Genomic DNA, 264217 nt, shown 5'->3' on the forward strand with positions numbered 1-264217 from the left:
GGTAATCCCAGTCCTCGGGAAGTTGAGGCAGAAAGGATTAAAAGTTTGAGGCCAACCCAGACTACACAGCCAGACCTTATCGTAAAACAACAAATGTGAAGTTTCCCTCTATCCATTGTAGGATGCTTTCAGAACTGGAGACAAGTGTTCACTGGCTAGAACACAGAGAGGCATCAGTGGTCCTGGGAAAGGATCTGGGCACCGCAGGCCAGCCTTGACATCTAACTCAGGGCCAGCCAAGTACTTTGCTGGTTTTGCCCACAAGTCTAGGCAGCCTCAGGAAGACCACGCCCCAAGCCTGCCTCCACCAGTGACAACGGTCATGCCACACTGTGCTTAAAGTCTTCAGTGAAGCCAGCACTGGTGGCTCACATCTATAGTCTTAGCTACTGAGGAGACTGAGATCTGAGGATCCTGGTTCAAAAGCTAGCCCAGGCAGGAACATCCTAGAGACTCCTACCTCCAATTAACCAACCAAGAGCCAGTCAGAAGGGGAGCTGTGGCTCAAGTGATAAAAGGCTAGCCCTTGAGCAAAACAAAACCAAACAAAACTAAACAAACCCTCAAGGGCAGCACCCAGGCCCTGAGTTCAAGCCTCAGGACTGGTAGCAACAACACAAAACCACTCAGTGGCTGTGGGGCCTTTGCACAACCTTGTGGTTTTACATCCCTGCTGCCTGCTTTGCCTGCGTCACCCGCCGCCTTACTAACTGCTTCCCTTTGAGGCCTTGGTCCTTGTGTCTCCTCCTCCAGGAAGCCTTCCTCCTGGGCCCCATATTCATTGGTCACTCCCTGGTTGCTTGTGACCACCACCTTTCTTAAGCCTCTGATATGCAGGTCAGTAACCTGGTAAAAGCAGAGATGCCTGACATTGCGATTCTGGCTTCCCTGAAGGCCTTTGCTTTGTGACTTTGGGCAAGTCGCTGCACATCTCTGAGCTTGTCTCTTTCATCTATGAGAAAAGCATCTTCATAAGATACTTGGCTTGGTTTTCCCTTCTGGCTTCTCTGTTCCTAACTTGCTGTGTGGCCTGGGGCAAAGCCTGGTCACTGGACTCAGCCTTGGTTTTTCTCTTCTGTAAAATGGGTCTGCCCACCAAAAAACACCTTGAACGACAGAGCCTCCCTGGAAAGGTGTCATGGGAGGGAAGCCTACCGCCGTCCCAAGGGTGGGCTGCTCACGTCCCAGCCACCATGTCCCCTCGGCTCTCAGGTGACAGAACATGTCTTGTGAAAGCAGCTCTGTTTTAAATCAATACTTAAGAAAGCCAGCCCTCCTCCCCAGCACCCCACAAGGGAACCCTTGGATCCCACCAAGACTGAAAGCCAAAATCAGTTCGAACCATCTGCAACTTTATTCCAGAGCAGAAATAAGTCATTTTCTAACAATAAATATAAAAAAAATAATAATAAATTAAGGTTCCAAAAAAAAAAATCCCAACAAAACCAGTCATTAACACTGACAAAGTAGTGAGCAGTCATCTGGATGGGGGGAGAGGGGCGGGCTGGTGGCGCTTCCTGCAGCCACGGCCCCCACCCAGCCCAGGAATGTCTGACACAGGGCCTGCTCTGCTCCCCGGCTCTGGTGGGGCCCTGCCACTCACTCATTCTCTCCACAAAGTACAAAATATATATTTTTAAAAAACCTCAACACAACCAAGCGTTCTAAGAGGGCCCAGGAGAACAAGACATCAGCCCATTAGAGCCGAGAGCTGGGGCTGGGGGGCGTGAAGAAGGCACTAGTAGAGGGAGGGGGGGGGCACAGCACCACTGTGAATCTCACCCAACCAAGTTCATGATCTGCCCTCTGAGAGCAAGACATGGGGCTTGAGGTACCCTATACACGTGACCTTGGGCTGACCCCCAGCTCCTAATTGGATTCGTGGGGCAGGAGGCCATTTTGGAGATGTCCCATGCAGCAGGGCATGCTGGGAAGGCGACATGTGTCCGCTAAGTGCTCGGCTGGGTCCCTTGCAGAGGAAGAGGCCCTGGCCTGGCATCCCCAAGAGTCTCCTCAGTTCATTTCAGGGTGTTGTCCAAGGCTCCCCAGCAGAGGCCTGGGGGTGGCGTCAGTAAGGAACGGTTGGAAATAAATAAGGTCTCTGTGGCCCAGCCCAGGCCTGGTAAGGAGGCCTCTTTGTTTCTTCAAGTATTCTTGGCCAGGAGGAGGTGGGGGGCATGAGGCCCTGTCCGGGTTCAGATGGGGATCCCCACGGTGTTCACCTGGTCCTTGAGTCCCAACAGGCTATAGGCAATGCGCTTCTGATGACCAGGCAGCCGTACCCCAATTCTCTTGATGTCACTGAGGGTATGGAGAGACAGAGAGTTAGGGCCAGAGCAGGGATAGGAACTGGGCTGGATGGGGCTTGGGGGCCTGGGCAGCTGTGGGTGGAAGGAGCTGGGCAGGAAAGGGGATCAGAAGGGAGCCTTGTGGAGTAAGAGAGCTCTAGTCAGGGAGGCCAGTGAGATTTCACATCCCAGATAAGACTTCATTCCCTAAACATGCCAAAAGGCCCAATACTGACCAGGTTAGGAAAATAATAAAAACACCCATTCCGAGCTTGCTCTCTCTCTCTCTCTCTGGTACTGGGGCTTGAATTGAGTGTCTCATACTCTCATCTGGCTTTTTTTTCTCAAGGCTGGCACTCTACCACTTGAATCACACCTCCATGTCTGCGTTTTTGCTAATTCCTAATTAGAGGTAGGAGTTTCTCAGATCTGTTGGCTCAGATCTCAGCCTTCTCAGTGACTAAGATTATTGCTGGAGCCATCAGTGCTCAGCTTAAGCTTTTCTTTCCAATCAAAGAAAGATTTCCAGATCTTCACAATTATCTATAAGGTGGTGCTCTTTTTATCCTACATTGCAGACTAGTGAATGGGAGATCAGAAAGATGAATCAACTTGTCCCAGATCACACAACTGGAAGAGGGAAGAGCTTGGAATGAATGACAGGATCAGTGAATGAATGCACCCCCTCTCCTTGCTGGGGAGCTAAGGCTCCCTTTCTGGGCAGTACAAGGCCATTGCAAGGTGTCTGGTATCCAGGGGTCATCCAAGGGTGTTGGAAAAAGCCACTCTGCCCAAGGTCTCTTCCCATTCATTGCCTTGTTTCCCCTTCTTTCTCTCCCAACTCACCCCTGTTAGCCACTAGGACACTTACTTAAGGGCCCCAAAACTTTTCTTTTTCTTTTTTGCTTGTCCTGGGGCTTGAACTCTGGGTAGGACCTGGGCACTGTCCCTGAGCTCCTTTTGCTCAAGGCTAGCACTCTACCACTTGAGCCACAACACCATGTCTTGATTGTTCTATGATTAACTGGAGATAAAGAGTCTGACAGACTTTCCTGCCCAGCCTGTTCTTCAAACCTCGATCCTCAGATCTCAGGCTCCTGAGTAACTAGGATGACAGGCATGAGCCACTGGCCAGGTCACCTGAAGGTGGCTTTTGCATGGAGGTTTTATTATCACAAGAAAACCTCTATTCTCTCACCTATAAGAGGGAGTAACAGGAAGAAAGAGCCCAGAAACTGGTGTTAGACAAGGCCCAGGAGCCCACAGCCTCCTCGTCCACCTCACAAGGTACAGGCCACCCCTGCTACTTCTCCATCTCATCCCCTTCAGCCTCCCAGAAACCTGCCAGCAACCACGACCATATTTACTGCTAACTTTGGGAGTTTTCTCTTCCACTCCTCACCCACCAGCCCCAACCCATGAAAACACCCAGGTTTTTATGGGCCGCCTCTTGGCTGTAAATGACATTAATTATATGGTATGAGCTCTATTTGCAATTCCCGAGACATGACTTTCCCACAGGCTCCGGGAACCCTAGGGAAGAGCTGAGCGCTCAACAGGGAAGGGCAGATTCAGGTGAGGCCTTGCTCCCTTGGCAACAGGAAAGCCAGAAGTTAGCTTTGGAAAGAACTTCCTATCCAGTCACCCCAGGATATCTGCAACCTATAGAGCTGCATGCAGGGGTCACAATGTGAAGCTTGGATACGCACTTGGGGGACCAGGAAGAGGGAGGAATTTGGTGGATCCTGTGCACAAAGCGCTACTGTGGGCAAGGAGAGGGCCAGAGACGCTCCTGCGTAAGAACCTCCGGGGTTGGCCAGGCACCGGTGGCTCACACCTATAATCCCAGCTACTAAAGAGAATGAGATTTCGCCAGGCACTGGTGGCTCACTTCTGTAATCCTTGCTACTCAGTAGGCTGTGATCTGAGGATAGTGGTTCAAAGCCAGCCAAGGCAGGAAAGTCCATGAGACTCTTAGCTCCAATTAACTATGGACAGGGTCCAGACCCTGAGTTCAAGCACTAGTTCCAGCATTGAAAAAAAAAAAGATGGGGGGCAGGGGAGGCTTTGGTGGGATTCTCTTGAGCAGCTTGCCCCTGCTCCGTCTCTTTCAATGCAAAAGCACCCCAACCTCCCCTCCTTTCCTGAGCACGAACAAGCAGCATACTAGGATGATAGTCACAGAGTGGCCCATGGCTGTGACCTACTGCACAGCCTGAACCTGCTCCTGCCTCAGTTTCCCCCTTAGGGATGCAGGGCACCCATCCTATTAACCCTTGTAGAAGAGCAAAGAGATGTAGGACTGAGGCCACTTCTGACTGTCTGGTCTTTCCCTTGAGTACACATGATGTGTACTGGCAATGGAAAATTCAAGGACACACATTCAGTGAACAGGTGCTGTGCACTGGGTCCCAGTAAGAAAGCCAGAGATGCTTGAGTCAGACCCTTCATTCAGTCGGCAAGCATTCCTGCTGGGATGGTGTGCAGGACTTGAAGAGCCACCAGCCTGTGCCCCTGCCTCAGCCCACACAATGCTGCATGCTGGGTAGTTCTGACATTGGACAGAATCTGTGTTATGGAGTTGGCTGCTTATCTGGGTGCAACACCCATCCATTCCATCAGCTCCTCGCCAAACATTCAGAACCACTAGTCTAGTTAGGACACCACCTAAGCCCAGAAAAGCATGGAAACACTCAAGGTAGGCAGAGATGCTATCCTTGCAACCACAGAGGAAGGAGCCAGCACCCAGTCTCACGGGAAGAGATCAAAGAATTGGGGTCCACAGTGTGCAGACAACACAGATTTCAGGTAGGTTTAAAAGTGCTTTGAGCAGGGCGCGATGCCATGGTGGCTCACACCTGCCATCCTAGCTACTCAGGAGTCTGAGACCTGAGGATCGCAGTTCCAAGTCAGCCCAGACAGAAAAGTCACTGAGACTCTTTTTTTTGGGGGGGGGGGGTACGGTCGTGGGGCCTGAACTCTGGGCCTGGGCGCTGTCCCTCAGCTCTTCAGCTCAAGGCTAGTGCTCTACCACTGAAGCCACAGCGCCACTTCCGGCTTTTTCTGTTTATGTGGTGCTGAGGAATCGAACCCAGGGCCTCAGGCATGCAAGGCAAGCGCTCTACCACTGAGCCACCTTCCCAGCCCCCCATCACTGAGACTCTTATCTCCAATTAACCACCAAAAAAAAAAAAAAAGTCAGAAGAAGAGCTATGGCTCAAATGGTAAAGTGCCAGCTGCGTAAAAAAGCTAAGAGACAGTTCCCAGGACCTGAATTCAAGCTCTAATATCAGCTCTCTGCCAAAAAAAAAATTGCCTTGAGATCCCATTTACTAGGAATGAGTGAGAGGAAGGGGGAGGAGCGGGGGAGCGATGAATGACTTCCTGGCTTTATCCAGCCATGTTCAAAACAAACCCTGCATGCACAGCCAGCCTCCATCCACCCAAGAGCCAGGCCCTGGGTCCCTGGACCCTACTCGTGGGAAAGGAATTGGCAAGGAGCACCCCGGGCTATTTTGGGATGTTTCTAAGAACATGTGTTTCCTGTAAGCACTCTTCCTTGCCCTCAGCTCTAGTCACCAGAAGAGAAACTGCACTGTCCTGAGGGGGAGGGAGGGCGGGCCTGGAGGGGCCCCGGAGGCTGGCCTAGCTTCCCAAGGAAACAAGAGGGGAGAGAGGAGAGGAGGTCTATGGACCATGGAAAAGATGAGAGAGACTCAGACGAAGGCCCTACTGTGTGCTGGACAGGTCATCTGCACTGCACTAATCCAAGCCCCACCGCCTAGGAAGTGGCACGTGTAACCCTTGAACTCAGGTCTGTGCCCTAAGATGCCCTGGGACCCATCTCTCCTCGCCCTGTCTCCTCTGGCTAGCTGTCCCTGTGTGATTCCCCATCACTGGCCATCCCCTGGGGCAGCCTGTGGCTCTGGCCAGCAGATTGAAAGGGGTTTGCTGAGAGGTGCTGGAACGACTCAGGCCCAGACCCAAATCCCAGAACCTCTGTGACCCAGAACTTAGGGAGGTCCAAGTCGACCCTCCACGTGGTTCCCAAAACCTCCCCTCTCCAGGCCCATTCCAGACGTGACCTGAGACCCTGTCCAAGCGGCGCTGTGGGGACACATGGCTATTTTTAGAGCCACAAAGGGCTAAGAAGATGATGTCTTTTCCCTCCGGGGATGAGAGGGGGCGTCTTTGCCAAGGCTGCACTGGGAAAGGGCCACAGTGCTGGCGCTATGGAGGGAGAAGAGCGCTGAGGAGAGGCTGCCAGGGCAAGCCACAGGGCGGGGCCAACCCAGTGAGGACAAGTGCCAGGAGAGGCTGCCCCCTGGCTCCTGGGAATCAGCCAGGCAACCTGAAGAGAAGCTGGCCATAGGACCTCAGGCAGTGGCTCTGATTGGAACCTCCCAGGCTGCCCCTGGTGGCTGTGGGGTCCTGGTTAAGTCACTAGCCCTCACCTTTTCCAGAGGGACTACTCCCAGGCCCTGTCTACCACTCCAGCACAGGGCTAGAGCATAGTCAGCCTCCGTATATGGCCACCACGTTGTTACGTTTACTCTTATTCTCTCTGGAGACACAGTCAGAAAGGGGAAGGAGTCCAGAAGTGCAGGCTGCTGGCCTATGTCTGCCCTGACTGTAGAGCTCTACTGAAAGATGGAGTAAGTACAAGGTGAGGAACAGATGCGGAACTGGGGGATGGAGGATGCAGGGGCGGACCCCAGGCTACTCACTCATTGGTCATCTGCACCACCTTCTCGATGGCTGTGTAGCCAGCTGTCATGAAATGCTCTGTGTACTGTTGCATCTTAATGGATTCCAGCCACTCGGACACGGTGCGGAAGGGCACTCCCTCTGAGCCACTGGTACTGGGCAGCCGGATGGACACCCTGGAACAGAGACAACCAGCCCTCAGGTGAGGGGCTGCAGCGCCCAGCCCACCTGGGCCCCAATCCTGCTGCTCCCCTAGTGTGGGTACATTGAGGAAGCCCAGGCATCAGCGGGGCTCCATGAGATGCCTGGCTTGTCAGATACACTCACTGTTGACCCCGGCTGTTCTCCACACTATCAAGGCCACCTCCAGGTACGCCAAATCACAAAACCCCGTTACAAGCACAGATTCGAGACACTAATCAAGACCCAGCCCAGCTATACGCCAGCCAGGAGATACTAAATCACCCAGTGTCTTGGTTTCTTTATCTACAGAAAGGGAATAATTAAGCTGGGCGTGGTGGCTCATGCCTATAATCCTAGCTGCTCAGGAGGCCAAGATCAGAAGAATTTCAGCTAAGAATAGACTGGGTAACAAAAGCTCGCAAGACCCCTATCTCCACAAATAAGCAAGGCATGATGGTTCTTGCCTACAATTCCAGACGAAAGAATTGAGGTCTCAGGCCAGCCCCAGGCAAAACAAAACCATGAGACACTATCTGAAAAAAATACATAACTAAACCAAAAAGGGGCTGGATAGGTGGCTCAAGTGATAGAATGAATGTCTTCCCAGCAAGAGGGAGGCCCTGTTTCAACCCCAGCACCATTACAAATAAAGAGAAAGGAGCCTGTCCTGGTGGATATGCAAATGTGCCAGTTGATATGCAAATGAGCTAGAAGTGCTAGGACAAGGAACACTGAGTCTCCACGGCTCCCGGTCCAAGCAAAGCCCGTGTTTCAAGGCTCTGGCCACCCCACTTTCTCATCTATTCACCCGCTCAGGTGGCTTTGGAGTCCACAGCAGGAAATAGGAGGGTCACCACAGGCACAGGGCATGGGACTCACCGGGGGTCGAAGTCAGCCAGAGTCTTGAGGGAGTCGGGCGCCCGGATGAGCTTGTCAAGGATGCTGACGATGTCGGCGAACTTGGGGCGGCGGGCACGCTCCTGCTGCCAGCACTGCATCATGAGCTGGTAGATGGCAGAGGGACAGTCCATGGGCGTGGGGAGCCGGAAGCCATCATTGATGGCCTTCATCACCTGGGGAGGGGAGGGACACAAATGTCAGGGAAATCTTGGCAGAAGCCACGGAGAACTGGTGCACAGACCCCAGGGGAGGCTCGGTGCAGAGATGGGAAGGCGTGGGGAGCCCCAGAAACAGAACAGGCCTCTTTTCTTAAAAGTCTGACACGGGCCGGGCGCTGGTGGCTCACGCCTGTAATCCTAGCTACTCAGGAGGCTGAGATCTGAGGATCGCGGTTCAAAGCCAGCCCGGGCAGGAGAGACCGTGAGACTCCTATCTCCAATAAACCACCAGAAAACCAGAAGTGGCGCTGTAGCTCAAGTGGTAGAGTGCTCGCCTTGAGCTGAAGAGCTGAGGGACAGCGCCCAGGCCCAGAGTTCAAGCCCCACGACCGACAAAAAAAAAAAAAAAAGTCTGACACAGACCAGGTACCAGTGGCTCATGCCTATAATACTAGCTTCTTGAGAGGCTGAGATCTGAGGGTCACAGTTTGAAGCCAGCCTGTGCAGAAAAGTCCATGGCACTCATATCCAATTAAGCACCAGAAAAGCTGGAAGCAGAGCAGTGGCTCAAGTGGTAGAGCCTAGCACTAGCCTTGAGCAAAAAAAGCTCAGGAACAACACTCAGGCCCTGAGCTCAAGCTCCAGGATCAGCAGAAAAAGAGAGAAGAAAAAAGTTCTGACACAGGACTTCAGAGTTGCCCATGGGCCCAATGCTGAGGGGCTGTCTCCCTGGTTCCTCTGCTCCCCAGAGCCCCCTGGGCAGTCCTACCATGCCCCTCAACCCAACCTCCTTCTGGTCTCTGGATGCCTCTTGGCTGGGGCTCTCTTCCCTGCCTTCTCTTCACCCCTCTGCTTTATCATATCCTGGGTCTTAGCAGAGACAAGACATCCTCTGGGCAGCCTCCTGGGGCTCCAGGCTGGGTGAGGCATGAGGTGTGCGCGCGCACGTGCATACACACACACATGCACACGCATGCACTTATCTACACATACATGCACACAGGTGCACACACATGTACTCAGGCATTCCCCTACTAAAGGAATCCAAGAGTAACCTCTGCCTGATGAAGGTCAGCCCCCAAGTTCTTCTGCTGGGACCCCAGGCCTGGTCATGAGGATGGGGGGGTTAAGTTTAGGTCCCTTTGATTGAGGGGACGTACCTCGTGGTTCGACAGCTCCCAGTAGGGCCGTTCACCATAGGTCATCACCTCCCACATGACAATGCCGAAACTCCACACATCACTAGCTGAGGTGAACTTGCGGTAGGAAATGGCCTCTGGGGCTGTCCAGCGGATCGGGATCTTGCCGCCCTGTAGGGGACCCAGGTTCAGTTACCACTGTCCCCTCTGGCCAGCCCCCCCCCCCTCCACCACAGTGGCAGCCGGGCCTTGGCCCCTCTGAGGTTCCTTCCCGCCTCCCCCAGGCCCCCAATCTCCATGCCCAGCAGGAGCAACCCTCCCCCAACTCACACTGGTGGTGTAGGTGGCCTCAGGGTCATCCTCCAGCACTCGAGACAGGCCGAAGTCTGACACCTTGCATACCAGGTTGCTGTTGACCAGGATGTTGCGTGCGGCCAGGTCACGGTGGACATAGTTCATATTGGCCAGGTACTTCATGCCGGACGCGATGCCCCGCAGCATGCCCACTAGCTGCAGCACACTGAAGTAGCCATCCTTCTCCTGCAGGGCACAGATCCTCAGCTCTAGCCGGCCCCAGGCAACCCAGGTTGCCATCCTCTCCACCACTGCCTGCATCCTTACCCGGAGGAACTTGTCCAGGGCCCCGTTCTCCATGTATTCTGTGATGATCATCATGGGTTTGTCTGTAGGGCAGGGGCAGAGGTGAGAGGTGGGCGGAGCGATGGTCGGACCACCCTTCCCTTACCCATCTGTCAATCATGGGATCACCCAAACGTCTTTCAGGACTCACATTTGGAGATCACGCCCTCCAGGCGGATGATGTTATGGTGGCTAAACTGGCCCATGATGCTGGCTTCGCTCAGGAAGTCTATCCGTTGCTTCTCTGTGTAGCCTGCTTTCAGTGTCTTGATGGCCACCGGCACCTCCTTCTTCCCTGAGGATGCCTTCAGTGTCCCCTTGTACACCTCCCCAAACTCTCCTGCGGGCAGGCAAGGTGGAAGGATTGCCCTAGTGAGCGCAGGCTTCTAGTGGGCCCCCACCTGGACCACCTATCATCAGCCTTCTGCTGCGCCACAGGTACACCAGCCTCACCTGCTCCGATCACCTTCTGCTGGGTGACACAGGACGGGTGGATCTCGGTGGTGAACTTGAGCACAGCCTGGTTGGGGTCTTCATAGGTATGGGGATCCACATAGGTCTTCAGGGGCTTCAGTTGCTCTGGGAGGAGGAAGGAGGGGTGGGGTCAACAAGCAGCTTGGGAAAGGGACCCAGGAAACACAAGCCAGGCTGTGGAGCAAGGACCTTCTGGCTTAGCTCCACGGAGCTGCCCCATGGTGCCCCATCCAGAGCCCTGGGATGCCCTGGCTGCCCTCATTTCCACTACTGAGCTGGGGGAGGTCCGTGGGAACAGCAGAAGGGATTGCCTCTCACCTGACTTGGAGAAGTAGACGTCCTCTGAGGACTGACGAGTTCGCAGCTTCCTCCTCCTGAAAGCACCACGTGGGAACAAACACGGGAAGGTCAGCACAGACCAGGCCCATGCACATGCATGCACACGCGTGTGCACACACACATTCCAATCCCCACTCTTTGTATGCTCTGGCCAGGGGAGCCGACTGAGCCTGATTCTGAGAGGACTGTGGCCCAGTACTCTCTGCTTAGCCTCTGTCTATCAGCAGAGGGTGTGGGGAAGGCAGCGGAAGTGAGCAAGCCAGGACTCACGCTTGGAGATCTACGCCCCATAATAGCCCCTTAAGTAGCCATAATGAGGGCTTTCGTCATTAGAGCTTCCCATGTGGTGTCCAGAGCAAGTGTGGACACACAGTTAATAACAAACACAGAAACGATGGCCACTGCCTCCGGAACCCCCATACATCGCAGCTCTGCCTAACTGCAATCGGGACATCACACATCGCCCTGGAGGCAGGGATCTGATTGGATCCAATTGGACCGATGTGGTCCCTTTTTCAGATCAGGAAACGGCCCTGCCCTTCGGGGTCCTACTTAAGCCCTAGGGGAGCCCAGGTGTGGCTCTGACTAACCTGCGATGGATGAAAAAGCCGACTCCTGCCAGTACCAGAAGCAAGACGATGCCAACAGCCAAACCACCGATCAGCGCCATGTTGCCAGATCCTTCCATGGCTGCTGGAAAAGAGCAGCTGATGATAGGGAGCCCTACCCCACCCCCAAATCACAGCAACATCCCCTGCTTAACCTAGAACCCTCTTAAGGGACCTGGGCATCTACAGGATGCTGGAGTGCTTTTAGTGAGTCTGAGGAGATTTATTCCCATATCCCTGAAGGTCTCACACAGGTACCCCAGGTATGAGGGACCCTGGCTCTATGATACATGATTTGAACTCAGGTCAGCCAGTGCTGCCAGATCCCACAGCCTCCCTTCCTCTCACAACCTTGACCCTCCCTCCACTTCCTGGCTGACCAAGGAAAGGGAAGTGTCTAATTAATAAATTTGTGAACTCCTTCCCTGGGTGTCCCAGGGCTTCGTTTCAGGGCCAGGGTCTGGCCCAGGTTCCAATCCCCCAACTCACACAGCGTCTGGAACTCATGCACCTTGCTGCCGGCCCCCTGGCCCTCCTGTGTCAGAGCCTGCACCTGGACCAGGTAGACGGTGTCGGGCGCCAGGTCCTCCAGAGTCACGGAGAAGCCCTCGGTGCGCCGCACGTTGTAGCTGTTGGCGTCTCCCTGTGGGTGGCACGGGCAGAGGAGGCGTGAAGGCAGGCCAGGGGCCTCAGCTAAGCCTCCCCACCCCAAAAAAGCCCAGCCTGCAAGGGGCTCCTCAGCATTAGCTAACTGGATGCCCTTCTTACAAAAGAAGAAACTGAGGCCCTGAGAGGTCAAATGACTCACTCGAGATCAGATCGCAGCAAATGTCCAACTCAAGACTCAGCCCAGGGGCTTCTGGTCCCAATGACCCCGCCCTACCCCTGCATCTCAGGATGCACAACTCTTCTTGTACAGATCCCCAAGGCACTGCCCTGGCAGACCCCATACTCATTTCCCCAGGTGGCCAATACCCCCGTGACCCACCAGGGCCAGCACTGACACCCCATGAGTTACCTTCTTGCGGTAGGTCACCTCATACTTCCACACCCGACTCTGCTGGGGTGCAGGGATTGTCCAGGTGACACTCAACGAGGTGGTACTGCGGCCCTCCAGCCTTACTTTGGGGGGCTCTGGGTAGGATAGAGGGGAGAGGAGGAGTGTAAGGAGCCGGGTAGGGGACACAGGGGAGGAGAATGAAAAGATCATGCCCTGGGTCCTGAACGTCTGGCTCCTGAGCCCGAGCCCCAGTCCCCAGCACAGGGACCAGCTGTAAACATTCACTAGCACGGATAATAAGACCAAAGCAACAGCTGACACCCACTGCACCCTTCCAGACAGGCCCTGCTCTATGAGCCTTGACTTCAATGCTCGACCTAGTCCTCAACAGCCCTGGAATAATAATCCAGGGCCACCCAGAGAGGAACCCGAAACTTGCCCATAGTGGTAGCACTCAGAAGTGGCTCCAGAGCTGTCTATGTGTTTTGGGGTAGCGTCTCATGTTTTTGCACCTCAATTTATCTCTATCTCCCATGTACCACCCATCACACCTGGCTTACTTTTTGCCTGGGCTGGCTGGCCTCAAACTACAACACTCCCGATCGCTGCCTTCTGAGTGGCTCTGCCAACCATCCTGGGCCTCACCTGTCTGGTTGATGCTGACGCTGGCAGTGCGGAAGCTACGGCTGGTCACCAGGCCCGAGACCCCATTTCGGGCCTCGACGGCAAAGGTGTAGTTCATGTGCGGCTCCAGGTCACTGACTGTCACGCTGGTGCGGGTCAGGGCATGGGGAGGCTCCGAGTAGCGCACGCTGGCCTCGCAGGGCCCACAATCCCCAGACTCCGGCCAGCACTGCTCGCAGGTGACCCGGTACACGATGTCCTCACGGCCCCCGCTGTCCTGGGGAGGTGTCCAGCGCAGCTCCACCTTGGCACCCATGCCCACAGCTGTGAGGTAGTGCGGCGCGGAGGGTGGGCCTAGAAGAGGGCAGAGGACAAGCGTGGACTCCCTGGTCACAACCTCGCTGGCCTACCCCCCCGCCCCCCGGTCTGGCCCTCAGCGAGACTCACGTGTGCAGGGCATGGACAGCGGGTCCTCCAGTGCCCGGAAGTAGCCTTCTTCACAGTCGCAGAAGGTGGCACCCTCTAGGGATGGCAGTGTGTGCTCGGGGCACGCCTGGCATGAGCTCTCAGACGCCTCAGACTTGAAGAATCCTGGAGAACAGGCTGCCAGACACAAGGACATGGGGCACAAGGTCAATTCAACTTGTTCTCTCTCAGCTGGGTGTCAGTGGCTCACTCCTAGCTCCTCAGGAGGTTGAGATCTGAGGATCACACTTTGAGGCCAGCCAGGGCAGGCAGAAAAGTCTGTGAGATTTTCATCTACAATCAACCACACCGAAAGGCTGGAAGGGCAGGTATAGCTCAAGTGGTAGAGCGCCAGCCTTGAGTGAAAATGCTAATGCCCAGAGTTCAAGCCCCAGATTTGGCATTAAAAGAAAAAAAATCTGTCCCCTCCTCAGGGGCAATCTCTGCCCCCCCTTTCTGTGACACCCCAAGGTGACTGGCTCCATCTCTACATACCTGGTGTCTCACCTAGCCAAGGAAAAACACACATAGCCAGTGGCCAGTACACACTGGGCTCGGGAAGAGGCCCCCCCGCCCCCCACCATGTCCACTCCAAACCTGAGCCTCACTCCCCACAGCCTCACACAGGGAGCCTACACCCCTGAGTGTGCCATTCAAGGTCCACCCCTCTCCTTTCAGCTTCCTAAGAATCTTATCGCCCGGGCCAGCTCAGCAACTGAGTGACTGCGCAGGTTGTTTGCCTGGCTTATCACCTTTGATCTGTGCACACCAGGGTAGTGACCGAATCTGCCAGGCTACGGCTGTTTGTTGATTGACCCATCAGCACCAACTAACTGATCAGCCAGCCTTCCCAGTGTGGGATGTTCCTCCTGCCCCCAGCAGGGGTTCCTTTAGCCCCAGACCTGACTGGCTTCCTGTTCTGGGGCTGGTCCACCAGGAAGCAGGAAAGGCCAATCTCTTCCTCCCCCCCCCCCCCACATTTTCTCTAGACCTGCTTCCACCACCCACAGGACAGCAGGAAGTGGCTCTCCTTCCCGGGGTCTAGCCTAGCCCAGCTGGCCAGGAGCGCAGGCACCTGACTCTGAGGATTTTTTCCTATCCTGCCCCCTGCCCCCAGCCCCTTCCTGGCTCCACAGACAGGAAACTGCTCAGACATAGGCCCGCTGTATCCAGAGCTAGGTAGCTGTGGAAATGGCCAGAGTAGGGACATGCCAGTGCCAGAATCCTCCCTTCTAAAGTCTACAACTACTCCCTCTGGTCTATTTGATTTGGTGTTCCCAGGGTTGGAACTCAGGGCTGAAAGCTCTTGCTTGGCTTGCTTGTTTGGCTGGTGCTCTACCACTTGAGCCATGCCTCCAGCCCTTTTTCCTGGTTATTTTGGAGATGGAGCCTTGGGGATTTTTCTGCCTAGGCTGCCTTTGAACTGTCATCCTCCAGATCTCAGTCTCCTATAACAAGGATTGCAGGTGCAGTATCCAGCTTTCTTTAGCTTACTCTGAAGATAGTCCTCTGCTACCGCCAACCTCAGTGCTACATTTACCAGTGTTTGCTCTCTGAGCCTCTACTCTGCCTGGTCCCATGCCCAACACAGGTCCTGAGATGAAACCAAAGCCCCTGAACACAGGGAGCAATCCCTATTAAAAGAGCTGGGCGAAGAGGGTGGGAGAAGGGAAATGAACTTAAGACAGGAATTTGAGGAGTCACCACTGGGGCTTAGAAGCGGTATAGGAGTTCAACAGGGCACAGATACTGAAAGAGAGAGGGGTAAGGAAAGTCATGGCCTACAGTAAGTGGGAGCCATCTGTGCGCATGGCAGTAGGGTGCAGGAGGGAGTGTGGCGCTGGAGAAGGGTCTTGAATGCCCAGAAGTCTGGATTCTGTCCTGCAGGCCATGGGAACCAATGTAGGTCTAATGTTAGGGACAGTGACACAATTAGATCTGCACTGTCAGGAAAAACTCTTGGATAAAGGGGGCCTGAGATGTGAGGCGTCTGTCTCCTGACAGCCTTCCAGGGAAGCCCAAGTACCCGAGGACCCTGACAGAGCCAGGCCTGTTCACCCTGAGGCTGGAGTGCAGGCCAGGGAGCTCCTTTAAGTGAACAGAGGGAGGAGAGGAAGGCCATGAGGGAAACTAGCTTCATAGACAGCCACTCTGTAAGGTGTAGCCTCTCAAGGGGGTGTGCGCATGCGCACAGGTGGACAGGAGGACCACTGAGCAGGACAGCAGAGGCCCAGGGTGAGCGCCTGATCTGGAGGGGATCCTGGAGTCCCAAGGACAATGAACACCAAGGAAAGCACTTACTGTGTGCAAGGCAGTCCTACTAAGTACTCTATATCCATCCATTTCCCATCATGCACCAGTTCCACGTAGGAACTGCGCGCATTCACCCTATACTGCCAATGAGATGGAGGCCCAGAGGGGCCAAACAACTGCTCCATGACGAGACACAAACAGGATGCCTGACATCGTCTCCCCTTTCCCACATCAATCTGGAGCAAAGAGATGTGGAGGTTCTGCAAGAGGACTGTGGAGAAATGAGTCCTGACCTGCTTCAGCAACCAGAACAATCTTAAGACTCATTGCAGAGCTGTGGGAGGGGGAGGTGTCCCACATCAGATCTCTTCCAAGCAGGCATTTGTGCATCAGACTGGGAAACGTGTAGACTCCAGCCCAGGGGCCTGTGGGATTAGCTAAAGTGGTCTCCTGAAGCCTCAAATGTCTTTCAAGTCTCCTGGCGGATTTAAGAAATCCGCGTGCGTGTTTGCCTATCTGCTATAATACAAAAATAGCTCTCTCCTCGAGATTTTCAAGTGAAAATGACATTCCAAGGAAGCTGGGCCATGTTTATCCTGGGGTCCCCCTTCCCCCCTCAACTTGTCCACAGAGATGCCTGCATCCTGGACCAATGCTGGCTGAGTTGTTGAGGGAGCTTAAGGGTAATAGGTTTGACCCCCAGAACCACAGGGGTACCCTCCCCACCCAGGCTCATTTCCAGGCAAGGCCTTAGACACTTGTCAACCCCCATGGTGCCCCCATCCCCAGGTGGAACAGCTCCCATGCCCCTCAGCCAGGAAGTATGGAAAGAGATGGGTTCCATTCTTGGGCTCCCAGAGCCTGGGGGTGGCCTGCACACTGCCGGCAGGAAAGAGGGAATTTGGAGATTTCCGCAGCGGATGCACCAGATAATGCTTTGAGAGTCGGCATCAACCAGGCATGCGCTAGCCTGCCAAGAATGTGCTGCCTCTCCTCCAACTCCAGGGAGGCTGGGGGGCTCCCCCAGGTACTGCCAGAGCTTAAAGTGCTCAAGGGGGCCCCAGAACCCTTAAGGGGGACTCCAGCAACCCCCCAATCGTCAGATTTCCTGGCATGCTGGGCAAGCAAGTGGAGACAGGGGTTAAACCACAAACGCATCCATATACACAGAAAACCCACTGTCCCTTCACCAACCAGCAAACTCCTATGCATTCTTCAATACCCAGCTTATTAAGTTCCTCTATGTAGTTCTTCCAAGCTTCCCAATTCCTGTCCCCCTTGTGCCCTACTAGGCATCACTCACTCAAGTTCATGTTTACCAAACAGAAGTGAGCGCAGCCTACATGTCTGGCACAATGTTGGGAGCTGGGACTCGATGGTGAGACAGATAAACACCTTTTTGGCTCCATGGGAGCGCAGCCTGGCGTGCATTCACGCTTCATTTGAGGAGCTACATGTGAGAAGCCTGCACGAGACAGTCCCTGGGGAGCAGCAATGGGTGTGATTTATCTGTGTACCATGGTCCAGCACAGAGTCTGGTAGGAAGCAGTTGCTCAGTTAATGTTGCCTGAACCAATGTGTGGAGAGATGAAGGCAGCAGGCAGGCAGGCAGGCAGGAAGGAAGGAGTGAATGAATGGCTAGGAGCCCCTGGAGACCATCCACTTGCACACCCACTTGGGTGGCACAAGCCTGGCTTTGGCACACCTGGGCCCCAGGTCTCTGGACTCAAGTTGCCTGGCAGGCCTGGGCCACTTCAGCAGAACTGGGGCATGGTGGCTGCACCTAGGGCTGTACCCCGGTTTTTCCAGTTCCCGATGCCCGCCCCTCAGGCGGCAGCGTGGGGTGCAACTCAGGGACAGACGCCCTCTGCTTGATGCAAGTCCAGCACCCCTGGCCCTCCCTGCTGTCCCCGTCACCTCCTGGGCTGTGGGGTCAAGAGGTCACGGTGGCAATTCTGCAGGCCAGGCCCAGCAGGTGGCCACAGGCCCCATTTCAGCCCACGATGCCTGGACTTTGTCTCCAAGCCCTGACAGGCAGCAAAGCGGCAAGTTATCAAGGAAACAAATGAGGCCAGCTGATAACTTTAAGCCCAGTGATTTCTTGTCCCTCAGCAGGCTTGGGGTCCCCCCAGAAAGAGGAACTACTCTCTCTCTCCTCTCTCTCTCTCTCACACACACACACACACATTCTTCCACCAAGTCAGGGAGCACTTCCTGTCCCCCTCCCGCCCTGCTCCACCCTCCCCCCCCCACACCCTTTCTCCCACCACCAGCCTTTATCTCCTGTTTGCTCTCCCTGCCTCCTTCCTTCCGTTCTGGGAACCTTCCAGTGGCAGTGGAGGGAGCTGAGGGTGGGGCAGGTGAGCCAAGGGGGTCACATCCACCACCTGAGCTGGGGGGAGGGAAGACACCTTGCCCATGAGGGCCACAGAAAGAAGGCGTCTCAAGGGAGGGGGCCAGCCTGAACATCACAGCCAACTATGCATAGTATTACAATATTATTCCCCCCACCCAGGGAGGGCTTGGCAGAGCCCTGCCACAGACCAAGGCCACCTGCCTAAGGACTATTTTGGCCAAAGCCACCGCTACTCAGGGAAAAGGTCACCTGGCAGCTATGGACCCTGGGCTAGGCCTGGGCCACTCAGAGCTATGCTCAGAAGGGACAGGAGCTGGGCACTGTCATTTCCAGTGGAGAAGAATGAGACTCAGAGGGGACTTTCCATAGCCACACAGCCTCCAGGTGAGAGGACATACACCAGGAGTGACTGGCCGGGAGCTGGAGACTCCCACCTGAAATCCTAGCCACTCAAGAAGCTGAGATCGGAGGAATGCAGTTCAAAGCCAGCTTGGACAGACAAATCCCTGACACTCTGATCTCCAATTAACCAGTAACAAGCTGGGAGTGGAGCTTTGGTTCAAGCGATAAGAGTGTCAGCCTTGAACAGAAAGAGCCAAGTAAAAGTGTGAGATCTGGTGTTCAAGCCCCAGAACCGGCACACATACTAGCGACAGGGTATTGCCCTGATTTTTCAGCTGGTTTTCCTCTTAGTCTCAGTTTCCTTATCTGTAAGATGAGGTAGCACCCTCCCCTTCATTGGGTGGTTCTGAAGAAGGAAAGAGATCTTGCATGTGAAATGTTGAGCAGGGTACCTGGAATGGGGTACCCCTAACAAACTGAAGGGGAGTCCAGAGGGGACATCTCCCCCAAAGGCAGGGATGGCCCAGGTGCTTGACTGACTGAGCCTCCAGCCAAAGCCGCCAGCCACCTGCTCACCTGGCCAAGTGCTCTCCCTGGGCTGAGGCGCCAGCAGGGGCCCTGCCAGCTCAGCTGCCAGCCACAGGAAGCAGAGACAAAGCAGCCCCAGGGGAGGGGTGGCGGTCAGCCTGAGTGACTCCACTGTCCACTGAGCCGGGCCGGGAGTTTGGAAGCTGGCTCATTCCTGACATAGCTCTGGGAGTGCAGCTGGGCAGCGTGCCCACCTGGCGGCACCTGGGAGGTGCCTCCGGTACCTCCCTTCTGCAGCCCATTTAACTCTTTCCTGAGATCCTCTGGGCTTCCTGACTGTGGCCCCTGGGGATGATCTTGACCAGGTGCTGGGGGCCCTCAGGATGCCATGTCCCCTCCTCTCTGGGCTCTGCCGAGCATTAGCAAAGAAGAATCTAGAGCTGTACACTAGAGAAAGGAGGAGCCACACCTTCCTCTGTGGCCAGCAAGGGCCCTCTGATCACCCCTGCTTCTGATGGATGCCCCTGCCCTCTGCTAGGACCCACCCCCTTGGGGCTGCCCCGGTCATGGGGCCAGGAGCTGAGTCAGGGATTCCAAAGGAACTGGTCACTTCCCGCTCAGTTTCCTGACCTGCCACAGCCTGGTGCAGCCAAGGTGCAAACCCTGATACAGCCACCCCCTGGCTGTGCAACTCCAGCAGAGCCTGTTTCAACCTTTCTAAGCCTCGCTTTCCTCATCTGTTCACTGTGCCTAACAAGAGTCTCTGCCCTCCTAGGAAGAACCTGCGCACCCAGCCAGGACATCCAGATAAAGCACTAGGAGAGAAAGCAAGTCCCACCTCTGTCATGGCCAAGAGTTCCTGAGCAGCGTGGAGCAAGCCTGGGGATTCTCAGACAACAGCAGAGACCCAAAGAGGAAAATTCAGAGCAACAGGCAGCTAGCCACCAAGAGGGCCCCGCTAGCTTGGGAATCTGTGCCTGCCAGAACCCCCAGACAGAAAGGGCTGATGGAAGGGGGCTGCCCCGCTGCCTGGAGACAACCCCTTTCACACACACACACACACACACACACACACCCCACTTATCTCTTCGGGGCCTTCTCCACAGGGAGAAGGCTTCCAGTGGCCCTCCCCCCACCCTCGCATTCTTGTGGGAGGATGTCATGCTGGAGAGGCTGCCGGACAGACTGCTGCCCCCCACCCCCGCCCCGAAGCCATTGTCTGAGGTCACCTACACGTGGGCTGCCTGGGAAGGGGCTCACTCAGCAGAGGGGAACAGGGGGGCATGGGTAATGATGGGCAGGCCAGAGTAGAGACCACACCAGCATCCATCTCATGGCCAGAGAGGCTTAGAAGTCTTCTGGGATGGGGGTGGGGGGACGCACTCAAAGGCTGCATTAAGAAAAGTTCTGAAGATCTGCCTTGGGAAGGAACGAAGTGCAGACCAACAGAAAGGACTTTGGTAGCTGGACTGGTGACTCACACCTGTCATCTTAGCTACTCAGGAGGCTAAGATCTGGAGGATCATAGTTCAAAGCCAAGCCAGGCAGAAAAGTCTCCCCAATTACAAAAAAAAAAAAAAGCCAGCCTGGAGGAATTATTTAAGTGGTGGAGTGCCACCCAAACAAACAAACCAAGGGAGCACGAGGCTCTGAGTTCAAACCCCAGTACAGGGTCACTGCCGGAAATGGCACTGGAATCTGTAGGTAAAGGTGGATTTTTTTCCATTTAACTCATAAGAAACAGGAGGCCAAAGATGAAGAATGACTTCCCCAGTGTCACGGGCAGTGACAGGGGGGTCCCAGCCCCCAATTTCTCAACACCCACTTTTATCTCAGCCTAGAAGCTCCCAGCAGACAGGGGACAGGTCCCTGCATCCCTCAGAGATCCTGCCCTCACAGACTCTAGGAGTCACCACTGCAGATGTACCAGGAGCCCTGAGTCCCCTCAGTGTCCTGCGCTATCTCAGGGGGAGCTCCAAATACCCAGGCCTCTTCCTCTCCCTTTCTGGGCCTCCATTTATCACCAATCAAGCCCCCAGTAGAGAGTATGGGTCTGCGGGGGGGGGGGCCCTGGATGCAGTGGGGGTGAGTCTAACCTCAACCTCTGGGTCCAATTCAATTAATCCTCTGTTTCACCAAGAGGAGTCTGAGGCCCAGAGAGATTTGTGTGGCTTGCCTGGGGTCACCCAGTGGGTGAACAAGGGGAATGAGTTGGTTCCCAGGACCAGATCACAGTTGTTGGCACAGAGCAGATACAGAGAAACTGTTTGTGGGATGAATTAAAAATAACAGCTCCACTTAAAAGTATTTATGTGTCAGGCACTGACCTAAACACTTTACGAGTGTGAAGTCATTTGATTATATCATAACCACCCTACAGACAGATACTAAGTACAACTCCACTTTACAATGGGTGAAACTTAGGCACAGTTAAAGGAGATAGATGGCCTTAAGTTAACAGTTACATAGCTCAGTTAAATACAAGGCGGCTGGAATTGAACCCAGGCAGGCTTCTAGAGTCCTGGCCTCATCATCTCCCACTATACTGTTTCTCCATTCATTCATTCATTCACTCATTCATTCATTCATTCTAAGGAAACTAATCCCCACAAAGTCCCTACAGACTTAACTATCAGATCCACAACACACATCAGTGCTGCTGCTGGGGGGGGGGGGGGGACTGAGGCTGAACTCAGGTTCACAAGCTCCCCCCAACCTGAGCACCCCAAGAGCCACCACTCACTCACCCTGGCAGGCATCCTCCACCTTCTCATAGCCCGCCTGGCACAGGCACTGCCCAATAGGTACCAGCCACTCGCCATCCACCGCGCAGTGCATGCGAGGCTCTTCACCCCCGGGGGGCACCACTGCATGGTCCACGCAGGTACCAGCCACAGTGGCCAGGGAGGGCGCATCAGAGCCTGCGATGGTCTCAGGGAAGCGGGCCAGGCTCTTCAGCAGCTCGGGGCATTTCTTGTAGTAGACACGGACAGAGAGCAGTGCCACACAGGCACCCAGGTCCTGGAAGGCCAGGTAGAAGCCCTTGCGGCTGAGAGGCCCCACGGAGCGCTCCTCCACGTTCAGCTTCACATGGCGTGCCTCAAAGTCGCTGCTGACCGTGATCTCGTCGGGCGCAATGGTGTCGATCTTGGTGAACTGGCGCTTCTGGAAGTTGGTGCCGTAGTCCACGTCTGACTCGGCGTAGTAGAGGTTGAAGGTCTCCTTGCAGGAGCTGGCACCACCCGGGAAGCTGTTGCAATCGCGCACTGTGAACTTGAGCTCGATGAAGATGCGCTCGGCCTCCTCACGGTACACCCAGTTGGTGCGCAGCCAGTTGTCCTGGTCGCCGGCTACCACGTTGCACACCGAGTACATGTAGATGGGCACATCGTTCATGATATTCTGCATCAAGTCCCACTGTGCGGGGCAGGGAAGGGGGGAGAGGTTACTGTGGGTAGGTACCTGGGGGAAACTGAGGCCCAAGTGGCAGAGCAGGGCACCGGGAAGAAGATATGTCACAGTTTCCTCCATTCTACAAGGAAGGAAACTGAGGACCAGAGAGCGACAACTAGAAGCAGGTAAGCCAGGGGGTTTCTGGACCTCTCTGCGTATCACTATTCAAATGTGAGCCTGGCCTGGCGTCTGGGGTTCTGTGTGACCTCCACCAGGTCACTTGAGCTGTCTGAGCCTCAAGGTCCCCATCTTACAATGGAAGCAGATTTATCTCACAGGAGGGAGCTCAAAGACAGATGTCTACAAAATACTAAGCACAGTGCCTAGAAGAGGTGACACCATGGAAGGTAGCCGGCATTACATTTTTTTTTTGGTCAGTCATGGGGCTTGAACTCCGGACCTGGGCACTGTCCTTGAACTCTTTTTTCCTCAAGGATAGTGCTCTACCACTTTGAGCCACAGCTCTACTTCCAGTTTTCTGGTGGCTCATTAGAGATGAGAGTCTCATGGACTTTCCTGCTTGGGCTGGCTTTGATGGGTGATCCCCAGATCTCAGCCTCCTGAGTAGCTAGGATTACAGGCGCGAGCTGCCAGTGCCCGCTTGCATTCTTATATTATTGATCTTTCTGATCATGGTGTGCCATGTGCATCCATGTGTGTGAGTGGCAGGGGAAGAAGGCATGAAGTCAAAGCAACCAATGAGCCTCTACCATCTGGGCTTTGGAACAGACCAATGGTCATTGTAAAACACCCCTCCACACACACACAGAGTATAGCTCAGTCGTCAGGAAGGTCCGCCCTGCCCATTTCCATGTTCCCTTCGGCACAGCACTTGGCACAGACAATGCCTACCCAGGCTCCAATAAAATATGCTGACTTCCTGCATCTGATTCGGATCTGCATCCCTCCTCTCCCACCCCCGACACAGAGTAGGTGCTCAGAAAGTCTCGACTGAATCAATGAGCAAAACTAGAGGGGATACCTGCCAGGAGTGACATTGACTGAAACTCATGTTCCTACTCTGTGCTAGGACTGGCTGGGTCACGTAAGCTGCCTCCCAGCTAGTCATTCTGGGATCTTAGAGGTCAGCTCAGAGCTCTGCTCAGAGCATACTCCAGGCCTCATTGGAGGCGGGGAGCAGTGACAGGCCCCCGTCACACATCTCAAGGACACGAGGTCCAGGACTAAGTGAGCACTGTAGGGGTGGGAGGACGGAGGCCCAGAGAGCAGAAGTATCTTCCCTAAGACCCCACAACAGTCACATGCAATGTCAGGGGCAGGACCAGCCTCCAGTCTAGGGGTGCCAGTCATGGCAGGGCAGCTGAGAGGGTGGTGCTAGTTGGAGATGAGGCACGTGGACAGCCCTAGGCCGGAAGGGGTAGCAGCAGTTGAGGGGCGGACAAAAAGGGATTCATTGCTTCTTGTCTCTCCTTCACTCCTTACTTCCTGGGCTGAGACCTCTCAGACAGGGGGCCTTTGACCTCTCCCCCCCGCCCAAGAAGCCCAAGGAGGGCTCCATAGGCCACCTTAGGGCATCCAAGCCCCCCCCCCCCCCCCACTGCTAGGGCCTCCCCAGCTCAGCCACCTCTAGGCCATTCTTCATCGTGCAGCTCCTGCCAACCCTGGCCTGGGCTGCTGACTTCTGGCTGGAGGTAGAAAGCTGACCTTTTCGACCTAAAGCAGCCTCTATCCTCATTGGTCCCAGTCTCTCCAGGGGACCAGCTGCCCCATACCCACGCCTTTCCCTGCCCCCAAGGCTTGCCTTACCCCTTTGCCATAGGGATGCGTAAGCCAGCCGAGTTCTCCTTTCGCTGCAGCAAAATCCAATAGGACAACTGTGGAGAGACAGAGAGAGACAAGTGAGCCAAGAGGGTTGGTCTCCAGAAGGAAGGTCACAGCAGAGAAGATAAGAGCCCCCCCACTTCACCCCCAACAGCCTCAAGAGGCCTTGTCCTGAGAAAGGAGAAGATTCAGTCAAATCTATGCTGCAAGCCAGGCGCCGGTGGCTCTCGCCTGTAATCCTAGCTACACCGGAGGCTGAGATCTGAGGATTGCGGTTCAAAGCCAGCCCGGGCAGGAAAGACCGTGAGACTCCTATCTCCAATAAACCAATAGAAAACCGGAAGTGGTGCTGTGGCTCAAGTGGTAGAGCACTCGCCATGAGCTGAAGAGATGAGGGACAGCTCCCAAACCCAGAGTTCAAGCCCCACAACCGACAAACAACAACAACAACAAAACTATGCTGCAGCTGGCACTGGTGCTCATGCCTGTAATCCTAGCTGTTCAGGAGGCTGAGATTGGAGTATCACCATTCAAAGCCAATTATCTCCAAGTAACCACCAAAAAAAAGCCACAAGTGGAGGCATGACTTGAGTGATAAGACTGCCAGTCTTGAGCCAAGTGAGGCATGAGGCCCTGAGTTCAAGCCACACAGCAGGCTGGGTCAGTACTGGGCCTCCTGTCTCCAAGGCCAGGACTCCATCGCCGCACCCCCACTGCCAGCCCCCAGCTGGGAAGAGCAGGACAGGATTCAGCCCACTGGGAGAAGAGCAGCTGGGCAGGGGGGTGGGGGGGGAGTGGAGGTATTATGTGGCAGGCTGCCTCCTCTGCTTCCTCAAAAAGGCCTCTAGGGAGCACTTTTGCACACATGTGGGCCGAAGAGACACTGGTGTCTCCATTTTACACATCCCCTGGCATCAAACACTTTGACTCCACATGGGCGACACGGCCACCCCCCCCCACCCCCGCCCCATATGCACACATTAAAAGAGTTTTAACAGGTGGCATGGCTGATGGGGAGGGGCACCTGGGAAGTGACTTTCCCACCATAAAAGCCACAGAGCGGGGTTGGGTGAAGCCTGAATCCACAGGGGCCTCTAGGAGGGGCCTGAAGGCACACACAGCTGGTGAGGTTCCCTTTTACCTGGGAAAGTTGCACCAATGGCCCTGCCAGGACTGCCTGAGGAACCACAGATGGAAACCCTCATAGGGGACTTCCCAAGCCTAGAGGAAGCAGGTGCCAGGACCATCCTGCCCCCCAGTGAGGGAGGCGTGTGGAGCCAGGCAGAGGGACCCACTTCCAGGGGCTTTCCTAGACCTGGCCCAGTCCCCCAAACATCTCCCTGCTTCTTGGCCAAGCTCAACAGGTGTAGCCAGGACCCCAAACTCTGTTGGGCCTCCCTTTCCAATTCAGCACTCTTTGGGGTTCTACATGGGAAACAGAGAGGCTGGGGGGAATGCTTAGTTTGGAGAGATGGTAAGTGGGTGGGTCATGCTCTGAGGGTAGTCTGAAAATCCTTTCTGGGTGCTAGTGGCTCACATGTGTAATCCTAGCTACTCAGGAGACTACAATCTGAGGATCGAGGTTCAAAGCTAGCTCTGTCAGGAAAGTCTATGAGACTTTTGTGTGTGTGTGTGTGGGGGGGGTGTCTTGGTGCTTGAACTCTGGGCCTGGGCGCTGTCCCTCACTCTTCAGCTCAAGGCAAGCCCTCTACTACTTGAGCCACAGTGCCACTTCCGGTTTTCTGGTGGTTTATTGGAGATAAGAGTTTCACGCTTTCTTGCCTAGGCTGGCTTTGAACCAAGATCCTCAGATCTCAGCCTCCTAAGTAGCTAGGATTACAGGCGTGAGCGACCAGCACCCAACTCATGAGACTTATCTTCCATTTACCACCCAAAATCCAGACCTGGAGCTGTGGCTCAAGTGGTAGAGCGCTAGCCTTGAGGAAAGAAGCTCAGGGACAGCACCCAGGCCCTGAGTTCAGGCCCCAGGACCAGCACAAAATAATACTAATAATACTAGTAATTAATAGTAATACCTCCTCTGGTGAAGCCCCAAGGCCTGGTGTGACTGACTGCTGACCCAGGCCAGATCTCTCTAGGAAGCGTCTGGCAGCCCAAACCGGGGAAGAGGAAATCCGATGTGGCACCTGGCCCACAGTGGCACAGACTGTGGGATGGCGGAGGGTGGCTGGGGGGGGGTGGCTAGGGGCAGGGATTTGTTTGGACATGTTCAAGGCCTGGGCTTGGAAAACTCACTGACCCCACTAATGGAATGTTCCAACTACACAGGAAGGAATCTGGGGGTTCCTGGCTCCAGCTGGGAAGGTAGGAGGTCACTGTTGAGTGTTTCTTACAGTACACACACACACACACACACACACACACACACACACACACACACACACACACACACACGGCAAGAAGCTGATCTCTGTGCCCCTGAGAGAGGGGGCTGTGAAGGGTTAATCTGGCAGAAGGCTCCCCTCCACTTCCAGCCTGAGTCCTCCTCTAGAAGTATCACAGGACTCAATCTGAGAAGAAAAGAGGCCTTCACTCAGGAAGGGGCCTCCCCCCTGGGACTCTCAGCCACGGCCCCCTCCCAGGAAATTCCCTAGAACCAACCACCAGGAACCAGGGAGCCCAGCCGGGTCTCTCTGCCCCATCAAGGCCCTGAGACAGGCAGCTCAGCTCTCTCCCCCAGTTCCTTCAGGCCTACCTTCCCTGGGAAGGGGCAACCAAGGGTCCTATCAGCACTTTTCTGCCTTCTCCTCCTCTCCCTGCCCCGTGCCAGGGTAAGGCTTTCTGAGAGATGGGCTCACTGTGACCCTTCTGTCCCCTTACCTGCCGTGCTCAAGAAAGAAACTGCCTGAAGCCCCACCCTAAATGTCCTCTTGTGGTCCACATTTCTTTACAGACTTTTTCACAATGCAGTACCTACCCCACCCCCGTTGCCAACTCCCAGACATCCACAAGCTTCCTTACCCGACTAGGAGCAGCTCATTCCTAAGAAGGTGGAGAAGTGTGGGGCTCCCAGAAGAAGACAAGGAAAGGACCGGAGGACAGACAGGTCCTTTGCAGAAAGCAATAGGCCCACAGTCCTCTTCACTCCTCAGCGTTTCTCAATCCCTTCCCGGGCAGCCTAGCAGCTCAGTGGCCAGGCTCTGCCCGGCCCAGCCCAGCTCACTTCCCAGCAAAACCCACCATGCAACCCCATTGCAAGACCAGGGACTCTTGGCCATGGCAGTCCCAGAAGCCAGATGGTCAGCTCAGAAGCTCTGTGCAGAGCCCTGGAAAAGAACAGGCCTCGGTGTCTCTGTTTGTAAAAGAGAGAAGATTCCATAGCTGCTGAGGCCCTAACAGGTTTCACCTGGGTTTCCAAACCCAAGGGTGTGGGCAGGAAAGGAAGAGTAGTCAGAGCAGCGGGGTGAGGGGGTGGAGGACATGGTGTCCTCCTGTCCAACCCCCAGCGCTTGTCCAGGTGGACCCAGCGCTCCCAGCCTAAATCTCAGTTTTCACTTTGCAAGGAAGTGAGACCAGCAGCTGCCAGCTGTGCCACAACCCCCCCCCCCACACACACACACAGATGCCACACTGGCCACCCCTGTGGGAGTCCTGTGGAGTGGCTCCTGGGGACTCTGGGAGCTGAGAGAAAGTGTGTTGCATCACCCCAGGACAATATATGCCCCTTTCCTCCTCCAGCCCATGGGGGACTGAGCTAGTCACTGAGGCTGGGGGGAGTCGCCCACAGAGGGACTGGACATGGCAGCTCTGGCTGGGGCTGGGGGGGGGGGGGCGGTTGGAGACGGGCTGCAGCAAAGCAATCGCCTAATCCCCACCCAGCTCAGGAGAGAGGCCTGTGATTCCAGCTGTCTCCCCTTCCCTCCAGCCACCGTCCCCGGGTAGGGGGAGGACTAAGGAGGACCAAAAGGGGAGGTGCAGTGAGGTTCGCAGGAAATCCCAAAACTCCCGGCTGTGCCCTCCTCCGAGCTCTCAGGTGGGTCCCAGAGCCTGGGCCCCTCTGCCCTCCACCCGCAGAGTTCCGGCCCCTCTTGATCTACCCAACAATGGAAGGGCAAAAAACTTTCAACGCAGTCTGGAGGCGGAAAAAGAAGGAGAGGCTCAAGGAAACTTCTCCGCGCCCAGGTTTCCTCTGCGCTTCCCCCTGGTGGAGCCCGCGGGAGCCGCGCTCGGCCCGGGCCAGTGGTTGCTACCTTCCTTGGGGGGGGGGGGGGGGGGGGGCGGGGGGCTGCAGCCAGCCTCGGCTGGGTGCAGGAAGGTTCTAGGCCAAAGGCAGGAGGCGCCCCCCACGCTCCCGCCATCCGCACACCCGCCGCGCCTCGGCCGCCCAGATCCAGGGGCTCTTGGGGCGGCGGTGGGTGAATCAGCCCCCTCCACCGCCACCCCCGGGTTCCCGGGCTCCTGGTGGCCCTGGGGTGACGGCTCCACACCTTGGGAGGCCGCACCTCCACCTGCCGCATTTCCTCGTTCTGAGTCACCCCTTATTCAGAGCACTTGACTTTGAGACTTCCTGTCCTCGCCCGCGGCCCCTAGCCGGTCCCCACCTTGGGAGCGAGAGAGGGGCGCGCGGCAAGCACGGAGCCCGGCCCCTCCCCGAGCTCACCCCGGGGACCCGAGACAAAGCGGGTGGGGGCCGAGAGACACCCCCAAGACCCGAAGCCTCGGCGGCCCTTCCCGTCCATCGAGAAGCACCCCCGCCCGCTCCCCCCAAAGCGAGGCCTCCACCGAAATGCCTTCCCCACGAAATCGGGGCAAGCGGCACGGGCGAGTTCAGCCTACCCAGAAGCTGATCCCGCGGAAAGCGCCCCCCTCGTCCCCCCCCCGCCCCCCGGACGTCCCCTTCCCCCAGCGACCCCCTCTCCGGGACGTGTTCCCGAAGCCCGCACCCCGGCCGCCGCCGCGTGGCCCGCGCCCGAGCCCCCCGCGCGCCGGCGCTCTCCGGGGTCGGTGCCCACGCGGGGTCCCAGCTCGCGCGCGCCCTCCTGTCCCGTCCCCAGCGCGCCCCGCCTGGGCTGCACCAGGATGCGCCGCCGCGGTCCCCGAGACCCTCCCGGCCTCGGCACCCGGGGTCTCGCCGCGCGCGCGCGCGGACACTCACCTTCCTTGCCCTGCGCCGCCACGGCCACGGCCACCGCGCAGCCCCACAGCAGGGCGAAGTAGGCGCCGGCTGCCCGGTGCTCCATGCCGCGCTTCCCGCTGTGTGCCCTGATCCCCGGTGCCCGCACGCCGGCCTGGGTGTCCCGCTGCCGCCCGCCCGGCGCGCGCAACTTGCGCCCCTCCAGCCCCGAGTCCTAAATGGAAGCTGGGTGAGAACCCGCTCCTGTTCATTCATGTCCCGCGCTGACGTCACCGGGCCACGCCCCCAGGAATGTCTTTTAAAGGGGCCGGGCTGGCACCGGGTGGAGTGGGAGGAGAGGGAGGAGAGAGAGGGAGGGCCAGTCCGAAGAGTTTGTGGAGAGCGTCTGGGAGCCCTGGGTCTCCGCGCACGTCCCCCAGACCCGGCCTTGAAACGCCAGCGCCCCCACGCGCTAGTCCCCGGGCAATCTCTGAGCCCCGGGTCCGCAGCCCATCTGCACGGAGCCATCCCGACTCTCACCCTTGGGAGGCTGAACTCAATATTAATGGGGTGAAGGTCCCAGAACTTTTTACCTCTTGATCACAGTTCTAGGAGAGTAGCCCTGAAGTACACACACACACACACACACACACACACACACACACACTCATACTCACACCTACATATCCCTAGGACCTCTGAAGGGTGTATAGAACCATTGAAGGTCCAGATCAGCTCTGTCTAGGAACCATAAGCTTTCTGTGACTTAAGAACAGCCACCTATTGGATGGGTCAGACATGTATCATCTCATTTAATCTCACTTGGGAAGCAGGAATTATCATCTTCACCTTAAAAGAGGACCTGAGCCAGTCACTGGTGGTTCACAACCTGTAATCCTAGCTACTCAGGAGGCTAAGATCTGAAGATCACAGTTCAAAGCCAGTCCTGGCAAGAAAGTCTGAGACTCTTAACTCTACTAAAACTACCAAAAAAAAAAAGTCAGAAGCGCAGCTGGGGTTCAAGTGATAGAGCACTAGCCTTGAGCAAAAGCAGCTCAGAGACAGTGCCCAGGCCCATGGTGAAGGTTGGCCAGGGGCTCCTGTGCCGAGCACCCTGAGTCCCTACCCCAGTGTGGCAGAATGAGCTGGTATGCATGCCTGACACTTTGGGAGATAACCTGCCTCCCACCTGTGCCTTTGAGCGGCCTTTCTCCAAGGGTCCCTCAGACCCTGACAGAAGTGGCTGGTAGAAATGGAGCAAAGGTACCCTCTCTGCTGCCCGGCTACCCACAGCTGCTGGTTGCCCTAATATCATTCGGCTAGTAGGAAAGGAAAGGCTGTAGCAGGCCTGTTTTCCCAAGGCCTCCCTCTGCCCATCTCCTTCTCAGATCCTCTCCTCTCCCTCAGCAGCCATGCGGTGCCCGGTTCTCCTGGCCACATGTGGATGGACTTGGTCTTGGCCTTGGGGCCTGCCTCTGAGAAGCGGGTCCAGACATCTTCCCTGGAGGAGGAAAGGAAGGGTTAATTACAGGTGTTGGGGTTAATTGCCGGCTTTGATCAGGATGATAGAAAGGGAGCTTTGGTCTTCTGAGAGTATGTGAGTGTGCAAATGTCCATGAGAGAGAGGGTGTGTTCTGGAAGAAGTTTTGTTTGAATGTGGGTGGATGTGAATGTGTGTGGACACTGTTGGTATATGAGGGCCTGGGAGGATTCATGGGTACATGTGTAAGCATGTGAGCTTGTATTTGAGTGTGGATGTGTAGTATGAGATGATTTGGTTATGTGTATACAAGTGTGTCACACTTGACAATGGTTGGGACCCAGGGCTCAGCTAATTAAAGTTTTTAGATTTTGTTTTTCGTTTTGTTTTGTACCAGTACTGGGAGTACTAGTACTTGAACTCAGGACCTGGGCACTCTCCCTGAGCTCTTTTGCTAAAGGCTAGCACTCTCTACTGTGAGCCATAGTGCTACTTCTGGTTTTTGAGTGGTTAATTGGAGATAAAAGTCCTGGGGACTTTCCTGCCCCGGCTGGCTTTGAACTGTGATCTTCGGAACTCAGTCTTCTGAGTACCTAGGATTACAGACATGAACCACTAGCACATGGATACTTCTGCTTTTTGATAGTCTCATGGACTTTCCTGCCTAGGCTGGCTTTGAGTAGCTAGGATGACAGGCATGAGCCATGGGTGCCCAGCCCACTTGAGTCTTTGAATCAATCATTTCACTTCCCCAAGTCTTGGTTTGCTGATTTGGAAGATGGAAGTCCTACTTGGGAAAGTTACTGGGAGGATCAAATAAGGTCATGCATGAAAACCACATGCTCTGGGACAGCAGAAAGCGCTAGTCAATCTCAGCTGTTATTACTGTGACATGCGGTTCGGCGAGAGGAAGTCACATCTGGGGAGGGAGGGGCCTGTGGTGTGCAAGGGCTCTGTGGATAAGCACGTGTGGAAATGAGCGTATGCATGCATGTAGCACATGATAGGAGCATGGTATGAGGAAGACCTGGGAAGCCACGTGGTTTATGCAGGACTCCACGTGAGTTGTTTACAAGATGCTGTTTGTACGTGTGTTTCATACCATTTGCAGACTGTGATTGTGTCATTAGAAAACACACTAGGGCAGGAAAGGATGTTTGTCTGAAGGAAACAGACAGCACTTGACACATAGCAAGGATTTAGCAAGCAGCCTTTGCTGAAGGAATGAATGAAGGTATTGGCAAGTTCTGGGTTGCACTGAAGTCTCTTTATTTTATGTTGGTTAGCCTGCTTCCACACAGGTGTGCATTTCCATGCATAGCTCCTACAGGGAAACCCTGCACACATGCCAGGGGTTCAGGCAAGCCTCAGTGGCCTGGGGTCATGTGACCAGCAGCACATGCTGGAGCTGGAGTTGAGCCCACCACCCCTGGTGGTTTGTGGGGGTGGCTGGAGAATGGGGGTAGGGTCAGCTCTCTGTCATCCACCTGGTGACACTCTTCGGGTTTCTAACTTGACTCAGGTTCTGGGTGACTAGATACTAAGTGGGAAAGTTCTCCAGTGAGTCTTACAAAGCCGCACCAAAACATGGTATTTATTGTGACATAATCAGCTCTAATGGAGATGGAATTATCCAATAAAGGCCCCAAAGAGCCCTCAGGGCCTAAGTGGCACTGCAGCAAGCCAGGCTTCTGGTTCAGGTGGGTGGAACCTGTGTGTGTGTGTGTGTGTGTGTGTGTGTGTGTGTGCCTCTCCTGTCAGTTCAGGTGATGACCTTCCCTAGGACTTGGCTGGGGGCTGGGCACATGTTAAAATCTTGGTCCCTCCCCCCACTCCACCTCTCTACCACTGCCTTTGATCTGTGCCTGCCCTTGGCCAAGAGCCAGATATGATCAGAAAGGATAATTGTAGCCAACACCTACAATAGGAGCACTTGCTCCCTGCCGGGCCAATCCTAAGCGCTTTGCCTACATTGACCCTTTAGTTCTTACCCAGCTCCCTAAAGCCATCCCCCATTCTGCAGAGGAACAAACTTGCTCATGAAAGTTGGAGTTGGGATTCTAGCCAGTCTAGATCCATGTACACACCCTCCTCAAAAGTTCCTCATTCCCTGCCTCTGAATTCTACAAAACCCAGACAGCCACTTACCAAATACCCGGACGGACTCTGGGCACTGGTGTCTCACATCTGTAATCCTAGCTACTCAAGAGGCTGAGACATGAGGATCCCACCATGGTTCGAAGGCAGCCCAGACAGGAAAGTCTGTGAGACTCTATCTACAATTAACCACTAGAAAACTGGAAGGATGCTGTAGCTCAAGTGGTAGACTGCTAGCCTTGAGCAAAAGAGCTCAGAGAGAGTGCCCAGGCCCTGAGTTCAAGCCCACAACCAACAACAACAACAACAAAAAACAATCAAAAATACCTGGACTGATGCACCTTCTTCTTCTTCTTCTTCTTCTTTTTTTTTTTTTTTTTAACCAGTCCTGGGGCTTGAACTCAGGGCCACTGAGCCATAGCGCCACCTCTGGCTTTTTCTGTTTATGTGGTACTGAGAAATCAAACCCAGGGGCTTCATGCATGCTAGGCAAGCACTGGACCACTGAGCCACACACATTCCCAGCTCCCTGCACCTTCTTTCTGTCGCCAGCTCCTATTCAGTGAAACCCCAGCAACCAGGTCTCCCCTGAACCCCACTCTGCATACCCATCAGGACCCTGGGCTCAACCTCCATCTGGCCTTCCTGGGCCTTTGAACTGTCTCCCCAACTAAATTGTCAAACTCCCTGAGGCCAGGGATGAATCTAACAGCCTTTGCACTCCTGGCACCAGCTAGAGGACTGCCTTGCACACAGCAGTCACCCAATAAACGAGGACATTCTGCATACATTTCCTGTGTTTCTTTCAATCCATATTTCACCAAGGTCTGCCATAATGCTAAGCTGCTTCATCTATGTGAATTCATTCACTTCTTCTAGCAGCCCTGGCTGGAACGAAAAATTAATTTTTGTCCCCATTTTTGTAGACGAAGAAAGCGGGCTTCAGAGAGGAACCAACTTCGTTTGAAGTTACCCGCCGATTGCACGCAGATGCGGAACTAAAAATCTAAGTGTGTCCCTGCCCCAGAGCCTGGTCTGCCTGCCCTCTCACACACACCATGTGCTTCCACGCCCTGCAGCTGGGCCCCCTCCCTGCATACCTTTCCATGTGGGCTGCGCCTAGACATTCTTCTGGACTTACTTTGGAAAAGCACAGGGCAGGGAAGCCCCAAAGTACAGGTGAGTGCCTGGTCTCTCGACTATACACAAGACAGGTCTAGTGAATGGACAGTGGAGGGGAAAAGGGCAGAAGAAAGGGAAGGGAATAGCTCTAGGGTCCAGCTGGTCTGGGTCCTGCCATGTCTGGTGTGGCCTCAGCTATGGCGTCTGTAAAATGGGTATGAGTGTTCACCCTCTAGGGTGGCTACTGGGATTAAGGGAGCTCACCTGGCTACAGTCCTGGGTTCAGTGCCCAGCACACAGTGAAATGTTCTACCTTCCCAAAAGCTGTCTGGGCTCCCTCCAGGCCAAATAGTTTCACCTTGTACAAACTCCACCCTCACCGTGTTCTGGAACTCCCTCCCCTTTAGGCAGGGAGCTCTTGGAGGACAGAGGTCTAGTTTACACCATCTTGAAGGTCCCAGTGGCGCCCCACATCCCCAGCTGCTCAGCACACCTTTGTGGAGTGCCTCCACATGCAATTACTGGGGCCCCATGTTTTTCAAAAGAATATGTTCCCGTGGCCAGGTGCCTGTGGCTCCTGTCTAGCCACTCAAGAGGCTGAGACTTGAGGATCGTGGTTGGATACCAGCCCAGGCGGCAAAGTCCATCAAACTCTTATTAAGTTAACCAGAAAAAAAAGCCAGAAGTGGATCAGTGGCTCAAGTGGTAGAGTGCTAGCCTTGAGCAAAAAAGCTCAGGGACAGCCCCAGCCCGGCATTCAAGCCCCAGGACCGGCACTACATAAATAAAAGGAATAATTTCCCCAATTGCAGCTTCAAAGCGAGACTGGCTACTCAGCTTCTCAGGTGAGGTTTTGGGGGCCAACTTGACTTAATACAAAGCTTTACTGAACATCACAGCCCCTCCAAAAAGGTGGTTTGAGGTGAAAATGGGGTGACTCGAATGTGGGCTCCTAGGTTTTGAGGGGGGTGGCCCGGGAGGAAACACCACAGTAATTGCGGGGCTTCCCCCACCCCCAGAGCAGGATTAGAGGCTGCGCCGCTTCCTCCGGTGCTGGCTGGAGCTTCCTGGGACCCTTTGAAGTGGGTTTTAGGCAAATCCTGCCTGCAGGGCCTGAGGGCGTGGCCTTCTGGAGGGGCGTGGTCTCCGCCGCCAGGCCCCACCCCCAGGGTCACCAGGGGCTTCTTCCGCCCCCCCTCCCTCCTGCCTCCTGCCAGGATTCTGGTGCTCTGCCTCCGGCCGGGCCCGGGCTCCCGCTGGGCACCCCACATTCCAGCCGGCCTTCCCTCCCCCAGCAGCCCCCCTCCTCTCACCCTCTAGCTACAGTTAGACCTCCAACTACAGTTAGGCCTTTCTGTGGCCTCTGACGGTTAAGTCTGCCAAGTATCTTTTTAAATCAAAGCAAAATGGAGAATTTTGAATTCTAGGCCAACTTGAACTAGCTAGAAAAGAAAACAAAGTAAAAAAAAAAAAAGAGCAATCAGTGTGTGCTTATTGAGTTCGAGTCCAGGACAGGGGCCCCATGTGACGTGGAAATCAGATCCTCATTTCAAAAACCAGATTCAGGACAAGCACTAGCGGCTCACACCTGTAATTCTGGCTACTCAGTAGGCTGAGATTAGAGGGTCATGGTTTGAAGCCAGCCCAGGCAGGAATGTCTGCCTGACTCTGATCTCCAGTTAACCAGCAAAAAGCTGGAAGTAGAGCTGTGGCTCAAGTGTAGAATGTTAGCCCAGTACTGGTGGATGGACACACACACACACACACACATCACAGTTAACAACAAGATTTCAAGAAGTTGGAGTCACTTGCTCAACGTCAGGACTCTGAAAAGGCAAAGTCTCTCCAAAGATGGGGCTGAAGCCCCCCTTCCGGGCTCCCACCCATCTTAACCAGGTGTGAAGTTTTCGGAAATGAAGTCCAGGTTCTGTGCTTTACACAGAAGAGAGCTAAGACCACAGAGGGGAAGGGACCCGCAGGCGGTCACCCAGCCCATGTGAACCCTGGAATCCTGACCTCCCAGCTTCTAGCCCAGTGCCCTTACCCTCACGGTTAATCATTTCTCTGTCCCCATTGCAGCACCCAAAGGCCACCAGCCCCATCACAACCTTTGGAATGGCAAATTTGCAATAGAAAATTTGCAACAACAACAACAACCAACAGAAGGGAGATTCTGCCTCAGGACTCTTGCTTACACTGTCTCATCCTTTTACCTCCCCACACTTCATTATCAGAGTGGATTCCCCCACTTCCCCTTCCCCTTCAGATTCCTGTTTGAAATTCAGATCACCTGTGACACTTTGTCACCCAGACCATCCAATCCTTCACTCCCTGCCTCCTTCTTTTCTGGGTTAGCTTCTTCCTTTCTCCTCACCCCACTTTCCATATCAGTGCCTTAAGGTGATACAGGAGCTCAGCCTCTTAGAGGTGTGAGGATGGCATTGCTCACTATGGACCAAGCACAAGGCCTGGCATCAGGCCTAGAGGCCCAGAATAAACTTCAGAGATAAATACTAATGGGGGATTCTGGCTTCTGCAGAAGTGGGATGACCAATACCCAGGGGCCTCCAGGAAGTGGCCTCACCTGATACCAGAATCCTCCACTCTGGCCCTGGGGTCTTCCATTTAACATGCCAAATACTTTTCCTACATTATATGTGAGCACATGCACACACACACGTACACACACAAGTGCACACACAAGCATGTGCACACCCAATATTGGAGCCTCTCACTCTTGCTTAGCTTTTTTGTTCAAGGCTGGGCACTCTCCCACGTGAACCGCACTTCCATTTCTGGCTTTTTGCTGATTCACTGGAGATCAGAGTCTCAGGGACTTTCCTGCCTGGGCTGACTTCAAACCATGATCTCAGCTTCAGATCTCAGCTTCCTGAGTAGCTAGGATTGCAGGCGTGAGCCACACTGGGCCCCAGCCTACATTTTTCATCTTCTTTTCATCATCTTCATCACAACCCCGTGAGCAGCACATTTCCTCAGTTCTCAGATGAGAAAACTGCGGCTCACACATAAGAAGCCACCTGTGCAAAGTGGCACACATCCGTGGCAAAGCCAGGATCTTATGGGCAACTTGGGCTGCATGGCCCCAGCTCTCCCCATGTGGCCTCTTTCCTCACCTGGCCTCCTGCTCTCCAGCCTGGTCCCCCCTGACAGCCAGGGTCCCTGATAGATAGGATAGATGGGAGGAAGACAGACTTGGTCCAGCAGGGTTGAGCCGCACCTCTGGCTTCCCCCGTGAGACTCTGAGAAGGAAGAAGCATTTCTCAGCTGGGTCAAGCGGGGATAAAAATAATACCCACCTTGTGAGGGGAGACACGAAAGTGTGAAAAGCCTGGCAGGAGGCCTGGCGCATGGCAGCTACTCCGCAAATGTCAGCAGTGATTATTTTTATCACTGACACCCACCGTGTCTGGGGGCCCCAGGCTGGCATAGTACCTGCCAGGTGCCACCCCCTTCCTGACTCCTGACAGTTAGGCTGCCAGCCTGGGTAGAAGTTAAGAAGGAGGAAAGGAAGAGGGGGTAGACGATGCTTCCCTGTTTGCTTTCTGCCTTTGAGAACCCCCAAACCTGCAGCTAGCTCCCCCTCCCTGGCCGCACTAGCTAACAAGACTATTCACCAGGCCTCCGTCCGGGATGAAGCCACTAGGACCCATCTAGCCCTGACGCTGCAGGCCCTACACTCACATGTCCACACACTGTGCACACACATATACGCCTCTCCACGCACCCTTACGTGTGTCATGAGCAACAGTCCCGAAGCACACACTTTCAGCTAGGATCAGGGCTCCTCCCCTGCCCCACTTGTTCCTGCTTCCGGTCTTGTTTCCTTCCATCCATCCATCCATCCATCTCCATCGGTCAGCCCAAGGGGGTGCCTGCTTACTCCTCCCCAGACCCTCATCCCCATCTGTCATCTGCCTGCAGCCAGCCCTGTCCTCTGCCACACCCGCTCCACTGAGATCCTGTCCCCTCTCTCAACAAGGCCTGTCATCACTCAGACCCTCACCCATCCATCCTCTCTCATCTGTCAGTCCATCTGTCCATCCGTGTACCTCCCTAGCCTTCCTTCCTTCCTTCCCTCCCACTGGGCCTCATCCCTCTCAGCTTTCTCTGTGGCTCATCCATCACTTTCCAGACATCAGGGCTCTACCAGGTAGTCCCCTCCTGGCTGTCCTCCGATCCATCCATCCATCTGTCTGTCAACCCATCCATCCATCCGTCTGCCAACCTGCCCATCGTGCTTCAAGTCACTTGTCTGTTCTTGCCGCCATTCACAGGGCCCCCTAAGTTTCCCCTCAGCCGGCAGTGGGGGGGGGGAGGGGCAGGGGAAGGGGGTGTGTGCTGTGTGGCCCGGTGTGTGTAGGAACTCTGTTCCTCTGGATAAGCATCTCTGTGACCTCCAACACCCGCTGTGCTGAATCCACACCGAGGGAGGCAGGAGTCCTAGAGCCAGGCGGGCCTTGTCCTGCCTGACTCTGTGTGTGTGTGTGTGTGTGTGTGTGTGTGTGTGTGTGTGTGTGTGTGTGAGTGTGAGTGTGAGAACCGGCCTATGCTGTTTTACTGTGTGTCTTCCTGGGTACTGTTTGCACTTCTCACCATCAATGGCCTCTTCAAAAGTACACACATCATTTGAGAAGATACCCAGACCGGTTCTTATTTCCTGAATTCTCAAGTGGGGCCGGGACCAATTCCCAGGACTGCTGGGGTCAGCTCCACCCTGGAAATCCAGGCCCAGGGCCACTAGCCCCTCCCCAGGGAGCTCACTCCCAACCCCCCACTCCTGGCCCTGAGAGAAAAGAGCCAAGCAGAGAGAGACACAGACAGACAGACAGACAGACAGAGACACAGAGAGAGACAGAGAGAGAGAGAGAAAGAGAGAGGCAGAGATAGAGAAAGGGAGAGAAAGTGACAGAGTGAGGGACCTAGCGGACAGAAAGAAAGACAATGCTGTGCTCCAGAAAAGCCCAGCACAGAGCCCAAAACACGTGGAGCAGGCCGCAGAGGGAAGTGGGTTGGGGGGTTGTGGGGGGGAATCTGAGCAGGCAGGAGAGGAAAGGGGGATCAGGGCCTGCAGGGGTGGGAGGAGGGGATCACAGCATGCAGGTGTGGAGGAGGGGATCCGGGCATGGGGGGGGAGCAGAGGATCCGGGCATGCAGGGGGGAGCAGGGGATCCGGGCATGCAGGGAGGATCCAGGCATGCAGGGGGGAGCAGGGGATCCGGGCATGCAGGGGGGAGCAGGGGATCCGGGCATGCAGGGGGGAGCAGGGCATGCAGGGGGGAGCAGGGGATCCGGGCATGCAGGGGGGAGCAGGGGATCCAGGCATGCAGGGGAGAGCAGGGGATCCGGGCATGCAGGGGGGAGCAGGGGATCCGGGCATGCAGGGGGGAGCAGGGGATGGGGCATTGGGGGGGGGAGTAGGGGAGTAGGGCATGCAGGGGGAGCAGGGGATCGGGGCATTCAGGGGGGAGCAGGGGATCCGGCACGCAGGAGGCGGGAGGGCCGCACAGGGCCGGCAGGGCCCAGCGGTCCTGCGGGAAGGCTCGCCGCGGGGCGCCCCACCTGCCCGGTCCCTGTCGGGGTGGGGATCCGAGGGTCAGCAGAGCCGAGAGGAAGGGGGAATGGGGCCCCTTCCGGGCAGCGCGCTCCGCCCCGTCTCGCACCCCGGCCGCCCCAGCTTCCGACCCGCAGGTGCCGCCTTTGAGGGTCGCCGCGAGCCTGCGGTTTATGGCGGGAATGAACTCCGCCCCGCGGCGAGGAGCCCGCATTGCGTCTCGTAAAAAGGGGGTCGAGGCCCGCGGGGGGCGGTGTGTGTGTGTGTGTGTGTGTGTGTGTGTGTGTGTGCTTCCGTTGTCATGGGAACAGAGGGTGCCGAGGGGAGAGGGGAGGGGCAGTGGCCAGGACCTGGGATCCGGAGGGTGGGTGAGGGGGGGGGTCACGGACACTGCCTGGGCTCCTCCCCCACCCCTCCCTTCACCCCTCCCCCTCAGCCCCCACCCCAACCTCATCCCCATCTTTGAGTCACTTCCAGGAAACCACCAGCCACAGCCCCCTGTGGGGCTGACCCCTGTGGGGCTGACCCCTGCTGCTTCCTAAGAATAAAAATAAAACCACCTCTGTCTGCGCCAGGCCCCGGCTGAGCCATTCACTATCTCCCACCTTCATCCCAACCCTCTGTGAGGCCCTACATGTAGCTGAAAGGTTAGAGTATTTGAGGCAGTGACCATTTGTTGCTTGTTTCAGAGCAGAGCAACACGTTGTGCTAAACCACCTGGTTGTGTGCCCTTGTAAGACCTGCAAAATCCTTAGCTCGGGGCTCTCCTCCTGGGCTCCGCTGTGTCACTGTGTCCAAGTATAGGAGGAGGCCCAAGCTGCGGCCCGTTTAAATAAAACAGCTGTAGAGTCTGACTCTCAGTGGTCTTCTTGGTGGAGGTCCTGCAACCTTGGCATAACATAGCTGCTAGAAAAGGAAAAAACAAAAAACCCAACAAACTTACCTGGCCTCAGTTTCCCCACTTGTCAAAGGGGAAGGGTGTAGTATCCATGTCTGGCCAACAGAACACCCAGAGGCCAGAAGGAGGCCTAGACCTGGCTCTTGGGTGGACTGGGCCTGAGGCTCTGACCTTTTTTGGTTGTTTTCTTGTCAGTCCTGGGGCTTGATCTCAGGGCCTGGGTGCTGTCCCTGAGCTCCTTTTGCTCAAGGCTCCCACTCTACCACCAGAGCCACAGCTCCACTGCCAGCTTTATCTGTGATTAATTGGAGATAAGAGTCTCAAGGACTTTCCTACAGAGGCTGGTTTTGAACTGCAATCCTCAGATCTCAGCCTCCTGAGTAGCTAGGCTGACAGGTGTGAGCCACCAGTGCCAGACTGGCTCTGACTCTGAAGGCCTGGGACTTCTGTACTGGCTTTTCCTCTCTGTGCTCTCCCTGTTGCTGGAGGGAGTGAAGGCTCCCTGCCACAGCCCTCCGACTTTGTAGACCACAGGCAGGTACTCATGGGAAGGCACCCGAGCAAAGACACATGGGCAGAAGCAGGAGGCCGGAGCCAGGTTCCTGGCGGGGGAGAGAGCCCAAGTAAGCTGCACACCTGTCCTTGTCTGATGTTGTGAGGTGGACAAGGAAGGGTTGTTACATGTCTGGGGGCAGAAACATGCTATTTTCCTTCCTTCCTTCCTTGCTTCCCTCCCTCCCTCCCCCCTTCCTTCCTTCTTTGCCAGTACTGAGCCTTGAACTCAGGGCCTGAGTGCTTAGTTTGTTCACTCAAGACTAACATTCTACTACTTGAGCCACACAGCTCAAGGGCTTTTCTGCCCAGGCTGGCTTCAAACTGTGATCCTCAGTTCTCAGCCTCCTGAGTATCTGGGATTACAGACATGAGCTACCAGCACCTTGTTTGCTGTTACGTGTGTGTGTGTGTCTGTGTCTGTGTCTGTGTCTGTGCATGCGTGTGCCAGTCTTGGGGCTTAAACTCAGAGCCTGGGCACTGTCCCTGAGCTTCTTTTGCTCAAGGCTAGCACTCTACCACTAGAGTCACAGTGCCACTTCCTGCTTTTTCTGTGTATGTAGTACTGAAGAATGGATCCCAGGGCTTCATGCCTGCTAGGCAAGCACTCTACCACATTACCAGCCCAACTGTTACCCTTCTTAATAGAGGAAGAAATGCAAGTGCAAGGAGGTGAATAGATTTGCTTAAAATCATACCAGCAGTATGTCTGCCGGTGTGTGTGTGTGTGTGTGTGTGTGTGTGTGTGTGTGTGTGTGTGTGTGCGCGCGCAAGCGCCCTGAAGTGTGTGTTCAGGGTGGCGGAGGGCTGCCTGCAGTACCAACCCTGTAATAGACCCTCTGTGTCTCACCGCCTGGGGAGAGACACTAATAACTGTTTTGAACAGTCCATCCGTGGGTCATGTCACTGCCTGAACACGTGCTTTGGTCCCGCCTGAGACAGACCCTTCTGCAGTCACTCACCCACACCCAACCCCAGGTCCCAGGCGTGCTGCTGATTCAGGTGGTGGCTGCTTTTGCCCATGGACTGCGAGTCCCCAAGGGCAGGGGGTGCCCTCCCCAGCAGAGGTGGGGGCTCTTCCTTAGGTAGAGTCAGACTGGAGGTACATCACGCCCCCAGGACCAGCATCCCGGTCAAGCATCTCAGAAGAGTAACATCAGCACAAACAGACACCTCTACCTTGATGTCCAAATTCCTGTCACGTGTTCTGGAGTGCAGCAAGGCCTCAGAACGGGGCTGGGCACTGGGTTAAAAGGCACTTGGCCCCCCCACTGGAGCCAAGTCGTCTGACCCACCTCTTTGCCCTCTCTGCCCTCTTCATCTCCCATGGACTCTGCCCGCCCCTCGGCTCTCTTATCAAAACCACCAAAACCAGCCACTGAAACTCCCGGCCTCTTAACACTCCCCGCCATGTGCCACACCCTGGTACCCAGTGCTTGTGCCCAGCCAAATCCGTTCTCAGGAGACACCATGGGAAGCAGATCTGGCCTGGGAAAGCCAACTCTCCCCCCACTCCCACCCCCACCCCCACCCCCAAGTCCCCTGCCCCTGTGGCCCTAAGCTCACCCACTTCAGGAATGTTCCTCTAGATGCCAACCTGGGGTGGGGTGGGGAGCAGGGCCTGGCACTGCCCATAAAGATAAAGGGAATCTGAGGCTGGAGGCCCTTACTGGGACATGAAAGGCGGCGCGGGGAAGTCATTCTTCCCCTGTGAAGAACAAATCACACGGATGAGGAAGCGGAAGCTGTGGCTAGCCTCCCTCTCCCTCTCCTTCCCAGCTTGGACTCCTAGCTGATCCAAGCCAGTGCCGGGGAGGGGGGGAGGGGGGGATGGAGACCCCCAAGGGGGACCCGGGTTAGGCACCCCTGGCCAGGCGTGGGCACACTATACCTCAGTTTCCCTCCGAGTGAAGCAGAGGATAGGAGTGAGTCAACTTTATTACCTGTGATAAGAGGACAGAGCCCAGCAGCCAGTCTGGCGCCTGGCACACGGCAGGTGCGCTGCTAGCATAACCAACTCCTTCCTACTGCAACCCTCACCCCCGACACGCTGCCCCCAACACTAGGAGGAATGGCTCGGATCTCCCTCAGATCTCTGGACCTCACTTCCTCCACCTGCTCTTCCCAGCCCGTGAGACAGACCCCCAAAGTGCCCCTTCTTCCTCCAGCCCCTCTGCGGCCACCTTCCCCGGCCCGGTTTACAGGGAGTGAGGTTGTGGGTGCCCGGCCTGCTGACTCAGCACCGGGGGTGAGGGATCCCTTAGCAACGGAGCCTGGGCCCCAGGCAAACAGAGCTGGGGCAGCCGCACCCCCACCACAGGAATGCAGCAACATTCCTGGGGGGGCCATGACACACAGACACTGTCTTTCCTATACTACCTTAGCGCTGGCCAGGAGAGGGCCTCGAACCAAGGTCCAGGGCTCTGTAGATGCTTTAGCCCCAGAGCCAGCCTGTCTTCCCACGTTGCCCCCCCCCCCCCCCCCCCCGCTGCTGAGAAGGGAGCTAGGGGAAGCTCACCAAGCTCTGTAATCTTTCCCTTGGACTGTCTGCCTCTACTTCCTCACATGGGGGCAGAACCTTCCAGAGAGGTCCAGTGCTTCCACAAGCCTCTCCTACCGGGGGCGGCTCAGCCAAGGGGACCTGAGTTGTTGTAGAGCCCACTTCTCCAGAACAGAATGAAGAGAGTTGTGAGGCCAAGAGAGAGACTTACACCTCCCTGAGGCCACACAGCGGGGCGGTGGTTGGACTGCCCTCCCTGCGGCTCCCGGAGCCTTCACACCCACACTGAGCCTTCACACCCACACTGAGCCTCGCTGGTCCTCTTCCCTCTGGGCACATCTGACCCCAGACTCCTGTGCACCCAGGCTGTTGGGGGCATGGGTGGGAAGCTGCATCTTTCATCTCCCCTCTTCCAGGAGCTCCATTCTCCCAGCCCTTCCTGGCTCCTCCACCGGGACCTTGAACACCTCAGCCTTAGTGCCCAACCATCCCCCCAAGGTAAGAGCAACATCCTTCTGGAAACCTCTCTCTCCCTTCTCCTTGCCTCCCCCCTGCAGCTGGTCCCCTCCCTTCGTCCTGTCTCAGGATGGGTGCGTGACACGCACTGGCATGGAAGAGGCTTCCGCTCCAGGACTTGGTCTTGTACTGCGATTCTCTGACTTGCTGTGTGACTTTGGGCAAGTCCCTACCTCTGCGATCTTCCATTTCCTATTAGAGGTTGGGTGAGTCTTCTTCAAAAGACTTGGGATCAGAAATGTTTCAGATTTGGGCATTTTCAGATTTGGGGGGGACTCTTTCCATAAACGAATCTGAAGATCCAAAATCCAAACTACTCCACGATTTGAATATCATTGACATGGAATTCAGATTTTGATTTTCAGATTAAAGGAGACTCAAGTAGCATGGTCTGTACTGCACATGATGTGCCCAGCACCCAGAAGGTCCTTGGAAAGTGAGTCTCAGGTGTGTGCCCCAGCTCTCCATTGACCACTCCCCAGTCCCTCACTGTCTCCCTGAATCCTTCCAGCCCCCAGGCCTCCGGTGCTCCCATGGGTGGCTGAGCTGGGTTCTGAATGGGAGGCTGAGAAGCAAGGTAGGGGCAGGGCCTACAGGCCTGCCAGGGGGAGGGGCGGGAGCCACCATTCATCACTAAGCCTGGATCCGGCGCCTTTGTGCCAGGAACAAAACCGGGGGATCAGCTGTTCCCTGACCCATCCTTTCCGGAAGGGATGGAAGCTGGGGACTAAGGGATGAGCAGAAGCCCGGCTGGGCTCTGGGCTGGGGGCCACACCCTGGGGCTCTGCACTGCCCAGGAGTGAGGTGTGGCGAGTGAGCGTAGCTGGGTTAGTCGTGGGACACAGGTGGGTACTTGATCCTCCTCGATCTTACCATCTAAAGGGCAATGAACGTGGCCCCCACTTGTTGGGGTTCAGGAGATGCACTGAGCACTGGTTAACCGTGGGTGGGGAAGGGGCTGCAGGATGGGGGTGGGGGTGGGGTGGAGAGAAACAGAAGTATGGAGGTCTGAGCTGCCAGGGGGTGGTAGAGATGTTGGGCCCCGTTGATGAGGCCCCTGAGTTTTGAAGCTCAAGCTGAGCTGTCCCCTCTCAGGCCCTCCTTCTGGCTTCAGTTCCTGGCCTGGCCCTCAGCCCTAGGCCTCATGGGCCCCGAGGGCTTGGGGTTCCCTCCTGGGATGTTCAGACCTGAGCCAGCATATGGGAGAAGGCCCCGAGGCCAGGCAGTGGTGGCCAAGAGCTGGCCCACAGGTCTGATCTGAGTTTCCAGGCAGGGGGCCAGGAGGCCTGAGGCGCTCACACTCTGCCTGAGGCCTGGGCTCTGGGCCCAGCGTCAGCAGCAGGGATGGTGGGTTTGGTTGTATTTTAAACAAAAAAAAAATATCTTTGAGTGGAAACATGTGTTTTCTGTTTCCTTCCTTCCTTCCCTCCCTCCCTCTCCCCACTGCTTTTATGCCTCCCATTCTTGTCTTCTCTGTTCCTCCCTGCCTGGTGTCTGCCTGTCTGTCTGTCTTCTATCTTCTTGCCTCTGTCTCTTGGTTCTCTCTTATCCCAGTTCCTCATCCTACCTTTTAGGGGTCCGGTGGGAGTTTGAGACTCCTGCCTTAAAACTTTCCGTAGGTAGCTGGGTGCTGGTGGCTCATGTCCCTGTAATCCTAGCTTCGCAGAAGTCTGAGATCTGAGGATTTCAGTTCAAAGCTAGCCTAAGCAGAAAAGTCCGTGAGACTTTTCTTTCCAAATAACCACCAGAAAACCAGAAGTAGAGCTGTGGCTCAAAGTAGTAGAGCACTAGCCTTGAGCAAAAGAGCTCAGGGACAGCATCCAGGCTCTGAGTTCAAGCCCCATGACCAACCAACTAGTAAGTGCCTCTGGCCTTAAGATAGAGTCCTGCCTTCCCCCAGAGAAGGTAGAGAGGGTGTGGGAGCTGCTGGAACCCCATTTTGCTTCACTTTCTGGCCCGTTCCTGAACATACCCTGATCTGTTCCTCTGTGTCTTTTTCTAAACTAGGCATCTAGAAAGTAGTTCTGCAGGGGTGGGAAGGTGGCTCAGTGGTAGAGTGCTTGCCTTGCATGCATGAAGCCCTGGGTTCGATTCCTCAGCACCACATAAGCAGAAAAAGCAGGAAGTGGTGCTGTAGCTCAAGTAGTAGAGCGTTAGCCTTGAGCTGAAGAGCCCAGGGACAGCGCCCAGGCCCAGAGTTCAGACCCCACAACCAACAACAAAAAAGTAGTTCTGCAGCCTCACATACAAGCACCAAGGCCATACAAGGAGTTCAGGCAGAGCTGGGAGAGCCCCACCCCGTCACACTGTTTATTACCTGTGCCTCACCATGAAGAACGGCCTCTCCACCCACGCTCAAAGTCATAGCCTCTGTTTCTCAGGCCCTGGCTCTTCCAGTGTGTGTGGCGGGGGGGGGGGGGGGGGGGTCTAATGGCACCTCCCATGAGCTGGACCCCAGCACAGGGAGCCCCCGGGGAACTGTCAGCCCCCACCAGTCACCTGTCAGGACAGCCATGTTGCTCCCACCACATTTCTAGCCCACTCTTTCAGGCAGTGAGAAGAGAGGCTGGCCTCCAGGGCGTGGGTCCAGGCCCCTGGAGTTCCGTGGGACTGTAAACATGACCTTTGTCCTCCCTGGCCTCAGTTTCTCCCTCCTTGTAACAGAAGGCTCGCCTTGGCCACTACCTACCTCCCTGCTTTATACCTCGTAGAAGTCTGGTCTCCATGTTGAATTCTGCACCATGAGGCCAGGAGCACAGCTGCAGCCCTGCAAAGCTCAGAGGAGACGCGGTGTGGCCTCCCAGACCCCAAGACTCTCTTGGATGCCACAGATGTGAGGACAGGGCTGGGCAGAGGGCCTCTTGTAAGGGTACCCCACGGTCAAAGCTGGGCCCTGTGCGCTCCAGGTCATGCCAGGGCTTGGGTAGGGTGGCAGAGGGGAATTCCTTCCCCTCCCACAGTGCCAGGAGTTCAGTTCAGGTAAGTGGGGGGATTAGCGAGATGGGCAGGGAAGCTTGTCTTTCTAGGTGTGGGCAAACTGTGGGCAAACTTGTCATAGCACCAGGCCACTCTGCCTGTCTCCTTCTGAAAGTTGCCAAGAAGGAAATGCCAGGGGGCTATGTGTGGGCACCCCTGCTGTCCCCAAAGAAGGAAGGCCACCCAGGTTCCCTCGGCTGGAAGGGGATGAGGCACCCCACAGTTCAGAGATTGGAGAGTGATTCTGGGGTCTTTCTCCACCTACACTGCTATCCCCCCATTGAAAATCCCTTTGCAATAGGCAGGCCCCACAGGAAGATGGAAACGAGAGAGAGAGAGAGAGAGAGAGAGAGAGAGAGAGAGAGAGAAAAGCTCCCCTCACCGCACCCCCACCCCAGTCCCAGCTCAGGCACCAGAAGTGGGGTGAGGTTGACTGGCTCTGGGAAAGCTGGTTACAGGCCGGTGGGTCTGCACTGTGAGCCTTGGGTGCACTTACAGAGCAGCAACCAGCAAATGGCATAAACGGGATTCTCCCCCACCGCCATGCGTGCCTCTGTGTGTGTGTGTGTGTGTGTGTGTGTGTGTGTGTGTGTGTGTGTTGGTACTGGAGCTTGAATTCAGGGCTTAATTCTTTTGCTCAAGGCAAGTACTCTACCACTTGAGCCACTACTCTACCTTTGGCTTTTTGTTAGTTAATTGGAGTTAAGAGTTTCTTGGATTTATCTGCCCAGGTGCTGGCTTTGAATGAGATCCTCAGCCTTCTGAGTGCTACGATTGCACACTACAGACATGAGCCACTGATGCCTGTCTCCTCCTCCTCCTCTTCCTCCTCCTCCTCCTCATCTCTCTCTCTCCCTTTTTCTCTCTCTCTCTCTCTATCTCTCTGCAAGTTGTTGAACATTTACTGGCTCTCAGTGGCTGAAGGCCACCGATTTTACACTGTCTCCTCTCAGAAAGGGTCTTCACTTAGAAAGTTTAGGAGCTTAGCCAGACACATCCCTTGTCTCGTACCCTGTGCAGATCAGAGCCTGATTGACTCCAAAGCTAAAGAAATTCTCCCTCCCCCTCCCTCGAGAGACCTGGGGCCTCTCTGTGGACTGAGCTCCTCTGTCAACTCTACGGTGACAATTTCTTGTCCCAGGCAAGGAACCATCCTGATGCCCCCTGGGACAGGGATTAAAGGCCCTGCAGGTTCAGAGCCCTGTCCTAGGACACTGAGCCATTAAAGCTGGATGCATTTACCAGGTGTCTAGCTCATTTCCTCAGTGTTTCTTCATCTATAAAACAGGGCTTGTCTACCCTGTACCTGTCTGATGACTCATTCATTCATTCATTCATTCAACTTGTTCACTTTCACTCATTCTCTTATCCATGTACTCATCCCCACACTCACTTACTCATAGACTTGCTAACTCATTCATTCTTTCACTCCCTCATTCATTCACCCACCTTCCCCTCCAGTCACTCATTTTCTAGGTGGCTCTCTGGGCCTGGTGTCTGGAAAGATGGGGGAGTCAGGATTTCCCCTGGAGTTCTGGCTCTGCTGTGGGCTTCCGGTGCTACCCCGGGGCTCCACCTTCCTGTCCATGAGTTGACATTATGTAAGGGCTCCTCCCCATTCTCTCCCCAGGAAGGGGGTGTCCCAGGGGAGGCCACTCATCATCAGGAGGGCTAGCCTGTCTGAGACTTGAAGGACTGGAAGGAATTCATGCCCCAGCAAGTGAAACACCTGCGTGATGCCTACCATGTGTGGCCACCTTGGAGGGGCCCTTGTCATTGCAGAGTTCGAAGAGCAGGGAAGCGAGGGGCCCTGGGGGGCTTCGTGGCCCAGCGGGGAAGCCATGTGTTCACTCATTGGAGGAGTGCTGAGGGACGGATGAGGAGCCAGCGTGGAAAGACGGAGGCCTTCTGTAGATACACAATGGTGATGGCCACCCAACCATGTGAGTGTACTTAATGGCACCAAACTGCTCGCTTAAAAATGGTCCCAAAGGGCTGGGAAGGTGGCTCAGTGGTAGAGTGCTTGCCTTGCATGCATGCGGCCCCGGGTTCGATTCCTCAGCACCACATACGCAGAAAAGCCGGAGGTAGCACTGTGGCTCAAGTGGTAGAGTGCTATCCTTGAGTTGAAGAACTGAGGGACAGCGCCCAGGCCCAGAGTTCAATCACCACAACCCTGCCCCCCCCCCCACATACACAAACAAACACAAAACAAAACAAAATGATCCCAAAGCACTGGATGCCAGCAGCTCACCCTAGTGACTATCATCCTTGCTACTCAGGAGGCTGAGGTAGGAAGATTGAGGTTGGAAGCCAACCTAGACAGAAAAGTCTTTGAGACTCTTATCTCCAATTAACCACCAAGAAGCCAGAAGTGGAGCTGTGGCTCAAATGGTGGAACACCAGCCTTGAGCAAAAACGCTAAGGAACAGCACCCAGGCCCTGGAGATTCAAGTTACAGCACCAGCTTGTGTGTGTGTACACACATAAACCGTGCCAGGCACACTGGCTCAAGCCTGTGATTCTAGCTACTTGGGAGGCTGACATCTGAGGATCAAGGTTTGAGGCCAGCTGGGGCAAGAAAAGAAGTTCACAAGACTCCCTCTTAACCAATGGCTGGACACAGTGGGGGCACATACATCTGCCATCCCCAGTGAGATGGGGAAGGCTGAGTAGGCCTGTGGATAAAGCGAGACTGCACTGTGAATATATCCAAGACAGAAAGGGGCTGGGGCTCAAACAGTAGATAGAGCATGTACGAGGCTCTGAGTTCTGTGACTAGTATAGCCAAAAAATAAAAAGTGCTGGAAGCATGGCTGGAGTGGTAAAGATCCTGCCTAGCAAGCATGAGACTATAACTTCAAACCCAACAGCCCTAAAATTACAAAAAAAAAGAAAGAAAAAAACTAAAAACCTAATAAGTGTATACCGACCAGGGTGCTGGCAGCTCATTCCTGTAATCCTATCTACTGGGAAGCTAAGATTTGGGTGTTGAAAGATAGCCCAGGTAAAAAAGATTATGAGGCTCTATCTCCACAATAGCCATCAAAAAGCTAGGCTGGAGGCCTGGCTCAAGTGGTAGAGCATCTGACCAGCAAGTTCAAACTCCAGTACTAGCAAATAAGAGAGAAATATGTGTTAACCTCCAGCATTATTTCCAGCTCTCTGCTGGCTGTTATGAGACCACAATGAGCAAAACAGACAAACACCTCTGCCTTTGTGAGACTGACATTCTAGAACTTTCTGCGGATGGAATGACAGAGGGGTGGACGTGTTCTGTATCTGCTGTGCACAATGGGGTGGCCGTGGCTCCTCTGCCCTTGGATGGCAGCTCATGCAAATGAGGAGCTGACTTGACTTCTGTTAAATTGATTTCAGCCCAGTGCCCACAGAACTCTACCATGCAGCCCAGAGTCAGAGCCGGCCTTCGAGCCCCAGCTTTCCCTGACCTGGCTATGTCTCACTGGGGTTCCAAGGCAACATCTCTCCAGGCTTGGGACTCTTTTGTTTTAGAGCCTCCAGCAAATCATGTGAAAATGCAGTACCTCAGGCTCTACTCAGATGCTCAGAGTCTGATCTCAGAGTCTCTGAGGATGAGGCCCAGGAAGTTGTGTTTTGATTAAATTCCAAAGGTGATTCTGACTCACAAGGTCAACTTTGAGACTGACCAACCTGCTTTTCCAAGACTCAGCTGGGCCGGAGGCTAGTGGCTTATGTCTGTCATCCTTGCTACTCAGGAAGCTGAACTCTGAGGATCATGGTTCAAAGCCAGCCCTGGCAGGAAAGTCCATAAAACTCTTAGCTCCAATTAACCACCAAAAAACTGGCAGTAGAGCTGTGCCTCAAGTAGTAGAACACCAGCTTTTTGTTGCTGTTGTTTTGTTTTGCTGGTCCTGGGGCCTGAACTCTGGGCCTGGGCACTGTTCCTCAGCTCTTTAGCTCAAGGCTAGTGCTCTACCAGTTGAGTGAAAGCACCACTTTCTGGCTTTTTCTGCGTATGTGGTGCTGAGGAATAGAACCCAGGGTCTCATGCATGCAAGGCAAGCATTCTACCACTGAGCCACCTTCCCAGCCCAACACCAGCTTTTTTTTTTTTGCAGGTCCTGGGGCTTGAACTAAGAGCATGGACTCTGTCCCTGAGCCTCTCTGAACTGAAGGCTAGCACTCTGCCACTTGAACCCCAGCGCCCTTTCCGGCTTTTTCTGTGTATGTGGTATTGAAGAACCAAACCCAGGGCTTCACACATGCTAGGCAAGCACTCTACCGCTGAGCACCTTCCCAGCTAGAATGGCAGCTTTGAATTGGAAAAGTCAAGGGATAGTGCCCAGGCCCTGTGTTCAAGCCCCATTACTGATAACACACACAAAGACTCCAGCTAGGAGCTTGGCATAAAGTCTGCCTAGGGAGGAACTACATGGGGCCTCCCCAGCCCAGCTCCCCACAACTTGAGAACTAGTTCTGCCTTACCACCTGGGACCCCTCTGCCAGGGCACTGCTCCTCTAAGAACAAGCAGGTTAATTCCGGCTGTAGCTAGAGGGGTGGAGGGGTCCCAAGGACCCTTCCCCAGTCCCATCAGTCTCTGGGGCGTCCTGTGTCACAGCTCAGAGCTGTTGGCAGTGGGAAAGAAAGGTTTGGCCTCCTGCCTCACTCTGCAGACCAGCCTGGTCAAGCAAGTGAAGGAAGGAAGTGAAGGCAGGCCCAGCCCGGAGCCCAGCGGACACAGCACAGGAGTGACACAGGCCTCAGGAATGCAAAAACAAACACTCAGCCAGGGAAGGAAGAGGCTGCCCCTGGTTGCTGAGCCAGAGTGGGCCGGCCCTCCTCTGGGGCAGGGGTGAATCCCAGCTCCACTCACTGTGGCAGTGGGCTGGAGCCTGGGTAATTTCCACTCTGCCAGTGGGGTAGGGCAGCCAGCACGAGGTGGGGTTCCCCCCTAGCTACCCCGGCTTAGCCAGTCCTCAAGCATCCTGGCTGGCGCTAGGGGAGGAAAGTGCAGAGAGAGTCAGGAGAGCCAAGAGGAGACTCGCTACCACTAAGCATTTACTGAGCACATACTCTGTTCCAAGAACTCAAGACTGCTGCTTGGTTGGGGAGAAGGGGAAGGAGGCTTGTAAGAATACAAAAGGAACCCAAGGGTCTTGGGACTCATTACAGAGGAAGTCAGGGCAGGCTTTCTGGATGAAGCAGCACCAGAATGGAGAAAGGAATCTCTATTCATGTTGCTCTCTCTGATTGCAAAGCCAGCACCCAGCACATGGACAAGTGCAAAAGAACCGTGAGATGATCTGCAGAATGGTTGGATGGGTGGCTAGTAAGTCTGATGTCTCTTGGCCTCGTTGCAAAAGAGGAGTCTATCTTTTTTGTGTGTCTGTGCTGGTACTGGGGCTTGAACACAGGCCTGGGTACTGTCCCTTAGCTTTTTCGCTAAGCTCCACTTCCAGTTTTTAGTGGTTCATTTAAGAGAAGAGTCTCATGGACTTTCTTGCCCTGGCTGGTTTCAAATTGTGAATCTCAGATCTCTGCCTTCTGAGTAGCTGGGATTATAGGTGGGATCCACCAGTGCTCAGCTAAGAGGAGCCTGTCTACATCTCCTTCTTATGGTCCTGAAGCTTGGATCCCACCTGGTACCTAGAGACTCCAAAGCTAGGATGCCAGCTAGTCCGGGTTCTAATTCCAACTCAGTCACTTCCCAGCCGGGTGGCTTTGGACAGGGGACTCAACCTCTCTGTGCCTCTTAAATTAACAGAAGTAATAATCCTGCCTCCTTCAGAGGGCCTTTGTGTGGTCTCGGTGAGTTCACAGGAGGGTTTGGACAAGGCGTGGTGTGGGGTGACAACTTCCTGAGCCTGTGCTGACGTTCTTGCTCAAGCGTTTGCCTTACACATTCATTAATTCGCTCATGCACTCCTTATTCATTCACTGATTCACTCGCTTATTCAAGCCACCACTCACTCCCACGCTCCTTCCTCCTCACCAGCCATTTGTTGGGCAATCCCATGTGCCAGCCACTCCTCCTGCCCCCCCCCCCCCGCCAGCCCCAGATGGTGCCACAGAGCTGTTAATGACTGTACCAATTTCCTGAATTCCTCCAAACCCCAAACAAACAAGACACTGTCTGGAGCACGGGCGAGCCATGCCAAGATCAGAAGCAGTGGGCACTCAGCCTCTAGGATGGGCTCCCAGGTCACAGGCCAGAACTGGAGAGCCCAAGGATGGTTAATGCCCTCCACTGGGCAACCTTACCTGCTCCCCTCCTCACCTCCTTTCTTTTTGTTGGTCTTGGGGTTTGAACTCTGGGCCTGGACACTGTCCCTGTGCTCTTCAGCACAAGACAAGCACTCTACTGCTTGAGCCACAGCGCCACTTCCGGTTTTCTAGTGGTTTATTGGAAATAAGAGTCTCACGGACTTTCCTGCTCGGGCTGGCTTTGAAACGAGATCCTGAGATCTCAGCCTCCTGAGTAGCTAGGATTACAGGCATGAGCCGCCAGCACCCAGCCCCTCCCCTCCCCTTTTTTGTTAAGGGAAAAAAGTGTTCTGGGATTGGAACTCAGGGCTTTGTGCTTGCCAGACAGGTGCTCTACCAGTTGATCCTCATCCTCAGCCCCTCTCTTTTTTTGTCAGTTGTGGGGCCTGGGCACTGTCACTGAGCTCTTCAGCTCAAGGCTAGCACTCTACCACTTGAGCCACAGTGCCATTTTTTGGCTTTTTCTGCGTATGTGGTGCTGAGGAATTGAACCCAGGGCCTCATGCATGCTAGGCACGCACTCTTACCACTAACCCACCTTCCCAGCCCTCCCCTCCCCTCCCCCCCACCCCCCCCACATCCCTTTTTGTTTTAACTAGTTTTTTGTGTGCTGGTCCTGAGGCCTGAACTCAGGGCCTAGTTGCTGTCCCTGAGTTTTCTGCTCAAGGCTAGCTCTCTACCACTTGAACCACAGCTCCACTTCTGGCTTTTTGGTGGTTAATTGGAGAGAAAAGTCTCACAGACTTTGTTATTTCGGCTGGCTTCAAACTGCAGTCCTCAGGTCTCAGCCTCCTGGATAGCTGGGCTCATAGGCGTGAGCCACCAACATCTGACCAGTTATTTTTTTCAGATAGGTTCTTGAGTTGATGCCTGGACCATGAACGTCCTACCTCTGCCTCCCGAGCAGCTGGATGACAGGCCTGGGTACTGACCCTCCCACACCCTGACCCCCTTCCCTTACACCTCCACACACACTTGGTCCCTGGGTCAGCTCTGCCTGAGCCAGGGACCCTGAGCCGGCGGAAGGGAACACCAGAACTCTGGAGCTGTGTGTGGAACATAGTGGCTGCATGTTGAGTCATGGCAGACAGCTGAGCAGCAGAACCACCGCTTCCTTCTCCCTTCCAGGCTCTGGAAGGGCAAGTTATGTTGGGGAAGCCCCTGCCGATGTATAAAGCCACTTCCTGAACCCCTTCTTACCCCAGGTGCCAGTGCTGGGCACTTAGTATTCAATCAGCGGAGGCTGGGGGCAGTGGGAGCCTCGCATGGTGTCCATGAGGAAACCTCGGTTCAGAGAAGTCAAGGGATTTGCCCAAGGACACACAGCCAGGAAATGCGGTCCTTCCTTCCAATGCAGGCTGCTGACGCCCCATCCGGCCACAGGAACAAGTAGGGCTGGCCTCTGTGGAATTGGACAGAGGCCGGGCGGGGCATGAGGAGATGTGTGGGCCACAGGGTGGGGCAGAGGGAGAGTGAGAGCGACAGTGCCAAGCAGGAGCCATGGTACAGGGCGGGTAACGGAGCCAAGCCAGGCCCAAGGCCCCTGGAAGCAGCAGGCTGGTCCTGCAGAGCCGCCCGGGCGATACCAACCAGCCTCGATGCGCTGACTCAGCAGCTGCCCGGGCCTTTTCCTGGAAATGCAGCAACGCGGGGCGCTGGGAGGGAAGAGGGGGTGCAGCCAGCTTTCCTCGTCCCGCAGCTCCTCTGCCAGCCAGTCTGCCTGGATCACCTTCAAGGGTCCTGGAGCCTTCCTTAGGTGCCCAGAACAGAGCTATAGCAGGCCGGCGTGGAGCCGTGGCATCCTGAGTGCCCGCATTGCCATGCAGCACTGCCTCTGGGGCATGTCCCCACCTGCCCTCCGCAGGGCCTGCCCAGCCCCACCCTGAAGGTGACAGGTGTAGTCGGCGTCTGGGTGACACTGTTCTGAGCCTCCCTCCCGGGCCTCAGCACCACTGGACCGTGGGACCCAGGGCACTAGTTCGCCAGGGCTCTGGGGATGAGGGCAGGCCATCCATGCCCGGCCAGGATGGAACAGAGCAGCCAGGGTCCTCCCATACCTGGCCTGGACACAGGCACCTGCCACACCCTGGAAGGGATAATGGGGGTGGGCAGCGGGCACCCCTCACCATGGAGCTGAAACCTGGCAGGGAAGCAGTACAGTCACTTCCCTTCCTGGCCTCAGGCCTGGGATGGGGGTATAGTGGTGAACAAAGGGGTGCTGGGGGAGGGTGGTGGGGTGGGCCTGGGGCAGCTGACAGGGAGGAAACTGATTTCTGTGGTGTACAACTCCCACTGTGAGCAGTTCCTCAGACCACTGTGACTTCCTCAGAAGCTAGGATTACAGGTGTGAGCCACTGGCGCCTGGCCCCCAAACTATTCTTGAGAGCTGGTCTGTGAGGATCCCAGAGCAGCGCTGTGGTTGGGCTGATGGACATACACACATATACTCTGTGAGCTGAGAACGTGGAGGGAGTGGAGGGGATGGAGATCCTGGGCCAGATGGGCCTGGTTTCAGAGAAGATGTGCCTTGTGGTGTGACCGGGAAAGTTACTTCCTTCTCTGACCCTAGATTTCCTCTGGTAGAAATGTGGTAGAAGCTGGGTGCCGGTGGCTCACGCCTGTCATCCGAGCTACTCAGGAGGCTGAGATCTGAGGATTGTGGTTCAAAGCCAATCCGGGCAGGAAAGTCTGTGAGACTCTTTTCTTTTTCTTTTTTGTCAGTCATGGGGCTTGAACTCTGGGCTTGGGCTCAGTCCTTGCACTCTTCAGCTCAAGGCCAGTGCTCTACCGCTTGAGCCACAGCGCCACTTCCCATTTTCTAGTGCTCTATTGGAGATAAGAGTCTCATAGCCTTTCCTGCCTGGGCTGGCTTTGAACCATGATCCTCAGATCTCATGCTCCTGAACAGCTAGGATTACAGGCGTAGCCACCAGCACCCGGCTTTCCGGGAGACTCTTATCCCCAATGAACTCTCAGAAAACTGGAAGTGGTACTGTGGCTCAAGTTGTAGAGTACTCACCTTGAGCTGAAATGCACAGGGACAGTGCCCAGGCCCAGAGTTCAAGCCCCAGGATGACAACCACCACCACCACCAACAACAAAAATCTGGTAGATACAAACAGAGGAATTGTTAGCAGGATTAAGGAAAGTAGTCAGTACTGATGAACCAGCAACTCTTAGTATTTGGTACTGATTTTTTTTTTTTTGGGGGGGTGGTACTGGGGCTTGAACTCAAAGCCGCTTACTTTCTCTTGGCTTTTGCTCTCAGAGTTGGTGTTCTACTACTTGAGCCATGATCTAGTTCTGCCTTTTTGGTGGATTATGAGATCGAACCTCATGGGCTTTTCTGACCAGGCTGTCTTTGAACAGTGATCCTCTGAATCTCAGCCTCCTGACCCACTAGGGGAATGGCACACAGATGTGTTTCTTAACAACCATTCTGATAAGAAATTAGATAAAGGCCTGAAGTAACAGAGACCAACGCTCTGGAGTTAAGCATCTTTCAGTCTTAGGAACCCCGAGGCCAGGACTGGAGTCTGTTCCTGCCCTTGTCTGGCACACTAACCCACAGACACAGCTAATCAGAAAGGCTACAGGGAACACAGAAAGACTGGATAGGGCTCAGCACCCTGGACCCCTCTATTCCAGCCCAGGGCTCTGCTGCCCCCTGGTGGCTGGACAGGAAAGGGCCGCTGCTTCCCCTAGAGGAAACCAAAACCGTAATTACCACAAAAAGACCAAGACACTGCTTGCCAGTCTGAGGACACATTAGACAGGGTGGAGGGTCCAGGATGAAGTCACGTGGGGATTTAAGTCCTGGGTCAATGGTTATAGGACCTTGGCAAATCACTTCTCTGAGCCTCAGACTCCTCACTTGTACAATGGGGTAATAAAAACAGGGTTTGGGGCCAGGTGTAGTGGCACACTCCTTTAATCCCACATGTGGAAGGTTGAGGCAGGAAAATCAAGAGCTCAAGGCTTGCCTGAGCTCCACAGTAAGAGACTTCCTTGATTAGTTGTTAGAGAGACTAAGTTACCTAACATATGCTCAGAAGTAGAATGGAATGTAAGTCGGAAATAGCCACCATTACTGAAGGACATTTGCCTATCTGTCCAGGAGACAAGTTCCCTTTGCAGAGTCCTTTACAAGCTGTCTTCTCTATTTATTTGTTTAGACAGGGTGTCTCCATGAAGCCCAGGCTGGCCTCAAAAGTCCAGATCTTCCTCCAAAGTATGGGATGACAGGCAGGAACCACACCAGCCTGTCTCCCCTTGTAGTTTATACTGTTTTCCTCATTTAACACATAAGGAGGCTGGGGATGTGGCTTAGTGGTAGAGTGCTTGCCTAACATGCGTGAAGCCCTAGGTTCCATTCCTCAGTACCACATAAACAGAAAAGCCAGAAGTGGTGCTGTGGCTCAAGTGGTAGAGTGCTAGCCTTGAGCAAAAAAAGCTCAGGGACAGTGCCTAGGCCCTGAGTTCAAGCCCCAGGACTGGAAAAAAAAGGAAAGAAAAGAAAAGAAAACCACCACAAAAACAGATAAGGAAACTGAGGCCCAGAAAGAAGTAAGTTTCCTGGAGCATCGGCCTTGTAAGCTGAAGGTGGGACTCCAGGGTGGTCCACCAACTCCAAACCCAACTCCCTTCCCCACTCCTCACCCTGAACACTGTAAACCCTTTTTTAACCTCATTTATTTCCTTTTTTCCAGTCATAAGACTTTAACTCAGGGCCTCGAGGCTGTCCCTGGCCTCTTTTGCCCAAGGCTAGCGCTCTACCATTTTGAGCCACAGTTCCATTTCTGGTTTTCTAGTGGCTAATTGGAGATGAGTCTCATGGACTTTTCCTGCCTGGGCTGGCTTTGAACTTGATCTTCAGATCTTAGCCTCCTTGAGTAGTTAGGATTACAAGCATGAGCCACCAGCACCTGGCTTAACTTCTTTTTTTTTTTTTTTTTCTTGTTGGTCATGGGTCTTGAACTCTGGGCCTGGGTGCTGTCCCTCAGCTCTTCAGCTCAAGGCTAGCACTCTACCAGTTGAGCCACAGCACCACTCCTGGTCTTTTCTGCTTATGTGGTGCTGAGGAATCGAACACAGGGCCTCATGAATGCAAAGCAAGTACTCTACCTCTGAGCCACCTTCCCAGCCCTTAACCTCAATTCTATGAAGCCCATCCAAATTGGGCCCCATCTGAGCCCCTGTCCTCTCCCCTACCCTTCTCTCCAGCAGCTGATCCTCTGCCTCTCCCCAGCCCTCAGCCCTTAGCAGCTCTGGAGCCAAGATCTTGCAGAGGGCACCCTGTCCACCCTCCACCCCTCCAAGGACATAGCTGTTTGTCCTGTTCTTCATGACAGCCAGGGCGGAGACTCTAGGACTGTTGACAGTTCCCACAGCCAGCAACCTCTACCCACGTCTAACCACAGTCCCTCCTGCTGCTGCCTCAGCCCATTTCCTTTTGTTCTTCCAGTAGGGTCAGAAATATGATCTGGGAGGACACCTGAAGACTGGGACCCTGGGACAGGAAAAGGTCACTCAGGGACAGGAAATGAGAGCTGAGCCCAAGTTCAAACTCAAACTTGTAGGGGCAAGAGTGCCCAGGGCAGCTCAGCCCAAGAGTGGCAGTCTTACCCACAGCCTGAGGACCCCAGGCCACTCTTACCACAAGGGTACCATGGGACTCATGGGGGGAGGGGAACTTGTGTGGAAACTGGGGAGCTGAGTGGTTTGAGGGGCAATGAAGGGCTCAGGATTCAGGCAGGCCTGGGTTTGAATCAACCTCTACCACCACCTGACTCCATGCACTTGACACCAAGGCCACAGCCAGTAGACAGCCAGACATCTGCGCTTGTGGGCTTTGCAGTCTATGGAGAGGCCACAGGAAATCCATAAGCAAACGAGCAAGAGGGAGACTAGAGGCCCCTTACGTGAGGGTGATCGGGAAGGTGTCTTCAGCAGGGAATTTGAGATGGGGCCTGAATTACATGAGAGAGCAAGATATGTAGCTGGATCTGCGGGGAGAAAAACACTAGAAAGAATGAACTTCCCAGACCAAAAGCCCCATGGGTGGAAGGAGTTTGGGATGGGTGAGCTTATACAGCACATTTTCTCCGAGGGAGGGAGGGAGGGAAGGATATGAAGGAAGGAGGGAGAAAGAGGTGCAGGAGACTGAAGAAACATCCAGAGAATGTCCAGGTAATGACATTTATCTGGTGGCAGTAGAGCATTGTGGGAGATGCTGTCTACCACCATGAACTCAGAATATTTGAGAAGGAGACAGCAAGGGGCGTGTTCTTTCTCTCTCTCTCTTTCTTTCTTCCTTTCCTTCCTTCTTTCTTTCTTTCTCTTTTCCCCCTGTGGTGCTAGGGGTGGAATCCAGAGCCTCATGAGCTAGGTAAGCTACATATCCCCCCAAGGGGGATTTTTTAAAAAAGACAAACAGGAGGAAGGTTACATAAAAATATTTTGAAATGACAATTCTGCGATCCAAAAGGTCAACAACAAGAGGTGGTTTCAGTCTAAACACAAATAGATGGTTGCCAGAGAGAGCGCTTTGCCCTGCAGACAGCTTGTGAAAGGCTCTGGTGGTCGTTGTGCAAGGCTGTGGTTCTGGCTGCTTCTACTAGCTGTTCTACACCAAGCACACAGCAGGAGATCCCTTCAGAACCTCCTGCTTGGCCCGGTCTGTTTGTCTTATCTATTATCTACCCATCTATCTGTTTATCTTTTATTAGTACTTCTATCCATGTACCTGTCCATCCATCCATCTATACTATTGATTGATTGATTTGTTCGTGGGGCTTGAATTCTGGGCCTGGACGCTGTCCCTGAGCTCAAGGCGAGCGCTCTACCACTTAAGCCACAGTGCCACTTCCCGTTTTCTGGTAGTTAATTGGAGATGAGTCTCATGGACTTTTCTGCCTGGGCTGGCTTTGAACTGTGATCTTCGTATCTCAGCCTCCTGAGTAGCTACAGGTGTGGGCCACTGGTGCCCAGCTCTCCATTTATTTATTTATTTTTGTTGATCCTAGGGCTTGAACTCAGGGTCTGGGTGCTGTCCTTCAGCTTTTCCACTCAAGGTTATAACCTGAGCCACAATGCCACTTCTGGCTTTTTCTGAGTAATTAATTGGAGAAAAGAGTCTTACAGATTTTTCTGCCTCAGCTGGCTTCAATCTGCAATCCTCAGGTCTCAGCCTCCTGAGTAGCTAGGATTACAGGTGTGAGCCACCAGTGCCTGCTTGTTTACTTATTTATTCATGTATTTGTTTATTCATAGGACTTGACAAAAGCCACCTCATTCTGATTCTGAGAACTTGTACCATCCCTCGTAATTCATCATCGGTCTAAAAGCGCATCCACACCATCCTCCAGGTTTAATTTCAACACCACTTCCTTCCCAGAAAACCATCCACATCCCACTCCAGGCTTGTCCAGCCCCAGTCAGTGAGCCCTACCACTGACAAAAACAACAACAAATACCACAGAGAGGGCTGGGAATGTGACTTGGTGGTAGAGTGCTTGCCTAGCGTGCATAAAGCCCTGAGTTCAATTCCATATAAATACCATATAAAAAGAAAAAGCTGGAAGTGGCACTGTGGCTCAAGTGGTAGAGTGCTAGCCTTGAGCAAAAGAAGCTCAGGGACAGTGCCCAGGCCCTGAGTTCAAGCCCCAGGGCTGGCAACAAAACAAACCAAAACAGAGAGAGAGAGCGAGAAAAGAGAGAGAGAGAGAGAGAGAGAGAAAGAGAGAGAGAGAGAGAGAGAGAGAGAGAGAGAGAACTGTTAAGGTCTTTGAGCTTTCCCCCTACCAAAGCAGGCCATGGGCACGGTCAGGTAAATGGGGACCAGACAGGGTCTTCCTCCTGGGCTGCAACTTACTGCAAGAGGATGGCTCCTCAGCTCAGTGTAGCTTAGCCCTATTGCTGCCCAGTCACTGTCATTTCTGCTCTCAGGATACATTTGATAACATCGCCCCCAGGAAGCCTGCCCTGACTCTCAGCCAGAGCTGGCTGCTCCCTGGCTTGCACCATGAGTGTCCTGAGCAAGTGTATAAAAGATGTCTCCAAGCCCTGCCTGTCCCCGAGGGAACAGCGTGTGCAGACAAGCCTCTACCAGCCTCACCTTGGGGTTGCTGCCCCCGCCCCAGGGGATCCCCATCCCAACCTCTCCAAGCAGTCAGTCTTGCCTGTTTTTTATTTCATGCAAATACAATCTCCAGAGAGGCTGGCTCTCTCCTCTGGCTTCTCTCATCCATGTGTTATACACATCTTATTTTCTTTCTTTTTTTCTCTCTCCCTTCCTTCCTTTCTTAAATTTATTTATTAAATTTAATTAATTCTTTGTTGTTGCTGTTTATGCGTACTGAGGAATCAAACCCAGGGTTTCATGCATGCTAGGCAAGCACTCTACCACTAAACCACATTCCCAGCCCTCTTTCCTTTCCTTTCCCTTCCTTCCTTTCCTCCCCTTCCCTCCTTCCCTCCCTCCCTTGCCTCCTTCCTTCCTTTCTTCCCTTTTCCTGTGTGTGTCAGTCCTGGGGCTTGATCTCAGGGCCTGAATAGGTTTTTTGCTCAAGGCTGGCACTTTACCACTTGAGCCACAGTGAACTTTCCTGCCTGAGCTGGCTTCAAACCATTAGAGGCATGAGTCACTGGCACCAGGCTCCTAAAAATTTTGTCAATCACACTGCAATGTTAAGCCTGATGCTAGTGGCTCATGTCTATATTTCTAGCTATTCAGGAGGTTGAGATTCAGAGGAGCACAACTCAAAGCCAACCCTGGGAAAAGTCCAATTAGCCAGCAAAAAGTCAGACTGGCGGTATGGTTCAGGTGGTAGAACAAAGGGCCCTGAATTCAAGCCTGAATTACCCCTCTCCCATACACACACCAACCACCACTACCATGTTGCCTTTGGGGGGCATGTGCGGCCCTCTCATTGGGTATGAGAAGAAAGGCTGCAGGACAGGGCAGCAGATGCAGCCAAGTTGGCTTTCCCAAGCAGTTGTGCCAGTGTATATAAACCCCACAGAGGCTAAGGCAAGTGCCTCCTGCTGGGGCCAGGCTGGCACTGGCCTCACAAGATAGGGCTTCAGAGAGGAAATTAGGGGACTGCGAAGAGGGAGGGAAGGTGGGAGGGAGGGAAGCCTACAAAGAAACAAGTGCTCCATCCTTTGCTCTGTACCCCTGCAGCTGGAGTCCAGCTGAGACTGAAATGGGGTTCAGTGATGCCCACTGAAAGCTCAGTGCTGCACCCTGGACATAAACAAGTGACGGAGGGGAAGGCAAGGGTCTGCGTGAGGAAGGAGGGCGGGAAGCCTCGGAGGCTGAATCCTAAAGGCTCTGAGCCTGAGGCCTGGAGGTTAGACAGCAGACAGCCTGGGGGTTTGACTTCCTACCCTGCCAGAGTGTGCCCACCTGTCCATCTCCTGTCCTGCTGATGCCACCCCTACCTGCTTCCTCCTGTAGCAGATATGGGCAGGGCTCTGTGTCCCTGGCCCAGGGGGGATGCACAGTTGGCCTTCAGGGGCTGAGAAGGGGGCACCCCTTTACCCCTGTGCTGGCCTGGGTCTCCCCTCAGGTCAGGGGGCAGGTAGGGAGGTGGCCCAGGCTCGCCCTTCCCTGGCAGCACACCCCAGTGCCGGCCCTCAGACTCCTAATCATCCATTCCAGACCTGGCGCCAGCCAGTGGCCAGATGTGCCAGGGCAGGTCTGGTGCCTGTTGCCAACCACAGCTCTCTTCCAGCAGACTCGGGAGTGGAGGCCCTTGAGGGGCCTTCCTTTCCACTTGGGCTTCAGTTCTCAGCCTGTCCAAGTGCCTGACATCCACACCAAGGGGGAGAGGGAGGGGTTTGCCAGATTTTTGCCTGGGCTGGCCTTGAGGTCATAATTCTCTTGATCTCTACCCCAGAGTAGCTGGGATTACAGGCATGAGCCACCATGGCTAACTGGAGTGATTTAAGCAATAAAATGAACACAGTAGGGCTGGGAAGGTGGCTCAGTGGTAGAGTGCTTGCCTCACACGCCTGAGGCCCTGGGCAACACATAAACAGAAAAAGCTGGAAGTGGCGCTGTGGCTCAAGTGGTAGAGCGCTAGCCTTGTGCCGAACTACTAAGGGGCAGCGCCCAGGCACAGAGTTCAAGTCCCACAACCGACAAAAAACAAAACAAAACACCATAGTACTGGGTTACAATGCCAAGTATACAATGAATAACTATGAGTCCATGTTGACAGAAATAAATAACTGACTAAATGACTGAGGGAAAGGGACAAATTAAAGATATACATGGGACACACCCTCCCTCAGTGGAGCCAGGTCTGCCCTTTCCTCCAACGTAGACTCTACTTGTATCCAAAGACTCTGGCAGAGTCCTGGTTCATCTCCAGCATCGGGGGAGGTAAGGAAGGAAGCTAACTATCCCTTGCACCCCAAAAGAAATTTTAAAAGGAAAGGTCAGCTGGGTGCTGTTGGCTCACACTTGTAATCTTAGCTATCCAAGAAGCTGAGATCTGAGGATTTACATTAAAAGCCAGCCTGGGCAGGAAAATCTGTGAGACTCTTATTTCCAATAAACTACTAAAAAAGCTGGAAATTGAGCTGTCATTCAAGTGCTAGAGCGCTAGCCTTGAGCAAAAAAGCTCAGCTCCCAGACCCTGAGTTCAAACCCCAGGACTAGCACGCACACAGAAAGGGTTACCCTCAGTGGCAAGTCACGTGGCCATCCCAGGTGTCCTGCCGTCATGTGGTCATGTGAGGAGTCTGTTTACCTCTGTGGTATTCTTGGTATTCTTGCCCAAAGCGCAGCAACTCCTGTCTAGTCATGAGAAAAATATCAGCTATGCCCAAATTGAAGGCTAGGCTACGAAGCACTGACCAGAATGCCTCAAAACTGTTCAAGTCATGAAAACCGAGGAACAACTAAGCAACAGCCACAGACCAGACACCACGAAATGGGATGACCCAATGCAACATGGGATCCTGCACCCAACGGAGGCCTGTGTGGGAAAACTGCTCAGACTCCAAGGGCATGTGCAGCTCAGCTGGTGGTCACATGTGTACTCAAGAAGCTAAGATCTGAGGATCAGGGTTTGAAGCCAGCCTGAGCAGAAAAATCTGAGATTCTTATCTCCAATCAATCAGCAAAAAGCTGGAATTGAAGCTGTGGCTCAAGTGATAGAGTGCTAGTCTTGAGCATGAAAGCTCACGGGCTGTGCCCAGCCCTTGAGTTGAAGCTTCAGGACTGGCACACATACACACACACACACACCCACACACCCACACACAGTTATCAGTTATTTATTCGAGCATGGAACCATATGCCAGCTGCTTAGGAGATAGAGGCAGGAGGATGAAAATGTCAAGGCCAGCCCAGACAATTTAGCAAGACCTTGTTTCAAAACAAAAATTATAAAAGGGTTGGGAAGGTGAGGTAGGGTAAATGACACCAGTAATTCCATTTATTCATCATCAGAAGGCAGCATATTGTGGTTCCAGGCCAGCACAGGCAAAACCCCATCTCAATCAATTAGCTGAGCATGGTGGTTCATGCTTGTCTTGTTTTTTTTTGTTTTTGTTTTTTGTCAGTCACGGGGCTTGAACTCTGGGCCTGGGCGCTGTCCCTCAGCTCTTCAGCTCAAGGTGAGCGCTCTACCACTTGAGCTACAGCGCCACTTCCGGTTTTCTGGTGGTTTATTGGAGATAGGAGTCTCACAGTCTCTCCTGCCAGGGCTGGCTTTGAACCGCGATCCTCAGATCTCAGCCTCCTGAGTAGCTAGGATTACAGGTGTGAGCCACCAGCGCCCGGCTTTTCATGCTTGTCATCTAAGCTACTTAGGAAGCTTAAATAGGAAAACAGACCAGGCTGGCCCAGGCAAAGGCTGAAAGACCCTATTGTAAAAACAATTTGCTGGGTGCCAGTGGCACACACCTCTAATCCCAGCTACTAAGGAGGCTGAGATCTGAGAGTCACGGTTCAAAGCCAGCCCGGGCAGGAAAGGCCTGATAAACCACCAGAAATCCAGAAGTGGCACTGTGGCTCAAGTGGTAGAGCACTAGCCTTGAGCTGAAGAGCTGAAGGACAGTGCCCAGGCCCAGCGTTCAAGTCCCATGACCGACAATAACTAAATAAATAAGGAAAAAGAGCTGGAGATGTGACTCAGCACCTGTCTAGCAAGGGTGAGGCCTGAGCTCAAACCCAATACCCACAAAAATAGTGTGTGTGTGGGGGAGACAGACAACTGGTGGCAGAGCTGATCTCAATCCTCAGCCCTGCAGTCAACCAAAACAAACAAAATCACAGGGGGATGTGTGGGAACCAGGATTAGATTCAAATGCATCCCCTCTCCCTAATTTATTCCTGTTAGAAATTCATTTCCAGGGCTTGGTGGTATGACTCAGTGTAGAGACCTGGGTTCTATCCTCAGTACCACCAAAAAAAGAAAGAAAACACATCATCCTTGTAGACACCTGCGAGTGTCAGCCCCACACACCTGCCCCGTGGTTACATTTGCTTCATCTGTCCACCCCACTCCCCCGCCATCTCCTTGGGAGGACCGAAGGTTTTTAGTCCCAGTTGTCCATTCTTCTGGTCCTGGGGTCCCAAGGATGGAGCCCGTGTTGGCATGACAGACAGTCTGTCTTGATGACCTCAAGGCCTGTACATGAGGGCTTGTAGGAGCTGGTGGAACATTCAGAAGCTAAGAATGGGCGGGAGGAAGGTAGGTCATTGGGGCATGCATTGCAGAGGATATTGGGACCCTGCCACTTCCTATGTCTTCTCTGAATACTCCCACCATGATGTGCTGTGCCACCACTGGCCCAAAGCACCAGGGTCAAGTCACCACAGACCGAAACCTCTGAACTGTGAGTCAAAATAGTTTTCTCCTTTGCTGGTACTAGAGTTTGAATTCAGGGCTTGGAGCTTGTTCTGCTTGGCTTTCTCATGGCTAGTGCTCTACCACTTTAGCCACACCTCCAGCTCTGCTTTTTTTTTTTTTTGCTGGCTATTTTGGAGATGGAATCTCATATATTTCTCTGCATGAACTGTATTAGAACCATGATCCTCTAGATGTCAGTCACTAGGATTATAGGTGTGAACCACCAGTACCTAGCTGTATTTTCTTTCTTTTCAACTTGATTATCTCAGGTATTTGTCCCAGTGATAGAAAGCCAACTAATACACTTAATAGACTCAAGACAAGCCAGGAGCTGATGACTCACACCTGTAATCCTATTCAGCAGGTTGAGATCTGAGGATGATGGTTCAGAACCAAACCAGGCCAGAAAGTAGTGAGACTCATCTCCAATTAACCACTCAAAAAGTAGAAGTGGTACTCTGGCTCAAAGTGATAGAGCGCTAGCCTTGAACAAAAGACTGCAGGTATAGTACCCAAGTCCAGACTTCAAATCCCCAAAACAGACCCCCAAAAAAGAACAACTGTAGAGACAGGCGCTGGTGGCTCACGCCTGTAATGCTAGCTACTCAGGAGGCTGAGATCTGAGGATCACGGCTCAAAGCCAGCTTGGGTAGGAAAGTCCATGAGACTATTATCTCCAATAAACCACTCAGAAAACTGGAAGTAGCACTGTGGCTCAAGTGGTAGACCGCCAGCCTGGAGCTGAAGAGGTCAGGGACAGAGCCCAGGCCCAGCGTTCAAGCCCCATGACCAAAAAAAAAACCAAAAAACTGTGGGATTTATCTATATATTTAAATACAATCATGTATTCATAAAAGGGAGACAGGTAGAGATGTGACACGGACACACAGAAGAGGTCATGGAACTACAGAAACAGAAACAAACCTGGAGCAAAGTGGCTACAAGCCAGAGAGGCAGCAGTGCCCAGGACCTGGCAGGGCTGATGGAGCCCAGACAGGTGATGCTCAGCATTTATTTCCCTCTCTATCTATTCATTGTATGTGTTTAGTGTAACTTAGCTACTTGTTTTGCAGTGCTAGAGAGGGAACTCATAGATGGTGGAGCTCAAGCCCTCTACCCACCTGAGCCATGCCCTAGTCTTTTCCTTTTAATTTTTTTTCAGACACACTCTCATGCTAACTTTGCCTAAACTGACCTTGAACTCACAACCACACTGCCTTTACCCTCGGCCTCTCTGGGTTTACAGGAGTGTACCACCTTACCTAGCTCATTTCCCTAGTTTTATATCACCCAGTTTGTGGTGAACTGTTACAGAACCCAGAGGCAACACACACAAGAACCAATAACATCTCTTTAATATTTAAGCCTGCTTGAATCTGCTATCTTGTAACTTGTAGCCCAAAGCAGTCTAACTGATACACAGACCCACCCCCACCCTTGGGGTCCCTCCTGGTTGAAGAGAACTTTGGAAAAAGGCAACCCCTACAGGGAGACAGCCAGGCACCTTGGGATCTGAGGCGGAGGGACATGTGGGCAGAGCTGTGGGGATCACAGCTCGGACCCCCAGCAAAGCTGCCAGGAGTTTATTTACAGAGTGACCACACACTGGCACTGGCACCCTCTGGGCTTTGGCTGTGGAGAGAAAGTCTCAGCTACCCAGAGATGCCAGCATCCACCAACCCCGCAGTGTCCACCCACCGTCTGCATAGGGGCCACGAATCAGGTGGGTGGAAGGCGCAGCCCCCTGTGTTGGCCCTCATCCCTGAAGTGTGGGTACCAGGGAGAGTAAAGACTGGGGAGACTCCTTGGAAGCCCCCAACTCCAGTACCCCAGCCACCATCTGTGGCATGGGGCCACTGTGGACCCTCTAGACTGACCAGAAGCCAAGTCCAGTGCGGCTGTTGCCAGCCACGGCTGCCCTTCACACGGGGGGCTCCTCCAGCTTGCTGCTGGCACTGGTGACCCGCTTATTCTCGCGGAGGTTGCGGAGGCGGGCGCTGAGGCTGCCGATCTCCTCCACGTAGGCCTGGGGCACCCAGCCCTTCTCGCCGTCTGCCAGGCGTACCCCCTCCAGCCAGCCTAGGAACACATGGGAGCTGTCAGTGGCAGGGACACCAGGCCTGAAGTGCTCCTGGGGCTCCTGACCACCCAGCTCTAGGAAGGACCCTGCCTCTGGCCACTCATCAATGACCTTCTGGCCTGATTTTCCTGGCACCCTCTGAGGTAATTTTCCTCCCTACCAGCTGACCGCTGACGTTCCTCTTCTTGTCGAACCTGACTCTCACATGCTATGGCAGATCAACTTTCAAATCTTTCCCTGTGATATTTAGCCAAGTAGCTGCCTCCTGATGTCCAGGTCCCTCTGGGGAACGCTGGTCAGGGGATGGCTCACCATCGTTGGTCCGGGTCTTCACTGCCAGAATGTCAGTCTTCTCCAGGGTCAGCTCATCTGGCTGCAGGGCCTTGTAGGTTCTCACGCACTGGACCTGGGGGCGGTCTGACAGCCAGGGAGGGTCAGGATGGGAGGGGCAAGACAGTAGGAAAGGGGGTAGAGGCTTCTGCTCCTTCCATGCGACATAGGCCTCCTCTGCCCAAGCTGGCATGGTGACCAGAAACACAAAGCCTGGGTGAACCTGGCCCCTCCTCCTTTGGCTACTGCTCTAGCAAAGGATCCTCACTATCTCAGCTCAGTTCATCTCCTTGGCCTCCAGACCCCCACTTCCCTTCACATGCCCTTGACACCCCGGGGCCCTCCAGGCCCTCATTCTCAGCTGCCATGTAAGCTACATGACTCCCATTGGAAACCCACTGAATTTTCCATTCCTCTCAGAATAGCACCAGAGTCCTTGCAGGTCCCAGAAGGCCCTGGTCATCTGGCATTGAGCCCTTACTAACTTCACCTCCCTCCCTGTCTTTGTCCTCCTTTGCTCATGTTGTAACTCTAACCACTTTCTAGTGTCCTTCTGCCTCAGGGCATCTGCACTGGCTGTTCCATCTGCTAGGAGTTCCCCTCCTCAGCCTTCAAGGTCAAGTGTTATTTCCCAGGAGCCTTTGCTGACCACCTGTCTGGAGTAGGGGGATAAGACCCAGCTCTTGTAGGACCCTTGCCCAAGCTAAAGTATCTGCCTCATTTGCAGACCTTTCCTCTCTAGCCTAGCCAGGCTTACAGCATCAAAAACCACAGCTTTGGGGACCATATGTGGTTGAATTTCAACTCTGCTGCCTATTGGCTATGGGACCCTGGCCAAATCATTTAACTCTGTGTGTGCGCGCGTGCGTGCGTGAGTGCGTGCGTGTGCGTGTGCGTGTGTGTGTGTGTGTTGTGTATCTCTGCATGTGTGCCAGCCCTGGAGTTTGAACTCAGGGCCTGGGCACTGTCTGAGTTCTTTTGCTCAAGTCTAGCATTCTACCACTTGAACCACAGCACTACTTCTGGCTTTTTCTGTGAATGTGGTACTGAGGAATCCAACCCAGGGCTTCATGCATGCTAGGTAAGCACTCTACCACTGAGCCACATTCCTAGCTCTCCCTAAGATTTTTTTGCTCATAGCTAGTACTCTATCACTTGAGCCATAGTTCTACTTTTGGCTTTTTGGTGGTTAATTGGTAATAAGAATCTCACAGACAAACAGACAAGTCCGGCACCAGTGGCTCACACCTTTAATCCTATCTACTCAGGAGGCTGAGATCTGAGGATCTCGGTTCAAAGCCAGTCTGGGCAGGAAAGTCTGTGAAACTCTTATCTCCAATAAACCACCAGAAAACCAGAAGTGGCACTGTGGCTCAAGTGGTAGAGCACTAGCCTTGAGCTGAAGAGCTGAGGGACAGCCCTCAGGCCCAGAGTTCAAGCCCCACAACCGACAAAAAGAAAAGATAAGAAAAGAAAAGACAAGAAAAAAAAAGAAAAAAAAAAAAGAATCTCACAGACGTTTCTGACCAGGCTGGCTTCAAACTGTGATCCTCAGATCTCTGCCTCCTGAGTAGTTAGGTTTACAGGTGTGAGCCACTAGTGCTTGGCTTTAACTTTTCTGAGTTTTGTTTTTTCTCAGATATGAAAAACAAAGAAAACAAATCTAGAAGAGGGTCACAAAAATGAAATAAAACAAATGCAGAGACAAAGGAATTGGCCATGGGTCTGGCACACAGTAGGTGCTCACTGAAAACAAGCCCCCTTTTCTATGTACATCTTAGCCCCACCCCCCTGCCCACTACAGAAGTGTCCAGGATGACACTGGCTCCTGGCTTACTAGCCTCTTGTCACACCTAAGAGAGACTCTGTGCCACCACCCCTCACCCTCTGGTCACTCTGCTGATCCTCTTTATAGCTGATATGAAGACAGAGACAAAGCTAGGTGCTGGTGTCTCATGCCTGTAATCCTAGCTGCTCAGTAGGCTGAGATTTGAGGATCATGGTTCAAAACTAGCCTAGGTAGGAAAGTCTGTGAGACTCTTATCTCCAATAAACCACCAGAAAACTGGAAATGGTGCTATGGCTCAAGTGGTAGAGCGCTTGCTTTGAGCTGAAGAGCTCAGGGACAATGCCCAGGCCCAGAGTTCAAGCCCCACGACTGACCAAAAAAAGAAAAGACAGAGATAGACGTTTGCGGCACATGCAGTCCTGTCACTTAGCCAGTGATCTTAGGCAGGACATCCCCTCTCAGATACCTGTGCCCATGGCCACCATGCCCAACCCCCAAGGGTCCTCAGGGCCATTCTGGATGCTTCAGGCTTCTGGCTCTGCTTCCTTGAGGTCCTGAGCAACACAGTACCCAGGGAGGGAGGAGGGGGCTGCAGGGAACCCAGGGCAGGTGGACGAGGCAGGGTGGAAGACAATACCTTCTCCCTCACTGATGGCCTCCTTGTCCTCCTGGGCACTGGAGGGGCACAAGGCTGAGATCCACCGCTGCTTCTCACTCCTGGGGGGGAGGGGAGGACGGGGAAATAGCTGTCACAACAAGCAAAGAACAGTTGCTAGGGCAACTGTGGGAACAAGAGCTAGAAGCAGGAATGAGGTCCAGGCCTGGGAACCAGGCTGAGTTCACATCACTCAGCGCTCACGCTGCAGACTGGTTCTCAAGACTGTCTTTTAGCTCCAGATGACAGCTCTAGATGCCAGTTCTGCCTATATCCTGCCTCATGCCACTGTCCTGAAGCCAGAGACACCAAGGCATGGTGGCTGATGCCAAGATGTCCTTTGCCTACCTATGTGACCTCTACCCGCCCAATCCTGCTCTGGGCCCATGTGTGCTGTCCAAATCAGGAGAGCTGGGCACTCGGGGGTCCCCCTTCACCAGCTCACTCACTCAGTGCGGGCCCTTAGCAGGAGCTGGTGCTTGGCACGCTGCCCGTGCAGAAGCCTCAGGAGGAACACATGGCCAGGGATGCCCTGGAGCTTCAGGCTCAGGTCCCGCACCTGCAGCTCTGCCATCCGGGCATGGACGAAAACGGCGAACTTCCCGAGCCTACAGGATGGACAGGGTCAGCCTGGCCTAGACCCACAGCACCGCAGGCAGGACCAGTGTGTTAATGGGAAAGGAGAAGAAAGGTTTCTGCCTCTCCAGCCACCCTTCCAGTGAGACCAGGGTACTCCCCCCTCCCACAAGAGGGGTCTCCTCCTCTGGGTCACCGGTGGAGGTTGAAAGTGGTGGAGGCCAGTTCTCAACCCCAGGTGTTTTCCACCTCTCTCTCTGTACTCCCTACCCAGCTTCTCCTCCAAAGGGCCAATCAGACACTTCAGGCCCTGCCTGGCCCCCAAGGGAAGGAGGATTAGAGGCTAGGCAGAGGTCCATAGCTTATTTATCTCAGCTACTCTGAACAGGACCCAACATCTCCTGCTCCCAGCCTGGCCCCTTCTCTTCCTGTACTCCAGGGGCCCATCCCACCACTGGGCCTCCAGGAGCTCAGCAGGCAAGCTTACCCTTCCCTTCCCTGGCTCCACTCCCAGGGGAGCCACGCCCTAGCCTCCCTCCTCTTTCCAGACTGGGGCAAATACCTTCTCAAGCATCTGCCACCTGTGGAGGGTCCAAGCTCACCTGGGCCTCCAAGAGCTCCCAGCCTCCTCCAAACTGGTCAGGAGCATAGTGACCCTCTGCTCCCATCCACCAGGCTCCTAGGTGTCCTCAAAACAAGTCTAACCCAAATTCTTCTGCCCTATTCCTCAAATGCAGGCAGTCTAGCTGGGTACGGATGGCTCAAGCCTGTAATCCTAGCTACTCAGGAGGCTGAGATCTGAGGATCTAGGTTCAAAGCCAGCCCAGGCAGAAAAGTCTCCATAAGAGACTCTTATCTGCCCTATTCCTCAAATCTAGCCTAGGTAGGAAAGTCTGGGAGACTCTTAGCTCCAACTAATCAACAAAAAACTGGAAGTGGAGCTGTAGCTCAAGGGGTAGAGTGCCAGCTTTGTGTGAAAAAGCTCAGGGGCAGCACTCAGGTCCTGAGTTCAAGCCCCAGTACTGGCACAAAAACCAAACCAAACAAATGGTATAAGCTAGGCACTGGTGGTTCACGTCTATAATTCTAGCTACTCAGGAGGCTGAGTCTTGAGGACTGTAGTTCAAAGCCAGCCCAGGCAGGAAAGTCCATGAGATTCTTTTCTCCAATTAACTACCAGAAAGCTGGAAGTGATACTGAGGCTTAAAGTGGTAGAGCACTTGCCTTGAACAAAAAGAGCTTAGGAATAGTGCCCAGGCCCTGAGTTCAAGCCCCACAACTGAAAAACAAACAAACAAATACAACCCCCTGGCCTCCCAAAAATAAAACCCAATAGTATATGAGCACAGAACAAGTTTCAGTCATAAATTTATGTCCACAGCATCAAGCAGAGAGTGCAGTACAGAGCAGAGATCCAGGAACAATTTACTAAGTGAATAATTAAATCAGGAATGAACACTTCACTTCAAATGCCTGCTATTTGTCCAGCTTAACTTTCTGACTTCCCTCATTCCCACTCTTCTCCTGCCTTCTTCCCTCCTCCCTCAGGAAGACAAGTACCAGGTATTGTGGGAACTCTGTTCCTATGCTACTATGACTACCTTGTGGTCTCTGTGTTACAGGTGATAGGATAGTGCAGTTGGGGAGAGCCTAGCTTGTGGTGTCAGACAGAGCTGGCCACCTCCTGGCTAACTCCTGGATCTTGACACATCCAAGGGAGCCTGTGACCAAGGGACACAGGCTGAAGTGTCTGTAGGATTGAAGGGAACAAGTCACATGGCACACTGGGTGCCAAACAGCAATAGGCAAAAGCCACTGTTCTAGCTCTGACAGGCTGGGCAGGACTGGGTTCCCTGATATGCTCTCACAGAGCAGCATTGAGTTTTCCACACAGTCCAGCTCTTGACTCTCCATCTGGAGAGTCATTATCTGCCTTTGCTCCAAGAGTCCCCAAGAAACCAGCTGGGGCTCCCAGACCCAGCAAGAGGTCCTAGGTCATGAGCCCAGGGGAAGGGAAGAAGGAAACTTGGCTCTAACCAACACACTCACTCCTTCCTCCGGGAGAGCAGAAGGCAGTCATTGAAGAGGTGCAAGTAGACCGCCTTGCTGGACAGCTTCAGCTTGGCAGGTGGAGCTGCGGGCAGTGGTGCCAGCTCCACTAGTTCCCCATGCCGAACCAGCCAACGGGCCTGTGAGATCAGTGGGAAGATCTGGGGGACAAAGTAGACAAGAGTATGGGTAAGCAAAGTTCAGAGGCATTGGCATAACACATGGTGGAGGAAGGGAGTCTGTGGGGCAGGAATTCATGGGCCTGAAGTACCAGGGGGAAAGGAAGGAACCAGAGCTGCCCTTACAGCCCCATCCCATCAGCTGCAGTCCACACCTTGCCCTCAAAGTGGATCTTCTTGCTCAGGTGGATGAGCTCCTCTGTCCTCTTCATAGACTGCACACTGGCGTTGCATTCCTGTACCAGCTGGGTAAGCCATAGGATGTCACCTGCAGCCCCCTACAACCTGGGTTCCCACACCACTACCTCTGACCAGAGAGTCTGTGGCTGAGGGGTCCTTTAGCAGTACACTGAGTCCAGGTGAGCCCTTTGGGCACCCCTGCCCTGCCGAGCTTACCTCTTTGAGTGCATTAAAGGCCTTGGTGGCCATGTCTTCGTCATGGGAGCCCTGTGTAGTTCGCTTCAAGATGTTCTAGAGGGTGACATTAGCTCACTGAGGCAGGTTACCCTCCCTCCGTGACCTGTCCACCTTTGACAGGGGCATCTCTACCAGCCTTCCCGTACACGGTCTGAGCCCCAGTACCTCCACCAGCATCTTGAGGCGCATGATCCTCTGGAAGGGCAGGATGAGGAAGGAGGTGAGGGGCAGCCGCTGGCAAGCTGGAGACTCCTCCAGACGGGCCAAAATGCTGGGGAACTTGGGGTTTTCCAAGCTATGACAAGACAATGGAGTGGGAGTCTGGAGTCACAGGTGGACCTAAACCCCTAGGATCTACCACCTCCACCACCCTACTCATCTTCAGGTGCCTTCTCTTTTTTGGTCAGTCCTAAGCCTTGAACTCTGAGCCTGGGCTCTGACCCTGAGCTCTTCAGCCACTTCTAGTTTTCTGGTGGTTTATTAGAGATAAGAGTCTCATGGACTCCCTGCCCCAGCTGGCTTTAACAGTGATCCTCAGATCTCAGCCTCCTGAGTAGTTCAGGTGCCTTTTTAACATCTGCTTCAGCCCCTGGGATCAGGTCACATTTAAGCTGCTCAAAGCCCCTTTCAGGAAGCCTCCCCTCCCAACCACCCAGTCTCATCCTGTCCTCTCTGCCTACACCTGCCTGAGCCCCCTCCGTCCCTCTTTCAGATCCCCTTCCATACAGCAGGCGCTGGTAGGTTCGCTCTTGGTAGGCCTGGTTGGTGACATAGGGCAGGTAGACACGGCGGAAGGCAGGGCAATGATGGAACACTACATCGCACACACTGAATCGCAGTACATCTGCCTCCAGACGCTGCTCCAAGTCCTGCAGGAACCTGAGGGGTGGGCCAGGGGTCAGGCCAGGGTATTGACCCCTTCCTATTTGGAAGCTGCCCAGCTAGCCAGGCCAGACCACTCATTCCCTTCCACCTCCTCCCCTCCCCTCCCTCACCTCTCACTGGTGCTCTTGACCTCAGGCAGCTTGGAAAATAGCCACTGCTTGTCCTGAGCCCCCAGACACTCACTTAGCTCAGCAGAGCCCAAGAAGTGTCCCACGGCCACAGACAGGCTGTGGATGTACGAGGCCTCAGAGGTGATCAGCTCAAACTTGGCCTGCAAGAGGGTGGACGCAAGGTTTGTCAGTCCACCTAAGCACCTCAAGTCATCTGTATAGACACCATGTCTCTGCCCTTCTCCAGCCTCACCTGGCACCTAAAGTTAGGCCGGAGTTCCTACCTCTAGCCTCAGCCCTAGATGCCCTTTCCTACAGCCTGCCTGCCCTCTGGCTCTATCCCACCCCACCCTCGCTACCCTCCCTCTCGGCCCCACCCCTGTTCTTGGCCCGCCTGGTACTGCTCTCTACTGCCCTCCCATGGCTCCTCCTCCATCTGGCACAACCCCCCCAGGCTCTGCCCCTTACCCACTATCCCCTCGGCCTTGGGCCCCTTTGGGCTCCAGCCAACCCCACCTGCTCAGGCCCGAGTACCACCTTCCCCAGACCGGCCTTTAGGCCGAGGCCCCGCCCCCAGGCCCCGCCCCCGGCCACCCACCTCCTGTAGCTTGCAGTCGCGCAGGCTCAGCGTGGCCAGGACGCCGCTGCCGCGCACGTCGGGGATGTCCTGCCACAGCGAGAAGGTGGAGCCTCGCGCCGATCGCTGGGCCCGGAAGGAGCTGCTAGGAGAGAGGTTGGCCCGGGGCGGCCCGGGCCCCTCCTCCGCGCCCTCCGCCTCGTCCCCCGGGCCCTCCTCCTCGCGCTGCTGCCGCCGCAGCTCGCGGGCGCTGGCCACGTCGCTGTATTCCTGGTAGAGGACAGCTGGGCAGAGAGAGGGGCGGGGAGGGCCATGGGAGGGCCGAGAGGTGCTGCCTGCCCCAGCCCGGCTCCTCCTGGAGCCCCCACTCAATCCCTTGCAGCGAAAACCATGTGGGGGAGGGACGGCGGGGGGGGGGGGGGGACACAGTGCATATATTCATTCATTCACTCACTCATTTATTCACTCTATAACCCTTAAATGAGCATCAACCGCGTGCTGGCCCACCTGCTAGACACTGAGATCCCTACTCCCCAGATCCCCGTTTCTACACCCCAGTCCCTTCTTCCATGACCCGGTCCCAAAGCCCCTCTGAACGTACAGTTTAGGAGAAACCGTGACTGGCGCCGCTCGTTGGGATCCGGGGCTTCTTCCTGCATGTCCAGCCTAGGGAAAGAGTGTCAGTACCCTTCTTTGCAGCCCATCCCAAACCAGGGTCCAGGAAGAGGTGGATACCTGGGTTCCAGCAGGCTACCCAGGCCCTGGCTTGGGTCACCAACAGGTGCTGGCAGTGATGAAGTGTCCACCTTCATCTCTACACTTTGAGCCTCCCTTCCAGATGCTTTCCCTAGAAAAAGCAAGAATGAGGTACCAGTGCATCAGAAAGTGGCCCTGGCACCACACCCCAGCTGATCAGCACCCAGTTGCAGGTGTTCCATGAGTGGGTTATGCTCCACCCTGCATCTGGCTGCTAGGCTGTTATTCTCAGGGCCTGGGGCAGTAGAATTAACAGCTGGTACCTGCTCCAGTGCCTGGCCCTGATGTCAGTGCCCTGGCTGCTGAACTCCGCCCGAGGCGCAGAGAAGAGTGTAGCCTGGTCATCAGGTCTGAGGCTGAGAAGCGCCTCCGCTCAGGACCCTCCAAGGCTCCTCGGGTAGTTCCAGACAGTTCCAGCACCCTTGGCTCCTCTGTGCTTACAGTCTGCTCCTGCACTGTCTGGCTAGGCTCCAGGAAGCCAGGATGGGCTTCAGGGCTGCCAGAGGCCTCTTCACGCTGGTACACCCGCATCTTGCGCCCTGTGAGAGCACAGAGTGGCATGCGCAGAGCTTCCTCCTGACCTCCTCCCTGCTGCTGCCCTGTGGCCCTGAGCATCCCAGGCAGGCTCAGGCATTATGCCGGAAAGAATAGGATCCACAAGAGGGCTTAGAGGGATGGCTAAAAGCTTCTTGTGTAACTCTAACAAGCCCCAAGTGAGTACTCCCTAAAATCTACCACTTGTCCTGAATTTAGGAAAAGTCTGGGTTTGAAAAGGAGCCACTTAGCCCCTCCTCTGTCTGCCCCAACAGGGCACCCCCCCCCCCCCACCACCACCACAGTGACTCACAGGCTGACTTCTTCTCTGAGCCATGGCTGGCCCTGCGCTGCGGCTGTGAGTGCTGAGGACTCCACGGTCTCTCCAGAATTGAGGGCTGGGCACCAGGACAGTGGGGCCAGCTGCCAGCCCTGCTGGGCCGCATCCCTCCACTGGTGGAGGTCTCTGTATCTGGACCTTCTGGGGTCAGTGGCCATAGCAGACCTTGAAGAGGAGCAGGGGTCCCCAGGGACCAGCGGCTGCCAGGAGGCCGTAGTTCCTCCGGGCTGACAGGGAAAAGGTCCAGACACACAGGGCTCAGGGGCTGCAGGGTTGGCAGCTCAATAAAGGACAGACTCTCCTGTTGGCATATAGCTACTGGGTGTTGAGGACTATCTGGTGGCCCAGCCAGGTGGGGCTGGAGGGTTGCTGGTGGCCCACAATCCATTCCTCCTTTGCTCTGCCACCCTCCTGGGCCTGCAAGGGAGAAAGTATCAGATCTAGATGCAGGACATCAAGGCTGGGCAGTAAGCCACCACATCCTGGAGGCATGGACAAACCCTGTGTATACATGTCTGCACATACATGCTACATGCCTAATTTAATAGCCAATACAATTACTTGGCATTGCTGAACGCAGGCAACTGCTTGCCACCTCTCATCTCATTTAATCCTCACTGTTATCATCCCTGACTTATAGGTGGGGAAAATGAGCAGAGAAGCTGTTGTGTGGCAAATGGCGGAGCCGGCATTCTCACTCAGGCCTCCCAGCTCTAGCCACCTCATACATTCTCTAACACACTGATGTGCAATCAGATATATGGATACAGGCATTGACATAAAAATCCCTGTGCCTCCATGTACACACATACTGTCACACATATGTACAGACAAACTCAGACTCACAAGCCAGTTTTTTTTAGTTACACATTTTTTTCCAAACATACACATTGATCACTAGACATTTACACACCCACCAGAGACTTGACACACACAGTTACATACTCATGCCAAGATACAGACACAAACATGGACCTACAAGTCCCTGCTGCAGTGCTACCTACCCCCCTTCCAGACACAGAGCTGTGGCCTCAGCACTGAGTGATGCCCACACCCATGCCAAGCTGGCTGGGAGGGTCACAGACTGGCAGACAGGCCACCACCCAACTTAGACTAGGCCCTCCCAGGGAAGGGCAGAGAGGTGACCTAGCCCCCCAGCTTGTTGGAAGAGAGGGGTTTCTCCCCATTCCAACTCCCAGCCTCTGGGCCAGGCCAGGTTGAAGGGGTCCTTTTTAGGCAGGACGTCATTCCATCGGAGCCTTCCAGGTCCAGGCCCCCAAGGCCTTTGCTCTAAGGGGGTCTGCCTGTCCCCCTCCAGCCCCTCACCTCTCCAGCCAGGGCTGAGACCCGCTGCTGATGCTGTTATGTTGTTCCTTCAGCTGCTCCCGGCAGGGGAAGCCCTCTCTCTGCCCAGCTGGCTGGGGGAGATCCCACCCAGACAAAGAGTTTGATTCATCAAACCCTGTGGTGTGGCAAGCGGGAGGGAGGGAGGGAGGAAAGGAAGGAGGGAGTAAGCTGCAGGCTGGGCGGGGGCCTACCCTAGCCTGGCCTCGTTGTGGGCAGGCTGGGCAGCAAAGACCCCCCACACCCTGCACCCTGGCTCCTCAGGCAAAGGGGCAGTGCCCAGCCTGTCAGGGCCAGGAGACAGAGACAGAAGGAGACCCACAGATGGAAACAGAGTCAGTGACACTGAAAACTTCAGACAGTCCAGATATGTAGAGACAGACACGAAGCCCACAAATACCCGGGGAGACAGATGGACAAACAATTCATGCCCTGTGGGGTTGGCAGTCTGGTGAGAGAGCCAAAAACAAAAGTAGTTACAATCTCAGTTGGCAAGAGCCACGCCAGAAGCTACCATTTGAGTAGGGTGCTGGGCTAGAGTCACCCTAGATATACTGAGAAAGCTTCTGGGAGGAGGTAATAATAACTAACTTCTACACACAGCTAAAGTTTCCAGAGAACCAGTGATGAGGGACCCCTGGCCTTCAATAGTCATGATAGTGTCTGTGACTCCAAAAAGATGACCCAGTGGGAGGATGGCTAGTCTCTGCACAACCCCTTAACAACCTCTCCTCTCTTCTCATGTCCTGGCCTGGAAGGATGGAGAGGGGGTGACTGTGCTCCTAAGGAATTGTACTTTTTTTTTCTCTTTTGCTGGTCCTAGGGCTTGAACTCAGGGCCTAGGTGCTGTCCCTGAGCTTTTCTGCTCAAGGCTAGCATTCTACCCCTTGAGTCATAGTTCTACTTCTGGCTTTTTGGTGACTAATTGGAGGTAACAGTCTCATGCCCAAGCTGGCTTCTAACTGCACTCCTCAGATCTCAGCCTCTTGAGTAGCTAGGGTTATAGGTAGGATCCACCAGCACCCAGCCAGGAACTGTACTTTCAAACCTCCATCCTTCAAGCTTCCCTGAAATTCCATATCCTCATCTGGTTTGTAGGACAGCTGCAGCAAGTTGATACTTTATGGAGAGAATTAACAGTGTGGCAAAAAGCACCTGGGGCAGGCCAGGTGCTGGGGGTGTATGTCTTTAATCCTAGCTCAACTCAGGAGGCTAAGATGGGAGAATGGAGTTTTGAAGCCAGTCTGAACAGACACATCTGAGAGACTCTTTTCTTCATTTATTTCCCATTTAACCAGCAAAATACCAGAAGTGGAGGTATGACTCAAGTGATAGAGTGCCAGCTTTAAGCAAATAAGCTAAGGAAGAGCACCAGGCCCTAAGTTCATGCCCCAAGACTGGCAAAAACATGGGCTCGGAAGGTTGCTCAGTGGTAGAGTGCTCGCCTTGTATGCATGAAGCCCTGGGTTCGATTCCTCAGCACCACATAAGCAGGAAAAAGCCGGAAGTGGTGCTGTGGCTCAAGTGGTAGAGCGCTAGCCTTGAGCTGAAGAGCTGAGGGACAGTGACCAGGCCCAGAGTTCAAGCCCCATAACTGGCAAAAAAAAAAAAAAAAAAAAGACTGGCAAAAACAAAAAAGACAAACCCTGGGGCAGAGTGGAACCTAGTCATCGATGGTCATTCCATGGGTTGAAGTGTTGTCATTGCTCTCCCGCCAACTGGACGATGGCTTTGGCCATCACTCTGATAAGGAAAAGGAGGCCACCGGACATGGCAGAAATGTGTGCGAAGGGACACACTCCCTGTCTACCAAAAGTCACACGTACATGTACACTGCCCCTGCTCCCTTGTATTCTGGAAGATTCTCTGGACTTGGATTCTGGAAACTCCTGAAAGAGCAGACACTGCCTCCCTCATCATATAGAAGGGTAAATAAGCAGAACATTGAGCTCCTAGGGGAAGAAGCACCCCCAAACAAGGCCTCAGAAAACACTGAGGAAATAGAGGGCAGGAGGGAGGATCGAGGTGGGGGTCTGGAGGGAGTGTACCTCCACCTCTACTCCTGCCCAGGTCAAGAAGCCATGGAAATAACCCACTTAGTTGAAAGGCCAGCCCTGGGGCCTTCCAGAAATGTGGCCCACCTGAGCTCTTTGTTGGGGACCCAGGAAGGCCAGAGCTGGGTTATTTATATTGTGTGTAGCTCATCTCTGTCCAAGGGAGGAAAAAAAGTGTGTGTGTGTGTGTGTGTTGGGGGAGGGGGGGGGAAGGGGAGCTTCAGGAAGAGATTGGTCCCTGGGAGCAGAATCATTACCTGGCCCAGGACATGATCACAGAACCGTAGTGGCCCACTACCAAGGGAAACTCTAGACCTTGAAAGTGTAAGCTCTGCCGAGATTCAAGGATCAGTGTTGACACTGACCAGCTGTGTGCAGCCTCAGGCAAGTCATATAGCCCAGGCCTGAGCCTCAGGATCCCCACCTAGTCAAATGACCCCCCCCCCCCCAAGCCCCTAGATACTCCGACTAAGAAATCTGTGTGATCATACCTGTGTATCTGCAGGTCCAGAAGAATGGACAGAGGCCAGGGAGAGCCCTGTCCAGCAGGCACTGCTAAATCCAGTAACCAATGGGTCCACTGGTAAGGCTGGCAGAGCCCATCCCTGGATACTTCCGTGGTCCAGAGAAAGCACCCTCAGGCCCCTTCACCTAGCTTTTCCCTGACCCTTGCCTAGTGCTCCTTGTTCTGCTGCCCAGAAGAACAGGGTGCCTACCAGAGCTTGTTGGCCCCATATGAGACAAAACCAAGTAGGAAATGGTGGCTGGCAAGGGGCCCCAGGCCAAGAAACGTCTGCAGATCCCAAGGGGCCAGAAGGGGGTCAAGGACAGGATCAGCAGCCGGGCAGGCAGCACAAAGGGCTCATTTGGAGAAGACTAATGGGAGAAGGATGGGCTGGCACCGGGTCAGGTCGGTCGGGCCCTACCTCAGCCAGAGAGCTCGGTCCAGCTGCTGGCACAGTCCAGGACTCCAGGCCACCCTGGGGGCTGTGGGGCTGCAGATAAGTCCTCAGGGGGCGATGTCAGCATGGTCCCTGAGCCAGGCAATGCAAGCTGCTGGGCATTGTGTGGGATAGGGAGGGGGGGAGGCGCAGGCGGAGGGAGCCTTAGAGAGGCAGGCGGTTGTCTCAACGTGCCCTGCTCTCCGCCCCCCTTCCCCAGAACCGGTTTGGCTAGTCTAGGGTAAGAGAGGGGGCTGGAACAATGGGAGTCCTATGCCTAAGAGAGGCAACGAAGGACCCCAGACAGACATCCAAAAGATGCAAGAGGCACTGTTCTGTTCTGGCCATCTCTTTTCTGGAGCTCCTCAAATGTGAGACTTGTTCAGGGGACTTTTGGGAGCTGGGGAGCCTCCTGGGAGCTTCATAGAGAACCTCCCAAACCTTAGGATTCCTCGGGAACTTTGAGATCTCTGCTCACCCTCTCTGAATATGTTACTACATCTGTAAATTGGGACCACTCAGCTGGATGCTTGGGAGACAAAAAGCCTTGAAAATTAGCAGTATACCATCTGGCATAATCCTAGACAGTTCTCCCCAACATGGATACTCCTTACAAATGACCCACCCTTTCCCACTGCCTGGAATGATGTGATAGTTCCAACAACCCCCTCGACCATGAAGCCTATACAGACTAGTCCACAACGACTGAGTCCTCCTCAAGAAAACAACTTAAAAAAATGAAGTCAGGGTTGGAGGCATGGCTCAGGTGGTAGAGTGCCAGCCAATGAGCAAAAGCAAGTGTCAGATAGCAAGTTTTAGTCCTGGTCTCAGACCAAAAAAAAAACACACACACAAAAAAAAAAACAGAGAGAGGGAGAGAGAGAAGGAGGGAGAGAGAAAGGGGAGAGAAGAGAGAGAGAGAGAGAGAGAGAGAGAGAGAGAGAGAGAGAGAGAAGGAGAGAGAGAGAGAGAAATAGCCAGTCAGGGGCTGGGAAAGTAGCTCAGTGGTAGAGTGCTTGCCTTGCATGCATGAGGTCCTGGGGTCTATTCCTCAGCACCACATAATCAGAAAAAGCCAGAAGTGGTGCTATGCCTCAGGTGGTAGAGCGCTAGCCTTGAGCTGAAGAGCTCATGACTAAAAAATAAATAAATAAATAAAATAAAATAAATAAATAGCCTACAAATAGGGCCTGCTCTGTCTGACATTCAATCGTTTTTATAAATGTTTATTTAGTTTAGTGCTGGGGATTAAACCCAGGACCTCAGACTTATGAGGAAAATGTTCTGCTACTTGAGGTATGCCCCAGCTCCTGGCATGTAATTCTCACAAAACCTGTGGAAAAAGAAGTTGCTTTTCCATAATGTTTACCATTTATTTGGGCATTCTGCAATTTTCAAGTTTATACTAATAATGAGTATTTTACAAATACTAATGGTTATGCTGTTCCTCTCACTGTGTACTACGTGTCAATGCTGATTTGAGTACATGCATTTCCTCACTCAATCTCCACCATGACTTAAAGGTAGATCCTTGTGGCTGCGGTCACCTAGTAGATGAGTCCACATAGCCTGTGTAAGTCACTCGCTGTAGGGATCTGGCCAATCCCTTTTTCTGGGCCAGGAGAGTAGGCTAGAGGGCTGAGCTAAGGCCTGGGGGTGGCCAAGGGGCATAGCAGATAGTGAGGATATGGGGAGAGAGCCTGCAGCCTTGCAGAAGAAAGGAGCTTCTCCTGGGACAGACCTTGAAAATGAAGGCATCCTCTTGGAGAGTCTGGATTCTGTGTACCTCTGAGCTAAGGGCAGAGTTGATGGGAGTTCTATTAGGTACAAGGAGACAGCTATGGTGTACTGGGTCAGCCCCTATACTCCTGTATCCAACCCATCATCCTCTAAAGCCACCCTGTGCCCCTGACCACCAAGACTGGAACTGAAGGTAGCTCTGCCTGGGAGTTCCAGTTCACATCTGATATAGATAGCCCTACAACCCACAGCTTCACTCACCACATCTCTACTCACATTGCTCAGACAGTGAGGTGTGGACCCAGTCCAAGGGCAGGATCAGTTTCAGGTTGTTAGCCTCAGCAGGGTGACAGGCTGTATCATTTCACATGGAAGGGTAGGAGGAACCTGAGCAAGCCCACACTGTGTCTGGAGCTGGGAACAGTGCTCCCACATCCCAGGGACCCCACACTTGGATGTTCAGTGTGGAACACCGAGTTGCTGATAATGCCCTGGTGAATTATGATAGATTTCTAGGGTCTATCATCCAGAGATGTGGCTTAGGAGGTGGGTGTTCTGAGAAGTAGGTTTCAGCACAGCCTGAAGGAGCCCATCTTCCCAGAATGAGGGCCCAAAGCCCTCTAGTGAGGATGGGGATGACTGCAGAGCCTATAAGTAGGTAGGGAAGTCGGGTGCAGTGGGCAAGGAGGGGAGGGAGAGGAAGTAGAGTCCTTTAAGGACATCTTTGCTGGACTCTGGGCCAACTGTGGGGTCAGGAATATACCCTACAGCTATGTGGCTGGTGTCCCTACTGCACAGGGAATTTTGCAAGTGCAGGAGTGAGGTTTGATTCATTTTAGACTTTGCAGGGTCTTTTCCTTCAGGGCTGGTTAAGACTCTGGGAGTGGTAGGTGGGTGGATAGATAGACACATGGATGGATGGATGGACCAGTGCATGGATGGCTAGGTAGGAGGAGGGTAGATGAATGGGTAAGTAAACAAATGGATGGGGCTGGGAAGGTGGCTCAGTGGTAGAGTGCTTGCCTTGCAAGCCTGAGGCCCTGGGTTCGATTCCTCAGCACCACATAAGCAAAAAGAAAAAAGCCAGAAGTGGCGCTGTGGCTCAAGTGGTAGAGCACTAGCCTTGAGCTGAAGAGCTGAGGGATAGCACCCAGGCCCAGAGTTCAGGCCCCATGACTGGACCAAAAAAAAACAAAACAAAACAACAACAAAAAAAACAAATGGATGGTCATGTGAAAAGGGCTTAATAGATTGACAAATGGCTGGGCAGGAGGCAGAAATAGGTGGTTAAACTAGACAAGCAACCTATAAGTAAATCAGTGTAAGTGGGCCCACAGTGGGTAGGCAGAAGGCAGATGGGTGAAGGATGGATGCATGGATGGAAGGCCAGGTGGCTAGCAGATGGAAGTCTGTTTGGTGGTTGATGGGACAGATGGATGATGGACAAATAAATGGATACATTTACTAGTTTAGCCAGTAACTATGAACTGACTGCATGCTACTCTGAAGTAGATATTCCATGGTGAGTAAACCAGACAAGATTTGTGTCTTAATGGACTTACAATTAAACAAATGAACACAATCATGTAATGGTGAAGATCTCTGGTGAAGGAAGACCTTTTCAGGATAGTCACTCTGAGGAGATGACATTTCAGCTGAGACCTAAAAGATAAAAAGCTGCGAAGTGTGGAGGCAGCATTTCATGGAGAGGTTTGTTGGCCCTTGCTACTGCAGAGCTTTAGGCAGACACAGGGGCCACTCCCTGGAGCTCCGAGTCCTGGTTGTTTGCAGCTTGGAGTGACAGGGGCAGGGTCACCGGTGTCCCTGGAGACCCCACCATTAGGCTGACCAACCCATTTTTTTCTATCTTCAGCAGTGCAAGGCTCAGTTCCCAGGATGTGCTCAGCTTGGGATATGCTGAGTAAGCTAGCATCACACAACGGCTGCTCTTTCCCATTTATTGGGCACACTCTAATGTGCCAGGCCCTGTGCCCATTTTATCATCACAGCCCTTCCATGGGGGACACTAGGAGCAAACACAATTTACAGAAGAGAGGCTGACGTGGTTCACAAAGGTCATAGGGCTGGCTAAGACAGTCTACCCACTGCCTTGATGACCTGAGCAAGGGAGCTGCCCCCCATGTGTACATCTCTCAGCCCAGCAGCCCTATACACAGGCCACAAAGTCTTCCACTGCAGAAGTTAAGAGGTAGGGTAAGCTCACAGTAACCTCCTTTTCCTCAGGCTTTGCTTGCTTCCAGCTCTACACTAGAGGAGGCCTCTGGGAGGGGCTGGAGAAGCTGGGTAGCCCTGAGATAGAGGTGCTCTAGGAGGGAACTGTTTACCTTTGGATTTGGGGTGAAGGTGGATGAGGGATCTATACTCTGACCAAAGCTAGTTATGAGAAACCTAAAAAATAGCCAGCCTTAAGGTGGGTAGAATTGGATTATTCTCCTGATTAGCTTCTGGCTCTGGCCTACATTGGTATCTGGGAAAGTGGTGAACCCAGGGATATCTGAGGGGACACAAGCTTGCTGGTGCTCAAAACTTCCAGCCAAAGCCAGGGACCCCTGGCTCATGCCTGTGATTCTAGCTACTTATGAGGCTGAGATCTGGGGATTGCAGTTCAAAGCCAGCCCAAGCAGAAAAATCCCTGTGAGACTCATCTCCAATTAACCACTCAAAAACTGGAAGTGGCACTGTGGCTCAAAGTGGTAGAGCACTAGCCTTGAGTGAAAGAGCTCAGGGACAGAGCCCAGGCCCTGTGTTCAAGCCCTATGACAAAAACAAACAAAAAAACAACCCTGCCAGCCAGGCTGTTGGCTCACACTTATAATACTAACTATTCAGGAGGCTGAGATCTAAGGATCAAGGGTCAAAGCCAGCCCAGGCAGGAAAGTCCATGAGACTCTTACCTCCAAGAAACTAACCAAAAAAAAAAAAAAAAAAAAAGAAAGCCAGAAGTGGAGCTTGTAGAGTACCAGCCTTGAATGAAAAGGCGAAGGGACAGTGCTTAGGCCCTGAGTTCAGGCCCTAGTACTAGCACAAAAAAAAGTATGTGTGGGGCTGGGAAGGTGGCTCAGTGGTAGAGCGCTTGCCTTGCATGCCTGAGGCCCTGGGTTCGATTCCTCAGCACCACATAAGCAAAAAGAAAAAAGCCAGAAGTGGCGCTGTGGCTCAAGTGGTAGAGCACTAGCCTTGAGCTGAAGAGCTGAGGGATAGCGCCCAGGCCCAGAGTTCAGGCCTCACGACCAGACCAAAAAAAAAAAAAAAAGTGTTTGTGTGTGTGTGTGTGTGTGTGTGTGAGAGAGAGAGAGAGAGAGAACAAAACCCCACAAGTGCCTACAGTATTTGGAGGTTCAGTTCCCCAGGGCTGCCGTCACTTGTTCCTGTCCACACATTGTTGCCACCTCAGTGGCATAGGGTTACTTACTGTGTTAGAGAAATAGAGGAATGGGCCAGACAGCTTAGCCTGCCTGGAAGCAGAAAGGCTGAGGGTGGAGTGCTGCCCATGGTCTAGGAGTGGGCACCGGTCCACAGGCTGAGGCTCGGGTCCTGCCCAGGCATTGCCCTTCTTGGGGTATGAATAAGCTCAAGGTCTGAGCTCTGAGTCTCAACTGGGGGTAAGGACACCTTCCTGCTCCTGTCCTTACTGGCTGCCCGGCAGGCCATCTCACACCCAGGCCCCATCCAGTATGGTCCTTAGGCCTGTCCAGTAGTGCTGACTGACTCACAGACTGTCACAGATATAAAGCTGTCCTGGTACTGGATGGACGGCATCTCCCAGCCTCCACTGCAGCAACTTGCAAGCATGTAGCCGGGTGCTAGCCAATAGAAAGTGTCCACAGAAACCTCCAAAACCTTACACATCCCCAGTCTGCTGACTGGACTCTGATGCTCTGGGGCAAATGGAAAATCTCAGGACCTGGGTCTCTGTGTGGGTATGTGGAGCAGGACCCACCTCCTTCCCTCGTCCTGAGGTGCAATTTTAGTCAGAAAAAACTACAGAGTTAGCGCTGTGATTTCAGAGTTTTATCCCGCTTGAAGTCACCTCCTGGTAAGGTCCAGGACCCTGTGACTCCCTCATCCCCATCACCTCCAGTGCTGCGGAAGAAGGGAAGTGGAAGGCTGGGGGAGGGACTAGAGCTTTGGGCCCTGCTCTGGAGCTTTGTGCCACTCCTTCCTCACTTCCTAATTCAGCAAGATATGTTCTGCAGGGTGGGGGTCTCCTCCCCCACCTGCCCAGTCTCAAGATGGGAGCAGCCTTAGGCTCTAGGTCGTGCCCTTGGTCCTGTTACCTTGGGGCTCCGAGTGGAGACTCATAGGTGTCCACTCATGATGCCATCCCCCTTAGCCAGGAGCATTCTCTGAGGGGCTGGGAAGCAGGCCGGCTGTCACCTGGTCCTGGTACCACAGCTGCTCAGCAAGGCCATTAAGCACATGGGCAACATCAGCCAGCCCTGCTCGCCCATCCAGTGTGCGCCCATCAGCTAGCCGCCGCCCTGGCACACTTTTCACCCGCAGCAAGGGCAGCCCCCAGGTCTGCCTGAAGATTGTGAGTTCTCGCTCAGGCACGTCTGTATGCATGTATTGGTCAAATCTGGAGGACAGTCAAGGAGTCTGGTCAGGTGCCTCTGCTTACTGCTCACCACTCCTAGCTTAGTTTCTCTAGAGCCCCACACCCAGGTGCTAGGGTAGACCCAAGAGCATCCCTTAAGAAAAACCCCACAAAGCCAGGCGCCGGTGGCTCACACCTATAATCCTAGCTACTCAGGAGGTTGAGATCTGAGGATCGTGGTTCAAAGCCACAGGCTGGACACCAGAGCTTGGCAGAGGCAGGGCTCCTGACCTCACTCTGGGCCTTATCAAAAGTGGCTTCTGACAGTCCCAGGGGCCATCCAAAGGATACTTGGAGCCAATAACCATCTTGACGACACTAGGCGACTCACTTGTCATGCGGGCCAGCTGTCCAGGCAAGTCTTCAAAAGAGGTGCGGTCCGTGAAGGAGAAGAGGAACAGGAAGGCGTCTGTGTTCTCTTTGCAAGCCTGAGGATGGAGAGGCTGGCTCACAGTATGTGACACTGACTATCGAATCACATACCCACGGGACCAAAGCCCTCTACTCAGCCGAGAAGAATCAGTAACAATCCCTTCTTTCTCAAATGGGGAAACTGAGGCCCAGAGTATGGAGTGGCTGTCCCAAGTGCAGAGTTGCAGCTAGAATACTGGCCCCAGCGCCAGTTCAAAGTTCTATGGCTCAGCACTCTACTCTCAGCTCATTCATGCCCATGCTGCTACAGAGATAGGCCTGACTCAGTTCACAAATCTGTATTCAGAACTCACCACAGACAATCCCCACTCCCAGAGCTCACCCAGGCCTGCACACCTGCTCACCGGTAGCATGTGATCGAACTTCTTGAGAGCAGACTCTCCACAGTCCCAGAACTCGAACCGGAACATGACAACACGGTTACTGGCCTGTAGCTTGGCTGGCCAAAATACCACAGTGGTCTGGATGCCTGAGCAAGGCCAGGGGTCAGCCATTCAGCATGAAAGAAATGGGGGCGGGGGAGAGACAGGGGCCCGAAAGGTATAGCGAGAAGAGATTTATCCCTTTCCTGGTGGGTCACTGGGCTTGATATGGAAGGCACAGTCCTTGACCTGGGAGAATTCTGTCTCATGGGGGAGGCAGACCTGCCCTGGAGGAGCTTAGGGTACAGAGGAAGATGAAGCTCTCACATGACAACAGCTTCACTGATCTATAGGAAACCCAAAGGTCCTGGGATATGGGGCACTGGTGGCTCACACCTACTCAGGAGGCTTAGGTCTAAGAATCATAGTTCAAAACCAGCCTGGGCAGGAAAGTCCATGAGACTTATCTCCTCCAATTAAGCACAAAAAAAAAAAAAGCAAGAAAGGGTAGAAAAGGAGTTGCAACTCAAGTGGTAGAGTGATAACATTGAGCAAAAAAGCTCAGGGACAGTACTCAGGCCCTGAGTTCAAGCCCCAGGATCAACACAAACAAATAAAGGAATTAATCAACCTAGTAACAAGAAACAAGTATTTACCCGAGCCAGCTTAATGCTAGGTATGGATGTTACCACCACTAACTCCAGTACCAAACCCAGGACATCTCCAGGGAGAGAAGAAACAATAGGGGCTCATTTTCCAAAGTCACAGAAGAAGTGGTAGAGTTGGATAAAACCCTAGCTTGTGTGGCCAAAGGCCACAGAAGGCCTCCAAGGAGAGACAGAGGGGAACCCACTTACCAGTGGTCTCATGGTGTGCCACGGGCACCTCTAGGCCAGCCAGCTTGGCCACCAGTGCTGTCTTGCCCACACCACTCTTCCCAGACACAAAGATCTTGTAGCTGGCAGTGTCAATGGCCACAGGTGGGGGCAGTACTGGCCGCTCAAGCAGTCCTGGAGCAAAGAGGAAGCCATGAAGAATATGGGTGTGGATCCCACACTTGTTCCATCAGACCCTGGGAGGACGTGCCTAGGAGAATCCTCTTTCTAACTTTGCAGAAGCCTAGGATAACAGATAGCCCAAGTCTTTATAGTTAATATTTATCAGTACACAAAGTTGACAGACTGGATGTAATTCCCAGAAAGTTCACCCTAAATCTTTCTTCTTTCTTTTCTTTTCAGTCAGTCGTGGGGTTTGAACTGGGCACTGTCCCTGAGCTCTTTTGCTCAAGGCTAGGACTCTACCACTTTGAGCCATAGCATCATTCTCAGTTTTCTGGTGGTTAACTGAAGATACAGTCTCATGGACTTTCTTGCCCAGGTAGTTTTGAACCACAATCCTCAGCTCTCAGCAGCCTCCTGAGTACCTAGGATTACAGGCATGAGCCACCAGTACCTGGCCATGAGATGATGTGTGTGTGTGTGTGTGTGTGTGTGTGTGTGTGTGTGTGTGCGCCTGTGCATTCACACCTATACTGAGACTTGAACTCAGGTCCTGGGTGTTGTCCCTGAACTTTTTTTGCTCAAAGCTGGTGGTCTACCATTTGAGCCACAGCTCCACTTCTACCTTTTTGATAATTAATTTGGTAGAGGCTCATGGACCTTCCTGCCCTGATTGGCTTTCAATTGTAATTCTCAGATCTCAGCCTCCTGAGTAGCTAGGATACAGGTATGAGCCACTGGTGCCTGGATATTTTTTTTTTTAACTGAAACTGTAGTGTTTTTGAGTTCCCATACATAAGAGCATGGCTTTTCAAGTCCCTTCTCTAACAGGCATATATTAAATATGCAAAAGTATTTTCAATTACTACAAATAAATCCTATAGAATCATTATACTGAAATGTCTATGGGTGTTAATTAAAAACTTGCAAAAAAAAAAAAACCCAAACAGTTATCCAGAGACTGATGAACTTAAAGTCCTCAGTTGTGAGCTACCCTTAAATTTTATTTATTTATTTTGTCCTAAACCTGTTGACACTCTGTCTCTTCTGGCCATCCCTGGAGTTCTAAGGCTGATGCCAGAGTCCTTTGGTGAGACCTGGGTAAGCTGGCTTCATCCTTCACCAGTGTCTAACCCCAGACAGCAGGATCTGGGAGGCCTGTCTTCATGTAGGAAGGCAGGATGCTGGACAAGTGTGTTAAATGTGTGGTTGAAAAGGTTAATAGCAATTCACTGTGTAAAGTGCCGAGCAGAGGGACTGGCACCAAGTGAGGGCTCCATCAGCAGCGTCTCTGGTGACAGTGGCTGCTGGCAAGGTTTCTGCTGTTTCCATGGTCCCAGTTTCTGATGGTGGAATTAGCTCTAGGGAGATTTGAGGGTGAAAGACTTAGGGATAGGGCATCCAGAAGTTCCCGAGATTGAGTGAGGAGTGCAGTGCAACAAGGCGGCACTGTCCTGCTTCTAATGTGCCCACACCACCTAAAGCCACGGGTGACACTGTCCTACCTAAGGCTGACGAGTGACACACTGGTGGTAGGGCACTTACCGAACACCCGCCGGCGATTCTTACGCAGGATGCAGGTCAAGTACTCCTTGCCCTCCGCGGTCTCGTGCCAGTCTGGGACAATCACCGAACCGTGCGCGGGAGATTTGGCCATGGCTGATCATGCCAAGGCAAATAGGTGGCAGAACCCGGAGAGGAGGGGAAAAGAGGAGAACTATCTCAAGGCGCCTGTGTGAGTCCATAACCCCTCCCCCCACTCTCCCGTGGACCCCCAGCTCCCCACCCACAAGCTGAAATTCCACAGCCCAGCTTCTCCATAATGCTCTTAAGAGGAAAGAGCAGTAGTAGTGTTCCCCTAATCATCTCCTGGCAGTCATCCTTGCTTTCCCTCTTCCTCCTCCATCCTGACTCCCGGGCCACACAACCTGCACAGCCAGCAATGCCCACATTGGGTTGCTTTGGGTAGAAACGGTCCCTTTAAAAGTCCACCGTGTGCTCCTGCAGCCCTGCCCCTTCCGCCCAGCCTGTATTTGGCTTCATTGTGGTGCTTGTGGGGCTCAGGCACTGGTACTCAAAGCGCATGTGCACTCCGTTGCCATGGAGACGTGGGGGGTGTGGTCGGGCTTCTGGGTTCAAGAAAGTGTTGGTCCCTCCCACCGAGTTTGCGGTTGGCAGAGCAGTAACTTGCTGACAGATCCTCTCCTTCAATGGTATCCTTTTCTCCACTTACTCCATCTGAGCCCAGCCAACTCCCAAACTTGATCAGACATGCTCTTCTCTGGGAACCCTCCACGCCTCCCTGGGCCTCAGTGTCCTCTTCTCTATAAATGAAAAATGCTTTTGTTGTTGTTGTTGTTCATAGAATTCTTTATAATAGGGGCTGGCAATGTGGCTTTGTGGTATAGTGCTTGCTGAGCATGTGTGAGAGTCCTCAGTACCACATAAACAAAAAAAAGCCAATCGAGGCGCTGTGGCTCAAGTGGTAGAGTGCAAGCCTTCAGCAAAAGCTCAGGCAGTGTCCAGACCCTGAGTTCAAGCCCCAGGACTGGCAAAAAACAAACAAAAAGAACCCTTTATAATAGTACCTGGTCCACAGCAGTGCTCAGTAAATTTAGTTACTGTTGTTGTTATCAACATCATTATGCTTTTATTCCCATTTATTCCCAGCCTGCCGGACCTCCCTCCAGGGAGTTAAATATCTCTGGCTTCAGATGGCTCAGAGGTGTCAGGGGCTGGCAAGAGATTTTAAAAATGAGTCAGAGGTCTTCTGGATTGGCATCACTTAATAGTTGGTTTATTCATTCAACAAATAATCACAGAGCCTCAATTGTGTGCCTACGCTGTTGTAGGTACTGGGAATACACAGCAGGCCAGAAGTCCTGCCCTCCTGGACTGGACCCTCCAGCCCTGGGGCTGTAATCTCCTATCCACTGTTCTAACTCTGTACTGTCAATCATGCAGAAGGTGGCTTCACAGTAGATGCCCATGAGTTGGACAGGGTTTGGGTGGCCGGCCATACTACACTTGTCACAAGGGTCTTGGTGCTCCACCTTCAAGGCCAGCAACCAGTTCTGTAGGGAGGGAGTTAAGGCCAGATAGTGGGGCTGTTCAGTAGTTACTGCACTAAATTCCATAAATATTGAATTCCATGTAAGTAGTATCATCTCTCTTTTCTTTTACAGAGGAACAAATTCAGAGACATCACATGACTTGTATGAAGTCCTACCACACAACTGGTCAATGGAAAACTAGACTCATAACCCAGCATTACCTGGGTGCTTATCTAAAGTATCTATCTGTTCTGCCAGATTGGGTTTTGTGTTCTTAACACTCATCTTGCAGCCCCTAGGAGAGCTGTTCCCAGGGAAGCAAAGAGCAGCCAGAGAGCCACAAACCCACAAATGGTTGAGTGAGGTTCATTATGTCAGTAGGGGTGGGGAGGGAAGGGATATGTAAGACAGCTTTTCTGTAACTTGCTTACCCTGCAGCTAGGCAGGAACACAAGACAACAATTCCTACAGGAGCTGCATCTGGAATCCTTTGCTCCAGCTCCTGGGTCACATGGTTCCCCTTTCTGAAACACTGCCTCTACCTCTAATCAGGGCTATTCACAGCTGTACAGAACTCTCACTGTAGACCAAGTTTGTCTAGACCAAGTTTGTCTCAGTGGCAAGGCTCAGATCGGAATTATCTTTGGGTTTCTAGATTTCACCTCCAGTGCTTCCCTGGCTGTGCTGGGCATGGGGAGAGAGGGGGGGAAACGACGACTCAGTAAGGGGTGGGAAAATGAATCATCTTGGCACAGTGAACTTGAAATAAGATGTCAAATGCTGCTGGGAGTTGGACACTGGTGGCTCACACCTGTCATCCTGGCTACTGATGGGGCTGATATATGATGACCAAGGTTTGAAACTAGCCTAGGGAGAAAAGTCTGAGAGACTCAGCAAAAAGCTATAAGTGGAGCTCTGGCTCAAGGAGCAGTGGACCAGCACTAAGTGAAAAAGCCAAACAAGAAGCAAAAGTTCAGCCAGGTGCCGGTGGCTCACACCTGTAATCCTAGCTACTCAGGAGGCTGCAATCTGAGGATGGCGGTTCAAAGCCAGCCTGGGCAGAAAGGTCCCTGAGACTCTTTATCTCCAATTAACTAGATTCAAAAACTGGATGTGGAATTGTGACGCAAAGTGGTAGAGTGCTATCCTTGAGAAAAAGAGTTCAGGGATGTACTCAGGCCCAGCGTTTAAGCCCCACAACCAACCCAAAAACAAAAAAAATACAGCAGCAGCAAGAGCTCAAGGCTCTGAGTTCAAGCCCCACTGTGGGCACGAAGAACAAAAATCCTGTTGGCCACAGAGAGAGAAGCTGACATCAAGGGAGCTAGTGCCCATGGTGAGTTCCTGGAAGTGATGCTTGACAGCCATGGCCTTCTCTGGGAACCTGCTCAAACCTGGATTCTAGACCTCTGATCCCCTGCTTCAGGACTTGGGGGGGGGGGGGCGCGTCTGCAAACCTGTACATTTAATGAGAGTAATGGCCAGTTCTGACACAGGGAGATCTCTATTAGCCAGGGCTACTGTGACAGAACAGTTCTAGAGGCTAGAAATTCAAGATCTAGGACTGGCAGGGGTGGGTGATTGTGAGGCTGCCTTCTTACTATGACCTTACATGGCTTCTCTATGCTTTCTCCTGTTGTCTTTTTTTTTTTTTTTTTGCCAGTCCTGGGGCTTGAACTTAAGGCCTGGGCACCATCCCTGAGTTGCTTTTGCTCAAAGCTAGCATTCTACCACTTGAGCCACAGCACCACTTCCAGGCTTTTCTGTTTATGTGACACTGAAGAATGGAACCCAGGGCTTCATGCATGCTAGGCAAGCACACTACCACTAAGCCACCTTCCCAGTCCTGTCTCCCTTTATTTTTGTTTTGTTTTGATGCTGGGGATGAACCAAGGCCTTGGGCATACTGGACAAGTACTATACTGAGCTACTTCTCCAGCCTATGCTCTCCCAGATGTTAAAGACACTAGTCCTTAAGTAGGGCCCAAGTTATGATCTCATCTAATCTAATTATCTTCTTAAAGGATAAGTCTCCAAATACAGTCCCCTGGGGTTAGAGGTTCAACATATGGGTTTCAAGGAGGCACAATTCAGACCACAGCAGGGCCCACATACCTCAGTTAAACACTGCTGCTGGGGATGGAGCCAGGCAATGGCTAGGAGTTATAAAGTCAGAGCTGTAGACAATTCTCATAAGCCATCTTGGTCTAGTGGGTCTTATTCTCCCATGTCTCCCAAGTCATCTGAGCATTAAATTGTGTGTGTCTTCCTAAGTAAATTGCTTCTCCCAGGGACAGGCAAAGCAAGAAAACTATCTTCCTAAAGGTCCTCCTAGAATAGAGCCCTCAGGTTAATCCACCTATTTCTTTTTTTAATCTCACCACAAATTTGTTCTGCAAATGTGTGTGTGTGTGTGTGTGTGTGTGTGTGTGTGTGTGTGTGTGTGTGTGTGTGTGTGTGTGTGTGTGTTGTGTGTGTGTCTTGAATTCAGGGTGGGAGCACTATCCTTTAACTTTGCTTGAGGCACAGGTTACTACTTAAGCCACAGCTCCACTACTGGCTTTTTGCTGGTTAGGAGATAAGAGTCCCAAGGACTTCTTACCCAGGTCAGCTTCAAATTGGGATCCTAAGATCTCAGTCTCTTGTGTAGCTAGGATTACAATTGTGATCCAGCAGTACCCAGCTAGCTACTTTTGTTTTTAGAGATACTGGTGATGGAGCCCTGAGCCTGGTACATACTAGTCCAAGCATTCTACACCCCTATTCCTCCCAGCACGTTCCTTATGTCCTGTCCTTGCTGCCACTGTCCTGGTCTAAACACTCACCTTAACTTCCTCTAGTCACTCTCCAGATCTGTCCTGTCCATTGCAGTCCTATCAGCCTCCTTGAGGTCCAGAAGGGCCTGTCACTAGGCCTAGGCTGTGCACTGTACCAGAACTCCTGCCTGGGCTCCTCTAGGACCTGCCATGCCCCAGGCACTCTACCTAACTGGAGCAAGCACTCCACCGGCCTCCCATCACCAATTCATAAGTTTAAGAAACAGAAACTCAATATACATTTAAAGTAAACCAATAAAAATTACACTAAAGGAATCTTATTTACAAAAACATGAAAAGAAGCAGAGCTTCAGGGCATGGGATATAGCCCAGTGATAGAACATGCACTAGGCATACACAAGGACTGTTCTTTCCCAAGACTGAAAAAAAAAAAATTCATTTCCTCTGACTCAATTTAATCTGTCTCTGAGCCTCTATTCTCTCTGATGCAGACATTTTAATTCAGTGATTTTCTGGCAAAGTTAAGTTCTGCTACTTCCTATTTCTCTGCCTTTTCAATACTCCAAGTTTCATCTCCCCCACCTCTAGCCCTGGGGTTCAAGCTCAGTGTAGGGGAAGGCTTACCCAAATGCTAGAGAAGCATGGCTGGGGAGGGTCGCTGGCTCTGCACAGGTTGTCTTCTAGGCCTTCTGCTCCAGGAAGCAGAAGCACCTGGGTCCATCTCTGTTGGTCACTGTAATGGGATCTCTTTTCTCCTGTGATCATGAGGTTCTTACCCTGCCACATGTGAGGGCATGACATCTGGCTATTGACTCCATAGGACATGCCTTGGTTCTCAGTCTACCACCACCAGCATGCTGCCCCCTACCCCCTGACATGGCTCTTTGACATCCTATCTGATACACAAAGGGGTCCATCTTTCTTGCTTGAGGCTGCCAGGTCTATCAGCATCCTGTATCACTAACTGCACAGTCAGGTGGGGACCCTGAACATATATATATGGGATATGGAGAAAGCCTCCATACTTATCTGTCCCATGCCACAGTTTAGAGAGCAAGGCTAAGTGCTATGGCATGAAAGTCCCTCCAAAATGTCTTAAAATTTAATTGCTGGCCACACACCAGTGTCTTACACCTGTAATCCCAGCTACTCAAGAGGCTGAGATATCAGGATCTCAGTTCCATGACAGCCTGGGCAGATAAATCCTCCAAGACTCTTCTAATTCAGCAGCAAAAATCTGGTAGAGCACCTACCTATCAAGTGCAAAACCCTGAGCTGAAACTAGTATTGCTCAGAATAAAACACAGTTCCAGGTCTATGATACTTTGCTATGGCAGCAAAATGGGCTAAGACACTGAAAATAAGAAGAGGACTAACTTCTAAGCCTTCTGGCTTCCCCTTTGTTGCCCCTGACTGGCTATGTTGGTTGTAGACCCCATCACCTTTAGATCTTTTATTTGGGGGGGTACTCCTGGGGCTTAAACTTAGGGCCAGGGTGCTGTCCCTGAGCTTTTGTGCTCAAGGCTAGTGCTCTACCACGTTTGAACCACAGCTCAACTTCTGACTTTTTGGTAGTTAACTGGAGATAAGAGCCCTGGCTGGCTTTGAACTGTGATCCTCAGATCTCAGCCTGAGTAGTTAGGATTACAGGTGTGAGGCACCAGTACCAGATTCCTTTAGTTCTTTTTGGTGTGATATCTTTATCTTTTGACCTTATAAGCTCAGGATCTGTCACCCTTGTCCAGTCAATGTGATACCTCCCTGGTTTGTGATGAGTCTGGAGTTTGGTGGGGGTGGGGGATGAAGGGTAGGAAGGTAGGGCTCCTTTGAGTCAGTGTAGCCCAGTACTTGGGAGCAGTAGATATTTAGGGAACACTTGCCAAGTGACTGATCCCTTGGTTGTTCCAGGCTTTCCTTGGATCACAGCCCATGTTTGTTTTTTTCTTTCTTCCCTAGTTTCTGCTTGGAAGACAGCAGAAGCAGTCTCCAGTTTCTATTCTCTGTTGCAGACAACTTAATTCCATAATTTCCTGGTAAGCTTAAGTCCAGCTATTTCTTGTTACATTTTTTTTTTAAGTGGGTGGGCAGGGGCCAGGGCAGGAGAGAGGGAAATAGTCGGCCAGGACTTTTAGACATTTACTTGAGATTTTAGCTTAGCTTTGTGTATGCTGGCAGCATCTGGGCCCAGAGCCCAGGTTCAAGGGGAAGATACCAACTTTCTCACAGCTGCAGACTGGGGACTGAGGATTGGGGGCTGAAACAGAAAACACACTCTGGCTGAAGAAATGCTGTGCTGGGCCTGTAAGGGCCAGGCTGGTGAGGGAAGGAGTGTCACACCGGCTTTCCTGAGGGAGGGAAACAAGAGCAAGCCATTTTTCTCATCCTGCCCTTTTCTGAGAGCACCCAGGCACACGCAAAGCTTTGCAAAGGGTGTCCCCTGGTGGATTTCCAGGGAATTATATCCATCCAAGGGATTAAGAATTCAGATCTAGTTGCTGCTAAATTGCCATTTTACTGATAAAAGTTGAGATTCAAAGATGATTTGTCCCAGCTCAAAGCGGTAGTGACATCTTTGGGATCTAAGTGTACCTAGGTCCAAAGCCTGTACTATGTCCTTTGTTTTGCTGAGTCTACAGAGCCATGTGTTGAGTTGAAAGCACATGTAGATTCCATTCTTGATCTCCTTCCATGCAGTATGCTTGAACACTTCCACTCTGCACATAACAACCACAAGAATGCTAGCTTGCTTTTGTCCATGGGAGTATTGTACAAAGTAGGAATAAATTTTCCCCCTTGCTACTGTGGATGGAACCCAGGGCCTTACAAACACCAGGCAATCACATTACCATTTGAGCTATTCCCTAGTCTGTTTTTTGATTTTGAGGAAGGTCTTGTTGCTATCTTTGCTAGCTCTAGCCTTACACTTTTTTTTTCTTTTTTGCTGGTACTGGGATTTGAACTTGGGGACCTTGTGTTTGTTCTACTTGCTTGATCACAACTAGTGCTTTATCATTTGAGTCATGCTTAACTTTTTTTCTGGCTGACTGGAGATGGAGTTTTCATAGACTTTTGCCTGGGTTGGCCACTAACTGCATTTCTCCGTCTCAGCCTCCTAAGTAGCTAGGATGACAGGTGTGAGCCACTGGTGTCCAACTGATTCTTGAACTTTTTTGGGGGGCGTGGGAGCTTGAACTTAGGGCCCAGATACCATCCCTGGGTTTTTTTGCTCAAGGATAGCACTCTACCACTTGAGCCACAATTCCACTTCCAGCTTTTTGGTGCTTAACTGGGGATAGGTTCTCAAGAATTTTCCTACCTGCCCTGGAACTGTGATCTTCAGATCTCAGTCTCCTGAGTAGTTAGGATTACAGGCATGAACCACTAGTGTTCCAGGTGATTCTTGAACTCTTGACCCTCCTGTTTCCATATCCTAAGCAACTGGGATTACAGGCACACATCATTGTTTTTGTTTTTAGGCAGGGTGTCTACCACTCTAGCTCAATAATGGCTACTAACAGCAGAAGTCAGACCCTAGCTAGGGATATTGGTCCCTTGCCTGGAGAGATGAAGAGGTTCAGAGAAGAAAAAGTTCAGTGTGGCAGCACCACACCTGGGCCAGCCAGCTGGGTTTGGCTGTCAAGTTCCCTATCCTATTTAGACTCCAGTGCTCCAGACCCACCACTTTTTTCAAGCTCATAAATAACAGGCCATTAGAAAATGCCTTGGCCTTAGAACAGTAACACAAGATAATGGTAGTGATTCCAGCATGGTGTCCCCTGCTCTGTAACTTATAACTACTGTGCACAAGCCTCTGGCTCTGAAGTACTCATCAAATTAGAACCGTGGTTGGGAGAGCAGTATATGGGCTGCATGGGTGGGCCATGACCACTAGCTTATGATGGCTAGCACATTTCATACACAACATCAGTTCTCCTGGTCCTGTAGGGTAGCAGCGACTCCATATATAGAAGACGACACTGTATTATGACCCTATGACTTGTATCTTCACCTTTGCTTAGGAGGCAATTGATAGTGCAGCTGTTGTCCTGGCCCTTGGTCCTCTGCTCTAAGTTGGTTGCCATCTCAGGTCCCGCACAGATGATATGGAGGATCTGTCCCCAACAAGTCCTTCAGACACGATATGGATACAGCTCTTAGTAAATGGTGCCGTCCCAAAGAAAATGCAATTCTCCCTCTCCACACAGCTCAGCTCTCCAAGAGGAGAGGAACATCTTCCCAAATGCTCCCCACTATCCCCTCCAACATCAACTGCTCTCCTTCCCAGTGACTCTTCTCTTCTTTCCTGGACTAGTAAGAAGGTTGAGACAATTCAGTCCATTTTGTTTTATTTGTTAAATTGCTAAAAAGTCATCAGGGGGAAAAACATTAACAAAAAATGAGATTGACCAGAGGTTTAAATATGCATGGAATCCAAGTTCATTCCTACACTGTTATGTGCCTAAAATGACGATCTCAGGGTAAGCCACCTGGCACCCCGAGTTGTGTGGGAAACATCACTCACAGCACCAACTTTGCCAGGGCACAAGGAGTGTGCACTGACACGAGCCCTGGTTGGTGGGAAGGGGACAGAGGCGAATAGAGAGAGTACAAACAGTAAACACCCCAGTCTGCTCTCACTCACAAGGAACGTGGCAAGAGGGAGCAGCTTACCAGTGACGGGCAGAATGTGTTCCCAGGGGGAGTCACACAGAGCACAGGCTTCCTTGCCCCTGGACATGGTAGATCCTCCCAACTGACCTGTGTGATGGTGAGAGACCACAGATAATGCAAAGCAATGCACATACCATGCCAGGATCACCATGAGGACAAGGACAGACTGGTAAACCAACCAGACTTATCACTTTGAAGGGGAAGGAAAAAAGCGGAAGCAGAAGGAAACCTAGAAAGATAAGGTGAAGCAAAGGGAACTATCCCCTTGTCCTCCACTGGCCAGTGGCTTTCTGTCCTCCAAAGTCAAGACTTCTCACAGTAATTTTCTTTCTTCCTTCTCTTCGTTTCTTCTTTATTTAAGAGTTCCAACATAGTTCCTGATAGTTCATGGTTTCAGCATCAAATCATGGTTTCATCAAATCAACCCACAGAGGACCAGGAGGAGAGTAAGCCCAAGATTGCCTTACAACACAATTGACGTTTCTTTCAACATCTAATTAGTGCTCCCAAAATGTGAGGGATGGTGAAGTGTAAAGCCCACCCCCCAACTGTGGAAGGAAGGTAGAAATAAGTAAAAATACAGATAGCTCTCTGCTGCACAATGTGTGAAATGAAGAGAACCAGGTAGCACTGTCCAAGAAGGTAGAAGAAACTCAAATTGTTCCATGGCAGCCAACCAGGTGACTGATGAAGTCAATATGACCCAGGGGCTCTCAAAGGCACACTTGCAGGAATGGAAGGGATTAAAGCTTCAAGTAGAAACAAGATGTATTTAAATACCTAAATACTGATAAATACTTGCTTTAGGTGCTCCTGAGGGTTTAAAAAGAAATATGTTGTCTCATGTCTCTCAGTGACTCTTAAGACAATGTTGGTATCATGTCAAAGAAGGGCTGTGGTCAACTCTAATCTGGTGGAGCTTCGGGAATGCTCACTTTAGGGAGAACACAGGAAGGACGAATGCACCTGTCCCCCACAAGAGCCTGAGGAGACAATCACTGATGGCGCTGAGTCGCTTTCCCACAGTACAGGCCCAGAGTGCCCAGGAGTCAACACACCACTGAGACTCAAGCTACTGGATGCAGATGAGGCCCACCCTTCTTTCTCTCCAAGGGCTGTAAACGAATGGCCTGGTTACTAGCAGCGTGGGTAATACTGGATACTATGGAGTTACAGGAACCACTTTGTTCTCTAAGAGTATCAACATTCCCGTTACTTGCCTACTTGGAGGAAAAAAGAAGTACAAGGAATCAACAGGTTAACAGCCAGCTTAGGAAGGCCACAGGACAGAGGGAAAGATTAAAGTGGAGATTCAGATTTTTCAAAGTATTTACTAGAAACTGAGTCTGGAGGCACTGTCCACACAAACAAGGTTCAGCGCAGCAATGCCAGAATCACACACTGTTGGCTGGCTTCACTCTGTAGAAGGCCCCACTGGACTGAACAGTCATGGCCAAAAAAGGACTGGCCACAGTTGCAGATCAGGGAGCTTGGGAAGCCAAGTATGCAGCTTTAAGCAGTGGGACACCATGGGAAGTAGGCACATGGTTGTTTCCTCATCTGAGAGAACATGAAGAGACATTATCGGAACACATACCCCTCCCCATGAGTGGGCTGGGCTTGGCATGGGCGTGAGGGGGGTAGAGGCGGAGCTTTTCCACCAAGACCAAATGGATAATGGCTAGGGGAAAGATTTAATGTGATGTAATAGAACATATGCTTATTGGACAGACTGCAAAGTGCTGGCTAAGAGCCAGGAACCCAGGGCCAGCTGCAGCTGGCTTATGCCTGATAGATGCTTCTAAGAAAAAGAGTGTGTGGGGCCGGGAGATAAGAGGTTTTGATATTAACTCTTAATGGCAAAATAAAAATCCTCTGATGAGTGCTTATTAAAATGGTGCCACCTGAAATAAACTTACGTTGACATCTCTGTCCAAGACACAGTTTAGAGACTAAGACTAGTACCTTGTAATTTTCTAAATCAACCAAAGAAGATTCTACTTGGTTGCACTTTAAGAACCCAAGCCCTGTTTGGTGACACATAAACAAGACAAACACAAAGGATGGAGCTGCTCCCTAGGCCAGCCACATGGCATCAAGTACCTAGTATTCAACTTGGTCACCAGGCAACAGCAAGGCAGAAGATGACACATCAAAAGAGGAAAAACTCTTTCTGGGAGAAATGTTACCAGAATTCCCTTCTAGGGTCCATTTCAACCTTCTACACTGAGTGTATCCAATGAAATTTGGAAATAAGTGTATAGCTGTCTGAAACAAATCAAATACAGAAGTGAACGCTGCGTGGGGAGAGGAGGAGAGGGTCACACAAGGGGAAGTGTCTCTTGAGGCGTCAAGGAACTTTTTTCCCACAATACTGAAATTTCAGAATTCTCTACTAGCGCCTAGTGACACCAAACAAAATGTTCTAACAATATTTTTGAAGAAATGTTTGATTTCTGCAAGCACCTGAGCTTTGTAAAGGAAACACAGTGAGAAAAAAATTTAGGGCTTAAAAAAATCTATATGCAACACCAAACCAACCCAAAAACCAAGGTGACGGGGGGGGGGGGGGGGGGGGGGGGGCGCGCGGCGGCTGGGGAGGCAGGCAGAGGAAGAAGCAGTCTAAAAGCTAAAAGTGGGCAAAACAGCCTCTGAGGACCCAATTCTAGAAGGAAAAAGAGAACAAATATGGATTTTGGCAACTTGCAACCAAAAAGGATTGTCAGAAAGTTCCACAACCAGATACCAAATGTGTTCTGAGACATGGAGGGGAGCACTCAAAAGACCAGCAGCCATGGCAGACAAGTCAGCTGCGTAAACGTTTTTTTTCTCCATGATCCTGGCACGCATGGACAAAATCTCATTGGGTGATTTCCATCATCATACGGGGCAGAAGAGACCAGGCACAGGCATTCCTGCAGTGCTGTCACAGGTCCTCTGTGGTTTTGAGAGAAGAGGAAGGACGGTTTCTTCATTAGGTTACCCTGCAGCATGGGGTTTGGTGCCTCCTCCTGTGCATCCTATCTAAGCCTGTCGTTTTTGTTTGTAAATTCTGAGAAGGCCACATAAGAATTTACCAGGGTTCTTCAGTTCCTTTTAGAAAGTTACTGCTGTTAGTCTGTTCCCTAACTTCTTGGTCTAGTTATCAGCAAAGTAGAAAAAAGCAGCACAGTCTCTACTAAAACAGCAACAATTTTATCTGAACCAGGACGGAGGTCTCTCTTTTTGTGTAAACAGAATTGGCTATATAATATATATATATTTATATTTATATTTATATATAATTTTTTCTTATTAATGGAGGGAGGCTGGGAGCTGGAGTTGAGTTTTGGCTATGAGACAAAGGCTGTTGTTTCCCCAGGTCTCAGTCCAAATGCTTGCACACTGGAAAATTCCAAATTAAAAGCCACAGAAAGGGAAAAGGGTTCTGCACACATTATCTCTTTGCACGCACAAAGTACAAGGCGTTTGTTTTAGGATAGTACTTCACGTTCTGCTTTTTGTCCATGAGTCCTCCAAATATGATGAGTTCACCCCTGCCTTGTACCACTGTGTGCAGGCTGGTTTCTGGAGGTCCAACCACAGAACTGCTATTAAATACTTTCCACTTCACACGGCCCCGTTCCTTCGTATCTTTAATGTCCAGCACGTACATCTGCATGGGCTTGCAGTTCATGCTCTGGTACAGGGGTTTGCCAACATTGAGGGACTGTGGAGGGTGATGGCCCAGGCGGCGGGCAATGGGAGGTAGGGAATGTCCATCACCTTGGGCTGGCCCTGGGCGAGGGATGGGCACTGTTTCTCCACTGCTCAGGTTCTGGCTTCCAGGGGAGCCTGGAGAAGACCCAAGAGGAGGACTTAGTGCTGCAGAGGCCGAGGGGCCTTTGGATGACATCGCTTTGATGGCTTCCAGACTCCGCCGCAGGGCACCAGGGGAGACGGCCCCTGCCAGGGCACTGGCCACATGGGGTGGGGTATGCACACCATTGGTCTGTTCCACAGGGTGTCTCATACTCCCCCCAACTGTCCTGCTGTCCATGCCATCCACGTGATTGCTGCTGGAAGTAGGTTTCAGGTCCCAATTCAGATCGATTGACCCTAATCTCAGATCCTTCTGATCTGGTAATGACCCTCTACGTGGGGCCAGAGGAAGTCCCATCTTCAGATCATATCCTTCAGAGGCAGATGGGGTGCCTGGAGAGATGGCCTGCACAGGACTGTCCAAGGAAGTCCCACCGACAGCTGCTGCTCCTGGAGACAAACTCCCACCATTGAGAATGGGAGAGCCGTCTCCTTTGGCAGGGGAGAGGCTCCCTTCCCGAGAACCTGAGGGTGTCTGCCTTTGAGCCCTGGGCCTCAGGGTTCCCCAGCGGCCGTTAACACATGGCACTTCATCCATACTCCTTACTGGAGACTGGGAGCGGTACTCTCTTGTTTCAGGGACCAGAGCTGGAGGAGTGGCACTGATAGGTGATGGGCGAGAGTTCAAACTGGGGCTGAGGGGGGCTCTCCCACTAGGAGCCTGGCTGAAGACCACCACACACTGTCCCACCTAGAAGACAAAGGACTTGTGCTCACAGCCTCTTCTACAATTTGATCATTCAACTCTAAAACATCTCAGCTCCATCATCTGGAAGGAGCTACTGTTTTGTACGATACAGAGATAAAATGATCTGTAGACTCTGTGTTCTATGCTGGATGGGTGAGACACGGGAACATGGGTGCTATAGTGTGACATGCACAGTCATTGGCTATAGCCACAGAACAGGGGTGGAGTGGAGGGAGGATCAATTTTTGTTTGAGGGACTCTGGGGAATATTTCATAGACAAAAAGGTGCTTAAACTTGGGACTTAGGGTGAGTGGAGCCACTCATGTCTCCCATTTAGTGGTTCATTTATTTATTTGCCCGTGTGTGTGTGTGTGTGGGGGGGGGGGGGGGTCAGTCATGGTGTGTGTGTGTGTGTGTGGTCAGTCATGGGGCTTGAACTCTGGGCCTGGGCACTGTCCCTCAGCTCTTTAGCTCAGGCTACTGTTCTACCATTTGAACCACAGTGCCACTTCTGGTTTTTCTGGTAGTTTATTTGAGATAAGAGTTTCATGGTCTTTCCTGGCCCAGCTGGCTCTGAACTATGATCCTCAGATCTCAGCCTCCTGAGTAGCTAGGATTACAGGCATAAGCCACCACGCCCGGCTAACATCTACCTCTTTTGTGCACAAATTTTCTTTGAAATTTGCTGAAGTAATTTTGTTTGGGACCTTCCCTGCTGGTGTGTCAGTTCCCCACTTACCCGGCAGGCTGGATGGCACCACAACTCAGGAGCTCCATGATCTTCATTTTCTACCTTGAGTGGCTGCCAGGCCCAGGGACCTGGGTGCATATGCAACAACCAAGCATCCTTGAACAGCTATAGAAAAAGGAGCAACAATAGGGTTTAGGTGTGATACATGCTACAACATACATACAGAGCTGCAGTCTTAAAGCTGTGTTGCCTGGGACTCTTCAGAGGGTTTTCATTCATTCCGTTGTGCCTGCATTACCACTGAGTGTCCTGACATGGAATTGTGCTGGTGACCCTCGAGTCAACTGTGACGAGGCTTCCTGTGTTGGGGGGGCAGAGGGGGGGAGAAATAATATCCATAACTCTACATGAGGCAATTAATTTTTTGGTGGTACTGGGGTTTGAACCTATGTGCTTGCTGAACAGGCACTCTACCACTTAAGTCACACTCCTAGCTCCCTAATTTTCTGAATATTAAACATATCCAGTGTGTACTTTGGCAACTGGTAATCGATTTTTCTGTTCTACTGTCTTCTCCACTTTGAAAAAAGATGATAGCAGTAAACTTTATTGCTTAAAGAGGAAATAGAAAGAATAATGATACAATTATTCAGCTGGGCACCAGTGGCTCACTCCTATCATCATAGCTACTCCGGAGGCTAAGATCTGAGGACTGTGCTTTAAAGCCAGCCAGAGCAGAAAAGTCCCTGTGAGACTCTTATCTCCAATTAACCACTCAAAAACTAGAAGTGAAGCTGTGGCTCAAAGTAGTAGAGCGCTAGTCTTGAGCAAAAGAGCTCAGGGACAGCACACAGACCCGAGAAGAGGGGAGGGGAGGGGAGGGGAGGGGAGGAAGAGAGAAAGAAAGAGAAAGAAGGAAAGAAAGAAAGAAAGAAAGAAAGAGAAAGAAAGAAAAAAGAAAGAAAGAAAGGAAAGAAAGAAAGAAAGAAAGAAAAAGAAAGAAAGAGAGAGAGAGAGGGGAGAGGAGAGAGAGAGAGAGACAGACAGACAGACTATTCAAGGAACAAGTGTCTTTGATTAAAGGCATCTCCCCACACCTAAAAGTAGTACAGAAAAGGACAGCAAATGCAAAGTAGAAAGGCATTCTCTAGGTGATCATGCTGTCACATGAAGAGCTTTTCACACTCTCACAATGTAAGACAGGGTGAGCAAGTTTTAAACACTGTAGCACAGGCATGAGAATGTGGCACAAACAATACTCACAGCATTGGGACCGCCACACCCTCCAAGGATTAAGATAGTTGCATCATCTATGACAATCTGAGGAGGGGGAGAAATTTAAACACATAAAACAAAGGCATCTGACTTTCCACACTTTAGTGATACATTAAAAATAAAATATCCAGCTCCCAGAGGAGAGTATTCTAGTTATCATAATCTCTCCTGCTCCACAAGCCTTGTCAATTCTGATCTTTTGAACAAATTACTGATGATTTGCCTGAATGGGTACATTCATACTCTTTTGAGTGGATACATTCTTTCTTATTTAATCAATAGTAACAGGAGAGTATCAACCAAAAAAAAAAAAATGTAGGATTCTCTTAAGAAATGAAGTAGTAAATACTTCGGGGGAGAGGCATAGTAAAAGCCATTATAAATACTATGACCTATCAGAAGGTTAAAAAAAAAAGTAGCAAAAAAGAATGATAAATTATCTTTGCCTTAGTACAAACTGGCATCTTACCTGACTCCCTCCTCCCTCTCCCGTCCTAACTGAAAGATGCTACAGTGTTTGCTGAATAGTTATTTAATTCCCGAGCACCTGAGATTGGCCACCTCGGGGATGAGGACTGGGGCCGGAGATGTTCGGCTTGGACCATGCCCACTGCTCAAGGTCAAGAACCCAGACATCATTGCTCCTGTGAGATAAGGACAGAAAGATGAGGAAGCTGGAACTAAAGGACCACACTGGTGATGGGAGTTCTTATACCTGTGGCTAGCCAGTGAACTTGTACCATTTTCACATACACAGGCTGTCCAGGATGGAAGCAGCTTTGGATAAATTCTCCAGAGTTCAGATGCTTTAGAACCAGAAAGACTAGCTGAATACCAGCTCCACAGCTTCAATAAGAAACGTCATTTTCTTCAACTCTGAGTTCCTTATCTATCACTATCAAACAGAAATACTGCTACTCTGTAGAGCTGGTTTAAGGCCTCTTCTGAGCTGTATCTCACACACTAATATCGAAAGAATAAGTTAACTGGTGCTAGCCAGAAATGGTTATTGGTCACACTATTACCCTTCAAAAACAAAATCCACAAGGAAAGGGGGAAAAAAATTCAAAAGACAGCTTAAGCACTGTTCAGGGAGTTAAAAGCTTTTTTGATTCTAACTACCAAAAGTAATTTCAGCAGCTAACAAGAGCTGCAGTTTTATCAAGGACCAGGTGCATCTCTAGTTCTCAAGACAGCAGCATGGTAACCCAGAGTCCCAGAAAGCAGTCTCTACCAGTCACCTCTTTAAGGTCTACTGTTCACACACTGGACATAGGCATGACAGCGCCCAAAGTTAAATTCTAGTCCTCTCATCTGGAAGGCAGTGCCTTTCATCTTTCCATACTTCTGAAAATGTGATGTGGAGAGTTTGGTGTCGAAGAGAACAGGCTTAGGTCTGCAATGATTGTACTACTGGCAGCTAATCACCTCCAGAGCAAGGGACAAACAAGAACTCCTGCGGCTGCTGCTGCTGAACCAGATAGCCAGGGCTGACTCTGGCGAGTTATGGCTAAAGATGGAGAACCTTATGATTCTCTGGCTTTTACCTACTCTCCCACAACCTATCCCATTTGGAGAGTCTACAATTTCCACCTGTCCTGTCAATGATGCACCTCACTTCTTGGAAGGCAGACTTCTTCAGGCACAGTACAGCAATCAAAATGAAGGCTCCATTCCAACTAGGTCCTACCACACATCCAACAGGAAGCGACTCTACATAACTTGGTCTGTGACTAGAGCACCAAAGAATTGAAAGGTAAGGTAAAATAACTCGTTGGGTTAATTAGAATCATGCTCAAAAATACCAGTCCTGACTAGTTCACACTTCTGACCTTTATGCCCGGAAGTATTTACTTACATTTGCCTGGATCCTAAAGAGCCACCAAAGACAATCATTTTATCATCTATCACACAGGAGGAGTGACCAGCCATAGGAGGTGGCCCATGTGTTGTTACAATGCAATTCCACCTAGTGTAAACAGACAAGAGGAAGCCCAGAAGTCAGTATCATCTGCTTCTGACTTTACAAGATTAAGGCAAAAAGTGGTTAAGCAGGCATTCATTAAAAATGACAACCTAAGCCGGGTGCTAGCTGGGCTCATGCCTGTAATTCTAGCTACTCAGGAGGCTGAAATCTGAGGATCACGGTTCAAAGCCAGCATGGGCAGGAAAGTCCATGAAACTCTTATCTCAAATTAGCCACCAAAAACCAGAAGTGGCGCTGTGGCTCAAGTGGTAGAGTGCTATCCTTGAGCTGAAGAGCTGAGGGACAGTGCCCAGGCCCAGAGTTCAAGCGCCAAAACCACCACCAACAACAACAAAAAGACAACCCAAGACATGGCTGAAAAATAACTGATTCTGTCTTGCAGATGTGGCAAGTAAAGAAAGCAACTGGATCTACACTAATCAGAGGGAGTAAGCTTCTACAACTTCCACACTGTCATTAATTAACTTCTTGTTTTTGTTGTAGGGTGTGTGCATATATGTATGCATAAATGTGCATGCCAGTACTAGGGCTTGAACTCGGGGCCTCAAGCTCTCACTTTTTTACTCACATTTCACTTTTCCACTCATAGCTAGTGTTCTATTGCTTGAGCCACTCCTCCACTTATGGCTTGTTACTGGTTAATTGGAGATAGGAGTCTCACAGATTTGTCTGCCTAGGATGTCTCTGAACTGACTGAGATCTTTAGATCTCAGACTTTTGAGTAGCCAGAATTACAGGCAAGAACCACTAGTGGTTGGCTCATTTTCTCTTGGAAGAAGAATAAATCTATCTTTTCTCTATAAAAAAGTGTTTGTAGGGCTGGGCAGGTGGCTCAGTGGTAGAATGCTTGCCTCACATGCATGAGGCCCTGGGTTTGACCTCTCAGCACCACATAAGCAGAAAAAGCCATAAGTGGCTCTGTGGTTCAAGTGGTAGATAGCCTTGAGCTGAAGAGCTGAGGGACAGCATTCAGACCCAGAGTTCAGGCCCCATGACAAAAAAAAAAGAAGAAAAAAAGAGTTTGTAGGGCTGGGAATGTGGCTTAGTGGTAGAGTGCTTGCCTGCCTAGCATGCATGAAGCCCTGGGTTCCAGTCCTCAGTACCACATAAACAGAAAAAGCCAGAAGTGGCACTGTGGCTCAAGTGGTACAGTGCTAGCCTTGAGCAAAAGAAGTTCAGGGACAGTACTCAGGCCCTAGGTTCAAGCCCTGGAACTGGCAAAAAAAAAAGTTTTTAACTTAGGGTCTCTGTGTAAATCCTTTGAAACTGTAAGCAATAATCTCTGTATAACCTCCCCACAACAAAAAAAGTCCACAGCTATCATCAAATTCTAAAAGGGATTCTGGAGACTAAAAAGATAAAAGACATTGATTTAAAACCTTAAACACAGTGTGATGACATAAACCTGCTTCCCTTGGGAGGCTGAGGTAGGAAGATTGTGAGTGCAAGGCTAGCCTGGACTATAGATGGAGATCCTGCCTTAAAAAAAAAAAAAAAAAAGAGGGGCTGGAGGTTTAGCCCAGCGGAAGGGCACCTGCCTGGTGTGCGCAAGGCCCTGGGTTTGGTCCTCAGCCCTGGGGAAAAAAAAAAGCTACAAAACAGAAAAAAGAGTCAGGCAGTGGTGGCTCATGTGTACAATCCCAGCTACTCAGGAGGCTGAGATCTGAGGAGTACAGTTCAAAGGCTGCTGGGGCAGGAAAGTCTGTGAGACTCTTATCTCCAATTAACCACGAGAAAACAGAGAAAACCGAAGTGAATCTGTGGCTCAACATAGTATAATGCTAGCCCTGACTGAGCACTAAAACTCAGGAATAGCCCTGAGTTCGAGCCCTAGGACTGGCAAAAGAAAAAAGCAAAAAAAATCTCCCCACAACCCAGATTTAAAGGAGCGTATCATTGCAACTTACCAGTTTTTAGATGGAGAATAAGTGTGTATTTCATCAAAAAATCTCTCTGGTTGATGTAGGGGATAAGGACTTGGCCTCGTCCAGCCTCCAAAGAGCACTAGCAAGTCCTTGTACACCACGAGGGTTGCTCCAGCTTTGGGAGAAGGATAGGACCCTGGAAGAAATAAATAATAATTGGATTAGGATTCAGGACTTCACAACAATACAATACAAGGCCATCTACTATTCATCTTCCACTTGAAGAAAGATAAAATAGGATACAATCTACAAAACACAGGGGATAGGCAGAGACAAAGCAGCATTTGCAGGTCTGAGAGGAAATCATCACTGATTTATATATGCTTATAATTAACACAAAGAAACCTGAGTTAAAATTGCTTAGCTTCTCTCAGCTTTAATTCGCTCACCTGAAGTCAGAGATGAAGGCTCCTATCCCATAAAGCTGTATGGATTATTAAATATAACAGTTTCCACGGGGCTGGGAAGGTGGCTCAGTGGTAGAGCCCTTGCCTTGCATGCCTGAGGCCCTAGGTTCGATTCCTCAGCACCACATAAGCAAAAAGAAAAAAAAAAAAGCCGGAAGTGGCGCTGTGGCTCAAGTGGTAGAGCGCTAGCCTTGAGCTGAAGAGCTGAGGGACAGCGCCCAGGCCCAGAGTTCAGGCCCCACAACTGGACCCAAAAAAAAACAGTTTCCAACTTACCTTGGTTGGTTCTTGATATGGTTTAACTGAGGTGTCCTTCAAAGGTTCACACGATGGGGGCTTGGGTGGGAAGCAGCTGGATCTTGAGGGCCCTGACTTAATGCATTAATCCACTAATGGGGAAGGGATGGAAACCTTCAGAGATGGGGACTGGTGGGAGGAAGTAGGTCACTGGGGGTATGTCCTGGGGACTATTTCTTGTTCTCTGCTTCCTGACTGGCATGAGACAAGTACCTTTTGCCATATACTCTCACAGTCACAATGGTCCAAGACTTCTCAGGCCTAAAGTGACAGGACCAAGGGATATTAGACTGAAACTATGAGCCAAAGAAAACCTTTCTTCCTATTGTTTTCTTTTATGCATTTGTAACAACAACAAAAGGACAGAAAACTTTTGTCTCCTCCAGGGGAAATTCCCTAATTAAGATGTTACTGTCATTCTGAAATACCTTAATTTTGGAAATAATAAACAAAGCTTCAAGTCCCTACTCCCTACTTGGACTCACAAATGCTATGATAGAAAAAAAAAATAACAGATTTCAGAACAGTAACTTAAACCTTCCACACTAAAGTGTGGATTTAGATCTGTGATGCTGGCAATCAGACATGTAAAGGAAGCAGCAGACCAAGGATCTCCCAAAGCTACCAACCATGAAAACAAACCAAATGACCATTTGTAATGTGTGCTGGACAATCAGCATACTTTTAAAAAAAATTTATTTATGTGGTTCTGAGAAACTGAACTCAGGGACTCGTGCATGCACTCTACTACTAAACCACATTCCCAGCCAATCAGCATAAAAATTTTAAACAGTATTTTAAAATCATTTTCAGTGATTAGCTTTCTAGAGGTTAATATAACTGGACAAATGAAAATGAAAGATACCCCAATTATTAAAAATCACAATTATGTGCCTTGCTGGACACTGGTGGCTCATGTGTGGAATCCTAGCTATTCAGAAGGCTGAGTTCTGAGGATCATTCTTATTTTCAATTAATTAGCAATGATCTAAAAGTAGAATCATGGCTCAAGTGGTAGAGTACCAGCCTTGAGAAAACAAACAAAAAACAACAAAGAGCTCAAGGTCCTGAGTTCAAGTTCCAGTACTGGAGCACACACACAAAAATTATGTAGGTCAGGGCTGGGAAGGTGGCTCAGTGGTAGAGCGCTTGCCTTGCATGCATGAGGCCCTGGGTTCGATTCCTCAGCACTACATAAGCTAAAAGAAAAAAGCCGGAAGTGGTGTTGTGGCTCAAGTGGTAGAGCGCTAGCCTTGAGCTGAAGAGCTGAGGGACAGCGCCTAGGCTCAGAGTTCAGGCCCCACGACCGGACCCAAAAAAAAAAAAAAAAAATTATGTAGGCCAGACACTGGTGGCTCATGCCTGTAATCCTAGCTTTTCAGAGGCTGAGATCTGAGGATCGTGGTTCAAAGGCAGCCCAGGCAGAATAGTGTGTCAGATTCTTATCTCTAATTAATCACCAGAAAACTGGAATTTGTGGTTCCAAGTAGCAGAGTGCTAGTCTTGAGCAAAAGAGCTCAGAGACAGAGCCCAGTCCCTGAGTTCAAGCCCCACGACCAAGGCCTCCTCCAACCCGCCCACCTCCAAATATATAAGTATATATTCTTCTATTCATGTCCATGGTCATGAAATGCAAACTGAAAGTAGCAAGTGACAAAATATGAAATAACAATAGCAGGGAGAGTGGTTTAAGTGCTAGAACCCCTAAGTTCAAACTCTAGTCCCTACCCCACAAAATAACAGCTATATCAATGGGCACTAGGCCCTTGGTATTGTTCAAAGTGCTTCACATGTAATTAAGTCACTTAGTTTTGGCAAAAACTCTACCATCCCTATTGTATGGGTAAAGAAACATAGACCACAAAGTGGTTAATTTTCCCTGTTACATATGTAGTAAGTTCCTGAGAATTCAAATCTAGGTAAAATGAACTCTAAGCCACTGGTGCCTGGCCATTTTCTTTCTTTTCTTTTCTTTCTTTTTTCTTTGTCAGTCGTGGGGCCTGAACTCTGGGCCTGGGCGCTGTCCCTCAGCTCTTCAGCTCAAGGCTAGTGCTCTACCACTTGAGCCACAGCGCCACTTCCGGCTTTTTTCTGCTATGTGGTACTGAGAATCAAACCCAGAGCCTCATGCATGCAAGACAAGCACTCTACCACTGAGCCACCTTCCCAGCCTGTGGCCATTTTCTTTTCTGTTTTTTTTAGGTCCTGTTGTGGGGTCTGAACTCTGGGCTTGGGCACTGTCCCTCAGCTCTTCAGCTCAAGGCTAGCACTCTACCAGTTGAGCCACAGCGTAACTTCCGGCTTTTTCCCCCCTGCTTATGTGGTGCTGAGGAATCGAACCCAGGGCCTCATGCATGCAAGGCAAGCGCTCTACCACTGAGCCACCTTCCCTGCCCCACCATTTTCTTTATTAAAAAAACATCTGGCACTGACTAAACTTTCCAAAAGATGACACTTGCTTCCTGTGATGGGAGAAAAGCTTCGTCAGTTTTTAAAAATATGAAATACAAATTCTTTTCCTGTCACTTCATCTGATGAAGGCTTTTTTTTGTTGTTGTTGGTCGTGGGGCCTGAACTCCGGGGCTGGGCGCTGTCCTTCATCTCTTCAGTCCAAGGCTAACGCTCTACCACTTGAGCCACAGCACCACTTAGAGCCTTTTCTGCTATGTGGTACTGAGGAATCAAACCCAGGGCCTCAAGCACGCGAGGCAAGTACTCTACCACTGAGCCACCCTCCCAGTCCCTGATGAAGCTTTTTAAGTCCATGTATAGTACAGATCCTTAATCTCTTATTTGAAATTCCAAAATCCTCAGATTTCAGAAAAACTATTAACACAACAAAATTCAGTGGTAAAAAGCCTTATACAAAATGATGAGGCTATATAGAATCTTTACTGAATCAGCTTTGAGTAAATATTCATTGGTATTGATTCAGAAGTATTAGGTTTGCTTCTAAGGTAGTGCCCCAGATTCTACCACAGACATTACAAAGGCAGATACATGTTGTATTACATTCTAAAATCAGAAAAATTCTCAATTTCAAAACACAGTAACTGTATAGACTCTTGCAGCTAGCTAGGCATGATAGCATAAATGTAATCCCTGCAATTAAGAGGTTGAGACAAAAGGACAGGGAGTTTGAGGCCAGTCTAGGCTACATACCAAGTTACAGGCCAACCCTACCTAGTAAAACCCTGCCTTAACACACATACATACATATATACATGCATGCACGCACATGCGCGTGAGAGCACACATGCACACACGTGTGCGCGTGCACACACACACACACACACACACACACACACACACGCACACACGCTCACCTGGGATCAGATCCCAGCCCTGCTTTAATTTTAAAGTGGCTGTGAAATTCAAGTCAATACCAGATCTTGCTCTGCCTCAGTTTCCTGATTCATAAACAAGCTGTGAGAATTAAATGTGTTACATCATACAATGCATGCAGTAGGATACTATTGTTATTGAGAAGGTAAAGTAATACACAAGTTCATGCCAGGCCAATTCGCCAGTCACGTGGGAGTACTGCTGTTTGAATATGACAAAGCTCATTAGAACAGACTGAACCAGAAGTCACCAGTGTCAATAGTTAACACCTGAAATCCTAGCTTCTCAGGAGGTTGTGAGGTAAGGATTGCGATTCAAAGCAAGCCCAAGCAGGAAAGACCATCAGACTCTTCTCTCCAATTAACCACCAAAAAGAGCTGGAAGTAGAGGTGTGGCTCACATAGTAGAGCACCAATGTTGAGCAAAAAAGCCAAGCAAGAGTATGGAGGCTCTGAGTTCAAGCCCCAGTACCAGCACACACACAAAGATTAGATCAAAATGTAGAAGCATGTATCACTGTGGTTGGTAATTGCGTACATACAACTTTGTGACTGTAGCCATCTGAAATGTCATGATGGGCAATATAAGTCTTTTGATGAGATGGACCAAAGATGTTCTTTGTACACGCAACCATCCAAAGACCTCAGCTCTCAAGAAAATTTTCATTTCATAAATGTTTATGTGCAAGTAAATATCTTCTTATTTACAGAAGACATTTCTATGCTTTTACAGACATGTACAATAATGCTTACACTGAAAAGCAACACTGTTTTGACTATTGTGTCAAAAGCCAGTGACTTGGTGAGCCACTGATGCCCAGGACAAACAATGTAGAAATTTTAAAAGGTGAGAGTCCTTCCTACTCCCTGTAAAATGGCTATGTTCACTGCTTTCAAAAAAGTACCATCTCAAGGAAAACTAGAGGGCATGGTGGCACACACTTGTAATCCCTTAACTACTCAGGGTATGAACTGATGAGGACTTCAGTTCACGACCAACTAGCCAATGGAAAAGCACAAGACCCTATCAAAAACAAACTAGGCTGGACACCAATGGCTCTTGCGTGTAATCCTATTTACTCAGGAGGCTGAGAGTTGAGGATTATGGTACGCCAGATGGGCAAGAAAGTCTGTGAGACTCTCATCTCCAAATTACTGCCCCCTTTAAAAAAAAAAAAAAAAAAAAAAAAAAAGCTGGGGCCAGGTGCCAGTGGCTCATGCCTGTAATCCTAGCTACTAAGAAAGCTGAAATCTGAGGATCACAGTTCAAAGCCAGCCCAAGCAGGAATGTCCATGAGACTCTTATTTCCAATAAACCACCAGAAAACTGGAAGTGGCACTGTGGCTCAAGTGGTAGAGCACTCGCCTTGAGCTGAAGGGCTAAAGGACAGTGCCCAGGCCCAGAGTTCAAGCCACACAACCACCACCACCACCACCAACAACAACAAACCATGGTCTAACTGCCTTTAAACTATGAGTGAAAGAATTTTTCCTTGAATACTTTCCATTTATTTTGTTACAGTAATAATGTCAAAAGGGACAGTAAAGAATTCAGAATGGCACCCATGCTGGGATGCAGCTCAGTGGCAGGGTCCTGGCCTAGCACATGGGTAGGATGAAGGCACTGGTATGCAGCTCAAGAAGAAGCATGCACTATCTTCACATGCAAGACACCTGTTCCTCCAGACAAAACTGGCCTGCAAGGCCAACTAAGACCAGATAGATCAGGTTAACACTGCCTCATATTTTCACTGTATGTGTGTGGTTTTTGATAGGAGCCTCTAGCTGGATGGTTTTACTGGAACAAAGCTGGGTTGTAGAAAGCCCTGACCAAGTCTTTGGCTTATTAGAGCTATTATCATGACAGTGTATTAAGCACCATTCTGCCAGTCCAGAATAGTTTGGAAAGGTGCTTCCCAGAATACCACACTAGCAAGAGAGTCGAGTCAGCTGACCTAGAGGGCACATAGAGGATAGCATTAATACTTTTAATAGTCTCCTTAAAAACAAACAAACAAACAAAAACTGAGTGCTAGTGGCTTACATGTACCTGTAATACTAGCTACTCAGGAGGCTGAGATCTGAGGATCAAGATTGGAAGCCAGCCCAGGCAGGAAAGTCCATGAGACTATTAGTCACCAAAAAAGCCAAAAGTGGAGTTCCAAAAGTGGAGCTGTGACTCAAGTGGAAGATCATTAGCCTTGAGCACAAAAAGCTCAGGGACAGCACCCAGGCCCCTGAGTCCAAGCCCCAAGACCAATGAAACAACAACAACAACAACAACCACAACAACAACATAAAAACTCCTGAGTGACAATTTAAAGCGCTTTGATTTTACAGGTAATACTTTTGTAACAGGAAGAAATAAAGTCATGTTTGAGGAGAGGTGAAACAAAAGGAAAAGTAAGAAAAACACTCCAAAATTCATAAGCATAGTCTGTCTTTATTACAAACACCTTGAAGATCATTCAGAAAACAATCTCCAAAATAGTCCTCCAAATAGATGGTCCAAGGACCACAGGGGTTTTATGGGGGACAGGTATCCATTTCTCTTTAGGCAGTAAGAATATTTCCAATTTAATATCAATGTGGTAGATAATAGCTATAATAAACATTTATATATTTACATACAAAGATATAATGCTTTAGAAAAAAAAAAAGGAGAGATGGGCACTGGTGGCCCACACCTGTAATCCTAGCTACTGAGGAGGTTGGGATTTGAGGATCATGGTTTAAGGCCAGTCTGGGCAAGAAAGTCTGTGAAGTCTGTGAGACTCTTGTCTCCAATTTACCACCAGAAAACTGGAAGTGGTGCTGTGGCTCAAAGTGGTAGAGAATGCAAGTCTTGAGCAAAAAGAGCTCAAGGACAGTGCCCAGGCCCCTAGTTCAAGACTCATGACTAATTAAAAAGAAAAAAATAGCATCTCAGGGAGGAGTAATGGCTCATGCCTATAATCCTAGTTACTCAGGAGACTGAGATCTGAGGGTGGCAGTTCAAAGTCAGCTTGATTCTAGCTAATCAGAACAGGCCCTGGATGCACCATGATAAATCCAAACATTTTTTTTTTTTTGGGTCCGGTTGTGGGGCCTGAACTCTGGGCCTGGGCACTGTCCCTCAGCTCTTCAGCTCAAGGCTAGGGCTCTACCACTTGAGCCACAGCGCCACTCCCGGCTTTTTTTCTTTTTTTGCTTATGTGGTGCTGAAGAATCGAACCCAGGGCCTCAGGCATGCAAGGCAAGCGCTCTACCACTGAGCCACCTTCCCAGCCCAATCCAAACATTTTTTAGGGTATTTCCTTCTCCCCACGCCATTTTTCTGGGGGAAGGGAAAGGGTTCTTTTTTTCTATTTTATTCCTCTTGCAACAAGACTAGACAAGTTATTGATTGACAAAAACCCACTGATGTTATACACAGCTTGTCTGGGACATGTGGCTTCCAGGGGACACATTTTATAATTACAACTATACTCATACCTGTAAAACCATCTTCCCAGTCATTTACAGACTAGTCATACAACAGAACTCTTGTAATGGCCATGAGAAACTTTTAAATCCTGCGTAACGATGTCACAGGCATGAACAAAAAAGAAATTCTCTGTTGGCATTGTTCAGTGCCAGTAAACAATCGACATAAAAGATCACTTGATGAAAAGAGCAGCACTTATCAGCTAAAAATTAACAGCATGAACACCAGTAATAGTTCCTTGGTAGCATTTGAAGTAGTCTTTGATTCCATTTCTAGGAAGGAGAGAAGGTCCAGAATCTTCTGTTTAATCTGATAACTTGTTAATTGCAGTTCTAATGGGTGAGGGTGCCTTTCAAGTGACTCTATTTGGAAGTGAAAACAATGCTGTTAGTCATAAAGTTTCTGGCCTGGTGTTGAAACAGGAAAGTCCTAGTGAGCCAGGGGAGAGAGCCAGAATTGTGTTTATGTTCTCCCCTGGAAGGCCAAAGGTTCCTCCAGATCTGTGCAATGCAAGACTTCCCACTCTTCTCTCCAACAGGATAGAGAATGGTGTACAATTCCTTGACTGGGAAGGCCAGAGAAACTAGATTTTTCTCGAAAAGTCATGTATTCTAGAAAACCCAGGATCTGAACTTTATAAATAACAGGAAGGATTTCTGCTTTTCCTAGGGGAATGTACTGGCTCTGTTCTCCTTCAGGTCCCCAAACCACCACAGGTCCAGGACTACAGAGGGAAAAGGAAACAAGAAAAAACCACCACCTCATAAAGGTTAACCAGGAATAAGACCATGGGTCAAGGATAACAAACACAACAAAGAAGTTAACAAAGCACGGATAGATACAACCACATGGATGAATTTCAAATACATTTGGTAAGAAAGAAGTTGCTACAAATGCCCACTTACAGGAATTCAAGAACAGACACTGGAATACTGTGGAAACCTGAATCTTATTATTTCTGTATGGGTTGGTATTTACAAGAAAGGGACATGGGAACTTTTTAGAGGTGATGAAGTTCTGTGTGCCTAGGTGATCATCACATGGCTACTATGACTGGAGGAACACAGTCTGGTTGCTGTTCTTGGTTTATAACTCCTTGATCAGGAAGACACAGAAACTAGATTTTTCTCCTACATGGTGGGTCATAAGAACCTTTTTGTTTTAGAGCTAGCCATAAAGTAATTATCTGACCTTTTTTTTTTTTTGGTCGGTTGTGGTGCTTGAAATCTGGGCTTGGGTGCTGTCCCTGTTCTCTTCAGCTCAAGGCGAGCATTCTACCACTTGAGCCACAGCACCACTTCCGGCTTTTTCTAGTGGTTTATTGGAGATAAGAGTCTCATGGATTTTCTTGCCCTGGCTGGCTTTGAACCGAGATGCTCAGATCTCAGCCTCCTGAGTAGCTAGGATTACAGGTGTGAGCCACCGGCACCCAGCTATCTGACCTTTATGTCTAATAGTAGATAATAAGATTCTCAGTGTGTGTGTGTGTGTGTGTGTGTGTACACACGCATATGCCAAGGCCTCATACATTCACTTGGCTTGCTTGGATAATTGGCAATCTACCACTTGATTCACATCACCAATCCAAATTTTTCTTTTAAAGGGGTCTTACCCTGTTCCTACGAGATAGGAATGCCACCACACAGAGAATAAAAAGAATCTATAGATAGATCTAGCTGGACTTCCCTATGCAGCCTATTAGCTTAGATACACAACAAACTCTCCATAAAAGCTCTAAAAGCAGAGTTCTGGAGAGTCTGGATATTTAATGGTACAGACGGAGATCCCTGCAGGGTCTCTGCCCACATATGCATCTCTTCATCTATATGCTTTATAATAAGCTGCTACAGGTGTTGGGGTTTGTTTTTGTTGGTTGTGGGGCTTCAACTTGAGGCCTAGGTGCTGTCCTTGAGCTCTTTTGCTCAAGGTCAGCACTCTACCACTTGAACCACAGAGTCACTTCAGTTTTTTTTTTTTTAGTAGTTAATTGGAGATGAGAGTCTCATGGGGACTCTTCTGCCTAGGCTGGCTTTGAACCAAGATCCTCAATCCCAGCTTGCTGAGTAGCTAGGATTATAGGCATGAGCCACTGGCACCCAGCACTACATGTTTTCTTGTTCTGTGAGCCACTTGAACCTGAAAAGGGGGCTATGGAAGCCCCAGTTCACAGCCTGTCAGTCAGAAGCACGGGGGCTTGAGATTAGTATCTGAAGCAGGGACAGGCTTGCAACCTATCCCTGAACCTGTGGGCCCTGACAACTGTCCCTATTCAGAAGGCATCAGAACTGAATTGAATTACAGGCTACCTAGTGGTGACCCTAGCTGCAGAACCGACTCCTGCTTGCTACTGAGGAGAAATCCCTATACCTTTTAAGGACACTGAAGTGACCTATGTTGCCCAATGGTATGAGAGTAGAAGAAAATTTTATCTTTCCTAGACACAGCTGTATACATCCATTAGAAAACCTGCAAGAGTTGTACATTTTACTGAATGTACAATTTTATTAAGTACAATACTGTTGGGGAAGATAACTTATCAAAGCTAGTAAACTATAAGCTGTGCTCCCATGTTACCACATGGCATGGAGTACTTTATCTAGGAAACAACGAAACTCATAGAATTTAAATTCCTGGGCTGGGAAGATGGCTCAGTGGTAGAGCACTTGCCTTGCATGCCTGAGGCCCTGGGTTCGATTCCTCAGCACCACATAAGCAAAAAAGAAAAAAAAAAAGCCAGAAGTGGTGCTGTGGCTCAAGTGGTAGAGTGCCAGCCTTGAGTTGAAGGGCTGAGGGACAGCACCCAGGCCCAGAGTTCAGGCCCCATGACTGGACCCAAAAACAAAAAACAAAACAAAACAAAAACCTGAAGTCTTGAATTCAAGTCCCAGGACTGGCACAATAAAAAATTAAATTTCTGGGGCTGGGAAGGTGATTCAGTGGTAGAGCGCTTGCCTTGCATGCCTGAGGCCCTGGGTTCGATTCCCCAGCACCACATAAGCAAAAAGAAAAAAAGCTGGAAGTGGTGCTGTAGCTCAAGTGGTAGAGCGCTAGCCTTGAGCTGAAGAGCTGAGGGACAGCCCCCAGGCCCAGAGTTCAGGCCCCACGACCAGACCCAAAAATAAATAAATAAATAAATAAATAAATTTCTTCACCTGCCTACCACGCATGAGGCCCTGAGTTCAAACTCCAGTACAGCATTCCCCAGAAATCTTTCCTATTATAAGAATAGGAAGAACCTATTCCTCAACAACAAAAAAATTGCAAAGACTTTATATCTTATATATATAAACGGAATTACAAGTTATATTTTAAGATTAGGCAATTGGATTAAAATGGGATAGAGTCAAAACCAAGTTAAACACAAAATCACAACCAGAAAGAATTATGGAATAGAGGACATTATCAAGGGCACTCCTTATCTTTCTGAAAAGAAGAATCAAAGCATTGTTTAAGAGTTCAAGGTGAAGGCATGGATCAGCTATAGAGTGAGTGTATACCTAGTGAATGTGAATACCAGTACTGAAAAAGGAGGGGAGGGGAGAAGAGGGAAGAGTTCATCTCTGAAATCAAGGATGAGAGAAAGCTAGCTTTTGAGCTTTTTAGAAAGGACAAAGTAGCCTCCTAAGGCAGGTGCTACTGGGTCACACCTGTAATCCTAGGTATTCAGGAGGCTGAGATCTGAAGATCGTGGCTTGAAATCAGCCTAGGCAGGAAAATCTCTGAGCCTCTTATCTGCAATTAACCACTGAAAAACTGGAAACGGAGCTGTGATTCAAGTGGTAGAGTGCTAACCTTGCATACAAAAGCTCAGGGACAGTGCTCAGCCCCCGAGTTCAAGCCCCAGGACTGAAACAAAAACAAGTAGCCTCCTAGAATTCAAGTAGATACCTGTAAGTCAATAAATGACCTATCAGCATCTGCCAGAACATCCTGTAGATTCTTTACAAAACCCCTCAAAGGGACAAGAGCTAGAAAGCCTGAGAAACTGGCCTGATACTAATTATAAACAACTACAAGATGACCCAGCAGGAGTTGATCCCTAGTATTGCTAATTGTACTAGAATCTAATAGGGTCATTTAGGGGAACCATTAGAAAACTCAGGGATAAAGTTGTTTGTTTTCTCCTTTTATGATTAGCTGCCACAATTTCACTTAGGATATAAAGTCAACAGATCTAGATAGTGTTGGAGATATGCAGAGATAAGGCATCATGGAAAAGAAAGTATATTATGGTAATAAAAAAACTACAGTTACAAAGTAGTAACATGACCTGATAATGAACAGAAACAGTACTGGATGATTTGAGAGGTTTACTGCACAGAGAACTTGTGAGCATCCAAAGACTGCTTGTCAAGAAGGTAGGCAGGCAGGGTCACAGTGTGTAGATCTGAAAGCTAAGAAGTCCAAGGAAAGTTACTGCTTATTCTCAAAGACACAATGGGCTTCTTCCTCAAGATATTGTTTTGACAGTTATAAGATAGGCTCATGAGTTCAAACCAATGACTGAAAGTCAAATGATGCTATATTTTCAACTGGAAAAGTGTTAAGGATAGGTATTAATGTTATATGGGAATGTTATACAGGAATCTGATCAGCGACATACAGAGAAGCCACACTTTAAGAGGTTGAATTGGGAGTCTTTATTAAAATGCCAGCAATTGCAAGTCCCAAAGACTTGCAGCCCCGAATGAAGCTAGTACAAGGCTTACATAGGCCAAAAACACATATGGTGTGAGGAATTAAACCTACAAAACAGTTTTCTATAAGTAAAGCAAATCAGGTGAGGAACTAATGAAAATGTTATACATAAGTAAAGCAAACCAAATGAGGATACTTACACGTAATAAATTAACACATTTGTAGTTAATACATTTGATAGTGAAGAAAAAAATCCAAGCTGGGCACTAGTAGCTCATGCCTATAATCTTAGCTACTCAATAGAGTTGTGATATGAGAATCAAGGTTTGGGGCCAGCCTGGGTACATAAAGCCAAGAGATGCTAATAAAGCTGAAAATGGAGCTGTGGCTAAAGCATCAGCCATGAGGCAAAGGCTAGATATTAGCCTGAGGCACTAAAGTTCAAACCAAGAAGGAAGGAAAGAAGGGAAAAGAGGGAGAGGGGAAAGGAATTAAGCACATTCACTTTCACCTTCCTTTTTGGGAGGTAGGTTTTCACAAAATTAATAACACTCAGCAGATCACAAAATGATTTAAACACAACTAACAACACAAGTCTGGGTACTTCTCCACATCAACCCAGTTGCATAATGAATGTGTAGAAATTTTTTTTCTGAATCTTTGACTGTGCTTGGTCAAGACACTGTAACAAATCCATGAATAAGGTCAGTATATCATATCAATATTGGTTTATTAATTTTCACTATATACTATACTAACTCAAAAATGTCAATGATAGAAAAAAATGATAAGGAATATACGGCAATTATAAAAATCTATTTGAGCCGGGTGCCAGTGGATCATGCCTGTAAACCTAGCTACTCAGGAGGCTGAGATCTGAGGATCATGGTTCAAAGAGAGCCCAGTCAGAAAAGTCTCCATGAAACTCTTATCTCCAATTAACCAATGAAAAACTGGAAGTGGCTCTATGGCTCAAGGGGTAAAGCACTAGTCTTGAACACAAAGAAGCTCAGGGACAGTGCCAGGTCCTGAGTCCAAGGCCCATAACTGACAAAAATAAATTTTAAAAAATCTATTTGAAGGCGGGTGCCACTGGCTCACACCTGTAATCCTAGCTACTCAAGAGGCTGATATCTGAGGATCACGGTTCAAAGCCAGCCAGGCAGGAAACTCCATGAGACTTTTATCTCCACCAGAAAACCAGAAATGGTGTGGCTCAAGTGGTAGAGCACTCACCTTGAGCTGAAGAGCTGAGGGACAGCATCCAGGCCCAGAGTTCAAGCCTCATGACCAACTCAAAAAAAAAAAAAAAAAATCTATTTGAACTGGGCACAGGTAGCTAGTTCAGGAGGCTGAAATCTGAAGATCACAGTTCAAAGCTAGCCTGGGCAGGAAAGTCCATGAGATTGATCTCCAATTAACCACCAAAAAGTTCTGGAAGCAGAACTGTGGCTCAAGGGGTAAAACGCTAGCCTTAGAACAAAAGCTCAGACCCAGGGTTTAAGCCTGAGGATGAGTGCAAACTGAACACGTGCACCACACACACACACACACACACACACACACACACACACACACACTGACACACACAGTGTTTATTTGAAAAATTAAAAAACTGGTGGGCTGGGCCTTGAGAACAAAAGCTCAGACCCTGGGTTTAAGCCTGAGGATGAGTGCAAACCAAACACGTGCACTACACACACACACACACACACACAGTGACACACACACACAGTGTTTATTTGAAAAATTAAAAAACTGGTGGGCTGGGAAGGTGGCTCAATGGTACAGCGCTTGCCTTGCATGCATGAGGCCCTGGGTTCGATTCCTCAGCACCACATAAGCAAAAAGAAAAAAAGCCGGAAGTGGCGCTGTGGCTCAAGTGATACAGTGCTAGCCTTGAGCTGAAGAGCTGAGGGACAGTGCCCAGGCCCAGAGTTCACACCCCATGACCAAAACAAAACAAAACAAAACTGGTAATGCATTAGAACATATAGGCACAGGCAGGAACTTCCTGAATAGAGTCCCAGGGGCACAAGAGATAGGAGAGACTCAACAAATGGAACTACATTAAAATAAGAAGTTTCTGCACAACTAAAGACATAGCTACTAAACTAGAACAACAGCCAACCTATTGGGAAAAGATCTTTATCACCAATATATCAGACAAAAGGCTAATATTCAATATATACGGGGAACTTCAAGAAACTAACCTCTCCCAAACTTAATAAATCAATCACTAAATGGGCAAGGGAGCTAAGAAGAAACATCTCAGAAGAAGAGGTAAGAAGAGGTAAGAATGGCAAAGAAACAAATGAGAAAATGTTCATTATCCTTGGCTGTAAAAGAAAGGCAAGTCAAAACAACCCTGAGATACCATCTTAACACAGTTCGACTGACTAATATTCTGAATTTGGATAATAAATGCTAGTGGTGATGTGGAGAAAAAGAACCCTACTGTACTGCTGGAAGGAATGTAAACTGATACAACCTCTCTAGAAAGCAGTCTGGAGGGTCCTCACAAAACTAAAAACATAAGCTGGGCGCCGGTGGCTCACTCCTGTAATCCTAGCTACTCAGGAGGCTGAGATCTGAGGAGCGAGGTTCAAAGCCAGCCTGGGCAGGAAAGTCCGTGAAGCTCTTATCTCCAATAAACCACTAGAAAACCAAAAGTGGCGCTGTAGCTCAAATGGTAGATCGCTAGCCGTGAGCTAAAGAGTGCAGGGACAGCACCCAGGCCCAGACTTCAAGCCCCGTGACCGACACCGCCCCCCCACCAAAAAAAACTAAATATAAACCTTCCCTATGACCTAGCCATACCACTCCTAGTCATCTACCCTGAGTATCATGAACCAGGATATGACAAGGACATCTGTACATCCATGTTCATTGCTGCACTATTCACAATATCCAAGATATGAAAACAACTCAGATGCCCCATGATAGATGAATGAATCCAAAAACCATGGTACCAATATACAGTGGTATTTACACAGCTATTAGAAAGAATAATGTCAAGCCAGGCACTGGTGGCTCACACTTATTATCTATCCTAGCTACTCAGGAGGCTGAGATCTGAGGATTGAGGTTCAAAGGCAGCCTAGGCAGGAAAGTCCATGAGACTTGTATCTCCAAGAAACCACTCAGGAAATCGGAAGTGGTACTGTAGCTCAAGTGGTAGAGCGCTAGCTTTGAGCTGGAGAGCTGAGGGACAGTGCCCAGGCCTAGAGTTCAAGAAAGAAGGAAAGAAGGAAGGAAGGAAGGAAGGAAGGAAGGAAGGAAGGAAGGAAGGAAGGAAGGAAGGAAGGAAGGAAGGAAGGAAGGAAGGAAGGAAGGAAGGAAGGAAGACGGATGTCATTCACAGGGGAATGGATGAAACTAGAATAAATCATGTTGAGGGAGGGAGGTAAGCCAAGATTAGAGAGACAAACAGTGCATGTTCTCCCTGATATACAGAAGTTAGATTTAAAACCCAATGGTATATGACAAATTATACAGGATTATATATGCCCATATACAGCGAGACCAAAAGAATATAGTCTTAGAAGAAAATCACCAAGTTGTAATACCCAATCGCCTCTTCATACACACATACACACACACTTATATAATATATATATAATATACACACTGAAACAAACTCCAAAGGAACCATTTTCTTAATTTGTCTTTTCATTTTCTGATGACTCTGTATTCATTACCTCATATATGGTGTACATATGTGCACATCTGTGGAAGGTAGGGGTAGGGTATAGAATCAATGGAAAATGGGTGAGCAAGTGCAGCAGCAGAGCCTACTGGCTGCACTGAATATTGATGAAAGTGAACCAAGCAACTCACATGGAAAAGTTAGGAGGGAGGGAATGTGAGAGAATGAGAGAACAGAAGATACTATGCAAAAGGAAATGTACTTTTTACCTGATGTATGTGTGTATCCCACTGTATATCACCTCCAAAACAACAAAGTAATTTAAAAAAGAAGCTGATGACCAGGATAGTTCATGCCTATAGTTTCAGCAAGAGGGAGGCCGAGGCAGGTATATCTCAAGTTTGAGGCCAGTCTGGGCTAAACAAATAGCAAAACCCTGCCAGCATTGCCTCCCCTCCTAAAAAGGAAAATAGTCATAGAAAAACTAAAACTATTCACAGCATGAGCTGGGAGAAAGAAATAAACTTTAGAGACAAAATCTTGGGGTTTGGTCTCTGCTTTATTATTTAATAGCTTTGTGAATCAGTAGGCAGTTTTGAGTATCAATCTCTTTATCTATAAAGGGGGATAACTGTTCTATGATCCTAATGAGGAAGGTTAGATGGTATGTATAAAGAACCAACACCCACCTTTAAAGCCCTCTCATGGTCCATATGTACTATCTAAAACACAGGCCACTTCATTTTTTTTTTTTTTTTTTGCCAGTCCTGGATCTTGAACTCAGGGCCTGGGCACTGTCCCTGAGTTTCTTTTGCTCATAGCTAGCACTCTACCATGTGAACCACAGCACCACTGCTGGCCTTTTCTGTTTATGTGGTACTGAGGAATCGAACCCAGGGCTTCATGCATGCTAGGCAAGCACTCTACCACTAAACCTCATTCCCAGCCCACAGGCCACTTCTGACTGAGGTAAAATGTGGCCATTTCTACAAAGCTGCTAAGAGAGCACAGGATGGTTGAAAAGGTCAGTATAGCACATTACACATCCACCTGGTACACTGTGCTAACACTGAGTAAAGTCAGAGATGGCACAATAAGGGCCGGGCGCTGGTGGCTCACGCCTGTAATCCTAGCTACTCAGGAGGCTGAGATCTGAGGATCGTGGTTCAAAGCCAGCCCGGGCAGGAGAGACCGTGAGACTCCGATCTCCAATAAACCACCAGAAAACCGGAAGGGGCGCTGTAGCTCAAGTGGTAGAGCGCTCGCCTTGAGCTGAAGAGCTGAGGGACAGCGCCCAGGTCCAGAGTTCAAGCCCCACGACGGATAAAAAAAAAAAAAGAGAGAGATGGCACAATAAGAAAGCAAGTAGACAGTCATGATTTCTAAAATTTAGCTATATTTAGATTCAACTGGGATATTTTCTTTTTTTTTTTCAAAATGCAGGGCCAACATCATATTCCCAAGCCCAAGTTTACTGTGTTAAGGGGCCAAGGAATGTACCACCTAAGTAACTTCTTGATGATGTAGTTGGAGGTGATCTGTTTTATCTGTTTTCTGAAGAACTGTGAATTACCTCTTTCTCTCTTTTTTTGGTCAGTCCTGGGGCTTGAACTCTGGGCCTGGGTGCTTCCCTCAGCTCTTCAGTTCAAGGTTAGCACTCTACCACTTGAGCTACATCACCATTTCCGGTTTTCTGGTGCTTTTATTGGAGATAAGAATCTCACATACTTTAATATGTCAGCCCAGGCTGACTTTGAACCTCAATTCTCGATCTCAGCCTCCTGAGTAGCTAGGATTACAGATGTGAGCCACTGGCACCTGGATTCTTTCTCTTTTAACAGAGAAAGAAATTGAAGCCCAGAGACTGCAGATGTGAAGTTCAGAGACAAGTAGCTGAGTGGCAGGGCCAAAAGCAGAACAGGCTGTATATCTCTGTCCTTCAGTACATTCTTCTAAATAAAACAAAGGGCTAGAACCCACAGCCATTACTTATACAATTGCATGTGAAAGTAAAGAAACTGAAAAAGGCTATGTAACTTATAATAACTGTGTGTATATATATATATATTTTTTTTTTTTTAATTGTGAAAATACCATACAGAGGGGTTACAATTACCTGGGTAAGGTAATGAGTACATTTCTTATTAAGCATTGTTGCCTCCTCCTTCTCCTTTGTTTCCCCTTCCCATCCCTTCCCATTCCCCCCCCCCCACACACACACACAAAGTTGTAAAGTTCGTTTTTCGACATAACCTCTTATACATCTCATTGCTGCAATGGGTCCACTTGTATCCCTATTTAAACAATTTGATAATAACTATATTAAATAGAGGCCAAAATTAACTTCAGTTTGAATAAAGGGTAACTCATTTCAGAAACTGTGGTTCAAAGTACCTGCCCAAATGGCTTATTTGCTTTGGGAACTGAACACAGGCTGTGCCAAACAAATTTGATTAAGAATGAAAAGTGTTAACATTGTACAACATAAGAAGGTGAAACATTCAACTTCCTGGAACCACTTGGTAAAGGCCAGAATTATGGACACACTATATATGTACAAGCACTGGCGTGGATGGACAATGGCTTCTGTTCTACCCTCAATGACTTTTATCTGAGTGATAGATAAATAAGTAGAGAACTATACCAGTTCCTACTCCCCTCCTTCGCCTCCCCCATCTATAGACACATATTCCCTCTTGTTCCTACAGAGCTGATGCTCCCCATCCATCTCCAGTCAGTCCCTCAATGGGTCCCACTTTTCTTACCAATGAAGCATTGCTCTATCAGTTTTCGCCCTTTACTCAAAACTAGGTCCTCCCCCTAGATCATTTCCATTAGCATATAAACATGCTACAAAATCTGTTATGGAAGGGGAACACTGGGATATAGTTCAGTGGTATTAGAGCACTTGCCTAACAGTGCCCTGGGTTTGATCCCCATACCACAAAACTTAGCCCTCAATTACATCAACTTCCAAATAGCAACTCATTTCTTTGAACTATTTTTCTTTTGTTGGTCCTGGGCTTGAACTCGGGGCCTGAGCGCTGTCCCTCAGCTCTTCAGCTCAAGCTAGCGCTCTACCACTTGAGCTACAGAGCCATTTCCGGTTTCCTGGTGGTTTATTGGAGATAAGAATTTCATGGACTTTCTTGCCCAGGCTAGCTTTTTTTTTTGGGGGGGGGGGGGGAGGGGGGTCTGGTTGTGGGGCCTGAACTCTGGGCCTGGGTGCTGTCCCTCAGCTCTTCAGCTCAAGGCTAGTGCTCTACCACTTGAGCCACATCACCACTTCCGGCTTTTTTTGCTTATGTGGTGCTGAGGAATCGAACCCAGGGCCTCATGCATGCAAAGCAAGCACTCCACCACTGAGCCACCTTCCCAGCCCCCCAGGCTAACTTTGAACCGTGATCCTCAGATCTCAGTCTCCTGAGTAGCTAGGATTTCAGGCGTGAGCCACCGGCGCCCAACTTCTTTGAACTTCTTTACAGCAAAATACCTCTAAATTAAAAATGTATTGTTTAAGATGTCCTTTTTTTTTTTGTCAGTTGTGGGGCCTGAACTCTGGGCCTGGACGCTGTCCTTCAGCTCTTCATCTCAAGGCTAGCGCTCTACCACTTGAGCTACAGCACTACTTCCAGCTTTTTCTGCTTATGTGGTGCTGAAGAATCAAACCCAGGGCCTCATGCATGCAAGGCAAGCACTCTACCACTGAGCCACCTTCCTAGCCCTGTTTAAACTGTCTTTACACCTCTCTCTCTATCTCTCTCTCTTTTGGTGCTGGTGCTGGGACTTGAACTCAGGGCCCTACACACTTGCTTGGCTTTTTCCCCAGGCATTCTATTACTTTGAGCTACACTTTGATTTGTAACTTTGCTGGCTAACTGGAGGTAAAAGTTTCACATATTGGCCTGCTGGGGCTGGCCTTGAAACCCCATCCTCAGATTTCAACTTCCTGAGCAGTTAGAATTACAGGTATGAGCTACCAGCACCCAGCTCCATTTTATTTTTTGTTGATCCTAAGGCTTGAACTTTAGGCCTGGGCACTGACTCTTAGCTCTTTTGATCAAGGCTAGCACACTACCACTTGAGCCATAATACCAATTCCAGCTTTTTCTGTGATTTAATTGGAGATAAAGAGTTTCAAGGACTCTGCTGCGCAGGCTGGCTTCAAATCTATCCTCAGATCTCAGCCTCCTGAATAGGTAGGACTATAAGCATGAAGCCATTGGCCTGTAGCTATTTAAAAAAAAAACAACCAAAAAAACAACAACAAAAAACTATTCCAGGTCTGGAATGTGGCTTAGTGGTAGAGTGCTTGCCTAGCATTCGTGAAGCCCTGGGTTCAATTCCTCCATACCACATAATAGAAAAGGCCAGAAGTGGTAGAGCGCTAGCCTTGAGCACACAGAGGCTCAGGGACAGAGCTACAGGCCCTGAGTTCAAGCCTCAGGACTGGCAAAAACAAAAAAAACTTAAAACTATTCCAATAGGTTTTTATCACTCATCTACTATGCTCATCTTAGTAAATCTAAGGCAGTTCTCAGCTCTCATGTGATGATCTCTTAGCTACAAATGACATAGTTGATCACGTCCTCTTCTACTGGAAACACTTTCCAAGTACTATGTATCCCAGATGTCACACTGTTTCTGTTCTACCTTAGATGTTCCTTTTCTGGTCTCCTGAACTCCAAATGCAGTCTCCTGGACTTAAGTCTTTAAATGTCTTCTCTATCTTCACTCAATCCCTTGGTCATATAAGTCTCCTCTGAATTCCAGGTACCTACTTGCCCACCTAGGCATTTCAAACTTAGCCATGTTTCTTCCCTTTCACGGTGGTACTGAGATTTGAAATCTGGGCCTCAAGCTCAAACTTCACGTGTCAAACAGAATTTTTCACCTTTCCTGCCCGTGACCTTCCATCTCCATTAATGACAAGTGTACCTTTCCAAAGACTTGGGAGGCTGAGATCTGAGAATCATGGTTCAGTGCCAACCCAGACAAGACAAAATGGTACAAAGATAAACACGGGAAGAGTTATTTTTAACTCCTCTCCTTTCATTCTATACCTAACCATGGGCAATTATCTTTGGCTCTCAAATTTTTTCTTCTCTTCCTATTGACACCTAGTTCAAGTTGTCATTTCTTATCTAGATGACTTCCACAACCTTCACCTCCACCTCTACACCACCTTCTTACACAGGCTCTTCTCTGAAATCTGTCTTGTCATTTCACTTAAACAATACAGCAAAGTCCTCACAATGTCCAGAAGATTACACATAAATGATACTGCAGGAGGCTGGGAAGGTGGCTCAGTGGTAGAGTGCTTGCCTTGCAAGCATGAGGCCCTGGGTTCGATTCCTCAGCACCACATAAACAGAAAAAGCCGGAAGTGGCACTGTGACTCAAGAGGTAGAGTGCTAGCCTTGAGCTGAAGAGCTGAGGGACAGCGCCCAGGCCCAGAGTTCAGGCGCCATGACCGGACCCAAAAAAAAAAAAAGGGTCTCACATACTTTTCTGCCTGGGCTGGCTTTGAACTGTGATCCTCAGATCTCAGCTTCCTGAGTAGCTAGGATTAAGGTGTGAGCCACCAGTACTGGCTTGAAGGTAGTTCTTTGTCCCATATAATCTTTGTTTACTTGTTGTAGACACACTGAATTCCTCACAGGATCCCTTCACTATGACAAGCACACTCCCACCTCTGGGCCTTTGCACTCCTCATCCTTGTCAAGTCTTTGTTCTGCCCACCTTCTCCATGGCCCCTTAGTTATGATTCCCCTATTATAACCTCCCTAATCATGCTGTAGCTTTTCCACAGCATTTATCACTATTTAACATTCTTTTTTCTTTTTTTAACATTTTTATTATTATTATTATCTTTAAGTAGTGGTACAACGAAGTTCCGATTCTACAAAACAGTATATGAATACAAGGTGTCTGACAACATTGTCACCCATCGCTCCTAACCCATCCCTTCTCTCACTTTTCTTTTCTTTGTTCTTTTTAATTGAGATTAGGTGATTACATAAATTTCACATATTTCACAGCATTGTGGAATAGTGATACTTAAAGTCACAAACACATTTTAACCTTCACAAGGCAAATTATCTTTATCATAGTCTACAAAGTTTATGAATTCCGGCTGGGAAGCTGGCTCAGTGGTAGAGCGTTTGCCTTGCATGCCTGAGGCCCTGGGTTCGATTCCTCAGCCCCACATAAGCAAAAAAAAAGAAAAAAGCCGGAAGTGGCGCTGAGGCTCAGGTGGTAGGACACTAGCTTTGAGCTGAAGAGCTGAGGGACAGTGCTCAGGCCCAGAGTTCAGGCCCCACAACCAGACCAAAAAAAAAGTTTATGAATTCTATGAGCTTTGACAATACAATTATTTCTTCCACATCAGGTGATGTTTACATTTCTTTCCTTTGCTTAGTGTAAGCTGTTCCCTCTTTCCCTCTCATCGCTGTCTTTGGATTGCTTAATTCTTTTTCTTCTATGTCCAGTGCAGCTGATGGGGCCCCTTTGTTGTGTGTTGTTCTGTTTCCCATTTATTCTGCGTCCTCCTCCTGGCTTCCCTCTGTTGCATGCATACACACACACACAACACACCATATATATGTTCAAGAACATGGAGTCATTTAGCAATGATATGACAAAATGATGGCTGTCCTTTGTTACTATTTAACATTCTATATTACATATTTTGATTAGTTTTTCTGAGACAAGGTCTTGCTATTTAGCCCATGCTAACTTCTAATTTGAACCCGCTAGCCTCCTGCTTCAGCCTTTTGAGTATCAGAATTATAGGTATTTGACACCACATCCAGCTTATTTATCTTTTTCTTTTCTCTATCTGGTACTGCAGTTTGAACTCAGGGCCACACTACATTTGTCATTTTTAATCTCTGTTTTCCCTCATTTGATTGTGATCTCCATTAAGGCTGGTATTTTTGTCTGTCACTAACTCATATATGGCCAACATAAGAACAATACTGTAAGTAAGCAATCTAAGTATTTGTTGCAGAAACAAGTATAGGGTGAGGGCAGTTTAACTGCACGGGAGGCAGGACAATGATATGTCAAGGTAGTCAAAGTTTCTTTTAATGCCAAACTCTAACAACAACTAGTTACTGTGAAATTACTATTTAACTGCTTCATGGGGATCAAAACCAAACTTCTCTCTGGTTTATTCTCCACTTCAGCACATGGTATCACCTTCTATCTCACACACAAGCCTAAAATACATCCCCTGATTGGTCTTCTTATCTCTGACCCCATATCAATCCATCAACAAGTTTTGGTAACTTTTAGTTTAAAAATGCAGCTCAAGCATATGTATCTATTGCTTTTTATCTCTGCTCATTCATATGACTTAATCTAACTTGCCAGTCTCTCACTTCTTATTTTCAGTTCGAGAGTTCTCTCTGCTTTACTTAGTTGCCTTCCTTGATTTCCTAAACAGCAGCAAAGGTGTTCTTTAAAATATAAACCCTACATCTATATATCTCAAACTATTTTTGTTATCTTTTTTTGTTTTTGTTGCTGGCTGTGAGGCTTAAACTCAGGGTCCAGGTATTGTCCCTGAGTGCTTTTACTCAAGTCTAGATTCTGACACTTTGAACCACAGCACCACTTCCATTTTTTGTTTTTTGGTTTTTTTTCCTAGAAGTTAATTGAGGTAAGTGTAAGGTCTGTGTAGACCTTACAATAAGTCTCAGAGACTTTCCTGCCTGAGCTGGCTTTGAACCCAGATTTTCAGATCTCAGCCTTGTGAGTAGATAGGATTACAGGCATAAGCAACCCAGCAGTGCCCCAGCTATATTTATTACCCTTAGGTATTTGTACAAAGGGTTTCAATTCAACATGTCAGCTTGTCAGCACAATGCATCTTGGTTAAGAGCACTTCCTTCATCATTCTTTCCCAATCTCTCCGAACTCCACTCATCAATTTACATGGTTCAGTTTTCACATATGTATATTGATTACGACTACACCAGCCCATGCTTCCTCTCGCCATTCATCTGCCTTTCCCCTTTGACCTCATTCCCCTGTAACACATGCTCTACCCACACTCTTGCTCATTAATCTGTATCCACAAAAGTCTGTTTTCAGCTCCTCCCATTTGTCCTTGTTGCCCAGGGTCTCTCTATTATTTACTTCCACTCACTACCTCCAGTCCTTATCTGTTAGGCCTTCAGAGGAGAAAAAAGTCTGTTTAAAGTAGCTCTGGTCCCTTTGTACAACTACTTAACAATTTTTTTTTTTTGGTCCTGTTGTGGGGCCTGAACTCTGGGCCTGGGCACTGTCCCTCAGCTCTTCAGCTCAAGTGCTCTACCACTTGAGCCACAGCACCACTTCTGGCTTTTCTCTTTTTGCTTATGTGGTGCTGAGGAATCAAACCCAGGGCCTCAGGCATGCAAGGCAAGCGCTCTACCACTACCTTCCCAGCCCATTAATGATTTTTTTGAGAAGAAAAAAAGCAACTTTAATGTTTGCTTGCTTATTTTTCCATTTCTTTACTTTTACAATGAGCTCCCTAAGAAGTACTTATCTCTGGAAACGTCTCAGAAATACTAACTGTAGCTATCCACTATCCATTACCACTTCACTTCCAAAGGGAATACTTCTAATGCTTCATACTGCTGGTCAGAGCCTGACCTGGTAGGATCCCACCTCAGACCTGCAGTGAAGAAAAGCAAGGTCCAGGCACCAGTGACTTGCATCTATAATCCTGGCTACTCAAGAGACCAAGATCAGGATGATCAAAGTGTTAAGCCAGCCCAGGGAAGAAAACAAAGCTGTGGCTCAAAAATAACAAGAAAAGGGGCTGGAAAGGTGGCTACATGATAGAGTGCTTGCCTTGCATGCATGAGGCCCTGGGTTTGATTCCTTAGCATCATATAAGCAGAAAAAGCCAGAAGTGGTACTGTGGCTCAAGTGGTAGAGCGCTAGCCTTGAGCTGAAGAGCAGAGAGACAGCGCCCAGGTCCAGAGTTCAGGCCCCATGACCAATCAAAATAAAATAAAATAAATAATAATAACAAAAAAATCACAAAACAACAATCCAGGCTGGAGGTATGACTCAGGTAGCAGAGTGCCAGCTAGAGCAAGAAAGCTGAGCAAGAGCCCAAAACCAGCCAGAAGAAAAAGGAGGTGGAAGAAGGACGAGAGAGGAGAGAGAAACAGGGCCTTTACTATAAGAAATATATTTCTGAGTCAGGCACCAGTGGTTCATGCCTATAACTCCTAGCTAATCAGAAGACTGAGATCTAACTACAGGTTAAAGCCAGCCTGAGCAGTAAAGTCCAGAAAAATCTTTTTATTTGTCGGTCATGGGGCTTGAACTGTGGGCTTGGGCACTGTCCCTATGCTCTTCAGCTCAAGGCGAGCACTCTACTGCTTGAGTCACAGCACCACTTCCTGTTTTCTAGTGGTTTATTGGAGATAAGAGTCTCACGGACTTTCCTGCCTGGGCTGGCTTTGAACTGTGATCCTCAGATCTCAGCCTCCAGAGTAGCTAGGATTATAGGTGTGAGCCACCAGCGCCTGGCTCGGCTCGGAAAACTCTTTTTTTTTTTTTTTTGGGGGGGGGGGGGGGGGGTGGGCGGAGGGCTCCGGTCATGGGGCCTGAACTCTGGGCCTGGGCGCTGTCCCTCAGCTCTTCAGCTCAAGGCTAGCGCTCTACCACTTGAGCCATGGCGCCACTTCCGGCTTTTTTCTTTTTGCTTATGTGGTGCTGAGGAATCGAACCCAGGGCTTAATGAGTGCAAGGCAAGCACTGTACCACTGAGCCACCTTCCCAGCCCTTGGGAAACTTTTATCTTCAATTAACCACCAAAAGCTGGAAGTGGGGCTGGGAAGGTGGCTCAGTGGTACAGTGCTTGCCTTGCACGCATTAGGCCCTGGGTTCGATTCCTTAGCACCACATAAGCAAAAAATAAAAGCTGGAAGTGGTGCTATGGCTCAAGTGGTAGAGCGCTAGCCTTGAGCTGAAGAGCTGAGGGATAGCGCCCAGGCCCAGAGTTCAGGCCCCATGACCGACAGGAAAAAAAAAAAGCTGGAAGTGGAACTGTGGCTGAAATGGTAGCCTACCAGCCTTCAGCAAACAAAGCTCAGGGACAGCACTCAGGCCCTGAGTTAAAGTCCCAAGATTGGAGCACGTGCACGCACACACATGTGTGTACACATACACACCAGATTTCTATCGTTTAAGTCACCTAGTCTATGATATTTTGTTATGCCAGCTTCAGCTAAAGTAACAACCAAAACTAAAATGTTCTAGGCTCCTGGTGATATAACCAAATACACAAGTAAAAAAGACATCCACTAAACTAACATTCTCTACCAAGACCCCACTCCTAACTCCATTGCCTGCTCCAGCCTCTTACTCTCCCAACAGCTCTGCTTTTTTGTTTCCTTCCTTGAGATGTTGGAGACTGAACCTAAAGCCCTGTTTGTGGTAGGCAGGGGCTCTACCAGTGAGTACATTCCTAGCCTAACAGCTACTTTTTTTTTTTTTTTTTTTGGCCAGTCCTGGGGTTTGAACTCAGGACCTGGGCACTGTCCTTGAGCTTCTTTTGCTCAAGGCTAGTACTCTACTACTTGAGCCACAGTGCCATTTCTGGCTTTTTCTGTTGATGTGGTACTGAGGAATTGAACCCAGGGCTTCATGTATGCTAGGCAAGCACTTAACCACTAAGCCACATTCTCAGCCCAAGAGCTATACTTTTGAAGACTAACCTAATCTGAAAGGTTCTAAAGCCCAGAGTGTTTGTACAAAAAAGAGCAACCCTCATGCCCAATTACCCAGGGTGAAAGTACTTGGCTGTTACAAAACAGTGCTAGTATTTTGTGACCAGAATAATCAAGGCTGCTCCAAATGGAGTTACTACTTGCACATGCTCACTTGCTACAAGCTACAAGACTGTCTCAAAGGAGAAGGTGGCACCCTCCTCTCAGCTATTATCCAACCCACCTAGCTCCCAGCACTAAAATGAGCAGGTGACTCAGGCACACCAACACCCACAAACAACTGAGTTTTGTTCAGAAATTCACTGGTGTTTTAGTTAGGAAGCGACTTTGGTCAGGACTCATGACAGCATACAGAAACAATCCCTCAGGGAACCTTCCCACGGGATTTCTGCCTGAAGCAGAATCTCACAGGATTCTTTATTGTTTTTTTTAAAGCTGACATTTGGGAAAGTTCAGTTTTCTCTCCTCTACAACTAGGCTCTAACTGTAGATTAGGGTTTGACATAAACTAGCTTCTTTTTGAGAAAATCTGCTAGAAAATGACTTAAAAGATTAGGAGACATGGCTCAAGTGCTACAATATCTGCTTGCCTGTCTGTCTAGCAGTTCTGAGGCCCCAAGTTCAAACCCTAGGACCTGCATAAAAATAAAAATAAAAAAATAGCCAGGTGCTGTTTGCTCACACCTGTAATCCTAACTACTCAGGAGGCTGTGATTTGAGGATAGTAGTTTAAAGGCAGCTAGGGCAGGAAAAGTCCTGAGATTCTTAGATCCAATTAACCACCAGAAAACTGGAAGTAGTGCTGTGGCTCAAGTGGTAGAGCTTGTCTTGAGCTAAAGAGCTGGGGGACAATGCCCAGGCCTAGAATTCAAGTCCCACAACCGACTAAATAAATAAATAACTTAAGTAGTTTGCAGCAGGCTAGAAAAGTCCCAAAGCCACAGCTCTATTTGCAACCCCACATACAATGACCATGCACAAGACAGAAAGTGCCACAGAACATTGAGACAGATGCTCACATTGAGAAAATTTTCACATTTTATGACTTTTGCCTCCAGATATGAAGCAACATGCATTAGGCACAATAGAGACGAAGGGCCTGAAAGGGAGACTACCCAAAGTATAAAACACTGAGGCATTATGATCTATAAGATCCTAATTTTTTGGCTCTATAATCCAAGCCACTCTGGGGTGGAAATCTGTTTTTGTTTTTTGTAGTCGTGGGGCTTAAACTCACTTGGGCACTGTCCCTGCGCTCTTCAGTCAAGGCGAGCGCTCTACCATTTGAGCCACAGTGGCACTTCCAGTTTTCTAGTGGTTTATTAGAAATAAGAGTCTCATGGACTTTCCTGCCCAGGCTGGCTTTGAACCATGATCCTCAGATCTCAGCCTCCTGAGTAGCTAGGATTACTGGCATGAGCCACCGGTGCCCAGCTGGAATAGAAATCTGAATGATAATAGTTCAAGGCCACCCCAGGCAAAAGACAGTGAGACTCTCGTCTCAATAAACAAGCCAAGTATGGTGATTTATGACTGTAATACTAGCTACAAGAGAGATACAGGGAGGAAAACCACAGTCCAAAACCAATCCAAGCTAAAGTATGAGCCTCTACCTGAAAAAGGTCTAGAGGTGTGGACCACATGTAGAGTGCTTGCCTAGAAAGCACATAAGCCTGTTCAAATACCAGCATACACAAACATACATTCTCTTACATTTTTTCCTACTTTCTTTTTGGTGTGTGTCGGGGGGGGGGGGGGGGGGGGGGGAGGGATGGTTGAGGAGGTTTGTACAGATCTTGGGGCTAGAGCTCAGGGTTTGGGTGCTGTCCTTGAGCTTTTTTGCTCAAGGCTAGTACTTCACCAGTAGAATCACAGCTCCACTTCTGGCTTTTTTTCTTAGCTCAGACTTTTCTAAAAGGCAAGTCCCACCTAGTCATCAAAGCAGAATCAAGGCCTAAACAAACAAGGAATGGCCTCCAAGGAAAACCAGTTCTCCCTAGTCTTACAACTGAGTTTCAAGGCCAAAAGCAGAATGTTTGGGGAAAGCTTGCAAGCAAGAACACAACACATAAAAACTTAAGAGGACTCAATTTCTTCTTTGCACTAGCCCCTCCACTCTTACAGCTGTTATTTCAAACTGTCCTGTCTTGAGGAAGAAAGCAAAACCCTGTGCTTTAATTTAGAACCTACTCTTAAAAGGTTAAATCATAAAGAAAAAGAGAATCTAGTTTTCTTTAGCCAGAACTCTGACACAGTGGGACAGAGCAGAAGTGTACCTCCTATGGAATCTTCCCACACTTCTGAGTTGTTAGGACTGACTAGCAGAGGCATGTCTTATACACTCCCCAGATATCTGAGCTGGCAAGAACAAAAGATATTCAGCGACCTTAGCCTGGGACAATAGCAACTGTCAGTTGACTACAGTTCTCATGACTCTGTGTTCTACTGTTACCTAAACTTCATTCCAAACAGCACGTCACACCTGCATTAGAACTTGAGAAAGCCATACAGATGAATTCACATAGTAACATAGTGGTTTGGGCATGACACCAATACTAATAGTAAAGTGTGTGTGTGTGTGTATGTATATGTGTATGTGTATACACATATACACACACACACACACACACACACACACACACACACGTATTTTTTAATGCAAAAGACTTACACAAGCATACTTTTTTTTTTTTAAAGCATTTACAAAGAAGATTTGAAAAGACCTGGGGCTCCAGTAACCAACACTTGAAATCAACACCAAAAAGGAACAAAGTAGTTTCCATGTCATGTGAGCTACCTGCTAAGAAGGAAAAGATGAGCATTTCTCCTCTTACCTGAAGCCAAAGGTCGAATCCACTCTTTGCTATTTAGGTCTAGTCTCCAGAGGTCATTGAAGGCAGCATTGCAGCTGCTCTGGGTGCAACCTCCAAACACATACATAGACTGATTTGCATCGTAATAGCATGCACCTAAGGGGGAAAAACAGTGAATACATAACTGAGTTTCAATTCTGAGATTCCCCAATACTTTAATCACAGTCCGTGTTTCTCAAAACTACAATTTTCTACACATTTTTGTGCATGTGCCAGTCATGGGGTATTCTGGTGCTGTCCTTGAGCTTCTTTTGCTCAAGGCTAGCACTCTATCACTTGAACCACAGCTCCTCTTGCAGCTTTTTCATGGATGTTTCTGCATGGGCTGGCTTTGAACAGCAATCTTCAGATCGCAACCTTCTAAGTATCTAGGATTACAGACATGAGCCACCAGCACCTGGCTGTTCTACACATTGTACTTGTCCGGTACTAAACAAATTTTATAACCAGCCTCTTGTCTTCAGATGGATTGATACCACATTAACCTTTGGAAAAGCTACAAAATTTTTATTTCTGAGCACACTAAGTAAACTGATAATGTCATTAAGCAACACAATAAGTCTAGTAAGAGTACACAAGAATCAGATCAAAGGGTGTTCAGTGAAGGAAATTTCAACACAGCTGCACGATTACTCTATATCTGTATCATTACCCTGTAAAGCAAGACAGATTATGCTAGCAGCTATCCCCTAGTCTCCCATTCTTCTAATTCTCATGTTTTTGTATTTTTAAATGAAACCTGAAGTTCTAATCAACACTCAAATGATAACATGAAACTATGAAAACAATTTGAAGTACAACCAGGAGAACTTATTAGTATGGTCCTGAACTGTTCCAAAGCAACTGAAAGAAAAAGCATGGGAAGGTATTAAGCATGAAGGTATTAAGCATTAAGGTATATCCACAACTACCAAGGTGTGCTGGCTGGTACTGACTAGACAATCAACACAAAGAGAAACTTTTTTTTTTGCCAGTCCTGGGGCTTGAATCAGGGCCTGGGCACTGTTCCTGAGCTTTGTTGCTCAAAGCTAGTGCCTTACCATTTGAGCCACAGCGCCATTTCTGGCTTTTTTGTTTATGTGGTACTGAACAATCAAATCCAGGGCTTCAGGCATGCTAAGCAAGCATTCTACCACTAAGCCACATTCCCAGCACGGAAGTTTCAAGAAGATGAGGCTTTCTTAGTAGATTACTATATATATCATCACTGAGAAAGAGACACAAATAGATGAGCTATTCATTCCCCTTAAACCAGAAAGATGGAAGCCACAACCTAGCTGACATGCCTGAGTGCTGAGCTCTGCCACCTTGCCGCTCACTGGGAGGCCCACTGGGAACACATCTGTTGGGAAAGATGACCACCCTCCTTACAGATTTGCATTTACTATCTTAGATTTCAGGAAAAGGCCCCAACAAGGTCTTCCTTTCACTCCCCTTCATCATGCATGCCCAGAGGAGAAAGTGCTCGCCATTTTCACTGAACTAACAGTTGGGACTTTCATACAGAAGGAGAAAGGAAAAAGCAATTGAGGGCCTCAGTGATCACCCAGCTATTTGTGGGTTCAGTTCAATTTCACACCTATTTTTAAGATATCTTCTGAACTATGACATCACTTATTCAAGTTCAGGAAAAGGGAAATACTACTACTTTTGACTCATCCAGTGCTACTGATAAAATTACTTTTGAGATATATACTAGTTTTGGGAGTACTCTCACTTAGAGAGTACACTCTCCCCAGGTCCCTGGGGAGGCCCAGGAAGGAATCTCTACATTAGAAGTCCACGTCAGTTAAAGCAGTATTTCCTCAGTTAAATCCAGTAGTCTCAGTCAGTGGCAGTAAATTCAAATTATCTGACTGCTGACACAGCAACACTGGAGCTGCAGGCTTTTCAGAGAAAATACAGATATGAAAAAATGAAATATATGTAATAACCATCAAGCTTATACCTGCTGTAACATATTTAACATATACAAAAGTTGAAGTAGGCTTATACTACTGTTGCTTTTAAACATAGCTTTAAGCCTATTTCAAATGAGTTCTTAAGTCCATATCCCACTTCCATTAAGAAGCAGAGTCCTGGGGCTGGGAAGGTGGCTCAGTGGTAGAGTGCTTGCCTTGCATGCATGAGACCCTGGGTTTGATTCCTCAGCACCACATAAGCAAAAAGCCGGAAGTGGCGCTGTGGCTCAAGAGGTAGAGCGCTAGTCTTGAGCTGAAGAGCTGAGGGACAGCGCCCAGGCCCAGAGTTCAGGTCCCACGACTGGACCAAAAAAAAGCAGAGTCCTGGGGCTAAGAATGTGGCTTAGTGGTAGAGTGCTTGCCTAGCATGCATGAAGCCCTAGGTTCAATTCCTCAGTACCACACAAATAGAAAAAAGTTGGCTTAAGTGGTAAAGTCCTATCCAGAACTGGAGACATGGCTCAAGTGGTAGAACACAAACCCTGAGCAAAAAAGCTGAGAGGTCTCAAGTTCCTGTCCTAGTACTGACACACACACAGACCTCACACCTATAATCCAGCTCAGGAGACTGATATCTGGAGGCACTGAGGTTGAAGCCAGCTTGGACAGAAAAGTCCACAAGTCTCCATCTCCAATTAACCAGCAAAAAGGAGAGCTGTTAATGTGGCTCAGGTGATAGGGCACCACCCACCAAGCACAAGGCTTAGAGGTCAAACCCCTGTAGTGGGGGGAAAAAAAATGTAGCAAAATAATAAAAGTTCCACTACTCACATTTCAGATTTGCTATGAACTGAAAATAACCTAAAGATCAAGGTTAGAGCATCATTATAACAAAAGGGTAATTAGTAGAGCCACATTTTGACCTCCATTAAAGGAGTTCAACTCTAGATACTTTGGTTCTTTCAGATCTATCTAGAACTAGTAACCCCAACAAATGCGGCAATTCTGAACTGAACCAACTGTAACTAGGCAAAATTATATTTTCTTTTCATAATCCAGGGCTTGAACTCAGGGACTAGAGCTCTGCTTTGCTTGCTCAGCTGGTATTCTAACATTTGAGCTATACCTCAAGTCTAGCATTTTGCTAGTTAGTTAGAGATAGAGCCTTGCAGAATTCTCTGCCTAAGCTGACTTTGAACCATGATCCTCCTCTGATCTTGGCCTCCTGAGTAATAATAACTATGATGATAATAATAGCTGTTATTATGTGACAATCCAGAGCTTCAGAACAGAAAATGACAATGTTCTATAGCTTCCAAAACCTTGAATGGTGCTCTATACAATGATGATTGATAAGATGGATGAATATCATAACTATAGAGTCAAAGGCTAATTTTGTCCCCCTGTGCCTCATAGAGAAACTCTTAGCAGTTGCTCCCTTCATGTAGCAAAGGAACACAGAGCCTTTATTTCTCAAAAAGATAGCAAACATTCTTCTTCTCTATTTGGATTGAAAACCAAGTCAGCAGCTGGGCCCCAGGAGGCCCTTACCACATGTATTTTAATCCTATACTAAAATAGGGCAATCCACATTTTCCTGCTTTACTTTAAGCAAATGAAGTTTTCTGGAAGAGGAAAGTAAGGACTGTAAAGTACATAAACCCAGCACGTTTCATATACAACTGTACTCTCCCTCCCTCCCTCTCCCCCTCCTTACCCTCTCTCACTTTGGGGGGAGACATCTACCATAAGGCTTGAACTAAGGGCCTACACAGTATCCCTGAGGTTGTTTTGCTCAAGGCTAGGACTCTACCACTTCTCAACTTCTTCTTTTTTTTTTTTTTTTTTTTGCCAGTTTTGGGGTTTGAACTCAGGACCTGGGCATTGTTCCTGAGCTTTTGCTCAAGGCTAGAACTCTACCACTTGAGCCACAGCACCACTTCTGGCTTTGTTTATGTGGTACTGAGGAATTGAACCCAGGTCTTCATGCATGCTAGGCAAGCACTCTACCACTAAGCCACATTCCCAGCCTACTTCCATTTTTTAACAGTGGCTAACTGGAGATAAAAGTCTCACAGATTTTCCTGCCCAGACTGAATTTGAACACCACTCTTCAGATCTCAGCCTCCTGAGTAGCTAGGATTATAGAAATGAGCCACCAATGTTCAGCTACAGTTGTATTTTCAATGACCAACTATCACACACCAACAAGGCTGGAAAATGGGAGTCAATTTAGCCAACTATGTTTAGAACTCAAATATAATAGAATGAGAAAATTATCAGTAACATACTCAAGTATCTTAAGCATCCTGCCTAACAATGCTTATTGTTTGTTTATTTTTATTTAAGACACTTAGATGCTGAACTTAGTGTAAACACTCAAGTTCAAATGGGCCTTTTAGAAAAAAATTAATAATTTTAACAGTTTTCAATTAGTCATTTTTCCTTCCTCTCAATTTTCCTTCTATTCAAGTTCTCCACCCATGTAAGTGGTTTTCTTTGAGAACATCTAGACTACTTCAATATGCTATGTAAAGTTATGGCTCACAGGCCAGGTGTGGAAGAATTTGCTGTGGTCGTGGCACTCAGGAGACAAAAAAAGGAGTATCATGAGTTGGTGGCCAGCCTGGGTTAAACAGCAAGCCCTGTCTCAAGAACACAAAGGCAGGGTAGCTTAGTGGCAGAGAGCTTGCCGAGTATGCATGAAGCCCTGGTTTCGATTCCTCAGTACCACATAAACAGAAAAAGCCTAAGTAGCGCTGTGGCTCAAGTGGTAGAGTGCTGCTGTGGCTCAAGTGGTAGAGTGCTAGCCTTGAGCAAAAAAAGTTCAGGAACAGTGCCCAAGCACTGAGTTCAAGTCCCAGGACTAGGAAAATAAACAAAAAAACACAAAGTCTTACGGATATAGCTCAATGGTAGAACACTTGCCCAGAACATTGCAAGACTGGGTTTAATCTGCAGCAAATCAGTAAAAACAATAACAACAACAAGTTCTGGCTGGGGGCTGGAGGTATGGCTCAAGTGGTAGAGCTCTTGCCTAGCAAGCACGAGGCTCTCAGTTCAAACCATAGTACAACTAAAATGAATTTCAGGAGACTGAGATCTGAGAATCAAGGTTCAAAGCCAGCTCAAGCAGAAAAATCCCTGAGATTCTTATCTCTTATTAACCAGTAAAAAGACAGAAATGGAGGTATGGCTCAAGGGGTAGGGTTGCCAGGCTTGAGGAAAAAAGCTAAGCAATAGTAAAAGGCCTTGAGTTCACATCTCAGTATAAGCACATATAATCCCAGCTATTCAGCATGCTAAGATTTGATGATGGAAGTTTGAAGCTAGCACAGACATGAAATTCATTGAGACTCTCAGCTCCAGTTACCTAAAAAAAGTTAGAATTGGAAGGGTGGTATTTCCAATCATAAGCAAAAAAGCCAAGTGAGAGCTCTGAGTTCAAGCTCTAGTACCAGCACACATTACAGTACAAATACCAACCCTATGTAAGAAATATTAGGACTAGAGATTCCAGTTGAAGTAGGGTTTAATTGTTCCATGAATTATTACAAGATATATATCTCAAATTACTATTTAACAATCCCTATTCAAAGACAAGTCAATATTCATGATTAATTATATCACATCAAGATAATTCTTCATAATTCAAAATACTTCTCTATTTTTCCCTTTATTCTTTTTGTGCCAATCCTAAGGCTTGAACTCAGGGCCTGCATGCTGTCCTTGAGCTTTTTTTTGCTCAAGGCTTGCACTTTATCACTTGAACCACAGCTCTACTTCCAGGTTTTTTGTTTTGTTTTGTTTTGTTTTTTTTTAGTAATGGCAATCAGTCTCCAGGACCTTCTTGCCTAGACTGGCTAGGATTACAAGCGTGAGCTACTAGCACTGGCTTCAAAATAATTTTTGTTTGTTTTTGTCAGTTGTGGGGCTTGAACTCTGGGCTTGGGCACTGTCTCTGCACTCTTCAGCTCAAGGCAAGAGCTCTACTGCGTGAGCCACAGTGCCACTTCTGGTTTTCTAGTGGTTTATTAGAGATAAGAGTCTCAAAGCCTGTATGATGTTGGTATATGTGGAAGGGAAGGGAAGAAACAAATTGTTAAAATGGGGATACAGGAGGACCCATTGCAACAATGAGATGTACAAGTCGTTATGTCGAAAAACAAACTTTACAACTTTAGTGGGGGAGGGAGGATACGAAGGAATGGGAAGGAGAAACAAAGGAGGAGGCTACAATAAGAAATGTGCTCATTATCTTACCCATGTAATTGTAACCCCTCTGTACAGTATTTTCACAATAAAAAAATATATTTTTTTTTTAAAAAAGAGTCTCATAGCCTTTCCTGCCTAGGCTGGCTTTGAACCATGATCCTCAGATCTCAGCCTCCTGAGTAGCTAGGGTTATAGGTGTGAGCCACTGGTGCCTGGCTTCAAAATAATTTTCTACTGCACTACAAGCAGTTCAAATGCAATGTCTTTGAATAATTTCCATTTTCATGGTACATGGAGTATTCCCTATAGGCTCTTAGAGCAAATGTTACATTGCAACTTTTTTACTTGCAGATGTTAAATACTCTTTTGTTTACCCACTTGTCTCCAGGGAAAGGGCCTGAGGCATTTATCCCATGCTAAAGAGAATATGCTGTCCTGCATTTCACTTTTACAAGCCAGAACATATTTGATAAAGTCTTATTACGTAACTCAGGAACAGTCAAGAATGGTTATCCAGTCTAGGCCTGTTGGCTCCTGCAGGAATAGGACTGGCAATATGTGGAACTCCCTGACCATATTAGAAGAACAAATACTAAAAAGCTTTCCCAAGTATGATGCTGGGGACTCAATAAACCTGAAAAGGATATTCCATGTCAATCAAGGCTCACATGATTAGCAATACAAATTCACCAAAAATTAGGAGAAATTACCTTTTCACATCACCAGCTTTTTTTTTTTTTGGCAGTCCTGGACTTGAACTCAGGGCGTAAGCATTGTCCCTAAGCCTCTTTGTGCTCAAGGCTAGCACTCTACCATTTGAGACACAGCACCACTTCCAGCTCTTCCTGAGTAGTTTTAATTGGAAAGAGTCCCATGAAATTTTCTGCACAGGCTAGCTTCAAACCATGATACTGAGATCTCAGCTTCCTGAGTAGCTAGGATTACAGGTGTGAGCCACTGGCACCTGGCTCTGCCCTGTTTTGTATGTGTGTGTGTGTGCCAGTCCAGGACTTGAATTTGGGACCTGGCACTGTCCCTGAGATTTTTACCTCAAGGCTATCACTGTACCACTTGAGCCATAGCTGTACCTTTGGACTGTTCAGTGGTTAATTGGAGATAAGAGTCTCAATAGACTTTCCTGCTGTAGCTGGCTTCAAACCTCCATCCTCAGATCTCAGCCTCTTGAAGAGCTAGGATTGCAGGAGTGAGCCACTGGTGCCTGGTTTTGCCTGCTTTTTTTTTTTTTTTTTTTTTGGTCAGTCCTGGGGCATGAACTCAGGGCCTAGGCACTGTCCCTGAGCTTTTTTTGCTCAAGACTAGCACTGTACCACTTGAGCCACAGACTCACTTCTAGATTTTCCTGTATATATAGTATAGGCAATGTAACCCAGGGCTTCATGCATGCTTAGGCAAGCTCTCTACCACTAAGCCAGCCACATTACCAGCCCCTTTGCCTGCTTTTCTGTCCCAGGCTTCTTCTATCTAGAAAAGCCTGTACTGCACACTTCTTTGCTGTGCACTATTGTTGTTGACATTTACTGTTCTTGTAATCACAGTGTTCTTCACTGCCAAGCACTCACAGTTTAGAACAGTGACGTTTCATGAGTGCCCTTGTCCCCAGAGGTCCAGGAATCACACTTGGAGATTCACTGCTCTAGGCACTCTACAACAGCACAAGTAAAAATAGCTCTTTGAGAGAACTAAAAAACACGGCAATATCTTGGCCTGTTTCTTCAACCTATTTAGATCCAATTCAAAAACAATGAGTTATATTTATTGAACATCTGAATATAGAAGAGTAAAACATATAGGGTAATTAACTGCTAAGATGATCCTTTATGATTCTCATCTTGTTATTTATATCCCTGTTCAAGCCAGTATGACTAAGAGAACAGAAAAGAGATGTACTTGCTTCTGAGATTACACTGCAAAAGATACCATATAGGTGTCTGTCTCTTTCAGATCATTTGTTCTGTGGGAACCTTTAGCTGTCACGTTTGAGCAACTCTATGGAGAAGTCTATGTAGTAAATAATTGTGACCTCCTGTCAATAGCTACTTTAAAAAACTTGGAAGCAGTTCCCTGTCCCTAGTTAAGCCTTCAGGTTACCATGACCATGGCCAAAAGATTGATGGTAGCCTCACAAAACACTCTGAGCCAGAATTCCCTGATAAGCCACTCCCAAATATCTGACCCTCAAAAACTCTGAGATAAGTAATGTATTGAGCTTTCTTTATGAACAACCACTAACATCACACCTGTTTAAGATACACCATACACTTCTCATTTTTTTTTTTTTGGTTAGTCGTGGGTCTTGAACTCTGTGCCTGGGTGCTATCCCTGAGCTCTTCAGCTCAAGGCTAGCACTCTACCACTTGAGTCACAGCTCCACTTCCAGTTTTCAGGTGGTTAATTGGAGATAAGAGTCTCAGGACTTTCATGCCCATGCTGGCTTTGAATCGTGATCCTCAGATCTCAGCCTCCTGAGTAGCTAGGATTACAGGCGTAAGCTACCAGCACACAGCCCACTTCTCACTTTTGATGGAAGGAAATGAATCACTAGTGGACTAGGACATTGTCTAGAAAATAAAGACTTAAAGAGCTAGGGGTATGGCTCAAGAGATAGAATGCCTGCTTAGGAAATGTAAGGTCTGAGTTCAAACCACAGTACTGCCCAAAATAAGTAAGTTAATTGTCGATTAAAAGATTTGAATTATGTAAACTTATTAAAACATTTTCTTTTCTTTCATTCTTTTTTTTTCTGCTGGTCCAAGGGCTTGAACTCCAGGCCTGTGCACTGACCTTGACTCTCTTTGTGCTCAAGGCTAGAACTCTACCACTTGAACCGCAGTGCTCCTTCTGGTTTTTTCTGAGTAGTTTTATTGGAGATAAGAGTCTCAGATTTTCTTGCCAGGACTGGATTGGAATTGGGATCCTTAGATCTCAGACTCCTGAGTAGCGAGGATTACAGGTATGAACCACCAGAGTCCCGTTTAGAATGTTTTCTTTTTAATTTTATTATGAAAACTTGTTTTATAATCAGTACCCTTCACATTCAAACTTTTTGTAACTCCAGTCAAATTCTGTGTTCATGAAGTATAAAATACTATGTTAAAATAGTGATCTTAAGATTTAGTGGCACCAGTGTGCACCACCGGGTACCAGTGGCTCATGCCTGTAATCCTAGCTACTCAAGAGGCTGAGATCTGAGGATCATGGTTCGAAGCCAGCCCTAGCATGAAAGTTCTGAGATTCTTTTTTTTTTTTGGGGGGGGGGGTCGGGTTGTGGGGCCTGAACTCTGGGCTTAGACGCTGTCCCTCAGCTCTTCAGCTCAAGGCTAGCGCTCTACCACTTGAGCCACAGCATCACTTCCGGCTTTTTTCTTTTTGCTTATGTGGTGCTGAGGAATCAAACCCAGGGCCTCATGCATGCAAGGCAAGTGCTCTGCCACTAAGCCACCTTCCCAGCCCCAGCTCTGAGATTCTTATCTCCAATTAACCACCAGAAAACTGGAAGTGGCACTGTGGCTCAAGTGGTAGAGTGCTAGCCTTGAGGTTGAAGAGCCCAGGGACGTGTCCAGGCCTAGAGTTCAAGCCCCACAACCGACAACAACAACAACAAAAAGATTTAGTACCAAGCCATGGCTATTCCTGTTTCCCCTCACATGATGTTACATGTTTAAAATTCTAAGCAGAACACCTTGAATTCTCTGGAATGCAGAGAAAGCCAAACATCAAATTATTCACAAAGCTGGGCACTGGTGGCTCATGCCTAAAATCCTAGCTACTCAGAAGGCTGAGATCTGAAGATCACGGTTCAAAGCCAACCTGGGCAGGAAAGTCTGTGAGACTCTTATCTCTAATAAACCACTAGAAAACTGGAAGTGGTGCTGTGGCTCAAGCGGTAGAGCACTCTCTCTGAGCTGAAGAATGCAGGGACAGCACCCAAGCCCAGAGTTCAAGCCCCACAACCGAACCCAAAAAAAAAAAAAAACTATTCACAAAGCATCAGCTATTTATTTTTGTCATTTCTGATCTTGAATGCAGGGTCCCACCTAGGCCAGAGTTCTTTCAGTGATCTACATCCAAGCCCTTACAAGAGGCTTAGGCTTACTTTTTCATAATTCTGATTATAAACTTAATATAAATTCCCATTTTATATTCTCTGCATTAAAAAGCAGGACAAGATTAATTAATCCAAATCATTTCTAGAAACCTGGGCATAACAGGGATTTTTTTCTCACGGCAAATACTTACTGTGTGAGAACCGCTGAGTGATGGGGGTCCCAGGATAAGGGTAGGTTCGGCTCTCCCACTGAATGTTCCCCTCCTGGACAGCCTTCATGAAGCCATGGTAACACTGGTGCGCTACACCTAAAGACAAAAGGAACAAATGCCTTAGCCTGGACATGTAGCTTGTAGATAAAATTATCTGAACTGTCTTTTCACTACTTCATAAATTTTTTTGAGGAAGTCTAATTTCATTTCATTTTTATTCAGTCATAGAAGTCCAAAATTTCAGAATTATATTTTCAAATCAGAATCATAGAATTTCAAAACTGGAAGATACAATCCCTTCATTTTACTGAGGTTAGGTAACTTGCTCAAATTAATTCACATTATAACTCTGGTCCCCTTTAAGTTATACCATCAAGATAACCAACATTTTTACTTCCAAGTTTTGTGACAAATATAATGAAACAGTGTATGTAATAAGACATCTACTTAAGCCATGTGCTGGTGGCTCATGCCTATAATCCTAGCTACTCAGGATGCTGAGATCTGAGAATCATGGTTCAAAGCCAGCCTGGGCAGGAAAGTCTGTGAGAATCTTATCTCCAATCAACCACCAGAAAACTGGAAGTGGCACTGTGGCTCAAGTGATACAGAGTGCTCACTTTGAGCTGAAGAACTCAGGGACAGTGCCCAGGCCCAGAGTTGAAGCCCCACAACAAATATCCATTGTTAGACCATAGTAACCAAGCATTAAGCAAGGACATGGTAAATTAGCTTATAACATTCTAAGATGATGAATTTCTGCCTAAGAAAAGGTTTTTAAAAAGTAAGCTTTCTGTCAGGCACAGGTGCCTCTTGCTTGATTAATCTTAGCTACTCAGGAGAATGAAATCTGGGGATTGCAGTTAAAAGCTAGTCAAGGCAGGAAAGCCTATCAGACTCTTAATTCCAATTAACCAACAAAAGCTAGAAGTGGAATTGTGGCTTAAGTGGTTAGAGAGCTAGACTTAAGCAAAAAAGCTTAGAGACCCTGAGTTTAAGACCCAAGACTGGCACTAAATAATGAATAGTAAACAAACATTAAAGTAAGAAGAGAAGAAAAACATGTTACCTACTAAATTTTCATGACTGCAGTATATTTAAGGGCAAAGAAAAGGAAATAGGGAGTTTAAAAATGAATCACTCAACAAAAACTAAAAGAGTCGAGCGCTGGTGGCTCACGCCTGTAATCCTAGCTACTCAGGAGGTTGAGTTCTGAGGATCACGATTCAAAGCAGGCTTGGGCAGGAAAGTCCTGAGACTCTTATCTCCGAGTAAACCAGAAAACCACAAGTGGCGCTGTGGTTCAAGTGGTAGAGAGCTCACCTTGAGCTGAAAAGTAAAGGGACAGACAGCACCCAAGCCCAGAGTACGAGCCTCATGACCAACAAAGAGAGACAGAGAGAGAAAGAGAGAGAGAGAGAGAGAGAGAGAGAGAGAGACAGGGAAAAAAAAACCTAAAAGAACTTCTATTTTCACAATACCTTTGATAAGTCGGTACCACTGTTTACAGACAAGAGCAGCAGTTTTGTGCTCCTGATATGGTGAGAGGAAGGACAAGATGTACTCCAAAACCTCTTCTGGTAACTCAGACATGGACCTATTGTGTCTAGCCTCTTCAACCTCCAGTTCAGGCTGTGGGTCCTCATCTTGCTCCATTGTCCCTTCCAGCACAGTTTCTTCTTGGTCCACAGCCATAAAACTGTCATCTTCACTGTCCGAGGAGCTGGCCATGACATCCCACTCCACAGCTACAGGTAAACAACAACACCAGTATATGACTGTCAGAAACTCAGAGAAGACTCAGCAAACAAAAAAATCCCTTCCCACACTTGGTAGGAAATTTTTCCAGAACTCTCCCACACTAGTTGGGAGCCATCTTAATGTCACAGGTAGCAATCAAACACCAACCTGTCAAACAGAGGCTTTTTTTTTTGGCCAGTTGTAGGGCTTGAACTCTGGGCCTGGGCGCTGACCGTGAGCTCTTCAGCTCAAGGCAAATGTTCTACCACTTGAGCCACAGCACTACTTCCAGTTTTCTGGTAGGTAATTAGAGAAAAGAGTCTAACCAACTTTGTTACCTGGGCTGGCTTTGAACCGTGATTCTCAGATCTCAGCCTCCTGAGTAGCTAGGATTATAGGTGTGCGCCACTGGTACCCAGCTTAACTAAGGCTTTTCATGATACTTTTTTTTTTTCTCTCCACTAAAAACTAGAATGAAGCTGGGCATTGGTGACTCACGCCTCTAATCCTTACTACTCAGAGGCTGAAATCTGAGAATCTCAGTTCAAAGTCAGCCTGGGCAGGAAAACCTGTGACTCTTATCTCCAATTAACTACCAGAAATGGGAATGACTCCGTGGCTCAAAGTGGTAGAGCGCTAGCCTTGAGCAAAATGAGGACCCAGGTCCTGAGTTCAAGCTTCAATAAGCCCACCAAAAACAACAACAACTGGTATCCAAGTTCTGGTATAACTGTAAAACTGAAAACTCTTCTCCCATCATTCTTACAACTATAAGCCTGACAGATGACAAATGGATTAAGGTAGCCTCCTTTGGCCAGTAACAATGATCTAAGACTTCAAACTTAGGAAGAAAACTAACTCTGGATCCTGCAAAGAGAACTAGAACATTGTGTGGATAGGAATTAAAAAATGATTGCAATCTTAAACTGGTACAATAGCTCACACCTATCATCTCAGAATTTGGGTTGAGGCAAGAGAACCAACAATTTGAGATCAGCCTGGCCTACACAGCAAGACCTTATTTTAAAAAAATAGGATACAGGCACTGGTGGCTCACACCTATAATCCTACCTACTCCGGAGGCTAAGATCTAAGGATCACAGTTCAAAGTGGCAAGAAAGTCTATGAGACTCGTATCTCCAACTAATCTCTAGGAAGCCGGAAGTAGTACTGCGGTTCACACCCTTGAGCAAAAAGAGCTCAGGGACAGTACCCAAGTCTTGAGTTCAAGCCCTAGAACTGACAAAAAAAAAAAAAAGGAAAAAAAATAAATATCAGTTTTGTACTGGCAATGTAGCTCAAGAGATAGCTAGCACCTGCCTAGCATTCTTAAGATCCTGATTTGAGCTAGCACCAAAAAGTTCTTCTAGCTTTAATGCAAGACAATTTGCTGAATGATAAATGTTCTAAGAATAGGCCTAATTGGCTAAAATATCAAGCATAAAGTATATTTGCAATAGAAAATATCAGAAAGATGGGAACTGGCATCCTAGCTACTCAGGAGGATGAGATCTGAGGATCATGATTCAAAGCCATCAAGGGCAGCAAAGTCTACTAACCACCAACTAACCAACAAAAAGCCAGAAGGGGGGCTGTGGCTCAAATGGTAGAGTGTTACCTATAAGCAAAAAAGGGCCAGTGTGTCCAGGCTCTAAATTCAATCCCCAGGACTGGTACATAGAATACATGGGTGCACACACACACACACATACACACACACACACACACACACGCACACACAGATATAATACAGACTATGGAAGACAATTTATATTACTACTTCCCCCAAGCAGAATAAATCTGTTTGATTCAATAAAACAACTTACTCCCTTTCCAAATCTTCTAAAAGTACAATTAGCAAGCTCAACAAAGGCATCTGCATTGTTGCAATACCCATCTTACTGTCTGCAAAAACACCAGACCTGTTCCCAAGGGCATGTTTGCAAGCTTAGTCCTGGACACTGATGCCAGAAACACACAGGAGTGGGCTCAGATACAATTTCTTGGTAATAACATGCTCTGTACCAATTTACATGGCACTTCATTTTCACTTCCATGAGTAATGAAATCATCACTCACAGTCCCTAAGGACACAGAGGCATTTTGAAGCTCTGAGTTTTGTTTTCATGCCAAACAGAAGCCCTACAAAACATTTCATTTGTAGTATATTAACTCAATCAGTGGTTTTCATAAAACTTTAAAAAAAATCTTCCTAGAACAAAGAAACTCACTGAAGGTAACTGAGTAAGAGAATAAGAGACAGGGAAAGAGAGCACTAGATGAGGTTAATCTGCCTAAACTATATCTGCATGTGTGAACTGCCATGATGAAATCCCTTTATAGAATACATGCTAAAAAACGTCTTAAAGCTGGGCTGGGAAGGTGGCTCAGTGGTAGAGCGCTTGCCTTGCATGCCTGAGGCCCTGGATTCCATTCCTCAGCACCACATAAGCAAAAATAGAAAAGCCGGAAGTGGCACTGTGGCTCAAATGGTAGAGTATTAGCCTTGGGCTGAAGAGCTGAGGGACAGTGCCCAGGCCCAGAGTTCAGGCCCCACAACCGAAAAAAAAACAAAACAAAAATGTTTTAAAGCTGGACAAGTAGCTCAAGCCTGTAATCCTAGCTACTTGGGAGATGGAACTCAGGGGAACGTGTTTGAGGACAACCCAAGATTCCATCTAGACTAATGGTTAGGTGCAAAGGTGCCTTTAATCCTAGCTGCAGGGGTAGTGGGGAGAAGGGCCAGGGGGGCATCAATGACACAATGCCAGTTGCACAACTGTCTTCCCTAGCAACATAGGGCAGCACAAATAGATTAGAACTATCACAGCCCAAGCTGGGCACCGGTGGCTTACTCCTGGAATCCTCGCTACTCAGGAGGCTGAGATCTGAGGATGATCGCAGTTCAAAGCTAGCCTGGGCAGGAAAGTCTGTGAGACTCTTATCTCCAATAAACCACCAGAAAACAAGAAGTGGCATTGTGGCTCAAGCAGTAGAGCACTCACCTTGAGCTGAAGATCTTAGGGACAGTGCCCAGGCCCAGAGTTCAAAAAAAACAAACTGACTGACAAAAAAAACAAACAGAAAAACAAACTATCACAGCCTAGGCCAGACAGCATAAAACAATACCCTACCTCGAAAATAACCAATGCAAAAAGGACTAGAGGTGTAACTCAGTGTTATCTTTCAACCAATTATGAGGCCCTGAGTTAACCCTTAGAATCACACACACACACACACACACACACACACACACACACACACACACACACACACACACACACACACACACGAGAGCCAGCACTGGTAACTCAGTGTTATCTTTCAACCAAGTATGAGGCCCTCAGTCAACCCTTAGAATCACACACACACACACACGCACGCACGCACGCACGCACGCGCGCGCATGCCCTCGCACCAGCACTGATGACTTATACCTTATACGTACTAGCTACTCAAGAGGCTGAGACCTGGAGAATCAAGATTTGAAGCTAGCCTGGGTAAAAAAAAGTCTTCAAGTCTCCTTCTCTAAAACAACCAGCAAAATGTTGGACTAAAGGCATGATTCAAATGGTAGAGTACCAGCTATGAGTAATAAGCCAAGCAAGGTTGTGAGGACCTGATTTCAAGTCCTACTTCTGGAAGAAAAAAGAAAAAATGGGTTGGGAGAGGAAGAAGAAAGAGCAAGTGGGGGCTGGGAAAGTGTCTTAGTGGTAGAGTGCTTGCCTCGCATGCATGAGGCCCTGGGTTCGATTCCTCAGCACCACATAAGCAGAAAAAGCCAGAAGTGGCGTTGTGGCTCAAGTAGAGCCTAGTGCTCAAGAAGAGCGCTAGCCGTGAGCTGAAGAGCTGAGGGACAGCACCCAGGCCCAGAGTTCAGGCTCCACGACCAACAAAAAAAAAAAAAGCGCAAGTTGAGTATGATGGCAGTACATATGTGTATATATGGCAATGTCACAACAAGCCCAGTGCTGGTGATTTACTCCTGTTATTCTAGCTACTCAGGAGGTTGTGATCTGAAGATCAATATTCAAAGTCAGCCGAGGCAGAAAAGTCCATGATACTCTAATCTCCAATTGACTACAAAAAGGTGGAGGAAGTAGAGGTCTTGCTCAAGTGGGAGAGTGCCAGCCTTGAGCAGATAAACCAAGTGAGAGCACAAGACCTAAGTTCAAACACCAGTAATAGCACACACACAAAAGGAATTCCAGCATGGCAATAAAATTATGTACATAAAAGCCATTGAGGAATTTTAGTACCATACCTGATTTGTGCATTTGTTTTCTATACAACTAGGTATCTGTCAACTAATTGGAAAAAAACACATCTTTATTAAAGTTGAAATATGCTTAGTTCAGTTAAAAGGAAACAAAGCATTTAAAAATACAGTCAAGCGTTGGGCTGGGAAGGTGGCTCAGTGGTAGAGTGCTTGCCTTGCATGACTGAGGCCCTGGGTTTGATTCCTCAGCACCATGTAAGAAAAAAGCTGGAAGTGGTACTGTGGCTCAAATGGTAGAGTGCTAGCCTTGAGCTGAAGAGCACAAGAACAGTGCCCAAGCCCCCACGACTGACCAATAAAAAGAAATACAAAGTTCTAGCTGGCACTGGTGGCTCATGCCTATAATCCTAGCTACTCAAGAGGCTGAGATCTGAGGATCCTGGTTCCAAGCCAGTCCGAGCAGAAAAGTTCATGAGACTTTTTTTTTTTTTTTTTGGGGGGGGGGGGGTCCGGTCATGGGGCCTGAACTCTGGGCCTGGGCACTGTCCCTCAGCTCTTCAGTGTGGCTCTTTGCCTGGTCTGGACATGCACTTGGTTTCAATCCTATTTGAAAGTATTTACATCCCACAGCTATTAAACCTTCCATTTATGAAGGGGAAACTTAAATGGACAAAGTGAAACAGTATGGAACTTTAGTAAAGCAATAAATTATATGGGTTTTTTTGGTTGTTTTTTTTTGGGTCCGGTCGTGGGGCCTGAACTCTGGGCCTGGGCACTGTCCCTCAGCTCTTCAGTTCAAGGTGAGAGCTCTACCACTTGAGCTACAGCACCACTTCCAGTTTTCTGGTGGTTTATTGGAGATAAGAGTCTCATGGAGAGACTGAGAAGGTGGCTCAGTGGTAGAGCGCTTGCCTTGCATGCATGAAGCCCTGGGTTCGATTCCTCAGCACCACATAAGCAGAAAAAAAAAAGCCGGAAGTGGTACTATGGCTCAAGTGGTAGAGCGCTAGCCTTGAGCTGAAGAACTGAGGGACAGCACCCAGGCCCAGAGTTTAGACCCCACGACCGGACCCAAAAAAAAGAGTCTCATGGAGTTTCCTGCCTGGGCTGGCTTTGAACCGGTATCCTCAGATCTCAGCCTCCTGAGTAGCTAGGATTACGGGCGTGAGCCACCAGTGCAAGGCTTTGCTTGCTTTTTCTGCTAAGGGTATTCTGCCATTTGAGCCACATCTCCACTACTGGCTTTTTGGAGATAAAGAGTCTCATTGACGTTTCCATCCAGGCTGGCTTCAAATTGCAATCCCCAAATCTTAGCTTCCAGCGTACCTAGGATTATAGGTATGAGCGGCCAGCATCCAGCTTTTTCCTTTTTTTTTTTTTAAAAAAAATACATACATATAAGAGGATTTCAGAAAGGATAATTTGCCATGGTAATAATACAGAGAATGATAAGAACAAGAATTCCAGCAGTGCAGGGGGTAAAGTAAACTTGTAGGGCTGGGAATGTGGCTTAGTGTAGAGTTTGCCTAGCATGCATGGAGCCCTGGGTCCAATTCCTCAGTGCCACATCAACAGAAAAAGCTGGAAGTAGTGCTCAAGAACAGTGCCCAGGCCTTGAGTTCAAGTCCCAAGACTAGCAAAAAAAAAAAAAAAGACTTCTGTGACATCTCCCATTGAGTAACAAGTGGCACTGTACATGCAAGGTCTACTGAAGCCTGTGTGCAAAGCCAAGGTTCCAACAGAAGAAGGCTGACATCTTCTTCCCTGCTGTGCTTATTAAGTCTTATTTTTTTTTTCCCCTTTTTCTTCTAAAGACAAGGTCTCACTACATAACTCAGGATGACCTTGAACTTAGTATTTTTCTGGTTCAGCTTCCCCAGTGTTAGGATTACAGGCATGTATCACCATGTCCAGCTACAAAGTGTCTTTTTTCTGGGCAAGGATATGCCATGATTTTTTTTCCCTCTTGAAAACAATTACTTAAAAAGAAAAAATTCACTTAAGAAACATGCAGATGTGGGGGAGGGGAGTAGTGGTAAGTGGGAGAGAATGAGGAGGGGTTACAGTGTTTAAAAAGAAATGTACTCTGCCAGGCACTGGTGGTTCACGCCTGTAATCCTAGCTACTCAGGAGGCTGAGATCTGAGGATCCAGTTCAAAGCCAGCCCAGGCAGGAGAGTCCATTAGACTCATCTCCAATTAACTACCAGAAAACTGGAAGTGGCCCTGTGGCTCAAGTAGTAGAGCGCCAGGCCCAGAGTTCAAGGTCCATGACGAAAGAAAGAAAGAAAGAAAGAAAGAAAGAAAGGAAGGAAGGAAGGAAGGAAGGAAGGAAGGAAGGAAGGAAGGAAGGAAGGAAGGAAGGAAGGAAGAAAGAGGGGGGAGGGAGGGAGGGAGGGAGGGAGGGAGGGAGGGAGGGAGGTAGAGAGGAGAGAAGGAAAGAAAGAGAGAAAGAAAGAGAGAGGGGGGAAGGAAGGAAGGAAGGAAGGAAAGAACTCAGTACCTTACTTATGTACTATAACTCCCCTGTTCATCACCCTTACAATAAAAACTAAATTAAATTTAAGAAATCCATTTCCACATATAATAAATCCAAAACAATGACTATTTACTAAAGAAACAGAATTATAACAACTGAATAATTGAAAATATGAAAGAAGTGCTTCTTTCTTGAGTTAACATCTTAGAGTGAAAAAGAACAGTCCTTTTCTTTGAATGTTTATGTTAGTTAAAGCTGAAGTGAATGACATTCAAAAACAAATGTAGAACAAGAGGATACAAATATCGTTGTAATTACCTCTTTACTGTGTAATAAAAAGTTAATGATTAAAAAAAAGAAAATTGCAAGGAAAAAAATGCAAATAACCACAGTACATTCAGAATTGTTCAAGTATGGAAACCATTAATTCAAGCACACCTTATTTCTCCCTTTCACTCACTTGACAGCAAACTCTTGCCTGCATAGTAAGTTACTGAGCTGCAATTGTATGCCTGCCTTCCCTTGTTTTCCCATTAAGGCACAACTGAAAATGATACTGTTCCCTGGGACCAAGGATGTAGCTTGGTGGCAGATCTAGCACACACAGGCCCAGGGTTCAATCCCCATTACTGTCAATAAAACAAAAACAACTATTTCTTGACAAAGAATAGTCAGAATAGTTTAAGCACAAAGTAAACTTGCTAAATGATAAAGAAGTACAGCTTCATAAACAAACTTTGAAGTAAAACAGACAACTCAAATCTTAATTCCTAAATATCTGACGGAAAAGCTTTATCAAAATGGTCCCCATGGGCGGGAAATGTGGCTTAGTGGTAGAGTGCTTGCCTAGCATGCATGAAGCCCTGGGTTTGATTCCTCAGCACCACATAAACAGAAAGGGCCAGAGATGGTGGTGTGGTTCAAATGTTAGAGTGCCAGCCTTGAGCAAAAAAAGCCCAGGGACACTGCCCAGGCCTTGAGTTCAAGCCCTAGGACTGGCAAAACAAAAACAAAACAAACAAGCAAGCACATACTGGGTGCCAGTGGTTCACGCCTATAATCCTAGCTACTCAGGAGACTGAGATCTGAGGATGGCAATTCAAAGCCAGCTGGGGCAGGAAAGTCTGTGAGACTCTTATCTCCAACCACCAGAAAACCAAAAGTGGAGCTATGGTTCAAGTGGTAGAGCTCTCACCTTGAGCTGAAGAGCTGAAGGCCAGGCCCAGAGTTCAAGGCCCACGACTAACCCCAAAAAAAAGGTCCCCAGACTACTGAATTTTTTTTTCTTTTTTTGGGGGGGTCCAGTCATGGGGCCTGAACTCTGGGCCGGGGCACTGTCCCTCAGCTCTTCAGCTCAAGGCTAGCGCTCTACCACTTGAGCCACAGCGCCACTTCTGGCTTTTTTCTTTTTGCTTATGTGGTGCTGAGGAATTGAACCCAGGGCCTCAGGCATGCAAGGCAAGCGCTCTACCACTGAGCCACCTTCCCAGCCCCCCAGACTGCTGAATTTTATTGAACAGTAAATTGCAATGGGATGAGGGAACTGACACAGAGTAGAATTTTATTTTTCTAAACAAGTGAAAAAATAAAGTGGAGAAAAAAAAGCCAACTATACACAAAGCTCTACCATCTACTACCACCATAGTTTAATAAAAGAACATTCAAAAGTCGGTACCAGTGGTTCACACCTGTAATCATAGCTACTCAAAAAGCTGAGATCTGAGGATCCTGGTTTGAAGCTAGCCCAGGCAGGAAAGTCCATGAGACTCTTATCTCCAATTAGCCACTAAAAAGCCAGATGTGGAGCTGTGGCTCAAGAGGTAGAGCACTAGCAACAAAAGTGGTAGAATATCTGATTAATATCAAGAGGCCCTTAGCTCAAATCCCAGTACCAAAAGAAAAACATAAAAAACAAACCTTAACATAGGGCAAAGTTTGGTATTTTATACCTATAATCCCAGCACTCAAGAGAGTGGTAAGAAGATAGCAGGTTTGAGGCTAGCCCAGGTAACAAAGACCTACTCACAATAAAAAAAAAAAAAAAAAAAATCTAAACCAAACCAAACCTGAACAAGGACTAGGGTTGTAGCTCAATGGTAGAAGATGAGCTTATTTATTAGTACATTTGAAACTTTGAGTTAAATACTCAGCATTGCAAAAACCCAAACAAATTGGAAAATCACAATATCTAAGAAAGGATGATACCTTATTTGGAAGAACTAGAGATGGAATTTGGTGGGTGAGCGCCTGTTTAGTAAGCCCAAGGCAACTAAACAGGGTTCAATCCCCAGCACCAAGGAATTATACAAATATATGCTCCAAGACAATAAAAACTTGAAGTCGTGCCAGGCGCTGGTGGCTCACGCCTGTAATCCTAGCTACTCAGGAGGCTGAGATCTGAGAATCGCGGTTCAAAGCCAGCCCGGGCAGGAGAGACCGTGAGACTCCTATCTCCAATAAACCACCAGAAAACCGGAAGTGGCGCTATAGCTCAAGTGGTAGAGCGCTCGCCTTGAGCTGAAGAGCTGAGGGACAGCGCCCAGGCCCAGAGTTCAAGCCCCACGACCGACAAAAAAAAAAAACAACTTGAAGTCGTATTTTTGGGAATAATTATGTTATATTACATTTTGCTATTTACTTTGTTGAAAAAAATGAAATCCACAATTAAAAATAAGACATATAATCTGGACAGGCCCTGGTGGCTGATGCCAATAAGGCTGAGATCTGAGATTCATGGTTCAAAGCCAGTCTGAGCAAGAAAGTCTATGAAAGTCTCATCTCCAATTAACCACAAAATAGCCAGAAGTAGAGTTATGGCTCAAGTGGTAGAACACCAGCCTTGAACATAAAAGCTTAGGGATAGTGTCTAGGCCCTGAGTTCAAGCCCCAGGCCAAAACACACACACACACACACAAACAAGGAGGGATGTAGGAGGTATGGCTCAAGTAGTAGAGTGCCAGCCAATGATTGAAAGCAACAAATACCAAGTTTGAGTCCCAGTCCCAGACCAAAAAAAAAAGGGAAGGAAGGAAGGAAGGAAGGAAGGGAGGGAGGGAGGGAGGGAGGGAGGGAGGAAAGGAGGGAAGAAGGGAGTAAAAACCTTCCCCTGGGTTAAAAATGACTAAAACAATCACCATTTCATGGCTTCAGTTTTAAGGAGGGCATCTTTCTGGTTCACTCGTCCACTGCAGATCTGTTTCAATAAAAGGAATATGTTTATTAATTTAATGCATTTTACTTTGTATAATCAGTTCTTCATCATGAAATGCTTTTCTCATAAAAAACTAAAATAATTTCTGGATTCTATTCATTTTATTCAACTTTTCATATCCTATACACGTACTTCTGTCAATGCACTGACAGAATGCAAACAGAGGAAGCAAAAGTTAAAAACATATGCTGCATTTGGTAATATTTAATGATTTTAAAGTGTTCCAATTAGAGATAGGGGGTTAACTGAGCAAGGTAATTATCAAGCATCTTTTCAACACAAACATCCACAAATGTAAAGAACAATGTGTACAAGTGGAGGATCTTTGCATCATCTTTATAAGAATGTAGCCCAGGCTCGCATCTAACTGATGATCATTCTGCTTTAGCCTCTCAAGTGCTGCTGCATGTGCTTCCTTATGTGGCTGTTAAAAGACACTATTCTACCCATTGTAAAACTGATTTCACCTGCCTAAAACTAGAAGGCTACTGACAACAGACTATTGTCTAACACCAGAAAACTGACAACAACCAGAAAACTACTGTCTACAACCAAGACTATTGTCTTCAACCACAAGATTACTGGCAACCATCCAAAGACTATTCCAACAACCAGAAGATTACTGTCAACCATCACAAGACTACTGCCATCAACCAGAAGATTATTGTCTATAAGCAGTTACTTTTAGATAAGGTCTTTTTTCGTAAGCCAGTTGAGGTACAGGTCTCACAATACTTCTGCATGGAGCAGCCTTGGGTCACTATCCTCCAATCTCAACCTTCCAAGTAGCTGGGGCGACCAGCATGAGCCACCAGACCCTGCTTAATTTTCATTTATTTTTTTATTTATTTTTGTATGAGGTCAGAGTCAAACTCACTTCAGCTCACTGGCTGGCATTCTACCACCTGAACCATGCCTCCAACTTCTCTGCTTAATTTTTGATGATTATATATCCTGCTTAGTCTGTACTAGTCCTCTGGTTATCTGAAGCCTCGTCTGGTTTCTTTTCTCCTTTCCTAAATGTGGAGGTGACCCCTAAGATTCTATCCTTTTGCCTTCCTTCCTGCCTTGCTTTCTATTTTTTTTGTTGGTCCTGGGGCTTGAACTCTGGACCTGGGTGTTGTTCCTGAGCTCTTCAGCTCAAGGCGAGCCCTCCACCACTTGAGCCACAGTGCCATTTCTGGTTTTCTGGTGGTTTATTGGAGAGAAGAGTCTTGTGGACATTCCTTCCCCGGGCTGGCTTTGAAACCTGATCCTCAGATTTCAGCTTCCTTAGTACCTAGTATTACAGGCGTGAGCCACTGGAGCCCAGCTACATTTTCTCTTTAATCAAGTGTATAGTCTCAAATGTTACCTTTGAGCACTAGATTATGATATCTATGAGGCTAGGGACTGATATGGTCATGTAATGTCTGGCCACCAGTACAGAATCATTTAAATATTTGCTCAGATGGATGGTTGGATGGATGGATACACAGAGCCAAAATCCACCTCTAAGCTTGATTCTCTAAACCTCATTCCATCATTTTCTTATTTCCATTTCCCTCTGGACACCTGATAACAAATTCATACTGCGGACTTCCTGCATCAGAGCTTATATTCCTATTTTTCTCACTCAAAACATGGAAATTATAAGCCGGGCGCTGGTGGCTCACGCCTGTAATCCTAGCTACTCAGGAGGCTGAGATCTGAGGATCGCGGTTCAAAGCCAGCCCGGGCAGGAGAGACCGTGAGACTCCTATCTCCAATAAACCACCAGAAAACCGGAAGTGGCGCTGTAGCTCAAGTGGTAGAGCGCTCGCCTTGAGCTGAAGAGCTGAGGGACAGCGCCCAGGCCCAGAGTTCAAGCCCCACGACCGACAAAAAAAAAAAAAACATGGAAATTATATATCCTATTTTCTTCCTACAACTAATTAGCTATCTAATTTCTCTCACATTCACTCTTCCTTCCAATTTCCTCCACAGCTGCTCTACATCGTCCATACCTTTCCTAACGACTGCCAGAGAGGATAGCCTGGTCCCTGACTCCCTCACTCCTTCCTCTTCAATTTACCTCTCAAATGGTAAAAGACCAGACATAAGTAAAAATGCTGAGGCCCGGGCCCTGAACTCAATCCTCAGTACCAGTATAAAATTAATTAATTAAAATAAAACACCTTAATTACTTTTTGTGTGGGTGTGTGCTGGTCCTGGTGCTTGAACTCAGAGCTTGAGTACTGTCCCTGACCTTTTTTCCTCAAGGCTAGTCATCTACCTCTTGAGCCACAGCTCCATATCCAGCTTTCCTGGTAGTTAACAGAAGATAAGAGTCTCAGGAACTTTCCTGCTCAGACTGGCATTGAACAGTGATCCTCAGATCTCAGTCTCCTGAGTCACTAAGATTACAAGTGTGAGCCACCAGCACCTGGCTTTAACTACTTTTAAGTTATAGTTTAGTGGCCTTAAGTGCATCACCCATAACTATTATGGGTATCAATTACAGAATTTTTTTTTTTTTGGTCCAGTCATGGGATCTGAACTCTGGGCCTGAGCGCTGTCCCTCAGCTCTTCAGCTCAAGGCTAGAGCTCTACCACTTGAGTCACAGCGCCACTTCCGGCTTTTTTCTTTTTGCTTATGTGGGGCTGAGGAATCGAACCCAGGGCCTCAGGCATGCAAGGCAAGCGCTCTACCACTGAGCCACCTTCCCAGCCCCAATTACAGAATTTTTATCATCCCAACTCTACACTCATCAGCCATTAACTTCCCATTCTTCCCTCACCCCAGCTCCTAGCCATCATTTGTCTCTATAAATTTGACTATCTCAAGTAAGCAGAATCAAATATTTCTCCTTGTACATCTGCTTAATTCCACCCATAAGTGCTAAAATCTTGAGTTTCATCTGTCAGCATTTTAAATATACATGTCAAATGATCCATGATTTGATTTTATTTTTTGCTGGTCCTGGGGCTTGAACTTGGCCTGGGAACTATCCCTGAGCATCACTGTGCTCAAGGCTAGCACTCTACCACTTGAGCCACAGCACCACTTCCAGGTTTTTCATGGACTTTCCTGCCCTTGGTTTGCTTCCAACCTGTCCTTTATTGGCTTGGATCCGTAATCCTCAGGTCTTATCCTCCTGATTAGCTAGTATTACAGGTGTGAGCCACCAGCACCAAGCACATGATTTTACTTCTAAGAATATGTCTGAATTAAACACTGACAAAGCTGGACACTGATAGATCACCCTTGTAATCCTAGCTACTCAGGAGGATGAGACTGGGAAGAACGAAGTTTGAAGCCAGTAGGGGCAGCCAAGTCTGTGAGACTCTTATCTTCAATTAACAAGCCATAGTTTACAACTATGTATCCTTAAGGAAAAGAAATAACAAATGAACCTACCCTAGGTGTTCTCCAGAAAGAACTAGACAACAACCTTTAACATAATAATTATTGTTTAAGACTTACCACATTTTTTTTATTATATTACTACTTAAAAACAAAACAAAACCTGGAATCCTGGGTCCTGGTGGTTTTACTACCTAGCTACTGCTCAGGAGGCCAAGATCTGAGGATCATAACTCCAAACCAAGAAAAGGCTGTGTGTGTGTGTGTGTGTGTGTGTGTGTGTGTGTGTGTGTGTGTGTGTGTGTGTGTGTGTGTGTGTGTGTGTGTGTGTGTGTGTGTGTGTGTGTGTGTGTGTGTGTGTGTGTGTGTACTGGTTCAGGGGCTTGAACTCAGGAGGCCAAGATCTGAGGATCATAACTCCAAACCAAGAAAAGGCTGTGTGTGTGTGTGTGTGTGTGCGTGCGTGCGTGCGTGCGTGCGTGCGTGCGTGCGTGCGTGCGTGTGTGTGTGTACTGGTTCAGGGGCTTGAACTTAGGGCACTGTCCTTGAGTTTTTGTGCTCAAGGCTAGCCGTACTCTACCATTTGAGCCACAGCGCAATTCAATTGGAAATAAAAGTCTCACAGACTTTTCTGCCCAGGCTGGCTTCAAACCTCCATCCTCTGATTTCAACTTCCTGCATAGTTAAGATTTACAGGTGTGACCCACCAGTGCCCAGTGGAGACTCTTATTTCTAATTAACCATCAAAAAGCTAGAAGTGGAGCTGTGGTTCAAGTGGTAGAGTGTTAACTTTGAGCACAAAAGATCAGGGACAGCACCCAGGCCCTTAGTTCAAGACCTGAGATGGGCACAAACAAACGAAACAAACAAAAACCCTAGGGGCTAGGCTGGGTATGATACACTCAATAGTAAAGCACTTGCCTACAAGTGTAAGGCTCTGGATCAAATACCAGTTTTTCTCATGCTAGTCCACATTAGAAAGAATAAAAAGCACCACTAGTTGTCACCACCTAGTAATCTAAGCAACTTTAATTACAGTAGCAATGTTTGTATTTGTTGCCTGTATCTATGACTAAGACTGCTGGATGTCTGAGAATGCAGAAATCATCACTGGAGCCTGCAATGTGGGAAGAGAAGTGTCATGACAGTGAATAAATGAATAAAAGGGGAAAGAAAGCTGGGAGCTGGCGACTCATGCCTGCAATCTTAGCTACTCAATAGACTGAGATCTGAGGACCACAGCTGAAAGTCAGTCTGGGCAGGAAAATCTATGAAACTCTTACCTCCAATTAACCAGCAAAAAGCCAGAAGTGGAGGCAGGGCTTTGGCCTTGAGTGAAAAAGCTAAAAGACAGCACCAGGCCCTGAGTTCAAGTCTCAGAACTGGCTAGCACTCACACCCCACACACAAAGGAAGACGGAAAGAAACTCATGACAATTGTTTACTTTTTTGGGGGGGGGCTTGAACTCTGGGCTTGGGCGCTGTCCCTGCACTCTTCAGCTCAAGGCAAGCGCTCTACCGCTTGAACCACAGCGCCACTTCTGGTTTTCTAGTGGTTTATTGGAGATAAGAGTCTCATGGACTTTCCTGCCCTGGCTGGCTTTGACCCACAATCCTCAGATCTCAGCCTCCTGAGTAGCTAGGATTACAGGCGTGAGCCACTGTCGCCCGGCGACAATTGTTGTGTGTGTGTGGTGGTAGGATTTAAACTCAGGCTTGTTTGGCTGATGTTCTACCATTTGAGCCACATCTCTAGCCCAGATTTTTGCTGATTAATTGGAAATGGAGTCTCACAGACTTCTGCCTAGGTTGGCTTTAAACTTAGATCCTCCAGACCTCAGTCTCTTGAGTGGCTAGGATTGCAGGCGTGAATCACCCATTTCGTGACAATGTTTTTTTAGTTTTTATAAGCGAGTTATAGTGGTATACCCCTGGACTGGGTGCATTCCCACTAAAGAGACTGATGTAGGCATACCCAGAGTTCAAAACCATCCTGGGTTAAATTTTAAAAAAAAAATTAAATTTTCTATAAAAAGCAAGTCACTCACCAGGGGCTGGTGGCTCTCGCCTGTAATCCTAGCTATTCAGAGGGCTGAGATTTGAGGATCATGTTTTGAAGCCAGCCTGGGCAGGAGAGTCAGACTCAAATCTCTATTCAAACTATTAAAAAAAAAAACAACAACCCTGAAAGGAAGTGGAGCTATGACTCCACTGGTAAGAGCACTAGCCTTGAGCAAAAAAACAACAACAACATAAAACAACCTCAGGAACAGAGCCCAGGCCCTGAGTTCAAGCCCCAGAACCAACAACAACAACAAAAAGCAAATCAGTCACAAAAGGCAGACTATCTGCAGAATAAGAAAGGCTGGGGGAAGTGACGCTGTGGCTCAAGTGGTGGAGGGCTCGCCTTGAGTTGAAGAGCACAGGGATAGCACCCAGGCCCAGAGTTCAAGACCCATGACTGACGACAAAAAAGAAAGAAAGAAGGAAGGAAGGGAGAGAGGGAGGGAGAAAGAGAGAAAGGAAGGAAGGAAGGAAGGAAGGAAGGAAGGAAGGAAGGAAAGAAGGAAGGAAGGAAGGAAGGAAGGAAGGAAGGAAGGCAGGAAGGCAGGCAGGCAGGCAGGCAGGCAGGCAAGCAGGCTGGAGAGCACTCTCAGCAAGAAGACCTCCTTGACTTCCCTGGTTGGATTCAGTGACCTTCTTATACTACAACAGGCATAGTGGTTGCCTTGTCTGGCTCCCAACCCGGGGCACCTTCAGAATGAAATTGGCTTACCCCAGTATCTCCTTCCCATAATACTTCAAACAGCGGGCCCTTCAAAACATACTGCACAGGGCTAAGATATAGCTCAATGGCAAAGCACTTGCCTAGCAAGTGCAACATCCTGGGTTCTATCTCCAGTACCAAAAAAGAAAATAAAAATACTGCACAGGCTAAAAATAGTCAACCTCATGTTTACCTTTTATTTTACATCTACAAAGCCCCTTCACAAACATTAATATCATCATTGAACCAAATGGCTTTCAGTTTTTATAAAGAGTTGTCAAGCGGGTACTGGTAGCTCAGGCCTGCAATCCTAGCTACTCAGGAAGCTCAGATCTGAGGATCGAAGTTCAAAGCCAGCCCAGGCAGGAAAGTCCATGAGATATTAATCTCCAATTAACCACCAGAAAACCGTAAGTGGAGTTGTGGTTCAAAGTGGTAGCCTTGAGCAAAAGAGGTCAGGGACAGCATTCAGGCCCTGAGTTCAAGACCCATGACCGACAAAAAAAAATTGTCAATTTATGAAAACATAAAAAATAGATAGTTAACCTATTCTTTTTTTTTTTGAGGGGATGCTTGAACTCAAGTTCTGAGTGTTATCCCTAAGTTGTTTTTGCTCAAGGCTAGCACTCTACCACTTGAGCCACAGCTCCACTTTGGCTTTTTGGGTGGTTAACTGGAGATAAAGAATTTCACAGATTCTGCTGTTGAGGCTGGCTTCAAACTATGATCCTCAGATCTGCACCTCTTGAGTAGCTAGGATTTCAGGCATGAGCCAAAGGCACTGGGCTCATGACCCTTTATTAGCAAGTTAATATAGAGAATAGCTCTCCAAGCCTGGCGCTGGTAGCTCACACCTAGCTACTCAGGAGGCTGAGATTTGAGGATCAGGTTCAAAGCCCACCTAAGCAGGAAAAAGTCCAGGAGACTCTTACCTCCAATAAACCACTAGAAAACCGGAAGTGGCGCTGTGGCTCAAGCAGTAGAGGGCTCACGTTGGGCTGAAAAGCACAGGGACAGCACCCAGGCCCAGAGTTCAAGCCCCGCGACCGACCAAAAAAAAAAAAGAGAGAGAGAAAGAGACTACCTCTCTGATTCACTACTGTTGGTTCAAGTTTACCTCTTCAGCCAAGGCACTAAAATTTCTATTTAATAAATTTAATCTGACTTAATAGGAAAGTAAAAATGGCCATAGAACTAGTTAATATTAAGTGAAATAGTTGCCATTTAACTTAATAGTTGTCATTAAAACCTTTTTTTTTTTCATTTATTTCACCAGTACTGTTGTTTGAACTCAGAGCCTGGGCATTGTCCCTTAGTTGGTGCCCTACCACTTGGGCAACACTCCTCTTTTGGCTTTTTGATGGTTAACTGGAGATGAGTCTCCTGGACTTTCCTGCCTAGGCTGGCTTTGAACTGGGATTCTAAGATCTCAGCCTCATGAGTAGCTAGGATTACAGCCACTCAATGAGCCACTGATGCTGGCTTAGCATAACACACCCATGCACAGTGTAGACTGCTTAACGTATTTGCGTCGGATAAGTAAACAGTGAAAAACACAAAAATCATCACACACCACAGAAAAATGCCAGAACTGATCATATGAACAAGTTAGGATACAGTCACACATCACTCTTCAATGTAAAACCTACAGACTGAATTCTAAATAATGAGATCTCTTCTCAAATTTTCTTTGTCCCTTTAAATACATGATGTCATCATTCTTAAGCACAAGCAAAATCAATTCCTTACAAAAAGATATTTGGTGTTTCTGAGCAAAAGCACAATTCCACCCTTCTTCAAGAATCAGATCATCTTTCCTGAGAGAAACCTACATCAGTCTCCCAATTAGCCCTAGAACATCTGCTACAGAAAAGTTGTGCTCAGAAATGAGCGACAAGCACAGCCCATATCACTGCCAGGAAGTGAAAATTGGCCACGTATCTGATCTTCCCCTAGAACGATCGGGAATCCCACCACAGAAAAGTCCTAAGGCTTGGGCAATTAAGAAATGAAGCTGTTCTTCCCCTACAAGCCCGGACACTCCACAGACAAAGCCGTCAGTGTATTCGGAAGCTTCCTCAAGGCGAAGTCCGTGAGCGTCCAAGTTACTCGGCCGGAGACTATCCAGGTTCTGCGGTTGTGTTTTCTCCATTCACACGCTGGTTCCCACCCCCTCCACCGCGGCGCGGGGGCCCGAACCCACCCTCACCTTTCCGGGAAGACTGACGACGAAGACGGCTATCTCCAAGCGGAGGAGACCCGCAGTGCCCACGTCTCGGAAAGCGCCAGGCTCCGTATTTCTCAAGGTATTTTTATCTCTTTTCTCGGGTAATCCAGTTCCAAATCCAGCCCTTGGGAGAGGCTGTTCCGCCCCCCGCCCCCCGCACCGCACCCCCAATGCCGGCGACCACCCTTCTCCCGGCTCTTCTCCTAAAGAGTTAAGGCTTTGCGGGGGGGGGCGGGGTGAGACTATGGGACACCCCTAAAGCCATCCGTGCCCTGGCCGCACCCCCCCCCGCCCCCACTTCGTGGCTCGGCCGAGGGGACGCGAGCCGCTCTCCGAGGACACGGGGACAGGTCCGCATCGGTCCCACCCCCTCCCCAGCCTCACCCAGGGGAACCGAGGATGACGACCACAGGTCCCGCGAACCCGCAGGACGACCCCCGCCCCGCGCACCACGCAGGGCCAGCGCCCGTCTCCCGGCACCCCCCCCCGCCCCCGGGGGCATAAAGGGCCGGAGGCGCCGCTCCCGCCCGCCCGAGGGGGAGAGGCCTCACCTGCCCGCCCGCTCCACGCCCTCGGGCTCGCCTCGCTGGCGACGGTGACGCGAGAACCGGCGACGGGACCCGAGCAGAGGCACCTGGCCTCACACCGCGCTCGACGTGCTCGGGATGGGGGGGACAACCCTCACAGCTGGCGGGACCCCGGGCCACCAGGAGCCGCCATCTTCCTCCACTCAAACGCCGCCTCTGCCGCCGCCGCCGCCGCCGCCGCTGCTCTGGCCGGAGGAAGACAGCCCGGGATGCGCATGCGCTGGAGCACGGCGCGGAGGCGACGCGCGCGCACTCACGTCAGCGCGGCGGGACGGCGCGGGGCGGCCGCTGGGCGGCGCCATGTTGAGAAGGGCCGCCGCGAACCTGCGCCCAGGCTCGGCTTGCACGGACCTGAGCGGCCCCCCCACCCCCTCCCTAGAGTGAGCCTGAACCAGACATTTCAGCCAGGAAGTGAGCTCACTCACTTACACCTCTGGCCGCCCCGTGAGCACAGAGGAGGGCGCGCCCTTGGATGTGGGGGGGGGGGGTGCAGGGAGGGGAGGAATGGGGGTCGCGTTAGATTGCATTGCTTGAATTGTGCAAGTGACACCTCTGAACACCGGACTGGTGACTCTCGCCTGTAATCTGGCTACTCAAGAGACTCAGATCTGTGGATCGCGGTTCGAAGCCACCCTCGGCCGAAAAGGCTGTGAAACTCTTTATCTCCAATTAGCCACCAAAACGCCGGAAGTGGGGCTGTGGTTCAAGCAGTAGAGCGCTAGCCTTGAGCAAAAAGGTGAAGGGAGCCGGGCGCCGGTGGCTCACGCCTGTAATCCTAGCTACTCAGGAGGCTGAGCGCTGAGGATCGCGGTTCAAAGCCAACCCGCAGGAAAGTCCGTGAGACTCTTCAATAAACCACTAGAAAATGGGAAGTGGTGCAGCAGAACACTTTCCTTGAGCTGAAGAGCTGAGGGACAGCTCCCAGGCCCAGAGTTCAGGCCCAATGACCGACAAAAAAAAAAAAAAAAGGTTAAGGGACACCACCCAAGCCCTAAATTCAAGCCCCAGGACAGACTGACAGACACACACACAGAGTTCCACACGACTAACTACATATCCTCCTCTTGTGCATCTGATGGGCATTTTTTTTTGTGAGCTTAGCACGGGTATTTCTGTGGTAAGTGCCAGAAGTGCCTGCATTTTAAGTGGAAGTACCTAATATACAAGACAAACATGAACCGTCTCTCAGACATACTTCACAAGAAACCAAAGTGCACACGTTAGACTCTCTACTAGTACCCAATGTTATAACTGCCCACAGTTTGTTGTTCTTATTTGGGAGGAGGGGTGAATGAGCTGGTACTGGAGTTTGAATTCAGGGCCTCATGCTTGCCTTAGCAAACACACTACCATTTGGGCCATGTCACCAGTCTTGACTGTGCCAACTTTTTGAACTTTCAAAGGATAAAACTTTAAGACATTCTCAATTTTAGAATTCTGTTGGTCCTATCATTCCACAGGTGCATAAACAGACCAAAAAGAGGAAAACATTTGACCAAGATCTCCAAAAGGTCTCTATGATTAATAGTGCTGACCTTCTGGCTGCCTATTTAATGAAAAGCTATTTCCTTTGCAGCATCTTCAAATGAGTACCAAGATTTAGATCTTTTTGGTCTCCTTTGGAACTCAATCTCAAGGAAAAAAAAAGAAAAAAAAATTCAGGGGCTGGGATGTTGGCTCAGTGGTAGAGTGCTTGCCTTGCATGCCTGAGGCCCTGGGTTTGATTCCTCAGCACCACATAAGCAAAAAGAAAAAAGCTGGAAGTGGTGCTATGGCTCAAGTGGTAGAGCGCTAGCCTTGAGCTGAAGAGCTGAGGGACAGCGCCCAGGCCCAGAGTTCAGGCCCCACGACTGACCAGACCCAAAAAAAAAAAAAGAAAAAAAAAAAAATTCAATCCCAGGAATGCCCAATTCCTTTTGTTAAGGTTCAGAAAATGTAGGGAACTATCTCCCTCTACTGGTAACATGGTATAACTACAAAAGGTTAGAAAAATAGGGTGATAACAAGTTGTCATGTCTAAAACGAACTTTACAACTTTGGGGGGGGGAGGCTGGGAAGGGATGGGAAGAGGAAACAAAGCAGGAGGCTACAATGCTTGATAAGAAATGTACTCATTATCTTGCCCATCTAATTGTAACCCCTCTGTACAGTATTTTCACAATAAAAAATAAATAAAATTAAAAAAAAAAAAATAGAGTGAGCCTTGGTGGCTCTCGCCGGTAATCCTAACTACACAGGAGGCTGAGATCCGAGGATTGCGGTTCAAAGCCAGCACCCGCAGGAAAGTTCGTGAGGCTCTTTTCTCCAATTAACCACCCCCAAACCAGAAGTGGCACTGAGGCTCAAGTGGTAGAGTGCTAGCCTTGAGCTGAAGAGCTGAGGGACAGCGCCCAGGCCCAGAGTTGAAGCCACATGACTGACAAAAAACAAAACAATAGGGTATAAGGTGGTCTATTACATTTAGAGAAAACTAAAGAACCTCAAGAACAAGATTTCAGATGATGTCTGAGAGTTTCATCCATCTTGCTGTCACAAGACTCAGGAGAATTCACTTTTTTTTTTTTTTTGCCAGTCCTGGGGCTTGAACTCAGGGCCTGGGCACTGTCCCTGAGCTTCTTTTGCTCAAGGCTAGCACACTAGCACCTGAGCCACTGTTCCACTTCCGGCTTTTTCTGTGTATGTGGTACTGAGGAATCGAACCCAGGGCTTCATGCATGCTGCGGGGAATATGGCTTAGTGGCAGAGTGCTTGCCTAGTGTATATGAAGCCCTGAGTTCAAATATATATACATATATGTATGTATGTGCATATATATACATATATACATATATGTATGTGTGTGTGCATATGTATGTATGTGTATATATATATATATATATATATATATATATATATATAATGAGTTCACAGTGGTTGCCAGTAGTTCAGGCCTGTAATCCTAGCTACTCAGGAGGCTGAGATATGATGATGGTTACAAGCCAGCTGGGTCAGGAAAATACATGTGACTCTAAGCACCAGTTAACCACCAAAAAGCCAGACGTGGAGCTGTGGATCAAGTGTTAGAGCTCAAGCTTTGAGCACCAAAGCTCAGGGACAGCAACCAGGCTCTGAGTTTAAGCCCCAGAACTGACCACCCCAAAAAAGGGGAGGAGTTTTCACAAGAGAACATGTTCCAAATAAATAATGATTCCAGAGAATAGACAAGACAAACTATTTTATCCTTGAAGATGATGAGGCAGTTAGCAGAATTAGTTGGGTTTCAGAGAATTTATGGGTATGGGGTCTTTTGTTGTTGTTTTTTGGTCAGTCATGGGATTTGAACTCTGGGCCTGGGCACTGTCCCTCAGCTCTTCAGCTCAAGGTGAGAGCTCTACTACTTGAGCTACAGTACCACTTCTGGTTTTTTGGTGGTTAGTTGGAAGAGTCTCATGGACTTTCTGCCTGTGCTGGCTTTGAACCGCAATCCTCCGATTTCAGCTTCCTGAGTAGCTAGGATTACAGGCGTGAGCCAGTGGGGCCCGACTGTGTGTATGTTTTAATGTATGTTAGAAATGCTCCATCACTTCAGCCACCCCTTAGCCTTTTAGGATTTTTTTTTTTTTTTGGCTTACATTCCTCCATACCACTTCCTTTCCCTTTCTAAGAAATAGCATCACCAACAGGTTTTTTTGCTCTGTTTTCATTGTTGTAGATAGTCCATTTTGACAGTATTCAATCTTTTTTTTTAACCAGTACTGGGGCTTGAATTCAGGATGTGGGCTTTGTCCTTTAACTTTCAAGACTGGTGCTCTACCACTTCAGCCTCATCTCTACTTCTGCTGGCTTTTTTTTTTCTTTTTTGTCATCTGTGGGGCCTGAACTCTTGGCCTGGGCGCTGTCCCTCATCTCTTCAGCTCAAGGCTAGTGTTCTACCACTTGAGCACAGCACCACTTCTGGCTTTTTCTGCTTATGTGGAATCGAACTCAGGGACTCATGCATGCATGTGAGGCAAGCACTCTACCACTGAGCCACCTTCCTAGCCCCCACTTCTGGCCTTTTGATGCTTATTTGGAGATAAGAGTCTCTGGGACTTTCCTGCACATGCTGGCTTTTTTTTTTTGGTCGGTCGTGGGGCTTGAACTTTGGGCCTGAGTGCTGTTTCTCAGCTCTTCAGCTCAAGGCTAGCACTCTACCACTTGAGCTACAGCACCACTTCCTGTTTTCTGGTGGTTTATTGGAGATAAGAGTTTCACAGACTCTCTTGCCCGGGCTGGCTTTGCACCGTGATCCTCAGATCTCAGCCTCCTGAGTAGCTAGGATTACAGGCGTGAGCCACTGGTGCCCGGCCACACCTGCTGGTTTTGAGTCTCAATGCTTCCATCTCTACCTCCTGAGCAGGCAGGCAGGACTACAGGTGTGAGCCACCAACACTAGTCTCAGTTGTCATCTTCTTTATTTATTTTTTTTGGTCAGCCCTGGGGCTTGAACTTAGCACCTGGGCACTGTCTTTGAGTTTATTTGCCCAAGTCTAGCACTCTACCACTTGAACCACAGCGACACTTCCAGCATTTTCTGTTTATGTGGTACTGAGGAATCAAACCCAGGACTTCGGGCATGGTGTGCAAGCACTCTACCACTAAACCATATTCCCAGTCCTCTCAGTTTTCATTCTTTTCCCAGGCACACATCCTTTTCCTAGACCCTACTGGCCCACAGAGTCTATTTCTTTTCCTCTCGTTCCCCTACTGATTATCAGCTTTGCTGCGTTTCTCTGTGCTGCTCTCATATATACCTGCAATGTGTTACTGTTATTTACCCTCTTTCTTTTTTCATTCTCCCTGCTTCTTCTTCTGAGTAATCTCTTAGCTTGATTCATGTTCTATGTTTAACAATCTAAGTCATTATATGTATGGATATTTTATTTATGTACATTCCATGAGTATAAATGTCCTTTAGCTTTTTTTGCTTAAGGCTAATAACACTTTATCACTTGAGTCACACCTCCACTTCTGGCTTTGTGGTGATTAACTGGAAATAAAAATCTCATGGACTTTCCTGCCTAGGCTGGCTTCTAACTGAGATCTGAGGATCTCAGCCTCCTAAGTAGCTAAGATTGCAGGCATAAGCCATGAGTGACTGGCTCTAGACTATCTATGTAGCGAAGACAATAAGGAGCCTAACTATAAAACTGGTGCCGGGCATAGGTGGCTCATACCTATAATCCTAGCTATTCAGGAGGCTGAGATCTAAGGATCATGGTTTGAAGCCAGGCTGGGCAGAAAAAGTCCCCATGAGATTCTTATCTCCAATTAATCACTCAAAAAACAGAAGTGGTACTGTGGCTCAAGTGGCAGAGTTCTAGCCTTGAGTACAAAGAGACTTAGGGACAGCACCCAGGCCCTCCCTGAGTTCAAGCCCCACAACTGACCAAAAAAAAAAAAGGAACTGGAAAGGACTGGACATGTTGCTCAAGTGGTAGAGCACCTGTCTAACAAACATGGCTTGAGTTCCATCCCCAGTACAGCTAATAAAAGAGGGAAAAATAGCCAGGTGCCAGTGGCTCACACCTGTAATCCTAGCTACTCAGGAGACTGAGATCTGAGGACTGAGGTTCAAAGCTAGCCTGGTCAGGAAAGTCCATGAGACTCTTATTTCCAATAAACCATTGAGAAAACCAGAAGTAGTGCTATGGCTCAAGTGGTAGAGCACTAGCCTTGAGCTAAAGAGCTGATGGACAGCACTCAGGCTCAGAGATCATGCCCCACAACCAACAACAACAAAAAAAAGAGAAGTGGGGGGAATAGTGGACTGAAGATGGATCTGGATATGAACAAAATTTCAGACAAAAAGTTGTAAAACTAGAGAATTGGGAGTATATCACTTTAGCTTCTCAGTGAAGAGTAATATTCAACAATATGATTACAATTCAAAATAATCACTAAGAAATACTAACAGCAAAATTTCACAACAGGAAGTGGTTACTTTATTAAGATTAATAGCATACTAAAAATATAAGGGAAACTACATGCTAAGTCATACAACCTGGTTCTGGTAGCCTAATGCAACACTACCATCAATCACATATTTCTAATGCTGATAGGACCTAGGAAGAATGTTGAGCCACTAGCTCATGCCTGTAATCCTAGTTACTCAGGAAGCTGAGATCTAAGGATACTGGTTTGAAGCCAGCCCAAGCAGAAAAGTCCATGAAACTTCTATCTCCAGCTAACCACTAAAAAACTTGAAGTGGTGCTGTGGCTCAGAGTGGTAAAGTGCTAGCCTTGAGCAAAAGAGTTCAGAGACAGTGTCCAGGCCCCATGTTCAAGCCCCAAGATGGAAAAAGAGTAGTGTTAGATGGCTGGATGGTTGGAGTACTGCTTTATAATTAGAAAACACTGTGATCAGGCCGGTTGCTAGTGGCCTGTAATCCTAGCTACTCAGGAGGGCTGAGATCTGAAGATCACGGTTCAAAGCCAGCTCAGCAGGAAAGTCCATGAGACTCTTATCTCCAATAAACCACTAGAAAAATGGAAGTGGTGCTGTGTCTCAAGTGGTAGAGCTCTTGCCTTGAGCTGAAGAGATGAGGGACAATGCCCAGGCCCAGAGTTCAAGCCCCACGACCAACAGAGAAAAAAAAAAAAAAGAATCTAGTGAACTTTTCTGTCTGAGCTGGCTTCAAACCACAACCCTCAGATCTCAGCCTCCAGAGTAGCTAGGATTACAGACAAGAGCTACTAGCACCTGGCCAACATGGTTTGAGATTCCATCTTAATTAATAAGCAGGGCACTGGTGGATTATAGGAATTGATGATCCTTGTCCTGGAAGAGTTGCCAAACAGCTGTTATTTGGAATTAATGATGGTCCAGGAAGGAGGCTTCCAAAAGGGAAGCAGCCTCCACCTGGTCCTTGGGAGCTAACTTCTTTTTTTTTTTGTCGGTGGTGGGGCTTGAACTCTGGGCCTGGGCGCTGTCCCTTAGCTCTTCAGCTCAAGGCGAGCGCTCTACCACTTGAGCTACAGCGCCACTTCCGGTTTTCTGGTGGTTTATTGGAGATAGGAGTCTCACGGTCTCTCCTGCCTGGGCTGGCTTTGAACCGCGATCCTCAGATCTCAGCCTCCTGAGTAGCTAGGATTACAGGCGTGAGCCACCAGCGCCCGGCTGGGAACTAACTTCTTAAAGCTGCATAAAAGAATTTGAAGATCAAGAAAGTTCATTAGTAAAGCAAAGTAAAGGAAACAGTGAAAGATAGTACACACATATACATGAATGGAAGCATGTCTAATAGCAGGTGCAATGAGTGTTCTAACATCATGAGGATTTATAGTAGAAAAGTAGGTTGGGGTTTGGCTCATGTTTACCCTGGGATGTGTGCTCATTCCCCTTTGATCTGATACCTGGTACGGTTAATCATTCTTGCTGTTATACCGTTTACCAACTGGGCCCAGAGATTTCAGAGTTGAGTCATTATGACATAGATGTCTGAGCATCCCTTTGAACTTGGGCTAGGGAACATCCAGCCCAAGGGCCCAAAAAAGCCCTCAAAATCACTTAGGACAGGATGGGACAGACACGACATATTTGCTTCTTTTTTTGGGGGGGGGGTCCGGTTATGGGGCTTGAACTCTGGGCCTGGGCGCTGTCCCTCAGCTCTTCAGCTCAAGGCTAGCTCTCTACCACTTGAGCCACAGCGCCACTTCCGGCTTTTTTCTTTTTTGCTTATGTGGTGCTGAGGAATTGAACCCAGGGCCTCATGCATGCAAGGCAAGCCTTCTACCACTGAGCCACCTTCCTAGCCCCCATATTTGCTTCTTGTTGGTTGCTCTTGGCTTGTCTGCTTATACATTTATTGATAATATTATATGCTCTGTGAATAATGTTATAAATGTCCAAGTGGCTCTTGGCAGAAAAATGTCCCCCACCTCTACATGGGTCCTGCCAGATGTTTCTTTCAGGACAGCGTCCATCTTTTTTTTTCTTTGTCCATTGTGGGGCTTGAACTCTGGGCCTGGGTGCTGTCCCTGAGCTCTTCAGCTCAAGGCAGGCACTCTACTGCTCAAATCACAGTGCCACTCTGTTTTTCTGGTGGTTAATTGGAGATAAGAGTCCTACTGACTTTCCTGCAGGGGCTGGCTTTGAGCTGTAATCCTCAGATCTCAGCCTCCTGAGTAGCTAGTATTACAGGTGTGAGTCACCAGTGCCCAGCAGGTGTCCATTCTTTTCATTTTTTGTTGTTGTTGTTGATGGTGGTGGTGATGGTCATGGGGCCTGAACTCTGGGCCTGGGCACTATCCCTTAGCTCTTCAGCTCAAGGCTAGTGCTCTACCACTTGAGCCACAGCACCACTTTCGGATTTTTCTGCTTATGTGGTGCTGAGGAATCGAACCCAGGGCCTTGTGCATGCAAGGCAAGCACTGTGCCACTGAGCCACCTTCCCAGCCCTTTCCCACTTAAAAAAAAATCTTTTGTGTTGCTGTTTACCGCTAATAGTGTCTGGGTTCTGATTAGTGGGTCTCTCTTCTGTTTTCTGTAAGGGCATGTGCCACCGATTTAGCACCCTGTCCTAATTTCTTCATTCTTTAGTCCTTACTTGCTCATTCTTTTGTAGCCCTTCACCCCCTATTTCATGGCTGGGTTTGGTTCATCAGCTTATCCTGCCACTTTCAAGTTTTATAGGCCACAATTCCTTGACTGGTTGTTTTTCTACTAACTTCTATGATGGTCCACGGCTGGTCCTGGGCAAAAATTCAAGACCCTTCTTGAAAAATAACTAAAGAAAAAAAAAAAGATAAAAGGCTGGCATGTATCTTACATGATAGAACTCCTACCTAGTTTTGGTGTTAGACTCTGAGGTTCCCCCGTACTGCCAAAAAATAAAAAAGTAAAATAAAATAATTAAAAATCAAAGTTCTGGGGGAAAAAAAAACTAATTGAGAAAAAGTGAACTTTATCATTATTTATTTCATTTTCTTGAGTCAGCCTAGCCTCCAATTCATATCCATTCAGCAGACTAGGGCCTCACTCTTGCTTGGCAGTCTACCACTTGAGCCACACCTCTACTTCCAGCTTTTTGCTAGTTAATTGGACATAAAGGTCTCACAGACTTTCCTGCTTGGGCTGGCTTTGAACCAGGATCCTCAGAGCTCAACCCTCCAGAACAGCTAGGTGAGCGCCACCAGTGCAGGCTTATTATTTTATTTTAATATTTATTTTCAGATTGATTGAGTTAGTGTCTCACTAATTCTGCCAGTGCTGGCCTTGAACTCATGGTCTTGCTTCTGACCTCGAGGCAGGATGACAGGAGTGCTGGGATTACAGGCATGAGCCACCGCGTCCCAAGAAACTAAAAAAAAAACAACAACAAAAGTTGCAATAGTTTGCCCTCAGAAAAGATGGTTTCGGAGACCTCACTTTCCGTACTCGAGGCGATGACGCACGTGAACGCCGTCAGGGAGGTCATACGCTGACCTTAAGAAAGATGGCAGCCGCCTGGTTTCTCTGCCCTCTTCCAACATGGCGTCCCAGATTCGCTGGGGCCCGAAGCCTCTTCCGGGCTGGGCAAGGGGGCGGGGTTCATTGAGGAAAGCCTTGCGTGCCTCCGCCCGCGACGGAGGCGCGCTTCAGGGCGCAGGCGCAGGCGCAGGGAGGGGTTGGGGGAGGAGGGAAAGCGGCGAGTAAGATGGAAGATGAGGAGGTCGCTGAGAGCTGGGAGGAGGCGGCAGACAGCGGGGTAAGGAGGAGCCGCCGCCCCGGGGCAGGGCCGGGCGGGATCTGGCGTGAGGAGAGCCTCCAGGGAGCGGGTCCGGGGATGATTTTTCCCGGGGAAGGGCCCCCCCCACACCGGGCCTGTGGTGGAGGGGAGGCCCCCGGTCCCGGAGCGCCGTGAAGGCCTCTTAAAGGGACAGCGTTCCATTTCTCCCACTACCTTTGCCCGGTGTGCCTCCCTCTACTCCTCCCCTCCCCCCGGGGTGCGCGTCACCCGGGGCGCCCACTCGTCACCCTTAGCCTCTTTCCCGGTCCCCACGCTCGAGGGACCTTCTTAAAGCTCATGTGGCCAGGAGGAGGAGCGACTCACCATGCCATGGCGGGCGGGGAGGAAGGCTTTGCGGGACTGGGGCAGCGTGCAGGGCTCCGGAGAGGAGATCGTGGAGGAGGCAGCCGAGGGGACGTGGGCTGAGGCGGGGGGCGGCGTCGAGTCCTCTTGGGGCCGCTCCGCGCTGTTGGTCTTCCCGGCCCCGGCCTTTGCTCCTTCCGCCACGGTGGGCGAGCCTGGGTCTTTTTTCCTCTTTCAGTTTTACTCCGAGAGCCCCTGGCAGGCGGGGCTCCCCCAAGCCCCGCGGGCAGCCCCTCTCCCTGGAGACTCCCCGAGCCCCACGATCCGCCGGGGGTGGGGAGAAGGTCTCGGAGTGTGCTGGTCCGGGAGGAGCGGGCCAGGGTGCGCCCGGAGAAGCGGCCGCATTCCCGGGAGGGACGTCTGGGGAACCTGGACTGTTGGAGTTGATTTCGGAGGCTTTTGTGTCTGTCTGTCTGTCTGATTTTTGCCTCCAGCAGCTGTAGGAAAATAGATTCGCCCAAGTAGGAGCTGTCGGTCCTACTAGATTCGCGCGATGAACTTGGTCTTTTCCGAGGTGGTGGCCTTAGTGACCCTCGTGCGCACCGAGAGATGCCATTTTTGGTGCCTGGGTGTTGTTCTGTGCGGTGCTGGCTGGGTGACATCCGCCCACGAGGCGTCTTGCTGTGTGTGTGTGGCGCGGGGGAGGGGGGGTCCGGCGGGACCAGGTAGAAATGGAGCTAGAGCTGGGTTTCCCCTCGCCCAGTGCCTTTGCATCACGCTCTGGGACAGTTGCCCCGCGCCGGGTGGGTATCTAATGGGAATGTTGAAATTTGGCTTTGAAATCCCGTCCCTCCTTCTCTCCCCCCCCCCCTCCGCGCTACTTCAGCGTTTCTTGCACGATTTCTTCCCCCTCTGTTTCTCACTTAGCATAGTTGAGTATCTGATTGTTTGGTTTCCAGGATATTTAGTAGAGCTCTTAGATGCCTACTCGCTTGCTTGGATTTTGGCTCGAGTCAGGAAGGCAAGTTACAGATTTTATAGGGAGCAACAGGTGTCAGTCGGGTGTCTGTTCATTGAACCTCTATTTTGGAACGTGTTTGAGCGTGTCCTAGGCATCGTACTTACCAGGGGGTTGAGCCAGAGAATGCAGTTACCAGTAGAGGCGTTTATTGCCTGCTACTAATAATGACTCACCCAGACACCCCTCATGTCAGCCCCTAAAAAAAAAAAAGGCTTGGCCTACAATTTGAGTGTGACTCACATAAAAAAGTTTCTGTGACACCTAGGCCTTTCTTCGGTTTTCTTTACTTGTTTTATTCTTTTTGTGTGTGCCAGTACTCAGGGACTTGTGCTCTCACTTAGCCACCCCCCCATTATGGGGCTTGAACTCTGAGCTGTCCCTGAGCTTTTTCACTCAAGGCTAGCACTCTACCACTTTGAGCCACAGTGCCACTTCTGGTTTTCTGGTGGTTAACTGGAGATTTTCCTGCCTGGGCTGGCTTCTAACCTTGATCCTCAAATCTCAGCCTCCTAAGTAGCTGGGATTACAGGCATGAGCTACTGACGTCAACTCATTTAGCTTTTTTGATCAAGGCTGGTGTTCTACTATGTGACCCACACCTCTGTTTTTGGCTTTTCTTTGCCAGTCCTGGGGCTTGAACTCAGGGCCTGGGTGCTGTTGCTGATCTTTTGTACCCAAGGGGTAGCACTCTTACCAGCCAAGCCACAGCTCCACTTCTGGTGTTTTTTGTGCTTAATTGGAGATAAGAGTCTCCTGGATTTTCCTGTCTGGGCTGGCTTGGAACAATGATGACCCTGGATCTCAGCCTCCTGAATAGCTAGGATTACAAGTGTGAGCCACTTAATTCTGGCTTTTTTTGTTGATTAATTGGAGATAAGATTTTCTAGGGTTTGTCTGTCACGGGCTGGCTTCCAACTGAGACCCTCAGATCTCAGACTTCTGATCAGTTAGGATTACAGGGAAGATCTAGCCTTCCAAACTTGTTTTAAAGAGGTGCTTGTTTCTCATCCGTCTCAAAGAACTGGGAAGAAGGGGCTAGAGATGTAGCTCAGTAGACAGCACTTGCCTGGTACTTGCTAGGCCCTAGGTTCAGTCCTCAGCAACCTCAGCAATGACAGATCCTTCTGTTATAAAGTAAAAGGAACAAAAATGGATATAGGACTCAGCAGAAATTGGAAATCTCCCTAGGTGGTTTTTTTTTGGGGGGGGGGAGGGGTAGGTGGGGGAGCTCTTTGTACTCTTCTATTTTTCAGAATATGAAAGTAACTTAGAGATCAGTTAGTCCAGTCCCTGATTTTACAGCTGAATAAACCCAAAGGTGTAAGGTGTAACTTAGGTTTTTCTGATGCTGGTATAGTTTATTTCTTCTTTCTTCTACTTTAAAGAAACTCTTTAAAACTGCCAGGAGTGGTAGAACCCATACCTTACCTCATTGATATCATGAATAGTATTGTCTTGTACATGTTTTTTTTTTTTTTTTGGGGTCCGGTCGTGGGGTCTGAACTCTGGGCCTGGGCACTGTCCCTCTGCTCTTCAGCTCAAGGCAAGTGCTCTACCACTTGAGCCACAGCGCCACTTCCGGCTTTTTTTTTCTTCTGGTTATGTGGTGCTGAGGAATCAAACCCAGGGCCTCATGCATGCAAGGCAAGGGCTCTCCCACTGAACCACCTTTCCAGCCCCCGTCTCGTACATGTTTTTAAAACTTTTTTGTGTGTGTTTTGGTCCTGGTGCTTGAGGATCTAAGAGCTGTCCCTGAGCTTTTTTCTTTTTTTCTTTTCTTTCTTTGTTTATTTTTTCTTTTGGGGTTGTCAGTCCTCTGGTTTGAACTCAGGGCGTAGGCACTGTCCCTGAATTTTTATGCTCAAAGTTAGTGCTCTACAACTTTGAGCTACACATTATATGCCTGTAATGGTATGAGCTATAGGGGCCTGGCAAGCTTTTTTTTTTCCCTCAAGGCTGGCACTCTACTTGAACCACAGCTCCACTTCCACCTTTTTGGTGGTTAAGTGGAGGAGATAAGAGTCTTATGGACTTTCCTGCCTAGGCTGTCTTCAAACTGCAATCCTCAGATCTCAGCCTCCTCATAGCTAGGATCATAGACATGAGTGCCCTTTCTCTTTTTAGACAGGACCTCATGATTTTGCCTTGGCCAGGCTAAGTAACTGGATTAGTTACACACATTGTCCAGGGTTCTTCTGTTATCTTTTATTTAATTGAATTTTGAAACAAGCTGTTGGGCCATTTTACAAAGGAAACTGAGGTTTAGGAATAATTTATTTTGCGGCTTACTGTCACACAGATAATAAGTAGGGAGCTGGAATTCAACTTAAGACTGGTTCCAAAGGTGGGTTCTGATTCTGTTTTTTTTTTTTTTTTTTTTTTTTGGGTCCGGTTGTGGGCCTGAACTCTGGGCCTGGGCGCTGTCCCTCAGCTCTTCAGCTCAAGGCTAGCGCTCTACCACTTGAACCACAGTGCCACTTCTGGCTTTTTTCTTTTTGCTTATGTGGTGCTGAGGAATCGAACCCAGGGCCTCGTGCATGCAAGGCAAGTGCTCTACCACTAAGCCACCTTCCTAGCCCCTGGGTTCTGGTTCTTTCCCTACCATTTTGCCGGCCCCTTACCTGGGGACCTGTAGAAGACTTCAGAGTTGGACATTAGCTGCTTTTTTTTTTGGTGCCAGTCTTGGGGCTTGAACTCAGGCTGGCTACAGTCCCTGAGTTGCTTTTGCTCAAGGCTAGCGCTCTATCACTTGAGCTTTGGTTCTACTTCTGGCCTTTTTTCCTTTGTGGTTAATTGGAGACAAGAATTTTGGGGGCTGGGAATGTGGCTCAGTGGTAGAGTTCTTGCGTAGCATGCAGGAAAAGCTCTGGGTTGGATTCTGCAGTACCACATACACAGAAAAGGCTGGAAGTGGCACTGTGGCTCAAGTGGTAGAGTGCTTAGTCTTGAGCAAAAGAAGCTCAGGGACAGTGCCTAGGCTCTGAGTTCAAGCCCCAGGACTGGTGCCACGCACACACACACACACACACACACACACACACACACACACACGAAGCCCCAGGACTGGTGCCACGCGCGCACGCACACACGCGCGCGCGCGCACACACACACACACACACACACACACACACGAATCCCAGACTTTCCTGCTCAGGCTGGCTTTGAATCGAAATCCTTAGATCTCAGCTTCCTGAGTAGCCAGGATTACAGGCATGAGTCATTGGCACTTGGCTAGCTTTTTCTTTTTAATTCTGGGTATCAGACCCATGCCATATGCATGCTAAACACACACTTTACCACCAAGCTATACCCCCAGCCCCTGGCTTTCATTTTAAATGTTTGCTTTGGTCACTTAACTTGAAGGTTTTCTTGAATTTGATTCCTTTTTCAAGTTTCACAAAGGGTGAAAGGGAGGACCCAGGGATGTACTGAGCAACATGTCCACATTACTGTGTCCCCAACTGATGACACGTGTCTTTCAGGGGCAGACAGTTGCCCTTGTCTTCTTGCTGGTAATGAGAATCCCCCCTCCTTCACTCACCCCCCCCCCAAAAAAAAAGAAAGCCTGGGCAGATATGAAGAGATTAGTAAATGGGAGTTAACTAATTCTAAAAGTGAATATTCAAACTAAACTTTCCTATCTAAACTAGAAAACAGTGTGATCTCTGGGCATGATAGCACAGGCCTGTAATCCTAAAACTTGGGATATGGAAGCAGAAGGAGCTTAAGTTCAAGGCCAGCTGGACTACAAAGACGTAGTTTCAAAAGCCAGAAAAACGGAGACTGGGAATGTGGCTTAGTGGTAGATTGCTTGCCTAGTATGCATGAAGCCCTGGGTTCAATTCCTCAGCACCACATAAACAGAATAAGCCAGAAGTGGTACTGTAGCTCAATGGTAGAGTGCTAATGTTAGATTATTAGACTTTGCCAGGAAACCATGCAGACATCCAGGTACAGAGAACAAAGAAAGGTTTGTTGCCAGGAAAGGGGCCAGCAAGATCCCTTCTCACAAGGGAGAAGGGAGAAGCAGCACCGGCTATTGTCTGAAGTGACCTATATAACCTAGGAGGTTTAGGAGGGGCTAGGAGGGAGAGACCCTGGTGTGGATATGTGGGCCAGGGGCTTCATCATGCTGTCCAAATAGTAGATAAGGGAAGGGGTCCTGCAACTGCCCAGACCTGAAGGTTACTCTAAGGGGTTCTTGTCTTATATGGTGGTAGCTGCCCCAGAGAAGTGCCATCCCAAGGTAAAGGGGTTTGGAGGCTGATTATTTACTGCCTTTACTAAATGGGCCTAGTGTTGCCTAGGAAGGGAGCTAGCTAAGCTGTGGAGAGGGGAAGGAGTGTATTAAGCTGGGGGAAGGAAGCTCATTTCACTAACAGCTAGCCATGAGCAAAAAAACAGTTCAAGTACAGTGCCCAGGCCTTGAGTTCAAGCCCCAGGAATGGCAAAAAAAAAAAAAAAGCCAGAAAAAAAACTGGTTAAATCATACTAGAGTTTCTTTCCTTCTCCTGAAGTGCACCTGAAGTCATTGTTGCTTGTGTCTTCAGAAAGCTTAGTGTTAAAGGTAATTGTGGGGGCTGGGAAGGTGGCTCAGTGGTAGAGTGCTTGCCTTGCAATGCATGAAGCCCTGGATTCGATTCCTCAGCACCACATAAGCAAAAAGAAAAAAGCTGGAAGTGGCGCTGTGGCTCAAGTGGTAGAGCACTAGCCTTGAGCTGAAGAGCTGAGGAACAGCGCCCAGGCCCAGAGTTCAGGCCCCACGACCGGACCCAAAAAAAAAAAAGGTGATTGTGCCACCAGGAGAACCTAAAATGTTCTGTAACTGTTCTTTGCTTTTAGTTGGGTGAACACTTCCTTATCCATTAGAAAATTGTTCATCTACCTCCAAAGAGGTTATATCACAATTCAAGAGCTCAAGCCTGTAATCCTTGCTATGGTGGGAAGGTGTAGATAGAATCTCAGTCTAAGGCGGGCCCCAGGCAAACCTGAGATTGAAAAAAGACAATTCAGGGAAGTGACTTATATTTCACCAAGGCAGAATTGAAATTTGAATTCACGAAGTGGAGTTTGCTAGCCACACCCTCAATCTTTGGTTGCTGGGGTAGGGGCTTAAACTCAGCTTTGTTACTCATGGCTGTTGCTTGAATTTGAGCCACACTTCCAGCTTGGCTTTTTGCTGGTTAATTGCAGGTGAAATCTTTCGAACTTTTCTGTGGGACCGGCTTAAATCCAGTTCCTGTAGATCTCAGCCTCCTAAATTTGTTGAGATGAGGTCTCAATGACTTTTTGTCTGGGCTAGTTTTAAACTGTGATCCTCCACCTCTGCCTCTATCCTCTACTACCATACTGAACCCTACTTCATCCCCCCCCCCTTTTTTTTTTTTGGTCTGGTCGTGGGGCCTGAACTCTGGGCCTGGGCAATGTCCCTCAGCTCTTCAGCTCAAGTGCTCTACCACTTGAGTCACAGTGCCACTTCCAGCTTTTTTCTTTTTTGCTTATGTCGTGCTGAGGAATTGAACCCAGGGCCTCATGCATGCAAAGCAAGCACTCTACCACTGAGCCACCTTCCCAGCCCCTCCATCTCCTTTTTTTCCCTTAAACTGAACCCTGTGTGTATCAGGTATTCTACCATTGAACTAACCTCCCTCCCCTAAGCTGATGAAATTGCATTTTAATTATCTTAATTAAGTTAAAAGGTAACTGGCCTGGATTGAGAATTTCTATTTGTGTTTATTTTATACCCAGGAGTCAGCCAGCCAGACAGAGGCCATCAGTTAATGTTTGGGGGCAGGGGAGATAGGAAGATGTCTGTCAATACAGAATACAATAGTCCACTGACATAGCAACACTTCCTAGGGAAGAGGACTAAACTCCCTGGAATAAGAGGTCTCCTAGAGAAGATGATGCCTACGTAAGGTTTGGAAGACCAGGAGCTAAGGCCTGTAATCCTGGCTATTCTAGGGGCTGAGGCAGGAGGATCATGAGAGGCCAGTCTGGACTACACAGTGAGACTGTCGTAGAAAAAGAGAGGACTGAGGATCGTCCTCAGTCAGCCTGGACAGAAAAGTCTGTGAGACTCTTATGTCCAGTAAACCACCAGAAAACTGGAAGTGGCACTGTGGCTCAAGTGGTGGAGGGCTCGCCTTGAGCTGAAGAGCTCAGGGACAGTGCCCAGGCCCAGAGTTCAAGCCCCATGACCAAAAGGGAAAAAAAAGAAAAGAAAAAAGAAGAGAAATAGGGGAAATATTTGAAGAAACAGCTGAATTAGACTGGTAAGTCTGGTCAGAGCAAATGGTAGAGTATAAAACTAATGCATGCATGGATGAGGCTGTGAGAAGAGAGTGGTGTTGGGAGACTACAAGTATTTCCTTCTGGCTGGAGGCATGAAGGTTGGCAGGGCTGAGTGGAAAGAGACGAGGCCAGAGAGGTTTGCAGGGGCCAGGTTGGGAACGGTGTCCTTGTACTTGGTTCTGAGAGTTTAGACATTTTTGGTAAAGCAGCAGGAAGTGCTTCCCTCCATCCCCAACCCCCTTACTGAGGCTTGAACTCTGGGCCTGGGCTCTATCTCTGAGCTCTTTTTTGCTCAAGGCTACCGCTCTACTAGTTTAGCCAAGGCTCCACTTCCAACTTTTTCTGTGATTAATTGTAGATAAGAGTCTCAGGGACTTTCCTGCTCAGGCTGCTTTGAACTGTGATGCTCAGATCTCAGCTTCCTGAATAACTAAGATTACAGGAATGAGCCACCAGTGTTTGGCTTGAATGCCCTCCCCCCACATATGTAATATTATATATATGTATAATGTATATTATATATATATTGCAGAAGCATAACATAGATTGTTGTTTTGTCATTAAGGAGTTAACACCTTCTCTTTGGAGATGAGGCTGTGTTCCCTCAAGTATGACTGCTTCTACTTCTTTGGGGTCTACAGAACTCCTTGGGGGTGGATGTCATTGGAGGTATACAGTTGGCTGTGGACAGCAGACAAAAACCAGATGAGTTATATTGCAACTACTGGACTCTGTTCTCCTGTCTTCAAATGGAGAAGGCAGCTAAGACGTGTGCTTTCAGAAAGCACAGATCCAGGTACCCTAGTGCCAAGGTGTTTGTAGGAAGGCTGAATCCTAGGGACCACCATGTTTTCATGGGATTTTTGCAATGCAGTTGGCCACTGTAGGCATCACCATGCTGATCGGTCTGTTCTAGGACTTTGGCTTCACAGAATGGAGGATAATGAGCTTTTCACTAATAGCTTCCCAGCCCTGTTCTCTGAGGCTGCCTGAGGGGCAGGGGGGGAGGGGGGGGCTTGTTCTCAGCTTGCTCTGGGCATGTGAGACAGCTGCCATGGTTGCCATGGACCTGGGATGGAAACTGGGCACCCAGGCAGTCACAGGCCTTTTTGCTGTTACTTCTACTGCAGAAACAATTGTGTGTTTCCAAAGCTATTGGAAAATTCTGCAAGAGAATGTCACTGTTGTCCACATCTAATGGCACAGGTTCCTAGGGCCAGTCCCCACCTCTGCACTGTGGTGTTCCAGCAGCAGTGAGCAGTAGTCTCTGGCTGTGTCCACAGTGTGTAGCAAGTTTTTCAGGCTTTCTACACAGAATTATTTTTCTATTTTGAATTAAAACAAATTTACTTTTACATGAACATACATTTGTAATATGAGGTGTTACATTGTGATATTTCCACTTTGAATAAATTCACCACTTCTACCATAGTATAGATATGTTTTTCCTTTAAGGAAAATACTAACTTGATTGTTTCCTAGGAAAAGGTTAAGTTTAGGTACTTAGAGGTGAGCAAAGTTTTTTGTTTGTTTTTGTTTTTGTTGGTTTGGGGGCTTGAACTCTGGGCCTGGGCACTGTCCCTCAGCTTTTCAGCTCAAGGCTAATGCTCTACCACTTGAGCCACAGCGCCACTTTGGTTTATTCTGTTTATGTGGTGCTGAGGAATTGAACCCAGGGTCTCATGCATGTGAGGCAAGCACTCTACCACAGAGCCACCTTCCCAGCCCTGGTCTGTTTGTTTGTTTGTTTGTTTTAAGTAGTAACCATAGGGTCTTAGAAGAGCACTTGCCTAAAAAAGTGTGAGGTATAATCCCAGCACTACAAAAAAAACAACAACAACAAAAAAATCCTATACAGGGGCTGGGAAGTTGGCTCAGTGGTAGAGCGCTTGCCTTGCATGCCTGAGGCCCTGGGTTTGATTCCTCAGCACCACATAAGCAAAAAGAAAAAAGCCGGAAGTGGTGCTGTGGCTCAAGTGGTAGAGTGCCAGCCTTGAGGTGAAGAGCTGAGGGACAGCGCCCACGCCCAGAGTTCAGGCCCCACAACCGGACCCAAAAAGAAAAAAAAAACCTATACAAAAATTTCTACTTAATGTTTTTTATTCTGGTGCCTTTGCCACAAGTCTCACACGCGTTCTCTCCTTCTCCCTCTTTTCTCTCTTCCCCTCTCCCTCTTCCCTCTTCCCCCCCCCCCCCCCCCCATGTTAGTATTAGGGCTTGAAATCAGGGACTGGGTACTGTCTCTGAGCATTTGTGCTCAAGGCTAGTGCTTTAACAGTTGAGCCACAGCCCCACTTCTGGCCTTTTTGATGATTAATTGGAAATAGGAGTCCTGCAGACTTTCCTGGCTGGCTTTGAACCATCCTCAGATCTCAGCCTCCTAAGCAGCCAGGATTACAGGCATGAGCTACCAGCATCTGGCTGAGTTTTTCTCTTTTAACACCTTGCTCTGAGCAGGATATTGATAGGAAGATTAAAGTTAACACCTCAAATGTTGTTTGAAACAAACCGCAACAGTGGCAGGCATGTCCATAAAGAATCTTGTCTCTAATAACAGATATTTCAAAATCTCCCTAATAGAAAATCATCCTTTCCCTCACAGAAACACAGGAAATAACAGTCATTCTTTCCCAAAGGAATAATAAATGTGGACAGTTAAAATTATGCTATTCAGGGACTGTGGTGACTACATGAGACTGTATAGGGGACAGTTTGGACTCAAATCTGGAGAGGTCAGGACTGTTGCCCCTCTTCCTCGAACTTGAGAACCAAATGCCTGGCCCTCATGATCTGGTCAAAGTGGCTTATGGTGGCCCTCCAGCTGTCACTTGTTTCTGCTGTCTAGTTTCATGTCTCACTGGGAAACAATCACTGCCTATAGGTCTGTCACCCCCAAATCATGCAGGACCTTTATGCAAGGGCTTCAGAGATGATATAGTGAGTGCTAACTACCGCCCAGGCAGAGTAGCACTGATGAGGTCAGTCTTCCTGTCGTGATGTCCTGAGCATACACTTTCAGTTTGCATTTACCTGTTACCAGATAGTTAACTGGTTAAGTGCTTAGTTGCTGGTTCCTTTAAGGAGTACTTTATCTTTTACCACCTAGGATTGACTTGCTTCTGTAACTAGATAAGTTAATATATTTTTTTTATCTAAGAAATTTGAACTTAATGCTGAAGAGCCCAATGGTCAATGTTGCTGCTGGTTGTAATAAAAAGAGATGCATGACATATGCTGGTTGAAGTTTTGGTCATAAAGGGAAATTTATTTATTTATTTGGTTGGTCGTGAGACTTGAACTCTGGGTCTGGGTGCTGTCTCTGAGCTCTTCAGCTCAAGGCAAGTGCTCTACCACTTGAGCCACAGTGCCACTTCTGATTTTCTGATAGTTAATTGAAGATAAGAGTTTCATAGACTTTACTGCCTGGGCTGGCTTTGAACTGTGATCCTCAGATCTCAGCTTCCTGAGTCGCTAGGATTACAGGTGTAAGCCACTGGCACCCAGCTGGGAAATAATTTTTGTTTGTTTGATTAGTTGGGTTTTTGTTTTTTCTTTTGAAATAGTCTCCCTATGTAGCCCAGGTTGACCTCAAACTCCTGATCTGCTGCCTCAGCCTCCTGGGTGCTGGGATTACATTCCTGTTCCACCAAACAAGCCTGAAATAACTTTTAACATTTGACCTAGTGGGAAAAGGTAGTACAAGTTACTTTTGCTGGGAGTTTTTAAAAATTATTTTTTGTTTATTATTATTATTATAAAGGTGATGTACATAGGGGTTAGAGTTACCTAAATCAGGTAAAGAGTACATTTCTTTCTGGACAGTGTCACTCCTCTTACTCCCTGGTCCCCCCCTCCCCGCAGTCCCATCCCCAGGTTGTAATAGTTCATATTCAACATAGTGTCTAGTGCTACATTTGTTCACCTTTTGTGCCTTCATTTCTGTGTGTCTCCCCCCCCCCCCCTTGCCCTCCCAATGAGTGATGAAAGAACAAACAGTACAAAGAGAGAAGAAAACAAAAACAACAAGAAAAACCTTTGTTTCCATTTCCTGGAGTTTCTTCACCCTTCTTCCCTCCCCCCCTCCTTCCCCCCTCCCATCCCCCCCATCCCCCTCCCCCCCCCCCTGCCACATTCCTGGGACTTGAACTTTGGGTCTGGGCACTGTCCCTTAGCTCATTTTGCTCAAAGCTAGCACTCTACCACTTGAGCCACAGCATCACTTCTGCTTTTTCTGGTGTTAATTGGAGATAAGAGTCACGGACTTTCCTTCTATCCCAGATCTCAGCCTCCTGAGTATCTAGGATTCCAGGCAGGAGTCAATGGTGTCTGGCCCTGGAGTTTATTTTGGTAAATATTACTTTATGTGATTAGATGCACATAGGTATTGTGCCTTTGTGTTCCTCCCCTAAGAGTATTCTTTGGGCTTACTATGTGTGAATGCCTAAAGTCCTCTATAATTTATCATGTCCTTGGGTTTAGATCTTTGCTGGATAGTGTGTGTGTGTGTGTGTGTGTGTGTGTGTGTGTGTGTGTGTGTGTGTGTGTGTGTGTGTGTGTGTGTGTGTGTGTGTGTGTGTGTGTGTGTGTGTGTCATGGGGCTTGAACTCTGGGCCTAGGAGCTGTCCCTTAGCTCTTCAGCTCAAGGCTAGAACTCTACTACTTCAGCCATAGTACCACTTCCGGTTTTTCTGGTGGTTCATTGACAATAAGAGTCTCACAGATTTTCTTTCCCTGGGCTGGCTTTGAGCATGATCCTCAGATCTCAGCCTCCTGAGTAGGCGGGATTACATGTGAGCCACCAGTGCCTGGTTTTTGCTGGGAATTTTTAATTACTGAATTTCAATGTCTTTGCCTGGATCCTGGCTGTTCTTTTGTCTGAAGTCAGCCCCCTATCATGTCACCTACTATGTTTTGCTTTACCTACTGGGTGGGCTTTGAACCATAATCTTCAGATCTTAGCCTCCTGGATATCTGTGATGGATAAAAAAAAATATAAGTATAAATAATATTTACAGGTGTTCTGATCTCAAGAATACAACTGGGGGGAAAATGATGCAGCAAAGTTTAGGATAGTGTCCTTTCCACAGTAGGAAGGGCATCACATTAGCAGAAATGTATTTTTTCACAATATTGATAAGCTAGTCATGATGTGACTTTAGGGAATTTTAAGGTATACCTTACAAGTTGGAAAGTGTTGGGCTAGGATAACTTTATGGCATAAAAACTTGGGATTGATTGTCATAGAAATAATAGCTTACTCTGATGAACAAATGTTTACTCTTGAGGAATTAATTATTATAGATACTTTATAGTTTTATCCTCTACCAGAATGTGGCTATTTTTTCTGCTGACTTCTCAACATATAACACTCCATTGGAAACTACATCTATTGCAGAATTAAATAAAATGCAAACAAGTCCTGTTTTGAATGTCTCTGGTATGGCATGTTCAGAATTTGAAAATGAATAGTTAGTACTCATAGGAATTTTGAAAATCACATATATTCTGTCCTCTTAACAGATACTCAGTTTTAAAAGTTAGGAGTTTCCTTAAATTAAACTGTTTTCTGTTTTACTATGAGACAATATTAAAATAATGCTTAAAAAAAAAAAAGAATGGTTAGCTTCCACATACCTGTGGCAGTGATTGGGGAGTACAGTTCCTGCTGTCCTACCAAGAAATAAATACCTAAGGCAGCCTGCCTGATCTCTTTTAGGAGTAGAGCTGCTGGTATGGAACTAGGCCTCACGCATGCCAAGCCTGTGTTCTACTAGTAAGCTGCATATCCAACGCTACTGTATCTCTTATTTTGATGCTCTACCACCTGAGCTATGCCTCTACCACCTGACCCCATTAGCTCTTATTTTGAATCTTGATAGAGTTGAGACATTGGACCCAGATAGACCTGGCTCAAATTCTGGCTCTAGGACATAATAGTCTGGAAGTGTGATTATGACATAATTATATCTGTAAAATTAAGGTGCACTTTTGAAATTCTGTTCTTTTGGGGGTTTTTGGTACCAGTCCTGGGGCTTGACTTCAAGGCTTGAGTGCTGTCTCTGAGTTTGGTTGGTTTGTTTTGGTTTTTTTTTTGTGTGAGTAATGGGGCTTGAATTCTAGGCCTGGGTACTGTCCCTGAGCTCTTTTGCTCAAAGCTAGCTCTCTACCACTTTGAGCCATAACACTCCTTCCAGTTTTCTGGTGGTTCATTGGAGATAAAAGTCTCATGAACTTTCCTGCCCTGGCCTTTGAACCGTGATCTTCATATCTCAGCCTCCTGAGTAGCTGGGATTACAAGCAAGAGCCACTGGTGCCCAGCTGTCCCTGCCTGAGCTTTTGTGCTCAAGGATAGTGCTCTACCACTTTGAATCACAGTTCTACTTCTTTCTTTTCTTCCTTCCTTCCTTCCTTCCTTCCTTTTTTCTTTTTTCTTTCTTTTTTTTTTTTTTGCCAGTCGTGGGGCCTGAACTCTGGGCCTGGGCGCTGTCCCTCAGCTCTTCAGCTCAAGGCTAGCGCTCTACCACTTGAGCTACAGCACCACTTCCAGCTTTTTCTGTTTATGTGGTGCTGAGGAATCGAACCCAGGGCCTCATGCATGCAAGGCAAGCACTCTACCATTGAGCCACCTTCCCAGCCCCCTCCCTCCTTCCCTCCTTCCCTCCCTCCCTCCCTCCTTCCTTCCTTGTAGTTAATTGTAGATAAGAGTCTCACAGACTTTCCTTCCTAGGCTGGCTTTGAACCTCTCTTAGATCTCAGCCTCCTGAGTAGCTAGGATTACAGGTGAGTCACCAATGCCCGTCTCCTTTTTTTTTTTTTCCCTTTTTAATTAGTACTGGAACTCAACTCAGTGCCTGAGTGCTGTCTCTTAGCATTTGTGCTCAAGGCTAGTGCTCTACCAATTAAGCCCCAGCTCTATTTCCAGTTTTTTGTTTTTGTTTTTAATTTAATTTAATTTTTTTTTTCGGTCATGGGGCTTGAACTCTGGGCCTGGGCACTGTCCCTGAGCTCTTCATCTCAAGGCTAGTGCTCTACCACTTGAGCCACAGTGTCACTTCTGGTTTCCTGGTGGTTTTATTGGAGATAAGACTTTCACAGAGGCGGGGGCTGGGAAGGTGGCTCAGTGGTAGAGCGCTTGCCTTGCATGCTCAAGGCCCTGGGTTCGATTCCTCAGCACCACATAAGCAAAAAGAAAAAAGCCGGAAGTGGCACTGTGGCTCAAGTAGTAGAGCACTAGCCTTGAGCTGAAAAGCTGAGGGACAGCGCTCAAGCCCAGAGTTCAGGCCCCACGACTGGACCCAAAAAAAAAAAAAAAAGTTTCACAGAGGGGCTGGGAAGGTGGCTCAGTGGTACAGAGCCTTGAGCAAAAGAAGCTCTGGGACAGTGCCCAGATCCTGAGTTCAAGCCCCAGGACTGGCAAAAATAAATGAATAAATAAATAACCTTTCTGCCCAGACTGGCTTTCATTGGTGATCCTCAAGTCATCAGCCTCCTAACTGCAGGAGTGAGCCACTGGCTCCCCAGCTTGAAATCCAGTTTCAGGATCATTCACTCATGTGTGAAGCATAATTTTAGGCACTCTTGGTAAATGCAGTGCATAAAAACTCCTACTCTTCTGGGAAAAGATGGGGAAATAAAGGGCTGGGAAGGTGGCTCAGTGGTAGAGCGCTTGCCTTGCATGCATGAGGCCCTGGGTTTGAATCCTCAGCACCACATAAGCAGAAAAAGCCAGAAGTGGCGCTGTGGCTCAAGTGGTAGAGCGCTTGCCTTGAGCTGAAGAGCTGAGGGACAGCACCCAGGCCCAGAGTTCAAAACCCACAACCGACCAAAAAAAAAAAGATGGGAAATAAATGTTTTATATATACACACACAAAATGAAAAGTAAGACGGATAAAGGTAGATTAAGAGGCATAGACTGAGCCAGGCACTGGTGGCTCATGCCTATAATCATAGCCATTCAGGAGGCTGAGATCTGAGGATCATGGTTCAAAGCCAGTCTGGGAAAGGAAAGTACAGGAGACTGTCTCCAATGAACCGCCAGAAAACTGGAAGTGGTCCTGTGGCTCAAAGTGGTAGAGTGCTAACCTTGAGCAAAAGAGCTTAGAGACAGCACTCAGGCCCCAGGTTCAAGCCCCACGACAGACACTCCTCCCCCCCCCCCCCCCCCCAAAAAAAAAGAGGCATAGACTGTTATATAAAAAGTAGCCTGGGGGCTAGAAATGTGGCTTAGTGGTAGAGTACTTGTCTAGCATGCATGAAGCCCTGGGTTCAATTCCTTAGTACCACATAAACAGAAAAAGCCAGAAGTGGTGCTGTGGCTCAAATGGTAGAGTGCTAACCTTGATCAAAAGAAGCTCCGGGCCAGGCGCTGGTGGCTCACGCCTGTAATCCTAGCTACTCAGGAGGCTGAGATCTGAGGATCGCGGTTCAAAGCCAGCCCGGGCAGGAGAGACCGTGAGACTCCTATCTCCAATAAACCACCAGAAAACTGGAAGTGGCGCTGTAGCTCAAGTGGTAGAGCATTCGCCTTGAGCTGAAGAGCTGAGGGACAGCGCCCAGGCCCAGAGTTCAAGCCCCACGGCTGACCAAAAAAAAAAAAAAAAGAAGCTCCGGGACAGTGCCCAGGCCCTGATTTTAAGCCCCAGGACTGGCAAAAAAAAAAAAAGTAGTCTGGGGCTGAGAAGGTGGCTCAGTGGTAGAGTGCTCACCTCATGTGCATGAGGCCCTGGGCTCAATTCTTCAGCATCACATAAACTGAAAAGGCTGGAAGTGGAGAGCTATGGCTCAAGTGGTAGAGCGCTAGCCTTGAGCTGAAGAGCTGAGGGACAGTGCCCAGGCCCAGGGTTCAAGCCACACGGCTAACAAAAAAAAGTAGTCTGACAAGACCTCTCAAGGCTAAGTAAAGACTTAAATGAAAGCCAGGCACCAGTGGCCCATGCCTCAGAGGCTGAGATCTGAGAATCCTGATTGAAAGCCACCCAGGGTAGGAAAGCTTCTAAGACTCTTTGCCATCCAATAAACTACCAAAATGCTGGAAAGTGGAGTTGAGGCTCAAGTGGTATAGTTTTTGCTCAAGTGCTAGCTTTGAGCAAAAAATGTTCAGGGACAGCACCTAGGCTCTGAGTTCAATCCCTAGGACTGACATCAAAAAAAGAAAAAAGATTGAAGTGAAGAAGCAAAAAGCCTATGAATTTGAAACAGTAACAGAGAGAATACAAAGGCTCTGGCCTGATTGCTCTTATCTGAGAAGAAATGGACACCAGTGTGATTGGACAGAAGAACAGCCCACTTGCAGTGGGGAGCCATGGAGAGCATTGAACAGAGGCTGATGTTACTTTATTTTATTTTGCCAGTCCTGGGGCTTGAACTTGGGGCCTGAGCACTATCCCTGAGTTTTGCTCAAGACTAATATTCTACCACTTGAGCAACAGTGCCATTTCTGGCTTTTCTGTTTGTGTGGTACTGAGGAATCAAACCCAAGGCTTCATGCATGCTCAGCAAGAACTCTACCACTAAACCACATTCCCAGCCTTGACTTGATTTTAAAAGCCCTACTCTGGCTGCTAGGTGCAGGGGAAGGGTGGAAGCCGGAGACTGGTAAGAAACTATGCTTGCCAGTGTCCATTTAAGGGTTACTGATGATTCTGACTCTCGGAAGGTAGCAACAGAAGCAGTCCTTAAGTGGGATTGGAAGATTTTTTAAGTAGAACCTATAAGAACTAAGCCTTTGTTTGGCCTCAGTCACCAGAAGACCAGAATTGCAGGTGGATGGAGAGAGTGTGATAGAAGGCTGACTTAGGTGACTGTGAAACTGAGTTTGGATTGGGGCATGATTTGGGTGCATTTTGAAATCCAAGTAGGAAAGCCAGTTGGCAGTTACATGTCAATGTTTGTGAAGTTATGTGGACTTAGGTAAGATTGCTCACAAAGCTAATATAGCCAGGCGTGGTGACATACACTGATAATCGCTACACCCAGAGGCTGAGGCCAAAGGACCTAAAGTTCAAGGCCAACCTGGATTACATAGCAAAATCCTATCTCAAGAAAAAAAAAAAAGTGTTGCTGGTGCTGGTGGTTCTTGAGTGTTATCTGTCATCCTAGCTACTCAAGAGGCTGAAATCCAAGGATCACAGGTCAAAGCCAGCCCAGGCAGGAATGTCTGTGAGACTCTTTTTTTTTGGGGGGGTGGGGGGGTTGGGGTCCGGTCGTGCGGCCTGAACTCAGGGCCTGGGCGCTGTCCCTCAGCTCTTCAGCTCAAGGCTAGCGCTCTACCTCTTGAGCCACAGCACCACTTCCGGCTTTTTTCTTTTTGCTTATGTGGTTCTGAGGAATCGAACCCAGGGCCTCAGGCATGCAAGGCAAGTGCTCTACCACTGAGCCACCTTCCCAGCAGCCCCTCTGTGAGACTCTTATCTCTAATTAACCACCAGAAAAACAGAAGTGGCGCTGTGGCTTAAGTGGTAAGAGTGCTAGCCTTGAGCTGAAGAGCTAAGGGACAGCACCCAGGCCCAGAGTTCAAGCTTCCAATTGGGGGGGGAAAAAAAGTGTTCATATAAACATAGAAGGTCTAAACTCAGAAGAGAGGCCCAGATTGAGATAAGAGTATGAGTTGCCTATCCTTAGTGGGAAGACTTAACCACAGAGTATACCAAGGAAATAGACAGGATCCAGAGAGTAGTGGCTGGGAGGCCAAGTAAAGAAAAGAAAATGGCCAGGTGCCGGTGGCTCAGTCCTGTAATCCTTACTACTCAGGAGACTTTGATACAAGTTCAAAGCTAGCCCAGGCAAGAAAATCCATGAGAGTCTTACCTCCAATTAACCATTAAAAAGCCAGAAGTAGAAATGTGGCTTAATTGGTAGAGTGATTGCCTCAGGGACAGTGTCCAGGCCCTGAGTTCAAAGCCTCAGGACCAGCACCAAAAAAAAAGGAAAAAAAATCTTGAAGGAAGAAGCTTTGAATATAACCAGGTACTGCTGAGAAGCTGAAGAAAATGAGGGTTTGACTTTGGCAGCATAGAACACCTTGGTAGTTTTGACCAGCTCTGAGTAAGTCATGATGGGGCTTAGATAGCTGGACTAGAATGAGGTGGAACATGTTTAGGGCAGGGCCTGAGCCAACTTTAGCACTTCTAGGCCTCCTCATCCACAGGTACAGGGCACTAGGTAACTGCCAGTTGCTGTCATGCCACAATAACAAATCAGTAGGCTTTACATAAGTAAGCAGCATCCTGGACAAGTGTGTAGCAGAATACATCTCACTCCAAGATTAGACCCTAAGGCACGCTGCCTAGTTGAAGATACAACATGAGCCATGTGTGTTACATTTTCTAGATGCCCCATTTCATTCATTTATTTATTTATTCCAGTCCTGGGGTTTGAACTCAGGGCCTGAGCACTGTTCTGGGCTTCTTTTTCTCAAGGCTAGCACTACCACTTGAGCCCCAAAGCCACTTCTGGCTTTTTCTGTTTATGTGGTATTGAGGAATGGAACCCAGGGTTTCATGCATGCTAGGCAAGCACTCTACCACTAAGCCACATTCCCAGCCCTAGATGTCACTTTTTTTTTTTTTTTTTTCCCCCGGTCGTGGGGCCTGAACTCTGGGCCTGGGCGCTGTCCTTCAGCTCTTCAGCTCAAGGCTAGTGCTCTACCACTTGAGCCACAGCACCACTTCTGGCTTTTTTCTTTTTGTTTATGTGGTGCTGAGGAATTGAACCCAGGGCCTCATGCATGCAAGGCAAGCACTCTACCACTGAGCCACCTTCCCAGCCCTAGATGTCACATTTTAAAAGCACAAAGAGATAGTGGAGAATAATTTTAGTATTTTAAACTTGGGTTAACCCAATATGCCAAAAGTGGTATAATATATGTAGAAAGTCAAATGTGTTACACACTTGACACTAGTGCATCTCCGTTTAGATGGGCAATGTGAGGCATGCTCATGGCCAAGTCGGGGTGGCTATGCTGGGTAGCACAACTGGTTCTGGTGCAAAGAGCACCCCACCATGAAGGCTCTCTGTGCCTGCCAGTGCAGAAATCCTGTGGCTGAATGTGCTTAAGAAGGAAAGCTAGGGTGGCTTGTGCTGACAGGCAAATATGAATGGGCCTGGGTGCTGCCCTGTGTTACTTCAGATTCTTAGTTTGCTGATCCCAGGAGTCACAGTGTTCTCCAGATAAAAGACTCCCTGGTGGTTATCTAGGACTAAATTAAAAGAGATATCTTTTCAGATTTGAACCTCCCAGTCTTGGTGATAGCTTCTTTTCCTCCTCTATCTCTACTCGTCCTCATCTTCTTTCTCTCTAATCTTTCTCTCCTTGAAGCAAATGTCCTTCAAATCCCTGCCACTCTCCCTGGCTTCAAGACAGTATTACTCACTCTGCAGAGTCTCCGTTCATATAGCTGTCTGCTCCCTTGGTGTGTCATCTCCCACCAGCAGGGCTCTGCACCAGCATGGCTTGGACCATTTACCTTATTAGGCAGCAGTTGAGCATCTATGCTTTAGAATAGGGTTCCTGAAAATCCTTCTCTACATTTTCCTATCATAGTGGAACAAGAGGAAAACGGATTTTGTGACATGCTATCTAAGCTAGACTTTCTCAAAGAGAGAATTTTAGACCTGTATCCTCTGCCCCATGATAACCTAAATAAAATGAAATGTTTTCCCTTGTTGTGTGAATAACAGAAGGAGTGGTAGATTGTGTGAAATAGAACCTGAAAATAGTGTGCATTGAAGAGGCAAGTTGGTGAGTTCCTGGCCTTTCTCTTTCAACATCAGAATTCTTTTTTTTTTTTCTTTCAGTACTGGAGTTTGAACTCAGGGCCTTATACTTGCTTGGCTGTCAATGCAATTTGATATCGACTTCCAGTCCTACTTATTGCTGATTATTTTGGAGGTGGAATCTAGCAAACTTTTCTGCCCAGGCTGATCTGAAACCTCCATCCTCCAGATCTTAGTTTCTGAGCATCTGAGCAACTAGGTGGTAGTGCCTGGCATTTTTTTTTTTTTTTTTAAACCAGTCCTTTTGGCCACAATTGAGATGATTTCTGAACCTGAAGTGATAGGACTTTGGGTGCTTTCCTTTCTGGGAATAAGCAGGAACATTGGACAGTCCTGCTAGGTGGGCCACTGTCACTACTACCTGCTGACAAAAACCAGGGCAGGGGTGAAGCAGAGGTAGAAGTGTCTCTGATTGCACATTTGGCTGGTAATAGTTAGTGATGCACTTTAAAGGTGTAGACCTTTTACCTGCTTCTTTTAGACCAGATTTTCTAGTCTAGGTGAATTCTACCTTATAAACCCTTTTATTTTTATTTTAGGTGAAATTAGGACCCTCTGGAGGATTCAGAGTCCATTCAGATTTGTGGTATCGGAAACATAAAGGTGCTATGCCAGGGTGACTGCTCTGCTAGAAGAGCTGTTGCTAGCCACCTAGTAGCTAGGGGACATGGGTGTTAATGTCAACTCAGGGTTGAAGAGATTACCTCTCTGTGGACTGTGCTCTGCTGTAGGACAGAATTTATTGGGCAGTAAGTATTCCTGCCTTCTTGTTCCCAGCATGCCTTCCTTTTTTTTTTTGGTCAGTCATGGGGCTTGAACTCTGGGCTTGGGCGCTGTCCCTGCACTCTTCAGCTCAAGGCGAGCACTCTACCACTTGAGCCACAGTGCACCTTCCAGTTTTCTGGTGCTCCATTGGAGATAAGAGTCTCGCCGGGCATTGGTGGCTCATACTTGTAATCCTAGCTATTCAGGAGACTGAGATCTGAGAATTGCAATTCAAAGCCAGCCCAGGCAGGAAAGTCTGTGAGATTCTTACTTCCAATAAACCACCAGAAAACCAGAAGTGGCTCTGTGGCTCAAGCCGTAGAGCGCTCGCCTTGAGCTGAAGAGCACATGGACAGCGCCCAAGCCCAGAGTTCAAGCCCCTCGACGGACAGAAAAAAAAAAAAAGGGTCTCATAGACTTTCATGATCTCAGATCTCACCCTCCTGAGTAGCTAGGATTACAGGCATGAGCTACTGGCATCCAATTCATGTCTTCCTTTTTTCCCCCCTAAAATGTTGGCTTTGTGTTCAATCAGGACCTACAGGTTCTGATTCCAGAAGAAATTCCATTGTTCTGTCTTCAAAATCTACCCCTCAAGCTGATTGCAGGTGCCTCATATTTGTAATCCTAGCTACTCAGGAGGCCCAGAGCCGAGGATATAAGTTCGAAGGAGATAGAAGTTTAATAGAAGCCAGCCTGGGTAGAAAAGTCCATGAGACTCTTAGCTCCAGTTAACCAGCAAAAAGTCGAAAGTGGAAGTGTGGCTCAAGAGCACCAGCCTTGAGTGAAAAATCCAAGTGAGAGCATGAGGCCCTGAGTTCAGGTTTCTGTACCACCAGGAAATAAAATACAATAAGCCCCTCAGAGCCACTTGAGACCTGTGCCTACTGACCTGTGGGTCATACCAACTCAAAGGGAGCTCAAGACAAGCTGTCATTCCTTGAGTGAGAGAAAAACAGAAACAAGCAAAGGTCTTGTAAGGTCTTTCATTTCCTAGCTGGGCGCCAGTGGCTCATGCTTGTAATTCTAGCTACTCAGGAGATTGAGATCTGAGGATCATGGTTTGAAGCCAGCCTGGGAGAAAAGTCCCCATGAATCAAGTCAGTTCACCACTCAAAAAACAGAAGCAGAGAAGTGGCTCAAAGTGGTAGAACAATAACCTTAAGCAAAAGAGCTCAGGAACATCACCCAGGCCCTGAGTTCAAGCCCTACAACTGACAAAAAAAAAAAGAGGGTATTTCCTAATCTAAGCCAGAAACTAAGACTAGCACTAAACCTTCCTTTAATCTAAGACTTAGGAGTTTGCTGAGTTGTGTTGGTTGCACTGGTGACCAGGGGAAGCCTGGTTGAGAGGAGAGTGGTGGTGAAGCCTGGCACTTGGTACCTTAGGCCTGGTCCTGTAGCAACTGGTAGTAGTAAGGAATATGTCTCTGGGGAGCAGGCAGCAAGAGGTCAGGCACCAAAAAGGGGAAAGACATTTCTACTCCGGCAGAGCAGTGGAGTATTTGGCTTGTTCTGTCTCTTGTCCATGGCACCCCATGCCCATCCCCCACCCCAATTGAGCTGATAAGTCTGCTTCCTTTATGTCTAAGGAAGTACAGCTCCAGTGGTGCTATATTGGCCACGCTCTACAATAGCTCTCTTCTCTTCTCTCCTCCTCACTTTTCTGGTTTTCTTTCTCATCCACATCTTAACAGGTACAAGAGAAACGTGCCTCCCTCTTTTGTCTGTTTTCAGAGTAGGCCGTTTGAGGTACCTCCTTGTCCCGCTCTCCTCTGGAGTGATGCTATCCTGTTATACTCCTCACCTCCTGCCCTTTTTCCTATAGAAGCTTACACAAACATATTCATTGCAAACTTAAGGTCATCAGCAGCCAGCAGAGCTGCACTTTGTCCTCAGGTGAGTTGAACCCATAGATGTTGAATCTGTGTTCACTCACCTTATGATACGGACTCCCCTTTACCTTCCCTAAATGACAGGCCTGGCTAGAACCACGTCCCTCTTCCATGGTTCTCCATGTGTCCTGCCAGCACACTTTCCTTGGGCTTTCATATTCTCTCAGACCAAGAAGCATGTGCTTTGATTAGTGGCACTGCCCCATGGGGCAGGTAGGTGATACCTGTGATAGGCAATGACAGATTTTCATCTTAGGATTTATTACCAAAGAAAGGAAGCCACCCCACTTAGAATCTGTTCGGTGCTGCTTGGCAGGAAACAAGCTTCCAGGAAGAGAAGCTAAAAGAAGCTAACTTTTTTTAGCCTACTTTGGGTGGGTACTAATGTCTTCACTTGCCTCTTGTCACTCAGCAGTATCCTAATGTAGCTTGTGCTCCTTGCATCATTGTGGAACTGAGCCTCACACAGAAGCCTTGACCAGGCATGGGCAGTGTTGTAAAAAAGTAATTTGATTCCTTATTTCAGGTCCGGTCTTCCAGCATTGTGAAGCCTATTTGATACCATTTTCCATTATGTCTCTGGAGGAGACACTGTTTCTCCTTGAAATGTGCTCTGTAGGAAAGCTGTGACTTGATCCAGCTTTCCAGGGCAAAAGTCTGGTAGCAGATGGATTGCAAGACCTTGTCCAAGCAAAGTGTGGACTGACTCATGATACCTGGACAGATTCCAGGGCTAAGTGCAGAGCCCTGTCCAGTGGTCGGCAAAGCCACTCCCCCTTCTACTTGGATATCTCTGAGCATCCCAGTATCTGGCTGGCCATCCGGAGATAACTGGGATCTGATTCCCTTACTACAACAAAGCTGACTGGGTTCATATCCCTGTCTGTGATCTGATGGAAGAATCCCTTTCCAGCTCCAATAAAGGCACATTTACTTAGATATGTCCACAATGTCATTGAAGGGCTCCTTTGAACCCAAGTCCATGTGCTGGACAGGTCTGTATCTTCTCTGCAGCCTGGAGAAGGAAGAAATGCTCAAGCCCAGCTAATGTTTCAGGCCCATTGGCCTCTGCTGGGGGTTTTAGGTCCTCAGTGATAGGAAAGTGAGAATTCACATAATGAAGCTTAAAAAATCAGAACTTTCCCATAAAAATCTTGAATTCAGTCTCCTAAAATAGCAAATTTGGCCTTGTCAGCCAAGGCTTGGCAGAGGCTTATCTAATTTTTAGGCAGAGCAGGTACTCTGTGGAGGCTGGTATCACCCCTCCTTCCCCAGATGTGTCTCTGAATGTGGAGTGTGGCTCTTTGCCTGGCCTGGACATGCACTTGGTTTCAATCCTATTTGAAAGTATTTACATCCCACAGCTGTTAAACCTTCCATTTATGAAGGGGAAACTTAAGTGGGCAAAGTGAAACAGTATGGAACTTTAGTAAAGCAATAAATTTTTTTTTTTGTTTTGTTTTTTTGGGTCCGGTCGTGGGGCCTGAACTCTGGGCCTGGGCACTGTCCCTCAGCTCTTCAGCTCAAGGCTAGTGCTCTACCACTTGAGCCACAGTGCCACTTCCGGTTTTTTGCTTATGCAGTGCTGAGGAATTGAACCCAGGGCCTCATGCCTACAAAGCAAGTGCTCTACCACTGAGCCACCTTCCCAGCCCCGCAATAAATTATTTGTGAAAAACCCTTGTCCCAGCTATTCAAGAGGCTGAGAGGATCATCACAATTCAAAGCCAACCCCTGAAGACAAAACCAAGAAACTCTTTATCTCCAATTAATGAACAAAAAGCCGGAAGTGGAGGCATGCCTCAAGTGGTAGAGCACCAGCCTTGAGCAAAAAAGCTAAGAAAGGAGACCTTGAGTTCAAGCCCCAGTGCTGGCACCAAAGAGGGGGGTGCAATAGGCTTTATTAAACTAACATCAGATATTGCATTCACTCAGGAAATAGTACTGATCATTATAAAACTATACAATTTGAACAAACTATGCAGTAGGCATAGATTCTGTATATCTGTGTTTGTTATTAGTTCACAGAAAAAAATCTGAGTTATTCTTTTCTTAATAATGTAGTTTTTCTACTCAGTTATTAAGTTTCATTGGGCACAATTTTGTTCCAAGATGGAGTGAAAGTTTTTCCTGACTTTCTGGCCCTTTTAGAGCTTGCGGCTTCCTTAAAATACAATTTATTGTGCTTGCACAAATGAATCTTAAACACACCTGGGCACCAATCACAATGAGTGTCAATATTAGACTGGTTTAATCTTTTTTTATGTTTAACTTTGAGTTGTTTATAAGACACAAGTAAGGACATGAAAGGTGACAGAAACACTTTAGGAAAAAGGCTACTTCATGATGATAAACTGTTCAATTTATTAGTCAGAGTATATCGTCAGTAGTTCAAATGAATCAGTGAATGCTTTGATTTGAATTGGCCCATCATCTATAAAGTACGGCCACCTCCTGGACCACACCTTAGTTTGGATGCTGAGCCTTCTTCCTCTAGCTGTGCCTGGAATGCTCTATGGGAGATAAGCTCCTTTAAAAATCTGTACTGTGTGGGGCTGGGAAGGTGGCTCCGTGATAGAGCGCTTGCCTTGCATGCATGAGGCCCTGGGTTTGATTCCTCAGCACCACATAAACAGAAAATGCCGGAAGTGCTGCTGTGGCTCAAGTGCTAGCCTTGAACTGAAGAGCTGAGGGACAGCGCCTAGGCCCAGAGTTCAGGCCCCCACACCCACCAACAACAACAAAAAATATTTGTACTGTAGCTGGGTGCCAATTGGCTCATGCCTATCATCCTAGCTATTAAGAAGGCTGAGATCTCAGGATCTGTTCAAAGCCAGCCATGAGACGCTTATCTCCAATAAACTACCGGAATACCAGAAGTGGCACTGTGGCTCAAGCACTAGAGTGCTAGCCTTGAGCTGAAGGGCTGAGGGACAGCGCCCAGGCCCAGAGTTCAAGCCCCACGACCAACAACAAAAAATCTGTACTGTGTAAATCAGAACTTCCCAGGCTTGGCACTATTGACTTCATAGTGGGGGCTGGCCTGTGCCTTGTGTGATGTTTAACAGCTTCTCTGCCTCCTCAGTAGCATCTTCTGATAGTGACAACCAAAAATATTTAGACCTTGACAGATGGCCTGAGGGAGAATTATTGTCAATCTGCTCTCCAGAGAAACATAGTTTTATACAGTTAGTCCCTCTAATAGCTAAATGGTCTCACTCCTGAGATGTTTTCCTTCTTCCTTTTTTTTGGGTGGTACTGGGATTTGAACTTAGGACCCAGTACTTAGTACTCTACCATTTGAGTCAGGTCTCCTGTCCTTGAACTTGTGATTCTCCTGCCTCAGCTTCTTATTCTACCATAACCAGCTGAGGGGGACAGCAATGGAAACTAAAGGAAGACGTGTACATGTGTGCAGGCATACAAATACCCAGTGTAGAGAGGTATCCAGAGTTCTTGGTTCTGGGATCAGAGAGTTCAGACTGCCATGGGCAATTAGGCCCTGACCATGACTGGGCCTGCCCAGCCTGGCTCTGCCCTGCTGCGGTAGGAGTTCAGGCCAGAATGTGTTGAAACTTCTCAGCACTTCTCCTTTTTGCTTTTGTCTCTAATGGTGGCTTTGTGTTAATCAGGACCTGCCAAGCTTTTGTTTCCAGAGAAATTCCACTGTCTTCCCTTCTTCAGCTCCCCAGTGTCCATCTGGGGACTTCAGTTCCACAAACATCATGCTTTTGTTTTACTCTAGGCCTTTTGCTAGGTAAGGGTCACCTGAGAAATAGGTTGTGAAGTTGTTGATACATTAGCTCTGAAGGGATGCACAGGGAGTTTCCCTCTGAGGGTCAGTTGACAGCCTGTTTCTCAGAAGCAGAGAAGACTTCACAGGGAGGAAGCATCTGGGTTGTGCAGGCCAGGTGGGAATTTGTGAGGGGCAGAGCCACAGCATATTGGGTTTTGAGGTCTGGTAGATAGCTTGTACTGCTGTATTGTCAAAAAGAAACAGGAGAGAGGAGGAGGTATGGGTGGGCTAGGGATGCTTGGAGCCCAGACATGGCCCTTTGAGCAGATGAAGGGTATTTAAGTGTGGAAGTAATGTGGTCAAATTTATATTGAGAAAGTTTTTTGGAGTGTCTTTGTAAAGGCCAGGCCAAGACACAAGCTGGAGACTGTGCAAAGAAAGAGTCCACCTGCGCAGTGAGATCTCGAGCTCTTGCTGCAGTCACGGGGCTAACGGGGGATGGACTGTGGGGGGATGGTCCATGAACCCCAGTCTAGCCCTGTCCATCACCTCAAAGGACAGTCATGTCCCTGGCTAAAGAGAGCATACTGCCCTTAGCTTTGAAAATACTTAAAGATTTTATTTGAGAGAGATTTTTTTCCACTTTTTATATACATTTTTTTCCTCTAGGAAATAGACAGACGGTTGGAAAAAAAACTGAAGATCACACAAAAGGAGAGGTAAGGCTGCTGTCTGGTGTGAGGGCTTGAGCCCTCTGCTGCTGGAAAGCTGGCCGCGGTGCTCTCCAGCTGGCTGTTAGGGTTAGCAGGTCAGGCTCCCGGGCAGCCAGCCCGCCTTTCCCTCCAACTGGAGACCAGGACATGGTGACTGGAGGCTTTGGGATGAGGTGGGGGTGTTGTGTCTGCCTCACCTCAGTGGGCCCCCTGTGTGAGGTCACCTGATGGCAAGTGGGAGGTGACTAGTTGTACTGGTGGCCAGGTTTGGGTTTTGGCCTTGGTTGTGCCTACTTGCTAAGATTGGGGCAGTTGTTTCCCCCTTTGGACCTGTCTCTTCTTCCATGACAGAGAGAATTTGGACAAATGATTTATCTGGGTCTCATTGATTTAGGGGTTTAGAATATGGAGGTGTTCTAGAAGGAAAGATTATAGTAAGTTCTGAGAAGACCTTTAGGGATAGCTTTGCTTCCCACCAATGCACCAGAGAAAGTAGATTTTTTTAGTAGGTTAAGGTTCACTTTGGGTTTAGGTTCCTGTCGTTTTTCTCTTGTCGTTGGGGACAAGAGACAGGAAGGAGGGTAGATCTTTGGATTTGCTTACCAGGCTGCACAGTTGACCCCAGGGGACTCTTGGGTGCTACATGCCATTGGCTTTCTGGTTCCTTGCCCGGGAGATCAGACTGCTGGTTTCTTGTTCGTTTGTCTCAGGAACTTCTCCTGGTCACAGGCCCCTTTGCATTTGGTTTCAGTCCTGCCTAGTTCACCCTGGAAACAGTTTGCTGCCTTCGTCACCTCTGCTCCTGATAACCTGGGCTCTGGAAAAGGCCCCTGCCGGCCTTCTTGGTTCTAAAGAGAAGCTAGTTGACTGCTTTGGGAGGGGCCTGGTGGCTGGTATGGGTGGTCATTTCTGCCTCAGTCCCTTTCTCTTCCTGTGGCTTTTGTTTTCTTCCCTTGCTGTGTTGCTTTCCCTCCCTGTGTTTATGTCCACCTCTCCTTGTGGCACGTGGCCTTGATGTGTCCACCTACCAGCCTTGGACAACGCTTTTTTTTTTTTTTTGAGACAAAAAAGCACTGTTTCTAGGGTCAGCCTTCACTCCTCCAGCCCCGCCGCTGTAGAGCAGAGCCCAGAACCTTGGTAAAGGAGGCTTCTCCGCCAGGAGCCCTTTTGAACCAGTGATTTCATTGTCTGCTATAGTTTGTCTCTGGGAGACACAGGGCACTCGCCAGAAGGCACGGGCAGTTTGGTAAAACCTGTCTTGGTTCAGGCAGAGATGGTGTAGCAGACTCCCCTGTAATGTTTGGCTTGAGTGCATGCAGAGGAAAGCCCGGCTGAGGCCCCAACTCTTATACTCTGGTCTGTGTAGGGAAGTTACTGGATCTGGACATGGAATGTTTGTCTGTGATGCATGTGGGGAGGAAGGCCCAGGACACGGTGGTGAGCTGGCCCTGCCTGCCAGAGGTTAGGTCCGTAGGGCAGTTACGTGCTGTAGAGCTCATGGCAAGGCTTCTTTATGGAGGGACACCTGTGAGGAGTGGTTATTTGGGTATCTGGTCAGAGGCCAGATGATTTAGTTAGTAGGAAGGGAGAGAGCATAGAGGGTGGTACGGGATGTGGAGATAAGATTTGTGAAGCTCTGTTTGCTCTTTGTCAGCAGGAAATCCAAGTCTCCTCCCAAAGTGCCCATTGTGATTCAAGACGATAGCCTTCCCACGGGGCCCCCTCCACAGATCCGCATCCTCAAGAGGCCCACCAGCAACGGCGTGGTCAGCAGCCCCAACTCCACCAGCAGGCCTGCCCTTCCAGTCAAGTCCTTAGCACAGAGGGAGGCTGAGTACGCCGAGGCCCGGAAGCGGATCCTGGGTAGCGCCAGCCCTGAGGAGGAGCAGGAAAAACCCATCCTCGACAGGTAAGTGCAGCAGACCTGGCTGATCATATCCCAGAAGGAGAAGTACCTGCCAGACTTGGCCAGTTAGGGTTTGCTGGCCAGCTGCCTGCCCCGTCTACAGGCACCAGAGGCACTGCTACACAGAGGTAAAAGGTATGGGCTTTGAGTCAGGTCTGCCACTTCTTAGGTTAGTAGGACTTCCCTGAAGCCTACTCTGAGAAATGGCATCTTGGAAATACCAAGTGACGTGAATCGCTGAGCAAGTACGGTAGGGTGGCGAGCCTACCTGACACCAGTGCCCGGGGAAGTGCTTCTGCGTTACCTGGTGTTCCTAGGAGCTCACTGGGTTGGGGTTTTTTTAATTTTCTAACTCCTTTTTTCATCTTGGGATTTTCTCATGCTGGGGTTTTCCTGAAGGCTGCATCATAACATTTTGTTGCTTCCTGGCAAAGGAGTATTTGTTAGATTCTACTCTTAACTTTGAATAGTTTCTTTGGCTTGGTCTTCTGAGACTTGAATTATCTGTGCTTTCCTTGTTTTAAATTTCTTCTCTCAGAATAGAAAGTTTACTTCCTTGAGTCTTCTCTAGGAATAGGGTCCAGTCAGTAGCCACATGGTTTGGAAAGAAGCAGGAGACAGAATAGAGGGATATGGGTCATCTGAGCTTGGGGCTGGGGCTCCACCCAGTCCAGCACTAGAGACTGTACCATGTAGCTCTATGACAGCCATGGCCACGGCCCTGAACAGAATGGGCCCTGAGCACATTCTGCTACAAATTGAGTAATGGCAAGCCGAATGGTGAATACTGTAGCTGCTAGAGGCAAATTTGGAGGTGGTTGGAGTCTGCTTGCCACAGAAGCAGCCATTTACAGCCAGAGCTAGCTGGTAGCCACTGTGGTGTCTACAAGCATGGTGGATATTTTTTTTTTTTTTAATTTGGGGTTATCTCTTCTATCTTTCTACAAGCTATACTCTGATCTTTTCTTCAGGCCAACCAGGATCTCCCAACCCGAAGACAGCAGGCAGCCCAGTAATGTGATCAGACAGCCTTTGGGTCCTGATGGGTCACAAGGCTTTAAACAGCGAAGATAAATGCAGGCAAGAAAGGATGCCACCGTTGCCACCATCACCGCCTCCTGGGTCTTCTGCCATGGGTCGCACGGCCGTGGCAGACAGCTGGACTTGAGCAGAGGGAACGACCTAACTTACTTGCACTGTGATCCCCCTTGCTCCGCCCACTGTGACCTTGAACCCCATGCACTGTGACTTCCTTCTCCCCCCTTCCCACTGTGATTGGCACGTCGACAAGGGCTGTCCCAAGTCAATGGAAGGGGAAAGGGTGGAAACTAGGGGAGGGCTGGGGGGACCCACTAAGGACTCAAGAGTAGAGAGTCAGACAGTGCCACATGGCCACTTGGGGCAAAGCCAGTGCCAGCAATAACAGTTTATCATGCTCATTAATTTGGGATCTCAAAACACAAATGAGAACTCCTGCCCACCCACCCCTAAGTGCGTGTCTTCATCGCTTTAAAAGTAAGTTCCATTTGAAAATATCCTTTTCTTTTTTTCTTCCTATTTTTGTTTTTACAAATACCCGATTTGCAGGAAAAAGTGCATGGGAGGGGTTTTAGCAGTTTAATGAATTTTTAATTGAGAAGGGTAGTTTAATAGTCTACTTTTAAAATGTTTCTGGAAATTTTGCTAGAAACATTAACCCAATAGAATTTTGGTGAGCTTAGCTTCTATACTCCTACTGCTGCCCAGAAAAGGGGCAGGGCTGAATAGCCCCAGGATAGATGAGCACCCCATGCCTATATTCCCTCCTCCAGCTAAGCCCTGGGTGGCTTGGCCCTGCCTGGGAAGAGACTAGCTATCCAGGCTCCAAGAGCCTGGAGAAGATGCAGCCCCTTTCCTGCCTAGTATTTTGGGAGATGGGGAAAGTGATCGACTTACCCTCCCCCAGTCCCTCAGGGTGGCTCCCTACCAGCCAGACCTGCTACTTGTAGAGAAGGAAAAGGCCCTGGGAGTGAGACAGCACTCCTGGGCTGAGAAGCAAGAGGTGTGAGGTTGTTCAGTGTTTGCCATCAGCATATGACAGGAGAAAGCCTGGCTCTAAGACTCCAGGCCTTCAGCCTAGTGACAGAAGATAGAGCTGTCCAGCCAGGCTGGAACTCTTGGGGTCTTGTGGTGCTCCATCTGTTTGATGGCTCCAACTTGGTAACTAAACCTGATAACGTCCTGTGTGAAATCAGTACCATGAGAGAGGACCAGTCTGAATAAAGTTTCATTGCAAAGATGGATGCCCAGCTGGTTCAGAGAAGGCTGGCTCAGGCTGTCCTAATCCCCTTTTCCAGAGCTTGTGCCTGGAATGAAGACAGTGTCTCCTGTCTCTGGAACCTGTTTGTTTGGCTCTTTGGGCAGGGGCAGCTGTCCAGGGCAGTTGTGTGTGGGCAGCCTGGCTCTTTGCAGGTGCTCTGATCTCTACCAATGTACTATGCCATCCAGACAGCCCCTCCACCCGTAGACGGGTTTTGGAATGGCTGGTATAGTTTGGGATTAGGGCAGCCGAAATGGCCAGGTTTTGCAGGTTCAGTCTGCCTTGGGTTCACCTGGCTACCAGCCTTGCCCTGTAGCAGTGGTAGACAGGGTCCTGTTGTGTCCCTTGACATCTTCCCCTTAGGAGAAATTGAGTCACAGCACAGCCCAGAACTGTGAAACCAGGAATTGTCTGCGTGTGCGATAGAACGAGCCTCCATCTGTAAGAGGAGCCATCACCCACAGGAGTGGCTGCTAGCTCAGAGTCCACTGCCCTGACCAAGTGTTCACCCCTCCCTGCAATAATAGTGGTTCCTGACTGAGGTGAGACTGTCCTCTGAGGTGGAGATGTGTGCAGAGGTGGCCCAGGTGGGAAGGCCCCAGGGATGAAGGCTCAGTTCACAGGGCCACCTGGGCCTGCTGCATACCCCTGGTGGGAGCTGAGGGCAGGCAGGCACTGGCTGGTGGGTGTCTGCATTGAGAACGTTCAGGGATGGCACCTACCTCCCTCAGCCAAAGACAGGGCTTTGCCCACAGTGTGCCTGTCCCCGCTGCCCAGCTGCCATGCCTTTGGCTTCCTAGACAGAGAGGTGGCAGGCAAAATGAGAGAAAGGGAAAACAGGAAACTGATGTGTTGGGGGAGGTGGGAGATGAAATGGAGAACGGTTTGGGTTTTGTATGTGTGTGGTTTGTTGTTTTCCTTTTCTTTTTTCTTTTTTTCTTTTTTTTCCCTCAATTTGGTAGTTGTCTGTAACTTTCCTTAAGTGCTTTTTTTTTTTTTTTTTAAGCAAGTTGCAGGCTTTGGCTTGGAAATCCCCAGGGGGTAAGGGGCAGGAACCTGAGGCTGCTGCCCCTTTATCTGCCTTCATGGTACTGTCCCTTCCTCCAGCTCCTCTGGACCCCATGAGCCAGGCCTCAGCCCTTCCAGCTAACCACTTCCCATGAGCCACTACTCTGATGTCAGCCTATAACCAAAGGAGCTGGGGGTCCGGGCCTGGTGACCAGCCCTTCTCAGCCCCCTCACTCAGGGTGCTCCCCACCTGCAGGCAGGAGGCAACACCCTATCTGCTGCCATCAGCCCCTTCCAGAGCCCACTTGCCCTGCCCGGCCCTGCCCTGCCCTGCCATACCCTGCTCTACCCCGTCTGGGGTTGCTGTGCTCAGGGAGGGGCCGGCAGGGCTACACCCAGCCTCCTGGTAAACAGAGACTCAAGAAACCTTCAGGGTCCTGTTTCTGGTTGTATGACTCCAGGGGTGCACATGGTCCCCTTGAGTGTCTGAACCGATGGGGGTAGGTGGGAGGGCTGCACCCCAGGCGGTCCTGTTCTGCTGTTGTAGTAGGCAGCTGCCTTGTCCCCGCCCCCGCCCTGCCCCGCGGGCTCCTGAGTCGGCAGATTAAGCATTTTATAAATTGTATTTTAAATACATGTTTTAAACTTGTCAGATCCTTGTCCTTATTTCCATTTCTGGCTTTCCGCCTCTTGCTGTGGCTGTTTGTTGAACTTGGAGGAGCAGTAGCTCCTTAAATCCTGCAAGAAAAATGAGTAGATGGGTAGGGAAGGACCAGGTGGTGTGGGTTAGAGGACAAGTGCTCGTGGAAAGGGGGACCCTTGGTCCCTGGGTTCGGTTGAGAAGACCAGCTGAAGTGCACCCCTTACCTCAAGCCCATACTTGCAGGCCTTCCCTTTTCAGAGGCCAGGGCCTTGACTTCTTGGGTACTGACTGGGTTTATGTATACAACCGACTTCGTGGCACCCCAACCCAAGGTGGGGCAACACTCTGATCTGAGGAGGGATCCAGCTTTCTTTGAGAGTGCACACAGATTTTATTCCAAAGGTCAGCTGCTCAGGAACCCCAACCCTGGGTAGGTCACTGAAGCCAGTGCCCTTAGGGATTGAGCAGTGAAACTGGGGGGTCTTTGGCACCAGGCATAGAGACTTGAGGTTCTTGGTGTTTATTGGCTTAGCAGGCCATACAAGCAAATTTCAGCAGCAGGCCCTGTCTGATGACCCTCCTGTCTCAGGCCTTGAAGTTCCCAGGGTGAAGACCCAAAAGAGTCAAGAGGGTTCGGGCTTGCACAGAGCGGAGCCACTTTTGGCTGTCAGAACTGTGTTCCCTGCAGAGAAGTGTGGGAAATACCAGAGTCCTTTTCTCAGCCCTACTGGGCCATAGGCTATTCTTGTACACCTGGGGATATGGGAGCTCTCTTCTGGGAGTGGAAGGGAATTCAGGGGATACTCCCCTCTGCCCGGTTACTAAAGCCTGGTGCTCAATAAAATGGACCTTGACTTGGCAGAGAAGTAAAGTTCCCTGTATATGAAGGAAGAGCCAACACCAGCCTGATACACGGTAGGTGTCAGGCACTGAGTTCTGAGTCCAGGAAGGCTTAAGTACTTCCGGCTTCAGTGAAACAGACCCTGGTACACAGGCCCTTCACACAAGTTCATTTCTTCTCCTTGATCCTTTCTCCCATTTTTCCTAGCCTTCCATCTTAGAAGGATGGATTGCACAGGTAATAGGCCAGGGGCCTCATGAGAAAGAAGGTAGATGGAGTGCCAGGCGCTGGTGGCTCACGCCTGTAATCCTAGCTACTCAGGAAGCTGAGATCTGAGGATCACGGTTCAAAGCCACCCCAGGCAGGAAAGTCCATGAGACAATTAACTACCAGAAAACCAGAAGTGTTGCTGTGGTTCAGGTGGTAGAGTGCTAGCCTTGAGAGCTGAGGGACAGCACCCAGACCCACAGTTGAAGCCCCACAGCCAAAAGAAAAGAAGGTAGATGAGCCTATGGGGCCCTCAGCACCCACCTGCTTCCTTGGGGTCCCGACTGGAATAAGAAGCTACGGAGGTCGGGGCCTAGGCTGGTGGGGACACACTGGCCCAGCATGAAGTGATTGCCTAGCTTCCGACGGACCATCTTCTTGTCCATTCGAGGGCAGAGTGGGATGCAGGGTACCTGGGCATAGGGGCTCTGCAGGTTAGCAGCTGGTGGTAGGAAACAGGAAAAGGAATGCTTCAAAACATAGCCACCGGCTGGGAAGGTGGTTCAGTGGTAAAGTGCTTGCCTTGCATGCATGAGGCCCTGGGTTCGATTCCTCAGCACCACATAAGCAGAAAAAAAGGCCGGAAGTGGCACTGTGCCTCAAGTGGTAGAGCACTAGCCTTGAGCTGAAGAGCTGAGGGACAGCACCCAGGCCGAGTTCAGGTCCCACGACCGGACCCAAAAAAAACCCAAAAAACAAAAACAAAACATAGCCACCCTCGGGAGACTGGAGACCAAGCTTTGCCAACATAATGATCTTGATTGGATTTGGGTATGCCCCTGGGTTGGCAGTGGTTGGTAGTAGTACCTGCCTTGCAAAGTGGATGATGAGAGTTTAGGGGTGATAAAGCACTTGGATGAACACAGTTTAAAAGATGTTTCAAGCCACGCACCAGTGGCTAACCCCTGTAACCTCCACTACTCAGGAGGCTGAGCTATGATCAAGTCTCAAAGCCAACCTGGGCAGACAATCTGAGAGCTTTATCTCCAACTAACCAGCAGACAGCTGGTAGTGGAGGCGTGGCTCAAGTGGTAGAGTGCCAGTTGTGAGAGTGTAGGGCCTAGAATTCGTGCCTTAGTACCAACATCAAAGAAAATCTTTTTGAGGACTCCTGGCCAAGTCTGGTGAGCACATTGAGAAAGACTGCAACAGTCCCTGCTCATCACTTGGCTAATCAGTGACACCTGGGTGAGAGAGTGGCCCAGTAGAACATGCAGACTCCCCTTTCCAGGACACAGGCTAGGAGAAAGGGGACAGCAGGTTAAGAGTCCTCAGGTTCTTTTTCTGTCTGAGATATGGGGTAGGTGTGTGATCCTAGGACAGGCACCTGTACAAAGAGCCAGCACTGCAGCCCAATCTAGTGGGTTCTCCACCAGCGTTAGGCAGCCATTGCTCATTTTTTCCGTAGCTGCTCCCTTTTCAGTCTTGGCTTTTGAGACCAGTCTTTGCTCAGCTCTTAAGACAAGAGAAGAGCCCTGTGAGGAGCCTATAGGCAGAGCTACATGTCAGATAGTGGTTAAGAGCTCATTTAGTAAAAGCTAAGTCTGAAATAGGAAGTGCCCCCTTAGGACTGGCTTTGTGGGGACTCAGGGAAAGCAGGCCAGGTGGACGGGTGCTGCTTTCCCAGCCCAGCCCACTGGGTCCTTACCATAGTTCTGCTGCTTTAGCCGGCTCAGGATCCTGAGCACCCTTCGTTCAGGGACTTCAAAGCTGTCTGCCTGCTGGGGACTGTACAAAAGCTTCTTCTTCGACCGGATCCTGCCTGTGGCTGAGTCCATCTCTCGAGTCTTGCAGATGCCTTCCTGTAACTTCTTCTTATAGTAGCTGGGGAAGCAGTGTCCACCAGCTCAAACCAGCTGTGCCTACATTCACCCCTCCTGATCCCCTATTCCGAGCCCCTGGCTAGTGGTAGCAGGATGACAAGCCCTGTTGTGGGCCTCAGTTCCAAGTAGAGGAAGGCTCCCCCCTGTCCCATGGCCTCTCTGGGACACAGGAGTCTCCTGGGTAAGATAGGGATGGAATGGTACCATCAAGTACTTGGCACCATCCACACACACATTTAGTCACTAAACTTTTTGTTTCTGTGCTGGTTCTAAGGCTTGAACTCAGAGCTTGGGCACTGTTCCTGAGTTTCTTTTGTTCAAGGCTAGCGTTCTATCACTTGAGCCACAGCTCCAATTTCAACTTTTTTTGTTGTCGGTTGTGGGGCTTGAACTCTGGGCTTGGGCGCTGTCCCTGTGCTCTTCAGCTCAAGGCGAGCGCTCTACCGCTTGAGCCACAGCATCACTTCCATTTTTTTCTAGTGGTTAATTGGAGATAAGAGTCTCACGGACTTTTCTGCCCGGGCCGGCTTTGAACTGTGATCCTCAGATCTCAGCCTCCTCAGTAGCTAGGAGTACAGGCGTGAGCCACCGGTGCCTGGCTCCGCTTTCAACTTTTACTGTGATTAATTGAAGATGAGCATCTCATGGACTTTTCTGCCCAGGTTAGCTTTGAACTGCAATCCTTAGCCCTCAGCTTCCTGAGTAGCTAGGATTGCAGGTGTGAGTCACCAGCATCCAGCTGTTACTGAACTTTTTATTTAGATGAGCAACTATTTTCTAAACCAGCCATGTAGCCAACTAGTACTCACCCTTCCAGATTTCAGCATGAGGACCATCTACGGAAAGTATACCTTCTGCTCCTATAGATAGATCTGCTTGCTAGGCTCCAGATGCTGGCCCCACAGCCTGTGCTTGACCATCAGAACCCACAACCAACTTTCTTTTCTTTGCTCATTACCGACCCTCCCCCATGAGCCTGCCCCATGTTTTTTTTAATTTTTTTTGGGGGGGGTCTGGTCGTGGGGCCTGAACTCTGGGTCTGGGCGCTGGCCCTCAGCTCTTCAGCTCAAGGCTAGCGCTCTACCACTTGAGCCACAGCGCCACCTCTGGCTTTTTTCTTTTTGCTTATGTGGTGCTGAGGAATCGAACCCAGGGCCTCAGGCATGCAAGGCAAGCGCTCTACCACTGAGCCATCTTCCCAGTCCCTGCCTCATGTTCATTCAGCAAACAGTGCTGTTGGCTGTTGCCTGGGGAAGAATGGGAAGAGTTGCCACACAGGGGCTTCACAATCTCAGCCCTACCTAGCTGCCACAGCAACTGTTTGTTCAAGGTTCTACCACCTTTGCTCAGGTCATCCACAGGACCTACCTAGGGTCTGCCACAGGTTGACACCAGTGCTCCTCAGGGATGTCACTCAAGTCGTTCAACATTAGTAGATCACCCTTGGTCACCGGAGGTGGTGGCCAGGGTGTAAGGCTTTTTCCTTTCTTTCTTTCTTTTTTCTTTCTTTCTGGGTCCGGTCGTGGGCCTGAACTCTGGGCCTGGGCGCTGTCCCTCAGCTCTTCAGCTCAAGGCTAGTGCTCTAGCTCTTGAGTTACAGCACCACTTGCGGTTTTCAGGTGGTTAATCGGAGATAAGAGTCTCAGGACATTCCTGCCTAGGCTGGCTTTGAACCTCAATCCTCAGCTCTCAGCCTCCTGAGTAGCTAGGATTATAGTAGTATGAGCCACTGGAGCCAGGCTCCTTTGTTTTTTGTTCGTTTGTTGTTTTTGTTTTTGCCTGGGCCTTGAACTCAGGGCCTAGGCACTGTCCCTGAGCTACTTTTTGCTCTAGGCTAGCACTCTACCACTTGAGCCACAGCGCCACTTCCGGCTTTTTTTTTCTGCTTATGTGGTGCTGAAGAATCGAACTCAGGGCCTCATGCATGCAAGGCAAGCACTCTACCTCTGAGCCACCTTCCCAGCCCGGCTTTTTTCCTTTCTTCCCAAGCCACCACAAAGCATTCCTCAGAATATCTTTGGGGTCCATGACTCCGCAGCCCATCATTGCCTTGTTTCTGCTTCAGACATCCTTCCTCCTCCTGCTGCTCTCCGCAGCCCTTCCCAAACCAACCATCTGGACACAGACTGGATGGGAGAGCCACACCATAAACAAAACTGACTGATGGAGCCATACCATGAATGAACAAAACCATTGTGTCAGGGCTGGGAACAGGTGGGAACTAGAAGGGTACGCTTGGAACTAGAAGAACTGGAAGAATCCTAGAATTACAAATGACCAAAACTGACTCAGGAGGAAGTAGGAAACCTGAATAGTAAAGAAATAAAAGGGCTGGGAAGGTAGTTCAGTGGTAGAGTGCTTGCCTTGCATGCATGAGGCCCTGGGTTCGATTCCTCAGCACCACATAAATAGAAAAAGCCGCAAGTGGCACTGTGGCTCCGGTGGTAGAGCATTATTTATTTATTTTGGTCATGGGGCTTGAAGTTTGGGTCTGAGCACTGTCCCTCAGCTCTTCAGCTCAAGGCTAGCACTCTACCACTTGATCCACAGCACCACTTCTGGTTTTCTGGTGGTTAATTGGAGATAAAGTTCTAACAGACTTTACTGTTGCCCAGTCTGGCTTTGAACCACGATCCTGTCTCAGCCTCCTGAGAGCTAGGATTATAGGTGTGAGCCACCTGATGCCTGGCAGAATCAATCTTAAATCCTCCCCCTGGGCCTCTGGTTATCTGGTCACAGGCTCACCCTCTTCTGTGTTCTGAACCCTAGCCAAGGAAATATTGAAGGAGGGCCTTTGAGAGGCTCCATTCTGATACCTAATTGGTGCATACTAGAAAGCAAATCCTTATTACATCTTTATTCCTGAGAAGGAAGATACACAGGGATACCTTTTATCCCCCAGCTGCTGTCTGCCTAGGGCTAGTTGCCTATCTGGCATAGCAGGAGGTATGGGCTTGGGCTCAAGGCAGCTAGAGAGGGCTGGAATGCAGGTGTTGGGATCAGACAGAAGAAAGCCATGCCCTTTTAAGAATGTGAGTCAGGGCTGGGAATGTGGCTAGAGTGCTTGCCTAGCATGCATGAAGCCCTGGGTTCAATTCCTCAGTACCACATACACAGAAAAAGAAGTGACATTGTGGCTCAAGTGATAGAGCACTAGCCTTGGGCAGAAGCTCAGGCCACGAGTTCAAGTCCCATGACTGGCAAAAAGAAAAAGTGGGGCACTGGTGGCCCACACCTATAATCCTAACTACTCAGGATTCTGATATCTGAGGATCACGGTTTGAAGCCAGCTGGGACAGGAAAGTCTGTAGGACTATCTCCAATTAATCAAGAAAAAGCCAGAAGTGGTGCTATGGCTCAAGTAGTAGAGTGCTAGCCTTGAGCAGAAGGAGCTCAAGGATAGTGCCTGGGTCTAGAGTTCAAGCCCCAGGAGCAGTCTCTACCCCAATATCCCCCCCCACAAAAAAAATATTGAGACCAAAAAGTTTGAAAACTTGCCAGGTGCCAGTGACTCATGCCTGTAATCCTAGCCTCTCAGAAGGCTGAGATCTGAGGATTACACTTCAAAGCCAGCCTGGGCAAGAAAGTCCGTGAGACTCTTATCTCCAATTAACCACCAGAAAACCAGAAGTGGTGCTGTGGCTCAAGTGGTAGAGCGCTAGCCTTGAGCTGAAGAGCTGAGGGACAGCACCCAGGCCCAGAGTTCAAGACCCACGACCACCACCACCAACAACAAAAGAGTTTAAAAACTTAATTCTGGAGAGAATTTTTTTTTTTGGGGGGGGGGGTCCAGTCATGGGGCCTGAGCTCTGGGCCTGGGCGCTGGCCCTCAGCTCTTCAGCTCAAGGCTAGCGCTCTACTACTTGAGCCACAGTGCCACTTCTGGCTTTTTTCTTTTTGCTTATGTGGTGCTGAGGAATTGAACCCAGGGCCTCAGCCATGCAAGGCAAGTGCTCTACCACTGAGCCACCTTCCCAGCCCTGGAGAGAAATTCTTGACCATATGTTCCTAGAGACAAGAATAGTTGCCGGGGGCTGGGAAGGTGGCTCAGTGGTAGAGCGCTTGCATTGCACGCATGAGGCCCTGGGTTCGATTCCCCAGCACCACATAAGCAAAAAGAAAAAAAAAGTCAGAAGTGGCGCTGTGGCTCAAGTGGTAGAGTAGCTAGCCTTGAGCTGAAGAGCTGAGGGACAGCGGCCAGGCCCAGAGTTCAGGCCCCATGACCGGACCCAAAAAAAAAGGAATATTTGCTGGAAATTGAACATAGCCTCATGTTTAAAGGTCTTATGATAGTCATGTTGCATAATAGTGTCTCTATAGTGCACATGATAAATGATCTACAGCTGTGCACACACACAAATAATGGCTGTACTTCTTAGGAGAGTGTGATATGGGCTGCACACTACCATCATTTCCATGTGGAGAGTCTCCCTGAACTTCCAAACACACAGAAATAGACAGGTGGAGAGATAAAGCCTTACTGATATCCTTTGGTCTCCTAGATCCAGCCATTCCTGAAGCTCAGACCAGTTATTTAAGGTGATACATTTGCCTGCTTTTACTGAAGTTTTTCTCATCTGCAACTAAGAGTCCTGTCAAAAATGTTCTGCTGTCAAAACATTAGATTCCACCATTATGCTACCACACTCCATATCCAGTGCTCCAATCCCAACTCACTTTGTGATCTCCTCCAAGGCTGACTCCGGTAGGGCCAACATCTCCACGAGCAGAGACAGGATCTCAAAGAGCAGTGTGTGAGGGTTCGGCGGGGCGGTGTCCGTCGGGGGATTGTGTTCTGGTACATAGGATGGGGTGGTCACTGTTACCATTGGAGGGCCCCTGGGTGTCCTACCCCTGTCTGCCTCCAGATCCCTCCTTCAGCTCTGCGTGGCTTGAACTTGTCCCTGCTCACCCACAGAACAGAAGAAGCGCCTGGTATCCGTCATCACAGCCAAGAAGTCTTTGAAGTCCACGTGACCATCTCCTGAGTGGGCCAGAGGGGTGACAGGGTGGCCAGGGACCTTCTAGAGCAACCCTGGCCATGGCACTAGCCTTCACTCATTGGGTGTGATTGTAAAAGTAATGCAGGTTCAAGGCAGAAAAATATAGAAAGGAGAAAGAAAACTAAATTCTGAGTTAGAAGCTACGGGTCTGTGATCAAATCCCAGGTCTACCACTTCTTGCCCAGTTGACTTTGACTAAGTCTTTTAACCCTAGGAAGCTTTAGTTTCCTCATCTCTAAAGGGTATATGCTCATGGGCTGGGAATATGGTTGTGGTATGAGTGTTTGCCTAGCATACATGAAGCCCTGGGTTGGATTCCTCAGTACCACATAAACAGAAAAAGCCAGAAGTGGTTCTGTGGCTCTAGTGGTAGAGTGCTAGCCTTGAGCAAAAGAAGTCCAAGGACAGTGTTCAGGCCCTGAGTTCAGGCCCCAGTACTGGCAAAAAAAAAAAAAGAAAGGTATATGATCACATCTCATAGGAGATAAAGCAGAGGCTGGGGGCTCACATCTGCAGTCTAGCTACTTAGGAGGCTGAGATCCTTATGGTTTGAAGCCAGCCCAGGCAGAAAAGTCCCTGTGAGACCCTTATCTCCAATTAACCACTAAAAAACCAGAAGTAGTCCATGGGTCAAAATAGTAGAGCCACAGCTTTGAGCAAAACAGCTCAGGGCCAGTGTGTAGGCCCTGAGTTTAAGCCTTATGACCGGCAAAAAACTAGACAAAAACAAAACAAAAAGCAAAAAAGCATGGGTTGTTCAAGCGGGAAAGCCCCTGCGCCCAGGCAGACCCAACCTGGGGCTCAGAGTGAAGCCCCCTGCCCTGCTTACCATTGACATCAGCACTCATCAGCGCGTCCTCTACCTGGGCCTGTGTCAGGGTGAAGCCCATAAGGAACAGGATGTTCTTCAGGCTCTCTGCGTCCACCTCACCAGGGCCGTCGAAAATGTCGAAGTAGCTGCGAAAGGCTGATAGGGGGGGCAGGCTTACCCCAGGCACAGGGTGGGCCTTGCTGCCCCTGTCCATCCCACCCACAGCTCATTAAAATAGCAAAGCAGGGGCTAGGAAGGTGGCTCAGTGGTAGAGTGCTTGCCTTGCATGCATGAGGCCCTGGGTTCGATTCCTCACCCCCACATAAGCAAAAAGAAAAAAGCAGGAAGTGGCACTGGGTGGCTCAAGTGGTAGAGCGCTAGCCTTGAGCTGAAGAGCTGAGGAACAGCGCCCAGGCCCAGAGTTCAGGCCCCACAACCAGACCCAAAAAATAAAAAAATAGCAAAGTAAACCAAGGGATGGTGGCTCAGGCCTACAATCCTAGCTACTTAGGAGGCTGAGTTCTAAGGATCATGGTCCAAAGCCAGTCCAGGCAGGAAAGACCATGAAAATCCTATCTCCACTGAAAAGTGGAGCTGTGATTAGGAGGTAGAGTGCTAGCCTTGAGCATAAAAGCTCAGGGACAGCACGCAGTCCCTGAGTTCAAGCCCCAAGACCAGCACACACACACACATCTCTACGAAAACCAAAAAAAGCCAAAGGGATGAAAGCAGGCTCGTTTCTTGCCCAACAAAGACTGGTGAGCCTTGGAGATGGAAATGTTGCGTCTCCATGACAACAGAGCTAGCTTATTGTTTGTGAGGAGCTCAAGGAGGTAGAGCTGTACTTAGGAAAACATCTTGACCCCTGGCTCCCAAATGGCATGGGATGTTCAAGGCAGGGTCTCACTGTATAGCCTAGGTTGGCCTCTACTAGAGACCCTCCTGCTTCAGCCTTCTGAGCGCTGGGATTACAGAATTGTATCACCATGCCTAGCAGCCTAGGGAATTTAATGCTAAAAATAGAGTTTTAAGGATGTTACAGCAGACTTGAATGCATTCAGGAAGGACGAGGAAGGGACCACGCTAGTCAGGAGAGTTTCAGAGTTTGGGGAGGAGTGGGAGATGGGCAGATACATCTTCTAGGGCCCAGGCAGAGTGGTGAGGAGCTTACCACATGATGTCCCTCCCAAGAACCCTAGAGAGGAGAGGGCACTGCTCCTCACCCAGGATGGAGGTTCAGAACTTTTTAACTTTCAGATGAGTGGTACGCAGAAGCCTGCCTAGGGTTGGTTACAAGCAAAGCCACTGTATGGGACCAGGGGGCCCTCTGCCCTAAGAGCTGTCCCCAGAGAGGATACATGCAGGAACACGGAGTAGAGGAGGCAGAAGAGGCCTCAGAGTCTGCAGCTCTGTCCCCTTGCGGTGGCTCTGGGGACCCCAGCACACCCCAGAGTTTTAAGGATCCAGCGGGAGTGGCCTTGCGGGTTGCTGTCCCCCCTGCCCTGCCTGGTGCCCAGGCTGAGTGCAGGAGACCCTGGGGCAGCTGCCCGGCCCACCTTCCTCCTGCTTGGTGGTTAGCTGCTCCTCAAACTGCTCCTCCCAGTTCTGGCACCACCGGAGGCCACGCTCTTCCATCTCCTGCCTGCAGAGGGTGACAGGCCCAGGGCAGCGCGGCCAGGGCAGCTTGCGGCTGGACCCTTCCTGCCCAGAGCTGCCCCTAGGTCGCCAGGGAGGGAAGGCAGGGCAGAAGAGGGTCATGTGACATGGGAGTGTTCTTGAAACCCTGGGGAGCAGGGAGGGAGGAAGAGAGGGGGAGGTGGGGGGAGGGGGACCCAGAGGAGGAGTGGGGTCGAGCTGGAGGGGCAGTGATCTAAGAGAGAGAAAGAAGAGGAAGCAAGGAGAGGGCAGGGGGAAAAGGAGCCAGAAGGCTGGAGTTGCTGGAGTAGGGAGCTCAGAGAAGACAGGGGAGGGTAGGAGTCGGACAGAGCAGGCAGACAGCAACCAGAGTATGGAGGGGACAAGGGACCCGCATGGAGACAAGGCTGGGTATAGCAGCCCTGGCCCCAGGGCTCCTACCATGCCTTCGGGTAGTTCCTCTCGTTGTGGGGCATGGGGTCTGGCCATCTCCAGGCTAGCTCCGGGTTGGGGGTCAGCAGGACTGGGCCAGGCTCTGACCCAGTGGCTGTGGCTGCCATGGGGGCAGAGGTTGGAACTGATTGCTGGGTCCACGTTGGGATGGTGGCCGAGGCCAAGATGGAAGGCTGATTCAGGGTCAGAGGTGAGGCTGGGGCTGAGTTGCTGATAGACACTGATAAGGGCATAGTCGTGGGAGTCCTAGAGGACCTCCGGGCTGCCAGAGCCCGGGCCTTCGAGGCTTTCCGGTGGGTGGCCTCCTCTTCTTCCACCTCTAGCAGGCATTTCATGAACCCCTGGAACAGGGTCCCAGGGCTCGGGGTCCCTGCAGTCACCCCAGATTCCTGCATCGACTTCTGCACATGGCCCAGTGCCACCTTCTTGCCAACGTCCCTCATCTCCTGGGGACAGGGGAGGACAAATGGGAGGCCTGCAGTCCCAACTGACTGACAAATCTGGGCTACTCCTCCTCCTCTGAACCTCCTCCGAATATTCAGGATTTTTCAGCGTTGGCACTCTTCTACTTGAGCCACAGCTCCACTTCTGGGATTTTTGCTGGTTAACTGGAGATAGTCTCATAGACTTTCTTGCTCAGGCTAGCTAGCTTCAAACTGTGATCCTCAGATCTCAGCCTCCTGAGTAGTTAGTATTACAGGCGTGAGCCACCAGCACCAGCAGGAGATTTTTGGATAGCAGCCTTGCTAATGGAGTCAGACTAGAGCTTTCAGATTTCTGCTTCTTCCAGCCTACCTGTCTACCAGGCAGCCCTGCAACAAGTCCCGTTGGCACCACCTCCAAAATCCTGTTTGCTTCCTTTCTACCTGCCACCACACCCCTGGCCTCAGTCACACACTGTCCTTCTGCCAGTGCCCTGCCCCAATTTCTGCCCTGGTGCCAGAGCCCAGTCCATTAGACAGGCAGCTACTGCACTCATGTGTCCCCAGCTCAAGCCACGTCATCTCACAATATTGCCTAAAATTGGTTCATCGCTTGGCTTAGACTTGAAATGTACCCCCCCAGATCTTCACCCTGGCATCATGAGTGGGCACAATCTGCCCCCACACCAGCCTTTAGAATTCATCTCCCACTGCCCCAACCCCACCTTCTTCACTCTGCCCTACCTGCTGGGCTTAGCTTTGACAAGCCTCTTTTCTCCTGGACCCTCTTCTCTTCTCCCCTATCCTCTTCCCTTCTCCCCCTCCCTACTCTTCTTCTCTCCCTTTCCCTCTCCTCCCTTCTCCTTTTCCATATCGTCCACAGGATTGGGCAGGACTGGGCAGGGCTGGAAAGAGGAGAAAATACTTAGGCAAAGATCACTTCCTGTTTTTCATCTGACTTCCTGTCAGCCCAGGCAGGTGCTTGCTATGATTCCCACCCACTCATTTATTCACCCCCAGGTTCATGTTGAGTACCTACTGTGCACTGGACATTGTTTTAGGCACAGAGCATGCAGTGGTGATTAACAGTCCATGTTAGTAACACAGAGTGAATAACACAGAATAACATAGTAATTAACATATTCTGTTCTAGATAATAAATAGGCTTATAAATGAGTATAATCATGTCACATAAGTACTACATGGTCCTACATTATCCTTAATGTGAAAGTGCTGCTGGCAAGCTATTTTGGGGTAGCCATCAAAGACTGCTAAGAAACTAACATTTAAACTGAAACTGCTGACTTGTGTAGAGTCAGCCATGAGAATATCTATGGGTACATTTCAGGCACAGGGATAGCTTGTGCAAGGGCCCTAAGGTATAAATAAGTGTTGTATATCCAAGAAATAGAAATCTCACCAAACCTGTCATAAAGCCTTAGGGCTTTTGGTCTTACTCTAAGAGGATGCAGCCTGGATCAGGGTGATGAGGAAGGAAAGGCAGGAAAGAGGCGGAGGCAGGATTTACTTTGTAGGCAGTGCTCTGATAAGGATTATTGGGGGGGGGGGGGGATCAGAAGTGTCTGGCTTGCTGAGATGAGGAAGACTGGACCTGCAGCAGCTGTGAGGTGGGAACATGGTGTCCTGCTCTGGACTCATCCAGAATGAGGAGAAAACTCCCCTCCACAGAACTCAGCCAGGCAGCAGGCTACAAGAGCCTGGGATTTACACAAGGTCTGAGATCTGATCACATTAAAAGCCAGCCCAGGCAGGAAAATCCACAAGACTCTTACGTACAATTAACTAACAAAAAGCGGAGAGTGCCAGCCTTGAGCAAAACAGCTGAGGAACAGCACCAAGGCCCCAAGTTCAACCAGTACCAGGACACAGAAAGGAAGAAGCAGCTGGGCGCCGGTGGCTCACACCTGTAATCCTAGCTGAGATGTCAGCTAGAGATCCTGGCTGAGATCGGAGGATCGAGGCTCAAAGCCAGCCTGGGCAGGAAAGTCCATGAGACACTCATCTCCAATAAACCACCAGAAAACCAGAAATGGTGTTGTGGCTCAAGTGGTAGAGCGCTTGCCTTGAACTGAAGAGCTCAGGGACAGCGCCCAGGCCCAGTTCAAGCCCCACAACTGACAAAAAAAAAAAAAAAAAAAGGAAGAAATAAAGGAAGGAAAAAAAGGGGGGTGGGGAAGAATTGGGGAGGTGGGGAGGGAAGGGATGGTAGGGGAAAAACAAAGGAGGAGGTAACAGTGCTCCGTAGGAAATGTACTCATTACCTATTCTGTACAGTATCTTTACAATAAAAATATATATTAAAAAAGGGAAATGGCAGGGTGGGGCCAGCCTCCAGGTATTCAGGGAAGTGCTGGCTAAGGGCACGTTGTGGAAGAATTCATGCTGGTGTGGAACCACACGTGTCATCCTCACACGTGTGCGATCACACGCCATGCTCTTACACACGGGCTCATACTGCACTTCCCCCCATTTGATGCCCAGCGCCATCCTATTTCTGTCTTTGCCCTTCTTTGTTCTGATTCCCTGTCATCCCACACCCTGTTCCCCATTCCCATCCCCTACTGGTCCTACTTACTGGCAGAAGAGGCTCTGGTGCTGGTTGGTCCTCCATAGCCTTGCCTCTAGAGAGGGGAAAGACCCCAGCGGAGGGGCTCAGCTCAAGGTTGCCCCTTGTGCCCACCTCTAAGCCTCCCAGGATGCTCCATCCCCCCAACCCGCCTCTCTGCACACCAGCCACCAAGCAAGTTCTGGTACTAGACAGATGGTGCAGATGGGGAGACTGAGGCCCAGAAGTTCGTTTCTACAGCAGATCACAGGGCAGCCAGGACTAGATCTTACCCCACCTGTGCCTTAGGACGGCAGTCAGGGCAGGGAATGGCTGTGCGTGTGACCTACCCTTGCTTGTGGGCTTGAGGTTCTGGCGTGGGTGTCAAGGAGGGACTGGCTGTGGTTTCATCTGCAGCTTCCAGGGGAATCAGCAGCATTGCTTTCTGCAAGCTGTCCTCACCTCCCCCTGGGGTGAGCTGTGGCAGAGACTCCCATGAGATGCTTCTCTCCCTGGGGACATCGTCACCCACGGACTGTCCCCAGCTGTCCAAGGTACAAGAAGACTCTGTTGATTGTGTCACATTTGACCCGTTTGCTGCCTGGTGACCTGGTGGTGACTGATAACAAACACTTATGCTGAGACCAGCGATTATGCACTATGTCCCGCCCCCTGCTGGCATCATCCCACTGAGTCCCCCAGAGCCCCTGTAAGTCTGCATTGGGCCCATCTTGTGAGGGATAAGGAAATTAAGACACAAATTCTACTCCATGCTCCACGCCCTCCCCCTCTGCGCCCAGGCCAGGGAGAGTGAATGGGACCCCAAGAAAGCAAGAAATAAACACCATTCTTGGGGCTGGAGGCATGGCTTCAGAGAGAGAGCACCTGCCTAGCAACCACTAAGCCTTGAGTTCAATTTCCAGTACTGCTGACATAATGCTCCATGAACTCCTTAGTAGGGAGGAGATTGTACACAGATTTCTACATGTATTACAAAGTTACTGATAAAGGTGGTATATTTGAAGAATCATAAGTATGTGAGTGGGACAAAATAGAGATTGTAGGGTGCAATGCAGCCCAATGGTAGAGCTCCTGCCCAGGATGGGCGAAGCCCTAGGTTTAATCCCTAGCACTAAAGAGAGAAATTCTAGGCATGGATTCAGGTACATGCAAGTTGATTTGTGACAACAACTTTGAGAAAGGGTCATCTTCAATAAATGGTGGGGGAATAATTGGATAGCCACATGCAAAAAAAACAAACAAAAAAGTGTACCAGTGGCTCACTGTAATCTTAGCTACTCAGGAGGTTGAGATCTGAGGATCACAGTTTGAAGCCAGCCTGGGCCAGAAAGTCTGTGAGACTCTTATCCCCAATAAACTACTCAGAAAAAGCCAAAAGCAGCCCTGTGGCTCAAGTGGTAGAGCACTAGCCTTGAGCACAAAGAAGTTCAGGGGCTTGAACTTGAATTTTTTGCCCAGGACAGGCAAGAAATAAATATTAAAAATTTAAAAAAAATTTAAAAACTTAGGCAAGTATTTGAAGGACATTTCTCCAAAGAAGATAAACAAATATGTATGTTTTAAGTTCATGATAGCCAACCTCATTAGGTCAACCTTATAAGGAAATGCAAATTAAGACTGCAAGGAATTTCAACTACCCAGTCTCTGAATGCCTAAGTTTGGAAATACTGCCCCCTTGCAGTGTGGGACAGCTGAGTTGAAACTGAGATCCTCATACATGGCTGGTAGGGATGCAAAATGGTCCAAACACTTGGAGAAACATTGGCAGCTTCTTAATCATTTCTACCCTCACCACCATATGATCCATGGCCCACTCAGCTATTTTCCCAAAAGCAATGAGTATGTTTGTCCAATGTGGGTATGCATGTTCATCAAAGTGGTGTTGGTAATAGTCAAAAACTGGAACCGGGCACAAGGGGCTCATGCCTGTAATTCTAGCTAGTCAGGAAGGTGAGAAGCGTCGTGTTTCCAAGCCAGCCCAGGCAGGAAAGTCCATGAGATTCTGATCTCCAATGAACCACCAAAAAAGCCACAAGTGGAGCTGTGGCTCACGAGGTAGTGTGCTAGCTTTCAGCAATAAAAAGTTAAAGGACAGCACCCAGGCTCTGAGTTTAAGCCCCAACAAAAACAAACAAACAAAAAAACAAAAATCCCTCAAAACACCCAAGTGTCCATCACTAGGCTAATGGATAAGGATATCATGATGAATCAATACCAGGGAATACTACTCAGCAAGGAAAAGAATGAAGTGTTCACAGACATAGGAGCACCTATGATTTTTAAATTAATCAGATTGAGAGGAAGAACCAGAAAAATAGAATGTATGCTGGGGATAGGAGGGAAGGCATGGCTCAGTTAGTAGAGCACTAGCCAATGAGTGAAAGTGGCAGACACTGAGGTTGAGTTCTGGTAAAAGAAAGAAAGGAAGAAAGAAAGAGAGAGAGAGAGAGAGAAAGAAAAGCAAAGAAGGAAGGAAGGAAAGAAAGAAAGAAAGGCAGGCATACCAGGTGTCAGTGGCTCATGCTTGTAATTCTAGCTACTCAGGAGACTGAGATCTGAGGATGATGGTTCCCAACCAACCTGGGCAGAAAAGTTCATGAGACGCATAAATTTAATTAATCAGCAAAGAGCAGGAAGTAGAGGTGTGGCTCAAGTGGTAGAGTGCTAACCTTGAGCAAAAATGCTAAGTGAGGCCCTGAGTTCAAGTCCCAGCACACAAAAGAAAGGAAGAAAAAGAAGTGCAAGGCTCTGAGTTCAAGACCTAGTACCCGCACATGAAAGAAAAAAAAAACGTTAAATTGAATATGTGCTGTGCAAACTAGCAAGTGTGTATCATACCTCACTAAAGCTATTTTAATAAACCCCTAAAACTTACAAATAAATGAGAAGAAAAGTCTATATAAATATGTTAGGAAAAGGTACCATGCTCTGACCATGGCTGGCAAGATACGGCGAGGCCCAGCTCCTATATATTGTGGTGCGTGGAACTGTGTCTGCTCGGTTCAGCTCAGCGTGGTCCAACCTGCATGGAACCTGCCCCCCTCCTCCCACCCAAGACACACAGTAGGGCCTCTCTGAAATTAAGACTTAAACACTTTCAATGCAGGCCCTCTGAATATCCCCACAGACTGGGTGCTTGGCAGCTATAGCAGACCCAAGAGCTGCTGACCTGCCCTGGCTACATGTTATCTTTAACGTCCAGCACCAGTCGAGGAGTACTTCCTGCCTTCAGTGGAAATCCCTGCCCTCAGCCTCCCAGTCCCTTCTGCCAGTAGGGTTTCCTGGGGTGGGGGTGGTTACCTGGCCGCTTTCAGTCCCTGGGTTCTTCCATGTCCCTAGCTGGTCCTTGGTCTCTGTCCCCAGCTGCTGCAGCCCTCTGAGAATGGCTCCAGAGTAGCTTGTGTGCAGTCCCCCAAGCCCTTCCAGGGCTGTCCAAGATGACTGCTTCCTGAAGGGAAAAATCCACAAGTGCCTCAGCTCCTAGCCTGGAGCTGGTCTCTGCTCTAATACTTCTGAATGGATCCCAGAGGCTTAACGCCTAGGAGAATGAAGGAAGATCTAGCAAAAGTTACCAAGCCACAAAGATTTTGACATCGATGGAGAAGGGGATAAGGATTTCATTTTTTTTTTTTTCCCAGACTGGGAACTTTGTATCTGACCTTTTCTTTTTTTTTTTTTCTTTTGTCGGTCATGGGGCTTGGACTCTGGGCTTGGGCGCTGTCCCTCAGCTCTTTACCTCAAGGCAAGCACTCTACCGCTTGAGCCACAGTGCCACTTCCAGTTTTCTAGTGGTTTATTGGAGATAAGAGTCTCATGGACTTTCCTTTCCGGGCTGGCTTTGAACCATGATCCTCAGATCTCAGCCTCCTCAGTAGCTAGGATTACAGGCATGAGCCACCAGCACCGGGCGAATCTGACCTTTTCTTTTGCTCACTGATTAGAGCTCTACCATCAGAGTCATGCCTCTTACCCTAAGGATTTAACTTTTGAAAGTATGCTTTATTGTTTTGCAAAGAAAAGAAAAAAGATTAGAGAAAATTGGGATCCAGAAAGATTTAGAGACTTGAGCCCAGGTCAAGTCTCTGAGCCACCAAGGACGGCAGCCCAGGATTTGAATGTGTGTCTGCCTCTCTTGTCTCCTTTTTTTAAGCTGCTCCTTATGCAAATACAAGTTAATGATTTGGGGGAGGCGTGGTTCTTAAACCAGTGTCTTCAAACAGCTGTATTTTTGCTGGGTGCTGGTGGCTCACGCCTGTAATCCTAGCTACTCAGGAGGCTGAGATCTGAGGATCGCGGTTCAAAGCCAGCCCGGGCAAGAGAGACCGTGAGACTCCTATCTCCAATAAACCACCAGAAAACCGGAAGTGGCGCTGTAGCTCAAGTGGTAGAGCACTTGCCTTGAGCTGAAGAGCTGAGGGACAGCACCCAGGCCCAGAGTTCAAGCCCCACGACCGACCAAAAAAAAAAAAACAGCTGTATTTTTTTTCTAGAAACTTTGTATTATTATTTTTCAATAGTTGTACTTTTATGGCAGTGCAGACCAGCACAGATTAAGACCACTTTTTAGAAAGGATAAAGGAATTTATTGCTGACACCCCAAACCAGAATAGAGCCAGAACATTCAGATCCTGAGGGAGGGGAAGCTCTGGCTCATCCCTTCCCCCCCCCGTTCCCCCCCACCCTGCAGGTCCTGGGGCTTGAACTCTGGGACTGGGTACTGTACCTAAGCTTCTTTTGCTCAAAGTGAGCATTCTACCACTTGAGCCATAGTGCCTTCATCAGAAAGGCAAATGCCAGGTGGGGATGACGTCAACTCCAAACCAGGTGTACAATTTCAAAAATTACCTGTGGGCTTTCTGTTATTGATCCAGATAACCTCACCATTTAGCCATAAACCCACATTCTGGCCTCACCTAGCCACATTCCAATAAAATGGCCTTTGCCTGGAACATAGTTACCAGGAGAGGCAACTAGGTTTACTTCAGTACAACAGGGTACCACCCCACAAAGCAGCCTCTAAGTACAGTGCATCCCAAGCCATGTCATCTCTTTTCTCACGCATTGTTTACATAATTTCATGGTCTATGTGATTTCATCATTTAAGATTATAGCCTAAGCCAAGTGCCAGTGGCTCACACCTGTAATCCAAGCTACTCAAGAGGCTAAAATTTGGGGATCTCAGTTTGTAGCCATCCCAGGCAGGAAAGTCTGGAAGATTCTTGTTTCCAGTTTACCACTAAAAACCAAGAATGGAGATGTGGCTCAAGTGGTAGAGTGCTAGCCTTGAGCAATAATGTTCAGGGACACCACCCAGGCCATGAGTTCAAGCCCCAGGACTGGCACAAGGGAAAAAATGGTTAGCACAAATTATCTTGAGTGCAGTTGGTGCTACGAAAGGGAGGTTCAGGGTGCTGTGGTTGGCCAGATTGGCCTAGTCTGGGAGTTCTCAGTTCTTTCTCTCACCTGGACCCCTCCTCTGGGAGCTCCCTTGCCTCCCCCACCCCCAAAACAAAAAACTCACCCTGGTCCTGCTGGGGGCTTCTGCTCCTGGGTCCCAAGTTCTCTAGGCCTCTTCTCTGATGCTTCAGTGAGTCCAAACCTCCTCTCTTGCCCTCGGGGAGATGGAGACTGCTTGGAGCTGCTCCTCTGTGCAGGATGTGGAAGCATCTGGAACAGAGATGTCCACAGGGGCTGGCTCAGGGGCTGGGCCTGAGCACCCATGCTAGAGCAAGAACTCCAATCCTCCCTGGCCTTCCCCTGGCCTTGGGGACGAAGATTCTCATACTTAACTGGAGAAGGTACTGGAAGAAGTGCAGAGGTGCCAAGAGGCAGAGAGACAAGTCCTTTGGACTTAGAGGTCCAGCCCGAAGCTATCACTCAGCACTGCAGGCTCTTGCACAAACCTAGAGTTGAGATTAGCACCTGAGCCCAGGGGATCACCTTGAGGAACAGCCCAAGAGAGTGCCGAGGACTCTGAGACACGCTGGTCACAATTCCACTCTCCAAAGTCTGGCACCTGCTTTTTAATTGCGTGTGTGTGTGTGCGCGCGCATGCACCTGCGCTGGTCCTAAAGTTTGAATTCAGGGCCTGGTCTCTGTCCTTGAGCTTTTGTGCTCTACCAATTGAGCCACAATTCCACTTCTAGCTTTTCAGCAGTTATTTGAAGGTAAGAGTCTCCCAGAGCCAGCTGCTGGGGGGTTCACACCTGTAATTCTAGCTACTCAAGAGGCTGAGATCTGAAGATTGCAGTTCAAAGCCAGCCTGGACAGAAAGTCTTATCTCCAATTAAATGACAGAAAAGGCCAGAAGTGGTGCTGTGGTTCAAGTGGTAGAGTGCTATACTTAAGTAAATGGAGCTCAGGGACAGCACCCAAGATTAGAGGTCAAGCTTCAAGACTGGTGGGTAAGGAGGGGAGAGAGGGCTCATGGACTTTGCTGCCTGGGTTGCTTTTGAACAGCAGTCCTCAGATCTCAGCCTCCTGAGTAGCTAAGATTACAGGCGTGAGCCACTAGTGCCTGCCCAGCTGAAAGCAGCTCTTTCTTACAGGACTTCTCAGAGTCTTTAAAAAACTAATGTACATTTTATTTATCTACTTTTTTTTTTTTTTTTTTTTTGGCAGTACTGGTTTGAAATGAGGCCTGCAAGCTTGCTAGCCTCTGAAAGCAATCCTCTTGATCACCACCTCCTCAGTAGCTGCTTTTTTTTTGTCAGTTGTGGGGCTTGAACTCTGGGCCTAGGCACTGTCCTGAGCTCTTCAGCTCAAGGCAAGCACTCTACCACTTGAGCCACAGGGCCACTTCCGGCTTTTTGCTTTTTGCTTATGTGGTGCTGAGGAATGGAACCCAGCGCCTCAGGCATGCAAGGCAAGCGCTCTACCACTGAGCCACCTTCCCAGCCCCAGTCCTTTTCTAAGCCTTTCTCAGGGCCGTCCTGCCACCCCTCCATGCAGCCTCCCACTCAGCTGCACCACCAGTTGGTGCAAATACTTGTTTATACTACAGGTGGGGTTCTATAATACAAACCCCAGCGACTCCCCCCCAGCCTCTGCTCCATCCCCTTCACTGCCTCTCTAGTACCCTCCTTACCACCACGCCTTCCTGAAAAGTTCCCATTTCTTCTCCAAGCTTTCCATCACCTCAGCACTCTTCCTACCCACTAAATTGCTGGGAGGCGACAGTAACTCCATTCCCATAGTGCTCCTGGGCCCCCAGGGTCAGTGGCCCCCATCTCCCCAGGGGAAAGGCTGTGAATTTGAGATCTCAAAGGTGTCTCTCCCACTTCAAACCACAGCCAGCCTGTCAATGTCCAAGGGGAACTTTTTTTTTCTTTTCCTGCTGGGGCAAAGTGAACCATATTCTCCTGATAGCCAAATGAGTCTAATGGGTTCAGCCCTGATTGCAAGATAAACTGAGCCAGTGGCTCCTGCCTGTAATCCTAGCCACTTAGGAGGCTGAGATCCGAGGGCTGTGGTTTGAAGCTAGCCCGGGCAGGAAAATCCATGGGACTCATATCTCCAGTTAAGCACCCAAACAGTTGCAAGTAGCACTGTGGCACAAGTGGTAGAACATTCACTTTAAGCAAAAGAAAAAAGAAAGTCCAGGGACAGCACACAGGCTCTGAGTTCAAGCCCCAGGACCATCACAAAAAGAAAAAGAAATGGAGACTTCAAGTGACCCCATGTCTTGGTCCGCAGCACCCGGCAGGCCTGACTGATGCTCATCCACTGGCTTCTTTCACTGATTCATCTCACCTACTTGAAGTGTGCGCCATTTGTTTGCTCACTCATGCGATTTGCAACTGTTTAAGGACCTGTACCTTGGTGAGCCACTGTGCCAGGCCTTGGGAGCCCCTGGGTCTCTGGCCGCCTCCCTTGAACTCTCACTCAGATGTACATGTGGCTTCCAGGGGCCCCAGATGCCACTCAGTACTGGGAAGTTAGTCCTGGCAAAGTCCTTCTCTCCCCTGGCCTTTCTCCCATTAGGCCTCTCCCACAGTGGCCCTCTTCAGGGCTGTCCTAACCCAGAGGAGGGTCAACCATCCGAGGAAAATCCACCCCCCCCCCATTGTCCACCATCTCCACCTTAGAATGTATGGGCGCAGCCTTAGAATTGTCAGGACTCAGTGTTCTCCAAGCTCGTAGTGGGCAGAAGTCCCAGAGCAAGGCCAGACCATCTGTGACCATCAGAGACTGGAAGAGAAGCCTGGCAGGGAAGCATGGAATCCAAGGGCAGGTCTGGGAAGAGCGGCAGAGCCAGACTATCCTTACTACTCCTCCATGATATAATCTGTCCTAATCTGTGGGATTTACTGGGTTTTAGGGTCCCAATACTACTCCAGACTTTTTTTTTTGCCAGTGCTGAGGCTTGAACTCAGGGCCTGGCACTGTCTTTGAGCTTCTTTTGTTCAAGGCTAGCACCCTACCACTTGAGCCACAGAGCCACTTCTGGCCTTTTCTGTTTATATAGCAGCTAGCTGACTTTCACATAACATGGTGTTTTCAAGGCTATCCATATTTTAGTAAGTACCAGAATTTCATTTCTTAGTTGGGCACTGATGGCTCATGCCTACAATCCTAGCTACTCAGGAGGCTGAGATCTGAACAACACAGATCAAAGCTAACTCTGGACAGGAAAGTCCAGGAGATTCTTATCCCCAATTAACTACCTAAAAGGCTAGAAGTGGAGGTGTGGCTTAAGCTATAGAGCACTAGCCTTGAGCAGAAAAAAAAAAAAAACCTAAGAGATAGTACTCCAAGCCCTGAATTTAAGCACACTGGCACACACAAAAAATTAATGTCTGAATCCAAGGCATCATGCATGGCTGGTAGAATTCTATCAGAGTTTATATCCTAAACCCTACCCCCTGTTCCTTTTTATGGCTGAGTAATATTAAACTGTGTGAATACACCACTTTGTGATCCATTAATACTTTTTAGTTATGATGAATAATGCTGCTGTGGATATTCACATACAGGTTTGTGTGTAAACATGTTTTTGTTTTTCTTGGAGGAGAATTGCTGAATTGGGGTAATTCTAGGTTGAATTATCTTGAGTCATCACTACATTGTGGCTTTTTTCCCCCCATTTTGAGGCTTGAACTCAGGGCCTTGGCCCTAGTCCCTGAGCCTCTTTGTGCTTAAGGCTAATGCTCTACCACTTGAGTTTATTGAAGGTAAGACTTTCAGGGACTTTGCTGCCTGGGCTGGCTTAGAACCAGATTCTCAGATCTCAGCCTCCTGAGTAGTTAGGATTACAGGTGTGAGCCACTGGTGCCTGGCCCAGTGTAACTTTTTAATTCTGGCATCACATGATTATTATAACTTTTCCACATCCTCTCCAACACTGGGAACTAACTGTCAGTCTTTTCTTAGTGTAGACAAGCAAGTAGGTCTAAAGTATCTTGCAGAATTGCTTTGCATTTCCCTGGTGACTAATGATATTGACATTTCTCATGTGATTATCACTAATCTGGATAGCTTCTTTGGAAAAATGTCTATTCAGAGCCTTTGTTTTTATTGGTTTTATTATGGCATAGGAAATGCTGTTAGTACATACATTCTAGATTCAAGTCCTCTTTTTTTTTGGTCTGGACATGGGGCCTGAACTCTGGGCCTGGGCGCTGGCCCTCAGCTCTTCAGCTCAAGGCTAGCGCGCTACCACTTGAGCCATAGCACCACTTCCAGCTTTTTTTTTTTTTTCCTGCTTATGTGGTGCTGAGGAATCGAACCCAGGGCCTCATGCATGCAAGGCAAGCGCTCTACCACTGAGCCACCTTCCCAGCCCCTTGAACCACAATTCTTAAACCAGGATTAATTTTGTTCAGGATGTGAGACAAGGATCTTTCCCATCTAGGAAACGAACCCCAGCACCACTGTTTGAAAGACTGTTCTTTCTTAACCAGGTGCCCGTGCCTCAAGCCCATAATCCTAGCTACACAAGATGTTCATATTGGGCTGGGAATGTGGCTTAATAGTAGAGTGCTGGCCTAGTATGCATGAAACCCTGGGTTCCATTCCTCAGTACCACATAAACAGAGCCAGAAGTGGTGCTGTGGCTCAATGGTAGAGTGCTAGAGCCTTGAGCAAAAGAAGCTCAGGGACAGTGCCCAGGCCCTGAGTTCAAGCCCCAGGACTGGCAAAAAAAAAGATGCTCATATCACACTTCAAAGTCATCACAGGCCAAAAAGTCCATGAGACTATCTCCAATTAACCCTCCAAAAGCCAGAAGTAGAGCTGTGACTCAAGTAGTAGAGTGCCACATTCCCAGCCCTAATTTTTATTTTTTTATTGTTATTATAAAGGTGATGTATGGGCTGGGAATATGGTAGAGTGGTAGGTGCTTGCCTTGCATGCATGAAGTCCTGGGTTCGATTCCTTAGCACCACATACACAGAAAAAGCCTGGAAGTGGCGCTGTGGCTCTAGTGGTAGAGTGTTAGCCTTGAGTAAAAGAAGCTCAGGGAGCGGGGTGCTGGTGGCTCACGCCTGTAATCCTAGCTACTCAGGAGGCTGAGATCTAAGGATCACGGTTCAAAGCCAGCCCAGGCAGGAAAGACTGTGAGACTCCTATCTCCAATAAGCCACCAGAAAACCGGAAGTGGCGCTGTAGCTCAAGTGGTAGAGTACTTGCCTTGAGCTGAAGAGCTGAGGGACAGAGCTCAGGCCCAGAGTTCAAGCCCCACGACCGACAAAATAAATAAATAAATAAATAAATAAAAATAAATAAAAATAAATAAAAAGAAACTCAGGGACAGTTCCCAGGCCCTGAGTTCAAGACCAAGGACTGACAAAATATAAAAAAGGTGATGTACAGAGGGGTTATAGTTATATAAGTACATAAGTCAGGTAAAGACAACATTTTTGTTGTTGCTTTTTGTTTTGGACAATGCCACCCTTCCCTGGATCTCTCTCAGTTCAGAGACTTACTTTTCTTTTTTTTTTATTTTTTTTTATTTTTTTTATTTTTTGTGAACATACTGTACAGAGGGGTTACAATTACATGGGCAAGATAATGAGCCCCCCCCCAGAGACTTACTTTTCAAGGTTGTTTTGGTATTGATCCTTTTTGCTTTTGCTGGTCCTGGGACTTGAACTTAGAACCTGGGCACTGACCCCAAGTTTTTTTGGTCAAGGCTAGTATTCTACCACTTGAGCCACAGCTTACTTCTGGCTTTTTGGTAGTTAATTAGAGGTGAGAGTGTCATGGACTTTCCTGCCTGGGCTGGCTTCAAACTACAATCCTCAGATCTCAGCCTTTTGAGTAGCTAGGGTAACAAGCAAAAGGATCTGCCAGTACTCAGCCTGTATTGACCCTTTTATAACTGGTTCACCTATGTAAGAATTAGTGGGCTGGGCACTGGTGGCTCACGCCTGTAATCCTAGCTACTCAGGAGGCTGAGATCTGAGGATCCCGGTTCAAAGCCAGCCTGGGCAGGAAAGTCCATGAGACTCTCACCTCTAATTAATTTGAGCTATGGCTCAAGTGGTAGAGCACTCACCTTGAGCTGAAAAGCTGAGGGACAGTGCACAGGCCCAGAGTTCAAGCCCCATGACCAACAAAAAAAAGAAAAAAAATAATTAGTGGCATTTCTCACAGAAATATCTATGATGTCAAGAAAACACAGCAGAGAAAGAAATCTAATCAATATGTATTTTTTAAAGCTATCAATAAAAATCCACTTATGTCAAATCCCCTCCTTGGCTCAGGACTTACCCAGAAAGCAGCTGGATAAATTTCAGGGAGACTTGCATGCCTCGTTCACTCCTGTCACATGAGATGGGGTCTCTCCCGAGCCCGTGCTCTGCCTATTCAATTCTGTTGTATGTAAGTTAATGGAGATGAGGAGAGTTGATGGTAGGCCAGTTATTTGTAGCAGCAGAGGCTTAGAAATGTCTTTTGGGAATGTCAGCCATGTGGTTAGGGCATAAGGCAGGGACTGTCTGGTCTGCTCCAGTGATAAGGTCGTGACACCTTCCCTAAGCCTGCCACTGCCTTGCTCACATAATGAGGGTGACAATGGTTGCTTTGCCTACCTCACAGGGGCTACTATGGCAAGGCAGCCTCTCCCTGAGATTCTCACAGGCCTAGACTAAGTGAAACCTCTTCTCTTGGTCCCTGGATGGAGCAATCTTCTACCCTAGTACCTGCCATTCTGCATGGAAAATGGCTGGTTTCTGCTTCCTTTTCCTTCCTTCCTTCCTTCCTTCTTTCCCTCCTCTCTCCCTTCTTCTCTTTTTCCCTTCCTCCCTCCCTTCCTCTCTTTCTCTCTCTCTTTTTATTTTTTGCCAGTCCTGGGGCTTGAACTCAGGGCCTGAGCACTGTCCCTAAGCTTCTTTTGCTCAAGGTTAGCACTCTACCACTTGAGCCACTGCGCTACTTCCGGCTTTTTCTGTGTATGTAGTACTGAGGAATTGAACCCAGGACTTCATGAATGCTAGGCAAGCACTCTACCACTAAGCACAATCCTATCCCTCTTTATTTCTTTCTTGCCAGTCCTGGGGTTTGAACTCAGCTTGGGTGCTGTTCCTGGACTCTTTTTGCTCAAGGCTAGCACAGTACCACTTGAGCCATAGCTCCACTTCCAGCTTTTTCTTGTGATTAATTGGAGATAAAGAGCCTCACAGAGTTTACTATCCTGGCTGGCTTCAAACTGGAATCCTCCGATCTCAGCCTCCTGAGTAGCTAGGATTACAGGTATAAGCCAACAACACTTGGCATATACACACACTCTCTCTCTCTCCCAGCACTGAGATTTGAATTCAGGGCCTGGGCACTGTCCCTCTCTTCAGCTCAAGATTAGCACTCTACCTCTTGAGCCACAGCACCACTTCCAGTTTTCTGAGTGGTTTATTGGAGATAAGAGTCTCACAGACTTTCCTGCCCGGGCTGGCTTTGAACTGCGATCCTCAGATCTCAGCCTCCTAAGTAGCTAGAATTACAGGTGTGAGCCACTGGCACCCAGCTCTCTTCTTTTTCTTTTACATGCTGGTCTTGGGCTGGAATGCAGGGCTTGGGCGCTGTGTTCCTGGGCTACATTTTGCTCAAGGCTTGTGCTCTACCATTTGAGCCACAGTTCCACTTCTGGCTGTTTACTGGTTAATTGGAGATGAATCTTACAGACTTTCCTGCCAGGGCTGCCTTTGAACTGTAATCCGCAGATTTCAACCTCAACAGTCTTGAGCCACCTATACCTGACTTTTCCACATTTCTCTATCTGTGGGCTCCAGGAGCTGGAAGGAGACTTCATTTCAATAACTCTAGCACTTGGTAGGTGCTCAATGCCCATCTGTGTGTGTGTGTGTGTGTGTCTGTGTGTCTGTGTGTGTGTGTGTATGTGTGTGTGTTTTGCCAGTCCTGGGGTGTGAACTCAGGGTACTGTCCCTGAGCTGCTTTTGCTCAAGCTTAGCACTCTACCACGCCTGGCTTTTTCGGTTTATGTGCTAGTGAGGAATTGAACCCAGTGCGTCCTGCATGCTAGGCAAACACTCTACCACTGAGCCACATTCCCAGCCTGTTGATGCCCATCTTTGTAAGGCTGACTGGATGAGAAAGTGCTCTGAGCACCTTGTAAGACTTGGTAGGACAAGTACTATATGGGAAGGAAGACTTTTTGCCTGTGGCAGCTGCATTGCAAGGCCCCAAACAGTCACCATGTCTTCATGCTGCTTGGCTTCCAGGACAGAAGTGATGGGTCTGTGTGCTGATGGTGGACACTGTCCCAGTGTTTGCATCCTGAGAGCCAGTCTTCTGCCTACCTGGACCCATGTGCTCTGCTCCTAGGATGCCCTATTTCCCCTGCTCTTCAGAATATATCTATCCTGGATGTCAGAGGGAGAAAGTGCATGGCTTCTTGCTCCCCAAATGCCAAGTGGCTTTGGAACGTAGGCAGTGGTGCATGCGCACACACATGAATCCATTCATCCATTCATTCAGAGCACTTACTCCACCAGGCCAGGCCCTGTGCTGCTGAATACAGGACCTAAAGGTGGCAGAGGCCTGGTGCTGCCCTAAAGAAGTTCACAGCCTAGCAGGACAGCAGACACGTTGGAAGAATGAGGACAAAATGAATGGACAGATTTTTTCTGGGTGGAGTGAGCCCTCTCTCCATTCTTTCTCCTTATCCCACCCTCCCACTGGAGATCTGTCTTTGCCACTCTAAGATCATTGGAAAATAAGGAAGGGGGGCTGAGAATGTGGCTTAGTGGTAGAGTGCTTGCCTAGCATGACTGAAGCCCTAGGTTCAATTCCTCATTACCACATAAACAGAAAAAGTCAGAAGTGGTGCTATGGCTCAAGTGATAGAGTGCTAGCCTTGAGCTAGGGACAGTGTTCAGGCCCTGAGTTCATGCCCCAGGGTTGGCCAAAAAAAAAAAAGAAAAAAGGAAAAAAAGAAAAGAAGGAAGGATCGAAAGACCAGGGGAAAGAACTCTCATGGGTTATTTCTCAATTTCTTCCTCATAGTGGACAGTCAAGAGCAAAAACGACCTTAGAACTGAGATCACTGCACATGAAAATTCAGAATGAGAAGTCAGCCTGGTGCTGGTGGCTTATGCCTGTAATCTTAGCTACTTACGAGGATAGAGGTTCAAAGCTAGCCTAGAAAAGTCCATGAGAGCCTGGTGCCAGTGACTCACAACTGTAATCCTAGCTATTCAGGAGGCTGAGATCTGAGGATCACGGTTCAAAGCCGCCACAGCAAGAAAAGTCCGTGAGACTCTTATCTCCAATAATCCACCAGAAAACTGGAAGTGGCACTGTGGCTCAAGTGGTAGAGTGCTAGCCTTGAGCTGAAGAGAGATAGTGCCCAGGCCCAGAGTTCAAGCCCCACAACCAAAAAGAAAAGTCCATGAGACTCTTTTCTCTAATAAACTCCTCAGAAAAAGCCAGAAGTGGTGCTATGGCTTAAATGGTAGAGCACTAGCCTTGAGCAGAAAAAAACTCAGGGATAATACCAAGCCCTGAGTTTAAGCCCCAGGACTGGCTAATAAGTAATAACATAAATAAAATAAAATGAGAGGTCAGACTTAGGTGGCTCATGACCTAGTGGCTCATGCCTATAATCCTGGCTGAGGTCTTAGGATCATAGTTGAAAGCTAGTCAGGTCAAGAAAGTTCCTGAGATATTTATCTCCAGTTAACCAGCAAAATCCAGGTGCTGATGGCTCATGACTATAATCCTAGCTACTAAGGACAGTGTTAGCCTAATGAGCTCCCTTCCCATAGCTTAGCATGCCCCTTCCCCTTTCCACAGCTTAGCACGCTCCTTTCTTAGGTAACACTAGGCTATGTAGTAAAGGCAGTAAATAATCAGCCTCCAATCCCCTCTACTTTGGGATGGCACTTCTCTGGGGCAGCTACCACCATATAAGGCAATAAGAGCCCCTTAGAGTGACCTTCAGGTCTGGGCAGCTGCAGGGCCCTTTACTACTTAAGCAGCAGCCCTAAGTCCTAGTCCACTATGGCAGAGTCCCTGGCCCTCTTGTCCACACCAGGGTCCCCACATCCTAGCCCCTTCTTGCCCCTCCTAAGCAATCTAGACAATAGCCTGTGGTGCTTCTCACTTCTCCCTTGTGAGAAGGGGTCTTGCCGGCCCCTTTCCTGGCAACAAACCTTTTCTTTGTTCTTTGTACCTAGATGGTTTTCTGGCAAAGTCTAAAATACTCTAACAGCCAGGTGCTGGTAGCTCATGCCTGTAATCCTAGCTACTCAGGAGGCTGAGACCTGAGGATCACATTCAAAGCCAGCTGGAGCAGGAAAGTCTGTGAGACTCTTATCTCCAATAAACCACTCAGAAAACTAGAAGTGGTGCTGTGGCTCCAGAGGTAGAGTGCTAGCCTTGAGTTGAAGAGATGAGGGACAGCGCCCAGGCCCAGAGGTCAAGCCCCACAACCCACAAAAAAAAAAAAAAAAAAGAAAAGAAAAAAGAAAGGAAAAGAAAAAAAAAGAATACTCTAACATATGGTTTGAAGCCAGCTCAGGAAAGAAGTCTGTGAGACTTTTATCTCCGCCTAGCTAGCAAAAAGCCAGAAGTAGATCTGGCTCAAGGAATGGAGTGCCAGTCTTGGGCAAAAAAGCTAAAGGATAGTACCTAGGCCTGAGTTCAAGCCTCAGTACCAACACAGATAGACACACACACACACACACACACACACACACACACACACACACACACACAAAGAGTATAGCTTAATACATATTATGATGCTATATGTATATATGTATATGTGTATATATAAAGCCATGGAAAGTAACCAGTGTGGACAAAGATATAGAAAAATTAGAACCCTGGAACATTTCTGGTAGGAAGGGAAAATAATGTGACCACTGTGGAAAACTGTTTAGAGATTCCTTGAAAAGCTAAACAGAAATAACATGACTATCAGGATGACCCATCCTCTCCTAGGTAGCTGCTCAGGAGAATTAAAAATAAGAGCTTGAACAAGTGTTTGCACTGATGTTTACAGTAGCATTATTCAAAATGGACAAAAATGATAACATCCTAAATTTCCATCCACAAACATCAGCAAAATGTAATTTAGACACACAATGGAATATTATTCAACCACTAAAAAGAATGACGTTCTGATCCATGCTATACCATTAATGAGCCTTGAAAACATGAGGAGGAAATAAAGTAGACACAACAAACACTAGGGCTGGGAATGTGGCTTAATGTGCTTGCCTAGCATGCATGAAGCCCTGGGTTTGATTCCTCATGACCACATACACAGAAAAAGCCCAAAGTGGTGTTGGGGCTCAAGTGGTAGAGCGCTCGCCTTGAGCTGAAGAGCTGAGGGACAGTGCCAAGGTCTAGAGTTCAAGCCCCACAACTGACAAAAAGATAAAAGTTCAAATGGCTGAAGGTGTGTAAGTATGGTGGTGCCTGCCTGTAATCCTAGCAGTTAGACACAAGTAAGAGGATCTTGAGTTATTGTCTAGACTGGGCTACATAGAGCCTTTGTTAAAGGTCAAGTGCTTGAGGATTATAGTTTAAGATCAGCCTGAGCAAAAAAGTTAATACAATCCTATCTGAAAAGTGAACCAGTGGTGGTAACAGATACTTATGGCCCCTAGCTACCAGAAGTCATGGGTCAGAGGATCCTGGTGTGAGGCCAGCTGGGGCAAAATGTATAAGACCCTATCTGAAAAACAAAACAAAAAGGGCTGAGAGTATGGCTCACATAAGCATAGCAAGCACAAGGTTCTGCATTCAAACCCTAGTTCTGTCAAAATAAAAACAAACATAAAAAAAGTTATACAAGAGGAGGAAGGTGAGGGGGGAAGATGGGAAGGGATGGGAAGGGGAAACAAAGGAGGAGGCAACAATGCTTGATAAGAAATGCACTCATTACCTTGCCCATGTAATTGTAACCCCTCTGTACGGTATTTTCACAATTAAAAAAAAAAAGTTATACAACTGAAAAACATTTTTTTTTTTTTTGCCAGTTGTGGGACCTCAATTCTGGGCCTGGGCACTGTCCCTCAGCTCTCCAGCTCAAGGCTAGCGCTCTACCACTTGAGCCACAGTGCCACTTCTGGTTTTTTCTGCTTATGTGGTGCTAAGGAATTGAACCCAGGACCTTATGCATGCCAGGCAAGCGCTCTACCACTGAGCCACCTTCCTAGCCCTGAAAAACATTTTTTTTAATGTCTGAGGGTATTGTTCAGTGGTAGAGTACATGCTTAGCATGCCCAAGGTTCTGGTTTCAATTTCAAGCACACACAAATACAGACACAAAAACCCCATGGTAAGTTTTTTGTTTTACTGCAATAAAAGAAAACTAGGCTAGGTAGGAAGAGGAGACAGGTGGGCATTATTCAGAGAGTCTCAGAATTGCAATCAGGGGCAGCTCATATGAGGCCTACACTTTGTGGAGGATGCTGTATAAATACTGTTGGAATGAAGTGGATTTTTGAGAACTTGACCATGATGAGACATCGTAATCCCTAGAGAAATCCAAGGCCCTGAGCCTGTGAGTAGGTTACAAATCATGGAGGGGGCTGCGGGTGATTTCTCTAGAGAAAGACTCAATATGGGAGGAAGGGAGCAGAGTAAGAAGGACAGCTGGGGAGAGGAGAGATGCAAGCAAGATGTGCAGGGAGTGGAGGCAGGGTCAGCTCTATCTTTGCATCGCAGTTAACTAGTCCCCAAGCTTAAGAGCGGGGCGGTGGGACCAGCTACATCCAACAAGACCCTGGGTCTGGTTAAGCGAGGGCCCGTCCTGCAGCCGGGAGTGCCTGGGAGGAGGACAGAGGCCCCCAGCTCACTCTGGTCCTCCGCACGGGAGCGCCAGTCCATCCACCGCATGTCTTGAGTCAGGCCACCCAGCAGAGGGCGCGCATCGAGGAAGCTCGTAAACAGCCGCTCTCTCCTAGTTGTAGTCATAGAGTAGGGCCGCTTCCGGCCCCGAGGGGGTGGGATTGTAGAAGGGGGCGGAGACGAGGCCGGAAGTCCGGTAGGGTCCCTGCGTCGCGATGGAGGAGGACGAGTACGAGTCGGTTCTCTGTGTGAAGCCGGAGGTCCACGTCTACCGCATCCCACCGCGAGCCACCAACCGTGGCTACAGGTGACCTTCCGCTCTCCCCGACTTAAAATCCCCCCCACACCCACTGCGGGCGCCCGGGACGGCCCTGTGCAGCCAGGGTAGGAGCCGGGGAGGTCAGGTCAGGTCCCCAGTCCGCCCGCCCGAGACGCCGGCGGCGGGGCAGCCGCTGGCTGAGGCCCAGCGCCGGGACCTCCGTTGGCCGCTGGTGCCCTGAGTTTGACCGAGGTCAGGCCGCAGGCCAGTCTCGCTCAGCGCTAACCGACGGCCTGGGAGGGATCCTTGGAGATCCTTAACCCCAGCGGGCCAGGAGGCGGCCAGCCTATGGCCAGAACCAGGGGCACTTTCTCGCCCAGCTCCTCTCTTCTGGCGCCCCCATTTCCTGCCTATTTTTACATTTCCCCTTTCCCTGTCTAGCTTCCCCCTTTCCTGCCTGGCTCCCCGTTTCCTGCCTAGTTTCCCCCCCTTTTTATTTTCTTCTGTCTGGCTCCCTTTCTCCCTGTCTGGCTCCTCTTTTCCTGCCTAGCTTCTCTTTTTCCTCCTTAGCTCCCCTTTTTCTTGCCTCGGTCCTCCTTTCCTGCTAGCTCCCCCTTTCGTACCCACTTCCCCTTACCTGCCTAGTTCCCCTTTCCCTGCCTAGCTCCCTTCTGATTTCACCCTTGATGCTCATACCCTGAAATAGCTCCTCCAGCCCATCCACACTTACCTGGGGTAATCTTCGTTTGAGGTGTAAACACTCCTGCTTGTAAACATATGGTTATTTCTGGAACACAGGAATCTGCCGTAGAGGAGAGTTAGAGTCTCGTATTATATAGTGCTACAACCCTTTGAACCGTGTGTTTTATTGCCTCCAAATGAGATGAAAAGGAAGTACGCAGACAACCTGGCATATCGCCTTTGGTGCTGGTTGGTGGTTGGGTGGCTCTAGGAGGAATGTGTGTCCCCAGTGATACTGGATTGACCTGCACAGCAAGTATAAGGCAGTGTCCGCACATCTGTCCACTTGTTTCTTTGCAGTTATGTGAACATAGACTCAGCAAATTTTCTAGTAAATAACAACTAGTAAATAACTGGATACAGGAGGTAATTTAAAAGTAGCATGAAAACAACAGTAACATGCATTTGAGGCCTAGGAATGTGGCTTAGTGATAAGAGTGCTTGCCTAGCATGCATGAAGCCCTGAGTTTAATTCCTCAGTGCCGCATAAACAGAAAAAGCTGGAAGTGGTACTGTGGCTCAAATGGTAGAGTGCTAGCCTCGAGCAAAAGAAGTTCAGAGTCAATACCCAGGCCCTGAGTTCAAGACCCAGGACTGGCCAAAAAACAAATAAAACAAAAACCTATTAAAAACGCATTGGAGTTTTGTTGTCAGATTGTAGATGTGTCTACCAATCCAAGGATGGTTATTAACCCCTCTCTATTGAGTCTTGAGAGAACTGGGATTGCTTCCTCTGTGTGTGTGTGTGCGTGTGTGCGTGCATACACATACACACTAGTACAGGTCCTAGGGCTTGAACTCAGTGTGCCTGTGTACTATCTTTGAGCATTTGTGCTCAAGGCTAGCACTCTACCACTTAAGCCACTGATCCACTACTTGTTTACTGGTGATTAATTGGAGATTAAGATTCTGAAAGATTGAGCTGGGAAGGTGGCTCAGTGGTAGAGTGCTTGCCTTGCATGCATAAGGCCCTGGGTTCGATTCCTCAGCACCATATAAGCAGAAAAGGCCAGAAGTGGCGCCGTGGCTCAGGTGGTAGAGTGCTAGTCTTGAACCGAAGAGCTGAGCACCCAGGCCCTGAGTTCATGCCCATGACTGACCAAAAAAAAAAAAGATTATCAGAGATTTTCCTTCCTGGGCTGGACTTTCCTGCCTGGGCTGGTTTCCAGCCTTGATCCTCAGGTCTCAGCCTCCTGAATAGCTAGGATTGCAGGCATGAGTCACCAGTGCCAGCTTGCTTGCTCTTACTTTATAGAGAGCAAGGTTAGCAAGTGTCAGCAGGAGTTGGTTTGGCTTGAGGAAATTGCTCTTCAGCCTCAGAGCCCCTCTTTCCCTGACTTTGAGGTCTGTTGCCCCAGGAAGAGGAACTGAAACTCAGTTGCTGCCTGGTGAATTGAGGGGCTTTCAAAACAACCTGCCTCCAGAGTTCTTGAAAACTGGTATCTGCTTAGCAACTTCCAAGAAAAAAAAAGGTTCCTGGAAACACCCGCTGGCCTTGTTGTTTAGGGATTTTACTGACCTGCTTCTTTGAAGTAGAATTGAAGTTACTGCCTTAAAAGAGTGAAAAGAGGGCTGGGAAGATGGCTAAGTGGTAGAGTGCTTGCCTTGCATGCATGAGGCCCTGGGTTCAATTCCTTAGCACCACATAAGCAGAAAAAGCCAGAAGAAGCAATATGGCTCAAGTGGTAGAGCACTCACCTTAAGTTGAAGAGCTAAAGGACAGCACCCAGGCCCAGAGTTCAGGCCCCATGACAGGCAAAAAAAGAAGAAAAAAAAAAGTGAAAAGAGGCCATTGCTGTAGTAGGTCTATGGTTTCTTTTTGCCTAGGATACATTTGAGGATGAATTTCCTAAACCTCACTTTTCTCACTGAGGACATCATTGCTCTCCTTTTCCCTACATATGATAACTTACTCTTACTTTTCCTCCAATGGTCTTAGTGCTTCCAGCCAGCACTCTGGTCCCCATAGCCCGGCAGTGCTATAAACAGAAACTGTCCACTCACCCCCATGCTTCCTCCACAGAAAGGAAAGTGGAAGAAACATACTTGGGAGAAGATTGATAGTCTGCAGGCTGCAACTCCTTGTTTGAGTGGCTCACGGGCTCAGAATTAATTTTACATTTTAAAGTAGGTTTTTGTGTCTGTACGGTTTTATTGAAATAGGACCACACTCAGTAAAAATATTTGCTTAAAATACCAGTATACATGCATGTTGTCTAATTGGTTCTACATCACCACAGTTGCCTAGTGACAGCTATGTGGCCTAAAAGCCAAAGTTATTTCCTGTCTTTCCCTTTACAGACAAGGTCTGCTAGCTCTGGTCTAGAACAAGCAGCCTTTCCATTGTCACCCCCTGATTCTACAGGAGTGGAGAGGAGCCTTGGGCAGAGGCTCAGTGGTTTCTGTCTCCTTAGGGCCTCGGAGTGGCAGCTGGATCAGCCGTCATGGAGTGGCCGGCTGCGCATCACTGCAAAAGGACAGGTGGCCTACATCAAGCTGGAGGACAAGACCTCAGGTAAAGGCAGAGGAGCCTGTGTTGGGCTGAAGTGCCAAACCTCCCACTTGAAAGAAGAGGGCCAGGCCAGGGTTAGGGACACTGTCCTAGATCAGATCATGTGGAACGTCCAGCTACCTCCATTCCCCAGCCTTGGTCCTAGAAAAAACTAGCCTCAGGTATAAAAAAGAGTATTTCTTGTCAAGAACTTTTTCCTTTTGAGGGTCCTTAAACTAGTGGCCTAATTGGGCCCTAGAAAAAGGGCCTTGAGGGGCTGGGAAGGTGGCTCAGTGGTAGAGCGCTTGCCTTGCATGCCTGAGGCCCTGGGTTCGATTCCTTAGCACCACATAAGCAAAAAGGAAAAAGCTGGAAGTGGCGCTGTGGCCCAAGTGGTAGAGTGCTAGCCTTGAGCTGAAGAGCTGAGGGACAGCGCCCAGGCTCAGAGTTCAGACCCCACGACTGGACTCAAAAAAGAAAAAGAAAAAGGGCCTTGAAGGGTGGAGCCACATAATACCCTGCCACTGAGCCCTGCTTCCTCCTAAGAATTATGTTTATTGGCTGGGAAGGTGGCTCAGTGGTAGAGTGCTTGCCTTGCATGCACGAAGCCCTGAGTTCCATTCCTCAGCACCACATAAACAGAAAAAGCCTGAAGTGGCACTGTGGCTCAAGTGGTAGAGCACTAGCCTTGAGCTGAAGAGTTGAGGGGACAGCACCCAGGCCCAGAGTTCAGGCCCCACAACCGACCAAAAAAAAAAAAAAAAAAGAAGAATTATGTTTATCAACTAAACCCTAACTCCCCAGGACTGGCCATACCTGATAACTGAAAGCTGGGATCTGTCAGGCTTAGCTCTTTCTTTTTTTCTTTTCCCTCCCTCCCTCCCTCCCTCCCTCCCTCCCTCCCTCCCTCCCTCCCTCCCTCCCTCCCTCCCTCCCTCCCTCCCTCCCTTCTTTCTCTCTCCTTCTTTCCTTCCTTCCTTCTCTTTTCCCTTCTCTCTTCTCTTTTTTTTCTTCTCTTTTTCTCTTCCTCCCTCCCTTCCTCCCCCCTTCCCCTCCCTCCCTCCCCTCTCTTTCCTCTCTCTCTCTCTCTCTCTCTCTCTCTCTCTCTCTCTCTGGGCTTGAACTCTGGGCCTGGGCACTGTCCCTGAGCTTTTTGTTCAAGGCTAGCACTTTACCACTCCCTCCAGCTTTTTCTGTGACTAATTGGAAATAAGAGTCTCACTGACTTTCCTGCCCTGGCTGGCTTTGAACTCAGCCTTCTGAGTAGTTAGGATGATAGGCATGAGCCACTGGTGCTCAGCTCAGACTCAGCTCTTTCTGTGAAGGGAAGATAGGTCCGGTGGGCTATCTTGGGATCAGCTGAGGGTTCTAACTCTGGGATAACCTACCCAGAAATCCTGGGCTGCCAGTGCTTCAGGGAGCAATGGAGGGCAGTGCTTCTGGAACCTCTCAGCTTCTGACCCCAGTTGTTGTTTGATTGGGATTGAACATAATGCCTGCTCAGACATATGCCATAGTCCTCTGTCCTTTATTTTTTTCTCTTAATATGTAGAAGTTTCCTATTGTAGAGCAGAAGGAAGTGCAGCGATACAGAGGCAGAGCTGGCATCTTGTCATAACTAAGGCTTCTGAGTTGTTGGGTCTTGGGTGAGCCACATTACCTCTGGAGTCTTCCTTGGCTTCTTTATTGTTGAAATGAGGTCACACTAATACCTCTCCCATGGGGTCAGTGGAAGTAGGAATTGAGCAGATATTTATCCAATTGCTTTGTGAATGCAGTGTTGACAAGGTACCTCTTGGCTGCAGAGAACAGAGGAGATAGTGTTGTGGCTAGCTAGGGACTTTTCAGACATTTATGTGGTGTCAAGGCTATCACCAAACCTCTTGTTTTCTGGGAATGTTGGAGCTCTAACATGTCAGCCACCACTGAGGGCTGGGCATGGCTGGAGGACCCTCTCTAAGGTACTCTTCATGTGGATTTGACCCTTGTCATTGCTGGCCAGTGCTTCTTACTGCCACACTGTTGACATCCACAGCTGCTAGGTCCAGTGTGGAAGACACTTAGCATCCCTGGCCTCTGCCTTCCCATTACCTAGATTGTGACAAGCCAAGTGTCTCACGTGAGGAAGTGAGCTCCTGGCTGGGAATCTTTGCCCAGCCCAAGGCATCCAGGTGGGCCAGGCCTCAGTGTGCCAGACTGCAAGTGGATACACTGACCAGTGGCTGGAATCGAGGGTTTAGTTCAGCTTGATGACTCAGTCACTTCTGAACCTCAAGACTCAGTTGAAAATGTTTGGTGAAGTCAGGTGTGGGGTTACACAGCTGTAATCCCAGCACTCAGGCTGAGATAAGATGAGGAATTCAAAGCCAGTCTGAGCTAACACAGCACACAGAAAGCCTTAACCATATCAGAGGAGATGAACACTGTGAGGAGGGAGCCAGTCGGCAGTGTCGCACGGAAACTGGAGGGCTGGGCTTGGTCAGTCCCTGAGATTGGGGTCACACAGCTGCTTTAGAAGGTTGTTTTTGTTTGTTTTGTTTATATTTTGAGACAGGGGCGTTACCCATGCCTGTCAGCTTTGGAGTCTTCTGTAGGTCTAAAACGTCCCCCTCTCCTGTGGCTCACAGGCCTCTCTTGCAGTCGTGCTTCAGGTGCTTGCTCTTATCTGGGCCTGGGGTCACCTGTGCCAGCCTAAGCCCAAAGTTCAAGGCCAGAACTGGCCCCCAAAAAAAGGAAAAAAGAAAAAAAAATAGATTTGATTGGGATCCCAGAGGAAGATTGTGCCAACCTACCCCAGCTTTGTTAAGATGCTTTGCAGAGGGACAGGCGTTTTAGTAGTGCGTTGGGAATACCAGGCTCAGCCCAGCTTGTGCTTTCAGGGGAGCTCTTTGCTCAGGCACCAGTGGATCAGTTTCCAGGCTCAGCTGTGGAGAGCGTGACCGATTCCAGCAGGTACTTCGTCGTCCGCATTGAAGATGGAACTGGTACGCATGGGTCTGGGTGGCACTCTGGTAGCAGTGTCCTGGAAAAAGTGGGGCTGATCACATGTTGTTCCCAGGGCGACGGGCATTTATTGGGATTGGCTTCGTGGACCGAGGGGATGCCTTTGACTTCAATGTAGCATTACAGGACCATTTCAAGTAAGTGTTCCCAGAGACCCGTGATGCCTCCATCCTCCTTCCTTTTCTGGGAAGCCATTTCCAAGGAGGACACCCATGACTGAGCTTGTCTGATAGCAAGGCCTCAGAAAAGCCCAGTCCTCCTGACTCGACTCCTTCCCTCTCACCAGTCCTTATCACTGCTTCCAACTCTCCTTTTCCAAAGGTGTCTGCCATTCCAGTCATCTGCCTCAGCCCTCAAGGTGCCACATCACTTCCCCACCAGCCCTCAGCAGTCAGGGACCCAGGAGCTCCTGAGTGCCACTTGGAGTCCCTGGTGTTTTTTGTGTGTGAAAAGACAGGCAGTAAAGTGCTCCTCTGCCCTCTGCAAGACTCCGCCTCTGACTGCCAGCAAGTAGGCAGTGCTAGGTGGCATTGTATGCTCTCTGCTTCTGGGCATCTCCTGTCTCACCCTGAGTGAATGTTGAGGTGGTAGAGTGGGCAGCAGTTGGAGGCAGAGTGTGCAGACTGTATCAAGAGAAGGAGAGGAAAGGGAGGGCTCTCAGCTTCCTGGAGGCCACAGCTGGGACCTTCTGGTCTGGGACTCATTTTTCAGACCTTTGGATCCCAGCCATCATCATGGCAAGGAAGCCAGTTAGTCTGCAGCTGCTTAGGGTTGCAGGTGGAATCTTAATTGCTGACTCCAAAGCCAGCCTGCAAAGTGTCCTCGCTGAACAGAGAGAATAAATGGACACAAGGCTGTGCCTTTCTCACTTTTCCTTCTTGTTCCTCCCCAGGTGGGTGAAACAGCAGTGTGAGTTTGCAAAACAAGCCCAGAACCCAGATGAAGGCCCCAAGTTGGACCTGGGCTTCAAGGAGGGCCAGACCATCAAGATCAACATCGCAGTGAGTCTCACCCTCCCTTGGCCCCTTGGCCCCTTGGCCCTGGGCAGGTGACACTGGTGATACCCACCCCAGAGCCCCTAACTCCTCAAAAAGTCAGAGCTGTCAGTGTAGTTACAGTTTACTGAGCAGTTGCCTTGTGCCAGGTGCACAAAGCCCCTGCCCTGCTGATCACAGCATGGCAGGAGAGGTTCTGTGCCTAAGGGATGCCCTGATGTGAGGGCCCAGGGAAGGCTTCTTGGAAGGAGTCACCTGCGGGGAGTGGGGAGTGAGGGCCTAGGAGCTGCTTAGCAGAGGGAACAGCCTACACACGGCCTCTGAGTGGAAACAGAGCATCTGTCACTTGCCACCAGAGCTGGTGTTCCTGTCCTGGCTATTAGTGCCTTGGGAAGGTCATGTGCTCATCTCAAGCTGTGCCTGGGCCTTGTGCCTCCTGTAAGGAAACTTTGTGAGTGCTCTGGGCTGGGAGGCCTGGGCAACTTTGGCTGGTGGTGGTGTTCTGGCTGCCTGGGTCTACTTTCTGCATCTAGCCTTTCCAGAATAGGAACAGGTTGGGGGAGCTGAACTGCCAAGGTTTGCCTTTACCTGGCTGCGAGGGTGGAATGGGGAGATGAAGTCGTCATGTGAGGGAACCAAGGACCAGATGGGTTTGTTTTTGAAGAAGTTTGAAACTCTAAAGTAATGCTCTTCTTCTTTCCTCACCATTCTTTTTCCTCTTTTCTGCTTCATGCTGGTGATGATTTGGGACCTTGAAGTTGGCTAACTGGCTCTTGGAGAAAGTACAAATCCAATCCAGTGGACTGGTTGGGATATGACTCTTTCTCTTGCTTGGAGGAAACTAACATGTAATGAGCATCAGCTATGGGCCAGGTAGTGTTCTCAGGCCTTTCTCCTGTGAATTGAACACCCCTTCCTTCTAGAAGACAGAACAAGGATACTGAGGCACAGGGAGGCAAAGGGACTTAGCCTAGGTCATAGGTGTGGAAGAAAATGGCCAGCTGGATGCATGCTGAGGGCTTCACTGACGCTGCTGCTGTGCTCATGGGAGACCCTTGTTGCCTTCATCTGTGTGACTCGGGCTGGTGTCTAGCTCAATGCTTTGCTTTTCAAGTGTTGTTTTGTTTTTGAAGTCTAATACACAGAAAAGTAAAAAACCATAACGGAGAACTCAGTTATTTTAATTGTTATTATAAAGGTGATACACAGAGGGTTACAGTTACATAAGTCTATCAATTTCCTACATTTCTTTTTTTCTTTTTTGGTCAGTCATAGGGCTAGAACTCAGGGCCTGGGCACTGTCTCCGAACTTTTTTCCCCTAAGGCTAGCTGTCTATCACTTTGAGCCACTGCTCTACTCTGGTTTTGTGGTAGTTAACTAGAGATAAGAACTTCCCTGTCTGGTCCGGCTTTGAACTACAATCTTCAGATCTCAGCCTCCTGAGTAGCTAGGATTACAGGCATGAGGCACTAGTGCCATGAGTACATTTCTTTTTGAAGTGTTGGTGTTGCTTCTTCCCTCGTTATCTCCCAGGAATTTATTTTATAATTTTATTTATTTTGTCAGTCCTGGGCTTGAACCTCAGAGTCTGAGTGCTGTCCTTGAGTTTTTTCAGCTTGAGGCTAGTATTCTACCATATGATCCACAGGTCCACTTGCAGATTTTTGGTGATTAGTTGGAGATAAGAATCTCATAAGCCAGCTGGGCGCTGGTGGCTCATGCCTGTAATCCTAGCTACTCAGGAGGCTGAGATCTGAGGATCGCGGTTCAAAACCAGCCCGGGCAAGAGAGACCCTGAGACTCCTATCTCCAATAAACCACCAGAAAACCGGAAGTGGTGCTGTAGCTCAAGTGGTAGAGCGCTCGCCTTGAGCTGAAGAGCTGAGGGACAGTGCCCAAGCCCAGAGTTCAAGCCCCACGACCGACCAAGAAAAAAAAAAAAGAATCTCATAAGCCAGGAGCTGGTGCCTTACACCTATAAACCTAGCTACTCAGGAGGCTGAGGTCTGAGAATAGTGGTTCAAAGCCAGTCTGGGCAAAAAAGTCCCCATGAAATTCTTATTTCCAATTAACCACTTAAAAACTGGAAATGGGACTGTGGCTCAAAGTGGTAGAGTGCTAGCACTGAGAAAAAAGAGCTCAGGGGTCATATACTTAGGGTCCTGGGCATAAGCCCCCACAACTGACCCCAAAAAAGTCTTACGGATTTTTCTGCCCCTGCTGGCTTTTAAATGCAATCCTCAGAACTCAGTAGGATTACAGACCTGAGCCACTGGCACCCAGGTTATTTATTTATTATTTTGAGACAAGATCTTGCTTGCTATGTATCTATTCCAGGCTTGCCTGGAACTCTTCAGTCCTCCTGCCTCAGCCTCCTGGATGCTGTGATTACAGGTGTGTACCACTATGCCCAGCCAAAATTGAACTATAAAGAACTGAATCTAGCCAGGTGCAGATGGCTCACACTTGTAAACCTAGCTACTCGGGATGCTAAAATCTGAGGATGATGGTCCAGAGCCAGCCTGGGAAGGAAAGATCCATGAGACTCTTATTTCCAATTAACCACAGAAAACCAGAAGTGGAGCTATGGCTTAAAGTGGTATAGTGCTGGTCTTGAGCAAAAACACTCAAGGACAACACCCAGGCCCTGAGTTCAAGCCCCACAACCTGAAAGGCCTAGACACTTCCCCTAGATCCAGAAGCAGAGGAGTTAGTGTATTTATTACTAGAGAGGCAGTTGTGCTGCTGCAGGGGCTTGTTCATTGTCGCTGCTGTGCGGGTGCATCCAGGGCATCTGTTTGAAGATGGACATTTGGGTGGTTTCCTGCTGCCACCAGTGTTGGTGTCTTGTGGTGCGCATGCGCATGCATTGCTGTTGGGTCTATGTCATGAGTTTCCATGTTGCACTTCATAGATTTCTTTTTTTGGTGTCAATACTAGGACTTGAACTCTGCCTTGTGCTCTTGCTTAGTTTTTTTGATCAAGGCTGGTGCTCTTCTACTTGAACCACACCTCTACTTCCTGCATTTTGCTGTTGATTCAAGATAAGATTCTCTTGGATTTGTCAGCCCACTCTGGCTTTGAACCTTGATCCTCAGTTCTCAGCCTCCTGAGTAGCAAAGATTTAGAGCACTGAAGCCTGGCTCAAGCTTTTTTCCCCATACTCAATACTTGATGCTTCAGCCATTCTGGTGGGTGTGTAATATTGGATCATTTTACATTGATATGCATTTCCTCAGGGATAGAATCAGGTGCTGGGTTTTTTGTTTTTGTGTTTTGCTAGTCCTGAGGCTTGAACTCGTGAGTCTGGATGCTGTCCCTGAACTTTTTCTCAAGGCTAGTACTCTACCACTTGAGCCACAGCTTCACTTCTGGCTCTTTTTTTGATAGTTAATTGGACATAAGAGTTTCACAGACTTTCCAGCCCAGGCTGGCCTTGAACCATGGCCCTTAGATTTCAGTTTCCTGAGAAGCTAGGATTGCAGGTATGAGCCACCAATGCAGGTGCTGTTTATTTTTATTTTTTTCTGGTTGTGGGGCTTGAACACTGGGCCTGGGCACTGTCCCTGAGCTCTTCAGCACAAGATGAGCACTCTACTACTTGAGCCACAGTACCACTTCCGTATTTTTTTTTCCTCTGGTGGTTAATTGGAGATAAGAGTCTCACCGACTATCCTGCCTAGGCAGAATCACGATCCTCCTCATATCTCAGCCTCCTGAGTAGCTAGGATTATAGGCATGTGAAACCAGTGCCCAGTGAAACCAGTGCCCACCTAGGTGCTTGGTTTTTTTAATGAGCCATATCAGTGATAGGCCTGGAATTGTGACACACTGGATGCTGCTTATGACAGCAAGGTGTAGATAGGACCACTTTTTGCTCTGTGGTTGTTGGGGTTGGAGTTCCCTTGGCTTTCCTGTAGAGCTCTCTGATTACAGCATGCTCTCTTCCCTTTAGAACATAAAGAAGAAGGAAGGAGCAGCTGGGACTCCCCGAGCACGGCCTGCCAGCACAGGAGGTCTGAGCCTGCTTCCCCCTCCCCCTGGAGGCAAGGCCTCTACCCTCATCCCACCCTCCGGGGAGCAGCTGTCTACAGGAGGCTCGCTCATCCAGCCTGGTTCAGGTCAGTACTGGGCAACTGCTGACTCTTCTCCTCGGTAGTGGTAGTGGCCCAGGGCTTCCCTCCTTCACCCTTTCTGACTTGTCACTTTGACCCTGTATGTGTCAGACATAGATCCTGCACACACTGGAGGTTCTCTCTTCCCCTCTGTTTGCTGTGAAGTCAGAGAAGGCAGGTCCAGGTCCTCAGTGGGTATTAAATGGGTGATATAGATACAACTCTGCCTGTGCCTAGTGACAGTGAGGAGTCAGTGTGTGGGCCACAGACTATGAGAAGCCAGCAGGCTCCCACTGGGGAAGCTTCCTGGAGGAGGCATTGAGCTGCCCTATGAAGGAAGGAGATGATTGGGGCAGAAATATTGGTATTCCTGGCAGAGAGAAAAGCATGACTGGGCTCAGACTTGGCGATGCCTGTATGTCTGGGAAGATGGATGTCGCATGGAGTGTGCCAAGGTGAGCAGGAAGTAGTACTGGATACTCAGTGTGGAGTGGGTCACTGGGTGCTGGGATGCTGAGAGAGCTCCAGGTGGCTTGTGTTGCTGACACCTTTGGAGGGCCCAGGATTTCTAAAACTAGTGATGGGGTTCCAGCTCTTTCCTTCCACTTCCTGCCTGGTTGGCCTATCCAGTGTGCTGCTCTGGCCTTCCCAGGCTGAGGATTATCACCAGTCCATCTCCATCCAGTTCCTCACCCAGTTTGGGCCACCCTCCAAGTACAAAAGCTTTCTTGGTTCTTAGAAAATCTCACATTGACTCTGGGATATGGCTTAGTGGTAGAGTGTTTGCCTAGCATGCGTGAAGCTCTGGGTTCGATCCACAGTACCACATGTTAAACAGAAAAAGTCAGAAGTGGCTCTGTGTCTCAAATGGTAGAGTGCCAGCCTTGAGTAAAAGATGCTCAGGGATAGTGCCCAGGCCCTGAGTTCAAGCCTTTTTCAAGTACTTGTAAATCTGACATTGGCTCTTTTGCCTGGGGTCAAGCTTTCAACCTCAGCACTGTGGGGAAATTTCCTAGGCAGGAGAGGGGCTTTGTCACCAGGAAATTTTCTTTTCTTTTTATTTTTTGTGGTAATTACGGTTTGAACTCTAGGCCTCATGCTTGCTAGGAAGACATTAATTGAGCCATTCAGCCAGTGCCCTTTTGGGTTGTTTCTTGTTTGCTTGCTTGTTTCTTTTGAGTTGGTACCAGGGCTTGGAACCCTGGACCTCATACTCTCACTCAGCTTTTTCACTCATGGCTGGTGCTCTACCACTTGAACCACACCTGCACTTCTGGCTTTTTGCTAGTTACTTGGAGATAAGAGTCTTTGGAGTTACCTGCTTGTGCTGGCTTAAAACCAGATTTCTCAAATCTCAGACTCCTGAGTAGCCAGATCTAGGATTAGAGGTGTGAGGCACTGGCACTGGGCCGGGTTGTTCATTTTATGCCCTGGCCAACTTGGACTGTGATTCTATTTATTTATTTATTTTTTTTGTCAGTCGTGGGGCTTGAACTCTGGGCCTGGGCGCTGTCCCTCAGCTCTTCAGCTCAAGGCGAGCGCTCTACCACTTGAGCTACAGCGCCACTTCCGGTTTTCTGGTGGTTTATTGGAGATAGGAGTCTCACGGTCTTTCCTGCCCGGGCTGGCTTTGAACCACGATCCTCATATCTCAGCCTCCTGAGTAGCTAGGATTACAGACGTGAGCCACCAGCGCCCGGCTTGATTCTATTTATTTTTCCTTATCCTTACATCACTGGGATGAAACACACACGCACGCACGCATGCACGCACGTGCACATACACTGCCCAGCCATTGATTGAGACAGTATGGGTGGCATTCTCCATTTGTGAAAACAGGATGTGAGGTAGTAAGTTTGAACAGATCGAAGTATACATAGCTGAAAATAGCATAGGGTATAAGTAATGTGCAACAGATGACACTTGCTGTCACTTTGTATCGTTTCTGCTTTTCCCCTGAGGCTCCTAAGGTCTGAGCTATGGTGGAAATGTAGCACTACTGGTGTTGTATGGCCCCCAGACATGGCTTATTTGTCCTTAGCTTCCTGGAATCATGAACTGATCCCCCAAGTCTCATAATTTAGTCACCAAATGGGAAGAAGCCCCTGACTTCTCTTCTTCTTTCTTCCTACCCACTGGACTTGGGACACAAATAGGAAGTGCTGCTGAATCCTGGCCACAGTCCAAGCCTGCCACTGCTGCCACCGCTGACGTTTGGGGAGACTTTACAAAATCTACAGGGTGAGGAGGGCTGCATTTGGGGGTGGGGAATAGTTAGGACTACTTATAAAGACCCAGGGCCACTCCCCTGTCTTCCTTCCTTCTGGCTGTGAAAACATCAGCTCTTGGGGTTTTTTTTGCCCTTTTTTTTTTTTTTTGCCAGTCCTGGGGCTTGAAACTCATGGCCTGGGCATTGTCCCTGAGCTTCTTTTGCTTAAAGCTACTACTCTAGCACTGAGCCATAGTGCCACTTGTGGCTCTTTCTGTATGGCACTGAGGAATTGAACCCAGGGCGTCATGCACGCTAGGCAAGCACTCTACCACTAAGTCACATTCCCAGCCCCAAATCATCAGCTCTGTGTAGACATTTTCATGCCAGCTGGAACACAGAGCCCCAGAAACCAGCTGTGGGTGGCAGATTGTCCTCTGTGCATATCCATTAAGGCATCTTGCTGTCCACACCACCTCACCGAGTGCTTTGAATGGTCCCCAGTTCCCCTCTCTCCTCTCTACCTGAAAGTCAGGCCCAGACTGCTCACCCTCATGGGACTTCTTTTTTTTTTTTTACTAGTTAAATCATCCTTACTTAAATATAGTACCATAAATTATCAAAATAATTCATGAGACTTCTGGAGTGGAGAGTCTAGCCTTCTTTTGGAGTGAGGGTGGAAAGATGCTCAGTTCCTATTTGTACTGTTATGTATGTGGCCAGGTTCTAGTGGCAGGAAAGCAGCCACAGAGTATAGACATCAGTGACGTGGCTATGGGCCAACAGAGCTATTCACCAGAGCACATGAGCATGGTACAACTAATTTAAGAGAAAAGTGTATTTGACCTGAGGACACATAGGCTGAGGTTTGGTCCTGGGCCATAGTTTGTTTACCATTGCTTTTGGCTATTTAGAAACTGTCTGTTTAGAGCTCTTTTTGCCCAGAGAGATGCCACCTTCATCTGTTGTTAAAAGGCTGAGCTTGGTCTGGGAAGGTGGTTAAATGATAGAGTGCTTGTCTTGCATACATGAGGCTCTGGGTTCGATTCCTCAGCACCACTTAAGCAGAAAAAGCCGGAAGTGGCGCTGTAGCTCAAGTGGTAGAGCGCTAGCCTTGAGCTGAATAGCTAAAGGACAGCGCCCAGGCCCAGAGTTCAGGCTCCACGACTGACTCCCCTTCCTCCCCCTTCCCGCCCCTCCCCCCCCCAAAAAGGCTGAGCTCTTCCTGTCCTCTCTTCCTCTTAAAGGCCATCTTCCAGCCAGACTCAGCCAGGCACAGGCTGGGTCCAGTTCTGACCTGTACAACTTTGTCCTCATCCAACTTCTGGGAAGGAGCCATCTCATCTGGGCCCAAGGAAGGAGTCAAAGCACTCCCGGATGCTCCCTGGGGTGTCACTGTTCTTCAAAGCCAGAGCATATGAAGCAGTCAGTTGGTACCATGTTGCACTGTTTCCTGGGATTCAAGTGTGGATCTAGAACACAGGAGAAGAAACACTCCAGATCCTTCCCTATCTGTCCTCCTGATGTGAGGGAGACAGAGTCGCCTTTCTCCATTGCAGTGACCTGTATTAAACACAAACCCGTAAGCAACAGAATGGGTTGAGTTTGCGACCTGGATTCAGATTAGCCCTTCAGAGGGTTGGCAGATGTTCTGGGGTCACTGCTGGGCAGGATGCTGTCTTCATTCCCTTTGGTGGGAGACAGATGGTACCTTCCAGAGGAAGAATCCCTGATTTCTAGCAGGTCTTTAGGCTGCAGTTTGAATGGGCCATCAGGGAATATTGGAAAGATTACACAACTTTTTACAGTTTTAAATATTTTGTTTTGCTAATGTGCCAGTCCACATTAACATGTCCTTGCAAAAGGGACCTCTGGTGTACACAGCAAGGGCTTCTGATGACTTTTTCTTGCTGCCAGCAGCTGCCCTCAGCCACAGGTAGCTGACCATTTGAATGGTTTCCGAGTCTGCAGGTGCTGGCAGCTGGGGCAGTGTTTTGGCAGGAAAGCGGGAGCTTATGGAGCTGGGGTCAGCCTCCTTGGCCACTGGCCACTTTCCAGGCTCCCAGGTTCACAGCACAGTTCTGAGTGGGCCTCGATATTTGCAGATATGCACTGGTGGTTTTTTGTTTTTTGGTTTTTTTTTTTGGTCATGGGGGCCTGAACTCGGCCTGGGCACTGTCCCATAGCTCTTCAGCTCAAGGCTAGTGCTCTACCATTTGAGCCACAGTGCCACTTCCGGCTTTTTTTGCTTATGTGGTGCTGAGGAATTGAACCCAGGGCCTCATACATGCAAGGCAAGCACTCTACTACTGAGCTACCTTCCCAGCCCCCACATTGGTGGTTTCTGAAGTGCCTTACCAGCAGGAAGCCTTCTCTTTTCTCCTTCAAGATTGAGCAGTCACCTGAAAGTACAAGGCAGCCTGGTTTGCTGATTTATAAGAAATCATCTTGAGTATGTCTCTGGAATTGCTTTATTGAATTAATTTAAACTCTCATCTGAAGGATTTTTTTTTTTAAGGCCAAGATCAAGAACTGAAAGGGTTGGTGTTTTGGGGGGAACACCAGATTTTTTTAAGATTAAAAAATAAATATTTTTACTTCTGTCAGTGTGTGTGATATAAATGTGTTTTTGGCAGCATGGCTGCTGAGCTCTCCAGATACCACCAATAAACAGTGTATCCAGAGAGGTTCTTAGAAAATGGCTTCTGTTGTGTTGAGGTGAGCAGTAAGTCCTCTCCTACAGTCTATAGGCCTTTCTCTCATCCTCAGGGCAGGGTCCAAGTGGCACCTAATTCTGTGGGGAAGCTCATGGGCCAGCTGTGCAGGAGGATTGGGAGTTTAAGGTCAGCTTGGGCTGTATAGTGAGACCCTGTCTCTTGACAAAAAAAAGAATTTTTCCAGAGGTCAGATTGAATTCTGGAGACAGGTCTGGGCTTTATATCTAGGCTGTCGCCTACTTTTCAGTGACTACAGGTTCCTTCCTTAACCCAGGCTATAAAGCATAACCAGTACCCATCAGATAACTTGGTCCTAATTACCTTTCTGTAGAGCCAAGAACCATGGTAACAGTGTGGAGAATGGCAGCTTCTGAGGAAAAGACCATCAGGGCTCTACCCTGCAAAGTTCCTTGAGAAGCCTAGTATGGGCAAGCAAATTTGATAATGTCCATCACCAGGTGAAATTCTAGCTAAAAACTACTCAATACAGTATTGTCAGGGAAAGCCAATAATTTAATTACACTCATGATAAGAACTTACAAGCGGGGGCTGGGAAGGTGGCTCAGTGGTAGAGCGCTTGCCTTGCATGCATGCGGCCCTGGGTTCGATTCCTCAGCACCACATAAGCAAAAAGAAAAAAGCCGGAAGTGGCACTGTGGCTCAAGTGGTAGAGTGCTAGCCTTGAGCTGAAGAGCTGAGGGACAGCGCCCAGGCCCAGAGTTCAGGCCCCATGACCGGACCCAAAAAAAAAAATTTAAAAAAAAAACAACTTACAAGCGGGGGTGGAGGGGCATAGTTAAAGGGGATGGCATTGAGTTTGGGGCGCAGTGAGGGAAAAGGTGAACAAATTTGTGTGTGGAGGGGGGGAGTCAGTGTGAAAAAGAATCTGGATGAAGTTAATATGTTACTTGCATTGCTCCTAAATAGTAAGTACTATGCACTTAATAAATAGTATAATAAATAGATAAATAGTGCCAGGCGCCCGTGGCTCATGCCTGTAATCCTAGCTACTCAGGAGGCTGAGATCTGAGGATTGCAGTTCAAATCCAGCCCAGGTAAGAAAGTCCTTGATATTCTTTAGTAAACCACCAGAAAACCAGTACTGACTTATTATAGCTGTGACATGTCACTTGGTTGAAAATACAAGCCAGCTTGCTGAGTTTTACGTGTCTTAGTAACAATGTAAGTACAACGGTTTACCCAGCATAGGAACCCTCCAGAGGCTTGTACCAAGCAAGAGGCACTAGCAGTATGAATAAGTGCCATCATCATTACAAACAAAGATAGTGTATTGATTTCTGGT

At 48.9% G+C, this 264217-nt stretch overlaps 7 protein-coding genes across 11 annotated transcripts; 2 read left to right on the forward strand and 5 right to left on the reverse strand.

Moving 5' to 3' along the window:
* Positions 1-1331: 1331 nt before the first annotated feature.
* Positions 1332-29492, reverse strand: Epha2 (EPH receptor A2). Its single transcript, XM_042669767.1, has 17 exons — positions 29355-29492; positions 24224-24291; positions 21751-22420; positions 13507-13662; positions 13081-13413; positions 12454-12569; positions 11925-12078; positions 11418-11517; positions 10807-10862; positions 10468-10593; positions 10166-10354; positions 9997-10058; positions 9706-9915; positions 9397-9546; positions 8058-8251; positions 7016-7171; positions 1332-2301 (listed from the first exon to the last, which is right to left on the reverse strand). The coding sequence occupies exons 1-17, from the start codon at positions 29437-29439 to the stop codon at positions 2196-2198; spliced, it is 2931 nt and encodes a 976-aa protein (XP_042525701.1). The 5' UTR covers positions 29440-29492; the 3' UTR covers positions 1332-2195.
* Positions 29493-67246: 37754 nt separating this feature from the next.
* Positions 67247-77827, reverse strand: Arhgef19 (Rho guanine nucleotide exchange factor 19). The gene is made up of 15 exons (XM_042669754.1): positions 77392-77827; positions 76799-77083; positions 76524-76635; positions 76390-76454; positions 75810-76072; positions 75212-75372; positions 74943-75095; positions 74382-74511; positions 74196-74270; positions 73955-74044; positions 73621-73781; positions 71445-71603; positions 70978-71057; positions 68534-68638; positions 67247-68220 (listed from the first exon to the last, which is right to left on the reverse strand). The coding sequence occupies exons 1-15, from the start codon at positions 77804-77806 to the stop codon at positions 68063-68065; spliced, it is 2412 nt and encodes an 803-aa protein (XP_042525688.1). The 5' UTR covers positions 77807-77827; the 3' UTR covers positions 67247-68062.
* Positions 77828-87520: 9693 nt separating this feature from the next.
* On the reverse strand, positions 87521-91931 carry Cplane2 (ciliogenesis and planar polarity effector 2). 4 transcript variants are annotated; one of them, XM_042669753.1, is made up of 6 exons: positions 91836-91931; positions 91453-91566; positions 89767-89919; positions 88892-89016; positions 88407-88543; positions 87521-88097 (listed from the first exon to the last, which is right to left on the reverse strand). In XM_042669753.1, the coding sequence occupies exons 2-6, from the start codon at positions 91562-91564 to the stop codon at positions 87848-87850; spliced, it is 777 nt and encodes a 258-aa protein (XP_042525687.1). In that variant the 5' UTR covers positions 91565-91566; positions 91836-91931; the 3' UTR covers positions 87521-87847. The 4 variants fall into 4 exon arrangements, with proteins under 4 accessions (XP_042525687.1, XP_042525684.1, XP_042525683.1 ...); XM_042669750.1 differs by having other exon boundaries at positions 91805-91919; XM_042669749.1 differs by lacking the exon at positions 91836-91931 and adding an exon at positions 91698-91787.
* Positions 91932-102388: 10457 nt separating this feature from the next.
* On the reverse strand, positions 102389-171373 carry Fbxo42 (F-box protein 42). The gene is made up of 11 exons (XM_042669735.1): positions 171163-171373; positions 162216-162274; positions 152125-152391; positions 150623-150739; positions 140211-140345; positions 110819-110972; positions 108783-108893; positions 107472-107568; positions 106913-106969; positions 105698-105814; positions 102389-104960 (listed from the first exon to the last, which is right to left on the reverse strand). Exons 3-11 carry the CDS (start codon positions 152372-152374, stop codon positions 103845-103847), a joined length of 2154 nt encoding a protein of 717 aa, XP_042525669.1. The 5' UTR covers positions 152375-152391; positions 162216-162274; positions 171163-171373; the 3' UTR covers positions 102389-103844.
* Positions 171374-180815: 9442 nt separating this feature from the next.
* On the forward strand, positions 180816-214292 carry Szrd1 (SUZ RNA binding domain containing 1). Of its 2 annotated transcripts, none has more exons than XM_042669678.1 (4): positions 180816-180905; positions 208384-208433; positions 210082-210336; positions 211305-214292. In XM_042669678.1, exons 1-4 carry the CDS (start codon positions 180855-180857, stop codon positions 211405-211407), a joined length of 459 nt encoding a protein of 152 aa, XP_042525612.1. In that variant the 5' UTR covers positions 180816-180854; the 3' UTR covers positions 211408-214292. The 2 variants fall into 2 exon arrangements, with proteins under 2 accessions (XP_042525612.1, XP_042525613.1); XM_042669679.1 differs by having other exon boundaries at positions 210085-210336.
* A 576-nt stretch (positions 214293-214868) lies between these two features.
* Spata21 (spermatogenesis associated 21) lies at positions 214869-233846 on the reverse strand. The gene is made up of 10 exons (XM_042669719.1): positions 233647-233846; positions 231426-231573; positions 225105-225562; positions 224585-224670; positions 223047-223184; positions 222127-222198; positions 221892-222009; positions 217040-217215; positions 215656-215833; positions 214869-214965 (listed from the first exon to the last, which is right to left on the reverse strand). The coding sequence occupies exons 1-10, from the start codon at positions 233844-233846 to the stop codon at positions 214869-214871; spliced, it is 1671 nt and encodes a 556-aa protein (XP_042525653.1).
* Positions 233847-246569: 12723 nt separating this feature from the next.
* Positions 246570-261586, forward strand: Necap2 (NECAP endocytosis associated 2). The gene is made up of 8 exons (XM_042669762.1): positions 246570-246690; positions 249798-249898; positions 252754-252858; positions 252933-253014; positions 253770-253878; positions 257829-257994; positions 260145-260229; positions 261445-261586. The coding sequence occupies exons 1-8, from the start codon at positions 246599-246601 to the stop codon at positions 261491-261493; spliced, it is 789 nt and encodes a 262-aa protein (XP_042525696.1). The 5' UTR covers positions 246570-246598; the 3' UTR covers positions 261494-261586.
* Positions 261587-264217: the final 2631 nt, after the last annotated feature.

Source organism: Dipodomys spectabilis, unplaced genomic scaffold (genome assembly GCF_019054845.1).
Source record: "Dipodomys spectabilis isolate Male_0828 unplaced genomic scaffold, ASM1905484v1 ptg000504l, whole genome shotgun sequence".
Taxonomy (NCBI): Eukaryota; Metazoa; Chordata; class Mammalia; order Rodentia; family Heteromyidae; genus Dipodomys; species Dipodomys spectabilis.

What these genes read in the sequence shown, in the direction of transcription:
- Fbxo42 (XM_042669735.1), bottom strand. Translation starts at nt 152,374, where the DNA reads ATGGCCAGCTCCTCGGACAGTGAAGATGACAGTTTTATGGCTGTGGAC. An exon ending in GATTCGACCTTTGGCTTCAG is followed by an intron (nt 110,973 to 140,210) that starts GTAAGAGGAGAA and finishes TATTTCTTCCAG; the next exon opens with GGTCCTATCCTTCTCCCAAA. An exon ending in GGTGCCATCCAGCCTGCCGG is followed by an intron (nt 104,961 to 105,697) that starts GTAAGTGGGGAA and finishes TTTGTCTTCTAG; the next exon opens with GTGGGACAGTGTGTGGTGGT.
- Cplane2 (XM_042669749.1), bottom strand. Translation starts at nt 91,773, where the DNA reads ATGATTAGGGGAACACTACTACTGCTCTTTCCTCTTAAGAGCATTATG. An exon ending in GGGCTGTGGAATTTCAGCTT is followed by an intron (nt 91,567 to 91,697) that starts GTGGGTGGGGAG and finishes TGGCATGATCAG; the next exon opens with CCATGGCCAAATCTCCCGCG. An exon ending in GAATCGCCGGCGGGTGTTCG is followed by an intron (nt 89,920 to 91,452) that starts GTAAGTGCCCTA and finishes TCTTTGCTCCAG; the next exon opens with GACTGCTTGAGCGGCCAGTA.
- Epha2 (XM_042669767.1), bottom strand. Translation starts at nt 29,439, where the DNA reads ATGGAGCACCGGGCAGCCGGCGCCTACTTCGCCCTGCTGTGGGGCTGC. An exon ending in GGTGGAGGATGCCTGCCAGG is followed by an intron (nt 13,663 to 21,750) that starts GTGAGTGAGTGG and finishes TGTGTCTGGCAG; the next exon opens with CCTGTTCTCCAGGATTCTTC. An exon ending in CCCTGGACAAGTTCCTCCGG is followed by an intron (nt 9,916 to 9,996) that starts GTAAGGATGCAG and finishes TGTGCCCTGCAG; the next exon opens with GAGAAGGATGGCTACTTCAG.
- Necap2 (XM_042669762.1), top strand. Translation starts at nt 246,599, where the DNA reads ATGGAGGAGGACGAGTACGAGTCGGTTCTCTGTGTGAAGCCGGAGGTC. An exon ending in GCTGGAGGACAAGACCTCAG is followed by an intron (nt 249,899 to 252,753) that starts GTAAAGGCAGAG and finishes TTGTGCTTTCAG; the next exon opens with GGGAGCTCTTTGCTCAGGCA. An exon ending in GACTTTACAAAATCTACAGG is followed by an intron (nt 260,230 to 261,444) that starts GTGAGGAGGGCT and finishes TTCCTCTTAAAG; the next exon opens with GCCATCTTCCAGCCAGACTC.
- Spata21 (XM_042669719.1), bottom strand. Translation starts at nt 233,846, where the DNA reads ATGGGTGCTCAGGCCCAGCCCCTGAGCCAGCCCCTGTGGACATCTCTG. An exon ending in AACCACCAAGCAGGAGGAAG is followed by an intron (nt 223,185 to 224,584) that starts GTGGGCCGGGCA and finishes CCCCCCTATCAG; the next exon opens with CCTTTCGCAGCTACTTCGAC. An exon ending in GCTAAAGCAGCAGAACTATG is followed by an intron (nt 215,834 to 217,039) that starts GTAAGGACCCAG and finishes TCCTACCACCAG; the next exon opens with CTGCTAACCTGCAGAGCCCC.
- Szrd1 (XM_042669678.1), top strand. Translation starts at nt 180,855, where the DNA reads ATGGAAGATGAGGAGGTCGCTGAGAGCTGGGAGGAGGCGGCAGACAGC. An exon ending in AAGATCACACAAAAGGAGAG is followed by an intron (nt 208,434 to 210,081) that starts GTAAGGCTGCTG and finishes GCTCTTTGTCAG; the next exon opens with CAGGAAATCCAAGTCTCCTC. An exon ending in GAAAAACCCATCCTCGACAG is followed by an intron (nt 210,337 to 211,304) that starts GTAAGTGCAGCA and finishes TCTTTTCTTCAG; the next exon opens with GCCAACCAGGATCTCCCAAC.
- Arhgef19 (XM_042669754.1), bottom strand. Translation starts at nt 77,806, where the DNA reads ATGGATTGTGGGCCACCAGCAACCCTCCAGCCCCACCTGGCTGGGCCA. An exon ending in GTCAAGAGCACCAGTGAGAG is followed by an intron (nt 75,096 to 75,211) that starts GTGAGGGAGGGG and finishes CCCACCCCTCAG; the next exon opens with GTTCCTGCAGGACTTGGAGC. An exon ending in AGATCCACTTTGAGGGCAAG is followed by an intron (nt 73,782 to 73,954) that starts GTGTGGACTGCA and finishes TTTGTCCCCCAG; the next exon opens with ATCTTCCCACTGATCTCACA.